The 234,139-nt window shown below is 37.7% G+C and overlaps 9 protein-coding genes and 1 long non-coding RNA gene across 16 annotated transcripts; 6 read left to right on the top strand and 4 right to left on the bottom strand.

Annotated features, from left to right (window-relative positions):
- Positions 1 to 25,643: 25,643 nt before the first annotated feature.
- SEC24B (SEC24 homolog B, COPII component) lies at positions 25,644 to 68,999 on the top strand. 2 transcript variants are annotated; one of them, XM_007441128.4, is made up of 24 exons: positions 25,644 to 25,874; positions 28,947 to 29,654; positions 31,103 to 31,264; positions 37,795 to 37,899; positions 40,522 to 40,602; positions 41,835 to 42,025; positions 44,087 to 44,262; positions 49,897 to 49,999; positions 50,502 to 50,628; positions 52,185 to 52,294; positions 52,428 to 52,540; positions 53,180 to 53,298; positions 53,685 to 53,740; positions 54,300 to 54,506; positions 56,671 to 56,794; positions 57,773 to 57,931; positions 58,625 to 58,798; positions 59,016 to 59,126; positions 60,014 to 60,189; positions 60,592 to 60,729; positions 62,436 to 62,540; positions 64,118 to 64,210; positions 65,057 to 65,160; positions 65,610 to 68,999. In XM_007441128.4, the coding sequence occupies exons 2-24, from the start codon at positions 28,964 to 28,966 to the stop codon at positions 65,722 to 65,724; spliced, it is 3,540 nt and encodes a 1,179-aa protein (XP_007441190.2). In that variant the 5' UTR covers positions 25,644 to 25,874; positions 28,947 to 28,963; the 3' UTR covers positions 65,725 to 68,999. The 2 variants fall into 2 exon arrangements, with proteins under 2 accessions (XP_007441190.2, XP_007441191.2); XM_007441129.4 differs by lacking the exon at positions 37,795 to 37,899.
- Positions 69,000 to 76,858: 7,859 nt separating this feature from the next.
- Positions 76,859 to 116,190, top strand: MCUB (mitochondrial calcium uniporter dominant negative subunit beta). Its single transcript, XM_025172689.2, has 8 exons — positions 76,859 to 77,164; positions 108,407 to 108,482; positions 109,398 to 109,568; positions 112,052 to 112,156; positions 112,625 to 112,785; positions 113,205 to 113,408; positions 114,387 to 114,503; positions 115,810 to 116,190. Exons 1-8 carry the CDS (start codon positions 77,021 to 77,023, stop codon positions 115,885 to 115,887), a joined length of 1,056 nt encoding a protein of 351 aa, XP_025028457.2. The 5' UTR covers positions 76,859 to 77,020; the 3' UTR covers positions 115,888 to 116,190.
- A 414-nt stretch (positions 116,191 to 116,604) lies between these two features.
- On the bottom strand, positions 116,605 to 131,848 carry CASP6 (caspase 6). Its single transcript, XM_007437389.4, has 8 exons — positions 131,719 to 131,848; positions 125,453 to 125,494; positions 124,442 to 124,490; positions 122,614 to 122,766; positions 120,957 to 121,033; positions 119,397 to 119,572; positions 118,709 to 118,868; positions 116,605 to 117,501 (listed from the first exon to the last, which is right to left on the bottom strand). The coding sequence occupies exons 1-8, from the start codon at positions 131,759 to 131,761 to the stop codon at positions 117,266 to 117,268; spliced, it is 936 nt and encodes a 311-aa protein (XP_007437451.1). The 5' UTR covers positions 131,762 to 131,848; the 3' UTR covers positions 116,605 to 117,265.
- Positions 131,848 to 139,238, top strand: LOC103055394 (uncharacterized). Its single transcript, XR_456503.4, has 3 exons — positions 131,848 to 132,484; positions 133,647 to 133,783; positions 137,112 to 139,238. It is a non-coding gene; the product is annotated as an uncharacterized LOC103055394 (long non-coding RNA).
- A 1,190-nt stretch (positions 139,239 to 140,428) lies between these two features.
- PLA2G12A (phospholipase A2 group XIIA) lies at positions 140,429 to 146,957 on the bottom strand. 2 transcript variants are annotated; one of them, XM_088132983.1, is made up of 4 exons: positions 146,380 to 146,957; positions 144,767 to 144,843; positions 142,670 to 142,835; positions 140,429 to 141,608 (listed from the first exon to the last, which is right to left on the bottom strand). In XM_088132983.1, the coding sequence occupies exons 1-4, from the start codon at positions 146,594 to 146,596 to the stop codon at positions 141,448 to 141,450; spliced, it is 621 nt and encodes a 206-aa protein (XP_087989109.1). In that variant the 5' UTR covers positions 146,597 to 146,957; the 3' UTR covers positions 140,429 to 141,447. The 2 variants fall into 2 exon arrangements, with proteins under 2 accessions (XP_087989109.1, XP_007437449.1); XM_007437387.3 differs by having other exon boundaries at positions 140,429 to 141,588; positions 146,380 to 146,941.
- Positions 146,958 to 152,840: 5,883 nt separating this feature from the next.
- On the bottom strand, positions 152,841 to 168,133 carry LOC103056500 (complement factor I-like). Its single transcript, XM_025172690.2, has 13 exons — positions 168,012 to 168,133; positions 167,590 to 167,845; positions 167,044 to 167,194; positions 163,610 to 163,779; positions 162,507 to 162,617; positions 161,519 to 161,629; positions 160,598 to 160,627; positions 159,086 to 159,121; positions 158,546 to 158,649; positions 157,203 to 157,309; positions 156,571 to 156,839; positions 154,150 to 154,251; positions 152,841 to 153,420 (listed from the first exon to the last, which is right to left on the bottom strand). The coding sequence occupies exons 1-13, from the start codon at positions 168,072 to 168,074 to the stop codon at positions 153,203 to 153,205; spliced, it is 1,728 nt and encodes a 575-aa protein (XP_025028458.2). The 5' UTR covers positions 168,075 to 168,133; the 3' UTR covers positions 152,841 to 153,202.
- Positions 168,134 to 171,969: 3,836 nt separating this feature from the next.
- On the bottom strand, positions 171,970 to 198,452 carry LOC103056264 (complement factor I-like). 3 transcript variants are annotated; one of them, XM_088132982.1, is made up of 15 exons: positions 198,434 to 198,452; positions 198,257 to 198,313; positions 187,188 to 187,338; positions 185,529 to 185,698; positions 184,815 to 184,925; positions 184,585 to 184,695; positions 183,233 to 183,259; positions 179,938 to 179,976; positions 179,510 to 179,548; positions 178,910 to 178,945; positions 177,832 to 177,935; positions 177,266 to 177,372; positions 176,049 to 176,326; positions 174,421 to 174,522; positions 171,970 to 172,880 (listed from the first exon to the last, which is right to left on the bottom strand). In XM_088132982.1, exons 1-15 carry the CDS (start codon positions 198,435 to 198,437, stop codon positions 172,663 to 172,665), a joined length of 1,554 nt encoding a protein of 517 aa, XP_087989108.1. In that variant the 5' UTR covers positions 198,438 to 198,452; the 3' UTR covers positions 171,970 to 172,662. The 3 variants fall into 3 exon arrangements, with proteins under 3 accessions (XP_087989108.1, XP_087989107.1, XP_007437453.2); XM_088132981.1 differs by lacking the exon at positions 198,434 to 198,452 and adding an exon at positions 187,823 to 188,078 and having other exon boundaries at positions 198,257 to 198,301; XM_007437391.4 differs by lacking the exons at positions 198,257 to 198,313; positions 198,434 to 198,452 and adding exons at positions 187,823 to 188,078; positions 188,221 to 188,510.
- A 169-nt stretch (positions 198,453 to 198,621) lies between these two features.
- Positions 198,622 to 207,541, top strand: GAR1 (GAR1 ribonucleoprotein). 3 transcript variants are annotated; one of them, XM_088132980.1, is made up of 8 exons: positions 198,675 to 198,690; positions 199,120 to 199,188; positions 199,960 to 200,140; positions 200,227 to 200,381; positions 201,681 to 201,740; positions 202,620 to 202,761; positions 203,877 to 203,951; positions 205,074 to 207,541. In XM_088132980.1, the coding sequence occupies exons 3-8, from the start codon at positions 199,969 to 199,971 to the stop codon at positions 205,085 to 205,087; spliced, it is 618 nt and encodes a 205-aa protein (XP_087989106.1). In that variant the 5' UTR covers positions 198,675 to 198,690; positions 199,120 to 199,188; positions 199,960 to 199,968; the 3' UTR covers positions 205,088 to 207,541. The 3 variants fall into 3 exon arrangements, with proteins under 3 accessions (XP_015744082.1, XP_087989106.1, XP_025024274.1); XM_015888596.3 differs by lacking the exon at positions 199,120 to 199,188 and having other exon boundaries at positions 198,622 to 198,690; XM_025168506.2 differs by lacking the exon at positions 198,675 to 198,690 and having other exon boundaries at positions 198,701 to 199,188.
- A 140-nt stretch (positions 207,542 to 207,681) lies between these two features.
- On the top strand, positions 207,682 to 220,687 carry RRH (retinal pigment epithelium-derived rhodopsin homolog). Its single transcript, XM_015888599.3, has 7 exons — positions 207,682 to 208,620; positions 211,789 to 211,979; positions 214,372 to 214,471; positions 216,188 to 216,341; positions 217,519 to 217,687; positions 219,434 to 219,612; positions 220,585 to 220,687. The coding sequence occupies exons 1-7, from the start codon at positions 208,536 to 208,538 to the stop codon at positions 220,685 to 220,687; spliced, it is 981 nt and encodes a 326-aa protein (XP_015744085.1). The 5' UTR covers positions 207,682 to 208,535.
- Positions 220,688 to 221,966: 1,279 nt separating this feature from the next.
- Positions 221,967 to 229,308, top strand: LRIT3 (leucine rich repeat, Ig-like and transmembrane domains 3). The gene is made up of 4 exons (XM_007431117.1): positions 221,967 to 222,082; positions 223,633 to 224,108; positions 225,227 to 225,532; positions 228,257 to 229,308. The coding sequence occupies exons 1-4, from the start codon at positions 221,967 to 221,969 to the stop codon at positions 229,306 to 229,308; spliced, it is 1,950 nt and encodes a 649-aa protein (XP_007431179.1).
- The last annotated feature ends 4,831 nt before the right edge of the window (positions 229,309 to 234,139 follow it).

Raw genomic sequence — 234,139 nt, 5'->3', positions numbered from 1 at the left:
TCTTGTTGATGTCTACAGCCATCTAATGATGTCTCTGTTCACCCAGGCTTTTGATTAAATTTGTGCTGCTGCAACTTCTGCATTTTGTTATTAATGAACTTGCATTATGAGATTTTAGCTCCTTTATGATTTTTAAGATGTGTAATAGAGTTTTGCTGCGAATTGTTTTAATGTGTTGTATCTCCTTTGGGATTATTTTAATCAATGAAAGGTGAGTTAGACATTTCATAAATAAAGTAATGCGTCCTGCTGGGTTAGACTAATAATTCATCTAAATCAGCATCCTATACCCCACAGGGGTTGCTAGCTACTGTTGGAAAGCCCAAAAGCAGGATGGGAAGGCAATTGGTTCCTTTCATTGTTGTTCTCTGGCAGCTGGCAATCAGTCACATGCTGTGGCCTCTGAAGCTAGAAGGAGCAGGTGCTGAATTTGCTGGTGGAGGTGATAGAATAGACTGCACCACTTTAGAGTACAAGTAGAGAACTATTTGTTTTGTATGCTCTACTGCGTTAAACATTCCTTGCAGACAGAGCACCAACTCTTGAATTTTGTATGACTTTAAAAACAAAAATGGATTGTGGCCTATGCAAAAGTGATGTGTGGAATACCTAATTCTATTGTACGTGGAGATCCAGTCCATATTCAGCAGGGGCTCCTTTCCAAATAAGTATGCATAATTTGCAACCATGGAATTACTCTGATTCAGTTCAGAAGAATGCCCTACTCCACACTACTAATCAGACTCTGTAACCAACTGAAGGGAAGCAACTGGAGATGCCACCAGTACTTAAGTACCTAGAGCAATGACCAAGCTTAGCAACTTCTTTGATGAATATATCGTCCCAGGAATTCCATCAACCCTCACCACAATGGCACAATTGACTTCAAACACTATGCAACAGACTTCCTTGAAAGCTGAGCCTGACCCTCACTGTCTCTGCTTTCAGAAAATCTATGAAGGCACATCTCATGTTAATTGTTGAGCTATTTTTACACTTTATTGTTAATTTTAGTTTGTTTTTAACTGCGTATATTCTATAATTTTAATAGCTGCCTTGAGTACTTATCAGAACAGAAAGGTAGAATATAATTCAAATAACTTTTACATATTTATTATAGCATCAAGATAATTTCAACATGGTTTTATTTAAAGGGCAGTGCAAAGAAGCAGTGCCAGTCTGTTTTATACAGATGCACTGGACACAGAGAGACAGGCACATTTTTCTGCCTTGGTTGTAGTGGAATAGAAGCTCAAATGGGCTTTACTCTGTACGGGGTCTCATATGCCCTGGGATTTCCTCCACATCTGCTCCAATTGACATTCCATGGACTTCAGCACTCTGAACTCTAGAAAATCAAGGGGGTGATTTGTCTCTGTAAAAGGGAAGAGGACGTTTAGGAGCAATAGCGTCCACTGGCAAGCCATGTATCTCCAACAAACAATGCAGAAAATTACCTAAGTGCACTCAGGAAACAATCTAAATCTATCAGGTGACTCAATCAGATCATTTTAGCCTGTCCTCCAACCCTGAAAAGGTTTATACCAGCTGTCAATCTAAAACAAACCAGGGAGTGATCTGCCATGGCAGTGCAGTTATATAGCCTACTGCATCCTCAGATCACTACCCACCTGGACAGAAAGCCAAATAAAACATGTGCTCTGTTACACCCATGGAGCCAGGTGCTAGATATGACAGGTCCATAGTCATCATGGGGAACCTGAAATCCTGACCAGCTCTTGATGGGAAAATTCCAGCATGAACGCTGAAATTCTCCCAGGACAAGGAGTCTAAGTAATCTAATGCCTGACATGATCTTGGTTAACTCAGGGAGAGAGACTATTATGCAGCATGGTCGATGTTATAGTAATAGTCACAGCCTCCCAAATGCAGCAGCTTACACTGAATATTGGCACACTGCCACATGAAGCATCTGGACGATGAGGAAGAATCATGACAGACGACAGCCATTCAATCTCCCACCTTCCAGTCCTAGCCTGCTGTACCACACAGAGCTTGGAGGGATCATCTCCCCCTCTTCTCTCAAGCGTGCTACATGTAAGTCAGAACTTTCATGCAGAATTAGTATTTTACCAGCAGCTAGCCACTGAAAAGCAGGATATTTAGGCTGGAGAGGTCACCATTACTATCATCTTGATTTTCCCAGTTAGGCTGAAAACTAAAAGGAAGAGAGGCCTGCCACCAGCCTATCTTTCTTTTCCTACAACTCTCTCACATATATCCCCTTGCCAATTACTATTTCAGTGTCCATTCCCAGGTCATTTTCCATTCCACACTCATCTCCATTTTCCAGATGTACTTAACACTAAGTTAAACCTTCCTCTGTGCCCCCATCATGGCACCTATATAAACATATGTAGAAAAATAAAAGTGGTAGACTTCTAGTCACAAGGCAGCCCCTTCTGGAGTTATGTCCTTGGCAGTGAGCATACCATCCCAGAGCAGAAAGCTGACGCCACCCTTAGTAGAGTGTCTGCTGACAGTACATGTTACATTCATGATCCTGTGAGGAAAATAGTAAGCAGGTAAATGGACAAGAAAATAGGTAGTAAAGTGGATTTTCCCTCTGTCTGTCTATCTAGGCTAAGTGATTATCTTCTCAGCCTCTACTCACTGGAAATGGGATGGTGTAGCTACTCAATATTGTTTCCTGTCACTGAATAAAAAGTAGTGCTTTTCAGCCTAAGTACTCATATTGTTTCTTTGATATCCAACACCTTTATGTTCTGGTGGGAGCTTGTTAATATGCAAACACTCGATTACAGATGGGAATTGTGAGCAACATACTTGACTGCAAAAGTACCCCCCCCACCCCATTATTTGGATTCCTTGTACACAAACAGCTGATCAGATATAAAAATTCCCTTGCAAAATAACCATGCTTGGATGGAAATAATGCACCAATAGGCTTATTATGTTCTGGGGGAAAAACACCCTTCCTGTAATTTCACATAGTAAAGATATTGTGATGGTTTATGATTAAATCAATCATTAGAAGGTGGCAAGAATACCCATGTCAGTGAAGTATGATTTTAAATTCTGACATTTTGTTTGCCACCCTGTATTTCTCTCTCTCCATGTATAATACTGGAGGGTTTTTTCTGTTAAGAGTATTTTTATTTTATGATCATTTATTATAGCTAGGTAATTCCACCTGGAACAGCTTGACCTGTTTCTAAGTATGTTTTAGGATCATAACTCAAGGGTCCTTGCAAATGTTAGTTCTTGATATGTTTATATGGGAACTCAGCATCAGGAAACTTGGCAGAGCCAAGAAACATGATGAGGTAATCAGGTTAATTATTCAACATTTAAAATGCGGTGGATTCATTTTGTTATGAGCTCTGATGCTGCTGAATCCTTAGGCCATGCTATTAGACTTCAGTCAATCATGGCTGGCAGGGAATTGCAAGGTGAGGATTGGGATCTTGATTGGGTTCATTTGGGGAGGAGAGAATAGAAGTTGTTATTTTCTCTATAAGTAATCCCACCTCCAGGCCAGCCAGCTAGCCAATCAGTTGTTTGATGGGTGGGAAATGTACAATATCATCCTATTGCACTGATGAATACTTTGCCCTTCTACAGCCAGCTTTGAAAGCCAGAGTCACATATATGACCCAAGTTTTTAAAAGGGCGATTCGTCCCATGATGGAGATAAGCAAAGTCTGATTTTTCTACTCCATTAGGAAGAACTTTTGTATATGTGCACTCATGCAGCTATATCCATGCATCTGGACAACACAAAAGGGATATCAATCCATGATTATTATTTCTATTGACTAGACAGATAACTAAATTTACAGGAATATGTTGTGGGTTTCTTAGAAGCTTTTTTCATATCACTGGCTGTATGACATTATAGGTACTTTGCATCAACAATTTCTACTGCTACCTCTAATTTAGAGTCTGGGGCTCTTGCTGTCAGCTTCCCATTCTTATTTTTTATGCCTTCAACACTCTGATTCCTCAGAAAACCAATTATTATAAGTTTTATGGGCCAAAGTCCATTGTTTGATTTCAATGTCAAGCCGAATCTAGTTTGCTGAACTCTAAGAATTTTGTAAATGAGGATAAGTCTATTTTATTTTGTAGTATGTTTTTTGATACAGAATTCCAGTATGGCAAATTATTTCCAATTTTTAAAAGTGAAACTGGATTGACAATTTGAAAATCAGATTCAAGGAGTAGTCAGGGTTTTTACTAACTTTCAAAACTTTACAAGTTGGCTGAGAGATGCCTTCTAATTTTCTATTTGGTTAAAAAGCTGAGTAGCATTAGAGACCTGAAGACTATAGTCTTCTTTTTTGTTCATGTTCTGCCATGGCCATATCACTTTTTAAAGTTCACCAAGATTATTGGTCCAGATTTTTGCAGCCCAGATATGATATGTGTAGACCTACTGGAACTCAAATTTGTTCCCACCAGGAAGGATTCATTTTAATCCCTACTAAAACCATACACTATTTAGAAATCACCAGACTCTCTACACTGACATTTAAGTTAGAGTCTAAATAAAAAATAAAAATAAAAAATAAAAACAGTTCTGCTGGATCTATCCAAAATCCAAACAGGAGCCAAACGAATCAATTTGGGAAGTTCACAAATATTGGTAAGAGGTTGATAACCTACTTCCACAGTTGTTCCCTAGCAGCTGGTATTTAAGGTATGTTTCCTATAATTCAGGAGGCAATTAAAAAGTCCATCAAGACTAGCAGCCATTTGTCACCCAATATTCCATGAAATTCCCCAGTCCTCTTTTAGAGCTATCTAAACTGGGGGCCATTGCCATATATACTGACAGCAAATTGCATAGTTTTAACTATACATTGTGTAAATTGGTATGTCCTTTTATCACCTCTGAATCCACTACATTTAGTTTCAGTGGATGACCTGATCCTGAAATCTAGCATTGTGAGAGATGGAGTAAAAAATTATTATTATCCCTATATTGACTAAATACAGCTAAAGATACCTGATCTAACCGTATCGTTCTCTCTGTTTACTTGCTTCAAAATCTGACCACCTTGAGGGCCACCTCACATCTTTGGCCCTTTGGGTATTTATTCACCTATTCTAGAAGTCACCCATTGCTCTTTTATCAACTCCAGCCCTTTACATTCTTTTTCTTCCTCAGATGAAATTGGCTGGCAATATCAATTTTAAGTGAAAGCAATTGTGATAAAACTGCAGTCATAAAAAAACCTTAATCTGTATGGTATAACAGTCTGTAATCTGCTGCTCTTTTCACATTACATTTTTTCCTGGTAAGTAATGAGGCCTGTATCTTCAAACTGAGTAATCACTTTCAAATAGTTTTGATCTTAATAAGAGCTGAGAATATTCACCCCACACACACCCCCAACACACACAGACTGTGTCTAGAGTTAAGCCAGAGCACTAGTTTATAGATGGTCCACCTGACAAGATCAAACACAAGTCCCATCTCTACAGAAATGTGTCTGGTGGTGCTCACAGGCGGTACAGACTAGCTCATTCTTTCTGATGTAAAAAGATTCCAGTAGAATCACAGAGGCTCACGACCCACCAGCTGCTCCTTTGCTTTGTGGTTTTAAGAATGTGGATGAATTGGGAAACTTGTCACCAAGTGGAATCTATGACACACCTGTCTCTCTTGTCAGCCTCTTTCTGAAAAGGGACTTAAAACATACAGTCATAAAATTAAGTTGTAACAAGGCATTGTAGAATGTTAAGTCTAACATATATGCTCCATATGTCTCACAATGGGAATGTCCTTCTGTGTTACAATTTGTAAACAAGACAACAGCTGTGGAAAGGCACTGGCGGCCCCCCATTAATTCTGAGAAGAGGGTCAGACAAAACATTAGAGAGTTTTTTTTTTTAATGAACTGGAGATTAACCAGCCATTTGTGTTATCTGAATCAAAGAGAAAACCTTGATGAGAATCATCACCATAAATCATCAAACAGAAGCAAGAAACACTAGCAGATGCAACTGCCTTTTTGTGTCTGTGGCACCTGATTCAGCACATACCTTGACTACAGCAGCACTTGCCAGTCATAATACTGAGATAATCAAGGGATAAACTATATGATACATAAAACGCATACTGATCAGCTGCCCTCCTTGCTTTTACTCTAGTCTAAGTGTATCCTAATTCAGACTGATATTCCTGCATATTGTTTGAGAAATCCTCCCCCTTTTACATCTTGCTTAGGAAAAACATTCACACATTTCTTTCTCAGGGATGGCATGTTTTTCTTTTAACTTTACTATGTTAATGAGGATTTTTTTTTCTTTCATCCCTGGGCCTGCACACATATGTATGATCTTCTACACAAACGAGATGAGAGTTTAAGCTCCCTGACCCATGATCTCAGTCCCAATCAGGACAACACACTCAGGCTTAGCCAGAAGGAACCAAAAATTGGCTATACCACCCGCATGCCAGAAGGCTGGCGAGGGATTCTGGGAGTTGTGGACTTGTGGAGGGCATCCAAATGGGTACCTGTCCCAACTGTCTTTGCCCCAATCTTTGCTTGACAAGTCTGAGAACCAGGATAAATTTGGTCTGTTTCTTCCCCCACACAAGCTATTTCAAAGTAAGAAGGGGTACCCACACCATTTGTGGCTAGTCATGGATCATCTCTTTAGACAGTCAGCAACTTTCCTCTCACTCTCTTACACTTTCCTTCTCACACAGCACCTTCTTTCATCTTCAATAAACTGACACATGCTCTAGCTTGACACATAAGAAATAACATCTGCACAAACCCTTCTGAGCTAAGTGTCTGACAATGGATAGGTTTTCAAGATCTTGAGAATATGCATGTATTTGGTTTCTCCCCTGAATCTCAGAAGAGATTTCCAGATACTTATTATATCATGTGCACAGCATGAATGTAAGTATGAATGTGGCTTGGTCTGTGAATACCAAGACTTGTTTCCCCTTCAAATTATAATTTGCCAAGAATAGGAGTAAGTATGCACCTTTTGGGTCAGTAAACTCTAACGGCTACATTAAGAAAACTCACTGCTTTCTCTCTGTTTATTCTAAAGACACTGAAGTGTTCTGCTTAAAATAAATAAGTATCCTGAGATGGCGAAGGGCCTAGCAACAGAGACAACCATGCACCATGGAATTTAGTTATCATGTATATCTTTTTTCCCTCCCCACATGAATCTGAATTCACAGCAGTGCAGCTAATTACACTCATTCTAATTCTGGCATTGGTAGCAAAAGAGAAGTATGTTTTTGGTTATAGAAATGTCATCCAATCTTCTAGGTTGAAAAGCTGAAATATGCATTTGTACAGCTTTTCAAGAAAAAAAAAAGTGTCTTACCTCTAAAGCATAAAATCTATCTTGCCCAGGATGTCAGTCCCAGTAAAATCCATTATTTATTACATACTTGCTATAACAAGTTAGTACTCGGTTTGAATTACAGAAAATTCAATGTTGAAACCCTACACCTATTAAAGTTTTCAAGAAAGGATATTAAAAAAGATTTCACACTTACATTAATCACTCTACACACTCTAAAGAGGTAATATGGGACATAAAATGAATGGCGAGGTGGAAGTGGTTGCAATTACACTGTTGGCCAAGTATATTTTTAGAGGAGGGAACTGAAGCTCTCCAAAGTATGAGTCTACCATTTGCCACAAGTGAATTATAGATTGTCTCCAAGTTAGAAGTATATTCTGAACATGCAAACATGGACACCAAATGTACTCATTAACATATGCACATAGCAAAGACCCCTGAGGAGAACTGAAGGGAAGATATGGGTCAATTGTAGAGACTAAGAGAAGAATTCTGGGAGACATAAATTGAAGCATCAACAGTTTACTAAAGAATAAGTCATTGCTCCTAGTGATGCCTGCATTGATAAAGGATGGTGTGTGTGCTGGCCTAGAAATGACACATCACCCACACCAAGCCTTCTACTCTATGCAAAAGAAATGAAAGAATGAATTAGAGAAACAATTCCTGGTCTCAAGATTTGCTATCATCATAGAAGCAGCTATAGCACAAATTTTGAGATTTTTTTTTTCTTTTAAAAACTTCATATGTGTTCCTTACTGATTGATAAAGAAAAGGGGAGAGACTGTAATCACATGATGATTCAGCTCCCACACATGCAATAATCCCTTCTATAGCTTCTGTTTCTTTTTAGCTAGACGGAAGGAAAACAGATGAGAAAGGATACGGAAATGCTATTGTTGGGTTCACTTTCTGGACAACTTTGAAAAGCAATCTCTGAACACATTAGCAAAGACAGACACTCAGGCATACATTTCACCATCCATGCATGTTCACTGTTTTTGTTTCTTACTTTCCTGAAAAATTACTAGGAAATTCATGCCATAGAAGTAGACCTCGACTGAAGCATCACCTACAGCAGCAATTTCTGTCACTACCCTCTGAATATAGTGGTGGCAGAATGCAAAGATCCTACTATGTGAGTGCCAGAATGAAATTCAGTTAAATGAAAATATTGACAATAACTCAGAAATGAGGAACAAGGTACAACTAAGCACTTAGCCAAGAATAGAAAAAAAATTATGATCTAAGTGACAAACAATATTCACATTAGAAAACGAGACTAGAAATGTAACTGTCCAACTGAAATGTAAATGTAACAAGGCTAGAAGTATAACTGAAATGTCCATTCAAAAGAGACAATAAAAAAGCTAAGAAGGAAACAAAAAGACCAGAACACATCCTCTCCAGCAGCCTATGCTCAGAGAAGCAGGGATTAATACCAGACAAATTATCAAGCAGAAAACAATACCCTAACCAAAGAACTACCAAGGAAAAAACCACACCTCCACCAACACTGGAAGGGCAAGCTACTGTATATAAACAGGGAGCAAACCCCACACTCACTAGCACTGATGATGTTACCTACTCGGGTAGTGAAAAATCTGCAAGCAAAAAACCAAGGCCAGAGAGCAACAAGGACTCCACAGAAATGTAATTGTCACAGAATATGAAGATGGTATGCATGATGTTGAATATCAATACCACCTTGATTTTGAGGCTAAGCTTTAATAACTTATCTTACTTAAATGTATTTTTTTTAAGTAAAAGGATTTAATGAGCTTGCAGAATGGCTTATAATGAAATGATTTCCCCCAAGTATTTGAAACTTTTGCACTGTTATGTCAACAGCCCTTACAGCATGTACATATTCTCACTTTTGTAAATGGAAATAAATTCCAAAGTCAAAACTGCACAGGCTTGGTTTCCATTTGAAGGAAACATGCTGGAAACTATATTGTGTGACCCCTGTCTTAGGGCAAAAGCCATTCTGGGTTTGAGATATCATGTGTTTTTTATTTATACATATACTAACAGAGCATCAGAGACCTGCTATCTCACAACAGATAGCAGAGAGTGGCACTGTATTCAGGATGTCTCTTGTCTGCATCTAATTCTCTGCCTCTTCTTCGTGTATAAATTTTCCATAAGTTCAGAGATCTCACTATCAAGATGCCTCTTCTTTTTTTCTTGTTCCCTTTATTTACTGTAAAGCATCCACTGGTTGTCCTGGACCATTAAAAATGTTAACGTTCCTTTGTCAGCCATTGTTTTAAGACAAAGTTATGGTAATGTACTTACTCTGTACAGTATAGATTAGATTAAGACTGGATTTCTTTTTCTTGGTTTCCATTAAAAGTTAATGGGGCAAGATAATTATCTGCTGACTATATTTCAGGATAGATTTAATCCCATTAATTAATTGAGATGCACAAATGTTCAATAATTTTTATAATCAATGGCAGAAAGTTAAATTACTCACATTTTTTTCAAAAAAGGTATCAATTACAGTGGTGTGTATTTAGGTGGCAGCGGCTAGCCAAGTTTTTAAGATCAAGTAAAGCTAAGCAGTTACAGACGTAGACTGTTGGATGAGTGACCATCAGAAAACACCATAGTTGAGAATTAGCTCAGAGAGCTGGAAAAGCCTATCACATGAAGCGTAAAGCAAAACGCTTTAGCATTTCTGCTAGGGAAATTATATGAACAGGTCCATGAAGTCATCAGAGTCAAACTCAACTTGAAGGAACCTTTACTTTTTAATCAACTACAGCATGTATCATGAGTAAACTACATAAGAAGATGAATATTAGTTTTTCTATCTCTGTAAAGAATTGGAAAAATATTTGCCTTCCTAACAAAGCAAATAAAAGCTTCAAGTAGACATTTTTAATTACAGAAACAATAAAGACATAGCATGAACCCCTGTCCTCTAGTGCTATAATTCCTTTTCCATTGAAAAGCCATTGCTCAGGGATAGAATGCATGCTTTGTATGCAGAAAATTCCAGATTCAATTCCTTACATATCAGATAAAGTTAGAATTCTGGGAGGTGAAGTCCACACATCTTAAAGTAGCCTGAGTTGGGAAACCCTAAACTAGAGAATATATGAGGATTAAAGAGCATAGGGAAAGATGGTCTATTTGTAGGCCCTGCCTCCTGTAGCTTACTTTGCACTCTACAAGTAGTCCTTGCTTACTGACCGCTCATTCAACAACCATTTGAAGTTACGATGGTGCTGAAAAAGGAGTCTTGTGACCGGTCCTAGAAGTTGCAGCTGTCATAGTGTCCCTGCAGTCGCGTGATTGTGATACATGAGCTTGGCAACTGGTCCACATTTACGACAATTGCAGCATCCTGCAGTCATGTGATTACCATTTGCGACCTTCACAGACAGCTTCCAACATGCAAAGTCAATAGGGAAGTGACAAGTTGCAGTCACATGATGTTGCGCTTAACGACCCGCAGTGATTCACTTAATTACCACAGCCGAAAATGATCTTGTAAGTCGGCACAATCACATGGCATCGCGCTTAACAACTGCACCGCTTAGTAATGGAGTTGCTGGTCCCAATTATGGTCAGTAGGTGAGGACTACCTGTATTCCTTCTCGTCCCAAATTTTGTCAAATTCAGCCAACTATTAGAACTCCAAGGACTCCACAGTTCAAACCTGAGCTACATATATTCTCTTCTGTTGGTAAAACCGGGTTTGTGACTGTGTGGAGCATTACAATATACTAGCATTTGAGTGAATGGGCATGTCATGCATTTCCATATATCCTTGTGTCTGGCAGGACAGAATGGTCAGAATAAGCAGTGCAAGATGATGCAAAAATAAAACTCAGCATATGTGAATCCCAGATATTCCTTAGAATGCTTGAAGATGACAGCAGCCAAGTCACATGCACTACAAATTCTGGAAACTAACTGTGATTTGGGAAGCCATACAAGATGAATGAATGAATGAATGAATGAATGAATGAATGAATGAATGAATGAATTTTGAAAGGAATCTACTCCATTGTTTCTACTTTGTGACCAAGAAACAATTAACTGCAATTAATAAGAATTATCATTCCTGGAAGTATTCTAAAGGGCAGGTGGAAAATATGCTGTGGAAGGATCCTATCCTAAATAAGATGTTGAAAAATACCTGGTCAATAAAAGAAGACAGCTGGCACTGCAGTATGCAAAGGGACAGTGACTTTAATCCCATTAAAAAAAACACAGATGTATCTGGCTCAACACAGTTTGGAAAATGTATTGCTTTTTCAAGCACACTTCTGGAATAACAGTGAACTAATTGACTGGTGTGCTCTGCCCAAGGGACCTATACTTGGATCCAACATGTTAGATTTCATTCGTGCAACATACTGTAATTCGCTATGTATTTTAAAATGGAAGATGATTTGATCGCTAGACACTTCTTCACAACTCTGATGGGAAACATCTGTCCCACATTTATGAATGCAGCGACTGCATCATTTTTCTTTTTTACTCAAAAAAGGCTTGTTCTGCCACATGACAGCTACTTGAAAATCCATGCTAAATATTCTTCTATAGTTTCCAATCACGAATCATAATAAAGTATTCAGTTTGCTAACAATTCTTATTCTTTCCATCCAAGTCAGTCTGTTGATTTCTTTTCAATTTGGGAAAAAAGAGTACAAAACTAGCAATTCCTTCTATATGACATAGTAAATAGTTCACTTAGGCAGTAGCACATTTTCTGTAAAATATGGCATTTGCAGCACTAATGGTACACAGGTTTTGTTTTGTTTCCATTAAAAGCCTCATTTTGTACATCGTCTGTAATGCACCATTAATGTCTTCAGCCAGGGAACAAAATTTATTCTGGAAGTGGCTTTTAGTGAGCAAATCCATAAATTTAGAATTCGTTTTTTAAATATAAATGTAAGTAATTGTTTACTGTTTTAATTCTTTTTCAAATGCTTTGGTTTTATACAGAACAAGCATATGAAGTTAAAAGCAAGCCTACTAAATAACAGTATTTATAGTATATATCAGCTATTCAGACCTTATTTTATATTATCCTAATAACCTTTTTAAAAACCTTGCAAGGAAAGTCAGTACCTCTCTATTAAACGGATCATCATTGTTTACTTATTCAAGTCAATATCATTACACAGAAAGTGAATTTACATACTGCACTAAAATTAGTTTATTTTATGATAGTTTGTTGAATAAGCTACAGTATATTGGCTGATTTTTACAAGATTCTGTGTAATAAATGATGGTTTACAACCTGCAGTGTTTTGAGTTCACTCAGGATACTAACAGCTGCATTTGTAGCAAACCACAATAATGAAAAAATGATGTGTGCAATGATATCATCCCTTCAATGCTACAATTATGTTCTCACACCCCATTTTAGGATTACAACATTGCATCATTGCATGGTTATTCTAGTATGCATGTTTTCACTTGTCCCCTAGTGGATAGATAGAGTCACAAAATCTTTATTGCAGTCAATGACTAGTCCATAAAACCCTTGGATACATACAACTAATATTGATTAGTTAGTTAGATGAACAGATTTGACAGTCAGGTAGCTGTACATCTCACATATTATGTGACAGGATTTGGCCACACCTAAAGAGAAAGAGTTATCTGAATCTCAGAATAAGAGATTTAAATAGAACTCATCAGAGCGACCAGGTTATTTAATTAGGTATGGAATTAGCAGCTCATGGCAAGTGCCAGCATAAAATGGACAGTACAGTAAAGCATGTTTGATGGTTTCTATGGCTTCTTCACCACATGGGCAGAGTCTGGATTCGAATGGAATCCCTTTGTATCTCCCCTCTAAAACTGCTGATGGTAATGCGTTAACCTGTACTAGGCTTAGGGCCCTCCTTAGTTTAAGAACAGTAATTTGGTTTAAATATCTAGCAGGTCTGTAGGGGGTGCGAGGGCTACTTAAAATATGTCTTTGGAGAGGGATATCAAGTATGTATCTAAGTGTTCTATGGACGGTCATTGACCGCAATAAAGATACTGTTCTGTTGGGTTCCAGATATAGGCACAGGAAATGATTAAATCTGCATCACAACACTGCGATGCAAATCACAACTTACATAATTGTGCCAGATGTTTGATGGAAGTATGAGAGGTTGGGGCTTGTGTTCCTATGTTGCAACACACATTTCATGATTTCTGTCATCACTGTAGTTTGTACTGAAGGTCTATGCTTATAAACTATTATCTGGTTCACAATTTATCCCTAACTATAGGATGCATAAGAGGAAATGAAAAAGAAAATTATCTGAGGAAGTGCATACATTTGTCTCAAGAATGGAGAAGAAGGAAAGGAAAGGAAAGGAAAGGAAAGGAAAGGAAAGGAAAGGAAAGGAAAGGAAAGGAAAGGAAAGGAAAGGAAAGGAAAGGAAAGGAAAGGAAAGGACAGTAAGATTTGATGAATGGTAAAGCCTTTCCATGTCTGAAATCTGCGTGTATGCTGAAGTGCATATATGTTACTAATTCTGGATGATGCATCTGTACTATGTGAATAATAGAATACAGAAATCGCAGGTTTTTTTCATTACTATAGAGTAGATTTGTGCCATTAAGGACTTTCATTCTTATTTGATGTGTGCTAGAAATAATCCCCATTCAAAGAAATGCGCTAATCAACACAACTGACATCTGTGCCATTATTTATCCACCAGAAGAATTGGCTAAAGAAAAGAAAAGACAACCGATGCAAGAAAGTCCTTCAATATTTAGCAAATCTGCTGATTTTACTAGGGTAATACCATTGTGAGGGAGTGAAGTTGGGATTGCTGTCTGTGCTTGGGAAAAGTAGCTGCAGCCAGGCAGAAGCGCTTCTCGCCACTTTTCCCTCATACATTCATTCATTCACTCACAACTTTACTCACAACCATCCAAGCTGGCATTCCAGCTGCCTGTGATAACTGAGCCACGCCCTGGAGTTTTCAAGGACGTGCCAACATCCAGAAGCAGCTTCACCCCACGCAGACTCTTAGCTGACAAAAGCAAATGCTAAGACAGAGTGAAGTGCATGCAGGAGGAAAGGTGATAAGCAAACGGCATACAGACAAGGAACCGGAGGCAGCGTCTGGAGATTGGCAGCTATTAAAAGCAGGCAAGTGGACTTTCGTTCAACTGCCAGGACTACAAGTTATGGTGAGCAGCATATCCTGGTGGGAATCCTGCCTGAAGCTTGGAGCTTTGCTGGGAGCTCAGTAGCAACTAGAAGAACCCCCACGCTGAAGCAACATCTCATCCCAACCAGAGTAAGAAGGCTTCGAAGGAGGCGAAGGTTGTATGCCACTTTACAGACTTATACAGACTTTTGCTTGAGCTAAGTATTAAAGGACTGAGTGTTAAAGACTTATTTACATGGTAACTTCACCTTGCAAGTCCTATATGGGTGGAGAGCAGTAGTCTGCTGTTGGGAAGGTGTGTGCTGCAATAAAGCATTTTGTACAGATTTGCTATGCTGTGGTGTGCCCAGTCCTTGGAAAGCAAAGAATCTTCACAGCCATATAGCACATAGCATTATTTATCACAAAAGATAATTACCTACCTACCTGCTGGAAGGTCACCAACTTTATGTTTTACAATAAATGCCCACTTTATTGCTGAAACAGAAAACATGACATACTTTAATTCCTTAGGATCACTTAACATGCAAAAATACATGGCAGAGCTCATGCAATTCTGACTCCTGGACACACATTTCTATAAAACTAAAAAGTATATTATGTGAAGCATGGATTGATCTTTGTCTTTCAAATTTACCTTGTGAAACTCTCAGGTTGTGATAAACACTATTGAGAAGTGTCTCAAAAGCTGCAGAATTATGCTTGAGTAAATGTACTGAATTTAAAATCCTTTTCCAGTAGCACATTCCTATTTTAAAGCTGTGTTTGCTTTGTGGATTTAGGACCATTGTTTTGCTTTGGTAAGGAAAAAGGTTGCTGTAGCATATTCTATTTCTGCAAGTGTAGCATTCTCAGCACACTGTCAGTTTGTAATATTAGTACATGCCCGCAGGATACTGTTGGCAGAAGGGGTGAAGAGGAAAGAGTTGAGGTCATGTTCGTATAGGACAGAGTTGTTCTGTTTAATCATAAAAAAAATTAAATGGGAAACTGCCATGATTCACAGCTCCAGTTTCCATTATAATTTTTATTTCCAAGAATGTCTTCAGTCTCCATATGGGCCTCTTGAGTTTTCTTAGAAAAATAAAAAATGTCATCGCTGGAAGATTGGTAGTTGCTTTTCTGCCCCACAAAATGACAGAGGTAAGCAAGGTAGTAGGAACACTCCTAAGGGGAGGGACATAGAGGAAGCAAAAGTATCAATTTGTATTTTGATGAACTGGTTGCTTGTGATAGTTGCCATGGTGATAGTAGGGGGCTATTTTGCATGAAGACTCATAAAATGCTGTGAAAATTCAAAGTATGCTCACTGACCCAAAAGGTTTGGGGACCCCTTTATCGGTGCAATATTTCTGCTTGAGAAGCTGGATGGAAATATCTCTTTCCTTGTCCAGCGGACAGCTCTTCTGTACTATCCAAAAATATGAGATGGCACTATTTCCACCCTTCAGTCCCTGAGGTCACTCCTGAGGATGCTCCTGCTGGCTTGGAATGCTGAGAACAGATATGGAAAGCATAAGACAATCATATTGCTGCCCGCTGACTAGCAAGAGAATTCAACAGGCGTCATTCGGTTGGTGCCCCACTGCTGAGCTACAGCAGCTCCTGGAATAACAAAAATCCCTCTCACTCCACAATGGAGTAATTGCTAATCACCCCACTAATTTATGGGATATGCGATATATTGGGGAGGAGCTACTATAGGATGACCCAACCAGCCCTTCCATGTACAAAATATAACAGATTTATTTAAATCATTTTATTGCCATTCTTTACATTATGATAACACGCATTGTATCATAACATAATTGCATGTCAGCAATTGTTGGTCTCTGTGTTAATGATTTACTTATATACATTATTTTTCAAGGAAACAGATGATGAGGACTTCATGGCTACCAGTCATAATAGCTATAAATTAATTCCAGTGTCAGTGGCATATATTGGGAAAATAAATGAGGGGTAGCTGTTGCTCTCATGTTTTACTTGTGGCCACTGTGGGAATAGAACCTGGACTGTACAGGCTGTTGGTCTTTTTTATGTGTCCTAAGCAGTTTACAGCAAATAACATTCCGCTGATGGGAACAGTATATCAGAGAAAATAAGGCAGAAGCCTCATCTGCAAGTTTAGAAAGAAAAAGAAAACAGAAAAGAAAGAACTTAAGATCTGCTTGATAATGCCAGAATGCAGAAAGTGAATATCTTGCCCATCAACCCTGCTTTCATACATCAACTTGACTGATGTCTTCTTTGCATAGTTAAAAGGACAGCTTTGGAAGCAACTGTCAGTAAGATTAGAGGTATAGCTGGTGTTTCTACTGGGGATGTGAGAAAGTTTGGTTTAGTTTTTAAAGGAAAAAAATGCAGTGCAATTATTAGTTTAAAAATTATATACAAAAATATGATTTGGGTAAAAATTGCACCCCATAAGTACTCAAAAAAGAGGTAAAACAAACCATTGTGCCCTGTTTAGATATAATACTAAGATATAAACTATGGTACACAACCTATCATGGCTGGGTTCTTATTATTGCTTAATATAATGTGGGAAGTCAGCCATTATATAAAGTATATCAGTGTTCTAATCTTCAAATTACTGCACATGTAATAATCTTTAAAAGCTTTGTACCTGCATTGCAATTTTAGGATTTGGCTGTTAGGAGTCCCCCTCCCCCCTCCATTATTCCCAAAACATAGCTTAATTCAAGCTATCTCTTCAAAATATGATTTTTGCATGTGCCTATATGATCCATTAAATTGGGGTGAGGGACATCTCAGCCACCAGATTTGTTGAATTACAACTCCTAGAACCACTGGTTATACTGGCTTGGATTCCCGGAAGCAACACCATTGAAAACATCAAATATTAAATATCCATCCCATAGTACCGACTATTGTAAGGCATCCTGAATAATCTAACCTTAATTATTAGAAATGAGAGCTGGTTTGGTATAGTGGTTAAGGCACCAGGCTAGAAACTGAGAGACCGTGAGTTCTAGTCCCACCTTAGGCACAAAACCAGCTAGGTGACCTTGGGCCAGTCACTTCCTCCCAGCAAACCACTTCTAAAATCATGTCAAGAAAACTGCAGGGACTTGTCCAGGCCATTGCTAGGAATCAAAGTCTGACTCAAAGGCACATAATAATAATAATAATAATAATAATAATAATAATAATAATAAGCAGCAGCAGCAGCAGCAGCAGCAGCGCAGCAGCAGCGCAGCAGCAGTGCAGCAGCAGCTCTACTAAATAGGTCCATTTTCACAGGCTTTCTGAATATTAGATGGAAGGGTGCTTTGCATAGGTGTCCTTTTCTAACCAAAATAATGAAATGTGCATAATGTCATAACACAAGTTCTACCCTTTTGGACTTAAGTAGCAACATGTTTTATTTTAACCCTTCACAACCATTTTCTTTTCCTTTTCTTGCCTGTGACTTTTGCACCTCCACTCTAGTCACTTCAAATGCACGCTTGTAAAGACATTCTAAGCCAAAACCAAACTAATTGTATTATGGCTAAATGGGATGTTTGAATCCAGTTGTTGAGTTCAATGTGACGGACAAAATCACTTGTGCATTATTACCTCTAGAGTCATCAGGTTTTGTAATAATTCTCTTCCCCTGATAAAATGACTATATCCTTATGATGCTATCACTCTTCTCTTTCAAATGCAAAATTTTCTATGAAGCCTTTTAAGTCACAAGCCCTCATTCCAATGGAAAGAAATCCAAAGTTAGTGTAAAATATTTCTTGACATTCCTTATTCATTGAGTGCTGTTGTCTTCCACGAGATCTAATTTTAGGTTCTATGGAGTAGGGTCTTGTTTTTTAATGTTTAATACTTTAATTGAACTTTGCCGTGTTCCCACCAAGTGTACCCACCACCTTTTCTTGTTTGATTGTATGGTGGGCATATAACAGCTCTTGATTTCAGTTTCTACAAATTTTTGTAGGGTTTTTTTTAATGTAACAGGCTCATTTTGTCGTTATTAATTTTCTTGAAATAATGCTAATTGTCTGATTGTCTGAAGTTTTCCAAATCAGTGATAACTTCTTGTGGTTTGTAAGGTTATTCAGAGGAGGAAGAAAATTATTATGCAGTTCTCTGTGCATGAAAATACATCATGTTTTCCTTCCCAAAATAATGCTGCCTCTGTTTTGCACTTCCAGGAACTATAAGAATCTGGAAGTCTCCTTCAGATGTTTGCTCTACTGCATCCGCATGTCAGTGACAGCCAGCAATGGGACTTTCCAAGTTTGACACTTGCAGATCAAGTGTCTGATATCTCCTTTGATGAAGCTGTTCTGCATGCTGTCTACTCATTTATGGATCTAACTGAAATACTTCATTAGAGCTCCTCACATGCCAAGCCTCCTTCATTTCCTTCTTCTAATCCCTTCTTAAATATATTTCCTTTCAAAGCTTTCCAGAGTTGATCTCCTAGCAAACTGCATCTGTCTCTACTTTGTGATGGACTAGAAGACAGGAGTTGCCTGCTTGAACTAAAGACGACAACCAAGGGATCTGTGTTTACCAATAATTTTATAGTGTTGTATAAACTTTGGTTTTCTTGTTGCCACATTGCATTTTACTGGGAACTTAGAAAGACCAACTGCCTTAAATGTCAGAGCATCACACACATAACCTCATCCAGAGAGTTTCTTTCTACCTCTGCAATAGAACTGGTGGCTCTGTTGGTTTTCTTGCAGCTATGTACAAAACAAAATGGCAACATGTAAATATTCTATCTGCCTCTATATCCTTTTGAAAATCAGATTTATCAGTATCATTTACCTTAAAGAATGAAACTGATCATAGCATATTAGTCATGAAAGAGACTTCAATTCTTTCCATGCTTACTGGGATAAGTATCCCACATTTCAATGCAGGTAGGTCACAGTGCGAGTTTGAATTTAATGTGAATTGTAAATTGATACCAGGTTGTGTTTAATGCAACCCAAAATTTAGTTAATGTGAGGCTAGCATGTGTGCAATTGAAGCTTGCGCACGGCCAGGTATGGTTGGAGTTTTAGATGCTGCTAATCTTCGTGTGTGCAAAAAGGAAGATTCCATCAGAGAAAACAGTACAAGTTTTAAAAAGAAGCTTATTACATTAGAACAAAACATTTGATGTAATTGAACAACATGAACACGGTCATAGCAACGCTAAAATAGGACAAAATGTTGGGATGCCTGAATATATGATAGAATTTTTTGTTTTTACTTTGCTTTCTATAACCTCTACAATTTTGTTAACCATGAAGAGTATATATTTTGTCCTTTACTGTAATATTTCATTAATATACATATAAAACATTATGTTTAAACATTTTGATTGCACGTTTCATGGGATTCACTAACTGTGTTGAGACTTACCTGTGCTATCTTTCTTGCAAAGAATTTCTGTTATCTGCAATGATTATATATGTGATCTATGGGATCTGGCTGATTCCGATGGGAAGGATCAGATATGCCAGTTAGCTAAGCAGAATGTCTGGGCTCCCCAAAAAGTAGTTGTGTCCCCCACCATGGCTTATACTCGTTTATGGTGGAAGTCTATCTGTGCTGGCTGCTTGTGTGCTTTAGGATATTTACTTAACTATAATGTATTATTTATTTTGCAAGTAAATAAAGCAGTGATCTCATTTTTTTCAGCAGTGTATTTTAATTTGTATAATGAAATATGTGGGATTTTTAAAAAAAATAAAAATCAAGCGCAATTACTCACTCCATGTTCCTTTGTATTTCTTTCTTCCCTTTAGTACTGTGTTGTGCATATGCCAGGCTTCTTTGATGTACAGCAGCACCTCCTAGCGGACATAAATTTTTAAGCTGCCTTGCAGATTGAAAATAAGATTAATCTCTCATATATTCTCAGCATCTTTATTTGAAGCTGCCTTTTCAACTACTACATGTATTTTGGGGAACACAGAAGAAGAATCTTACAAATGAAAGCAGATTTTATCTCAAAGCAAATTACTTTAACCAAGTCAGGTTTTTGTTCCATTAACTTAGTTTTGCAGACCTGATCAATGATAGTTCTTCAGAATTCCAGACACAGATATCAGCCTTACCTGGCAATACTAGGAATAGAAGTGGGGCCTCTGCATGCAAAGACATTAGCTTTACTGCAATAGCATTCCTCAAGTGTTTAATTCTCAAAAATTTGCAATGCTGAGAAAATATTTAGTCATTACTTTGACAAAATTCAGGAAAAAAAATAATAAACCATACAGGAAAGTGGATCCTCTATGTAGAGCAAGAGTGGGTAATAGCTAAAACCTGAGTCCTTTTTTGGTGGTAGTTGGAGCTCTGTACAGTAGTACAGTGATTCTTGAAAATTAGCCACAGCATTTCAAGTATTTTGAGATTGGAAATACCTAAAAATTGTAGTCCCCAAAATAGGTTTTACATTTAAGAAAAAAAAAACTTTAAAAAAGAGAAAGAAAATAAGTTCACGCTCTATCCAGATATACATGAGCGTTTTGTGATGTAATCTCACTCATTTCTGCCAGCAAATGTCAAGTGTAGCCATGTTAAAATGTAACTGATATAGGATAAAGGTGTTGTAAGAAATGTGTTGTTTAATCGTTAAGTCGTGTCCGACTCTTCGTGACCCCATGAACCATATTGCGCCAGGCCTTCCGGTCCTTCACTGCCTCCCTGAGTTTGCTCAGTCTCATGCTCATTGCTTCAGTGATGCTATCTAACCATCTCATCCTCTGCCGTCCTCTTCTCCTTTTGCCTTCAATCTTTCCCAGCATCAGGGTCTTTTCTAAAGAGTCCTCTCTTCGCATTAGGTGGCCAAAATATCTGAGCTTGAGCTTCATTATCGATCCTTCCAATGAGCAATCAGGGTTGATTTCCTTTAAGATTGACTGGTTTGACCTCCTAGCAGTCCAGGGGACTCTCAAGAGTCTTCTCCAGCACCACAGTTCAAAGGCATCAATTCTTCGGCGCTCAGCCTTCTTTATGGTGTTGTAAGAAATATGGTAACTGCTTAAATTCACTACCACTGGAAAACTCTTTGGTCCAAATGAATTTCCCTCATTGCTTTCTACAAAAGCCCCTCCAATTGGGGTTGAGATGGATTATAGATCCATTACTATGTGTTTCAACAAACTTCCCCATTTTTTTTTTTTAAATGGGGACCAGGCTAAGTTACTGTTCTAAATTTCTAAATAAATTGTGATGTTGCACCTATGTTTCATCATAGCTGAACAGGCCCCAAACAATTTTAAGAGCTCCAAGGAAAGATAAAATTAACTAGCAAAAGGGAGAAAATGGCTGTGTCACATGATATAAGTTTTGTAATAACTGGCATTGATTAGAAATACTACTGTAATAATTTATCAATAACCAGAGAGAGCACAATCATCACAGAATTAGCATTGCCAGAGGCAGACTGCATTAAAAAACCTCAGCTTGGCAAGTACATTCATGTGTTCTTAAGCCAAACAATGTTTTTAATTGAACAGACAGTTCCAGCTGCTGTAACCACATTATTAGAGAGAGAGAAAGCAAGCTAAATTTATATAGAGCTGCTTGAGGTTCGGTTCGCTAATTGCCAGCACATCTGGATTTACTAACAGATGGTTTCACACAAAACAAAAACTACATTTGGAAGATAATTAGCTTTCAGTATAAATGCAAAGCAAGAATCACTAGTAGAAGTATATTCAGCCATCTCATTTTCACAATAGATAAAATAATAACGATTAGTCTCCACTCTGGGCCAAAGAAGATATGCAGCCATCCTGACCTGGTACCTGTAAGCTGTTTGGAAGTAAATGAGAAGAAACAAGTTCAGATTTAATCCTAACGAAACTCCAAATCGAAATGGAACTATCCTATAGACAGCATGCTGTACAATGTTTTTTTTTTTTCCTGGATCTATAGCTTCTGCTAGAAGAGCCAGTAGAAGTCATGCCATGTCACCCTTTGCCCAACTTTGGCTAGTGTGCCAGTTGCAGCTGTCTCTAGAATGAGGGACTTTGGCAGTCACTTATGCCCTTGTCACCTTACAACTACTGCAGTTAGCTCTATGTGGGGCTTGCCCTTGAGGACCATTCAGAAACTAGAGCGGATTCAAAATGCACCTGCCTGCATGGTATCGGGTCAAGTTAAATGCAGCCATGTAATACCAATATCACAGAAACTGCCTTGGAGGCCAGCGTCTGCATTTGGTTAACTGTGCTGTACCTGAGTGTCACAGTATGATGGATTGTTGTTTTTTTAAGGTGGAGATGTACTTATTGCAAAGATGGCAATGGACACAGAAATACCTGGCAGTGGAGGCTGTTACGCTTTTTACTATATACAGTTATTTATAGCAGGTATTCACAACAGAGCTAAACAACACAGACCTGGTGTCAGGTTTCCTCCCAGGTATCCCTCCCGGTGACTTTCCCCTTCTATCCTTCCTTTCTCTCCATCTCTCTCCCCAGTTTCTGGGCTTGATGGGAGAGAATGTGTGAAAATAAAGGAATGGAATGGACTTTACATAGAATGCTCAGTGTGGCTTGAATTTTCTCCTGCTCAGCTGAAACGTCTACGGCTTCTCCGTTGGGGGATGAACCTCTCTCAGGGTCTTCTGCCCAGTTTTTCCCCAGAAACCAGGGCTTCTCTACTGGCAGCCGATGCCCTCTGCTCCCTCCAGGATCTTTAATGTAGCTGCCACCTGCAGCCAGCCAGTCCCTCCTTCCTGTTCTTGGGTCTTGTGTGGAGCTCTCATCCCACTGGGTCTTCACTTCCCTTCTTCCAGGGAAGCCACCTCTGGACAGTTGTTCTCACCCTGAACAGGAACCAACAAATGCTTTGCACACTTCACTTCTCTGCCCACCTTCTCTCCAGCTACTCCTTTTACTCCAACTACTATCTTTTACTTACCTCTACTTCTCTCCACTCCTCCTCTTTTTTTTCCCAATTTTTGGTTAGACCAGCAGCATATCCCAAAGCACTTGAGGAGGTGGGTGTCCCTCCAGGGCTCTAGTGCCCAACACCTATGTGCTTCGCTGCACCAATGGGACTGCTGTCACAAAATCTCCCCACACCAGCCCTGGCTAGCAGCCAGGTCAGCTCATCAGGCCTTGTGATAGAGCAGCTGCCCTTCAAGGCTAGAACTGAGCTGGCCCTCCAACCCCGACTTTTACTCACTCCAATGCTGGTTCATGCCAGCAGCAGCAGCCATGCCAGACTACTAAAATCCATGTGCCACACAGAGACAGAAAGCAGCTGCTATAATTGTATTTTCATGCATTTAGGGTCTTGTAAGCTTTTTAGGGTAACACTGCAATGTAAAAGGACAGCTTAAATATTTTAAATAAAGCATATATTCTATTAAAGGTCTAAAATCACCTTTAAAGGAACTTAAAAATAATACTTTAATACTCTTTTAAAGAGCATTCCGTCTTTAGAACTTGTTCGCATTGCTGAATTCTATTTTGTCTGCTGTACATTAAATTCTTTTATACTGTAATAGTGTATCTAAGCCAGACCAGTTTAACAAAACTTAATATCTAATACTTGATTTCACAGTGAATCAAGTTGCATTGGAAAAAAGATATCGTACTGACAATATCTGACTGGGAACTCGAATAATATGCAGCAATGATGAAACTAACAGCAAATATACAGAAGTTTCACTAAATTTAAGCAAGAATGTATATATAACACAGCAAGGCAAATATAAACATTTAGAATATGGTTTCTAAAGGTTATGTTAATATTGTAAATTGGTTGGAGTAAACAGAAGGGGTTAGAAATGAAGTACTTATCTATATTTTTTGTGTTTTTTCTTATTTTTAGTATTTACAAATACAGTGGGGATTTGACACTAAGCCCAGAGATTTATGCAGTAATATATAATACATATCTCACAAAAACAACTCAATGTAGTTTGTCTGGAATGGTTATCTTTTATTAATGTTACACTGAGCATTAATTGGATACCTCCAAAATTTTTATTTTTCCACTTACTGACATATCTCTTCTAGAATTCTTTGTTTTAAATAAATATTTTTTAAAAGTTATATTTCTGAAAACGTAATCATAACCCTAACCGAACTAGTAATTCTAATGACTGTGTTCATTGGGACTAAATAAAAGACAATCAACATCCTGGTATTTTGTAACCATATATTCAAGTGTGCAAGAAGCAATGCATTACTTTTGTTGAAGACTGATTTCTAGAAATCTACTGGGCACAGACATACAATTATTAAAAGACAACCTCAGTACCTCACAGAAGACAAAATATAGAAGTGTTTTCCCCTTTTTGGTCTTTAAACATGATTAGCATATATGTAAAGCATATATAAGCTACATAAGATTACATGTGCATTCTTTGATAAAAAAAAATGCCAAACTACTTGCTCTTGCCTTCTTTGTTTGTTCATATATACTATCTTTCTTCAATAAAGCTATTTTTTCTGATTTAACTCCAAACTGAAACTTTAAAAATGATTGTTGGTGTTGTAATTGGGTATGACCGTAGCTAGGTAACTGAAAAACTGTCTTCATAAAACATGCTAAGCCAAAATCAGAGTACATTATGACTTAGCATGCTGTGTGAACTCAACCTATTGTTGTTTATCCAATACACCAAGCCCAGCTAAGTAGCAGCATCTAGCATCCTTGGCTCAAAATCAGACCTGGTTAACCCTAGGATAGAAGATCGTTAGCAAAGATCCGAGCTGTAAGTTAAACATGTAAGAAACACCTTAGAAGGCAGCAATGGCGAACCGCTCCTGTACTTTTGCCAAGAAAACTGCATGCCCATGTAATCACCAGGAGCCAAGCACAACACAAGGAAACCAGTACTTTCACATTATACCGCAGTTAAACTATAGCTTAGCAATGCTGCATTAACCCAGCAATTCTTGTTTATAGACCATGGTTTTTAACTGTCATTAAGTCAAGCCAGCCAACTATAACTTATTCAATAAACCAGTCATTACAAATGTACTAAGAATACTCCAATTCCGCGCTCACCGCTGTAAACACTCTTCCTACCAGCCACAGAGCTTTTTATTTTCCGGCTGGGAGGCAATCCCAGCAAACCATAGATCCGCAGTGCAAACTGGGAGACATTTTAGACCAATGGGCAGCGCCGATTGGCTTTCGGAGGAGGAGCTTCCGGGGTCGCGATTGGGAGGTAGCGGTTTCTTTCTGGTCGGCCAAAAGGGCATATAAGAAAGCCCCGGTGCGGGCCTCAACCATTGCCCTCGCCGACTTCAGCGAGCGGAGGTGCGGGAAAGACCTGTAAACAAACGCTGTGGCCCGGCGAGGAAGGAAAGCTAAGCGAGGCAAGACGGGTTGGAGAGATCAGTAGGAGAAACAAATAGGCTGCGCAACAGAAATTTTGATCGTGGCCGCCTGACTTGTTTCCCTCGGGTAGGTAGAGGGGCTTGGAACCGGACGGGGAGCCCAGAGAGAATAATGGTAGCACCCCGAACTTCGTAGCGGCGCCAGCAGGCGTTTTGCTGAAGCTGCCCTGTACTTCCCCATCGCTTCCTCTCCCCCCACCCCCGGTACTTCTGTAGTTTTCTTCTATATTTGTCCACAGGCTTTGTGTGGAGATGCGTGCCGTTGTTCTTTTCTACACGTTTGTTGGGGTGGATCTGGAGATAGCAGTTTGTTACGTGAATGCCTTGGGTATTGTGGTTTAATTATTGTTCCGAAGTAGGCTGTTCTGTGGTCGGAGCTTAACTTCCAGGAGAATGTTATAAGCTAGCTGGTCTGGAAGAGTAGTTCTGGATGTAAGATTGAAGTTCCAAAGAACAGATATATTCCAGTTAGATAGCAGACTATTCCGTTTTTTAAAAAATAGAAATAATAGAAAATAGAATACACACACATGCACATGTATATAGTTAAACAAGACGTAGTTCCATAAACACAATGGGGACATTTTCAGCAATTGTACTTGAAATGAAAGGAATGGAAGATTTTAAGTATCTGAAGGGGTGTTACCCAAAATAAAGTAAATATCTGTTCTTTGTTGTTCAGGAGTATGGATTATGTAATAATGGTCTAAAGTCCCAAGAAATCAGATTCTGGTTGAATGCTAGGAAAAATAAAACGATGATAACAGTAAGAACAGTATGATACTGAGAATCATTGGGAAGTAGTGCTCCACTGGACTGATATTTATCTGCGTTGGTAGATACTTATCTTTGATTTTGAGTAGTTTTAACCTTCATGGCTTATATGCTGTGTTCTGGCTCTGATTCTGTGAAAAACTACATCTGGGAAATACATGTTTAGCTTAGTAGTAGGGAGCCTATCAAATACTCCCTGATACCCAATCATTCTTGTCAGCAGAGTTGATAGTTAGGGATGGGAGTTGTTTTAAAAATATGAGGAAGGTCTCTAACCTGAAAATTAATTTAAAACAAAGCTGATTAGCCTTTACAGACACCTCCCATCTGCCAACTAAAAATGGACTGCAGTATTTTACTGTGTTAAAGCAAGGTGTTTGTAGCCTGCCAAGCAAAATGGAAACAGAGAGGCTTCCACCCTTCTCCTCACCCAGTTTAGCTCTATTCATCTGGAACTTTCTCATTAGTTAAAGGCTAAACATGTTTTTGTGACTTTATTGTTGGCAGGAGAGCCATCAATAAAGAAATTAGGGTGAAAATGCATTTTGACAAATGTTGGCTAGAATGATTTATGAGTGATGTTGTTATTGTCATGTTTCTCAGTGTGCAGTAGACCAGTATTGTCAAGTAAAATGTAAGCTAAAGCAGTGGTCCTAGTTTCTCTGATCAGCATGTAACTGATATACTAACTAGAGCCAGTGTGGTGTGACTACAGTAATCCCCAGTTTAAGAATGAGCTCCATTCCCAAGGTCTGCCCTTAAGTTGAATTTGTATGTAAGCAGAACTATATTATTGTATAATACTGTACAAGCAGTATTATGTAATGAACTCAAACAATTGCACATTTAACTCGAATCATGTATTTAACTCAAATTTTGTTACAGTAGACTATGTTCTTAACCGTGGGTCATCCTTAAACCGGGCATTCTTAACCTAGAGACTACCTGTAATAAGGTGTTGAACTATGATTGGCAGGATCTACTTCTAATCCACCTTTAGCTATGGATGCTCACTGTTTCAGCCCAGCTTATTTTGCATGGTTGTTTTAGAGATAAATGTGGAGGATGGAGTTCTCTGCATACCACCTTGAGCTCCTGGCTGAAAAATGAGGCTTATATTAAATAAGTAGAAAGTTGATAGGCATTGACATCTGCAGGCATATTAACTAGATCTCACCAAGTAAAGTTCAGGTAGAACTACACTGTTTTTATCTTAATCCAATTGAATGCAAAGCTACTTGTTTGTTTCTAGTCACAAACAACATGAACTTATTTATGAGAAGCTTCTCGTGTGAATTAACTTATATTAAGAAAGTATAAAGTCTTGCTGGATCAAACTGAAAGCTTACATGGACTAACTTTCTATTTCTGCAATGTTCTACCAGATCATGAGTGCTTTAGTACCACTCATATATTTCCTAGTAATTTGTAGTGATCAAGAAATCTATAGATAGCGGGAGCAGTGTTTTGCCTTCATGCTGACTCCCAGTAATAATCTTATTCACCTGATGCTTTTTCAAGCTCTCCAAAATGATGGCCATCTGCTATTATTAGTATTAATACTATTAGGTAAAGAGGTCTAGTTCAGCTGTGGAGCACATGGTTTCTAAACAGCAGGTTCTAGGTCAATTCCTGATGCCTCCAGTTTGAACTGGGAAAGACCCTTATCTGGAGAGTGGACCAGTGACTTGACTAAATTCTTTTTAAACTGTATTTTTTAAATTGTTAAAAAAATTGATTGACATTTGTCCTGGATTGTTGTGATCCAGAACAATTTGAAAGAAAGATGTGGTGCAGACCTTAAATTAGACTGAAGTACTATTAAAGATATTTATATAGCAGATAAGATTCAGCCTTATGCTAAAACAATAGCTGCCTGTAATTATGTTTTAATTTAAATATTTGTCTTGTTAGTATCTTTATGTAATTTTTATTTTTGTGTTATAACATCATCACAATGTAAATATCTAGTTCCATTGAAAAGAGGCAAAATATGTTAAATGAGCATATACTGTCTTCTGTCTGGTGACACCATGCAATTCTTCATATAAAATTATGTAGATGATGTAGTTTGCCATTCATGTCTGATATAAAATGTTTATATTAACTGTTTCAGTTAATTCAGCAAACTATTCAGATTGCGACAAAATTATCATCTGCTCTCTGTACTGATTGATTGAGTTATTATATGCCATCAAGTTGGTATCAGCTCCTAATGACTACATTGCTAGACTTTCTCTAGCAAAAACAAACATCCTAAAATGCAAATTAGTTTGTTTCTTCCCACATTTTCTTTTACAACTGATACATCCTACTGATATTTGGGTTCATACTCTTCCTTTAAAGTAATCTTTCTTTCTTTCAGGACTAGCACAGAATCTGATGCAGTTCTCCCCTGGATATGGATCACATCCTCAAAACTACAGTGCTCCCTCAGGAAACCTCTCACAAGTGCCCAGTAAAGCGATTCCTTCACAGCTGGAAAACTATTATGGTGCAGATTATTATTCTGCCCAATGCTCTGTACCAGCACAGTATGCTAATGTCTCTTCTGTGACACCGAAGATGTTAAACACACAGGGATCACAACACTTGTACAATAGAGCACCTCATAATGCAGAACCATCAGGACCTATCCAAGGAACAGTATCTCCTGCATCCCAGTTGCATACCAGCATTTCACAGTCATATTCCTCACTTACTAGTCCCTACAACAATTCCGTCTTGCATTCTGCCAGCTCTTCTGTTCCATCTCAGGGATTTGTTGCTTCCTCTAGTCACTATCCCATGCCTGCTGGGTCTAGAGCTGCTTACTCTAATATTATATATCCTCCCGTGTCCACTGGTAGTCCATATGGGCACATGCCTGGTTCCCAACCTGCGATGGCACATGGCCATTTGAATGCGGCAGGTGCTTATTCTAATCAAAATAGAGCCCCACCTGCAGGACCACCCAGAGTTCCTTTGGGCTACAGCTCTGCATCGTGGAGTGCTCCAGAGCTCCAGTTGGCTCAGGAGAATCGTATCAGCTTTACAGGATCCCTACCTGAGGCAAACAACACTTTGAGCACAGGTATTGTACAGAGAAACAAATTGATGTGCTTGCTTTATGCTGAAAATGGATTGACTGCTGTACAGAAAGTTGTGTGCAAGTGATGGAAGCTGAATGTTCTTACTGTGCTTCATATTCCCAATTTTTTTTCTTTTCCCTCCTAGCTTGCTTTTTCTTTCTGAACTACAGTATAAGCCAAATGTGTTGTTGTGTGCTATTAAAATGAATTCTGGTTTATGTTCAAGATTGTTTGCTCTCTATTTAATCCACCCATACCTTTAAAAGATAAGAGTGATTATTTATTTGCAGGATTTTAATAAGCAGTACAGTGGTACCTCTACTTACGAACTTAATCCGTTCCGTGACTCTGATCGCAAGTCGAGTTGTCGCAAGTCGAAGTAAATTTTCCCATAAGGTTCAATGTAATTACCGTTAATCTGTTCTGGCGTCTGTGGACCACGCGTCAGGGGCAGAAAAACGGCCGCTGACCACGCAGCAGGGTGGAAAAAATGGCCATGGACCACGTGGAACGGGCGGAAAAACGGCCGCGGACCACGTGGAATGGGTGGGAAAATGGCCGTGGACCACGTGGAATGGGTGGGAAAATGGCCGCGGACCACGTGGAACGGGCGGAAAATGGCTCGTAAGTCGAGGCGAATTTGTAAGTAGAGGTAAATTTTTGGGGCCAGAGCTGATCGTATCTTGAAAATTTCGTAAGTAGGGGCATTCATAAGTAGAGGTACCACTGTATATTGCCTCTAATAGGCAAAGCTGATACATTCGTTATGCTCAGACTGCTTTCAGTTTAATACATTTTTTTTTTTTTTTTACTGGAAGCTGATCCTTCATTTTCTTGCTGATATTAGTGTTGTGACAGCAATAGACTAATTTGTTTTTCAAGTTTGATTCCAAACTTCCATCAAGTAAGTTTGGGTGTCTATAAGCAAATACGTGTATAGAAAATAAATATGTGTAATGAAGCAAATTATTAATAAAAAAGCTTCAAAGAAGTCCTACACAAATTTTTCAACTTTTTTGAAAATTTCATTATATTCATCCATTGTGACATAACTGAGGCATCAAGAATTAGACCATAAATCATTTAATATGCTGACTCTAATTAGTGGGAGGGTTCAGTCATTAAGACCAATGTCCAGCAATTTTCTTCACTTTCATGAGAGTAAAAATTACATTGTAGAGATGGGAGGATTGTCATCTGTTTGCTTTTCTCATATCATTTAAGACTTAGACAAAATTATATACCTATTCCATGTATTAGCATATTGTAAATGGCCATAATTTTATTAAAAAACTTGAGTCCATTATCTGCATGCTTCTGTTCCTGCAACTTTCAAAATTTTCATGCTGTATCTGTTTTTAAATGTACAATAGCTGTCCCTCTGAAAATGATTTGTTAATCAGTATAAGTGATCCCTTATAATGTATATTTGCCATGTTTGATTTTTCAGGGTCATCGCATTCTGTAAATCAGAATCTCCAGTCAGTGAAACCAGTCCAGGGAGTAGCTTCACTTGCAGCTTCTTCAGTTAAAACATCTGTTGTAGAGAAGACAGGAAAGCCCGTCACTTCATCTTGTCTTACACAGTCATCAGATTCTTTTCTTCATGAAGGTATAGAGATGGGCATATGAGAAATGTTTTCTGTGTGTTCCAAATTGCACAGAATTGTAAGTTAGGAAATTTGTAGAACTTTTGTACACATTATATTTGAATAAAATAGCTATTGGTTGGTGCAGGTAATCTGAAAACAATGATATAGGACTGTAATTTAATATTTGTAAGATTTTAGTTCTAATGTAACTCTCTTCTATATTTTATAATGCAGAAATGTACGTATCACATAATTATACATAGAGCTTGCATCTATGCAAGGCAGCTTATGTCTTGTCGAAGTTGCAGTTATAAAGCAAGAGGAAGTTTGTCCCAGTGGTGACCTTTTGTTTAAGCATCTGTGTCATAATTCATGATGTATTTACAGGAGGATGTACAAAATGTTCTGTGCAAGAACCATTCTGTGCACAATACAGCTGTTTTCAGGTGGCCCATGCTCAAACCCAACGTGTGTCTTTTTGGACATCAACCCAGATCCGTCTGTTTTATTTCAGGTGCAAACCAAAATATGTTTGTTGCAGTGTTCTGAATGTTTTACTCAGTTTTAGTTGCTATAATTGGAAGATGTCTTTTGCTACTGTGCCTATTATTTCTTTAATTCTCCTGTCTGGGCCAGGATAGCAGGTGAGATCAGTCATGTCCATACTGTTGTTTAGCTTCGGCTGGATGTGGCATATAATATTTGAGTTTTGGAGTAAAGCAGTAGGGTTTTAAGGACCATATAGCACAGAGGGAACCACTCCTAATATGTCATTGGAGAAAGTCTTACTAGAGAGAAAGAAATTGCTGTGAGGGCCATTAGACTCAATGCTGGACCAGTGCTTACATCCAGTTTGCAACCAGTACTCTTATGGATACTGCTGTAAGATTTCTGCTGGAATGTGAGGAGTTGGTGAAGAGATCACTGACTAATAAAGGTTTACATGCCTCAACACCTGATCCCTCAGAACATTCCACCAAGTAAAAGTCCATCTCCCTGTTGTTCCAGCAGCTGCTTGAATAGTAAGTGGCCATACCCAACATAATGAGACACTGGCTGTACAGTGGGGCAAAAAAGTATTTAGTCAGCCACCAATTGTGCAAGTTCTCCCACTTAAAAAGATGAGAGAGGCCTGTAATTTTCATCATAGGTATACCTCAACTATGAGAGACAAAATGAGAAAAAAAATCCAGAAAATCACATTGTCTGATTTTTAAAGAATTTATTTGTAAATCATGGTGGAAAATAAGTATTTGGTCAATATCAAAAGTTCATCTCAATACTTTGTTATATATCCTTTGTTGGCAATGACAGAGGTCAAAAGTTTTCTGTAAGTCTTCACAAGGTTTCACACACTGTTGCTGGTATTTTGGCCCATTCCTCCATGCAGATCTCCTCTAGAGCAGGGATGTTTTGGGGCTGTCGCTGGGCAACACGGACTTTCAACTCCCTCCAAAGGTTTTCCATGGGGTTGAGATCTGGAGACTGGCTAGGCCACTCCAGGACTTTGAAATGCTTCTTACGAAGCTACTCCTTCATTGCCCGGGCAGTGTGTTTGGGATCATTGTCATGCTGAAAGATCCAGCCACGTTTCATCTTCAGTGCCCTTGCTGATGGAAGGAGGTGTTCAATCAAAATCTCATGATACATGGCCCCATTCATTCTTTCCTTTACACGGATCAGTCGTCCTGGTCCCTTTGCAGAAAAACAGCCCCAAAGCATGATGTTTCCACCCCCATGCTTCATAGTAGGTATGGTGTTCTTTGGATGCAACTCAGCATTCTCTCTCCTCCAAACACGACGAGTTGAGTTTAGACCAAAACGTTCTACTTTGGTTTCATCTGACCATATGACATTCTCCCAATCCTCTTCTGGATCATCCAAATGCTCTCTAGCAAACTTCAGACGGGCCCGGACATGTACTGGCTTAAGCAGGGGGACATGTCTGGCACTGCAGGATTTGAGTCCCTGGCAGCATAGTGTGTTACTGATGGTAGCCTTTGTTACTTTCTCTCTGCAAGTCATTCACTAGGTCCCCCCGTGTGGTTCTGGGATTTTTGCTCACCGTTCTTGTGATCATTTTGACCCCACAGGGTGAGATCTTGCGTGGAGTCCCAGATCAAGGGAGATTATCAGTGGTCTTGTATGTCTTCCATTTTCTAATTATTGCTCCCACAGTTGATTTCTTGCCTATTGCAGATTCAGTCTTCCCAGCCTGGTGCAGGTCTACAATTTTGTTTCTGGTGTCCTTCAACAGCTCTTTGGTCTTGGCCATAGTGGAGTTTGGAGTGTGACTGTTTGAGGTTGTGGACAGGTGTCTTTTATACTGATAACAAGGTCAAACAGGTGCCATTACTACAGGTAATGAGTGGAGGACAGAGGAGCCTCTTAAAGTAGTTGTTACAGGTCTGTGAGAGCCAGACCTCTTGCTTGTTTGTAGGTGACCAAATACTTATTTTCCACCATGATTTGCAAATAAATTCTTTAAAAATCAGACAATGTGATTTTCTGGATTTTTTCCCCCATTTTGTCTCTCATAGTTGAGGTATACCTATGATGAAAATTACAGGCCTCTCTCATCTTTTTAAGTGGGAGAACTTGCACAGTTGGTGGCTGACTAAATACTTTTTTGTCCCACTGTATGTCTTTTTGATCCCTGAGTGTGAAGACTTGTGGCTGAGGCAGTTTCTGAAATTCTCCTGTTGTTCTTCACATGAAGAAGGGATAGCCATGCTGAGCCAGAATTTTCTGTTTGAAAAACCCTTTGGTGAACTCCAGAAGGATCTGGACTCAAAGGGTAACAGCCTTGGCAGCCCAATTTCTCACTGAGTCATGCATTGGTTGAAACCTTGGATTCTGAACAAGATTTCTGCTTGCCAACCTGTATCGGCTGAGGGTGAAGGGGATGATCCTGTGCTGACCCCTCCCATGCCTGGAGAGAGCTTCTGTTGTGGAGGTGTCCCAGATGGAGGACAGACATCTAAACTGCAGCAGCTAGTGCTCCAGTTCTGGTACGGGATTCTTCTCAGTTTGCAATAGTGTGATTGGTATACTGCATGGGAGAAAATAGGTATTGTCTGTTGGCTCACCCTCTAGGTCATTTGTTGAATGGAGCACATCGTCCCTTTCACATCACCTGAAAGATGCACACTGGATGATATTCACATGGCTTACCTGGCTGTCTTTTTCAGTATCTGAGCAACACCACTGAATGAGGCACAGATTAGAACAGACTTCATGTAGGATTATCTAAATTCCTGCACCATCTGAGTTGTAATAGGACATAACCACTATACCTCCCGTAGTTTTCCACTTTCCCTTGAATGCAGTGCTGTGGCCCACGAACCTGCCCTCATGACCAGTGATGACATGTTGGGCTGCAATCTTTGATTCAACCAGGTCAGACAGTTTATTGGCTTAGAGGTGAAATGGACTCAAAGTATGCATACATACATGCTGCATAGAGCTAATAATCTGTCTAGTAATAGATCAGACAATGCAGACAGAAGAAAAAGAGGACTATTCATTCATCATGTCATTGCCTGGCAGAGTGGAAAATAAGCTACAGTTTCTTCTTCTTAAGATGTGTGTGAGAAGTTGGATTTCATACGGGTAGGTTAATATACATGGCCTTCAGAACAAAAGGAAGTGGAATATTGGAGGTAGTATCAAAAGTCTGTGTTTGTGCATGGATATGCACTACAGTGCTTGTGTGCACTGAATTATGTAAAAGCATAAATGTCATTTTAATTGGTCTGCTGCTTAGGGGTGTCTTTGAATTCTGTGAATGCTCTTGGTTCCGCTTGATTTTGAGAATCAGGAAGCCTTTGTATATGCAGTGAGTGTCCTCATCTCCAAAAGAACTCAGAAAGTTCCTCAATCAGTAGGAGAAAAGAGCATGTCCTGAGTTCACACACACATCTAAACTCAGCAAACTCATCGACATATTACCTTTTTTTTCACCCCAAAGTTCTGTGTTAATACCTTACTTTGGTCAGCTGATTTAGAATTTTTGGCTTTGTGGTCTTTGTAGCCTTTGGGCTAAGGCTACGATACCAGGCCTGCAGAAATCTGAACAGTAACTAGATAATAGCAGAGGATTAGTTTCTTACATTTATTGCTGCTTTTTTGTGGTGGTCCAGATTTTTGCAGCTGGAGCAGCTTGTTCTGAACCCCATTGTTTCTCATGAATAAAACATCCGAAGCTATTCTGAGATTTGTTTCCCTTGAAACACATAACAGGCAAAACATTTTGGGTTTTGCTTCTGCTAAAGTGCAGCTAGCCCCACAGATTGGCAGAACTTCCAAATCTCAGTGTTTTGTTTTGGGTTTAAGACATATACTGAAGAAGAGGTATAGAAGGATGTTGAATAGCAAGAGCTCTAATGAGTAATTCTGATGGCAATCTCATGTTTATACTTTAGTAATAGCTATTGTGCGTTAATAAATTCTCACTTGTTCAGTTATTCAGTCATTTCTATCTCTCTGAGACCGGATGGACCTCTTTTTGCCAGGATTGTCTGTTGATGACTGCTTTTTTAAGGTCTTGTAAGCTTCGACTTGTGACATCAGCGATAGCATTTTGCCAGCTTATTTTCTGATGACCTCTTTTACTATTGCTTTCAAACTTTCTATGCATCAGATTTTGTTTTCATTGATATCTGCCATTGCTTTATGTATCCAAAATATTTAAGGCTTATTTTTATTATTGGTGCTTCCATTGAGCAGTCTGGGTTTACATCATCGAGTATTGAATGATTTGTTGTTCTTGTGGTCCAAGTTATTCTCAGCTATATTCTCTAGCACCACAATTCAAAGATATCACTTTTTTTGTTCAGCCTTTTTTTTGATGATCCAGGTTTCACAGCCATATGTTACAACTGGGAGAACCATGACCGTGACAATGTTTACTTTCATTGTTAGGGTGATGTCTCAGCAGTTTACATTTTGTCTAAACGTTCACTACAAATGGCTGGTGCCTAATCAACCCATAGCCAAGGGTATCTGAAAAAAATAATAATTGAGAGTTGGCCATATCTTGAAGTATGTTTCAAAACATGTATTGAAAACTGTGCATTCTAATGATATCAAACTGTTCTATCTATGGGAAATTATAGTTGATTGCAGGTTATTTCAAGTCTTGAAAAAATAATTTTAAAAACTTTCTGAAGAAGATTTTCATACATTTTTGTGTTTGTTTAATTCTCAGACTTACACTTCAGACTCCTCCCTAGTAACTTCCAGTTCCAGATACACATGTGCAAGAATTAATATATTATTGTTTCTTTAATAGCTTTCTTTTAGGATATTGTCACAAGGATTCTGGTAGAAACTATACTCCCAAACTGTCAATTGCAATAAATGGTTTGTTGCCTGCAAATAAAAGCCCTGGGTCATCTGCCAGACCAGATGTAAACAGGTCCTTCCATATCAGCTTATATATCCCAAGCCTTAGTTATTAGCCTAATACAGTTTCTCCTTACACTTAACTGGACTTGATTGTGTTGATGCAACTTTAGAGTTTATTCAGATCTGTTCAGTGATCCATGGCTACCTGTATATGTTTGTAAGAGTTTTGCAAAGAAGACTTCCATAGTTATCTTGGTCAAGAAATCACCTGATGTCTTGCTCAGATGCCTCACCTCTTTGCAAATAAATATAACTGTATAATAAATTTATCCGTTTAATGTATCATTTGTGCGGGGGGTAGAAGCTCAGAGGAATCTTCAGTCTTCAGAAACTCTGGAATAAGTTTTGATGCTAAGGATTTCGTACTTACCTAGGATCACTTGCAAAAAGTCCTTGACTGTATGGTTTTGAAACCGGGTAGGCTTTAGTAGCAGGATGTGTGAGTTAGTTTCAGGATGATGGATAATTGGAGCTGAAAAATTCTTGCCTCTATGCCAAGACTAATGGATTGAGGTTGCTGATTAACCTTTATTATTTATTATTCCTTTTATTGATATATCATAAGCTCCTAGTGGCTTTCAGTCATTAAAAAAAATACACAAAATAGTTTAAAAGCCACAGTACAATTCAGCATAAACATGAAACAGTAATAGTAAAAATGGTAGTATGTGTAGGTTTTTTTAGACCAGTGTTTCTCAACCCTGGCAACTTTCAGTTGTGTGGGTTTCAACTCTCAGAATTCCCCAGCCAGCATTCAATTCTGGGAGTTGAAGTCCACACAACTGAAAGTTGTCAAGATTGAGAAGCACTGTTTTATACTCCTATATCAAGAACAATGATATCTCAACATAACTTGATGGTTAAGAGACAATTTTGACTTTTTAAAATCTCTGATGATGGGTAAATTGTGTTCTATTCTACTAAGTTTCTCTGCCTGTTACTAACACCGCAGCATTCCAGAACTGTTTGTTAACTTCCATAAAGAGAGAACATCCTCACTGTTAAGGAGGTTGTTTTGCTCTTCGTGTTAGAGTCCTTTGTCGTGCTTGGATTGGTGTTACTTTAATGCTTTTATTCGTGCTTTCAATTTCTGCCTTTCCTGTGTGTCTGACTCTTGTGTTTGTGCTTTCCACTTTTACAGGCATGCAGTATGGTGGATATGTTAATAATCAAGCTAGCTCTTCAGCAACTCCCTTGTCATCAAGTTCAGATGATGAGGAAGAGGAGGATGAGGATGAGGAAGCAGGTCTGCTTTAGCTTTGCACCAGTATTTCTAACTTTTCACTTTTGATGGCGTTATTCCATTTCTTGAATGCAAGTAATGCAAGCAAACTATTGTGAGCCTCGAGCCTAAATAATATGCATTTAGTAGTTAAAAAGATTTGGGGAAATATTTATATCAAAGATGCTAGTGAAGTATTTTACATGTTTAGACAGAAGTTAGTCACATGAAATTGAATGGAGGTTACTTCAGTATAAGTGGATATAAAAATGAACAACTTCTCTTTAGTTAGAAATAGGTACACAGTATGTGATACATTTTGTGTAGTTTGGAGGCTTTTAAAAAAAAACCAACTTTCTGTACCATAAATGTCCTTTCTTTCTTCCTTTAGCATCACTGTAAATACTATAAAGACACACTGCTTTCCCATTATGGAAATTTAGCCTTTCCATCTTCCTGCTCAGGCAAATATTGCAATGTAATAAATTGTATCGTTTGCCAATACATTTCATTCTGCTTTTCCTGATAGAGCAACAGTGCACGTAATGCATTGATTATTACAGTTTTAATAAATTTAGGCAAGCATCTGAGAAAAATGTACTTGAAGATGCTTGAAATAAAAAGATGACTAAAGACTAAATATCTTTAAAAAGTGTATCTACAGCATAATTTAAAATATGAAAACAAGCTTTAAAAAAATTGGAATAATGGTCCGTGTATGTTTTGTATAGAATGCCCCAAAATAGTTTATGTATGGGAATATTGCCAACTTAGTATGTGAAAATGGGCTTTCAAGAATGTCAAGTTTCAAGATTTTGAAACTTCAGTGTAGTTCTTAAATTACATTAAATCATCCACACAGGTTTATTCTTTATCCTAATGGAGTAAAAAGTTTCTGCACTGTCAGTTTTCTCATTTTATATCACATAAAATCCTTTGAATTGCCAATGCCATATGTTAATGTGTTGGAACGCTTTTACAAATTATATAGTGCAATTGATTTATCTTCACAATTTTTTAAAATCAGGTTTAAAAATTGATATTAATGACTGACCAGCTTGTTTAATATACTCAGTCTTGTAAACATAGTAGATGCTGAGAGAGTCAAGCTGTTTACAAATCAAAAAGATTACTATCTTGCTACTTTGATCACCATACTTATTAGAGTGGTACAGTAATAAAATAGTGTTCATCTTCTACTACTATTCTGATTATTGAAAGACTGAATAAAAACACAACTGAATTAGAAAATATATTCATAATTGACGTGGGATAGTTATCAGCTTGTCCTGTCTTATCCATTTGCTTGCAAAGTTGGAGAATTCAAAGCAGTGTAAGAATTTTTCTAGAGTACTGAAAATTTATTGTATATTGGAGATGTTTTTAACTTTGGGAATCTACTGAAATAAATATAGAAGTCAGATATAGGTATTGGAATGTTGGTACTGAAACCTACTTTTTAATTTGGTTTTCAGTTTTATCTTTTTGCTGAAACCCATCTGGCAAATGGCAGGTAGTATTGACTAACCTTCCACACAGCAAATTTATGCCAGTATAATTAACAGTTATCTAGTATGGAGAAATCTGACATTGGAATCTTCTAAATTTCTAGGAAGTAGTAAAGGTCATTGAGTTCAGTAGGACTTACTTTCTGGAAAGTCTGTATAAGAATGCAACCTTTGAGCTGAATCCATCTGTCATAATTAGTCAGGTAACACCTTTAAATGGTGCTTTTGGCATAAGCTTTTGAGGAATACAGCCCACCACCTCTTCAGGCATGTGTTTGTGTCAGATTTTCTCTGCATGTTTATACTTCGTTTTGTGAACCTAATGGCTGGAAGAATATGAAAAGTTCAGATTATTGTTTTGAATATAATCATCCCTGATATTATCTTGTGCATTTTTAACAGCACTTAACAAACAGCACAGTATGGTTGGTAATAGCCATAAGGCCCAGTCCTCTGTCCAAATTTTCCCTTCAACAGAAAAATCTTTCATTGGATGAAGGAAATATTTGGAGACCTCTCTTCCATCATGTGTGTATTGTTTGCTGCACATTTATTGCTACAGAACTGCTGCATGGATTAACACAGTGGTCTCTTTGGTTTATAGTTACTAAATATCAAAGAACGTTTGTGTTTGTATTTAATGATATCCCCATGAAATGTCTATTCCTGAAGGAGGTTATTTGAATATACATATGGAAGCAAGTAAATTTGCACTAAGAGTATCCTTTGCAGAAAATCCTTGATTATTATTTCTCTAATAGCTACACATTCCCAAATGCTTCCAAAGCATAAGAGATTTTATGCTTTATCATCTTTGCAAGTGATTCTCTAACTCAGAAGTTTATGAATGGGAAGACAATATATAGATACTAGCTTAAAACTTATAAAGCAACAATAAACATTGCTGGCTTTTCAGAGTATTGCTTTTTAAATTGGCTCTTACCATTTTACCTTTTTAGTGCATTTTGAGTAGGTGTTAATGTACTTGTTCAGTTGAGCAGCTGTTCTGTACAAGTATGTCTTGTAGTAACTTATGAAATTACCAATAGATTGTAATTTCCTGTAGGATCTTTGTAGTTCCTATCAGCATGCAGGCATTATCAGTTGAACATATAACATAACTGTATTTTCTCCCTAGCTATTGACAGCTCTTCCACTACTAGCAGCGCATCTCCTGTTCTCAACAATTATGACACTCTTGAAGGTGGTGGCTTTCCAGGTGAATTGTGTTCTGTTTAATAATTAATATTGTCAGTATTGCCTTTTTTAAAAAATCAACTTACAGTTATAAGGCCAGCTGCATGGCAGCACCTGACCAACCTTTACTGGACTCAAAAAAATAGGGATAAATCCTGTTAATACCTGGCTGGAAGATCATTGGGAAATCCCAGGGCTATAGGCTAAACTAGGGAGTAAAAAAACCTCCCAGAAGAAGAGCATGGCAAACCGCTTTGTATTGTTGCCAAGAAATATAATGGAAGTCTCCAGGAAGAAGCAAATTCATTGAAGGAGCCAAGCATGACATGAAGACTTTATCATATAACCATAATAATGCTAGCTCTAGACATAGAATATATATATATATCTTTTTTATGGCAGATGAACAAGCATCAGAAATAGAGACATATTTTCTAGTTTTCCCATCCTCTGCTTATCAGCTGTGCCAGAGAGAGAGAGACAGACAGATAGACAGACAGAAAAAGAAAGAAAGAAAGAGAGAGAGAGAGAGGCAGGCAGGCAGGCAGGCAGTTTTCTGTTTGGGGGAGAAAAGTAATTTAAATGCACTTAGATCCATCTTTCTTTCTGAAATTGGTCAACATTTTATTCTGTCAGAATGATCTGTGTATTGCAAATTTCATTCCATTTTTAAAAAATTACAAAGGTGATTTATAGAGCTCCTGGAGTTCATCAATATGATCAAGAAGTCTAGCTTTTTTCTTTCAGACCCAGTTGGATAATCTCTTAAATGGCCAAAGTCAAAGATGGTCACTTACTATATTGCCAAAATAGAACCCCAAACCAATTTTTGTGGCCCATTTACATTCTTACTTTTATCCTGTGTAGCTTAAAATGACCTTGCTTTAAGACTGCAATCAAATGAATACTGAAGATTAATAAGTAGTCTTATAAATCAGTATTGGGGTTACATAAGGAAAATAACTTGTTTAATTCTTTGGCTGTATTGTTTGAAGTAATTTGAAATGTGTTCAAATTATGGTTTGAATAATTTGAAATGTGTTCAGTTGGAAAAAGATACACATGATTTGCTTCATTGAACTGGAAACAAATTCATTTTTTTTCATTTTATTCATTAAAGACTATAGCCTGTGTAAATCTGCAGCTTTGCTAATAATAGATGCATTATGCTTCCATATTCAGCTGCATGTATTTTGATGCTTCTGTTTTATAAGAATAAAAGTGATGTTAAGCCTTTTTTTCCCCCCTATTTAGAAACATGTTCTGCAGCAAGTAGCCCACCTCCTATTTCCTCTGTTCCTCAGACGTCTAAAGTCTCTAAGTCATTTGGTTATGGATACCCCGCTCTTCAGCCTGGATACCAAAATGTGACACCACCTTTGCCATCTCCTGCCATGCAACCCAGTAACTCTGCATATAGTTCTGGATTTTCTCAGTATCCACAGGTTAGAAACCAGAAAATTCTCTAAAACTTTATGTCCCTGATGAAGCTTGTGACAAATAAATTGAATAAGAAAGCATGTTTCATTATACATGATTAGGGTTAGAATTTTGATGCTTTGAATTAGAAAATTAGTTTCTGTTTAGTTCAGTTAAAGAAAAAGTTTCTTGAAATTGTATATTTTATGTTTTTTTTAGTATTTTTAACTCTTTTAACTGTGTATTTGGACTTCGTAATCTGTCCAGCATCTACCGGAGTGAGTAGCCATAACAGATTTAGTGAAGTAAATAAATACATACATAAATTGTTTTGTTTTCCTAACAAAGATAGGATTCAAATCCATCTTTCTATATATGCTGAAACATGCTGTTTATAGCAAGAGAGAATGTTAATTGAAGCTAGAAAATCCAGAAGTTACCTGCTTCTGTCATTCCCTTTGTCATCTCACATAGGAAAAAAAAATGTTTCGTGTTTTCAGTAGCCTGACTGTGACTTGTAAGAACCTTTATTACTGTATCTCAAGCTGGATGGTCAGACAGTTTAAAGAACATTTATAAAGACAGTAACTAGTGCTCAGCATAATCTTGCTTAACAGCAATTCCATCTAATTATTTTCCTTAGAACTCTTATCCCTCTTCCACTTAAATTGTTCACAGTCTGGCTAACATATGATCAGTTAAAAATAAAGCAGTCCCAATCCACCAGCTCATAACCTAAAAGGACAATGCAAGAATGGAAGAGGAGAGAGATGAATATGAGCATCATTTCTTAAAATGAAATGGCATTTTTTATAATGGACAGTTGAACACCTAAAAAAAAAATGGGTAGGAGAGAGCTGACTTTTCAACAAAACTGATAGAATGGCTCTGCTTGTTATCTCTCTCTGCTGTTTTCTGTGGGAAAGTTATTGGGGCTAATAACGTAAATTGGTTTGGATCTTTAATCAGCCTAAACTGAAAAGCTTCTCTGCAAAAATTGTTTCCTTCTTTACCATGCAGAAGAAATCTGGCTATCAGATATTCACAACTGTTAACTTTTTAGGCAAAAAGACTTCATGCTTTATGCAGTGGATTGTAACTTAATTCTTCTCTTTCAGATACATGAACATTATGTACTTTGATTTAAGTACTTCAGATACATTAATTGCAGTTCATATACAACATCCATCTTGCATAAAAATGTTTTTGTCACATTTCTCTTAAATGCTGCACCTTAGGATTAGGAGGCCCATTGAGAATGACTTGGGATCACATGGGAAATGCTTTGGGGAACAAAGAAGTAATGCACACTTCCATCTACATCAGCCTTAACACCATGTTGCCCTGTATGTGTGTTTTGTCCTATTCTGTAATATTTAATTACCCATAAAGTAGACAATCTTGTAATTTGGTAATATAAAGCATTTTTACCAGTTGTGTATCAGATGATCTAAGAAAGGATAGGCATGTCAATAGCCTCTGAAGATTTATTCAGAAACAGTAGAAAATTATAGAAATTGTAGAGGTGAAAATGTCTGTCAGTAAATCTGCATAGATCTAATTTACACAGGTATGAGTTTGGAAGAGGTGGCTGAGAAGATGGCTTATAGGCTGAGGGAAATCTGCTTGTGGAAATTGGTAAAAGGAAGCTGACCTTCCCTGGCAGGCCCTCATAATCTCCACCACCACCATGTTTTCATGTTGAATTGAAAATTGGGCGGAGTTGGGACAGAATGATTTATCCATCTTAGTTTTGATACAGGATTGCTTTTGCTTCCTCTCACTTCCCATTTTACTCAGCAGCTGGGGAACAGCTGTTGTGAAGAGGGCATTGGACTTTTGGGGAGAGAAGGAGACGGAAAATGGGCTTCCACTTAGTTCTATCTTAAAGTGGTCTTCTGAATCCAACCCAGATTGGGATAGAAAATTAAGTATTGCAGCAAAGGAAATAGGAGTTGAAGTTCCCGGAAAAGATTATTGGGGGATGTGAGGAAGAGGGAAGATTAAACAAATTCTGATCAAAGCATTATTTTTTAGCCGTATTGAATGTTTATTTTAATGCTTTTTAAAAATGTATTTTTTTCTAGGTATACCCTACCATGAATCAACTATCAGCTAGTTTGGGAGGACTTAGTATACAGCAGCCAGAGAGTCTGAGACCAGTGAACCTTAATCAAGAGAGAAATATTCTGCCTATTGCTCCAGTTCCACCTCCTATGCCTAATTTGAACTCTGATCTGAAAAAATTGAACTGCAGCCCAGAGTAGGTATAAAATGACAATTTTTTTGCATGTTTACAGTTTAATTTCTCTGAGAAAATGGTCTTAGGATGTGTCCTGGTTCCATTTTCAACAAGAGAAATTCAGTCACTATATGTACCTTGGGTGTCTGCAAATGATGACATTTGTGTGATTACATAATCAAATATCACAACTTGCATCAGATGTCAGGACACAACTTCACAAGGGTGGCATCTGCATAATGATGTCACCACGCATGTGATGACATTTCCATGTTGTCATGGTTTGTTGGGGGTGCCACTGATATGTACCAAGTCACTTTGAAATGTATTCTGAAAACATTCGACTAAAGGGAATTAAGAATATTTCTTTTTAGCTTTCCACATTTTATTCTTGATTGCTGTAGAATGATAAATACTGAAGTCAGAGAAGAGATTAGCAAGTGTAAGGGAAACAGGAAAATTAATTTTTACTGTTACCTATTTCTCAAATAAGTGTTGAAGTCAACAGGTCAAATCTGTTAACATTTTTAATTTTAAAACATAAGGCTTCATCTGAGCATGGAAAATAACTTTGGACGCATATTTTGGTTGGATGAATTGCTTCCGCTTTAAACTTTGTTTTTAGTTGCTTTATGTTTATTGTTTTTTTTTTCTTGAGGTTTAAAAGCACTTACAATTGGATTTCCTAAAAGAAAACTACAATAAAGTAACAATGAGTATATATATGAGTATATATGTAAACTATATAATAATTATTATATGCTATATTCTCCCCCCACCCAAATCTAAACTATTGTATAATAAACTATGTGCTAAAAGAGAAAGAAATGGAAAACCTAAACTAAAAAAATAACGGCTGGCTGTTGGAGGTAATATGTGCTTGTTTGTTGGAGGGGTGCATCAGTTTGATGGTTGGTGCATCAGTTGTAACCCTACCTGGACCAGGATGCCCCATCCCCAGTAACTCACTCCCTGAACACCCTCTGATTGGACTACTGCAATGCTGTTCATGGGGCTGGGCTGCTTTTCAAACCAACCCAGAAGGTACAACTGGTACAAAATGTGGTAGCAGGATTATGGGCAAGGCAGCTCTGCCAATGTAAAATAACACCTTTCATCAATTACCGCTGGCTGCCAGGTTCAATCCAAGTACTGGTCATTACTTTTAAAGTCATAGGTGCAGAGAACCAGGATATGTCAAGTAATGTCTTGTGAGCATTGAATCTGCCTATCCTCTCATTTGAAGATGGCCTGTTGAAAGTCCCCTGCTCTCCTGAGATTTGTGAGGTATGAACTAGATGACAGGCTTCTCTATGGCAGCTTCCCCATTAAGAACACTTTCTCCCAGAGGTACAGTACGTGCCGCTCCGACATTTGGATTCTGTAAGCAAGCCAAGGGTATATAGTTTCAATGAGCTTTTAGGGCCCACATTCATCCTCTGTGTTTACTTTTTGGGCTTTATAATTACTTCCTATTTCATTTTGTGTATTGTTGTTCACAGCCTCCTATGGCTGGTACACATTACAAGGAAGGAAGGAAGGAAACATATTAAAAAAAAAAAAGAACAAGGAAGAAGAAAAAAGAGACAAATTAATAAAAATACCACATCTATCAAATTTCAAAATTATGTTACATTTCTCAATGTCATCTTTGTCATTCAATTTTTAAAATAATTTTATTAAGAATTTTGATTATAATAGTAAATTCTAATACAAACGAAACTTAAAGAGAAGAGAAAGAAAAAATAAAAAGTGCAAGGAAAAGGAAAGAAGAAAGAAAAAAGTAGGAATAGAGCAGGGTACAGTCTTAGCTCATAGGGAACTTTTTTGTATCAGCTCTCTAAAACTGTTGTGGGGAGAATGTTGAAGTGTCCTAAAGTTAGTGCTGTTTGGAATTTGGAAACAGTTATATGGTGTGAGTATCTCACTGATTTGTAAAAAGGGGCTTGACTGCTCAGAAAAATGTTCTTAGGTAGAGCAGACTGGTCCTGTTGAGCTTCCAGGTCTTTGATACATTGTTTAAATGCACTGAGTGCATAACCTTGATCAAATTAAGCAAGTTTATATTATTTCCTTTTATTTCTAACAGTCTTCGTCTTTAGTTCGTTCAAATACTGTTGTAGGATTTGATTTCTCTTCATCTCTTCTTTGTCCCATCGCACAGAGTTCCTCAGGGCTTTAACAAGCTTCTTTTTCAAATCCAATAAGAAAAAATTGTCCAGGTCACTCTCTTGGTTTATCATTTGTATTTCCCTTTGAATTTTAAAATATCAACTGATTTCTAGATCCAGTGAAACTTCCTCTTCCACGTCCTGTCAGTTGTAAATCTACTTTTGATCCCATATCTATCTTGTTAGATAAAATTTGTTCTACAGCTGTCATTTCTTCAGTAACATTTTTTGGACATAGTCTTATTCATAGAAGCAGACATCTTTACTGACCTTGTTGGTATTGTGGCTAATTTCTGATTCCATTCTTCAAAAGTCTCCTTCAGTATTTTCATTGTTCTAATGTTTTGCATTTTATAGGCTTGCAGGTTTTTTTCCCTGTACCTAAAATCTTTAGTCCTAAAGATGGTCAGTTTTTAAATAATGAAATTACTTATCTATGTTACGTCTTCCAAAAACCAAAACAGAATCTGTTTCTCATGAGAAATAGATTATAAAAGTTTCAATATTCCAAATTTATCTGGACCCTTAGTCCATTTATAACTTTCTAAAATCAAAATCTTATTTAGCTTTTTGCTATTTATTTCAGATTCTTTACGTTCTTAAGTTTATAATTAATTTTTCTTTTGTTCATAGTTGAAGATAAACTCACCTAATGAAGACTTTTCAAACTTGTCATTCTGAAGATCTCTAATAGCTTTAAAATGGTTAATAGCAGTTTCTGAAAGTGATTAGAAAGTGAGGTTTGCAAACGTAGTGTCCTTTAAAAGGCTCCGCCGTGGTTGTGAGCAGGATGGCTAATCTTTTCATCTCCCGGCATTTAAACCTGCAGAAAACCACTGTTCTGTGGTCTCCTCGTAAGGAGCAACTGTCTGAAGCACATGTGGGTGATCTTCCATCCTCTCCTTATCCAGAGAGGTTCCAAGAGCCGTCTTCAGTTTGTCATACCTCCCCAAGAAGTCCAGTATAAACAAATAACAAATAAATATACCTTCCACTAGAAGTCCAGTATAAATTTTTGAGCAGTGAATTAAACCTAGACCATGTAGGTTTGGCCTGTCTGATTCTGTATGTCCTTTGATTGAAAGTCAATTTGCTGAGAGTAACAGATTACATTAAGCTAATTTTCAGAATCTGATATACAGTATAATCACCTTTTTTGCAATGTTCAATATATCCAAAGATTCTCATAAGCTTTACATATATCATAAATCTCATAATCAGTAAGTATGTGTGTGTGTGTATAGAAAACATTAACATCTATGTGTCTTGGCTTCCTTTCAAAAACCTGGTTCACTATAGTAATAGTATCTGTCCAATAGGGAATTACCAGTGGACAATTATATAACATATGAACTAATGTTCCTTCAAACTTACTGTATTATGCTTCCAACATAGAAAAGATGTCAGCCAACCCTTTTTAAATATTCTTTGAAGAGCATAATAAATCCAGTAAATAATTTTTGATGCACTTTGACAAATATTCCTTATGTAAGACTTACCTGACTTTCCTTAAAGCCTGAAGCCATTGATAGGGCAAGAGAGGATATACAATTCTCCATTTGACATTTCTTGTATATGCCCAAATTTATTTTTTATTTTAAAATCTTTGTTATGGTGATATGTTTTCAGTTTAATCTCAGTAGGCCTTCTCCAATACACTCAATGCCTCTGGAATTTCCAAGGCCCCAAGAGCAATGAACATACAGTCAGGTCCAGAAATATTGGGACATCGACACAATTCTAACATCTTTGGCTCTATACACCACCACAATGGATTTGGAATGAAACAAACACAATGTGCATTAACTGCAGACTGTCAGCTTTAATTTGAGGGCATGTACATCCAACTCAGGTGAACGGTGTAGGAATTACACCAGTTTGCATATGTGCCTCCCACTTGTTAAGGGACCAAAAGTAATGGGACAATTGGCTTCTCAGCTGTTCCATGGCCAGGTATGTGATATCCCCTCAGTACCCCAATTACAATGTGCAGATAAAAGGCCCAGAGTTCATTTCAAGTGTGCTATTTGCATTTGGAATCTGTTGCTGTCAACTCTCAAGATGAGATCCAAAGAGCTGTCACTATCAGTGAAGCAAGCCATCATTAGGCTGAAGAAACAAAAACCCATCAGAGAGATAGCAAGAACATTAGGCATGGCCAAAACAACTGTTTGGAACATTCTCAAAAAGAAGGAACGCACCGGTGAGCTCAGCAACACCAAAAGACCTGGGAGAAACGGAAAACAACCGTAGTGGATGACCGAAGAATTCGTTCCCTGGGGAAGAAAACACCCTTCACAACAGTTGGCCAGATCAAGAACACTCTCCAGGAGGTAGGTGTATGTGTGTCAAAGTCAACAATCAAAAGAAGACTTCACTAGAGTGAATACAGAGGGTTCACCGCAAGATGTAAACCATTGGTGAGCCTCAAAAACAGGAAGGCCAGATTAGAGTTTGCCAAACGACATCTAAAAAAGCCTTCACAGTTCTGGAACAACATCCTATGGACAGATGAGACCAAGATCAACTTGTACCAGAGTGATGGGAAGAGAAGAGTATGGAGAAGGAAAGGAACTGCTCATGATCCTAAGCATACCACCTCATCAGTGAAGCATGGTGGTGGTAGTGTCATGGCGTGGGCATGTATGGCTACCAATGGAACTGGTTCTCTTGTATTTATTGATGATGTGACTGCTGACAAAAGCAGCAGGATGAATTCTGCAGTGTTTCGGGCAATATTATCTGCTCACATTCAGCCAAACGCTGCAGAACTCATTGGACGGCACTTCACAGTACAGATGGACAATGACCCAAAGCATACTGCAAAAGCAACCAAAGAGTTTTTGAAGGGACAGAAGTGGAATGTTATGTAGTCAGTCACCTGACCTGAATCCCATTGAGCATGCATTTCACTTGCTGAAGACAAAACTGAAGGGAAAATGCCCCAAGAACAAGCAGGAACTGAGGACAGTTGCAGTAGAGGCCTGGCAGAGCATCACCAGGGATGAAACCCAGCGTCTGGTGATGTCTATGTATTCCAGGCTTCAGGCTGTGATTGACTGCAATGGATTTGCAACCAAGTATTAAAAAGAGAAAGTTTGATTTATGATTATTATTCTGTCCCATTACTTTTGGTCCCTTAACAAGTGGGAGGCACATATGCAAACTGTTGTAATTCCTACACCGTTCACCTGAGTTGGATGTACATACCCTCAAATTAAAGCTGACAGTCTGCAGTTAAAGCACATTGTGTTTGTTTCATTCCAAATCCATTGTGGTGGTGTATAGAGCCAAAGATGTTAGAATTGTGTCGATGTCCCAATATTTCTGGACCTGACTGTACATGATTTTGCATTGTCGAGGATCTTTGGCAAGTTCTGGTTATTACAGTAGTGTGACTCTTGAACACTTAGGATTTTTTCTGTAGAACAATCAGTAGTATTGAACAAAATAATTGAAATGTGTGTTTATGATTTCTCTGTAGCTCATTTCGATGCACTTTGACGAATATTCCACAGACTCAGGCATTGCTAAACAAAGCAAAACTTCCCTTGGGGTTGCTTCTACACCCTTTCAGAGATCTAACGGTAAAACAATTTTTATTGCCACAAGTTTTACTTAGCTAACCTTGAATAAGGTGATCAGGTTTTTGGTTTATATATTATACAAATGTATAAATTTTATGTACTACAATAATAGTTTTTAAGAGGTGAAAGCTGTAATTGTGTTGGTATTAATGGGTCAGTTGTCTTTAAACAAAAATGCACCATTGAAAACTGGGAAAATATTTTCAAGAGAATATTGCCATTTATGGATTTAAATATATTTACTTGAATTCAATGATTTTCAGTAAATCTTGAAAAATTAATTTACAGTGTTGGTCTTTATAGCATTATCTTCTGTGTCTGGGCTGTCTAGCTTACTTGATTTGTTATCTTGCTATAGAAGAATACTTGTTTCTAGTACTTAATCTCTGAACAGTGCATGATCAACTTACCTTTGTTGCTGGAAGTTTAAATTGTTTTAGAATAAAAGGCATATGAAAAAGGTTTCCCTCAAATTAACTCTAGAATTTTGTTGCTTTATTAGCAATTGCCTGTGATAACATCAAACACCATTGTGAGGTGTAGATCATGCAGAACCTACATCAATCCTTTTGTGTCTTTTATTGACCAAAGGAGATGGAAGTGTAATCTGTGCTACAGAGTTAATGATGGTAAGTATTGGTCCTTCTCCAATATACTCAATGCCTCCACAGAGTTTCCAAGGCCGCATTTCAGTTATATATGGGATCACCTTTGTGTGATTTGGAAATCTATTTCTGAGAGAAGAATACCTATTGAAGGCAATTAAGGTGGCAGACAGAAAAGAAGACCAAAGGTTCTACTGCACCATCACTTTTAGGACTTCCAGTTGCTACTGCTGTAAAAAGCAAGAATGAAGGAAAAATAAGATAACAATATGCTGAATGTGTTCTAATTAGTTATATTTTTTTGCTGGTATGCTACCCACCGCACTGCTCATCAGTCTGCCAGATGAGCTGTTGGAGATTGTCCTGTAGTTGGTGATAAGAAGTTCCAGGTGATTGCTCTAGGCAATGTAAGTATACATGTCACAGCAGCTCAGGACTTCAGTAATAACAGTAAAGCTGTCCTATTCTGTCAGCAGCTCAGAACATGTAATAGGAGACATTCTGGATATGGTCTTCCCAGTTTGACTGGAGAATGTGATCTGAAAGTATGTACAGTTATCCCAAACAAGCCTTTCATCTTTTCACCTAATCCTGGTGAGGGAATTGATGACCTGAATGAGTGTTTGAGCAGAGCATTGCTATGGATAAGGAACAATAAAGTTAGATCCAGATGCGATAGGATTCTGACAGTATATATAGGGTAACATAAAGGTGGTTTTCTGGGTAGAGAGTGCTTGTTATACTTTGGAGGGTATGTACGTATGTATTTATCAAATTTATATAGCCACCCATCTCGCAAAAGGTGCCTCTGGGCAGCGTACAACAAACCAATAAAACAATAAATATATACAAGAAATGTTGCCTAAAAAACATATAATGATTACTGCCACTTTTGCACTCCCAGTAGAGATGTGGAGTGCTCTTGGGTTCATCATTGTCATTGGAGGCCCAGATGGTTTTAGTAGCCTGGAGTGCCTTTAACCAGCTCTGTGTATTTGTTCATCCATTCTTTTTGTATGCTGCCTATTCTCGAAGAAAAGCTTGAGTTGATATATATGACTATCTGAACAGAGATAACCTTGTGGTAATTATTAATTCTATTTTAACCTTCCTTTTGGATTATAGCATTGTGTTCTAGTTTTATACCTAGTTACTGGAAGAATGTTATCTGAAGTCTTCCTTCAGTTGCGCATATTAAATGAGATGAAGCAAGTGGCTTTCTCAGTTGTGTCTTTCATAGGGAAACTTGCTTGACATTTATTTATTTATATAATTTATATGCTGCCCATCTCCCCCATAGGGTGACTGTTAATGTTAATGTTCCAAGTTTCTCAATTCAGTATCATAAATCTTTTTCCAGGCATTTTAACAATTGTTCTACATGCTTTTAGATTTACACACTATTTTATTCCTAATTTAAACGATTGTGTATGTTGTTTTTTCTACTTCTTGGTTTTATTGTGCTGCTTTCTTTGTTTTTGTTTTTTGTTTTTTTGTTTTTTGTTTATTTTAACAGTAGCTATCTGGAGAGCTAAGTTTCTTCGGTGATTTAAATGAAATACATTTATTTTATAATTTAGTTCCTGAAGAATTTATGTACAACCCTCTGACAAGATCCTATGGAGAGCCTCATAAGAGGCCAGAGGTCCAAAATTCTACAGTGGAGTTCATTGCTTCTTCAGACTACATGGTAAGTTTATAGTTCTAAAATGTAATATTTTATAGATCTGTGCATATGTAAAAATGGGGGCTACAGAAATGGCAAAGCTGTTTATGGTTATAATAGATCTAGTATACACATTAATAAAAATCTTATTTTACAGCTTCGTCCTCCTCAACCTGCCGTATATTTATTTGTGTTTGATGTGTCCCATAATGCAGTAGAAGCTGGATACTTATTAGTTGTGTGTCAGTCTTTGCTGGAAAACTTAGACAAGTAAGACCTTTTTGTATTTGTTGGGCATAATAGGATTGGCAGTTATTTCTGAAAGCATAAAAAGATTGGGTGGGATGAAAAGATTAAGAGGAAGTTGTGCAAATGCTTGAAAGAAAGGAAAGCTTTACTAAGAAATAGGTAGCTGGGCAGACATAAAAGAAATCCAACTCACTTATGTTGTTTTTTTCCCCACTTGGAATGAAGTGCCTGATGATAATGTGACATCCAAGTAGTTGTGGGGCTGAGCTTTTTGGTGAGAGTGTGCTGTAGGAAACAGCATGTTGCTACTGTGTTCAGCCATATGTTTAATGAAAAGCCAGGCACTGGGAGCTTAAATTTCTCCTTTCTTCTTCCATATCTCACCTCACCACAATTAGCTGCAATTTGAAATGGCTAGCTTTCTATTTACTAAACAAGTAGAAGGGGGAGAATATTTGAACCAACCATATACAGATTTCATTCATACCTTCTGGGTCCATCACAGAAAATAGTTAATAATGTGCTAGGTAGTGTTCATTGGGAAAATACTATTTTCTAAGATAGATCAACTATCACGAGCATTAAAGACTCTGGAACATACCTCTATATTGAAGGAACATTTTTTGTTTTGTTTTGTTTTTGTTTTGTTTTAATGTTAAGGTTGCCTGGAGATTCAAGAACAAAAATTGGCTTCATAACATTTGATAGCACTGTTCAGTTCTACAATTTGCAGGAAGGATTATCACAGCCTCAGATGCTCATCGTTTCAGAAATTGATGGTAAGATGGGTAGTTATCTGAACAATTGGAAGAATAAAAATGAGAAAAAGTAATGCAGAATTCAACATGAGTTAGCTCACTTTAAATTGTTACAGAATAATAAAACTGTGCGGAAAATACTACTTCAGTTGTACTAGTTCGATTAAAACGGAAATGAGTGGTTTTTCTTCCCAGAATTCACATTTGCAAGATAATCTGAAGACCAGTCAGCACATACTAGGGTATTGTTACGGAATAACACATTTATTCTCTTTTGCACATACAGAAATTATGTGCAAACTTGTAGAAGTGCATTACTCTTGCATTTGACCATGTATAGTAATTTACTATATTTTTTAAATTATATTAACATAAGAAATCAAGAGTAAAACATGTCTTCTCCATAGATGTTTTCCTGCCTACACCTGATAGCCTACTTGTTAATCTGCATGAAAGTAAAGAGGTAAGATGAATTAAAATGTAATGGCACTTACAACAATAAATATTAAAATGAAAATACTCATGGTAGCTTCTTTGCTTTTGATTAAATTAATTTAGAATAGTTGTGTTGAAACTAAGATGGTATCTTAAAAGGTCCTGCATCTTTCCAACCTTGTTTTCATCTTCATCTTAGAATATGCATTTTGACTTTGCTTTCTACGATTCAATATAGTTTAGAGAATCAGAAGAGATTTAAGCAGACAAAGCAAGTCTTTTGCTGTGTTCAGAACTCGATTTTAAATAGAGTTTCCTTGCAAGACAAAAGAAAAGACCAGCTGGTGTAGCACAGATGAAATTTATCCAGATAGGTCAGCATGTCCTGGACTAAGGTAGGGAACACCACAGTTGTGCTTGAGGGCAAATACATATATATATTTGATTTTTGGGAATCTTGGATTTCATTTAGAAGAATCAGATTCATAGATCGTAGCTGAAAACTGACTATTTAGAAATCTAAACTGAATAATATGCTTTAAAAGTATTGCTGAAATTTCAGTGTTCTTGCTTATTCTATTTTCCAGCTAATTAAAGACTTACTGAATGCACTACCAAATATGTTTACCCAGACAAGAGAAACACACAGTGCATTAGGCCCAGCTCTTCAAGCTGCCTTTAAACTGATGTCTCCAACTGGTGGGCGTGTATCTGTGTTTCAGACACAGTTACCTTCTTTGGGCACAGGATACTTACACTCCCGGGAAGATCCTAATCAAAGATCAAGCACTAAGGTATTTTATCTCAGATAAGGAATTAATTAAACAGGATGGAACTGTTCTGTAGAAACATATTAGCCGGCACACTGATTGAGAATCTCTGTATTCATTCTAATGAATTGAATGTTGAGTGTTCAAGCTGCATGTGAAGCTTGCCGAAATACTGGAATTTGAGAATGTAGTCTCAGCCTTCTTATTTTTGTGGAATGCTGTCCAGTCTAAACTAATATTTATTTAATCGTACAATTTGAACAGATTGCAAAGCTCATGGAGGAGGATGTTACACAATGTTAATAGGTTTTTGAAGGTTAAATAATTTTCCAGACAGTATATGAATAGCCTCAGTATAGAAGTTGGAAAATTCCATGGGTTTCCTTGTAAAGCATTCTACGTGGGGCTGCCCTTGAAGAATGTCCGGAAGCTTCAGCTGGTGCAAAATGTGGTAATATGGGCAGTTATGTGTGCCTGCAGAAGGACACACGTTACACCTCTGCTCCGTGAGTTGCATTGGTTACCAGTTTGCTTCTGGGTCCAGTTCAAGGTGCTAGTTTTGACTTTTAAAGCCCTACATGGCACAGGGCCAGGTTATCTGAGGGACCACCTCTTCCCAAATACATCAGCCCATCCCATCAGGTCTGGCAGGAAAGGCGTGCTGCGGGTCCTGTCTGCAAACGAGTTCCATCTGACGGGGCCTAGAAGGCGAGCCATTTGTGTCGTGGCACCCAGCCTCTGGAACATCATCCCTCCCGAGATGAGGTTAGCCCCAACCCTTAATGGCCTTCCAGAAAGCCCTCAAAACATGTTTTTTTCAGCAAGCCTGGGGATCCCCTGGTAGTAAGGAGCCTGTGTGTTGGCTGTGTTATATATAATACCCCCCCCTTTGTGGTCTTGTTTTATCCATGTTTATTGTTTTAATTGCTTTTGTAGAATGTTTTAATTGTAGGTTTTATTGTTTTCCATCCCAGAGTCACTTCGTGTGAGATGGGCAGCCATATAAATTTGACAAATAAAAATAAAAGAGCAAAACAATAATTTATGTTTGTCTATCTTAACTTCTGCAGCTGCTCAAAATGTTTTGTACATTGTTACATTGAATACCTAAAATGCTAATTTTCAGCTTGTTTTTTAAATAATTGCCATGTAATATAAGTAATGTATTGAATGTCTGTGATAAATAAAGGGAAAGAATAAGCCCTTGGTAAGAATTTCCCCTGTTGTTTTGCTATTAAATATTATTTTTACAAAGAGGAAAGCACAAAGAAATTCACTTAGTGGAGGATTTGTTTCGATAACAACTTCTAGTTATTAAAAGATGAACACTTTTTAGGTTCTTTATTCACAAGATTTAGTTCACCTGATTGGTTTCAATACCTTCAAATAAATAGCACAAGATTTTAAAATTAGAATAGACTTTTAGTAATATGGATATCATATATTATAGTTCATTTCATTCTGTGATTTATATTATGCTGACCACAGTTCCTGATGTTATGTTTGTTTAGAGCTTAATAGCAATTTTCAGGCTCTTAAAATGATATAACATATTCCGTTATTCACAATCAGCTGATGATCCATTGGGAAATTATAACCCTATGACATTTGTAAATCCCTTGTTTGTTTATTTATATTAATCCCCTATTTTTCCCTGTTTTTATATTTTCTTTGAAATGCCTAATAAAAATACGTTAAAAAATAATAATTAGAAATCTCAAAGTGTTCTATATGTCTGTCTACTGTGTAAATATTTTCCATTGAAATATGGTGGTAGGGGCTTATACTCAAACAGATACAGAAAGACAAATCCATATTGGTATACTTGCAGTGATACTAGTGGAAATATTCCAGAAGAAATGCTTTTGAAATCACAGAATAATGTACTTAAGGTTTCTCATCACTGTTTGGCGAAGAAATATCATTATCCTAAGCAAGTATGCTAAATATCCATATGCCTTCACTACATTATTGTATTCATCAGGAAATATAATAGGTTATATTTTATTTATATATAATATGTTTCTGTAGATTTATATGTAGCTTCAGCTATTGGGTGGCTTAAGATTTAATAAATAAATATATGCATAACCCTCATCAGGCATTAACAGTGCAGTACTATTTGATTACAAGCACAATTTTTTTCTGTTGCATCCGTAACCTTACTTTTTTGTTGCTGTTGTATTAGGTTGTTCAGCATCTTGGTCCTGCAACAGATTTTTATAAAAAGTTGGCACTAGATTGTTCAGGGCAACAGACAGCTGTGGATTTGTTCCTCTTAAGTTCCCAGTATTCCGATTTGGCTTCTCTCGGTAAGCAGTATTAACTTGTTAAGCTGTCAAAAAAAATTCTAAAGTTCCAAAACGCATTTGCTCAGATGTATGCATTGCGAGTACATGCTTCATACTTCATGCTAAAATCTGAACTATTGTAATGAACGCCATCGCGTTTTTAAATCAAGAATTGTTTTCTGGGTGATTTCTGTGTACGGTAGATTATCTTACATAGCTGATAGGTCTCGTGTAATGACCCTGCAGCCTTGTTGTGAAATGGATAAAGGAAGCCCCGCTGTATCAACTGTTTTGAGTTCCTAGAAAAAAAGGCAGCATATTAGTATCATAAATAACTGAAATAAAGAAAAGCACCTAACAACGATGCAGGTGAAGCTGTTACAGCAGCTACGTTTACGGCATAGTTGTTACTCTCTGTTGATACTGCAGTCAAGTTAAGCGGGTGTTGGTTAGAGGTATTTTGGATCTGGCATGGGCATGCTTGCTGTACTTGTCAGCGGCGCCTTAAAGGAACACCTTTCCCTGAGCTTGGGCTTCTTTCAGGAGCTGCCAGTACGTACAACGAGCCCTTCCCTGTTCTGGAACACCTTCCCCACTTAGATCCAAAGACTGCCCGCTGCCAGTATCCAGTGTGTATGGTAATGCCTCAGAAAGCTTTAAGTACAAAGGAAAAATGTAGTGTGAGATGTCTGAGTGAAATGCTACAAGAATTAAAATTGGGGCACCCGTGCATAACCCTAGATACCCTTTTTATGCAGTTTATTCCTTGTAGTGGTTCTTAACTGTAGTTGCATATGTTATACCAAAAGTCTTCACATGATTTTCTTCAGAAAAAGGCTTGCATAGCTTTGGACCAACATCAGATGCTGAAGCGTTTCCTACAAATATTAGAAAATTATTATTTTTTCTTTTCCAGATGATGAATGTTTGTTTTAAAAATAGAAAATGGGTTGCCTGTATTGAATAGATATTAACTGTTTTTTTCATCCTCCCCTAAAGCTTGCATGTCCAAATACTCTGCCGGGTGCATCTATTATTACCCTTCCTTCCATCATATCCACAACCCTATTCAAGCAGAAAAACTGCAAAAAGATCTTAAAAGATACCTTACGCGAAAGATTGGATTTGAAGCCGTAATGCGAATAAGATGTACAAAAGGTATTGCATAGGTTTTGAAATACATTTAATTTGAAGATGGCAATATATAAATTTGATGATGCATGATGAATAACATTCAGAGTGTGTACAAAAATGATATAGAATCACACAGAGAAATTAATTCCATACCTGGATTGGAATGCTTTTGTAGGAGTTTAGCATTCTTCTAGCAACTCTGCAAAATAAGACTTTTGAAGGCTTGTGTATCCTTGTCTTGATCATGATGATTTTTCTAGTAATTGAACTGTACTCAGGTTAGCATACGTATTTTTTCACTTAAAATAAAGCATGCCAGTATTCTGGCTATCTTTTCGAGTAGCATGTTTCTTCATTTTTAATTCTTTGGAATCAAGGCAAAAATTTATGAAGTTTGTTAGGAGGGGTTTTTTTTTGGTGAAGCCCACTCTTATTGCTTGACACCATTTTCCCCACTCCTGCCCCCCATCCCTGCAATTCCTTGTAAATTCTTTTCTGTCATGCCTGGGGGGCAGGGGAAAGGAATGGGTCAAGTTACCCAAATATTTTGTATCACCAGTCCATATTCTGTGTTAAAGTGTGGGTGTTGTGGCCTGCAACATACTTTCTGGAGAGAAAGCACTGTTAAACTCAGTTAATATGCCAAGACTAATAGGTTTGCTTATCATCGGCCTTTGTTACTCGAATGTTAACTGAAATGTTGCCTTTTACTTTTAGGTCTTTCCATTCATACTTTTCATGGTAATTTTTTTGTGCGATCTACTGATTTGTTGTCACTTGCCAATGTCAACCCCGATGCTGGATTTGCAGTGCAGATGTCCATTGAAGAAAACCTCACAGACACATCACTAGTTTGTTTTCAAACAGCACTTTTGTATACTTCCAGCAAAGGTAATTTCAGAGAAGCATAATAATTGTTTTTAATATCTCTTCTATAGAAGAAGACAAAAATAGAGGACGATGGCTTTAGCAATAAGTGTTTCCTTTGATTTGAAGTAGCTGGCATATTGCCCTTATATGTCCTGTAAATACGTACTTTTCAAAAGAAAAGTTTTGGATCAAAAATAAACATGGCATATTTCTCACTGTATGGTTGATCCTAATACAGGTGAACGGAGAATTCGGGTGCATACGCTTTGTTTGCCTGTAGTGACTTCCTTGACAGATGTTTATGCTGGAGCAGATGTACAGGCAATTATATGTCTCCTAGCTAATATGGGTGAGTGGAAAATGGATGTTCAGATATCATACTTTTTTTGCAGTTAAAAAGGCACATATAAAAACAGGGGTAGGCAATGGGAAGGCACCCTTCCTCTTTCTGCCCTGCCATTGGATTACATAGTCAGTGATATTATGATCACTATTTACATCAGAGAAAAATTAGCCCAATTGTGGGTGTGGGGGGTGGGGAACAGGGTGATATTGAGAACTATTATAAGTTTCCTAAACACCTACCATGATTAGAGAACTCATTTCATTCCTTAATCCTGTGCACAACTTCTCCACAACCCATCTATTCCAGGGGAGTTCTTGGGGATGCAAATAGAGTGTTGGACTGCCACCTGCAGGTTGCAAATGGCATACCATTGCTTTAAATTGTAAAAGAACTATTAAGAATAGGTCTAGTTTGCAATAGAAAATAATGTTTAGTAACTGTATATTAACAGCTCATAGCCTTGAATGTGTACAGTCAGTAACACAACTACTATAAATGCATGCAGAGAATAGATTCGATGAAGGTACAAAATGCTAAACAATTACTTTATTAATGGCAACATACTCAGTAAAGAACTTATAACTTCAAATTATTTTTACAGTTACTGATTAAGATAAAAACATAAATTACAAGTTATTATTTATAGATCTTTCTATTTTCTCTAAAAGGGCTTTAGATAATTATCAGATATTAGGTGAGTTTCCTTCAACCCAGTACAATTTAGTCTTGTTCATAGTGCTCAGGACCAACTGGATGTTTAATATCTTCAAAGCTATTGAACAAAATGAAAATGTGCTAGCAGAATATTTGTCACTGTACTGATATCCTTCTCATTGCCTCTTGAAATATGGTTCCTTCAAAATTATTTGCTGCTATTTCATTTTCCACAGCTGTGGATCGATCTGTTTCATCAAGTTTGTCAGATGCTAGAGAGGCTCTGGCAAATGCTGTTGTAGATTCGCTGTCTGCATATATGTCAACAGCATCAAACCTCCAACAATCTTCTTTGATTGCTCCAAATTCTCTCAGGCTGTTTCCTCTGTATATTTTGGCTCTCTTTAAACAGGTACCTCTGATAAATAGCAATTCAAAAGAAGTAAATGTTAAAATCTGTTTTGATTACAAAAATGTGATGACTTATGGAAATGCATAGGTTGAATACCATATCTTTATCATTTTGGTGTGATTTTTTGTATTGTAGAACAAATAACGTGCATCAGTTTTCTTAGCTTTCAGAACCTCTGAAGATGTAGAAAATTATGTTGTCACTCATCAAAACTGAACTTGGAATCAGTGTTCACACTGTTTTATAATAACAGCTAAGAGATATTTAAAAGTTTGTGATATATGTCTGCCATTTAAGTGGGAAAATATTCTGCCAGGCAGTTACTCATTTAGATGTTCTTAAACAAGCTACAATACAATGCAAAACACAATAATTTTCTATTAATTTTTTTTTTTTTTACAGAAAGCTTTTAGAACAGGCACAAGTACACGTCTGGATGATCGCATATATGCTATGTGCCAAATAAAAAGTCAGCCTCTGGTTCATTTGATGAAGATAATCTACCCCAGCTTATACAGGATAGACAGGCTTACTGATGAGGTATATTTGTGTGTGTGTGTGTGTAATGTATAATTGTTACCTCTGCTAGACAGAGGTGGCCTGCCCACTGCTATCTTTACTCTAGTAGCATCTTGACTAGCTTCTTGGCTAGCTACATAAACTTCAGTTGCTCCACTGTATCATGCCTAATTTATTACCTAGCCTTGAAAGATTTGCATTGATTTCTAGTGCATTTTGTAGCATAATCCAAAATATTGGTTCCAAACTTAAAAGTTGTTTGTAGTACAGGACCTAGGAATTTTAAATTAGGACTGCGCTTGAAGCCAAAAATGGATTTGTTTTTTGCTCAGAACAAAACAGCCACACACGTTTTGAGTTGACGCTATTACAATGGAACAAATGTGATATTATTTGAGTGGTCTGTATTTGAGGAAAGAAACTTAGAATGTTTCAAATATTTTAGCCATGGGAAACAATAAGAACTCAAAACAAGTTCCTTGTTCCTCTTTTTTTGTTTTTTGTTTTACTTGAGGGCCCCAAAAGTAGGTAAGCATTTGTTGCTACCAGCCTTTCAACCTGTGGAAAATTGGCCCAGGTGATAATTGTTTAAATCCTGTAGGAAACAGTGGAAACAGATCTGCTGTCACAAACTACACTGTAAGAATCGATTAACAGAAAAGATCTTGGGGGTTTCTGTACAGTAAAGAATCCTTTCTAATTATTTAAATAAATACTGAGGAACTCAGTCAAGAGATGACCAGAAAGAAAGAGCTAATCTCATCAGTATTTTCTCTCATTTAGAATTTAACAATATATTTAGGCCAGAAAATAAATCAGGCAGGCAGGCAAGAATAAACATTACTCTGTTTGTTTGTTTTTTAACTGCTTAAAAAAATGAAAATCTTGTGCAGCAATAAATAGAACACTATAACATAAAAGCAATTTTTTAAAAAAAATCACCACTGCAGTTACTGATGCTTTACAGCTAGCAAACAAAGCTTAAATGCATTCTGAAGTTCATAGGTGCAAAAGATCACTCATACAAAAGCTCAGCAATAATCCTCCCAAACCAATACTCAGCATTTTTAAATGCATCCTGGAAATGCAGTTTTAGTAGATTACAAGTACATCACAATCCCTGAAGCTCAAATTAACATAGAGGCTTTGCATGTTTAAATGCACTTTGGAGCTTAGTATCAAGAGTACATTAAAGCATACAGAGTATTCAGAGATAATCTCAGCTCAGAAATCAGTCAAACCAGCATTGCACACAATGTCAACAGCAGTTGCCATCATTGTGTATGAAGTACAAGATTACAAATACATCCACGCATCTTGCATTACTTCCCCGTCCAGTAAGTTTCAGTGCAATATAATACAAGCTGTTCACCTGCCTGGACTCTTGTTTCCGCCTAGCAGAGAACTTTAGGCAAGCAGTTCCGAGCAGTCATCTTCTGTCTAGCCATATGGTTAATTGCTACTCTACTTTGGACGTTGCATTCCCACCCGCCCTATCTGAATCAGTAGGCAGCATGGGCACATCGATGCCTTTGCTGTACTGACCAGTCTGGAAAAAGTTTGGAAAAAAGCTACCATGGTACTCGGAACAGTTGAAATGCTTGAAACAGTCACATTTTGTGTTATTTTTTTTAGGAACTTGAGATGAGCACTCACTGGCCCCAGTACTGAATTATTACAATGGAACTGAAGTATATTGCGAGTTTAATTGTATTGTCCTGTTTTAGGGTGCGATACACGTCAGTGATAGAGTTGTACCTCAGCCCCCTCTTCAGCGACTGTCTGCGGAGAAGTTGACGAGGGAAGGAGCTTTTCTTATGGATTGTGGCTCAGTGAGTTGCCCGCTTTAAACTTTGTTTTTCATCTCTTTGTATCCTGGATATTTAAAATGCTTCCATGAGGGATAACATTTGAAACTTGTAGATTTCTTTACCTTGCTCTGAAATGTAACTCAATAACTATTATTGTGTTAACCTGTCAGTATATCATATCAGTCATGAACAGCTGTTTTGCATGCAAAAATGTCAAGGTAGGGAATTTTATGGGAGGGCTGAGAAAGACTTCAGTCTGAAATCCTGAAAGCTGCTGTCATTGCAAACAGTAGTGATTATACAACAGAGCAGTGATCTGATTCATTTTTTTAATAGTAATTTTATTAAAAATTACAATTGCAAAGATAAAAACTAATACAAACTAAAAAAATAAAAGAAAAAAGAAATAGGTGCAGAAAAGAAAAAAATAGAAAGAAAAATAGGAAAGAAAGAAAAAAAATATAGTAAAGAAAAAGAAAAGAAATATATAAAGAAATGACTTGCCCCTTCATCACAAGTATAAACCATTTTAGTAACCTATCTTTTCTTAAAATACAACAAATGATCTCTTTTTCCCATATTCCATCTCTTATCTATAAGCCTTGTCATTTCAGCCCAGAAGTCAGCAAAAGTCAATAGGGGTTACCAGAAATAACAACATATCTATTTTAACCTTGATCAAAAAACCCGATTTTATATGCCTTCCTTTTATTTTTAACATCATTTTTTCTTTGTCCCTTCTCACAAAATTCTTCAAAGCTTTAACAAGCCTCTTTTGTAAATTCAATATAGGAAAATTATCCAGGTCACTCTCTTGATTTGTTATTTATATATCCCTTTTAATTATTAAGACATCAGCCGGTTTCTTTTGTATGTCCAGTGTAGATTCTTATAATTAATTCCAAAATCTTATTTCAAATCCATCCGGACCCTTAGTCCATTTGTAACTTTCCAAAATCAAAGTTTTAATTACCCTTTTGCTGTTCATTCCAAAAAAAAAAAATTTTTTTTTAAGTCCTTAAACTTGTATTTAAAACTTCTTTGATTGAAGGAAACTCACCTGGTGTTTTCAGACTTGTTGATTCAAAGGTTCCTAATATCCAAAAAGCTGTTAACAAGCAATTTCCAAATGTGATTAGAAAAGGAAGTATCTGAACCCAGTGTGTCCATAAAGGTGCCGACCATGGTTTGAGCAAGATGGCTGTTCCATTGTCTCCCAGAGCTCTAAACCCTCTGGAGACCACTGTCTTGTGGTCTCCTCGCAAAGAGCAACTGAACGGAGCACTTGTGGGTGATCTTAAGTCCTTTCCTTGTCTGGAGAGGAATTATGAAGAGCCAGTCTACTCACGGGCTCTTCATTCTGCTGCGGTCATCAGCTCTGTTTTTAGTGGAGCTGTCTTCAGTTCGCCATTTCTTCCCCACAAGCCCTCACCAGTGATCGGATTCATGTTACAGCAGTTTCCTGTGCTCCTATCCTCATTGTCATGCATCCTTAACTCAGATTTAAGAAGTATTTTATCTCCAAAAAATCTTGATGACTTTATATCTTACCAAAGAAAAATGTGTACTTCAATGAGTTTCTTTGTAACACATTCTAGATCCTCTACATTTGGGTTGGAAGGAGTTGTGATAATAACTTCATTAAAGATGTGCTTGGATATCCAAATTATTCATCAGTACCTCAAAAACTGGTAAGAGTTGATTTTAAACCCAGCTAATACTTCTGAGGAAGTGTTCAGCCTTACCTTCATAAAACTAAATAAACATTTCTTTTTACAAAGTGGAGTTTAGGCTATATCCTTAATGTGGTACATGGCCTCCATCACTTTTATTGCAAATTTTTATTTTGGAACTTTATTAATGCCTCTAGGTGTGAAAGACTTCAGTCAGTCTTTTGAGCAGACACCAGAGTAGAAAAAATAACAACCTAGGACTACTACTTGCCTCTTTGCTTGCAATTTTTTGCAAGTATTTGCCATTGTAAGATGAGTGTGAAATCATTAGGTCTACATGTTTATCAGCTTTTACTTGTAGCCTTTGTTATTAGGTTAAGGGTTTAGAAGATAGGATAGAAAATGCTTTGCCAGGAATATGCAATCTGTATAGTCGTTTTCCTTGTAATAATCTGTATCTGATATGTTCATGAAACACCAAGCATATTTGTAGCCTTTATAAAAATGTATACAATATGGCTATAGATTTGTCATGCAGTGCTGGATATGAAGTAGTCTGTTCCACCCCAGTCCTTTTTAGAGCTTGCTTAATTTTGAGTCCCATCTTTATAATTTGTTTTCTCTCTTATGATGCAAATATAAGTTCTCTCTGTGCTTTGTTTACAGAGGGACAGCATTTAAATAAGATGGAAATAGAGGATAAATGTAAATTACATTTTTATTAGAAAATGTTTGGAAATGTAATAAATAAAAACGTCACTGAGGCTGTTTTGAATATCTTATACAACAACATACTATAAGTGTTTAATTTTACTGTGATGTTCTCCTTTGAAGTTTAAGATGATAAACATTTCATTTTTCTAGACACAACTTCCAGAATTAGATAATATTTCTTCAGAGCGAACCAGGTCCTTTATATCTTGGTTGAAGGATAGTAAATCTTTAAACCCAGTACTTCAAGTAATTAAGTAAGTATTTGTATATAGCATCCAAAAGGCGACATTGGTTATTTGAAATAGGAGATCTCCTAAGGCAGTGCTGGCTGGGGAATTCTGGAGTCCACTCATCTTAAAGTGGCCAAGTTTGGACAACACTGTCCTAAGGGAAACTGTTCTTTGAGTAAGTTTTTAAAAAATTGTGTACAAGTATGCTATCCCTGTTTAATACTGTAATTACCTGACAGGTTTATAAATCAGAATATTGTCTATAAGAAAGGAATTGGCCAAGCATTTCCTCAGTTAGTACTTTTGAATGGCACAAGCCTGTTTTGAAGGCTTGAGGACCAGTAGGTAGGAATTGAGAGTGGTTGGTGGGCATGACTGGAATGACATTGGAATTATTCAGAACATTTACCCAGCTTATTTCTACCAGGTATTGAATCATGCAGATAATTTTTATTCCCCCCCCCCCCTTTCAGGGATGAAAGCCCAGCAAAGACAGACTTTCTTCAGCAATTAGTTGAAGACAAGACAGAGGCTGCATTTTCTTACTATGAATTTTTGCTTCACATTCAACAACAAATTTGTAAGTGAGAAGAAACAAACAGTAGGATGAAAATCCCTTTATGGACTTCTTATCCAAATGTCAGCTGTCAAAGAAGCACACTGGAAGTGATAAAACCAGGCATAGGTTCTTCAGCATCCATATACCAAGACTTTCAGTTGAAAGGACAAAATACACATTTCCAGATGAGTTTTACAATTCTGCTTCTGTATAAAAATGATGGACATGACACAGTAGTAGTAGTATGTTTTCAGTTGGTTTTATATGCATTTCCAGTAGTGCAACAGTATGGTATTTCTGCTTATTTCAAGCTGGTGAACATATGTGGCAGTGTGGAATAGTATTTCTTAATGAAATCTAAAATCAGAGAGTCTCTTTCTCAACATCTCACTTAACAGCCTTTCCAGATGATCTCCAGCAGAGATGCCAAAAGGCAGTGCTCCATGTTGTTTATATCAATTTGTAAAAGAGATTATTCACTTTTGAAAGCTTCACCATTTTCTCTGTGAAGACTATATACAATTTTAATACAACTTACAAAATTGTAGAAATATGATAATGTACAGAAGTGTTAACATTTGTAAAAAAAAAAACTTTTTTTAAGTAACTAAGGAGTATGAATTCTGCAGTGCTGATGGTTCAGTTACAAATCACTATCTTGGTTAAATAATAAGAGTTGGCTAGTGCATATTAAAACAGATCTGAATCTACATGGGAAAATGCAACTTTGTAATTCATTTAATCAGTCCTTTTATGTGGATTTATTAATGATCAGCTAATTAAAAGTATTTGCTTGATCATGTGTTTTTATCTCTATGTGATTACTGCATTTTAAACACCAATACCGAATTTGTCTTGCTGTATTAAAGAATGTGTATTACTTTATAGAACTCCAGAAAAGGGGTTAGTGGGAATATTGAATTCAGATTGGGATTTGGCTTGGGGATATATTGGCTTGTGACACTAATGGTGGATAGTGTCTCTTAGCCTTAGATTACTGTAAGTACTTTTGCAACATGTTAAGGTTTTGGATTTTTTGTTTTCTCATCCCACCTGAGAAAACAAAGAAAATCCTAATTTTACTTAAAGATGGATGTTTCTCCCACAGGTGATCCAAATATTTGCCTGTATTTTTCCTTTCTTTTTTAAAGTTAAAGGCTTTATGCACATATAGTCTAAATAGGGCTACTGATTACAAATTTGCATTTCATTTCTTAAACATAATTAGAGCTGTAGAATAAGACATTTTATTTTTAAAACCACTTATTTTTTAAAAAGAGATAACAAGTACTAATATATTCTCAGAAATATCTGTCCCAGTATATTTTCACTTGTAACAATGTGCTTATGCATTGTCGTCACATTGTTCTATAACTTTGTGATTTTAATTTTATGAGTAAGCAGTCCTGACACTACATTTTCAGTGACTTTTACTAAAGCATGCCAAAGGATTTCTCAGAAAAAAAATCAACTGCTTCTTCTATTTCTGACATATTTTAGGTATGTATCAAAGTATGTTGCATCAGAATAAGAAGCAAATGCCTAATACTTTAAACTTAAATTATTCGTGTTTTGAAGAGATAAAATGCCTCAAATATTTTGGTAAATATATTGACTGAAAATGTGTTATATAGAACCGTAAATGTGTCAGATGCATTCAGTTAAAATTGATTTTGACAATTATTTTTTGAATAAATTCTTGTGAGCTTAGTACTGAATATTCAGAAACATCCAAAGCCATGATGTATGGTAGATGATCTGTAAAACAATACTTAAAGTTTTATTCTTCTATATTTTATATATAAAAATTGTCATGAAAAGTATACTTGAGCAGTATTTTGCTTTGGGTAAGGTGTTTGCTACCTTTTAGTTGGAAAATATTTAGCACTTGTAATCCTTCTTCATACTTCAGTATAACCAAAAACATAAAGATGGGTGAATTCAGGTAAGTGCTATGTATAATTACTAGCTGAAATTCAGCATCATAAATTGCAAGAGTTTCTGTAAATAGAGGTCATTCGATGGCTTGCGATTAAACGTAAAAAAAAAAGAATTGATTTATTGTCTTAGTTTCTTTCTGGTGCAGTCCTATATCCTATACCATATTCTACTCAGGAAAAAAAAATGCTCTATTGAATTTAGTGGTAGTAGCTCGTCATTTAAGTCTGTAGACTTGTTGCCTCAATTCTGCTTATGCAATTTCCTTTACCACTTTTACTAGTTCTTAGATGGTTATGCAGAAAATATCAAAGGTTTGTGATGAACAGCTTTGGTAAGTATCTCAAGTCATTTTTTTCAACTTTTTCCATGACTGATAAACCAAATATTTAACTAAAATAATCCACAAGTTGATCAGATGAAAGTGGAAAATGGTGAGTCAGTATCAGTTCATTGGTTTTTGGTTTGTAGCATGCACTGGATTGTGGAAACCCAGCCTGTATGTTTAGTTTATGGTTAATGGGTTAGTTATGGGCCAATTTCATGTAAGCATGTGCACACAGCCACTGCCTTAATCACAATTTTGTTTAAAGTTAAAAGTTAATAAACCCTTTTCTAAAGGGTCCTCTACTTAATTGATTCTTGCTTGATTTGAATGAGCAATATTTTAATATTTGTAATAAGCATGTTTACTGTTCAGACCATTTCATACGTATAATCTTACAATGCTCATAACAATGCTAGGATGGTATTATTTTCTGCTAAAATTGTAAATGTGAGTCAGTGCATAAATGAGTCTGGAAAATAGTTTCTCCTCCTACCGTAAGAGTTATCAGTTCTACTGCCTTTCTGGATCATTGTGATTGAGGTGATGAATTTATGCTTTGTAGTGATGTGCCGTGAATACATTCAGATAGACAGGAATGCAGATTTTTTGGCTTGTTAATTCATTAGATATTTAGAGAAATTACATAAGCAGCAATATTTGAAAGAATTCTTAGCTGAAGTTAATTAGGCTCAAGCTAGTTTACTTTCATTGAAATAAACTAGAAAATTTTACTTAAATCCAAATGTATTGGTTTTACTGATGTAAATCTGGCATAATGGACGACTATCACATTACATGTGTCTATTTAGATGTAAAGGAGTATGTAGTAATAATTGTATCTTAATGGTAAAGTATCTTGTTTTTTGTGTTTGAAAAGTATGTATCCATAACCAGCCAAGTGTGAAGCTTGTGCAAGCCCTGAAATGGAGATACAAGTATAGATGTTCAAGCTGAACAGAGCTACTGACTTTATTCTCTGTATTGAGATAAATGGAAGGGTTAAGCTTGCATATTAAAGAGAATCTTAAATGCCACTTATTTATCGTGCCCTTTTTCTAAGAGTTTGGAGTATACATGTTTAAGCTGAAAGTGACTGGTCCAAAGTCAGCAGTGAGTTGTGTAATTAAATGGGGATGTGTCTTCTGGTTTGCCTGGTCCAATTCTAGTTATTGCATACTATTAACTATCAACTATTGTAGGTTGAGAATATAGATACATAATAATGAGTATATCCGTATGTCCCATTCTGTTCATCAAATGTTGTTCACAGTTAGTAATTCCAGCCAAAAGTATAATGCAAACCTACCTCTAACTTTTTTGGAGCTAGTGGGCATATTTCATGAGCATTCTTGGTTGTCACCATACACTCATCAGAAGGCAATCTATAGGCCAGGGTTCTGTGGAACCTTAGGGTTCCACTAGAGGTCACTAGGGATTCCCTGGGAGATCATGATTTATTTTAAAAATTATTTCAAATTCTGGCAATGTGCTCTTGCAGTGATGAGCAGAGACTGAACAAAAATCTAGTTACAGCTCTTTCTGAGCTCTCTGGTAGTGCTCTGTCTTTATTTGATTGAATCTATTCTTAATTTTTGTTGTAAGATAGGGGAGACCATTGATCACAGGTGAATGCTATATTGCAGGAAGGGAGGAATATATTGAAGGAAGGGGAGGGAGAAGTGCATTTTTCAAGAAATTAAGGGACTAATCCAACTTAGTCTGTGATGTCAGTCTCTCCCTCCCACAACTTTTCCCTGTGGTTTTCCTGTAGTTATTTTATCCTGTTATTTTAAATAAATTTTGTACATGTTTATTCAGTCATGTTTGAGGGTCCAGTGTGCAATTTTTGAAGAGGAGGTGAGAGAGAAAAGGAGGATTCTAGAACAGACAATATTGATAAGTTTAATGATAATGAAGAATTTAACTCTTCTCAGGCATTTCCCTGCACTGGTACATCAACAGACTCAAAAAAAGTCCATCTTTACAATGAAAGCTATTTATCAGTGGGTTTTACATGGACTGGTGGTCCAAGTTGTCCTATTCCATAGTGCCTTATCTGTGGCACAAATGCAGCAATGGCTCCAACAAAATTAAAAAGACACTTAACTACAACCATATGACAAGTTCTGATTATTTTAAATGGCTATTGGAATCACAGAATAGACAAAAGCCTCTGTTAATAAAATGACAGTCAGTAAAAAAGCCCAAGAAGCAAGTTATTTAGTAGCAGAACCTATTACACAGCAAAGGAAAAGTCATACTTTGGGTGAGAAAGTAATCATGCCAGCATGTACAATAATAGTGGGAAAAATGCGAGGACTAGATCCAGTACAGGAAATTGAAGAAGTTCCACTGTCAAACAGTGCAGTAAGTTTTTGTATTGATGACATGTCACATGATGCTGGTTTTGTGTGATAAAGAACAGCAGCTTTTCTATCCAAGTTGATGAGTCAACAGATTTCACCAATAAATGTCATTTATAAGATTTGTACGTGATGAAATTCAAGAAAACTTTTCCTGCTGGGAAGAACTACATGAAACATGCAAAGGCCAATATACATTTAAAGTTTTGTCTTTATATCTGGAAACAAAGAGCCTGTCTTGGAGGAACTGTGTTGGCATCTGTACTGATGGCATCAGTGGTTGGCTCCATGAGAGGTTTCATTTCTCTTGTAAGAAAAGAAAATCCTGATGTTGTCACAACACACTGCTTTTTTCACAGAGAGATGTTGGTGTCAAAAACTCTTGAAGATGAAATTTAAAAAGTTCTGGATGATGCTACAAAAATGGATAACTTTATTAAATAAAGACCATTTCACTCAAGAATGTTTCAAAAACTGAGAACCTGGACAAGAACACAGAAGTCTCCTATTACACACAGAAATACGGTGGCTCAGCAGAGGAAGAGTTCTCAACAGGGTATTTAAGCTAAAGGCAGAATTGCAAGAGTATTTTTGAGAAAATAGTATTCTGCATTTTGCTGAGTGTTTTGAAGATGGAGAATGGTTGCAGAAACTAGCATACTTCTGGACATCTTTCATCACATAAACCAGCTGAACAAGTCTCTGCAAGGCACTGGAGAAAATGTTTTGACTTCAAGCGGCAAGATTCTTGGATTTAAAAGAAAACTCAATGTTTGGAAAAATCATGTTGCAAGAGGAAATATTAAAATGTTTCCACTGCTGCTTGGGCTTGAGAGTGAGGAAGGATACCAAAAAGCCTCAAATTTAATTGAAAACTACCTGGAAATACTGCAGAACAAAACTGATCAGTACTTTCCCTCCCTTTCAACACAAATGTGTGACTGGGTGAGGGATCCTTTCTCTGCATCTTCTGCTCAGCCTGAGAACTTCACTTTGAAGGAAGAGGAAGAACTTTGTGAGCTGCGGTCTGATCATAAACTCAAGATGAGATTCATTGATCTGCCCATGGGCAAGTTCTGGGTTTCTATGAAAGAAGAATATCGTGTCATTCATAAGAAGGCATTGAACATTTTGCTGCAGTTTTCAACTTCCTACATGTGTGAGCAAGCTTTTTCTTATTTAACAAGCATCAAAAGCAAAGTCAGAAATTGTCTTATTTCAGTTGAAGATGAAATCTGTGTGTGCTTATCTCAGGTTTGGCCCAGAATTGAGTATTGGTGCAGCAAAAACCAAGCACAGGTTTCACATTAAAGAGGTAAGTTACATTCTTTATTTTTAGTTTTAAGAACATTGTTAATGCATGTCTACAGGCCTACACATGAAACGAATGTAATAAATCTGTAACTGGCCTATATTTGAGCCTGAATGTGCAGAGGTTCCCTGAGGCCTGAAAAATATTTCAAGGGTTCCTCCAGGGTCAAAAGAAAATCTGCTATAGACTATACGTATCTATATTTCGATCTGGGATTTTTCATATAGATAAGCATTAATTATGACAAGTGAATCAGTGGATGCAGTTTTGAATGTAAATTGATCAAAGTGGCTGAAAATACAGTATAACTGTCTATTGTAGGCCACACTGGTTCAATAAAATATTTAAAAGATGTGTATTGGGGGGGATAATGTTCCTACATTGTTCAGTTAGCTATTTTGGAAGCTCTGTTAATGTACCTTGTTTTAGGCTATTGCCCAAAATGTATACGATCCTTGGTGCCACTTGGAAATAATGTCCAGAAAGACAACAAGGTGTGTTTCAGCCTCCCCCACCCCCCCACCCCCAATTTCCCCAAATTTGATCCGTATTATCAAATCATTGGCAAGTTTGTCTTTTGTTGCAAGTAGGACTCAGCATATCTTGGAACAGAAGTACCCTGGAACAGCATGTGGACTGTCACTTTAAAATGGTTGGCTGGTGGCCCATCCTAGAGAATTAACTCCCAGATAGGAAACTGCATACAAATGTGACATTTGCGGGTGGATTTGTTTCAATTTAGAGTTTGAAGTATAAGAAACTACTCAGATTAGTACTGTGTTCTGAGTAGTAACCAATAGCACAGAGATAGATGCTTTTTTGAAATAAGTGTCTAGGACTTATGGATGTGAAATAGGTTTAAGAATGTGTAATGCCTCCTGTATCTGAAATTGTAATAAGCATGGATCTTCTACATTGAACATTTGTAGAGATAGAATTGTACAAAATAATGTACTGTTCACATAATAGCACCATACAGAGCATTCCATGTACATATTTAGAACTAGCTAAAGACCGAGGCAAAGTGATTTGCTTAAGGTTAGTTTGCACATTCAAAGCAGAGAAGAAAGTATTTGGAAGAGAGGAATTATACAGGGTATGTCAAAAGTCAGGCCCCATAGGCCAAAAACAAAACGTTTTAATAATTTTTTTAGAGAAAATGTTATTGTACTTAGGAATGTTCAAATGAGTAAGGAATTGTTTAGAAGAAGATTGCAAACAATTCAAATATTTAATGTAATTTATATAATGAATTGTCTATGGGGCCTGACTTTGGTATACTTCTCTGCGGTAGCCCCTGCTCTTTGGAACATTCTGCCCCTGGAGGTGCGATTGGCCCCCTCACTCCGAAGCAAGCCTTCCGAAGGGCCTTGAAGACCTGGTTCTGCCACTTGGCCTGGGGCGGGGAGGGAATACTTCAAGCAGGGGGATGGCTAGCCCCGTAGTGGCCCCGTAGTGGCCCCATAGTGCCCAGCTCTCCACAGCCTGATTTTCCATCTTCTTGGATCTTCCTTTTTTTAGTATTGTTTTAAATTTTGGATGTATTATGTGTTTTAGATATATTTATAGTTTTAATGTTTTCTGTAAGTCACCCAGAGTCCCCTATTGTGGGGGAGATGGGCGGGGGAGAAATCCAATAATAATAATAATAATAATAATAATAATAATAATAATAATAATAATAATAATAATGATGCCGCCACCACCCTGTATGTAGTTCAACCTCAAACTGTACTGTTTGCTAAGACATTTCGGTTAATTGCTTTACATGATTTCTACAGGTTATAAAATTTGGGGATATGAAGAATTTGGGGGCTCAGCTCAATAGATATTGCCCCCACTATAGATGAGATTAAATATTTTCAATTTTATGAAAGTTATATGTGTTACCTGATTTAAAGTATAACCTTTGTATGGTGGCTAACATTAAGCAGTGATTTGTTCAAGGCAGAGTGTTGTGGGTAGGCTCAAGGGTCTCTGTCTTAGGAGAATGAGTATATCCCTCTTCACATACAGGTTGAAATGTTCCCATCTGATACCTGTTACTATGGAGACAGAGTGCTAGTTTATTAAGTATTGATGCTTGAGTTGCCAGTGTCCTGGAGAGCAATGTGCCTATTAACTTTTTGCATTGGGAAGCTGGCATGCTGAAAAGTAAATAAATCTTTACCCTCCAGCATCACTTTTATTTCCAATAAGTTTTAAAAGCTTTATAAATCAAAATGACGGGCAACTGCAGACCAGTTGTGCTTTTTTTTAAAAAAAAAAGTCTGTCCAGTTACCCAGGAAAGACAAAATGAAACAGATGTGGAACTAGAGAGATGCTCAAGCACAGTCTGGTCAGTGTTTGGAACAGATTGAGATCATCTGCTCGAAATTCCAGTTGTACAGACCAACTCAAAAGCTTAGGGACCATCTGAGATTACATGTTTCCTAACATAGTCATTTTAATATCCTGTTAAGTATGCTCTAAGAAAGAAGGCCAGGGAAAAATATTTCTGTTTAGTGCAGGTTTGCCTATTGCTATAATAACCAGGGGGGAAAAGTGAACATGAAAGGTGACTTTCACCTGAACATACGTCTGGTCTCTCCAGGGAGATAATTGTTGGGTTTTTTAATCCTCTGGTAGCCCAAGGAGGTGCTTCTATTTCCAATGTGACTTTCCCAGCAATTATTTATTTAATTTCAGGATTTATATGACTGCTTATCTCATATAACGACTCTAGGTGGCTCACAACTATCCATAAAAATATGGCTGAAGACAAAAGTACCCTTCCCCCCCAGGTGCCAGACCAAACATCTTCACAGCCCTCCAGAAGGCTAAAACGATCCCTCAGATCTCAGGTGGGAGACTTTCCAAAGGGCTGGAGTGGCCACCGAGAAGGCATACCTCCGAGGTCCCATCAGGTGACAACATTAAGGGAGGGCTATGTTATGACCTGTGGTTATAACAATAAACTTACTTACTTACTTACTTACGGGAGGGGACCTGGAGTGCACCCTCCCTATCTAACCTAGTAGGACAGACAGATACCCTCAGAGAGAGGTGGTCCCACAAGTAACCTGCCCCTGTGCCATGTAGGGCTTTAAAGGTGATAACAAGCACCATGAATTGCACCTGGGAACTGAGAGCCAGTGCAGCTCACAAAGCAGTGGTGTTACTTGGGTGAACTGTGGGGCACACCAAACTGTGTGCCACTGCATTCTCAACCAGTTGCAGCTTCTGGATGGTCTTCAAGGGCAGACCCATGTAGATCGTATTGCAGTGATCTAAATGGGAGGCAACTAAGTTACGGGTGACTGTGAGCAAGGCCTCCCGGTCCAGGAATGGGCGCAGTTGGCACGCAAGTTGGATTTGTGCAAAGGCCTCCCTGGCCATGGCTGCCACCTGCTCTTCCAGCAAGGGCCATGAGTCCAAGAGGACCCCCAAATTGCACACCAGATCTGTCCAGGGGAGTGTTACCCCAGTGCAACTCCAACATCTTAAACATCATTTCACCCTGGTTATTAGGGGCTCCTTTCACACAGCAACACCGCTGAGTAGGCATTTTGTCTGTACTGAAAGTCAAGAGAGGCAGAGAGAAATGCCTCCTTTGGTGCCAATTCCCTAATCCCACAGAGCCATTTTAATGCCATTTAATGTTCCAGGATTGAAGGACTGGCACACTGCCCTCTGCCACTTCTCTCCCCACCCTCCTGCTTCTGCCACCCTTGGCAAGAGAGACGAGGGAAGGGAAGAGTCTCCCCCCAACCTCTTCTGCCACCCACGGTGAAAAACACTGGTGGGGTAAAAGGGGGAAGCAGCTCTTCTGCTGTCAGTTCCCCAGTCCTGGGAAGTGATCACCATGCCATCGTTCAGAGAACCCACAGCAGAAGGCCCATGCTCCCTGGCTTCCCTCCCCCACCCCCAGGTGGCTGGATAAGCCAGAGAGAAACAGGTCTTTCCATTGCTAGTTTTCCTAGCAGTGGAATGACACTCCCACCGCCACCCTCAAAGAACACTTTCTCTGCTTGAACCCTAACCCTCCCATGATAAAGCTGCCCATGATTTCATTGTGGGTCTGCATTGCAGTTCCTGCTGCCCCCCCCCCCCCCAAGGTGTGAAGCCATGTGCGGTTTCACTGTGAGGCTGCCAGCAGCACTAGCGGGGTCCGTGCATGTGTGCAGCAGTATCCTGGAAGACTGCTGCCAGTTGCACATGTCATGTTGACACATACCAGCCGTCTTCCAGAAAACCACTGGACAATGTTAAGAATAGCCCTGCGACTTTGGCATGGCCACGGCAAAGCCAGGTAGGGAGTGGGCAGCTCTACCATGGAGGTCCTGGTTCATGCGTTCATATACTCAAGAAACAGGCTGCCTCGGTGCTGGGACAAGAAGGATGTGCAGATGAGTTCTACGTGGAACAGCACCAATCCAGATTGGAAGACCTAATAATTTTAGGCTATTTTAGGGGTGAGTAAGGACCACCTCTGAGCAAACTCAGGGAGGCAGTGAAGGACAGGAAGGCCTGGCGCGATATGGTTCATGGGGTCATGAAGACTCAGACACGACTTAACGACTGAACAACAACAAGGAGCACCTCTAGACCCTTGAGAGATTGCATTTCCTGTTGCAAGGTTTATCAGAAATAGTGGGTGTAGCTTTTTTTTTTTTAGTTTCCTGCCAGTTGTTATATCAGCCTATACGTGCTACTACAATTCTTCGTCTTAACACTGTACCGCACTGAAATTTGTGGTGGTTGGCACCCGCCAGACTTGAATATTGTTGAGTCAATTGCTCCTCAAGGTAAACCCTGGGGCAGCGGAATGGGATGGCTAGAAATCCAAGCTCTTAGAAGCCGCTTTGACGAGCTGAAAAGGGTGGACGTTAACTTCGGTTGTGGCCCTGATAAAGGCAATTCCTCTTTCGGATTTTCTTTCTTTCCTTCTTAACTTCTCGGGTGACCTGGTTAATTGCCGACCGTAAGGACTGCAGCGGGCAGACCCGTCTTGTCACAACGTCGGTGCTTCTCGTTTCGCGTCTTCTGCAATTTTCAGTGACCATCATTGCAGCCTTTTCTGTAAGCCATTCGCAGTCAACGAAGCGCTTCCTTCTGAACGCGGAGAAGCAGGAAGAAGTTCGTAGCTCCGCTTCAAGACGGGACTCCCCCCCCCCCCGCGCGTTTTGCCGACCAGAAGAAGGGCGGAGGGAGCACCGGACGCGAAGAAGCCACGCCCTTCCCTTTAAGCCCGCCCCTCTCCTTTTGGCAGCGGGGCTCGGAGAGCTCACGACCGAGTCTCGCGGCCGAGCTAGCATCGCCGTTTCAGCGGGGGCGCGCGGGCTTGCGCTCGCCTAAATGCCTCTCCTCTCCTAGAAACGGCCCCGACGACGACGCTGGGGAGATGCTCTCCGCAGCCCACCAGTTGCTCCGAGGCTGCAAAGGGGGATGGCAAGCCCCAACTCGGATTCCGATGCTTCCGGGCCCTGCTTTTGCCGGCGGAGGGCGAAGACCAGGCGGCTGCGTTCCCCAAAGGGTCCGGTTGCAGGTGAGTTCCCGCCTAGAAACTTGTCCTCCTGGGAGCGATGGCGGATTGCGTTGCTCTCCTCTCCTGTCCCGGGTTCAGGCCTCAGGAAAGAGACTTTTTGGCGCGCGCTTCCCGCCGGGCAAGGCAGAGCTGGGCGGGCGGCGAGGCAGGCGCGTAGCTTTAACTTCTCTGGCGTTGCTCGACGAGCGTTGGAACTTGAGCCGCTCTCTGGAGACGCTGGGGCAGGAATAGGAAGGATCAAGTTGGAGTTGGCTTGGGGGGGATGGCGTGGAGGAAGCGAGCCTCCTGTCTCTTTCCCCGCCCCAGCCCAGCCCAGCCCAGCCCAGCCCGTCTGTTTTCTCAAGATTTCGCGAGTGCGATGATCATTATTTCTCACTGGAGGAGAAGACGGTCCTGACGCGGAGGAAGGAAGAAGGGCCCCTGGGCTGCTGTTCTCTGTTCTTGCAAATCCTCCGCTAACCTTTGGGATCCCTTCGCTGATACCTGAGTGTTCAAGAAAAAGCTTCCTGCCGTCCCCTTCACACGGAGAGACTCTAAACGGCCCCAGTATTCCCCCGCAAAACAAAATCCTGTGATTACGTTAAAGTTTTCCTTTCTTTTTAAAGTCAACCTGCTGTGATTCAAGTGAGTTTATTCATACAGTGCAGATCTCAAGTATATTTTCACAGAATCAGATCACGTTATTCCTGTTAGATGTTTTGGGCTGTAGTCCTAGATTATGGCTTCACTAGTGATTTGTAGCCCATTCTAGAGTTATTCAACCCTTGTTATGTTGAGCTACCAGTAATAAGGACAGCTTGAATGATCTCCAGGTGATGCTCTAAGTTGTGATAAATCGTTACCGTCACGGAGAAATGAGCTTTATTCTCCCAACGCTCCGAATTGCAATTTAGGCAGGCATATTTTAGTCTAAGTTATTGTATATTCAGCTCATGTGGTTGGTAAACTCAGAAAATTAGATTAATTCCATAAACTATGGTGTGTAAACTGTGGGTCGGTGTGTTGTGTAGAGATAGGCCTTGGTGGATTTTGTTCATTACTGATTAAAAATGTAGAAATAGATACGTATGTATGTCAGCCCATATTTGTTTTGCTCAAACAGTAGTGGAGTTTCAAACTGTAGGCATTCATCATGCAGTAATCTGTGCCTTCTGCTAAAACTAAAATAATTCATGGTTTTAGGGCAACTTCTTTCTATTAACGTACTTACAGTGGGGAAAAATTCAATAGGATATTCTTTTTGCAACAATCTGAATAATGAAGGAATGTAGAAGTATATTACATTTGACTATCGCTTTAATCTGTAGTTCTGCCTATTCTTCTAAAAGATCTCCTTGTTCATTAGGCTCCAGAACAATTAGAAATCCTATGACAAGTACTAGAAGGGGCCAATTACTTCACTTGAAGAACACTGTGATCAAAGGAAAAAGAGGAAAATCAGAACAAAATGCTTTAACAATAAGAGTACTAATGAACCACTATCCAAATTAACATTTTCCAGCACAATGTTACATGCTTTTGAAACCCAGCTGCTTATGAACTCATCGGAATTTTACTTGGCAACAATTTTATAGATAGATCTTGTCATACAGGCTAATAGGAATTCTCTCTTTGTGAGTCTCTTGGCATTTTAGGAACAAATGTGTTTGGCAGAAATTACTGCATTGTTTGGGAAAAATAGATGTGAAAGCAGCATCAAAACCTCTTTAGCTTAAAATATCTACCCACAGTATTGCTTTGGAAATTAAAAGAAAAAAATGCATGAACATGAATCCCGTAAATGACATTTTATAAATTCAAATGTGTGGAGCTCCTAGTGAGTCCTTCTAGCTATTACAGAAGGCTTTTAGCTAATATAAAAAGATTAATCTTTTTAACATTAATCCTAGATCTTATATATCCAGCATTCTTGGGATACATTATTACGTGATAGGAAGTGGAACCTGTTGTAACAGTTTATCATCCATGTAAGTTTCTACTTCATTTTCTGTTACAGGTAGTCCTTGCTTAATGACCACAGTAGGGACCAGAAAATTGGTCATTAAGCAAGTCACCATGTGACTGGACCCAATTTTACATCCTTTTTTATGACGGCCACCACAGTCATTAAGTGAATCATGTGGTTGTTAAGCAAATCACATGGTCATTAAGCAAATCCAGCTTCCCCAGTGGATGTTTTTTGCTGGAATTTGCTTAACCGGGTGATTCGCTTAACCGGGTGATTCACTTAACAACCATCGTAAAAAGGTTGCAAATTGCAATCACATGATCACGGGGGGGTCCGACAATTTGGAACAGTTGTAAGTGCGAGTACAGGTCACAAAGCACTTTCTGAGGCCGTTGTAGCTTTGAACTGTCATTAAACAGTCGTTAAGTGAGGACTACTTGTAGTATAAGTAGTTCAGTAATCATTTAAGAGTAAAATGGGATGGGCAGACTTTATGATTGTCCAGTTGGCTTTTAGTTTTATTACCCAAGGCCCCCAGACCTCCTTTTTGCAATCCTCAAAACTCCCTTTGACCATAGTTGCTGAAAATAGACAGCAGATTTTTTTCCCAGTTTAAGATGGGAAATGTGTGAGAATTTGTTTTGACTATCAGAACTAAATGGTAGCCAAAACACTTTTGCACATAAATCAGATCTTCCAGTTATTGTCTTTTGGATAGTATCATTTGGGGAGGGAAGTTATTTGTTATTTCAATATTTAAATTACTGGGAGACACAAATTCATGACAATCTACTGCAGATAAGACAGAGACCAGAATTACCTTCTTCCCATTCCTGAGTTAAAGCTCATAGGTCAGTGATCAGCAATATAGCACCAGTACTGACAGATCTCCAAAATTACTATTATGTTCTTGTGTGAGCTCATGTGAAATTTCAGGGAAGACCCTTGTAAGGGTTCAGGCAATTTCTAAAAATTGAAAAAGGGAGAGCACACTTGTACCGATGCCTGGAAAGCTTGCTGACTCCTTATATAGATAAATGAATCACAGATAGTGCTGTGTTCACACAATGGACTAAGCCACTGTTTTAACCATGGTTTCTTAAATAAAACAGGGTTTGGTTGACACATAATTAAGCCACACACTATGATTTACAACCACAGAGGCTGGGTTCTCATGTACTCTTTAAACATCTGTTTCAACTGGCATTGAAAATGCGGTTCATAAATATTAAAAGAATTCCGATCCAATACATTTTTATTGTCTAGCTTTATTCCATTTGAAGCCCTCTGGGATGGCTATTGTCTTGTAAAATAGATTTTTTTTGCAGTAGATTGGGCTGCATCCAGGTGCTTAATACTGGCTGTTGTGCTGATGTGGTAATATGCAGATCTGCAACATGCGAAGAAGAAAATTGTGCTTGTTTTTTTGATTCTGTAGCTAAAACATAAACTTGACGTTGTGAGTTCTTAAATCACTAGAGAATATCCCTAACAGCTACTGTAACCCTATAAAACCGAAGATACCCATGTTGGTCCATGGAAAAAGTTTTGAAACATTTCTCATAATAATATAGGCAATATACCCTTCTAGCCTAATACAAACTTAGCCCCCCCTTTTTCTAATTGTGCTAGATTTCAGATGTTTCAGGGTGCAGATACTGAACTGGAAAGTGCCTTGGCTAAAGCATGATGTTTACCGGGTCTAAGCTATATATTTTTTTCATCTTTACACTTTTCTCACAGGTGTATATAAACATGAATTTTCATGTTGTTTTTGAAGCAAGGTACGTGTACAGATGTATTTACAACACTATGTTTCAAGAATGATACAGATTCAAGCATTCTGGAACCAATAAGCAGAAATCTGTAAAACGCGGATAATCAGATTTACGAAGAGTCAATCTGAATTCCTCTCCTGTGTGACAGGTTACAGAAATGATTGTATGCTATTACTTTGTGAAATTTCTTTAAATTTATTTTTCTACTCAATAGCTCACCACACATCATCTCTTCTGTTTAACAATACTCTTGCTTTTGTTTAAAAAGAAATGCAGTTAAACAGGTTTTGGTATCTTCAGAAATATTCTTTGCCACATTTAAATAGGGATTAAATGAAAATGTTTCTAGCCATACCAAAAAAGGTGTGTCAGGTTTTTCTTTCAGAGTCAGACTCAATTCCCAATTGTTAGATAACTGCAGACCATGTTAAACAGTTCTTGCAACTGCTGCTTATTTTGAAGTGACTGTACACCCTTAGTAGTAACGATGTAGTGATGCATTTAGGACTTCTGCAGAAATCTAACCCTAGTTCAGTTCTTGGATACTTTGCTACTTTATATGTTAGGTCAATCACGATTTCTAATTTAATATAGATCTTGTCTTTGAAGGAGGAAAACAGTAATGGGTTCCTGATTATGGCTGTGTTTGATGTGTTAAACCTTAGAAGGCTGGTTAGCAAGTATGTGTGCATTACCATTTTAACACATCACATGATAAATCTTATTTATCTGTTAGATGACATTGTAAACTTAAGAATCATTTTAAAAAGATGTGAAGAATGGGTGCCCGTGTGCCACATTCACTCATTGGTCTTGTTTGGCTATCCACGTTGTGCAAACTCAGCCTGTGAAGAAGCAATATCAGTTTGTTACCTTAAACCATAAGGTATTAGGCAAATCCATGAAGTACTGGGATATGAAATCCTGATGCATTACCATTCATTTGCATAGGAAGATTTTAGGTTGCATTGGTTCTCCCTTCTTTCAAGCCCATCACATAGAGGAGTAGCAAAGGGGGTAGTAGGATTGGCAAAGAAAGCATGGGGAATGCTGCCTTTCAGAGGTGCTGAGCTATAACATTCCAACATCTTTCACTATTGCCAATGCTGAGTCAAGCTGCTAGAAGAGCACATTGATAACTGCAGTGTGCTCTTCATGGGGCTGCCTTGGAAGACTACCAGATGCTGTAGTTGTAAAATTCAGCAGTCCACCTTGGGTGGCACGTACGAGCCACAACATGCACTTAATACCAGGCCTGTAGGTCTGCAGTGGCTACCAGTGGGTTTCTGAGTACAATTCAAAGCGCTGGTTTTGACCTATAGAGCCCTACGCAGCTGGGCTATCAGATAACTGCAGGACATCTGCTTCAAATAGAATCCTCCAGAGAACTAGATGGTCTCCTCTGTCCTGAAATTCAGGAAGGACTATAAGACCAAGTCACTTTCTAGAGCTCTTAATGGTTAAATATGTGAATGTAAGTGTAATCTTAGTAGCAATTATAATATTACTACAAATGTATTTTGTGGGGAGTTTTAATATATATTGTCAACAGCCATGAGTCATATGGAAGTCAACAGGATAAATATGTAATCAGTAAATACAAATGGAGGGGTTCTTCGTTTCTGCTGTAAAGTTTATACTTTCTGAGGGATGGAGGGACATCCTTTGAGATTTTTCATGATTAGTTAAGTTAGTGGGGCCATGATAATCAGAGCTGTAGTTGAAAACTTCTGGTTAGCACCATGTGGGAAAAGTGGGTTATGTACTACAGGGCCTACAGATGTTTAGGGAATATTAGAAAATAATAGTGAAAATATTGGCATAAGAGTAGCTACCAAAAGCAAAGAGAAATGAAAAAGTATACTCAAATGAATTCATTTATGGGGTCCTAGCACAACAAGCTTGAGAAAATTTGGTTTATGCTAAAGCCAGTGTTGTCTAAAAGATATTTCAGAAGAAAAAGTGTTAAATTAGAAGGCAATGGAATATTCTGTTAAATGCAGTAAAATAAGAAATTGTATCTTTAGCTCTGAAAGATTTTTTTTTAAGTGCAGTTGAGCTCAGAATCAATATTTTGACATAATAGCCTTTTTTTAATTCTTTCCGCATTTTAGTGGAAACAAGATATGGAGTAAGTAATATTTGCACATTTTACACTTTCCTGACATTCGGAGATGAAAACAATTAACTTCAGAGTTATGTAAACTGATATAGATATTAATACATCTATGCAAGCCCATCACTTAGATTGTGCAGCACCTTAAGAAGCATCCCATATTATTTCAATATACGTTTTTGTACCATAACTGCTGTGATAACATTCTTTTATCAACATAAATGTAATACTGCTTTACTGGTTAGAAAAACTGGAGACCAGTTACCTCTTAGATATGTGGAGAAATTCCCTTTCCTATCCTATTTCTCCCCTTGAAGGTTAATTGAAGGTGCCTCAGTCCAAGGTGTCAGACTTCAAACCATGTTTTCACATTCTTGGCTTAAGAACTTAATAGCATTGATACTTGCTCAACCCTGACTAGGGGAGGAATTTGTTCCACAGTGTAAGGAGTACATACTCTGAAACTGGCTGCAAATTTGCAGCCATGGTTAGTATGACTGTGTCATGTACATCAGCATAATAAACCTAGCCCTGCCCCAAATACCCTACCAGATTCCTATCCTAAATCTGTTCTCACATAGATCAAACACATAGTAGTCTGAGATGATTTTCATTTTTTCCCCACAGCTTACCATCCTTATGACAATTATAGGTGGAAATGTCAAAGCTACTGTTGGGGTAATCATCTTTAAAATGTCTTATTTAATGAGTTAACATTGGTTTTATTGCAAGGTTGCCTTTTTAAGTAATTTGTAAGAAGTTTCTGTTACAAATCATGTCTGTTGCTGATTCTTGTAATATTAGCATAGCGGTCATAGCAAAATCTGTCTAGAGCATCTGGTACATTATTCTTATGTATTAAAAATAATCTTAATACTTACTGGGCTGTTACTACATCACATCAGAAACTGGTTTTAAAACAGTGAACCTACCCTTACATATTATAAGCAATGTTCTGTGAGCCTAGCCATCCTGGCTAGTTAATAAAGCAGGGTTAAATCATGATTTAGTGTGATATATTAGTCCAGTCATTGTGTTTGCAGATTATGGATTGTGCCTTGACATGCTGGTTTATCCAGTCAATGATGATTAAACAAACCATGACTTAATACTGTGCACAAACTAGGCCATTTTATATTCTAGTGTTATGCTATGGTCAGGGCTTATTAATGAAGTAATTATGTACATTTCAGTACTTCTGTGAAATCCATGTATGTGCGAGAAAGGGAATTATAATTTGGTATCTGAGTAGAGCCCCCCCTTTTTTTCCTACAGTATCTCCTGTAATATTGCCAAGCTTTCAACGAACGGGCAAAATCGTTGAATGTTACCATTTAAAATGCGAGCAAGACTTACATTAAGATGTTACATTTTTATAAGAATAGGGAGAAAAGCCATAAAAGATGAACCTGTACTAAGTTTTTTCCTTGCCATTTCAGTGTTCGTGTGGATGTTCTGACTTCTGGACCTATTGTAAAAGCCACTAGCATACTTTGAGGTTTTGCTTTGCAATTTATGAGGCTTGAAACTGGGGAAAAAATATTCTAGGCAAAATTAGTCCTACTATAGATTCCAGCGTGCCACAGTTTTTCTTGACATTTTCCCAGCTTACTGCTGCTGGATAATAATGTGTTTGAAAAATAAAGCCCAGTATTTCCATTCAGGTGGCATCTTCTGAGGACCTGATGTACAGTAGGACCATTTTTCTGTTTCTCAGAGATTTCTAAGTGTTACCAAATAATTGTACAGTATCAAGGCCACGTCTCAGGATATTTCAGGATGTTTTCCACAGTCATTTCTGTGACCAGAGTTTGCTAAACCCATTGTATGCCTGTCCAGTTAGTATTTTGTTAATGTGCTGTTACCCCACTGAGTTCATTTTCTAATGGATTTTACCTGGTTTTTTTAGTAGGTAGGCATAGCTGAATCCGTGATATACTGGACCCACAAAGCATTTTAGATTTGTTATTTCACCTCTAATCAAGGTATGAAATCAACTATCTATACCACATTGTCTAGTCCCCTTTAAAAACAACTTTTTAACTGCTGGGAAGTGGTCAAATTGTCTTAACATATTTTCAGAGGTGACAATGAGTATCTTGTTACTCATATTACCCAGTCACAAAGTAGTCTGGCTTGTGCAATGTTTCTTAGTTTGACAGATATGTCAGTGAACAATTCATTTTCCATAATGTTTTTTTCTGGTAGTAGTGAACTTTGAACCATCTCTACCTGCAACCCACCTCCAGTAAAACATGAGTTAATATGTGCTGAATAAGATTTGCCATCTGTTTTCAAGATTATAGTGACTTCTGTTTGCCATGTTCTTTTCACAAAAAGTAATGCAGGCTTTCACTTCTGTCTGTGATGTATAAATTATACATTTCATCTGGTTCATATGCATGTTGAGCATTTTAAATGCAGATTTTGGTATATAAAAAAACAGCCCAATACAAATTAACACATTTGTGTGTAAACAAATGCAATCATCCTTTTTTCCAGAATATTGCAGCATTTGAAGAAAGCAATCAGATCATCTCATTTCTATTACAAGGGATTTGCCTGCTTCAGCACTTCTGACAATATCTATTCCCCTTTTGCTTTTTTTCTTCAATATAATGGGATTGAAAGTGGCATACTGCCATCACAGTTTGTTTGGCTGGAAGAAAGGAATGCTGCTATTTTCAAATGAAAAATATTTGCTTATTCGTAACTTTAATTATATAACAATATTGTAACCATCTCAGTTTTTCTTGGAATTAGCTGCAGAAGCCCAACCTTTTGAAAATAATTTACAAAAGCAAAATGGTCTGAAAAAATAAATAATAAAAATCATGAATATGTCGCCAGCCAAATAAATATTCCTGTTGAATGTTCTGGCTAGTACATTTTTAACAATTTGGGGTGGGCATTTTCCATTCTTGATTCTTCTCTGAAAAAATGTTGATTCTTTTGCAAATCTTTATGCTACCCTAATATCATCTTAATGTGTTTAGATGGTCTTTCTGGCTTAGTAAAAATTATCATTCAGACTGAGTATGGTATTAATATATATGAACTATCAAATGTCACAGGATTATTTTGTTCAGCAGTATCTAAAATTCACTGTATGCAGAAGGGAGCTGATGTAGAGCATTAGTTGGCAGTCTGACAGCTAGAAGTTGCTTGGTTCTGCAATCTGCCCTGATTCTCCTCTAGTGCTGTATTGTATATTGGTGAAAGCAGTGTGGAAATCTCTCCTGTGGACTTGAAGGATCAGGAAACAGAATCCAGAACTCCTTGTTGCTTCTGAGAAGGAGTAATGCTTCTTAAGTTTATTCATCATAATGATACAATGATTGCAGGTGTTGCTACTGGGCTGTTGTATTTTTCATAAGAACCTTCCACTAGCTGAAATTGGACCTGCATTAGAGAGCATTTAGAAACTACCTCAACTTCAGTTCTGTACATAAGTGGAACAGTGCAAGTGCAGTATTAAATTGGAGATGGATTTGCTGCAGTGTCCTCATTCTGTGGCATAATGAAATATCTATCTGGGTTTCCGTTTGGCTGGGTTTGCCTAGATAGCCTTCCCAGATTTGGATTCGATTGAGAAGAGATGCTTTGGAACATGCTGAACTATCAACGCAGCATCTGTGTCTGGCTCATTAAAGCAGTTGAGCTTTTTTTCCAACACTGTGATTTTTGTGGAAGCCTTATCGCAGCAGCCGCACAACTCTGAAACAGCTGCAGCTGCTTTAATGGGTTGTAGACAGGTGCTATGTTCCAAAACACTTCCTCCACTCTAAATCTAAAGCATGACAGAATTCAAATTAACAAGGATTAATGTTGAAAGGCAAGGAATAGGAGAGTTGAAGAGAAAACAAGCTCATTTGGTCATATCCTGGAACTGCAACAATTAATCATTGCCAGTTAGAATAAAAAGAGTAGAGAAGAAGAATGAAGCTGGTGTCTCAGCAAAGTTGGTGGTGAAGGCCTTACTTTCTATATTTTCCTGATAGTTAAATGCTCCAGATTGGCTGTCTGTATAAATAAATTGTATGCCTTTTCTTTTTGCTTGACTGTGTAGTATGTAGGCCGTGGAAAGCTGAAAGGCCCACAGATTGTAAGTAAGAAGAAATGTAAAAGTTTATTCTTGCACTTGGGCCTTAGTCTGGTCATGTCCTATGGAACCTTGTAAAAATTGGTGCGCCTCATTGTTATTGATTTAATTCTTTAAGTTATTATTTGTTTTCATTGCACTATTTTATTTTGTGTATTTTGGAGGTCGTAAGCCATCCTAAAAGCCTTAGGGTAATGGGTAGGCTTTAAATAGTTTACTTAATTAAAAGATTGTTCAATCTCTTGATAATGCAAGGAATCAACTTCTATAGTGTCTGTGCCTGGTGGACTTACTATTTTTATATGGTAATTTTATTAAAAATTACAATAAAAACAGTACAAACTAATACAAACTAAAAAAGATAAAAGAAGAAAAAAAATGGAGCAGAAAAGAAAAAGAAAATAGAAAAGAAAGAAAAAGAAAAGAAATATATAAAGAAATGACTTTCCCCATTATCACAAGTATAAACAATTTTAGTAACTTATCACCTTCTCTTAATATACAACAAATGATCCCTTCTTCCCGTATGCCATCTCTTATCTATAAACAAATCCATAAAGTTGAGTCCCTGGTGCTCTCTGAGCTTGGTTGTTTGGCTGAAGATGTTTCATTACTCGGCTAGGTAACATCATCAGTGCAAGTGAGTGTGGGGCTTGCTCCCTGTTTATATACAGTAGCTTGCCCTGCCAGTGTTGGTGGGGCTGTGGTTTTCTCTTTGGTGGTTTTTTGATTAGGGTATTGTTTTCTGCTTGATTATATGTCTGCTTGATTGTTTGTCTCTTCGGTAGTTCCTTGATTAGAGTATATAAATATGTTATCTATTTTAATCTTGATCAAATAAACCAACTTTATATTCTTTCCTTTATTTATTTTAAGTTCTTAAACTTGTATTTAAAACTTACTTTGCTAAGGATGGAAGGAAACTCACTCAGTGCTGTAAAACGCTAACCTAACCTCTGACTCTCATGTAGAATTTTCTAGCATAGGGTGGCTAGATCTAGGCTTAACCATACTTAGAACAAATTCACCCAAATCAATGGGCTATAAGTTATTAATGAATTATAGGTGTTCCTTTTCTTGATGCAGATTGTGTAAACTCTCTTGAGAAATAATTCATTAATATTTGATGCAGGCTGTATAAGCTTTCTTGATAAATAATATTTTAAAAAACTCTTTAGTTCTTAATAATCAGAACTGTGGTATTTCTACATGAATAAATATGGTAAGACTAACGAAGAGCCAAATAATATCATTTATGGCATAGTATTCCTATATTTGAAAGCATATATCATGATCTTGTAGCTTGACATTTAATGCAATTGTAAGTAATTAATATTTCATTGAAAAAGGATAGCTGCTCACTTTGATTTAAGGCTGAGTTTTATTATTTTCCTGTGACAGTATTTTTCAATGGTTCTGCAATCATGAACTACTAAAAAACATTCAGAAAATGTGGGGACCACCCAATTAAACAAGGATTTAACAAGGATTCAAGTGCATGGAAGTTCACCTTTTTGTGAATAAGATAATGGTTATGGTTGCATTTGCCTCCCCCCACCAGTTCATTTTTAAAGGCCTTTTAAAATTAAATTTTGTAGCCAAATCTCCAAAATTAAGTAATCAACCTTTGAATTATATCATAATATGAGTATATCATCATAATAACACTGCGTAGCAAAAGCTAGTGAAGAATACAGTGATACCTCGGGATACGAACGCCTCTGCTTGCGAATTTTTCGGGTTACGACCAGCTCTGGCCCCAAAATTTTACCTCGGTTTGCGAACTCCGCCTCGGGGTACGAGCCATTTTCCGCCCGTGCCACGTGGTCCGCGGCCATTTTCTGCCCGTGCCACGTGGTCCACGGCCATTTTTCCGCCCGTGCCACGTGGTCCGCGGCTGTTTTTCCGGCCCTGCCGCGTGGTCCGTGGCCGTTTTCGCGCCGCGCCGGGCTGTTTTCGCGCCGCACCGCGCCGCGCCGTTTTCGCGCCGCGCCGCGCCGGGCCGTTTTCGCACCGGGCCGGGCCGTTTTCACGCCGCGCCGCGCTGCACCCGGCCATTTTCGCGCCGCACCACGCCGCGCCCGGCCGCTTTCCGTGTGGTCCATGGACGCCAGAACGGATTAACGGTAATTACATTGAACCTTATGGGAAATTGCCTCAGGTTGCGACCAAATTCGGGTGGAGGGCGGAACGGATTAACCGGATTTACATTGAACCCTATGGGGAAATTTGCCTCGGGGTGCGACCAAATTCAGAGGGCGGAACGGATTAACCGGATTTACATTGAACCCTATGGGGAAATTTCCTTCGGGTTACGACCAACTCGGGATACGCCCAGAGTCACGGAACGGATTAAGTTCGTATCCCGAGGTACCACTGTATCACAGTGACATAGGTGGTAACAAATCTGAAATATAAATAAATAAATACATAAATAAATAAAATATTCTTCAGTAGAGATCTTTGAATGGTGGAGGGTGGGGTGAGTGGAATTCCAGTTTTAGATATTTATTGTTATAATTCATATTTACATTGTGTAAATGTAAACTGCGTGAGATCAGAATTCCACTTAGCACAGCACATGTGGACTCACAGCCAGTAACTTTGCTTAGCCCCTGTTGTTAGGTTTCTGAAAGTTAGTGTTTTTGTTGCTGTTTCTGCTATCAGACACTTTAGAGTACCAGTCTGCTGACACTTGGGACTTGTGGGGACTGAGGCAACTGAAGGCTCTAATCAGCTGACTGTCAGTCCCTGTGGGAAGGCAGGGCCAAGGTGGCGAGTGAACTCTTGCCAGCCGACTTGCGGGGAGGCCAAACTCAGGCACCAACTGAACATTGGACCATGAATACAGGAAACTGCAAAGGACCATCTGGAGGACCTCTGCAGACCCACATTTGACTCCCTTACTTGTTTGGTCATTCCATGTTATAGCCTGCCATTTTGACCTTATCTGTATCTTTGTTTTATAGATTCTGATATCACTGTTAGTTATTGTTGGTGTTTGGTCACAACTTCCTTGAAGTGTACACTACTTTCAAAAATCCTTTGAAGTTTATATTGCAATTAACTTGGTTGATTTGGGGAACTTTCCTTGGGATTAAAGCTTTCCTTCAGGCTTACAAAAGCATAGATACTGTAGGGTGGGCGCATGGTAATCAGGCTGCAAAGAGCCCGAACAGATGAACGCATGCCTGCAGAGATTCACCATTCCCTTGGCAATAGAGTTCACCCAGAGTTAATTATGGGTTTGTGAAAATCAAGAAATCCAGCCCCAAATGAAATTTTGTAACAGACATTTCCAATTCTTAGTATAAATTCTTAGTATTTATAGCAGCAGTGAGCAGGGAGCTTTTTTTCTGGTAATGAAAGTCACTTCAGGCAACTAATACAATAGCTTCAGAGTGAAGGTTATTTGAAACACAAACATCATTTCTGTTTATGTGAATTTTTTATGGTGTTCTGTTTCATTTCTCAACAAAGTTTTGCTTTTGTAAAGAAAGTAGAGTAAAATTTATTCATAATTTCAGATGATAGTTTGACCCTATCTGTTTCTGTGTTTTTTTCATAATTAAGTAACTTTAATTTAGAATATTATTTTAAAATTAATTGCATTGTTGATTATTTTGTTTTGTTGGTTTTATTTTTATTTGTTGTACACCATGCTCAGTTTCCATGGATTGGGTCTGTCTAGAAATATTGTTAAATAAATAAATAAAATGAAATAAAGTCACTAGTATTTTTGTACTGGAATTAACTTTATAGTATCTTCAAGCACAGTTCAAGAAGTTGGTTTCAACTTTTCAGCTTGACCCAAAATATCTGGCTCATCTTAAAACATGGTTGGGAAGGTATGTGAAAATTATTGTCTTAAGGAGACTTTGTACATAATGAATTCAAACATACTGTGCAAATTGGGGAAATGTTATCTTTAGATGCATTTTAATTTTAGATTGGTCTATCAGTGGTCCATTTAATTTGGATGTCCATTAAAGACCAACATAATATCAACAGGCAAAAGGATATTCTTAGGCAGATTGAATGACTTTGATCTTAAATCAATTTCACTGGGTTCCTGTTTATTTTTATACCCAGTTCAGTATGCTGGAAATATCTTTCGAGGCAGCAAATGGTTAGGAAGGAGTTACCTCTTTCTCCTATATTATCTGTTCCAAAATACGATCAATGACAGAAGCATTTCTGTGGAGGTTCTGAGGCTCTGAGATGTTGAAATCCATTATTACTGTTCTGTTAGAATTTGGTTATCTTTTTGAGTGGGTGTTTAATGTATAATATTTCTGCCTTTTTCTTGCTTAAGAGTTTTTAGAATGACTTAAACTTCCATTGATTTATGTTTATATTTCACTCCTCAGAGTATAGAGCAAAGTGTACCACATAAATGATAGTGTCATTACATAATGTTCTCTAATATTTAAAATAGTTCTATTAATGACCTCCTTATTTTTCTGTTGGGGTCTTAGGAAGGCAGACTGGGGACTTCATCAGACCTAAGGAACTAAGTTGGGGCAGATACTGTGGGGTAGCGCTACACGGAGAAAGTAGTATTCCGTGGCACATTGAAATGTTCCAAATGTAGATTCTCAGGTCTTTGCTATTACTGTTTTCATTATTTCAGTCACAGCTAACAACTTGAAATGTAATTAAATATATTTTAAATGTGCTTGGTTGGGCTGAGACACCAAGGCAGGCCCAACAGTAAAAAGTTCTCCTTCCTAAATTTGGAGAGAGATATCATGTAAAGAGAACTATAAAAGCATTGTCTGTGCAGAATCAAGGCTTGTTTTGTTTTTGACAATATCAGAGTTCCATTATGTATTCCTGTTACTATATACTCCCTGACTGTTCGGACTGACCTGGAGGAGAGATTTTGAAGAGGAAAAATGCTTCTCATGGAGCAGCTAAGAGGGACAAGTGAAGAACTATGTAAAATAATGATTTTATCAGAAAATCTATAAATTTGGTACTCTAACAACAACTGACTCAGTCCTATATAAAATCAGCTTCTTTTTGCAAAAACAAGAAAAGTTAAATGTCTTATTAATTCACTTTTTAATATATTGAAACATTATTAGTTTTATTTTTCATAAAATTATATGCCACAACCATAATTGCCAGTGCAGATTGATAATGAAGAAAAATTCCCTCTTCTCAGAACTAGAGGTAAACATATACAAAGAAAGAACAAAGGTAAATTCTTGGTAATAAAGCTTCTCAGTAGATGTTATGCATTTTTTATTGGAGGGGAGGGACTTTTAAAACAACACACTTGTGAATTATTAGCACTGAGGATTAGGCAGGTCTGCCCAATATAGCAGTATTATAAATATGAAATTCATGGTTTGAAAATAATTTGATATGGCATCTCTAATTATGCATGACCAAGTATCCTTTTAAAAAGCGCTGTTTTCATTTTGAAATGATCGCAATTAGCAAGTCATATGATCTGACTTAAATAAAATGTAATGTCATTTCAGATGTCATTTCAAATGTTTTCAGAGTAGTGCAGAAAGCCTGCAAACGTTGCATAATGGGTATGTTTTTGGAAAATAATGGTCATCATGCAGTGGCTTACAACCCAGTTAGTCATAATATTTGGTATTCGGTCATGTGGCGAATAATCCCCCTTTTTTCCTGTGGAGCTTGTAGCATGAAATGTCACTCTAACCAGTGCCTTAGTTTAAGAAGAACTGAAAACAAAGAAAGGGATGTTTATGACAAGGGGTTAGAATTGCCTTGCTCTGGTGCTCTGTTTCAAAAAATCATGCTTTTCTGTCAGGACAAGTTGCGAACCAAGCGATAGAGGCTTAAATGTTCAGAATTGTAGTGAGAGAATTAAGATGGAACCAGATTACAATCAGGCCTTGCTTATTGTGGAGTCTCCAGAGGAAAAACTGAGCTGTACATGAAAATGGAACAATTGGGTACAAGAATGAAAGAATTCTACAGTTAAATACAACAGTTGAGCTACCCCCTTCTTTAATTAGCAAATGAACAGACATTTTTGAATTATTTCCAAAGCTCCTTTTTGCTGAATTGTAAAACAAAGCCAGTATCTTTTATATGAGCTTTAATTTGTTGTTGTTTTTAAAACCATTTTTATTTGTTGTAGAAGCATTTGCTTTTCTTACTGGTGGTGCATATAAATACCTTATGAATAAAAATGTCATGGAATTTATCGTTAGAAATTTCAAACGGATAGTTCTTTTCATTTGAATGAAGTCAAGAAAATCAGGCGATGTGATTTCTTTATTGTATCTAATGTACTGGCTATCGCCTCATTATTGGTTTACTTCAAAATACTGTTTCTGACTTTTCTTTCTTTCTAGTAAAAGTGCATTTCTTTTATTTACCTGAATAGACGTCCTTCAGTAGGCAGTGTGAGAATTACATCAAGAGCCAGCAGTTCCCAGTGCAGAGATGGGGACTACATAGCCAGTCAGCCCCACTCAGCTTCAGGGTCATGAAGTACATAGCAAAATATCTGCTGGAACATAGCAGGAAGAAAAGCAACAGGATTGTTATGCCATAGGGTTTGAGAGGGAATTTCCATCCACTGTCTGAAAAAGAGCAATAACTGTTTTATAGATTTATAGATCCTTATCCACACAGGCTGTGTCATGTGTTTGAGAGTTTCTACTAGGTATAAATTTAGAGACACTGTTGGACAACGCCTTCGCAGCTTGATACATTTGGCTATCAACCTGAAATGTATGAAGCTCTTTTTTACCAATTCCTCTTTTTTTTAAAAAATAAAACTCTTAAGTGTTCTTAATTGAAAAAGTTATATTGACTTTAACATAGTTGGCTTAATGCTTAAGTATATTCTAGCAAGCATAAAGTACAGCTGCTTTATATTAGTAATGTATAGATTGATGAATAGCTAAATGAGTAAATACTCAACCAAATACATTTGGAGGGGGAAGGTTCATAACCTGAAATTAAAAGGATAATTTGACAAATAATCTCATCATCCTTAAGCTAGGGATAGAGATCCCCTAGGTTTGTTCTAGGGTTACTTCCTTGGTGTCAGTCACTGACCTTGAGAAACCCAGTCTTTTGCTCCATCACCAGATCGTTCCATGGGTCTTTGATAACAGAAAACAGGCAACCCTTTTGTATGCTATGAGAGACCGCAGAGTTATCAGGGATGGAGGGGCATTTGGCAAGGATCTTCACCTGAGCTCTAGAGAGTGAAAGATCTTGATAACTGGAGGTTCCACATCCCTGTTTCACATTTTTATTCTACCAAATGTTGAAGACATTCTGCTTTTTGTTAGCAGCACTGAGAGTTACTTGCGCTGACCTGACATTTGGTGATTTTTGTAACATTTGAAAAGAAAATGTGTTAACTTCAACATGTAACCTCATAAAAGTTGGAAATAAGTGCTTCTTTTCAAAATTTCAGATTTTATTCTTGCCTGAAGACAATTTCTTGTGCATGAAACTCCAAGCCTGGCTTCTCTTGAGGTCACTACTGTGGATAGGCTTATGTGTCAGAAAAATGGAAGTAGATGGCAAATAAAGCCTCCATCACTTGCTCACTTTCTCATGCTGGTAACTGCTATGCCATCTTCTGTGAAAAGTGACATAATTATTTATTATATGTTCTCTTTTGCACAGTGTGCTACTGACTAGAAAGGACTAAATGCAAAGTCTTGCCTGCTCCATTTATATGTATAACTGGAATTAAATAATGAAACCAGTAGGAGGTAGATCCACATATACCAACCAAAGTTATTATTGAATCATTCCAGAATGCAACAGTCTGGTGAAGCTAGATGGAATGCCTCTGATTATTTTTTCATATTTCTTTATATTTTTTATTATATGAATCATACATTTTAACATTTGGCTAGCATAAAACATGCATCCGATTGAAGGAGGCAGGTAGTCGTAGTGATGGGAACTTTCTCCTGATAAGTCTTGAGGAAAAAATTCTGCCAAGTGCAGTCCTTCCAGGAAATTCCTGACTTGCTGACGGCATTCTCCTTCAGAGGGAGATCAGCTGTTCTTGACTTGATTTTATCAGTAAGGAGGACTGGAACCAGTAGCAGTACCAGGAACACGGGCAAAGTAACACTGTAATGCTAGAGTTGCTTTCAAAGGAAGCTAAAACAGCATACAGTACTCAAACACATATCTCAGATTTCAAAAAAGCAAATTCTAATAATCAGATTTTAATCAGAACAGTGGCAAGTAGGATTCCATGACAGGAGTAACTCAGGATGGGTAGAAGTTCGTAAACAAAGAGATACTATAAATACAATTGTAAACAATTACAATAGTAGGGAAAATAGAAGGCAGCAGAAAAACCAGTGTGACTTACACAAAAAGCTTAGTAGATTGCTGAAAATGAAAAAAGATTACATTAAATGGAAAGAGGGCTAGGTATAAAGGAAGATTACAGACAGGTTACCTAGAAATGTAGAATCGGTATCAAGAAAACTAAAGCTTGGAATGAACAAATATGGAATAGACTGATTGACATTGATCGCTTGAAGGATTCTGGAGTGATTCATAAAGAAATTGTTTTGAACTGAAAAAAAGTATGTACTGATGAGTGGAAATTGCCTTTGGGCTGCTAAAACAAAATGTCAGATACAGATAGCTGTTTTACAGGGAAACATGCAGACAAATGTAATTTAGTGGTGGCAGTTGACTGCATCTGTGAGCTAGCTTGGCTGTGCTAGCTGTGCTCTGAAAAAAACATGCTGGTAATCCTGAATTTTTAGGCCCCAATTATAATTACTTCATGCACTATGTCTGCTCTTTTTATGGCTGTATATGTTTCTAAATTCCATTTAAACAGAGTTATGTACCTAGCATGGACTGGTAGCAGTTAAATCCAGATTCTTCCTTATAACCTAAATATGGGAATTGACACAGATATGCATTTACAGGTAGTCCTCACTTAACAATGGTAATTGGTTCTGGAATTTCTGTTGCTAAGTGATGCAGTCATAAAGCACAATGTTATGTGACTGCCTCACTTAGTGACAGCAGTCCTGTTGCTGTCATTAAGCGAGGATCGTGGGTCATTAAGCAAGGACCTCACATGACTGTGACTTGTGACTTCCTGCCAGCTTCCAATAAGAAAAGTCAATGGGGAAGCCAGCAGGAAGTTGCAAAACCCATGAACTTCGCAAGTAGGCTGGCGGGTGGGTGAGTGCTATGGAGCACAGCCAAGCGGGGGGAGTGCTGTGGCATCACGTAACTACAGGCAAGCATAGGAAGGGGTGCTACAGCACCATGTGGGTGGGGGTGTGCTTCAGGCCGGCACGTAGTACAGCGTACAAGATCCCTGGGATCTCATACTCCGTAGCAGGCTCCTTTGGGGAAAAAAGCGGTGGGAGTGACTTATAGAGGCGAATTGCAACCTTCCCTGCCAGCTTCCCCATTGACTTTGCTTGTGGGAAGCTGGCAGGGAAGGTTGCAAATGGTGATTATGTGACTGCGGGACACTGCAGTAGTCATAAGTGCAAGCCAGTTGTCAGGCACCCAAATCATGATCACATGACTGCAGGGACGCTGTGATGTAAGTCTCCTTGTATAGCACCATCATAACTTCCAACAGTCACTGAAAGAGTGATTGCTAAGCAAGGTTTACCTGTACGCATTTCTAGAATGGCTTACCTATACTCATAGAAATAATATAACATCATTGTTTCTCTGATAGTTTCTTCGTAAATATCCCGTGCGGGCAGCACATGCACGATTTTAAGAATGCTTGCACTGGAAAGAGTTGCTTTCAGATGCCCCTCGTGGAGAGCCTGGGGGAAGCGTGTAGTTGATGGGTCATGCTGGGACTTGGTCTCTTGTTGTCCTTAAGATGCCAAGTGCTGATTATGGGCTTGCTTGTGCAAGCTTTACAAAATGCTGGTAAGTGAAGCAGAAACAAGAGCTGTTAGTTGGCAGAGAAAGTGATAGTACTGCAAAATGTTGGGAGGGAGCAGCAAAATAATCTTGTCTCTTCATCAGCCCTTGTTTAATTAATAATGGACAATTATTGGTTTACTTATTTATCCAAACCACAATTTAAGCATGCATATCTCTTTGAATTATTTAATTAGTTTTGATTGTTTTAGTCTGTAGCTTTCAACCTCTGTCTTAGTTCCTGTTTTGCTAGAGCAGTATATAACATAAGTTTGTTGTGCATGATCTTTTATCAATCACAGTGTATAGTGGGAACATAACTCATCCTGTAAGTGCAGTTCTTTAAAAACATTTGAGGGAAGGCTGTTATAGAACAAGAAAATAGCAGTAAATCATCCTATTTTCCTTTTCGATTGGCAAAAATGTAATCTTATCTGCGTGGGCACTGTGCAATTCTGTTCCCTGACTGGTAATAATTTTTTCCCTATATTGTGTGCTGTAATAAAAAAACTAATGTTAGAATGAATTGTATTATATTTTCAAAATATGGAGTATTACAGGGTAATGTTAGGAATATTTTAATTTCCTTAGCATTTTAAGACCAACTGGAAATTTGTTCTCTTTCAGTATTTGTGCCTCTTTAAATAAAGGATGCATACAAAAACAAGTGCCTTAGGGGAAACTCTGCATAAAATGTATATATCAGTGAAAGAAACATACCAAATTATTCTAAATGTGTTTGAAAAATATACTCCTAGGAGAAACTTGCATCAAAATCCATATTAATTTCCATAGGGATTTTATAAAAAAAATTCAAGCTGATGCAACAAAAATTTTTTTTTAACTAAGATCAGAAAAAGCATCAAACTGATTTTGCTTGCTGTATTGGTGGCCTTAAATATTTAGCTTACTTTTCTTTGTTTGAATGAGAAATGTTCACTTTACTTTTTGGTTCTCTAAGCTGTGGCTACATAATCCACAGTCTGTGTCCTCACATGGCAGCCAGTGGCTTTGTTGCAGTGTTGGGACCCTCCTTCAAATTTGCTGCAGAGTCACAGTGACAAGGCACAAGTAAGTTATAATTGACTGTTGGAACAAGCAAATGAAGGGCTGTGCTGTCATTATCTTTCCTACTTCTTGCCATCTGTCCTATTCTGTCCTATTCCTATTCACAGTTTTTCACAGTTCTTGCTCCAGCTACTTCTGAGGTTTCTTTCCTCTTTTTCACTCTTAATGTCTTTGTTCCCGTTCTCAGTGGATGTCAGAGCATCCAGATATATCCATGTGGATCCACATTCAAAGAAGCTCAGTGATCAGTCAGCTAGTCAGGGTTTGCCAAGGAATGCAGAAAAGCATTGCAGCTCTTAGTGGAGTTTGTCGTCGGAAAAAAGATGGGAAATCAGTTTATCTGTTTTAAACCTGGAAAGGAGAAATCCACTTACTTAGAAGTTTGGAAGTTAGAAGGAATTCAGTTAATTCTGAAAGAAGGATGGGAAAACTTCTATTTGAAAGGTCTGGTTTTTCAGAGCATGCCCAAGAAAGAATGCTACAAAACTTATAGTACAGTTAATATTACACTGGGAGCTGATATAGTGAAGTCCTTGATGTAGACTGGAACTGAAAAGGCCACTGTTTGCTGGATTACGTTGGGTCAGTCATTATCTCCCAGATGATTGAGGCAGCCCATTTCATACTTGAAGTAGGTGTTTGGTATTTGAGGTGGGTGTTTTGAATTTGAAATTTTTTGCATACCCTTCCTTGTGTCTGTTAAAAAGGTGGTACCAAGCTGTGTTGTCTTCTACAGCCATCTCTTAATGACTCCAGTTTATGTCTAGTCCTGTTGTTGTTGACGAACAGCTGTGTTAGAGAAAGATGTTGTAGGCTATAAAAAAGTCAGCTTGCTGTGAGGGAGGAAAAGATGTTTTGTATATTGTTAAGATAATACTTTTTTTTTCAGGATTTGTTCAGAATTTCAGGTGACTAAGCATTCATTACTTGGCCTGCTTATATTCCTGAGTATGTATGTTCTGGATGTTACTGGCTTGGTTCACATATTGTGCTAAATGATGGCTTGCTTTAACAATGATTTATTGAATAAGCTGCATTAAATCATAAACCTTAGTTTGCAAGCCACAGTAGCTGAGTTCACAAAACCAAATAAATCACATTATAATTTAGCTGATATATGAACCCAGTGAATCCATTTCTTCACTTTCTTGGATAGTTTTAGCAATACATTCCTCTTGGCTCTTGTCCTTGTTTGCTTGGCATTAGTGTTAAAATCTCCGGTCCAAAAAGTTTTTGCCTGCCGCGGACATAATTGATTGGTGCGATAACCTTGTTGTGATTATGGCAGGGGTAGGTAAATTCACAGAAGTAACAGTCAACCTTCAATAGACATTTGGTGGGAAAAAGTGTGAGACAGTTAAAATAAGCATATGTACAGTAATTGATTGGTGTGCGAAACTCACTGGCAGGCAAAACCTTTCTGGTGGGAAAAAAGGAAACAAGATTCTTCCTCCCTAAGGAATAGGAGTCAATATGACATGGAATATGGGTGTAGGTGGTATGTGGTATGACCTAGATGGGAATGGGAAATACATGGCTATCTAGCAATAAGTGGAAGGTATGTTCATATATTTTATGTTAATTTGTGGCTCCTCGGTTTCATTTAATTAATGTTCTTTTCAATTAAAACCTATTGGAACAATTAGTAGAAATGAGGAAATCAGAAGAGCAGTTTCCAGATTATCTGTCTTCCTTTTGTATCTTTAAAGCGGTCAAATGCTATCTCTTCCAACTGTTAACTATAGTGGTGGTAGCTTCCTTCCCCTCCAAATTAAAAGATTGTACTGAAGAGCTGCTCAAAAGACATAAGAATAAACAATCATTTGTATGTATTGTCGAAGGCTTTCATGGCCGGCATATGATGGCTGGTGTGGGTCTTCTGGGCTGTGTGGCCATGTTCTGGAAGTTTTGTTTCCTAACGTTTTGCCAGTACCTGTGACCAGCATCTTCAGAGTGCAGGAGCACAGACAGGAGCAGTTCTCTCTGTGCCCAGGGTGATGTGACCCTTTTGTGGGTATTTATAGAGATCTGAGGGGGGGGAAGGGGGGATTGGGGGTGTGTGTGTGGGGGTTGGGTTTCTGAGTGGCTGCTTGTTTTGGTGTCAGCATCTGTGTGTATCTTCCTGGGGATTAGGCAGGGTTTTTTCTTCTATTGAATTGTTAACGAGGGGCTGCTGGGGCTGATTAGCAAGTTAATTGGGTCCTACAAGCGAATGGCTACTCCAAGAATGAAATAAAAAGAGCCATCAAACCAAGAAAACAACATGCAACTGAAGAAGAAAAACAGCCACCCACCAACAAAGTATTTCTACCCTATATCAAAGGGGTCACAGACCGCATGGGAAAACTGATGGAAAAACACAATTTCCAAACAATCTTCAGACCCACCAGAAAAGTACAAGAAGTGCTAAAATCAGCAAAAGACAAAAGGGATCCCCTCACCGCCGCAGGAGTATACCGCATACCATGCAGTTGCGGGCAAGTATACATCGGGACCACAAAACGCAGCATCCATACCAGGATAAAAGAACACGAAAGACACTGCAGACTACAGCAACCAGAAAAATCTGCAGTAGCTGAACATGCTCTCAAGCACACTGGACACAAAATCCTATTTGAAAACACAGAGATACTGGACAACACCAACAGCCACTATACCAGGCTATATCGGGAAGCCATTGAGATTCACAAACACCAGTACAGTTTCAATAAAAAAAAGAGGAGAGTCTAAAAATCAACAAAACCTGGCTACCAATCCTGAAAAATACAGCCTGCAAAAGGTCAATGAACTCAGCTCAACCACCAGGACATGTGAACAGTTCACACAACAGTTCATAGCAGCCCCTCGTTAACAATTCAATAGAAGAAAAATCCCTGCCTAATCCCCAGGAAGATACACACAGATGCTGACACCAAAATAAGCAGCCACTCAGTAACCCAACCTCCCTCCACACACCCCCAATCCCCCCCTTCCCCCCCCCCCCTCAGATCTCTATAAATACCCACAAAAGGGTCACATCACCCTGGGCACAGAGAGAACTGCTCCTGTCTGTGCTCCTGCACTCTGAAGATGCCGGTCACAGGTGCTGGCGAAACGTTAGGAAACAAAACTTCCAGAACACGGCCACACAGCCTGGAAGACCCACACCAGCAATCATCTGTATCTTATTTTCTCGAAGAAGTAGAACGCTGTATTAGCAATAGCCAGTGAGGTTTCAAAGTAACAGACACTTGGAAAATTAAATTGCTTTCATGCCTGGCAGTAGCTAATACAAACCAGAAGCATATGGCCCTGAAAGCATTTTGTGTGGCCCACACATATCTCCAGTAGTGGAAACGTTATTAAACGTACGACTGGAAAGTAATAATTTCAATTATATTTAATTTTGAGTAAATGTAATTGAAATGAAATTTATTTTTTTTCTCTCCTGGTCTATTCTTCCCTTTTTGGAGCATGGCTCTAGGCACACCACTCAAAGACTGAGTGTGGTCCTTGGCTACCAAAATGTGCATCCCAATTTAGTAGTAGTATGCATAGAGGTTATACCAGTAACTTAACAAATTCAGACCTTGTTCCTCGTGTGTTGAGAATCTAAAGTAGAATTACTGTTTCTCTTTGTTTAGCTGTTGAATAATAAGGGAGTACTGTACTAAGTTGTATTCAGAAGAAGAGAGGATCGCCCAGAACTTTATTTGATAAATATGAAAACGGTCTACAATTAATATACTAATCAGCACCATTTATTTGCTTTCTGCTATAACTCAGCAGCAAATCATGAACAGCCCAGCTCTGTGTAGATATGTTATTGTCATTTTCACTGGAATTGTAGCAAAGAATCCTGTGGCATTTTAAGCCTCATAAACGCTTATTTTAGGCATACAATACTGTTTTCATCTGTTTCCCACCAAAACATGTCTTCCGTTTTCAGCAACCATGATCAAAGAGGAATCCAGGGGCCACAAAAAGGGGACTTGGGGACTGCTGGACACCCATCCATATTTATATGATCAATAAGGTTTTTAAAGTATTTAAGGTACCACAATGTTACAAAAAAGACTGTTATTTCTATGGAAGCAGTAATTTAAGTGGATGTGTATACACATTAGGGCGTGAAATATAATCTTCCAGATTATACTTATTTAATCCAATTAATTATGGTAATCACATTGAAATTCTTTATTTCAACAATGAACACTTGAAAACCTCTTTACGGTATTCGATACTGTAGTCCTTTGAAAATTCCTATATTTTAATTTTATTCTTTTTTGTAATGCGATATTTCTTTCTTCATCCACAGGCTAGTTTTAGTATATTCTTTTATTTATTATCTACTAATTCATGTTTGCCATAGTGTATCTTTCAGCAAAGTTCTGTTTCATTTTGAACAAAACAGAAAGCAGTAATTTTTCATTTGCTAGTACATGTCACACTGGGAATTTGAATATGGCTTGTTGAAGCAGAAATCCTCAATGATTTTAGCTGTTTGTTTTTATCTTGGACAGCCACTTAGAAAAGTAATCTACCTTTCATGCTTTTTTCCAAATTCTGCCCTTTATTCAAGTCATATTTATTCAAAGCATTCAGGGACTGTCAGTTGCTGCATGCAGGAAAGTGGACAGTGGCGAAATACAGATACCTTTTCATGGGACCTCCTTGTGTAGTGCAGCCATGGGATCTGTCCTCAGGATGATCCTGAACTTCCTGGGTTCCTTAATGCTATTGGTAATATAAGATGGTGTGTAATGGCATTAGGATTTAGTTCTGTTATTAGATTCCTTGTCAGTGTCATTTGAAATCCAGTTGGGTGTAGTGGCTAAGGCATCAGGCTAGAAACTGGGAGATCATGAGTTCTAGTCCCATCTTAGGTATGAAAGCTGGCTGGGTGACCTTGGGCCAGTCACTTTCTCTCAGCCCTAGGAAGGAGGCAATGGCAAACCACATCTGAAAAACCTTGCATTTTATCTGGTTGTTCCTTAGACAATATCACTCCCCTCCCCCTCCCCTCGGTCTTCCAAGGTCATCCTCACATTCCATCACAGGCACAGGACAGATGTTTTGGTTGGACCTTGATTTTAAAGGGGGCTTCAAATTCCAGCACTAGTTTGTTTTTTAAATATTCAGATTTTGACTCACTGAGGTTTATATATGTCATTTTAAATTTTTATTATAGCTAGGAGCCACAACAGCTGGAAGTGATCAGGCTTCTTGTGATCTCTGAGGAACCTTGATATTTAGTGCAAACATTTTTTTATTCCCCACGATTAAAATATTCATGCTATAAAATTACATTGCCTCCCCCTTGGGAGGCAATCAACTCCAATTTTTATGTTTAAAATCAAATTTGGATATCAATGTATCTCAGTGAATGAGTAGAGTAGGGGGTAGTGAACCACTTAAAGCAATGGTAGCTTTGAGGTCAAAGTTCTGTCATAATTAAATCACATTATCTGAACATTTGAAGGAACCTTTACCCTGGGGTTGTGCTTGGCTTTTCATTCTGCTCATAAATTTTACTGCTGATAGAATCCTGTATTTGTGGTATTACTGCCAGAACAACCAGTTGATTTTTAAAAAGTATTGAATTTGCAGTGCTGAAGGTAGGTCAGCAGCCGTGAAATTTAATTAAGTGGTAATGCTCTGATTGTTTTCATTTCCTGAGTCATAAAAGGATTATGCTAATAATCTCAGCATGAAATGTAGAATGCTAATCATTGGTTGCAATATGGACCAAATGAAATATGGTGGGGGTAAATCAAAAAGTAAACTTTAGATATCTGATGTGGAATCAAGGTTGCGTGGGAGGAAGTTGCTCATGTGGCACAATTTTCATGCTTGCTTTGCCCCCCCCCCAAAAAAAACTGGTTTTTTTTCCCACTACAGTGGCTTTTTGTGATTAGAAGTAAAACCCTTCCTGTGCCATGTAGACAACTAAAACGAAATTGGAGATGGAGAATTCAATTCACTCCATGCATATTCCCCAGCTAATTTTGCTGGAAATCTTTGTCCTCATTCAGTCGGGAATTGACAGATCTTGGGTTATCCTGGGACTGTGATCTACCATAATTACCAGAGAATTGAAAGAGCTAATTTGTTGGTAAGAATAGAAGATGTTAAAAAAGGATTTGCAAGAGGTGCAAAAGAATGGAAATCTAGCTGCTGCAAAGAGTGGGTTATTTGAAGATTAGAGAATCTGATTGCCTGGTAAATTCAATGTACACTATCAAAAAACAACCCACGCTAACCAAGTGTTCCATTACCAAAGTAACACCCACAAGAGGAGCTGTTATTCAGGCAAGCACTAACACATTGCAGCAACCCAGAACAGCAGAAAAAGGAATCAGATCGCCTATACAACATCTTCCAACAAAATGGATACCCATGCAACTTTATCAAAAAGTGCCTGACCACTCAACCCACTACAGCACAACACAAGCTATGAAAAGGATAACGCTACCATACATCAGAAACGTCTCAGAAACAACCAGCAGACTATTACAACCACACAGCATTACCGTAGCACACAAACCAACGAAAGCCCTCCAAAACATCCTAAGTAAACCAAAAGACTCAGTAGCCCAAGAAGAAAAAACAGGAGTCATCTACAACATACAGTGTAAGGACTGTAACAGCCACTATATAGGACAGACAGGCAGAAGACTAGCAGAGCACATCCATGAATACCAATAGCAGTCAGAAGACACAAAAACTCCTTAATCTCACAATACATGGAAAGACTCAACCATAGTTTCATCTGGGAAACTGTCAGCATCCTAGACCAAGCTAAATCCAAAAATGCTAGGGAATTCCTGGAAGCTTGGCATTCAGACAAATCAGCCATCAATAGACGCATAGAGATAAACCACATTTACACACCATTCAAAAGAGACAATAAAAAAGCTAAGAAGGAAAAAAAAAAAGACCAGAATGCATCCTGTCCAGCAGCCTACACTTAGATAAGCAGGGATTAACACCAGACAAACTAGCAGAAAGCAATACCCTAATCAAGGAACTACCAAAGAGAAAACCACACCTCCACCAACACTGGCAGGGCAAGCTACTGTATATAAACAGGGAGCAAACCCCACACTCACTAGCACTGATGATGTTATCTAGTTGGGTAATGAAATGTCTGCAAACAACCAAATTCAGAGAGCACCAAGGACTCCATAAATTTAACCCTTTTTGTAATCCCTAAACAGGTCTTCCCATTTTTCTTTTCATCCCTGTCCAATCGTTCCATCCCTTTCCCAATCTCTCACCTGCCTGCCTTTGTATACGTAGAAAGTCGGGAATAGGTGTGTAAATCTGTATGTAAAAATAGTTTCTCTGTGTGAAGGAATGGTTACTATATGCAGGTGGGATCAATTAATGTGAGTACCTTATTTTACAGGCTGTTAATTAAAATACATTTCTTTTCCTTCCTGCATTTTTAAAGCTGGTGAGCCTTCTGGCAAGTGTGTGTGTTTGTGCAGACATCTATGCAAGTGTGAGCAATAGAAAAGTTGGTGTAAAATTGAGCCGGTAAAAACCCTCTAAAGAAAACAATAAATATTTCAATTTTCATCTTTACTTAATCTTTACTGTGTGTCTTATGGGAAACATTACAATTAGCACATAGAATAAAGCAGTATATTAGATATAGTTGTACAAAACAGGCACTGACACTGTTCACCAGTTATTCCAACCCTCTGCAAAGCTGCAGATCTCTTATATTCCAAATAGCATTTTCCATTAACAGTAGTTGGGATGGTACTGTATAAGTTTATAAAACAGAGTTTCTTGTTTGGATTCCATGCTAGCATTCAAAACAACCTTTCAAATGCTGTGCTTTTTCTTTGAGGCTGGTGGTTATAAATCAAATTCAAAATGATGAATAAGGAATTGTGGTATATATGTTTATGCACAATAGTTACTTCACAAGCAATAGATAAGTTTAACCCTGGTCAGTTGTTTAAAACAAATGGGAATTACATAAAGCAAATGAGCTTATTACATTCCTTACTTAGAAAACAGAGTATTGGTTGAAAATATGCTAAAACTTGAGCATGAAATGAAATAAACCTGTACTAGAATTTGACAGCAAGATACTGTCAACCCAGGAAATTGGATATTGACTCAAAAGCAGAAAATATAAGTTCCCACTAAAATAAGACATTGTAGGAAGAGAACTGTGTTAGTCTATGATGGCAAAAAATCAGGAGTCTGGTAACATCTTTTCCAATTATTTTTTTTTTAATTAAAAGGCATAAGTGAATGTCAGATGAAGTGAGCTGCAGCTCATGAAAGTGTATATTTTTTAATAAAACTTGTTGGAAAAGGTCCTGTCAGGCTTCTGATTTTTTGCTACTAAAATCAAGAAAATCAGGAAAAAGGTGAACTTAGTTTGTTTTGCTGTGGAGAGTTTAGCTGCTTTAAAAAAAAAACCTGAGTAGTAAGCTTCTGTTTTAAGTTGTGCGCAAGAATTTTGTCCTTTCATTTATGCAGGCTCCTGTTGTCATCCTTCTCATCAGATGCGCAGAACAGATCATTCAGAGGCTTTTTATTTCATAGATACTGAAGAAACTTCATTCATCCATGGGCTCAGCCAAGGAAGAATAGTAATCATGACCACTCCTGTTTGTCATGCCTCCTCTTCTTTTTTCTAGAGGGCAAATCTTTAGGCAGTGCTTTCTCTCACATCCTTAATCTCTGTAGAATATGTGTGTATGTGTAAGAGAGTGCCAAAGTTGGGAACCCTTCTTCCTAAGTTGGAGCTGGAGAGCAGTTTGATTATCGCTATCTCTCTTTCGAGTTTCAAAGTTTGTGGTGCCACACTTGCTGTGGCCTGTGTGGTGAGTAGATTTTTGCTAGTGCAGAGCAGTATATTAAATTTTTGAAGACCACTGAAGTATGTTGACTGAACTGGGGAGAGGTTTTCAGAGAGATGGTAAAGGAGATGGTAGTGGAGTGGCCTGGAACCGTAGACCTATATAGTGTTACTGTGCAGGATGGGCCTGAGTTCCAAGCCAGCTGTAAGCGTACAATGATCTTTAATGCAACAAAGAGAAGCCTATTAATTGCTATCATTCCCTAAGCCAGTGTTTCTCTGCCTTGAGAAGATATGTGGACTTCACCTTTAAGATGTGTGGACTTTAAGATGTGTGGACTTCAACTTCCAGAATTCCTCAGCCACCATGCTGGCTGTGGAATTCTGGGGGTTGAAGTCCACACCTTAAACTTGACAAGGTTGAGAAACACTGTGCTCAGCAATTTTAAAATAAATGTCACACTACAGATTCTGCAGCAACAGACTGCCACATGAAGGTGTTGAGTCCTCTTCCTTTAGAGGTCTTCAACCAGAGGCTGGATGGTCATCTATCAGAGGCAGTCTATTGGTTCTTATACTGAGCAGGGACTTGAATGCCCCTCAGCTATTTTTCTTCTCATTGAATGCATATTCATAGAATTTCTAAGATGCCTTCCAACTCTATGATTCTGTGAATGTGCATTCAGTGAAAAGAAAAAAAGCTGAGGGACATTCAACTCATTTGCCTCGTTACACTCAAAATGAATTCCTCCCAAAGCGTCTTTCTATGAAAAAAGCTGTTGCCTGAGAATATGGAGCTGCAGTTCTACTGTAGTGCAGTTGTTTTCCAAAAGCTTATTTCAGATTTTTACTTGATTAACATGAGTATTCCAGGCATGCAGTAGTCTTTCCTACCTTAGTCACTGAAGGTGTGTTGGGCTACAACTCTCATCAGCCTTTCTGAGCATTGGCACAGAAGTCCAATACAGATCCAACTTGAGCAATAATTTTTCATAGGTAGGCCTTGATTTTTTTTTCTTTTTAATGTCTAAGATTTGCTGTTAACATCATGTATCCTATTTATCAACAGGGTGGGGGGTGAATGGTGAAGTGTGTTCTGACATCATAATGCACATTTTGTCATTGTTTTCATCTTCACAGTTTATACTGGGTGCCTTTGTTTATGAATTTAAATCCCTTTTGTTGCTAGGTGAGATTTACATGTTCTGTAAAAACTTTCCCATTATAATTTAATGTCATATTTTGCATATCGCTGCCTAGATTGGTTTCTTTTATATTACTTCTCAGAAATCTTTGCAGTTTAATGGGTAAATGTGGCACAAGACCTTTGGCTCTCAAGAGATTTGTAGCATGGCTGATTACAACACCGCCACAATAACCCCCTTTCCTTTATCAAACTTAGTTCTAAAATGGGAATCTTCAACAAATATCTGGTCTTCTGAACCATACAGTGGGTTCCATGAGAGAAAACAGAATTGATTGGGAAGGTATTCAGGTGAACGTCTTGATATCTGAATCAATCTTCTTTGCCAGATGCTGTGTGTGAGACAAACTGGAAATTTGAGGCACCACGGAAGAGCCCTCTATAGCACTCTAGTGCCACCTGATGGTATGGTTTCTAACTGTTATTTTCATATCAAATATCCCAATAGTACAAATTTCAAGGTGCATACCCCCAAATATTCCTGTTTTATTTTAGGCAGTTTGAATCCAGCAGGTTTTATGTTGGCTCTGAAATAATTACTGCTTTATGGAATAACATTCTTCTGCCCTCCTCATCTTTCATGAGAGGCTCATATCTAAAGGCAAAAGGCAAAAACTAATACTGCCTTGAGGCTGATAGTTTAAAAGTCTGGCAGGTTCTGCCTCCTTTAAATCATAGGTCTGTATAGAGTGCATTGTACCCTAGCATGAAAGCCTAAATCCAGCATAAGTTCTAGCTAGGGTAAAATTCAGCCTCCTCCCCTTCCACAGATATCTCTTTCCTGCAAACACCTGTGGAGTACAGCTTGAACATTCATGTTCTGTATCCTGTAATTTGGATCTGTCTGCTTCCAGAATGATGTCATTACTTGTGCCCACATCCATGTCATATGGCAACACTTAGCTGAAAGAAAGATTTGTTTAGTACTTGGATGGAAGACTACCTGGCTGTAAGATAGACTGGGAAGTTGAAAAAATATTGTGGAAGAAAGCACTAGCAAGACATTTCCATATTGTTGCCAAGAAAACTACTTGACACATAATGTAGTCACCAGGAATTAAGCTCAATTTAAGTCTTAAATTATTAGACATTACTCTTTCACTGAAGAGTTCATAGATAATTTATCAGTGGCACACAGGAAGATGTGCTGAAGTTCACAATTTCCCCAAAATAAGCCTTAACTCTTGACTTTTTAAAAAAACTTGATATACAGGAGTATGTGCATGTGTTTGCATATGTACACCACACATATACATACATACATACATACATACATACATACACATACTTATCTTTCTCCCTTCTGTTTTCTTTTTGCAGAAGTAACTGTTCATTATAAACATGGTCTGCCTGTGATAACACTTACGTTACCTTCAAGAAAAGAACGTTGCCAGTTTACTGTCAAGCCAATGCTAACAACTGTGGGCACCTTCTTACGGGACATAAAGAGAGAAGATAATGCAATTGAAAAGGTAGAAGTCTTCACAGCAGGTACTAATGCTGGTATCACCTTGAAAATCAAGGTTGTTCCAGCTCTTTACAGGTATTGCAAAGTCTAAGACACATTCTTAATGTTCAAAATGTGCCACGGTTACATCCTGGCAGGACACCCACTAAAATCTATCTGCGTCAACCCTCACTGTTACTGCTTTTTTCCTTCACTTTCTTTCAATTTTTCATCCTTTCAGCAGCAAGAAGTAAGTGGGAGCTCTGAATGAGGCAATGGAAAGAAATTTACAAGGGAAAAAACTCATAGTCAGGAACATGTGCTGTTAGTAATGTTGGATGAACAGTTTACTTTCTTAACTTTGAATGCTGTAGATATAATAAGGGACCACTTATAATATTTATTTCAAAACATTTGTTAGGAAGGAAAATTCATTTAAATAAGAACATCAGCAATTTATCCTGAAGAGCTTAAGCAGAGTTCATAGCAGAGATAGTAGAGATTGGGCAGACCACTGTCACATTGAAGTTGTGCGCTGAGACCAATGGGTGGCAAGCAAGCTTTTGTGCTTGCTAGACTGTATTACCCAGGGTGAACATCATGAGCAATGACAGTCTCCTCTGGTAGAGAGATTTCTAGATGAAATTCTGAACTATTCAAGTAAGCCAGAAGAAAGGGAGAACATGGATCTCCTATTTTAAGCAGCCAGGACTCAGGCTAACTAGGCTTTTAGACACAGTGGTATGTCTCTTGCCCATCAACCAGCATCCTGAACAAGAAAATGTTCTCCAGGGTAGGTGACATGTTGACAAGCCACTGCACATGCTTAGATGTGGACTTTATAGAGCAACTTTTCTTCTTCAAAGGAAAGCTTCCCTTGATGCAATGTCCTGACTTCTGCTAGAGTGGGGGTGAGGACTAGCCTCTTATCTCACCTTCCAGTCCACTGGCATCCACTACTCACGTATAGCTGATAAAAGGCAAGACCTCAAACATTAACTGCTTGGGTGTACTCAGAATCACTGACTCACCTGAATCATGCTGGCTTGATTTGTTGGCTCATATCATTTGAGTGATGCACACTGGGAGCTCTCAGGACTGTACTACTTGAATCACAACCGTGATTCAATACAACCGTCGTCTTTCTCCATAGTCTCCCTCTGATGGTCCTTGGTTCTTGGATTACAGACATCACATGCTGCTTTATATGTATGAAAGCAGTTCTAGACAGCAGACCACAGCCCCAGTGGGGGAAGATTCAAGTTTTGTGCAACTGGGATATCATCAGTTCAGAACATGTCAGTTGGGGCCCTTTTATTCCAAGCATTTTCCATATTACTTTTATTCCAAGCATATTCCATGAACTGTTTTGCATGTGTTTCACATACAATGTCAGATATCTCCAATTAAAAGATCAAATTGCAAGTGATCGGGAAAGGACTCCTAATAGAGAGACACTTGCACTGAGAAACTCAAGAGTAAGGAAAACTGGTCCAGATGGACAATTAGTCTAATTTTGTAAGTTTCCTATATTTACAATGTTGGGTGAAGTTCAATATCCATATCCAGGTTCAACATTATTTCTATGACACTAGTAAGCAAGGAAGATCTGAATGCATAAACATTCTGTGGGTTATCTTTTTTGTTTGCTGTTTTAAATATTTCTTCAAGTCTTTCTGAAAGAGCCCATCTATTGTTGGGCTTTCTCCCTTAACCAGTTTTCAATTCTTTAACATCCACTGAAGTTAATATTTCCAAGATGGATGTACAATATGTTGGGGTGTTTCTTCTTTGATTTCATTTTGAGACTTTTAACTGCAGTATCTGTAAATGTAAGGTTGGATGTAAGGAGTTCACAAGGACAGGCTGATGAGACTCTTTCACAGAAGCAATGTTAAACACCTTAATTAAATAGCAATTTAAAAGAGCATTAACAGTCAATTAGGATAGGCCAACTTTCAAGCTAACATGCAAGTTGATAGTTCAAAGCTTTATTGGTCAAGAATCAAACCCTATAAACTCTACTTCTTAGGTATACCCTGAGGAAAAAAATGTGACTTTTCTAGAGGGCTGGGTCAGAAATAATCTATAGAAAAGATGTTCTCTAAGATTTCTGAATTTATTCTGAGGGTCAAAACTTTCCAAATCTTGTACTGAATTGACATTTGCTTGAAAGTAGTTAGCTGTCTTAATTTATTTAATGTAGGTAGTAGCCCGGAGTGGAGGAGCAAAAATAGATGATGACATACCGGACACAAAGTTCAACTCATTCCTCTTATTCTGTGAAGCCAATGCACAGAATAAGAGGAATGCTATTGGTTTTGGAAGAAAAGCTCACCTTATCCATGTATAGTCAGGTTATGGATTTCACTGGTCATAGGACTGGCATAAAAACCACTTACTCCAGTAAACATTGCTGTAGGGAAGTTTTGCTTAGAACAGACTGCAATCAGCATGGCAATATATTTTAAAAGAAATCTGTGTAGGCTTTTATTACTTTCCCTGAAATGCCTTCTCTCTCCTGCAGATGGCAGCAAGATTTCAAATTCAGCATTGATGGAAGTTCTGTTAATGAATGATTTTAAACTCATTGTCAATCATGCAGAATATAGTGTGCGTACACCACTGAAAGGTACTTAACTTCATGGCCATCCTGAAATGGTCTGGAATCTTTAATGATTACCAAACTGTTTAAAATTAAAATCCAGTGAAAACTAAGTGTGCATGTCTGCTCAGAAATTAATTCCACTGAGTTTAGTGGGACTTTACTTGAGAGTGAAATTGTATAGGATTGCAGCCTTAAATCCTCAAATGTTTGCTTAGTTTGAATCTTTTCATAAGCATTTAAACTTTGAAATTACTTGTGCTTTAATAAACCATAGTGATATTTTTTACTTTCACCATAAAAGCTTTTAACTTCTGCCTTTTAAATAAATTATTCAAATCAAATTGTATACATGTGTTTAGTCCAACCAGTAGTAGCAGGAGAAATAGCATGAAGTTTGGACAGTCTGTTTCTGGAGAAAGTCCCCTGCATACCTTTTGAGAGTGTGGATGGTTATAAGTAATTGTAATGACACAGGCTTCACTCTTCTTTCAGATAAAATGAGCACAGAGCATGCCACAGAGATAGATGACATCAAGTCAACAGTCCATAAGTTATTTGTAGCACTTCATTTAGAAGAGCACCAGACAAGCAAAGAGAGAGAGCTACTGCAAAAAATGGAACTTTTGAAAGAAGAACTGCTCCCTTTAGAACAGGTTTGGAAAATTCTTAATAAATTCATATGGAAATTGATAACCTGCAAGCTAAATCTTGAATCTGTTATATGAGATGAAAAACTAGACCTGAATAGCTGCATTTTTCTAAGTGAGATCTACAGAGAACAACATTATTCTGAAAAAACGGTTGGAAGACTATCTGGGAGAGTCTAAAAAATCGAAAGATGTATCACAGGTCATATTCTGAAATGTCTTCCTTGAAAGCAGTAACCATTGGTGTTAGGACTGAATTTATAAAGGAAGCTTTATGCTCAAGAAACTATTAGAATGTGTTTGGATGAACTCCAAATTCCATATGGAAGTATAAATTTGCAAATGCAGTTCTAAATACTACATGACAAGTGGGAGAGGAGTATAACTGAACCCTTTGGGGCATAACATGGCTGTTTTGTTCCTAGATGAAGGCTAGAATTGCAGCAGATACTGATGCGAAGACTTCTCGCCTTCTCTGGATTGGTTTAGCCTTAATGTCTACTCAGGGTGGAGCTCTGGCTTGGCTAACCTGGTGGGTCTACTCATGGGATATTATGGAACCTGTTACTTACTTTATCACCTATGGAAGTGCCATGGCATTCTATGCTTACTTTGTACTTACTAAGCAGGTAAGTAATCTGTTAGGGTAATATATACACACAAAAAATCAGTTCTGACTGCTTGAAATTTGAAGCATACATGTGCAAGCCTTTGAAGTATTAAGATATTAACTTTTACTCTGAGAGCTAGGTTGTAGGATGTCTGCTTTCAAAAGTTCTGCAAGTTGTTCAGAGAGTTTGGTTGATTAGTAAAGTCTCAAATGCTTCAGGTTTATATTTGCTGTTCATTATATTTACAAGATAGCACCTACAAAATTAATACAGTCTATGTATCTTGTGCATGCAGTGCAGGAACAGATTATCTATTTTTTAAATTAACAGTCTTTAGAATAATAGAAAGGCAGATCAGTCCTCCTTATTCAATTATCTGGGGATTCTAAAGCTTTAAAGAAAAATATATCAAAGAGAGATCCTGGGACCACTCTTCCCATTTCTCTTCATGTAAAAATTGCTAGAAGAATTTCCCCTGTGGTAATCACATTGCCATATCCTGAAAGTATTTTTCTATTATTATTATATTATAATATATAATATATTAATATTATATTATATTATTAATAATAATAATCTAATATTAGTAGAGGTGTTAATTATAAATGAGCATTATTATTTCTACAGAAACCTGATCATGGAAATCAATCCTTAATAGTACCTTTCTAGAAATGTGAGATCTTTGTATTTGAGATTATATTGTTGAAGTAGTATCCCATGAGCTAAAGGTTCTGTTCCAAAACACTTTGTATGGCCAAGCTTGTAGCTTTATTGAGTGCAATTAGAATTTTAGTACATCATAGTTAAAACAACCTGGTTTAATGGAATCTAAAAATCCACATAATGCTCCATTTGCTTCATTTTAAAAGGAGGACTGAGCTTGAAATAGAAATTTGTATTTTGCAGACTTCCATGTTTAGGCCAGGGGAGGCTTTCTGTATCGGTTGATTGATATTTAGACTTACTGGATTGTTTTTTTTTCTTTGTCATATTGAGGATTATATTTATCCAGATGCTCAAGACAGGCAATTCCTCCACTATTTTCACCAGAAATCCAAAAGCCAGAACTTCAATGTGGTTCAGTATAACAAGCTAAAAGAGGATCTGGCAGAGGTAATTGCATAAATCTGTCTGTCTGTCTGTCTATCTGATTTGTATGGCCTCTCATCTTAGAGCACGTATCTGGCTCACAACAATAAGATAGGATACATGATATTGGTTGCACAAGGGGTCACTGAAAGGGGCTTCAGTGCGTTTTGAAACTCAATTATTTGCAGCCATGACTGCAAGCGTTACCTCCTTTTCTTGTGCACAGAAAACTGTTCAGTCTTAATGTCTGAAACGTATGCTTTAAATGCATATTCACAGTCCTTGAGAGGAAAGGAAAGGAGTCATGTTACATTGTGGGACTTCTTCCAATTCCATCTGTTATAGCATCTGCAAATAGTGTGTAGGGGAAGAGATGGAAATCTTCCAGATTATCTGCTTTGCTGCCTGCAAAAGCTAATATGTTAGCTTTAGTAGGTTTTAAACAAAATAAACTGAACCTGCCAATTTACTCAGATCTTCCAATTGATGAAGGATGACTTGGAGAGTATCCAACTATCACGTTTGTTCAGAATATGTTAACTGCACAATACAGTTTGGGCCAAATCATAGAGCAACTACTTCTAGTCCACAATCACTTAACACAGGAATGGTAATCTAGCCAAAGCATTGAGTCTGTCTTGCCCAAACTAATTCTGCTGCCAGTAACTGTGGTCAAGATACCTTTCTCAGCCAGGAAGAATACTAATGGCATGCTACATAGTACATTCACCTGCCAAACAACTGTAGATTTAATGCAACATAATCACAAATGCACAGCTTCTGTTGCTCTCTGAGCTTAGCACATTCATTCAGTGTATATGCTAAGATGTCTTTGGATAATCTTTTCCTTTCTGTTACCATCTCTTCTTCACTCTTTTAAGTATCTTGAAATATACTGCAGGACTATGTCCAGATCCTGCAAAGTTAGTCCATAATTATGTATAACTAACATATTGCATATTGCAAATCCAATTCAACGTTTGCAGTTGATTACAGTTAAGCTGATTCTTTCCTATGTTAGTCATTTAGTCAATAATTTATTGTACCCTGGCTAAGTAGGTTCAGCATCCATGGATATAAAACAGAATGTATACAAAGTTTATTTCAGAGTGTCTTGCTGCCTGCTAGCTAAATCAGCTTCCTAATTTTAAAAGCTAAGTCTAATTGAGTCACATTTAATTCTATACAAAAGAGAGATGGACATTCAAGTTAATAGGGTGCCCTGGTTATCAAAATATATGATTGAACAGTGTAGAGCTTGATTTGTGGAAGCCATTTACAACTGTTTAAACCATGAACTCATCAACTTTTTTTTCTTTTACACTGTCAGGTGGAAGAATCCTTGAAACGACTGAGGAACCCCTTACAACTACGACTTCCAGTGCAAGAAATCAATGACAAAGATTAATTCTGTTTAAGCTTTAGCCTGTTGAGTTGCCTCAAAAAAATTAGAAACTGGACATTTTGACCCACTATATTAAAGCTGAATGTACAAGATTTTACTGAAAAAAAACAAAATCATACATTTTGTATATATTATTTCTCTGCAATATTCGAGTTTAGAAAGAACAAGCAGCTAATCCATCTTAATCTTGGATAGCCAATCCATTCTTAATTAAACAAAACAATGTTTTTAAAGGATTATTTTATTCTGGGGTGCTTATATTTGAATGTAATTTTCATAATGAACTAAATAAAAACAGATACTAGTTTTGGATGTCTTCTGAGTGTTCTGTTTAGGATGTTAAGAAAAAAAAAATGTTCCTTATAATATACACATGCACAAACTATCTCAACGTTGTAGTGAGTTACATATGTAACATGTACACAGGCCCTGACAGATTTATGACAGCAAGGTTTCTCAGGCACAAATTAACCTTCTTTGACATCATCCACACAGATCAAAGTACTAGCTAAGGCTTGTTTGCATGGAAAATAGTGCAATGTCTGAGTCAGTCAAGTTGCAGTAACTCCACAGGCTTTCAGGAGCTGCTGCAACTAACTAGAGTCACAATTTCAATGAAGGCTGCATGATTCGTGTTTCCAGAATGTTAAGTGTGGGAGGAGAACACTTCATGAGGTACAAACAGATTAAGAAAATGATTCTCACAAGACAGTATACGTGTAGAAACAAAAGTATAAAAAATTTACCAATCTTAATACAAAATATCCATTATAATATCCATTATGGAATATAAAGCTAAAGACAGCTAGCTGTTGATTAACTGTTCCTTTATTACCCCAATGTCAATGCTGACCTTATTTTTAAAACTCCCTGAGGATAGCAGAACATCTAACAATTTCAAAGGCTGTATAAAAGTATTTCTGCCTGAGATGTTAAACTTCACAGAAGTTTTTTTTTTCCAATTTTTAAAGTAAAATTTGAATTTCTCTTTGCCATTTAGTTAATTCTTTTAAGTTCTGAAACTTCCTATTTATATTAACAGCATTACAAAAAGCTGCCGTTGTTGGTTGTGATTTTACTGCATGGGTCTGTATATGAGTTTGTAACAATTTTAATTCATCTCCTGGAGATCTCATTTCAGGAAAACTAACAAGACTATATACCAATTAAACATATACTTTAAATTAACAGTGCAATTCTATATGTCTACTCAGAACCAAGTCTCACTGAGTTTAATGGGGCATATTTTCAAGTAAATGTATAAAAATTTTAAGCTGCAAACTATTTCAAGAGTACCATATGTTTTGGTTTGAGTCTGCAGAGCCCACCACCACCACCCATGACCTCCACGCCCAAAAATGGTCAGTACTCCACCATGCTACTATGATCTGGGGCGGAAATGCAGTTTTTTGGTTAACATTGATGCAAAGCAAGGGATCTGTTTTTTTCCTATAGCTTGAATATCTTTGCACACATCCACCCTGCGATGAGCCACCTTCCTGTTAACAAGCATCAGTAATTCTGTGAATTCCAGGGAAGCGCCATGCTTTCGTATCATCTCACACAGATCTTGAATATACCAAGAACCATTTATAGTCTCCCGATGAGAATAGTAACCTATTGGGAGAGGGGGGGAAAAGGATTATATTACTGTATCAAGAAATTAGCTTTAGTTTTTTACCTATATTCACTGTTCATAAGTAACCAAAAGATAATTGCTGAAAAAAAGTTTGAATTTTTTCCTTAGCTTTTTTCAATTTACTTGCCAGTATTCTAGAATTTTTATTAACACATTTGTAGTACCTTTGCTTGGCAAAAATAATTTGAGAGAAGATTTTATCTGTCTCCAAATCATCTAACTCTTTTATTAACTATCTGTTTATATATACTAGCTGATTCAGTTCTGCTATATTTTACTAATAGACATTGCTTCTAGTCTCATTATCTTAATGGTGGCCTTTGTTGAGCTGAGCAGGGAAACTGATTAATGGCCATATGAGAAAGTCTTCCTGATGTCATTCTCCTAGGTTAAAAAAGACTGAGAGATGGAGAATCTCTACCGTAGCCATGTTCATTTGAGCACACCAAGCCACAAACTAGCAATCCTGTTTCAGCCTGTTTTGGTGTACAATCCTAGGTCTCTCAGGAATTTGTTATCTAAATGCATACATAAATATAGCATGTACCAAATAACCTTGTAATCTGTTCGCACTCAGTGCAAGCATCTGCAACAAGGAAGTCTTAGGAAGTTGGGTCTTCATATTGCATGGTAATATTTACATTACAGCTATACCTAAAGATTGCTTTCCTGTAGGTTTCTATATAGGCAGGGCTAGTTAATCTATGCTCTGCTATGGTGAAACTATGGATAGCTGGTGGAAAAGAGGTGCCAGATGTGGTTTATACAATAAAAGATAAGTGCCTCACTGATTTTTGCAGGGCCAGTTGCTACCTGCCACAGTATTTATTGATTAGTTTCATGTAGGAGCCACCTCTTTCATTTGTTTTTTATTAGCTTTTTTGGCCTTTAGAAAATACATGAAGACTTGATTGTCAGTATCTATTCAACGTATAGTATGCATAACCAATAAACGTTACATTAAAGCAACTTCCTTTAGAAAACTGTTAGTAATTTTATGGTGAGGATAAATGTTTTTCTTCTAGGACAGTGTTGTCCAAACTTGGCCACTTGAAGATGAGTGGACTTCAACTCCCAGAATTCCACAGCCAGCATGGCTGGCTGGGGAATTCTGGAGTTGAAGTCCACTCATCTTCAAGTGGCCAAGTTTGGACAACACTGTTCTAAGATAACACTGATGTTTACCTTCGGCCACAGAATAACACATGAGGAAGTCAGCACCAGCAGGTAAGGTGTAAACTGCAGCAGCATCAACTTTGGTTTCATTGATTAGTGGGTCTTCTGTAGTGCTATCCACAGTATCATAAGCATCGACTGGATCATCATGCTTGTCTCCTCTGCATGCCTAAAATTAGGGATAAAATGCTGTTGGAAATGAAATTCTGCATCTTTAGTCACTGATAAATCCCAGCGTTCCATTGTAGATCCAGAAAAGTTCTTCACTTAGATGACTGAACATATAAATGCCTTTTAATTATGCATTGCTGCAAACACCAAAGTAATAATGCTTTTAATTTTTTTTTTTAAAGGTGAAGCCTATTCTTACACAAGGACCCTTAAACACAAGCAGAATCTAAGGTAATTCTGGCATTTCTTCCACCCATCCACTATTCTCCCACTACAAATTGGCAATTGCAGATACAAATTCTCTACAAACTTTGGTCATAAATCCTCATATAAGTTAGGTTACACGTGTGTAGGCATACCAAAGTATATCATGTTTTGGCTAAATGTCCCAAATGTTATCACTTCATTTTTGTATCTTCTGCATTTAAAAGTGTTGCCCTTAATATACAGTGGTCTAATTCCTCTCTTTCAATAAGATCAATTTTAATCCCATATTATAAACAGAGCTGTAGATTCAAGAACTCACCTGAATTATGAATATTTTTGGCTTCCCTATTAGGCTAGGGCACTTGTCACCTCTGAACATATTGGTCAGCATTTGTATGTTTATTTTAGCATCATAGGCATAAACGTGATTATCTTCTCCATGGCTCAGGAAAACACACACAAAGCAATCTGCATCTTCATGTTGACCTGTGGACACTACAAAAAATGATGTTACCATTTATCTACATGCAGAAATTACTTTTATATCGGTGGCTATTAAAGTAGTGAGGTGTGAACTTCCCTTGGCTTGCTTTGGACATAAATTAATCAAACCATTCCACTTCTCCCACATGCGAAACAATTTTATTTTGAGCTGGATTTAGAAATTTAAAACACAATTTGCACTCCATTACTCCCTGGTGCCCACTGCATCTTTAAAACTATCTTATAAGATGCCACAACTGCTTGCTTTTTAGACCTTACAGCCTCCTGTGCTGCTGCTCCTCCATTTTGTGTAGCAGGGCAGTGACAGCAAAGACATCTTAAAGCTTATTTTCCACCTTATTTCTTAAAAATTAGGGATGTACAAAACTCATCAATTTGGGAATGGAACCTTACAAAGAACAAAACGTACTGAATCTCCTCCGGACCTTGTTGCTCCACAGGCAGTTTCCAGAAGCAAATTCTCTGAACTGAAAATGGTGATCAAGGGTAATCCAGCCCCAAAACAGGCCTGCTTCATCTGGAATGACATGCCTGAGACAGCTCAAATCATTTCCAGTTTAGAGAATTTACCTCCATAAACCACTGAACAGCTAGAATAGCATAATCTGGAGAATGTTCAGCATGATTTGGAAGGAGAACAGAATGCTCTTGAATTCTTCACAACATTCTGTTCCTCAACTGGTGAGTTTTGCATATCCCTAATAAATGCTACTTTTCATTTTTAGATTTTTTATCCTGCTCTTTTTTGTTTTTATAAATAACTCAAGGTGGCAAACATACCTAATACTCCTTCCTCCTCCTATTTTCCCCACAACAGCCCTGTGAAGTAAGTTGGGCTGAGAGAGAGTGACTGGCCCAAAGTCACCCAGCCAGCTTTCATGCCTAAGGTGGGACTAGAACTCACCGTCTCCTGCTTTCTAGCCTGGTACCCTAACCACTAGACCAAACTGGCTCTTAAAATTAAATTAAGATTAATTCAATTAATTAATGAATTAATTAAAATTAAATTAAAATTAAAATTATTTTTATTAAATTTTAGTTTTAAAAATGAAAACCATTAAAATGTAGAAACAAAAGAAAATTTTAAAATGTTGAGAGACAACTTCAGTTTATCAGCACAAATATACAACCCAGCAGTTAATAATAACCCTGATATGAGGAATATGAATAGCTTAACAGGCCCAGGGCTGGGGTAGGGGGGACATGAAGAAGGCATACAGATCTTTCTGTCTGGTTGACTTTTCCACAGCTTAATCAATTAAATCTTCACTAACCAGAATTATTTTCTTTGCTAGCAACATTTATATTAAGAATTTTACCAATAAAGTATAACCACTAGCCAAGCACCTACAGGAAACACACTTGCTTTACCTACCATTATAAATGTTCTGCAACACTTCTTCTGCTCTAAGGTCATCAAAGCATTTCACTTCAAATCCAAGTTCAGTCAAGCTATTTTAAACAGAACAATATTTCACTCTAGAATCATGTTCATGTATGATACGAGTACTTCAGAAAAAAGAAGAATCTACCCTTTCAGTCCACAGAATTCAGACTGGATTTCAAAATTAAAATATAAATGTAACTAAAATCCATGTAACCATACTAATAACAGATACAATACTTATCCGTAATATTCTATCTGTAACCTTAAAAAACACAAAAACACAAAACTTTTCGTGTAATGTCTTTACTGCTTGACATTAGTTAATACCGTTAGCATTAGACAAATATCTTTAGAAAAGGATTCTACAAGTAGTTTCTTTCACTGCCTTATCCACCTGCCTTATCTCAGCCTGTGAGGTCATAAACATTTGGCCAGGAATAAAGACATGTGATCTTTCAGATAATCTGTGCCCAGATCATTTAGATATTTATAAATTATACAATGAATACTGAATAGCACAGCTAATCATGGTAACTCTTCACATTGTTCTAACATAAATAGCTTACATATAGATATTTAGCATCAGCATATGATACTGTAGATCAGTGATATGTTTGAGGAAGCCCTGAGATCCCTTCACTGTTTTCTAGTAACACTACATTCCAAAAACCATTCTTTATCATAAAGACATATTGTTTCTGCCCCATTCTCCCTCCCATGCCCCATGATCCCTGGAATGTGAAGCCACAGAAAGGCAAGTTGGGTGTATTCCATGGGCCATTTTCAATTTCTGTAATATAGTCTTATAAGCCTGGGTAGGATTCCAAGTAAAAAAAGCACAGCCAGTTTGTGTCAGACATGTGAGCATGGGGCTGATTCTGCAGATGAAAACTTTGAACCAAACCCTAACCTGACACAAAAAGAAATATGCTTCCAAATAAGGCTTTCTGAACAAAAGATTCATCATGAGTAGAAGAACTGAACTGAGCTCAAAGTTGTTCCATTTTTGGTTTCTCCAAACATTCTTCATTTACCTGAAAACCTTCCCCCACATTGTGAATGAATGAATGAAAGGGTTGTCTATAACTGCAGAGGTTATAGTAAAGCAGTATTTCTTAATGGTGATAACTTTAAAATGGGTGGATTTCAACTCCCAGAATTCTTCTGATAGCATGCTGGCTGGGGAATTCTGGGTGTGGAAGCCCACACATTTTAAAGTTACCATAGTTGAGAAACGTTGTAGTAAAGGATACAGATGAGGCTTTTCTGTCTGATCTTGCTTTGTGGAGAATGCCAGCTTAAATTTAGGATTGCCTTTCATTTGGGTAAATATAATTGAAGCAATAGGAGTTACTTTGTTGGTCATTGAAGGAATGGAACTTAATTTATTGAATAACTGAGAGTCAGAAATCTACTGCAAATCAGCCAAAAAAACTGCCATTAGATCCTCATCTATATTAAAGTCACTTCTGTTGCAGAACATTCAAAATGCTTTACCTATATCCTGGGGATCTCAGCACTCATGGAGTACCATTTCCTTTGACACTTCTATTTTTATAAAAACGCAAGTACTTTTTGAAATGTCATTGGATTTTTCTTCCTTCAGTGTAAAAGAAAACGCAATGAAGAACAAAGATTCCTTCACCTGCGTTTCAGATTATCTCGGTCAGCAAGGGTGCCACGTCTGTCTGGTAACTTTAAGTGCCAGAAAAACCTCTCATGATTGAAGATCAAAGCAAGTCCTCTTCTCTTGTGGTTCATTTTGTATTCCACAGATGGATCGAAGAGCTGGCTGATCCTACAAAAATAATGTATCTCAGTTAACAAACTCAGGTCTTTCTCATTCATATAAACACATCTGTATGTTTAAACAAGTCAGTGACTAGGATTCAAAGAACTGTACAGTTAGTATAAATCTTACTAAAAAGTCTTAAATAATTTGATTTGATTTACATGAAGGATATCCTTTACCATTACTGTCTGTACCTACCTCTATAGTACATGCATACCCATCATACTATTCCCATTTAGGATAAGCAGCATTATACAGAATACAAAAAGGCATAAGAAATATTAAGCCAAAGAAATTAAAGACATAAGAGAAGAAAATAAAAAATACTACAGCTAAAACTAGGTTACATCAGCACCATTCACTATACCTTTCCATACCTTTCTATCCTTGGGAACCATCCTTGCTTCCACCATGCTCATACACTGTTTCACATATAGCCTTTTGCTCATTAAACTTCCCAACTGCCTCTTTTTCAGGATCTGGTTTCTTAGTCTTCCTCTTCATGACTTCCTTCATATATTTGTTTTGTGATTTGATTCTGGTTCATTCTCTCCATGAGATCAAATAATCACAATGTACTTTCATAAGGCTCGCTCATTTTGTACTCTGTCCACATTCATTCACCACCCATATTTTCTTGACCCTACCTTCTCTTCCATCACACACATTTTAAGGACTCCATTTCCACCGCATTCAACTTACTCTCCCAACATGAGAAAGTAGGCAGAAATATGCCTTTAAACGCAACCATTTTTACCTCTTCCAACAAACATTAATGCCTTGCCACTGACTACATACCATCCACTTTCTACTATTTCTATCTGCAAATATCTTCATCTTTTCTCCAACTTCAACAAACATATGATACACAAATTCAACTATTCACTCTAGTTTTTCACCATTAACTTTCAATTCCATACCCCTTTAGTTTTTGTACAGAGGAAAAATGACAGCATTCTTTCCAATACATATGAATTTGTCACATAGACATTAAACAAGTCACACAGACACTCCATTTTATTTTATTTTTACCTCCTATCCTGCTTTTCTTTCAAGAGCTCAAGGGAGCATACATTGGATTTCCCATCATGTTATCCCACAACAACCACCGTGAAAGCTAGGCTGGGATGAGCGAGTGTCTAGCCTAAAGTCATCCACCGAGTTTCCATGGTTAAGGGTAGATTTGAATGTTGGTCTCTGTGATCCTGGTCCAATACCTTAACCAGTATCTCATATTGTCTCCTTCCCCGTCCTTACTTGGAAACATTATGGTCTTCTGAAGACTTACCTGGTTTTTTATCATTATTTTTATTGAATTATGTGCAATTTCAATTTTCTCTGGGTTGTTCATTGCTCACTGGTATTTATTGGTTTATTCTTCTGTTGTATTTAATATGTAAACCACACTACAAGGATCCTAGCCTTAAAGTGTCTTAAAACAGCAAAACGATTAGTGCTTATGTCCAATGAAAAAAAGGTGTAACACCTATGGATAACTGTAATTTTAAAATAAATTTGATTTGGTTACAAAATCAATTATCTAACTGTTCAACTGCTCCTAAAATAGTTATGTTTTCATTGTAAGCTTCTTGGAGTACAGCCATACAAGATCCAACAAATAACTGTAATGGTTATAAGAAAAAACATGAACTGCAAAAAAACCTGACTCAGAAAAGATTACCTTTCACCAATGGCATCTGTTTCAGTGAAGTTTCGCTGCTCATCTGTAACTAGAAAATAATTCAAACATAAATAAATCAAAATAATTTAATTCTATATACTTAAAAATGTGCAAGTATAGGTGATGATTACTTTTATCTTATTTTTGAAATATACTTTAAAGAGCCTGCTTTCAGTGCAAAAGCATATTTTCTTAGGTGAAAATATTTTAAGGAAATCCATAAAATAAGGAACATAAGTGATTAAAACATAAGAAAAGACACAAATTAAGAGATGATGTGCTTATTTTTCTTTAAAGCAAGCAATCTAGTTTTACATAGTGAGGAACAAAAGTTGCAGTCCTTCCACAATTCCAAAATCCACCCAACTGACCCAATTAATCCACAGAAACTACACTGGACCCCAAATAGCCTTGTCTGAGATTAAACTAATCACCCTTCTAGTCCACTAATTCCTGTATGGTATGTTAACTTCTTTGAATGTTAACAATCCCTCCCAATGTCAATTATTAAAGCAAAGGCAGAGAAAGAGGTCCTGCAAAAAAAGAGACCCATAGAGGCCTATCTCTCCTGCCTTTTGATTTTTATTTTCCCACAATCACATGGGAGGTAAAAAAGGGGCAGAAATGGGACACTTATAAGCATGCCCCCACAATTCTGGCTGTGGTGGTGCCAACCAAAATTGTGCCAATGTGGACTTTTAATTATTTGAAAGCAGAAATTTGGGAGAGAAGTAACAGCTTACCAAGTCTCTCTTGTAGCATCTGGGAGGGCCAAAAACATGGCCAATGGTCAACCAATCCAGTCTTCCCAGATGCTAACCTTTGTATGCTGCTGCACCACTTCAGTTAGTAAATTCAGAGAATCACTGAGATGACCATGTAATGTAAACATAAACATTCCACATATTCTTGGGAGGGTTTCAACCTCTTGCTTTTGCTTCCCTATTATGTTGCCATTTAGAAAAGTTTAAGTGTCAATTATATTTTGAAAAAAAATGCTGGGTACCTTACCCTTGCATGGTAATATGTTCTTGTTGTCCACATGGATTTCTTCTACAGTAGAAAGCAACACAATGAATATCTCTCTTACAAACCATGTTCAAGACCAATTGCAAAAGAAAAAAAGATCAGGATTCAAGCCAATATTCACAGTAATACACATATTTCATTACTGAATCATATTGCAACATACTACAATAATCAGCAAACAAGTTTTTAAATACAAGTTAATCATTTAAAGCCTGAACTTTTTCTTCAAAGGTTTTTACAGAGTCCTAAATGTTTTTAAGAAGATTGACAAGGAAAAAAAGCAGGACTGCTGCTTTTATACATTCTTCCACATTACTGGGTTTATTATTTTATTCCTAATTGTGAACACAAATCACAGTATTTCAGATCAGAACTAAAAACCTGTGGCAAGTTACAGTAAATCATTAGTATAACAATGACCTCCTACCTATTTTAGCAGTTACTGCTGGGGTTTTTTTTCTATTCCTTTTTTTTTCCTTTTCATTCCTCCGAGTCAGTGTTGATTCCTGGCAACTGCTGGACTAGTCCCTGCAGTTTTCTTGACAAGGTTTTTCAGAAGTGGTTTGCCGTTACCTCCTTCCTAGGGCTGAGAGAAAGTGACTGGCCCAAGGTCACCCAGCTGCTTTGTGCCTAAGGCAGGAATAGAACTCAGGGTCTCCTGGTTTCTAGCCTGATGCCTTAACCACTACACCAAACTGGCTGTCTTAAATTATTGTAATATGTGTTGTAAATGTATTGTTCTAAATCTTATATTGTTGTAAATCTTGACAATTATATTGTTTTGATACAATGATATTCATGCAATATTAATTAAAATTATTGGCATTCTATTATTTACCTAATTTTGAATATTGAAATAAAGAAAAGAGAAAGATTCTATCAATATTAATTACAATTTAGGATGTTGATATTACAAGCATAACATTATTTGACTTTTCCATTCAAAGTTAAGTGTAAAATTAGGGAAAAAAAAGAAACTGCTTAGATTGCATCAAAGTATTTGTTATACAATAAAAGTTTAGATCTTGAGCTGATTACTTCAGTGTTAAAATCTCCGTTTTGTAGTTGCAATACAAATTTAACAAAAGTATCAAAAATAATTTTAAAAAGAAAAAAAGAAAAAGAACTATTGGGTTTCTTACTTTCCCTTTTTGTACAACTGCTAAATTACAATATTGTAAACATTTAAGCCCCCTTAGAAGCCGAGGTGAGTGAGTGTGATTATATTTGTCACACTGCATGATGTATTCTATGTGTAGGAACCATTCTTTCTTAAATTTGGTTAAATTTCTATTGTGTATATATATATACTGCTATTTTGCCATTGTTGCATATTCTCCAAGTTTAAGTTTCCAATCAGATATTGTCAGAATTGTATCTTTTTTCCAGGGTTGAGCAAAGTTTATTCCTGCTGCTGTAAACTTGTATCTCATTAAATTATATTCCTTGTTGATTTTTTTCTGAGATTATACCTAATTTAAAAAAAAGTTGTGGTTTCATTTCAAATTTAAATTCCAAAATTTCTGCATTGTACTATGTATATCTTTCCAGTACTTTTGGATTTTTTTTACATGTCCACCACATGTGATAAAATATTCCTTCTGTTTCATGGCATTTCCAACATTTATTAATCTATGATTTGTCTATCTTAGATAGTATTGATGGAGTTGTATATCATCCGTAGAATGTTTTGAACCAATTTTCCTTTAAGTAGTAACTTGGTGTAAATGAGCATTTACTGCCTTTTGTTACCTGGCACAACATTTTTAATTATTCCCATCTCTATCCCTACGAAGACAGCCAAACTGTTTCACTTCCTATTTTCAACCAACAAGAAGGTAGCAGCAGTTTTGATATTAACAGCTAGACTCTGTTTCCAGATACAGTATGAGGATCAACCATTATAATTTTCCTATAACCTAATGCCAAATTTGCATCTATCTTGCCAGTTCTGAAAACAAGTAAGATAACTCTGTGCCAAAATACGAGTTACATGTTTTCCAAAGTTTCTTTGCCCTGAAAAAGAAACTTGCACTTTTCTGTTATTTCCAGGGCACTTGAGAATTTCCTTAAAATTTCTCTTGGTGTCTTTGAGCTGCTTTTTTTGCTAGAGTTGCCAATGCAGTGGTAGTGTTTCTTTACACATTTTCTAAAAATCATTCTGCTGCCTCCCTGGCTGCCTACATTTCCCAAGCTGGAAAAAAAATAGCTCACTGTTGGAGGAATTCATGCATCTCATTTTTACCTTATCTTTGTCTTTCAGAAATAATGGAAACACAAGAAGCCAGGGGGGCTGCAGATTGCTGTAATGTTGGTTGTGCAGTTAAAGACAGAACACTCACATTGACCCTTCAGTCATCCTCTAACTAAATAAGTACAAGAACTTCATACTTCACTCGCAGAAATTCTCTTCAAGTTTGAAAGAAATTTCAAAAGCAAATTCTTGTTCATAAAGGAAATGAAGAATGAATGAGCAAGAGGCATTTTGATATAGTGCTAAAATAAGGAACAAGTATGCCCTGAATGTAAATGGCTGCCAAGCCCCTAACATAGCCCACCACCAAGAAAGCTGGATTCTCACGAAGTATTGTCAATAATAGTTCTTGCAAGGAAAAAGTATTAGATTACAAAATCTTGGATGTGTGTACCGTAGCCCTTATTTATCAGATGTAAACAACCTTACAACCCTTACAACCAAGAAAAGTAGATTTGCATGTACAGCAAATCAACACAGGTTCCTTGCCCACGATGAGGATGACCCACTAACTGTTTTCAGAGGACATTTCCACATTCAACTGCTCCTAACCAATTGTTCATCCACAGATGAAGCAGCTCAAGGATGGCTTTAGGTGATCTGCTCTAGTAGTGGAATTTCCGTCTTATCTCACCTCCAAATTCTGCACACAGACAATGTAGAATGTACTGTTGCACATGGGAGAACTAACCTGAAAAAACTCCATGCCAAACTTGTGGCTCTAACTGGTTCTGCTTATTTTCTGTGGGACCACCTGCTTCCATTCAGTCCCTGACCTGTTTTCCTCCTTTGGCTGTGAGGGAAACTGGAACTGGCTTCCTACGCCACTCTTTTTCTTCACTAAATGGGAGGTTCAGTTGGCCCACCCAGAGAATTTAAAGCTCTGAAACTGACTAGCCTTCTGCATCTCTGGCTTAAACTGTGTAACTGAAAAGACTAATCTCTTGTAGCCTCCTGGAGCCCTTTCTCTTCTCATGTAATATAAGTAGTCCTCCCTTAATGACAGTAATTGGGATCCCCAACTCTGTTGCTAAGCAACGCAGTCATAAAGCTCAATGCTATGTGACTGCACTGACTTACGATGGCAGTTGCAGCAGTTCTGGTTGCCATCTGGTTGAATCCTGCGTGATTGTTAGGTGCGACATCACATGATCGCCATTTGCAACCTCCTGCTGGCATCCCCACTGGCTTTGTCTGTCAGAATCTGGCAGAGAAGGTCACATGATCGCCATTTGCAACCTCCTGCTGGCATCCCCACTGGCTTTGTCTGTCAGAATCTGGCAGAGAAGGTCACAAATGGCAATCACCATCATAACTGTGAGCCAGTTGCCAAGCACCTGAATCTCAATCATGATTGTGGAGACACTGCAATAGCCACAACTATGAGGACTGGTTGCAAGTCTCTTCATTCAGCACCATTGTAACTTTGAATGGTCGCTGAACAAGAGGTTGTTAAATGAGGACTACCTGTGTTCCTATCTTCCAGAACAATCTCTGCAGCTAAATCTCTTTCTCAAACTCTAATTTATCCAATGGCTTGCACAAATCTGAACAACTACTAGAGAGCAGCCAAGAGATACAAAAAAAACCACTAAGCCTTTCCTGCCATATAGAAGGCAATAGGTCAAACAGTCGACTGGTTGACCCATAGTTAGAAGTTTGTTTTTAAGTTCAATTGGTTGATGGTATGGCAGAAAAAAAAAATGGCAGTCCATGGAGTTATCAGAGTGTTAAGCATGGCAACTGGAAGAGGTTGTTTACATGGTGGATGTTGGGTGGGGCTGAAATTTCAGCTGAGGGAACCACCAATCACAACCTTAGAAAGTTGCACGTGACAGCTGTATGGACAGTAGCACAGCCCTGTTTCTGGAGCACAATAAGGGTCCACTGTGGAGGCAGCATGATTTAGGGCAGTATAATTCCTGCTGACTCAAGGAGAGGACAAGAACACAGCAAAGCACCTGTGTAGATGTGGCTAATCCAGGTTTATTGGAAGGAAAATGGGGTTAGTTTACAGAATCTTGGAAACTGGATATGTATACTATACCCCTCATTTATCAATGAGTCCATTAAGGTGTGGGGTCTTGGATGGCTTTGATTCTTTTTCTGTCACAAACTCAAGGGGAGTTTGCTCCCTGTTTAGCAGATACAAAAGAGATGTGTATTTGTCGTTGCAATGCAATATTTTGGAAATATCCATTCCTATTCCAGGATCAGAGAACTGTGTTACAGCAGCATGAATGAAGACTGAATAGTAAAGAAACTGAAGCCAGAGCTGGCTCAAGGTTTTGGGACAGTTACTCATCCCCCCTCCATTTATTCACACACAGACACACACACACAACCTGTGGCTGCTGCTCATGGTTTTGATCCTGACACAGAAAAGGGCAAAGTTTCAAAGCACCCTGATAACACTGATGTTTCATGAGAATATGAAATGGGTGGATACCACAATCTAGACCAATACTCTGCATGAACACCATACAGAAATATAATTACCAATTTTGCACTTGTTACACTGGTTTTATTACCTGCCAGTATGGTGTAGGTGTGCTTTTTTAGTGCCAACAGTTGATGCGAATCTGTGCTCCTGTAAAAGAGGCAACTGCTTTCTGCTACTATTGAGATGATTGTGTTGGCACTGCAATCAAATTACAGCACTTAATGTCTGAACTAAAATAAGTGGGGGGTGGGTGTGCGTGCACTGGTGCCTCATATACAGTCTGAACAGGAAGTTACTTGAGTGATCTCTTCGGACCAAGTACCCATTAACAAACACGCCGCTCCCCAGAGATAAGCCGGGATTAACACCAGACAAACAATCAAGCAGAAAACAATACCCTAATCAAGGAACTACCAAGGAGAAAATCACACCCCCACCAACATTGGCAGGGCAAGCTACTGTATGCAAACAGGGAGCAAACCCCACACTCACTAGCACTGATGGCGTTACCGAGTCGGGTAATGAAAGATCTACAATTAAACCACCAGGCTCAGAAAGCACCAAGGACTCCGCTCCTCCGCTCCCTGTCCTCGGGGAACGACAAGGTGCCAGCCATGCAGCTCCGGGCCGAGCACTAAACGCTGCGACGCGGCAGCCGCGCTCTCGCGGAACGAACGAGAGGCAGGAAGAGGAACGAGAACAAAGCGAAGGCGGCCTGCCAGAAAAGCCGCCGCGGGCGCTCGGGCGGGAAGCCAGGAGGAGCTGCAGGCCTTTAACACGGGAAAGCTGGAGGACAGCCAGAGGGAGGAGAAGAAGCAAGAGCTGCTCACGGCTGCCTTTGAGATCGCAGATCTGGATCCTTTGTTCCAAAGCAAAGATGGAGCATGTCGGCCCCCAAGGACTAGGTTGTTTGTCTTTCCCACTTTCTCCCGCATTTCGCTGTACAGACGCGCCCACCAGCTACAGCTGGTGCTTGAAACTATGGCTCCCTTCATCCCAACCTTTTCTAAAGCTGTCTTCGCGGCTGTCTTCGCACAAGACACCGAACCAAGTCAGGAAAGGCCTCGCAGCTGCCTTGGCCCGACGAGCAATTCATTCATTTCAGCTTCGGTAGGGGGGGTTGTGTGGCGTGGCACGTGGGCAAACGCAACCCAACCAGACCAGATAGGGTAGGATTCAGAGATTTGTGCAATCCCAAAAACGGGCTAGTTCAGTCAACGGGTTAAGCGTGGTGTGAACTCAGCCACTGCGGGCCCCTGCTGCCTCCCTGAAAGAAAAACAGTCTGTACGTGCTCAGAAGCCTTGGGATGGGCTCCGTCTTCCCACACCCTTTGCCTGGGACGCTGTTTTAGCCGAAAAGCAGCCAGCTCCCGCGTGTCTGCGGGCATCCGTCCGTCGCCGCAGGCCTTCCAGTCTTAGGGGCAGAGCCGGAGCGAGGGGGAGCCCCTCATCTCTACCAAGGTCAGGCCGAAGATCAGCCTTCCCGCCCCGAAGCGCCCCGTCCCTTTTGTTCACCTGGAGAGGGGCCTGCAGCCCCCTTTCTGCGCCTACCTGAGGGATTCGTGTCGTTTTTCGGCCGCTTGGAGCTCGCCATGGCTGGGCTTCACGCCCCAAGGTGGCTGCAGAGAGTCTCCCCCGCCCTCCCCGGGGCTGTTGCTATCACAGTCGCCGGTCTCCTCCTCCTCCTCCTCCTCCTCCTCTCCTCCTCCGGCTGCCTGGAAGGAAGCCAGACACCCTCCGCCGCCCGCCCTCTTCTCCTCCTCCCCTCTCTCCGCTAGCTCTTAGCAAGACTAGGCGGGCCGGGCCGGGCTCGGACGGCGCGCTCGGCTCTCTGCAGAGGCGGGAGACCCGTCAGGGCTTGTCTCGGTCCTCCGCGGGCAGGCTCAGCGCTCCGCTCCGGCTTCGCAGACATGAGAGAAGCGGGGTGGGGGCCGGAGGCTTGCGGATGACCAGCAAACCCGCGTTGCCATTTCGTACAATAAGCAAAGGAAGCTGGAGTAGCCTGAAGGGGAAGAGAATCCACCTGAGGACACCAACTCAAGGTCACCAAAGAGCGAGCGAGTGAGCGAGCGCTTTCCATAATTCCTCGCTGCTCTTTTCTAAAGCAGCTGATAAACTGAAGCAGCGTTCCGGATTTGCGCGCCGTTCTGTGAGCTTGACCTGGCTTATTAGGCATACTGATCTAACACGGATTTTGGAAGTCCTTTTTCTTGATATCCACGGCGGTGAACCATCCTTTCGTCAGCCAACCTTTCTGAGATGAAATGGAAGAGGGAAAGTCTTCCTTTCTTCAAGCTAGGAATTCTGCCGGTGTTTGGTAACGTTGAGCGGGCAGCTGCCTTTAAAATATCTCTCCCAGTGGATTCCTGTGCTGGGGGCTGGACTTGGTGGTCTATAACAGCGTTTGTCAACCTTGGCCGCTTGAAGATGTGTGGACTTCAACTCCCAGAATTCCCCAGCCAGCCATGCTGGCTGGGGAATTCTGGGAGTTGAAGTCCACACATCTTCAAGCGGCCAAGGTTGACAAACGCTGATCTATAAGTCCTTTCCAGTGCTTACATTCTGTGAGCTATGAATACCGTTCAATCTGTTCACTCAACTTCGGTTATTGTCCACCCCTTAGTGTAATTGTAATAATTGTAATTGTAAGCTGGCTGGGTGACTTTGGGCCAGTCACTCTCTCTCAGTCTAACCCATGTCCCAGGGTGGTTGTTATGGAGAAAATAGGAGGCAGAAGTATTAAGTATATTCACTGCCCTGAGTTGACCAATTTTTTTTTTTTTAAGTCAGATAAAAATCTAATAATAATGAAAAATTCTACTGGGTGGTACATAGTGGCCAGGAGTAGAGCCTTCTCAGAGGCAACCGCAATAGTGGAATTCTCTCCCCCTGGAAGTAGATTCCCCTACTGGTGCCCTCCCCATTTAGCCCATCATAATGACATGCCTGTTCAATCAAGTATTTGTAGAATAGCACTCTATTTTAGCCTTTAGACTGACTTTTATTACTTTTTTTTTTAAAGCCCTATTTTATTTACATATATTAGTTTTAAGATCTATTGGATTTATTATGATGGGTTTTTAAAATTATAAACAGTTTGGGGCTATTTTGGAAGAAGGGGCAGTATAGAAAGAAAAAAGAATAACATTAGCATCAATTTATTTCAGGGTTTGTTTTGCTATAATATACTCAAACTTGACATCTGTTCTCCAAGTGGCCCGGTAAAAAAGTTGGCGTACAAAGGAAGAAGTGTGCAAATCACATGTATTCAATAAATGTACAATATTCAGAGTTCATATAATGTTCCAAGTTCTGAAACTAACTGACAATGCTGTTACTTGGTAACTCCAGAGTGCTGCAGTTCTCCAATTCTCCGTAGCTGTGCATCAAATACAAATATAGATGTGTTCAAATGCAGCTGCCAGGAATCTGGGAGAAGACTTTACTTTCCATATTGTTCATGGAAATCTGTTTTTTAGCAGTGAACTGGAGATCCTAGAAAAGGTCTCAGATGATGAACATATGAGTTGTTTTACTGGACAGATGAAAGATTTATCTACAATTCTTCAGCTAGTGGTCACAAAGAACCCAAGAAGCAAATCAATACATTGAACAGGTTTGTATTGTCCTCAACCTTTTATAATGAGGTAGAGATATTTCGAACTTTCATATGAAGATCTGCCAAAATTAACTAGATGGTGTGGGGTTTCAGTTGTATGCTTCCATCAGCAAAAATGCTTTCTGTTGACAGAATAGACAAGGCAATGCCATCTCTTCCCAGCAATCCCCCACACATTCTTGTATCTGCTACAGATCTTCCATCCCTTGGAGGGAATGTGATCAAGTGGAGAATGAGAAGAAGACAGGGAAGTCCAATTGTGGGAATGGATTTCTGTTCACACAACATGGGATTCTGCCCAATATGAGCCATAGTGAAAAGGTCAACCTGTAGAATGCTCAAGCACTTGCATGAAACAGTGGGGGAGGCTGTATTTGAAGGTGGAGAGGCAAGTTTTGCCATTACAAAACCCATCAGGATTCCTAATGTCTCTGAACATGGAGGTCCCCCATAACTAGAATGGCTGCTTATAGATAAGACATTGATTGGGTATTCACTTTGCCTTAAGTCCTACATTCTGTGCTGAGGTAGGGCCCATATGGGGTTATTTTTTAAAAGATTTTTATCCATTTTCTCCTCTAAAACAAAATTAATCATAGAAAAAAATTAAGGAAGGATAGATGCATATCTTTTGACTGATAATGTCAAGAGTCATCCATTTGGAAATATCCATTGTAAATAGCTAAGCCTTGGCAGAAGTCTTTTTAATTTTGGATTATATAATAGTATCTATATATTTAATTAAGGCCATAGGGTTTGCTACTATTTGTGTAGTATCAATTTACTTTTTTTTTTTTTTTGGTGCCTTCAAGTCAGCATTGACCCCTGGCAACTGCCTGGACAAATCCCTGCAATTTTCTTGGCAAGATTTCAGAAATGATTTGCCATTGCCTGTTTCCTAAGGCTGAGAGAGAGTGACTGGCTCAGGGTTACCCAGCTGGTTTTCTCCCATGGTCTCCCAGTTTCTAGCCTAGTACCTTAACCACTACACCAGCCTGGCTCTCATCAATCTGCATATTTGCAGTTAACTTTGTATCATACTCATTAGATAACAAATTGCATCAAGGAAGACTGTGTGGCATGCAGGCGTAACTGACTCATTCCATCCCTACATTTCCTGAGATTCACTAAGAAGTGGGATTATGAAGCTATTTGCACAATACGATAACCCAGTTAACCAAATTAACCTAACTGCCTACGCTTGCACAATACACCAAACCATAAATTAATCTAACAGGCTTCACTAACTCAACATACTGAACCATTAACAAGACAACCATGTATTAACTCATCATGTTTAGCAAATCCTGCCTAAGGTTGACAAATCATGGTTTGCAAATTTAAATTATACACATTTAAACTGTTTTCCAGCTCATGGAAATAGTCCTGTCTCAAGTGCTTGCCTGTGACTTTTAGAGTACACCCATTTCCATTATTTTACCTTGTCCCATGTCCTGTGCATCTAAGATTTTATAACTTCTGTGTTGCACAGCCAATTAACCACACCAAACCTATTTAAATGCTTTAGTTTTCAATAGGTTTTGTAAGTTACAATATTAGACTACTACCCAAGTTACGTCCTTGGGTTAAAGTTTAATCTGCCTGTAAAACCACAAAATTAGGCAATATGGTTGCTGCTTAGATAGCTACCCTGTAGACTGAATATTTAAAAACTGTGATTGTTTGATAATCTTGTTGAATTCTGTGAATGCAGTGCAGAGAGTATCTGCCCCAATGGTTATTTTTCTGCTCACAACACATGAAGAATGTCATGTTGAGTAACTGGAGGTATGAGTTCATTATCTAAACTGTAACTGCTTCCATAAAATATATCTTGTTCTACCTTATGCCCATTTTATATTAGTCTCATAGTCCATTCCTATATATTGCATGATGAAGTCTTTATGATAAGAGCAATGCAATTTATTAATACATACTTGACATTCTGAAAAGCATTTTCATTATTGTGGACAATATTTTATGTGCTTATTTGTTTCTATCTTATCATTCTGTCAAAATATATTATTAGTAAGACCATGGGTATACAGAAAACTTTCCAATTTAAGGGCTACTGGGGAAAAACAAACAAACAAACAAAATAACTCCACAACTAAAACATAGGGTGGGGGTGTTTCTGACATAGTTTAGACATTCCAAAAGTTATGGTCAGATAATTCCTATGCAGAAAATTGTGGGAAAGCTTTAGTAGTTTCTAGAACTCTGTATCAGGTAAGATAATATTTCCATTTAATAACATTGCTGAATTTGATGAATTCCATGGCGACAAGAATAAATTCCACTTGTATAAATTGCCTTTTTTCTCTTAAAGTCTAAAAGTTAACATCTTCATGGGATTTGAGATCTTTTATCTCTAAGTCATAGCTGTGTCAGCTCTGTAAAATCAAATAAAAACTATAGGGCCAAGGAAACAATCAACCCATATAACTTAATGCATATGTTCTTAATTTTTGTAGAACTTATTCTCCATCTACAGATGATACAAAGAAATAAGGAAGCCACTCTAAATATGGAAGTATAACCACTTACCTACTATTAAAAATTACCAGCCAGTGCCTAAAATTAAAGTTAGTATGATGCTTACACTTACAAGCCAATTTTCACAGCCTAGAAATTTCCTCGTTTCTACTAAATAATGCTCATAATGTCATTTCTGAGAGCCAGTTTGGTATAGTGGTTAAGGCACTAGGATAGAAACCAGGAGACTGTGAGCTCTAGTCCCACCTTAAGCACGAATTCAACTAGGTGACCTTGGGCTAGTCACTTCCTCTCAGCCCTAGGAAGCAGGCAATGGCAAGCCACTTCTGAACTCTTGCCAAGAAAACTGCAGTCCAGGCAGTCACCAGGAGTCAAAACTGACTTGAAGTGTGTGCACACACACACACACACACGCAAGTCATTTCTAAAGTTGCACAAGTATTAGTCCTTTGTTTCTGTAATTTAGAACAAAGTTCTGACACGTTACAAACATTAGGGAAGATCCCTGTTGCTATATGGTTAATTTTTTCATGTAAAAACAATCTCTTGCCATGCTTTATTTATTTAACATTTGAGAAGATCCAATTATCTGAACTATACACCCTGTATTTTCCCAGTTGTTTAGATGTGTATGTAGGTCAATATGCCCAGAGAAGCCACATAAATAACAAAAAATAAGGCAGCACAGGATTTGAACATAGAATTGCAAGTTCACTCTCCTTCTAGATTATCTCAGTTGAAGACCTTTCCTCTTTAAGTTGCTGTATTTTTTAAAAACATTAGAGAAAGTCTCCTTTACTCTTTTCTTCTCTCTCTCTCTCTCTCTCAGCTTGTACCTCCCAGATCGTTTGTACTGTACTTTGGACCTACATCAAGATAATCCATATAAATTCCTGGCTTTGAGTCATTTTGCGAGGCAAGCTGGTGGCAAGACAAAATGCTGTTCAGATTCTATGGCAATTACGTATTTAAAAATCTGGATTTTTTTTTAAATGTGCGTGTTAACCCCATCAAAATGTCTTTTGTCAACTGTCCTTGTGTAATCTATAAAACTACTCCCACATGAAAGTGCTTTTGCTATGTGTCCATTTCATCTGCCTGAACTGTATCAGAAATACAGGTAGTCCTCACGTAATTATTTGTTTAGTGACCACTCAAAGTTACAATGGTGCTGAACAAAGGGATTTATAACTGGTCCTCACATTTACAACCATTGCAGCACCCCCATGGTCAAGTGATCATATTCCAGGTGCTTGGCAACCAGTTGGCACTCAACGACGGTTGCAGTGTCCTGGGGTCACATGATCGTCATTTGCAACCTTCCCAACCGGCTTCCGGCAAGCAAAATCAATGGAGAACCATGTGATTTGCTTAATGACCATGTGATTCGCTTAACAGCAATGATGATTTGCTTAATGACCACTGCAAAACAGGCCATAAAATGGGGTGCGACTCACTTAACAACTGCCCTGCTTAACAATGAATTTTCTGGTCCCTATTGTGGTCATTAAGCAAGGACTCCCTGTACTCTGCAAATATGTTCACGTCAGTGCAGTTATAATTAATATGCAACTACAGATTTCCAAGTTAATTGGAGGGGATTCTGATTTGGAGACACCTGAAAAACAGTGGAATGTACTGAGCTAGAACTTTTAAAATTGTGTTTAAGGAAAGCTTCCCTGAATGATTACGTATCTACCAAAGATCACTACTGCTGATTTTAAATACAACCACAATCATATGATGAAGCGTATATATTCAGTTTATACGGCACAACAACAAAGTTGAAAAGACACTTCTGAATTTTTATCTCAAAATCATTCTGCAAAAGTTTTGCAAGTGTTTTTAGAATTTCCTAGTGATCAAGGAAGCGTCTCATGGAGAAAGGAAGCTTACAAGCCACTGGCTTAATATATCCTTTTGTTCCATGAACACCACTACTTCTTAAACTTCACAAAACCCAAACAGATATTAATTTTTATACAATATAGTGTAAAGTGTGCTGTATTGATTAGCATAACTACTTTATAGTTTATAGCGTAACACTTTATAAATTAGATTTAATAAAGATGTAAGAATATGAATCGATTCCTGCTTGGGCAGAAATCTTTGTGATTTGGGATCCTCTAGGCCAGCGTTTCTCAAACTTGGCAACTTTAAGATGGGTGGACTTCAACTCCCAGAATTCCCCAGTCCACCGGTCTTAAAGTTGGCAAGTTTGAGAAACGCTGCTCTAGGCTGACCAATCTCACAGATTTTGCTATGGAACTAAAGGAGAAAGGCGGGCTAAAATTGAGGCTAAAGAAATTATCTGTAAACGTTACTACTTTTGTTATAATCACAGAAAGCTACATGCGGCTTTGGACAATCACAAATGCACTTGGAAGATCCGCTAGCCTGGATTCTATAATTTCCAATGAGACTCCAGACAGAGGTTTTTCCAAAGCAAATACAGCTTTTATTTCTGGCCAGAAGAAAAGCAGGGTGAACCACTCTCTGTCCAGCTGGCAGAGAAAAGACAGAGAATAGCCACACCCAGAACAGTTTACAACAGCTTTTATACCTTTTTGTCATCAGGAAGCATCTAGGAGGAGGGACACACACACACACCCGTGTGCCCGCCTTCCAAGGTTGTCAAAACATTAACTTAAGCAGCACAAATCAATAGTCAAGTTTCTAGTTCTCATCTGCTCCTGGGGGTTTTCCATAAAAGGCTTTGCAATCTAGCTTGCCCCAAATCGTTCAGAGGATGTGGTTAGAGTGGGTGCAAAAGTTCATGCATGCTCAGGAAATGCATCTAGGAGCTCTGATATTTGCACCTTATAACTTTTAGAAGATTCCTAGCTGCTAAAGCATTCCCAGTTTCTTTAACTAACCTTCCTATGTCAGCAGAAGCTTGAGGTACAGAAGCAAAACCGGCAGTCAGCCCAACCATACCTTAACCACACTTTACACACACAAATATTTTAAACTGCCACTGAACTATTATTACTACTGAATGCACAAATCACCAGTTCAAAGTGAAGACAGTCTTTTGAATGACTGTTGGCTTTTTGCTGGACATTCTCTTTTAGCAAAAGATGCTTCTTTGCTTTTAATTCCTTACAAAATACAGTATTTTGTAAGGAATTAAAAGCAAAGAAGCATCTTACAAAATACAGTATTTTGTAAGTATGTATTTACAGTATGTATATTACAGTATGTATTTTGTAAGCCACCCAGAGTCATGACTGCCTGGGGCAGCCTTCATGTTTCCTAAATTAATAAATACAATTTAAAAACCCACATGTGTTGTACTGAGGAAAATTACCAGGAAAAATGGTCTTACACTGACAGCTTGGATTATTTCTTATCTTCAACCCATAACAGCTAATGCATATTTCTGTTAAGAATGTAAGCTTTTCCCTCTTTATTTTTAAATGCGTCTTAGGACATTTCATATGTACCAGCTCATACTGTCTTATTGCTGCGACATAGTGGAACCAAGAAGAAAGAGCAGTATTCTCTGCAAGAATGGGAAAATCCGTGATCTGGATAAACCCTGACAAGTACTTAATAGCATATTCATAGCTGCCAGAATATTCACTTTAACATCAACTTTAGATTTTAGATGTTCACTATTATATGCTGTAATCTTAAACTATTCTACCAGAATAAATTACTCCAGATAAGGAAGCTATAGTTTCCGATTCACAGAACCCCGTCTTACCTGCTTTACTGACTCTACTGGTGCAGTAACATATAATAATAGCAAACTTGCAATGTGTCTAAGCAATGGAAGACGATTTCCAACTCTCCTTTTTTCTGGTGCACAAGAACCCATGAGGCAAAGCGATAGAAGGCAGGATTTCTGCACTATTCCAGCATAGCACAAAGGAATGATCAACTTCTCTCATAAAGTTTTAGGTAAGTTAGATATTAAGTAACATTATGATATTGCTATAAGCTATTATAGTAAGAGCAAATTAATTCTCCACATACGGATCAACAGCTACAGATATCAGGAAACTGGAAACTATCTCAAGCCTTACACAAATACAAAAAGGCAGAAGGCAATGAAAGTAAAAACTTATCAAGTGAATCCTGTAAGTTCTTCTTGTCATTACTGTCTTAAATTTTGTTGCTGGAAAAATTACATGACATACATTCAGTTTTGCGTGTTTAATTTTTCTCTTTCTAAACAGTTTTATTTTACACATATTCACTTTTAAAATGTCTGTTTCATTAATAAAGGCACCAGAAGAAAATACACCAAAGACCAATTTTCAAGTAATATCAAATAATTCAGCAGGTTTTTTTAGCATTTTGGTACTCAAATACATGAGGCAGAATTTGACTCAGTAGTCATTATTTATAGAAAGTTTGGGAATAAGAACTATATCAAACTTTGATGCCAAAAAGACAATGAAATTATTAAAACCCACAAAAAAGAGCCCTTGTTGTCAAAGCAATTCATAACCATCAAGAAAGAATGATAAATTAGTCTTAAAATTAAATTTTGAGATACTCCAGATACCCCAGAATAAAAGAGGCTTAACAGTTATACACAGTAAAGGACAAATATTTTTGTTAGTATCAATAATTTTCTGGTTGAAGGATATTTCTCTTCAATGGAACATATTTTAAAAATAGTTAACAAAATTATATTTTGCTTTCAGAGAATTACAATACCCTTGGAGAAATGGAAAACAGCTGTTTTATGGTAGGGCCAAATATGATTACATGCATCATAGAATGTCAGTATGCAAATGACTGAATATTGCCAGTCATATTTTTTGAAGTCTTTCAAATACTTGGTTTTGCCTTTTCAGGTATTTTTCTTCTATAAGAAAAATCAAACTCAGAAGAGATATTGATTGATTGTAACTCCAAGGATTGACCTACTTTTTTTTTCTTTACCCCATGCCATCTTCAATATCCACTTCTTTCAGTTTAGAGCAGCATTCATTGACAATCCTATCTACTTAAGGTAGTTGCCAAAATATCCATTTCATCTCTAAGAGGTGTACAACTGATCCTTATAGATTATGAATGCATACATAGCTGATGAAAGGAAGAAGTGCTATATAAAAATATATACAAATTAATGTCTCCTCCTCATGAGTAGCCAGTCCATCCGTATGTTCATCTGTATCTTTAGGACAGCTTTGTAACAACACAGGGCTCTATTGCTTCAGACAAATCTTGCTACAGATCTCTTTTGACTTCATACTGGCACATGCATGCAGCTCTCTGACTGTCAAGATATGGCTTGCATCCGAGATGTATGACTGCATCAAACACCAGTTGCACCGTAGATTCACAAGCTGCAAGATGGGGGGAAAATCTTTAATAGTACAATAAAGAAAAGCTGTTGTTATCTGCTGGGGGAGAAAAGATAAATAAACCATAGTGCAATCATAGCTTTGCGCAACGGGTGAATCAAATCACAATGAATGCTGTGTCCTTTCCCCAAACTGAAGTTGCAGGAATTAATCTACAAACAAGGCTTAGAATTAGAGCTGGCAGTTTTTACAAGAAGCTTGCTAACCATGTATCATATATCTTATTATTCTATTGGTGTGACTTTGAGAATTATTTTGGAGCAGCTAAATAATGTACAATGTCTTCTATATTACTTTAATGTAAAAAAAAAAAGTAATATCTCATATTACTGCTTTCTTGGTAGACTTTATCTAGATAGCTAAGGGGGGGAAGGGGGATAAATAATTCAAGAGTATAGATATGTAATCTGAAGAGTGATGCAAACAGCTAATTTCCCTAATTCCCCATCTGAAATATTTCTGCATTAATCAACAAACCAAAACAGTAGGAATTAAGTATTAACCACAATAATATTACTGCATATATGTATGTACAACCATTAGTATAGATTAATGACTCCTATAATACCAATAAATTATCATCACACATATGTTTATGAAGCTACACAATGATTTTTTAAGTAGCAAAAGACACCAAAATAAAAACTTGGACATTTTCTTCTCTTCTCAATATTTAGTCTTAAATCCCCTCCTCTTCCTTGCATAACATTTTTTAAATCCACAATTTATTTAAAGGAAGTGAAGAGCCTACACTACACTACACTACACTATTTATTTAGCCTACAAATAAGTTAATCCTGAAAATTAAGTGGATGGTTTATCTAAAGAATTTTTAAACAAAATTAATGTGTGATTCTAAGTATATTATTTATTCAAACATGATTTCTTTTAAATAGCTGCACATAAGTTTATACCTATGGGTTTGAACATGTAGAAGAACAAAATGGCAGATAATGCAATCACATTAATCTGTACCCACTGGTTTAAATTTCTGTTTAGTTCTGCTCACATTATATAAACACAGTAAATCTCTATCATACCCTATTTCTCAAGACTGGCTTACCTTGCACAGACTCAGGTATGCCTAATGTCTTCTGCACATCTCTACAGATCTTTGAAAGACAGTACTGAAACTGCTCATCACAATCATGTTTTTTGCTGCCACAGGTGTCGTAACATCTGTCATGTTGATTGCAGCATTTTGTCATCGAAGGAATGCCAATGTCAAACTGAGAAGCAAGTCCTAGAGATTAGCATCTTGAGAGTTAAACGTCAACTGCTTCAAGCCCATAAAATTAACTAATTGTCTCTTCTGAAGGAGCCCCAAAAATGGATGAAAGGCGATCGCATTGCTGCAATGCACTGATTAAAAAATAAAGAAGTAAATCATCCTCCAAACAATAAATAAACCACATCTTAAGGAGAAGATGGCAATTTGGAGGATGAGGTAGTGGGAAAGGACAATTTTTTAACTGTACTTTTTGGCAGCTGGAGCTACAGGGAAGTGGTAGCAGTGCAATGATGTCAAACAACTGTCAGATTGTTCAGGTTTTTGCACTGAGCTGAAGAGACGGGGCAACATGTAGCAGGTTAAAGTGCAGTAAATTGATTTGAAGCTTCACACTCCTAATTTCTTTGGCCTGCTACATCAACAGGAAATTGCACTACTTGTACTTTGCAATTTGATGCCAAATATTGGTAATACATTTCCAGGATAGTGGGGAGAGGCATTCTGTGAGGGCCATAAAAAAAAGAACAAACAAACTTAGTAAGAAAACCAAATGAATTAGAAGTGCAAATCTTAAAAATCACAAAAGTTGGATGAAATCTTAACAGACTTATCAGAGAAACCAAATTACAGAACAATAAATCAGAAGTCTGATTTAGCAAACCGCGGTGCAATGGACTTCATAAACAAGGATCAAAATTGTATTTATATAATTTATGTAAAGATGCCATTATGTAAATGATGCAAAATGAAGTCATTGTGCAAGTGACAGAATGCAGATTATGCATTATGAAATAATTTGCGTAATGGCATTGTCATGAATGGCAAACTCTCTATTTTAAAGGACAATCAAGAATAAAACCCAACCCATCTCAGCTTGGTCTGTTAAACTGAAGTTTCACTGAACTTATATGAGCTCCCCAAATTGTAGTTTAACAGAACTAGATTGATTTACTGTATTATACCTCAAACAAGTTATTCTCTGGTGCTACAATTGTATATTACTCAAAAGTAGGAAAAAGTCTACTTTAATTCAGAGTTTGAGGAAATTAAATATGCCATGGTAGATAAAGAATATTTTCATAAGACACCAAGAAATATTGGAATAAGAGGTAACATGATTTAGCATTTATGATTTGGTATGCTGTTGACTCAGAAAACTGGGAGAATCCTACAGTTCTTACGCTGTGAAAATTGATAGCAAGAGGCCAATCATTAGTTTTCTAAACACTGCAAAAATTAAGTGCCTGGATGCCAAGAAGAAGAAGAAAAAAAAATAGCCTACTCTCTATAGAAGTACATTTATTGAAGTTTAACTGAGATATAGACTATTTTAGCCCTGTCACTTTCTTCAGAGCATACATTCAATCAGTGTGCAGGAGCCAGTCTTTAACTAGACACTAGTGGTGTGCACAAAATGGAACCTGTAAAAAAATCGTATTACAGATATTCTGCTGAACCGCTCTGATCAGCCACAGCTCAGGAGAACCAAAACTCAGAAAGCTTTGGTTATTCTGGGTCTGGGTGAAACAAATCTGGGTGAGATAGGGTGAGGAGGACAAGGGTGCTGCACTTTGTCCCTGCTCTCCTGTTCTTCACATAGCAGCCTATCTCATCACCCATCCACTCCCCATCTTCCCAATTCCTTCCCTCCCACTCTGCCATTGCTAAAGTCCCAGATTGGCATATCCCACTTGCATACGCATCCCCAATCTTCCCATTGCCTTCCCTCCCTCCCTTCAGCTGCCAATACCTGTGAGCTTTCCCCTCTTCCCCAAAACCACCACTTCTGCCTGGAACAAAACCATTTCATTTTGTTCTGTGCACAGGCCAAAACATCCAAAATGTGTGTTTGGGCACAGTCCACCCATGGTTCTGTGAATGGACCAGTTTGTACACGGAGCATTCTGCACATCTGTGTTAGCAACTTACATGAACTCCAAAGAGTGGAGAACCACATCCGTTGGGTGGTGAAGGTTTATAGCCATAGCGAGGTAAAGGTTTATATCCTGTAAAATATTAAATGCTTAGAACACGTAAAATGCTTCTGTTTTTTCTGGACTCACTCAAGACAAGAATAATAAATTATTAATCTATTATTATAGATATATGAGCATTTATTTATTAGTTATGTATCACGTTAAGGCAACATACATAGCACTATGTCCTCCAAACTTTTCCCCTTAACAACTACCTTGTGAAGTACATGGGTTGGGATGAAAGGCATCCCCTGAGCTTCCACTGGGTCTGGATTTGAACTGGAGTCCCCTAGCTCAACACCCAAATCACTTCTTCATCTATTGTCTCAATTTAGCAAGATAATCTAATCTTATTTTAATGATATAAGAATGATTTATATCATTATAAATTTATATCATTATAAAAATGATATAAAATGATATGCTAAACAACTGAATCTCATAACACTGTAGACTTCTATTCAGAAATCACATCCCATGAGTTGAGTGAGTTTGCCAGATGAATGAATATAAAACTGCAATGCATTTCTCAAACAGTGAACAATTGGATCACTGCTGTCTACGGAGTTATCTTGTTTTTGAAGTGCTGCACTTCATAATGGGTACCCACAACATAATGGGTACCCATTATGAAATTAAATTGCCAGTCAGGTTTTTTGTAGATATTCAATTTGGGCATGTTAATAAAGTCCCATTAGTTTACTTTAGATTGATTTTAAAGTATATACAGAAGTTCATCTCTAATAACTTGCCAAGCCTCCCCTAATGATACTGGACATAACATTAAGGTTGTAAAAGCCCCAATAAGTTCAAAGAATTAAAGCAATAAAGATGTTAAAACTGGGTCTCAATTAGTTAACCTAATCTTTCAGTACTGTTGAAAGAAGAATGGATTATCTTCCACAATCATTTCCAAATTTTCTAATCCGTTTAACAGAATTGATGCCTACACAAATAATCCCTTCTTCCTTCTGCAATATAATCCTTGGCATTTTCACAAGATAAAATAAACTGAAAATGTTTGAAATCATGATAAAATATGACAACAATAGCTATGTTGTATGCAGTAAGGAGACAGGAGTACAATATACTAATTGTTATTGCCAGTATTTTAAACGCAAATATTTTGGGCACCCTGAAAGTACAAATACAAGACTTCAATCCTACAACCATTTACCTGGGATTAAATTCCACTAAATTTAATAGGATTATTTCTGAAATAGTCAAGTATAGGATTATGCTGAACATCTTCCAGTTTATCATCATTACTGCTTACATCTCTTTGACAACTCAACCTATAGACACTTTCTGGTTTGAATAAACATATTTATGATATTTAAACCCTATTTTTTTCCTCTGTTATGAAACTGGCTGGGATGCTCACTGATCAAACCTTAGGTTTGGCTGGCTTTAGCAAAAACAATTTATGACCATGTGTTTTCATGCCATTCTCTTAGCAAGCCTTTGAATAGAAAAAAAAATCAATTTAAATTCATAAAACATTTTTGGCTTTATAATAAGCAGTCAAACATAACAAGCACATATTTCTTCTAATATTATTATTACCATCACTGCATTTATATTGACAGAGCCCGTCCTCTCCTCCCAGAAGATCCAGAGCAGCATTTAGATAAGTATCGATCTTATGAACGCCGTTTCTGATGGTCTTCAGTGTCATCCTCCAGTCCGGAGTTTCAGGCTCCTGGCACCGGCCCGGCTCTAGCAGCATCGCGAGTAAGCCCCCGGTCACGAGCAGCGGCAACAGGACCGCTCGCCTTACCATCCTCTCCGAACGCCCGCGGGCCGGAGTTCTAGAACTCCCACGCACGAAAGCTCCAGTCGCTTTGCGTTCTGGAACGCTGGGCACAGCAGGGTTCGAAAAGTTCCGGGAAACGCGAAGGCTGGATCTCGCCAACTGCTGGTGGGCAGGTCATCACGGGCACGCCGCCCCAGTAGCTCCCCTCACCCACGCGGATAGCGGCCGCTCAGAGTCCTGGCACCTACAGTCAGCCGAGGCCGGGGAACGTCCACCATGCCGCAAAAAGCTTTCTGTACCTGTTTCCACAACACCGTCAGCGCGCCCAGCCCCGCCCCAGCCCCATGAACGTCAGGGCGGAAGGGAAAGAAGGGGGCGTTGCCAATCTTTTGGAAAGCAAGAAAAGAAGTCGTGGCGCAAAGAGTCAGGCGGAACGGCGACTACAGTTATCTGGAAAGCGCTTTAGGACGGATTTCCTCCAAGGGCCTTAAAGAGACAGAAGCGGCTTTCTCTGGCATTCAAAGTTTTCTACCGTGATTATAGTCAAAACTGACTCGAAGACACACATTTATTGTTAGGAAGAACCCCAAACAGTACGAAGCCTGCCTCGCTTCCCAGTTGATCCGTCGCGTGAAGACCCTCTGTCACCTATGAACATTTGCGCGTGGTGCTCCTCCTCTTGAGGGCAGAATATCAGTCTGTAGCACCTTTTCCAACCACACATTGCACCAGATGCACCGATAAAGTGAGGTGTAGTTCGCGATAAGCTTAGGGTGCCTTTTCATACAATTTGTTAGTCGGAAAAGGTGCTACAAACTCATTTTTTTTCCTAGCCTAGACTGTCGCGGCTCTTCTACAATCTCCGCTTGAGGGAGCGCGCTGGGCCGATCAGAATCAGTTTCGTAGTGTCAATGACTCTCCCCCTCCTCCCTGTTTTTCTTCCGCGGAAAAAAGAGGTACAATAAGTTGGAGGGACTTTGGGCCGGTCTTTTTTTTTTTTTTTTTAACACCCACTTTAAAAAGCTGTCTTCCTTTTTATTTGCACTTTTCCTTACCTTGCTAACTTTGAAAAGCGGATGTTTTCAGACATGGCCCGTCGAACTGACATCTCAAGGGGTCGCCTGACTCACGGAGCCATAAACGATTCACATGGGCTGAGATCACCTAACTTGCTGTAGGACAATGTGATTAGCTAACTTCTGGCCATGTTGGTTGGGATTTCTGGGAGTTGTAAGGTGTTGTTGTGAGACCAAAGTTAGGAAATTAAGTTGTTAAACTAAAACTTCCAGAGGTTCCAGCAAGCACGTATTTTTTTCTTATTTCTTCTTCCATCCCTCCCCATCACCACATGCTTTATCATTACTGTAATCCAGATAACTGGGGGGGAAATGGTAAAACATGTTTTATTTTAAAAATACTCAGAACTACACATAATTTCACTTTCATTTCTATCATAGCAGATCATGACTAGAAATATACATGGACTTTGTTTTTATGAAGTATTATTTTTATGTGTGAATAGTCACCATATGTTTGTGAGAAAGGATGATTTCTTTTGAAGTAATAAACTGAGCATTTAACCATGTGCACGTCTAGCTAGCTGCTCCGTGATTATTTCACAGAATCATAGGATCAGAAAGGACCTTGGAGGTCTTTTGGTCCAACCCACTGCCCAGGGCAGGAATTATAGAATCATAGAGTTGGAAGGGACCAAGGGCAACCCCTGCACACTGCAGGATTCATTACACCATCCCCGATGACTATCCAGCCTCTGTTTGAAATCCTCTAGTGAAGGGGAAGAAACCACTCCGTGCAGCAACCTGACAGCCCTTACTGTCAAGAGGTTCTTTCTAATGTCTAATCTGTATCTACATCCTTGAAGTTTCATCCCATTAATTCTAGTCTTATTCTCTGGAGCAAGTGGGAATAAGTCCAAACCCTCTACAGTGTGGCTGCCCTTCAGATACAGTGGGGCAAAAAAGTATTTAGTCAGCCTAAGTTGCAATTTAGTTGCAATTGTGCAAGTTCTCCCACTTAAAAAGATGAGAGAGGCCTGTAATTTTCATCATAGGTATACCTCAACTATGAGAGACAAAATGGAGGAAAAAATCCAGAAAATCACATTGTCTGATTTTTAAAGAATTTATTTGCAAATCATGGTGGAAAATAAGTATTTGGTCAATATCAAAAGTTCATTTCAATACTTTGTTATATATCCTTTGTTGGCAATGACAGAGGTCAAACGTTTTCTGTAAGTCTTCACAAGGTTTTCACACACTGTTGCTGGTATTTTGGCCCATTCCTCCATGCAGATCTCCTCTAGAGCAGTGATGTTTTGGGGCTGTCGCTGGGCAACACGGACTTTCAACTGGGTTCCTTTCCATGGGGTTGAGATCTGGAGACTGGCTAGGCCACTCCAGGACCTTGAAATGCTTCTTACGAAACCACTCCTTCGTTGCCCGGGTGGTGTGTTTGGGATCATTGTCATGCTGAAAGACCCAGCCACATTTCATCTTCAATGCCCTTGCTGATGGAAGGAGGTGTTCACTCAAAATCTCAGGATACATGGCCCCATTCATTCTTTCCTTTACACTGATCAGTTGTCCTGGTCCCTTTGCAGAAAAACAGCCCCAAAGCATGGTGTTTCCACCCCCATGCTTCACAGTAGGTATGGTGTTCTTTGCATGCAACTCAGCATTCTCTCTCCTCCAAACACAACGAGTTGAGTTTAGACCAAAACGTTCTACTTTGGTTTCATCTGACCATATGACATTCTCCCAATCCTCTTCTGGATCATCCAAATGCTCTCTAGCAAACTTCAGACGGGCCCGGACATGTACTGGCTTAAGCAGGGGGACACGTCTGGCACTGCAGGATTTGAGTCCCTGGCAGTGTAGTGTGTTACTGATGGTAGCCTTTGTTACTTTGGTCCCAGCTCTCTGCAGGTCATTCACTAGGTCCCCCCGTGTGGTTCTGGGATTTTTGCTCACCATTCTTGTGATCATTTTGACCCCACGGGGTGAGATCTTGCATGGAGCCCCAGATCAAGGGAGATTATCAGTGGTCTTGTATGTCTTCTATTTTCTAATTATTGCTCCTACAGTTGATTTCTTCACACCAAGCTGCTTGCCTATTGCAGATTCAGTCTTCCCAGCCTGGTGCAGGTCTACAATTTTGGTTTCTGGTGTCCTTCAACAGCTCTTTGGTCTTGGCCATAGTGGAGTTTGGACTGTGACTGTTTGAGATTGTGGACAGGTGTCATTTATACTGATAACAAGGTCAAACGGGTGCCATTACTACAGGTAACGAGTGGAGTAGAGGAGCCTCTTAAAGAAGTAGTTATAGGTCTGTGAGAGCCAGACATCTTGCTTGTTTGTAGGTGACCAAATACTTATTTTCCACCATGATTTGCAAATAAATTCTTTAAAAATCAGACAATGTGATTTTCTGGATTTCTTTTCTCATTTTGTCTCTCATAGTTGAGGTATACCTATGATGAAAATTACAGGCCTCTCTCATCTTTTTAAGTGGGAGAACTTGCACAATTGGTGGCTGACTAAATACTTTTTTGCCCCACTGTAGTTGAAGACAGCTACCATGTACCCTTTCAACTTTCTCTTCTGCAAGCTAAACATACCTAGTCTTTTAACTACTCCTTGTAGGACTTGGTTTCCAGTCCTTTCACTGTCTTGGTAATCCTTCTCTGGACATGTCCTTAGGTCATCTCAGACAACTTTTTTTTTTTTTTTAAGTCTCCAATGATGGAGCACTCAAAATTCCAGGAATTTTGCTGCTTAATAGCTCTCACAGTCAGGAAATGCCTTATTTTGAGTTTGCATCTCATTCTTATTTCTACCCACTGGTTCTTGTCCTACCCTCAAGCACTATACAGAATACATTCACACCCTATGACAAGTATTGAAAGACTGTGTCATGTCTCTCTTTAGCCTTTTCTTCTTTAGGTTAAACATAGCCAGTTTTTAACTGTTCTTCATAGGATTCATTCTCCAAGCTCTGACCATCTTTCTTACTCTTCTTTGCACTCTTTCCAGTTCCTCGGCATTCTTCTTGTATTGCCGAGAACAAAACCAGACATGATATTCCAGGTGCAGTCTGACCAGCACATAGAGGAATGATCACTTCCCATGATCTTGACATTATACCTCCTTTGATGCAGCTGAAGATAGCATTGAGCTGAAGACGGAACCCTTAGATGTCCCACCCTTAGATGTCCCACCGTATACCTTCCTCCAAGTAGACAAAGATCCATTAAGGACCATACATTGAGTATAGTTGCTCAACCAATAGTGAATGCATTGGGTAGTGGATTATCCACATTATTACATTTCAAGTTTGATTAGTGAGTCAGCTCCCTTTCACATCCTGCATCTTTGCACCTGGGAAAGAACACACTTCCCTTGATATCCTGTCTGGTCTGCAAATTGCTGACTTCATTTCTCTCAGCAGTGAGTCATTCATCTTCACCATATGCCTATAGTTCTTTGGGACAGCTGTTGGATTCCTCACCTCTGTGGAAGCCTGGGCTTCTCTCCTTCTCTACCCTGAAATACTAGTCCAGATTTTTTTCTTAAATGAATGCTCTTTTTCCTAATTTTCCTTTCTCCTGAACTTGCCTTTTGCTGACCACCACAATGGCTCCAGCACTGGATACCTATTAATCTTGTACCTATTAGCACCTCCACTGCTGAAGGAGAAACATCCTAATCCTGTCAAGCTCCTTTTGTTTTCTGCTTCAGAAATGAACTCATGACTGGCTCCGTTTGTTTTCTGCTTGGCTTGCTCTTTTCGCGTTTGTGATTCAATTACATCTGTCTGCCCTAGAAATATATATAAAACACCTTTGGGCTCTGCCATTTTAAATAAGAGAAGAGAGAAGCATTGCTTCTCTCCTATAAGAAAGAGAATTGTTTTCGTATAAATAAGAATTATTTCTTAGTTTCTTATTTTTCTTGTTTCTTATTTTATTATTTCTTTTCTCATTTCTCATTTTCTTATTTCTTTCTTATTTTCTTATATCCTTCTTATTTGTTTGTTTGTTTATTTATTTATTTATTTATTTATTTCTTATTTTCTTAGAAATAAGAAAGAAAAGAGAGAAGCCTTACTCCAGGCAGCAAGAAGTGCATTGCTCTGATGATCCCTTCAGATGGAGTGACAGATTCCATCTGAAGGATGGAGTGAAAGAAGTGTTTCAGAAGTTCAGATGGAATGAAAGAAATGTCAGGAGATTAGCAAAGGAGGGTTTGATCACAATTCACTACTGCTCAAAGCAGCTGCTTCATTCTGTCCCATGGTACGGCTGACCTTGGTCCTTAATCTAACACATGAATACCAGGAGTTTCTTTTCCTATAGAGAGATGAAGACATGTCACCTCACCATGTTTGCTTCCCACCAACTTACTCACCCATTCACTTGTGATAGCACAGTAGGTACCAATTCCAAGTTTCTGAATGCTATATCAGCTCTTGTAGCTCAGGGTTGAACTGTAGAGTCCTTCAGGTTTGCAAACCCCGCTCCATTCTAGCACTGAAGATGTTACCTAGCCGGGTAATGAAACGTTTGCAAGAAAACAACCAAGCTCAGAGAACCCCAAGGACTCCACAAAATGGAATATTAAAGGATGCCTCCTTTCCCTGTTTCTCTTCTTTACTCCCCTAAAAAGCATAGATATTGTGAGCATGTGCAAAGATGTTTTATATTTCTGCAGATACAATACTTTCATTTAAAAAATTTAGAGTACTGAAATTTAAAAATTCTGCCATTTCACTATTTTGAAATTAGCAATGCCTTTGGCATATCTTTTCATGTTTTACATTCAGAGTAGAAGGCATATTAATCCATAGGTAGTTAATATATTTGAAAACACACATATATTATTTATTTTATTATTTGTATAAAAAGTATGCGGTCTGTTCAACAGATGTGAACATGTTATCCTACCGTGACAATGAATGCTTTAAAACTCAAACATGGGCACGCACATTTGCTTCCAATGCCATGTGTTGTTTAACCCCATGACTTCCTGATACCGTGTTTCGATTTAAGCAAGCGTATGTGTTCTTTGATATACTTAGAGGTCCTTTGTGTTAGAGTTTAGCAGGTCTGAAATAATTTGAAATGTAGCAGATGGATAATCCTAGTTCTACATGCTAAAATGCTTGGACAACCTTTATTTCTGATTATGTCATCCTTACAATAGTGTGGTCACTTAGTGAATCTAATACAAAACCTACTTGACAAAACATAATATCTGCTGAATGTACCACTTTTATTAGGATGCGCATTAAGATTATATACCAAAAGCAGAAAGTTGCAGAGTTTCACAAATTGTTAGAGCTGATCTTCTGGGGAATAATCCAGAATCAAATAAACACACTAAATCCCATAGCTTTTGACTTAGTTCAAGTCTCCTGCATTACATTTAGGAGTATAGCTCACTGAATTTATGACAATTTAATTCCGAGAAAGCATTTTTAGGATTACCTGTATCTTATCTTTCCTGTTGATATAAATTGGACATAATATGCTTAACTTTTGTCAAATTGAGCAACGAGTATTTTAACTAATCTATATGCTTCTTCAAAGCAAGGAGAAAGAAAGTATGGCAGAAATCATACGTTATATCGGGAAATGACAGACACGCCAGTGTGACGGGCAATCCAGTCAAAATAATGTGCCACTTTTGTATAAACTGCAGGATGCCCTTTCCTGTCACAATTTTCACCCCAACTCACAATACCCCAAAGGTATCCCACATTATTAGCGTCATAACAAACCAAAGGTCCTCCTAGAACTCCTGTACAGACATCAACAAGGCCATCGGGAGTACCTGAAATAAGAAAAATGAAAGCTAGTTGCCTATGTTTCAAACCCCATGAATATAAATGTAACCATTTTGAATATTAGTGAATGATCTGTCACAGATTTAGAAATGGATTTCCTTTCAAACCTTTCCCATAATACATTATCCTCAATCTGACTTGCATGGTCTGATTTCCAAAGTGCAATGGGGCTTTCAGCCTTGCTAGGTGAACCTAACAGAGAAGAAACAATGGTACTACCTAAGTAGACCATGTCTATTATTTGTTGTGTATTAATATTGATCCCTTCCTTATGCATAGGGATATGGCAAGCATCATAGCTGTTATAACCACACTTTTTTTTTGGTTTCGAATTATTTCATCATGCCATCACATTAAATTTAAGTACTATCTGGTACATTTAAATTCTATGGAATTGTCCTGCAAATATTTTGAGAGGTCATGTTGCTAAATTAGTGATTACAGCAGTGCTTCTCAACTGTAGCAACTTTAAGATGAGTGGACTTCAACTCCCAGAATTCCCCAGCCAGCCATGCTGGCTGGGGAATTCTGGGAGTTGAAGCCCACTCATCTTAAAGTTGCTACAGTTGAGAAGCACTTGATTACACTATGGGTTGATAGAATGCTAATGTTACCTCCATAGGAAGTGCCACTTGGATTTTTGTGACACCAGCTTTGCTGGCCCATCTGTATTATGGATCATTAATTTCTGTTAGGTTAGGTGACAGAGTGCTCACCTGCACATTCCATTCCTGTTAAATACCGCTCCTTGTAAATCTCAGAACAATTTCTCATTAAATCAGCATAGCCCCAATTAAGGACAAATGGGTTTCTGAGTCCTAAAGAAAAGATCAATGGCAAAAAAGATGACTAATTTTAGAAGGGAGATAAGATCCACGGGGGCATGACATAAGGTAACAGTTGTATCTCTCAGCTCAGAAGGCCCCTATTTTTTCGTAGCCTCTATGTACCCCTTCCTGCAACCTGCTAAATGTGAGAACCTGGATAGCTTCTAAAACTCATGCACTGTATAGTCATGTAAGTGTGAAGATTTGTGAGTTCAGTTCCTGGTTGAGGGTTTGAACCCCATAGAACAGCACCTGACGACCCATGTCTGATGATTCCCAATAAGGGTGAAACTGGTAATGTGTTGCCTCCTGGTGGTTGATGTAACTAATTCAACACCAGATATGCATGCAATGTGTGCTATATCTTAGGATCCCTATAAGCTGTTGCATTTCACCAATGCTTTGTAATTTATTACATTTTAAAATCAGAACTGTCATTAGTTGACTAGAAGCTTTCTAGTTATCCAGTGAATAGGTTCATCCACTTCCCTCCTGTTTGGCAAGTCCCTGTTCCATTTCAGGCCAGGACAAAACCTGCTTTTATTGCATTTATTTGCGCATATGGCAAATAGTCTGTAGGAGGCAACTCAGCATATAGTTTCAGCAGTTAATACTACTCAGCCGCAAAATGCTGGATAATCAAGCTAACGACTGCATGATCGGTCAGGACTGCAAGGCGTGGTTTCAACAGCTTCATGGGTGTCTTTAAATCTGATTTGTCATCAGAGATTAAGAGATTTCCAAACTAAGAGCTGTGTGAAGTGACCAAAATAGCAGTTCTCGGGTATTGTTTTTCTACACACAAATACATTTATAACACTGGCTACTTTCTCTTCCTTTCCTTCAAAGGCCTTGTCTGTTTCTGAAAAATGAGAAAAATGGATTGTTATACCTGAACTTGCTCTGCTCCTTTAGTTTTATAGTTCTTGCTGTCTAGGCAAGGTATATACAGGTAGTCCCTGAGTTAAGAACACCTGGGTTACAGATGTCCCATAGTTAAGAATGGAGCCTCTTGTAGCAAAATTTGAGTTAAATACACAATGAATTGAGTTAAATACACAATGGTTTGAGTTCATTACACAATACTACTTATACAGTATTATACAATAATACTGTTCCAGCTTATCTACAAATTTGGCTTAAGGATAGACCTTGGGAATGGAATTTGTTCTTAAACTGGGGACTACCTGTATTGATTATTAGTTATACAACATTTGCCATTTCTGTCTAACTCTGGTAACAAGTACCAGCTCTTCCACATATATTAAAAATTAGAGGCTATATCACCTTCATAGGTATGACCCATAGCCTGCAAAACCTGTCCATGCTATTGGTACTGTAGATCTTCCTGTTCCTGATGTTTACAATGCTATTGCCGAACATCGGTAGCATGTCTTGTCTCTGCCTTAGAATGCAACCCTAAGGTACAGTGCGATTACTGTTTTTCGAATTAACATTCATCCTATTTATATCACTTTACTTTCTCTCTTTCTTCACTCACCAGAAGATCTGGGCTGGCAAGTCACTGTTGAGAAATACAGTTTATTTCTTCTAGTTACCTCTAGCAAATCTTACAAGGTTGTGACACCCCATACAGATACAAGTTTGCATAAACATCCTTAATTCCCATTTCCCCCCTCAAAGTAATGATTTTGCAGTCAAGTCCATTCCTTTTTGGATCTTTATGCTTTGAATAAAGTGGCTACTCTGTTCCTGTATGTCATGAAGAAGACATACTAAAGAAAGATTGCCTAACGAGCACTTCTACAAGCAATACTACTGGACCTTATGTGGCAGGTTATAAAATTACACGATGCTTGAAATCATGTAAGAGCCTCTCCCAACATGTAACCCCCACAATGAGTTGATCACATATCCCACCACCCACTACCACCAGAGCTTTTGCTGCCCTGGTGTAATGGGAGTGCCAGCCCATCATACGTGGTAGGGAAGGCTGCTTGTGTTCCCTCTGACTAGGTATCTTCTGATGGGCAGAAGGTGTTATTCAAACTGCAAAGCACTAGGAAAACAGGATAGGTCAGCCAAAAGGCCTGCCTCTTTCCCTGCCTAACACAAAGATTGGAGAGCTACATTTTATGCAAACCGAATGGTACTCTTGCCTGATCTAGTTGGACTATTTGTGAGCAATAGCAGTGCAGATTCTATTGAGCGAGATGGTACAGAAATTGTCATGGAAGAGGAGTACGGGAAGGAAATCCGTGGAAAGTTTGGAAATTACCATGTCAGGAGGATGAGAAACAAGGCTTTGGAGAATATATAGCTATAATCAAAATAAAAAGTCTTAATTACCGTCATAACCAGACACTTTGCACTGTTGACCACTTTTGAACATATACTGTGACCAAGGGATGCATATTGGCACAACGTTGGACGTAGGGCATGAAGATCCTGGGCTCCTGGTTTTCATCTCCACCAAGGCAATATCATTTTCATTTGTTTGGGAATTGTAATATTCATGGATTATCACTCTATTCAATCTAAATGTTTCCATATCTAAATTAAACATTAATGAATTAAGCATCATAGTCCATATTTTATAATCCTGTATATTGTGCAGGCTGCAGAGAGACAGAGGGAGGAAAAGGGAAAGTGTACTTAAAGGTATAACTTGGCAGAAAGGCAAACTTTAGCTTGTGATACATTTGCAGTTGGTTAGTTAAATTGTTTATATAAATTCTCATGTAGCAAAAGGCATCATATACATCACACAAATTATGCAAGTGACATAATGTCCTGGTGGTCTCCCTTTAGGTTACGTATTAACCAGATCTAAACCAGTTTAGCTTTTCTATGATCAGTTAAGTTTGATGCAAAAATATTACACAGTAAAGTATTTAAAAACACTTAAAGGCACTAGCAGCAAATTAGAAAGATGTACTATAAAGCATCCAATCCATTATACTCCCTCTAAATCTACTTACTTAATACACTGCGCAGCAGTCAAAACCCAGCAGCCTCCAATGTAAACTCCACTACAGAGCAAACTTCCAAGTTGATTGAAAATTGCCACATGCCAAGGATACTCATTCTGCAAAAGTGACACAAGACATTCCATATCTCTTCTTGTGGATAGATGTCACCCTTCTTTAGATCAAAGCTGTCTTGTTTTTCATATTATTGCCTTAGGTGTACGGTTTGCTGTTATTTATTCACTTGATGATAATCTACTGAATATTACCCTATACTGTAGATGTCTAGCTGCTGTTTTTAACTGCTGCTCACCTACTTTGCTATTCAGCAACAAAGAATCTTGTATGAAAGAGGTTACTGTGATACACTCATTTTATGTGCTTATCCCAGTGGAGGAGAGGATGGAGACAGGGGCATCGGCGTGGGAGGGGGAGATTCAACAGCATCAAAATTATGGGCATGACTGGATGAGGGAAGCCCCATCCCTTTTTACAGGTGTGCAATGCATGCGATGCACATTAAAAAGGGGAAGGGTTTGATCCCTAGTACTTCTTACCTATCCAGGGGCATGAGTCGTAGCTGCCATTTTGGCTCAGTTGACTCCCCATGCCCCTGGATGGTTAAGAAGTAAAGAGTAATTACATTAATATAATAATTTAAAAATTAGCTTATTGTTTCTTTTTTATTGTATTGAAAAGTTACTACTTCAGCATAGCTTCCTTGGCTAGGTATGTATTCACTATCCTAACTCTTAAATGACCATATGTACAGTAATACCTTGGTTCACGAACGCTTCTATTCGTGAACAATTTGGTTCACGAACAGCACTGTTCGCAAAATGTTGCTTCCGTTCGCGAACTCTGCATTGGGTGACGAACACGACCCGCGGCCATCTTCCCTGCTCTGACACGTGGTCGTGGCTTCCTGTAGGTGAGGGGGACTCTCCCTCCAAACAATAACCGCCTCCCCACCCGCCTTCCTGTCCTCCACGCCAGAAGTCGCCTCAAGCAAGGTTAGTGTTCTCTCTCTTCATACTGTACTGTACTGTACTTTGTTTCATATTTTTGTGGTTTAAAAAAAAATACATATGGTTCAGAACAGATTAACCTTATTTACATTGAACCTTATGGGGAAATTTGATTCGGTTGGTGACCAAAATCGGTTGGCAACCACATTCGTAGGGGTCAGAACGGATTAACTGTATTTACATTGAACCTTATGGGAAAATTTGATTCGGTTCACGACCAATTCGGTTCGCGACCAGAGTCGTGGAACGAATTAAGTTCGTGAACCAAGGTACCACTGTATTCAAATGCATAAATAATTCATTGTTTCAGTGTTTGCTGGCTTTTACCTGTGCTGCAGCGTATCCCCCTAGCATCCTCTTTTTACGAGTTCTGATGGGGATGACGACGCCACAATGCAGCTGAGGTAAAAGGGTCTTGATCTTTTTTCTTTCTTTAATAAAGCAGAGAAACAATGTCATACCTTTGAAGTACAATTTAAAAAAGAAATTGTTCACTACTTTACATTTCATAGCTTTTAATTATTACAGTAATTACTAGAAATATAAGGAATAATCTTTTATAGTCTATGTTCTGCACGGCAAACTGTTCGTTCCAATATGGATGGATGTGGGGCATGATTAATGATCAAAAGTGTGAACTATGCCATAGGTTGTACACCCATGCCTATTCGTGAGTCTTACTGAGCAGGAACATCCTCTAAGGGGAGGGGATGTCAAAAATGTCAAGATTTTTTTTGCATGTGTCTGCCACTGAGCAAAGCAGCATTGAATCCAGAACAAGCATAAATACCATTATGCTGAGTTTTGTCAAAAGCAGTCTAAACAAGGGGCAATTCATCTCTCCATGCCATGTTATTGCACATTTACCTTTATCCATAGATTCTTCAGCATGTCCTATTCCTTCTGCAGATAAATATGAATATAGACGTAGTTTAGCGTTATTGTAACAGATATTAAAGGGAGGGAAAATGTGTTTCAAATCCCTTAATTGCTAGGTTTCCAATTTTTACACTGGCCTTCTGTAGCTCTTTTATAATATTAGCAGGACATATTATTTATCATCATGTAAAAAGCTTAAATTGCTTATATCAATAGAAGCCTGAAGCTACTATATGCTACCATCTACTACAAATGTTCCAGTCCTGGTTGATAATGTTTCTCCATGGAGCTCCTTCATTCAAATGATTGCCTGGTTATTTTTGATATGCCAGCACATGAAAATTATGACACGTATGAATAAGAATATTAACTGAATTTAAATAGTGCAATATTAATTAGTCTTAGAGTTGTATTACATCAAATGTGACAAACTCTCCCTATTTTCGGTCCTCTGTTCAAATAAAACTGTGCAAGAGAAAATGAAAGTGAATGTGGAATGAAAGATAATCCTTAGTTCAGTTATGCTATGAGCTATAGAGGACAGGCTGTGGGGTATGATGCCCACCTGTATATGAAAACTGCTGTGAACATAAGATGCAACTCAAAGTGTGTATCTGGAAATCACATCTGTGTCTCAATAAGAAAGAAATGGCAGGCATACCATCCTGCCAAGTGTGCCAGGAGAACAAGATGAACAGAGAAATATGGTATATAGGTCTAATGCAGAGTGTTAAAGAAGGCATCGGAACAGTGGATAAAGCAATGGGTTGCTTAAAAATCAGAACAATAAAATAAAACCACCAAACTTTGCTGTTCATAAGGAAGGGTTACCTTTCATTTGACCCTTCCCTTTATCCATGGGCACATTTACTTGCATTGTCTCCTGTTCCTCCTCCCCCTCCCTCCTCCTATCTTCTACAGTAAAAGAATAATTTCCATTTATTTTAAGTTATTAGTAATCAAAATGCCAGCTCAGATGAAAGTCCTGGGCGACAATGTGGCCAGCTTTTGAACTGGTCCCCGTAGCTGGGCTTGTAATGGCCCTTTGAAGTGCAGTAAAGTAGGAAATAGGCATGCTTGCCCTTATTTTCTAATTCCTGCATAGAAAAACTGTTAATGGCACAAGAGCAAAGTAAGCCAATTTTATTTTCTGACTACTGGTAACGCAGTTCTAAATACCAATAGAAAATGTTTTCCACAGAGTTGTAATGGCTGTAACTATCCACATTTTTTGTCCTGAACCAAGTGGCTGAGATTGTGTTTGGTGTAGATGATGAGATGCAGTTTCTTAAAAGCTTTCCGCTAACAGAAAGAAGACTCCACCCGTATCACTGGGGAAGAAACAACATAAAACTGGGTACCGTCTAAATGTAGAACATCGTTCCTAGTTTCTAAGGGTAGGGTTTCTTTGAAAGAACCAGGCATTATTAAGAAAGAATTATAAAAATACTTTTGTATTTAGAAACTGAACGATAAACAGTATCAGAACAGAAATATTACCTCTTCCAGGTTCATTAGCTGCTTTATTACCTGTTTGAAACAAACATTTATATAGAAGTAAAAGATACAAAAGTAAATTCAGTTTACACTATCAACACATGCTAAGGTGTCAATCTGACTAGCTTGCATTATATATGGATCTACATTTCAGAAGCTTTCAGATGATTTTCTTACTAAGTTAGAAAAACAGTCCAGAAATATGAATTACAGCAACCCTACAAAAGAGTATAGCCTTCACTGAGAAACATTCCAGATAAGTTTGCAGAGTTAATTTCCATTATAAAAATTAAGGTTTTATTTTATTTTAAATGCCAATGACACAATGCTCATATATGAATCACAGTGAACTTAATGCTATATAGCTGTTTTGAACCTCTCACAGTTGTTTAGAAGACTGCAAGTAACTAAAAGAACAAAAGTGCAACTGCAAAATTGTGTGTACATAGATACAAGTATGTGGGTGTATTAGGATTGTGCATATTTTAAAAATACTTTGGAAGAGGTGCACCAGAATGAATAAGAGCATGAGCACAGGACCCCTTTAAAGCAGTCACATTAAAGACTTAGCTGCTTCAATGAGTCAACTCATTAGAGCAGCCATGTCTTTAGTCTGGCTCATACAGAAGTTTGAAAGTTGCATAGATGCTTTAAAGATATGCTGTGTGTGGGATCTCACTTCCACATTATTATCAGGAGAATACAGAGAATTAATGGGTAACCATTGAAGCAAGACACTCTTAGTGCCAAGAATCTCACTTACCATATTCGTCTAGTGATAGGACTCCAAACAGATTATGTAAAAGTTCCAGTGTGATGGATTCAGCTATCTCTATTTACAGTTGCTAGAATATTTCATCCAAACAGAATCCATTTATACAATGCCTGAACTTAGTTAAAAATAATTTCAAAGTTTATTCTTACATAATTGGGGATTTTCATCTTCTCCTGTTAGGCAATCCATTTCATTGTTACACAGGTACTTGTTTGGAATACACACATCTGAGTTACAGCGGAAGCTTTCTTCTTTGCATGCTGTTAAAAAGAGATTATGTAAATGGCAAGAGATACCAACTGAATGAGGCCAGAACAGATTTTCTCTATTCTTATTTGGAATACAAATGTATACAGGAAAGATACATAGGCAAGAGTGCTGAAAAAAGAACAAGACGAGGAAGGAGGAATCAAATCCTAGCACAAGCAAATCACAACTTGATTAAGGAGGCATTCACTGTAACAGTATAAAGGTAGGCAGATAGAAGTCCTAGCTCATATTCTACACATTGAATCCCAGAAACATCCAACTCCTATTTGGAGTTGAATTCAATACGGATTAATCAGCCTAAAATCAACTCAGGGGACCTTATACAGTAGCCAATCATATTTTGTTGTTCAGTTGTTGTTCAGTCGTTAAGTCGTGTCCGACTCTTCGTGACCCCATGAACCATATCGCGCCAGGCCTTCCTGTCCTTCACTGCCTCCCTGAGTTTGCTCAGTTTCATGCTCATTGCTTCAGTGATGCTATCTAACCATCTCATCCTCTGCCGTCCTCTTCTCCTTTTGCCTTCAATCTTTCCCAGCATCAGGGTCTTTTCCAAAGAGTCCTCTCTTCACATTAGGTGACCAAAGTATCTGACCTTGAGCTTCATTATCAAAGCCAATCATATTACCATGAATTATTTCATAAGCTTCCTTGAAAATTCCAAGAAAAAGATGCAGCTGCTTTAAGCAGTTGTAGACAGTTTATACTGACACTGTCATGCACTCCAGAGGATCTTTTTAGAATTAAATTTGAAGAGTGGCACAACCTAAACATTTATGCATTTATTTGAAAAGCAGCTATGGTAGCTTTGAAGCACACACATAAACATACACTGATTAAACACACAAAGAATGATTGCAAATAGCCTACCTTTGCAACAAAGTTCATCACTTAAGTCTCCACAGTCATTGATTCCATTGCATACTTTATTTGAATTAATACATTTTTCATTGACACAGCGGAACTCCCTGGAGGAGCATTCTATCCAATCAAATTAGAAAGAATATTTTGGTAAAGTATATTCTGCAAAATGAAAAATGACTAAATCTGAATTCTCAGATCCAGAGCTCTTCAGATGATTTAGACTACAGCTTTCTTCACCTCCATAGTTCTGAGGGATTGTAATCTAATCTGTTTGGAGGGTATCAGGTTAGAAAGAATTGTTTTCTAAACTAAGAGTTATGTTTTGGAAATGAGTCCACAATAGTAATAATGATCCAACGAAATAGGGGTTTATCTCATTACTGCAACTGAAAGCTAATCTGTGCTTCCTTTGTATGCTACGTAGTTAAAGAAACTAATGCGTAAATTATAAAATTAAGTATAAAATTATAATTAGCATTAATGTTCAAGGATAAAAGGCATAGAAGCAGTAAAATATGTGAAACAGAAAAATCTAAATAGAGGTAATCCTCACTTAACAGCTGTTTGTTTAACAATGGTCTGGAGTTACAATGGCCTTGGGAAAAGTGGTTTACGACCCCCGCGGTCACGTGATCATGATTTGTGACCTTTTTTATGACAATCATTAAGTGAATCACCTCATTGTCAAGTGAGTCACATGGTCATTAAGTGAATCACGTGGTTGTTAAGCAAATTCCAGCAAAAACCTCCTTTGGGGAAGCTGGATTTCCTTAATGACCATGTGATTCACTTAACAACCATGTGATGATTCGCTTAATGACTGTAGTAAAAAGGTCGTAAAATCAGCTCCAATTCGCTTAATGACTGAATCACTTAGTGATCTAAATTCCAGTCCCTATTGTGGTCAGATAGGAAGGACTACCTGTACTGATATCTATCTATCTATCTATCTATCTATCTATCTATCTATCTATCTATCTATCTATCTATCTATCTATTATTGTTAACTATAGTAAGCAATCTGCCATATCTCTGCTCTACCCATAACAAACAACTACTAACACAGATATACAGAGAAAGGAGTTTTTTCATTAAGCTTATTTACCAACCTCTGTGGTTTCCATGGCATATCACCTTAGCCAGCTTCCCGTTGAACTGATTCAATCTGGTTAAAGCACATTCAGCTAGACTTGTCTCTGTTCCTCTGCAAGTTGCTTTAAGGCATTCCAGTGAATGAGAATGACCATCTGGTTCAATAGATTCTTTGCCATCAGCTCCTCTGTGTAATACAACCAAAACAAGTACACATTACTCAGTGTCCTAAAAACTGGATGTATTATTGATATATGTCTCTAACGTCTCCAACAATCTATAACTATTTCCTGATCACTGTCAATAATTATTGTCCTGAGAAATTTTCAGTAATCAGAAAATGGTAAGATAAGAGATTTTATTTGGATATTAGCTGGCCAAGGGGCTTGGACATGGGCAGGATACGAATGAGAATGAATGAATGAATGAATGAATGAATGAATGAATGAATGAATGAATGAATGAATGAATGAGGGCTTGTTCTGTTAATGTGTAAATTTCCTTTGCACTGGTTGTGTTCCTACAACATTGAATGTGGACATTGGGGGAAAAAGATTCTGGGATTTGCACAATTGAAATATGAATTTAACCAAATGGACTATTTTCCTGTAATATGCTTTGCTACAAACAACTCCAAGTCATTTTCTGCAAGCCACAACAATAATTAGTAGCAATAGCACTGAAAAGCAATAAAGAAATAGACAGAAGTTTAGCTGTACAACTCTATGCAGAATTCTTTTTAAGGCAATTTGTTATGTATTGATGATATTTATAAATGCAAGAATTTAAACTGGATCAGCAATTCCAATTGCTTTGGCGGGAAAACAAGTGGAACAAAAAGTATTTTTCTAAGGCAAATGGGAGAATTTGTATTTGTGTTTTCTTCTTTTTACAGAAGTAAAAGGTAAAATTCAATGCCTTATATGTAAGCAAATGGTTTCTTTCCCAAGAATTATTTCTTTGCCAGCATTGTGATGTGATGCATTGTAAAAAATATGATGCAAGGACTGAAAATACTTGAGCAGAAGAAAAATTCTGCAACTTCTTTTTCCAAGCAACAACTTAAAAAAAAATTAAAACAATGTGTTAACAAGCCTAGTGAAGATGCAGTTAAGAGCAATTTTCTGATAAGTAAAATGATAGGTAATTTATCATAACCTTTTATAAAAAGCCTATTCAGAAAAAATGCTTATAAATGGAAACAAAAATCTAGCTTGATAAGAAGAAAAGTTTTGAAGGCATATGCTTGTCCATTAATATATTTGTCTCCAGATTTAAGAGAGAGTGTGAAGAAACAATTGATTCAAATAGTAAAATAGTTCACAAGAGTTCATTATGTATTGTAATTTGAAAATAACTGAAGAATTACCATACTTAATACCACTGAAAAGTACCAAAACAATAGTTTCAAGAACTGGTAGAGTGCATTGAAAAAGCTGTTCTGTCATAGAAGAATAGTATATAACACCAAGAAATGTAGTAGAAGAAACCTACAAGCACCAAGAAGTGTGTAGTAGAAACCCACAGGAGAAAATAGGCATGGATGTAGTTGGTAAAACCATTAATATTGTATGTGCATAAGCACTGAATCACAGGTATGCTTCTTTTCTAGCAAGTATGAACAATGAGTATGGTGAACTTCTGTGTCACAGCAAAATTAGATGACTAAGTTGGGGAAATGTCCAAGTGTGCGGTTTTTCTTTTTCTTTTATTTGAGAAAATATGGATTCCTCCAAGAAAATTTAAAAATCCTCAATTTACCAATTTTACTTTTATATACAATCTTGCTTTACTAACAGATATAACTGATCTGTTGCACAGAAATGGCAGCTGTGGGCTCTAAAACAGGAGATAACACAGATGATTGACAGTGCTAAATTGTTTAAGTGAAACTTACTTTGTGGGGGGAACAACTGAATGCTGATGATTTGGGCATCATCAGCACTCCTTAAGTAAAGTTGAACCCAGTTGTGTTGAAGAATACAAAATAAGTAGAGATTTTTAATTTACATAAATAGTTTGCTACATGATTTCATGATGCTAAGGGACCTCAGCCATGGTCTCAGCCTTTTCCTAAACCATTTGCTGTGGAAATGGGCAATGTTGCAGAAAAAATATAGATTGTATTAGTGGAACTTCAGTATAAAAATATATGGTGGTTAGAATTCCAGTGTCTTTCCCAAGAAATATCTTACAAGTTACTCACAATTTCCTCACGGATGCTGGCAGTGTTTGGCAATACATACAGATGTCTGTCAGTAGTTTTTCTTTCTCTGAAAACTCTTTTGTATTGAAATCAAGGTTAACTGATGAACATTTGTAAGCAACATTGAAGTTGGCTTAGTCCCAGGATATAAAACACAATATTGCTCATTCAGTTAGCTCTGTTGCATTGTAAAGGATTTTTTAAAAAAATAATAAATTTATGTTTTAAAGTGTGATACCCTTAATTTTCTTCATTTTTTACTTACTAGAGACTTTTGTATAGGTGTATGAAAAGGTTTCAGTGTTGCAGTCCTTGGGTTAACAGCTCACATATCGCTTGAAATGATTTGAGCTTGCCCTGACATAGGCAATAGTGAAGGAACAAGATGTCTTCGGGCATAACATCAGTTCAGAATCAGAACCAAACTCCCAAATTCAGAAGACCATTGATTAAATTCCACCCTTTATTCTCAAGCATTTTGTTCCAGAAATCTATCTGTGTGAGGGGTGGGATTTTTTTTAGTTGTTGCTATTATTAGACAGAAACAGTAGAAGCAGCTAGCACTGCAACTCCACAATTACCAAGCAGCATATATATTATGTTGGAAGGAATTCTGAGAGTGGCACCACAATAACATGAAGAAAATCAAGTTGGGGAAGACTGATATAATATTGATCTAACTAGTGATCTGATTCAATACAAGGTAGCTGCTTATCTAGAATCTCTGTCTCAGACTCCAAGACAGCAAATGACTAGAGCTGGCAATAACTTGTAGCAGACTAGGATTGGCAACTATTCCACTCTAATGTAAGCCATGGTAGCAATTCTCCCTCATCACTAGAAAAAAAAATTTCCAGGTCCTGTTGTCAGAGATCCTGTAACTCAAAGTTCTACTGACTGAAGCTGTGATATTCTAAATGGAAAACTTAGATTCCTTCAGAGAGATATTGCTCTGAATTTTGGATTCAGTCTTCTCATTCCTCACATCCCCAAGGTATATTGGATTATGACTCCCAGACATCCCAGTCAGCAACCCTAACCCTAACCCATGGTCAAGTCAACCCTCAAGTCAACTCACTGGGTGACCTATTTTGGGGGAGGTGGGGGATGGAGGAAGGAACACTTATGTATGTTGCCTTAACTCCTGGAGAAAAGATAGGATAGAAATCTAACAAAAATGAATAAATCCTGTAAGCAGCATGCATCAACATTAAACACTTCTGTATTCTACTCCCCAAAACTTACTCTGGGAAACCCAGATGTCTGCAAGCTACATTGGCTTCATTTATACTCAGATCATTACCACATACAAATATCTTCCCTGAGTGGTTCACTTCCACTTGAAGAAGTCCCTCAGTTGTTGCAGTTCTAGGGTCCAGGCTAATGACAAAGCTATCTAAAAGAGAAAACAAAGGCTGCTAATGTATATGCGAATGCAAAGGTTAGATAGATAGATGGATGGATGGATGGATGGATGGATGGATGGATGGATGGATGGGTGGGTGGGTGGGTGGATAGTTTTGTCCTATTTTATAAAAATCATAACGTGTCAGAAGCATCATTTTTTGAAATGGACATCCTCTACATTACAGTTCTGCTGTATCCCACAGTTATTTAGAAAGGAGCAACCATTCACATGTAAAATACACGGGACAAGTATACCAGCTTTGGCCCCAAATGTAACAGAATGACTGCATCTCATACTTCAATAAAACTCATCCTCAACACTTCGTCTTTCTCAATACCCAAAACTTAAATGAGAAGCAAAAAGAGACAAAAACAATGTTTTACCTTGCGGGTTGCAATTTCCTCTGCTCAGAAATCTAACAGTTTTGTGTTGGCATTCATAGCTTTTTAGTTGACAGTAATTTCGAAATGTTATTTTGTTAGTAGCACAAACTGAAGTGCCATTTTTTGGGCATTGGTAAGGTATCTTACAGAGACAGGATCCATATACACACTTCTGCCAAGGCTGGCAAAACACTTTGTTACAAGAATTCTCAGTATAGTTATTACGTACACATTCTTCAACCAGATACACCTCTTGCTGGAAAAAGAAATGTGTTAAGAAACAAAGCACAAAATTAGCACTATTGTTACGTGTGGGTTTAGCACAATTAATATGTTGTAACTTTTATACAGAGACTTAAATCTATTACAAATAAAATAAGGTTTTCTGTTAAATTAGTCTTTTATACAAATGAAAACATTACCTTGTGTCCCAAAATAGAAAAGGAAAGGCATAAATTAAGTAAGAGAAATGATAATGGTTTCATGGTAAGATTATTTCTCTGTGTACAGTATTAGACTTCCTTTCCTGAGAATTTTCTGTCCGTTTTCAGCCGAGTTGCCATTTACATGTTTAATTTTTAACCACGTGTAAATATTTGAAAAAAAATAAACACAACAAGCCCAAGAATTGCCTCACAGAATGATGGTTTTACTGTAGACTTTGGGAGAGAATCAGTGAGGGAGGAAGGGCGCAGCCATCTAGCTACCAGATCAGCCAAATCAACCCTGGCAATCAATGGGGTGACAAATGTCACAGTCAGATCAGATCCCAATATTTCCCCTCTGCGGGCCAGTAGAGCCTTATTAAAAACTTTAAGGACCTTCACATAAGCTAGGGTTTAGCAACATCTTTTTTTTTTTAAATGACCAGATTGCAAAATGTTGTAGATTTTCATGATTTCATTTAAAATCTTATGAGCTTTTGAATAGGAGTGTAGAAATCTTACAAGAATTTGAACAAGAATGCCAATATTTCATGTTGGCCATTTAATTTTCTTTTTTCCTTTTTAAATTTTGATGTTCGTACAATGGGCAACCTGCATATCAAAGTTGAGAACTGTTGTTCAGAAGACTTCCTTTCCCTAAAATTTGCTAAGGATTCGGTTTTCTCATGATTAATTTTTAACCATTTGTAAATAATTAAAAGGATGGTTGAAATCAGCATTTGGACTTTCATGTTCATTTATGGTTTTAAAATCTTTGTGAAGATCCAAGCAGATTTTCATTCCTATATATAATGAAAGTAAATCAGTAAAATCTGGAAGACCCCAATACAAATAGTTGTCTTCAAATTTTCACATTAGAAGATAGTTAATCTTTATAGATGCTTCTTTGGAGCAATAGAATAACGACGACGACGACAACAAAATAAATAAATAAATAATGAAGATTTGCTCATTTAACTAAATGGCAAGGTTGAAGATTCATGATTGTGTTTGGAATATAGATTTTAAAAAAGTATTGTGAGTTCAGCTGTGGCATATAGATTTTTAAAAAGTATCGTATTTCCAGGAACAAATTAATATACAATAATAGTATGCAACAGATGTTAATTAACAAATAAAAGATTACGTAAAGATTCTTTAACCATAAAATGAGTATAGTTATGCTTCCCTATGATGCATCTTTAGTTGAAATAAAGTGAAAAAAGTTATGCAGAAATCTTATTTTAGGTGTTGTGTATTCCTCCCCTCTGGATATTCAGACAAAAGTAGAAATCTGTACCTTCATACTACAGGATTAGCCACTGATCCTCCTACAAGTATATAGGAGGACATTCCTGAAGAAAACCCAAAAAAGCTAGAAAGCAATTCAAGTATGATCAACCCCAAGGACCAAAGAGTTAGAAAGGATAACATAGGGTCAGTGCTAATTGAAAATGAATGTATGCTGAAATATAAGAAGTGCAAGAAGGATGGCGGGGGGAAGGGAGCTTTATTGATCATTTAATCAATCAAACTATAATCCAGCCATTTAATAAACCAAATTATAATTCAGTACTAAAGAAAGTGGTGAATCAATCATTGTATTACATTGCATGTTTTGCTGATGTTTTGCTGAAACATTGCTGATGTTTCTGTGTCTTCAAAGGCTTAGCAGAGAGTACCCCATATGATTTATTAGAAATTGAATTTGTTTAACAGCAATAATAATAATAATAATAATAATAATAATTATAATAATATTAATAATAAAAATTAGAAATGACACTTCAATGTTACAGATAAGGTTTTTTTTTATTGATTGGAAATCCATACATTTAAATACCAAGAGATATTCATAATCAAGAAGTACTAAGAGTGAGGAGTGCTAATGAAAGTGTTTGAACAGGAATTGGTTTTGTGCACATTGCTAGTGCAAGATATTAAATGCCAGATGCTAGCTAGTAGCCTAAGATTACAGGATCTTCACAAGAATGGAGACTATTCTCTCTTTCTCATTGCACTTACAATAACATTCTTTGAATTCACTAACTGTATTATTGTTGTTCCCCTTCATGGATCACTGCCTTGTCATGGCGAAGGGGCTTGCATAACTCAATGAAGCCATGAGCTATGCCGTGTAGGGCCACCCAAGACGGACAGGTCATGACAGAGAGTTCTGACAAAATGTGGTCCACTGGAGAAGGAAATGGCAACCCACTCCAGTATCCTTGCCAAGAAAACCCCATGGACAATGTCAAAAGGCTAAAAGATATGATACTGGAAGATGAGCCGCTCAAGTCGGAAGGCGTCCAATATGGTACTGGGGAAGAGCAGAGGGGAAAGAGAGGACTCTTTGGAAAAGACCCTGATGCTGGGAAAGATTGAAGGCAAAAGGAGAAGGGGACGGCAGAGGATGAGATGGTTAGATAGCATCACTGAAGCAATGAGCATGAAACTGAGCAAACTCAGGGAGGCAGTGAAGGACAGGAAGGCCTGGCGCGATATGGTTCATGGGGTCACGAAGAGTCAGCCATGACTTAACGACTGAACAACAAATTTTGTTATTATTACAGCAAATTATGCCAAAAGACAAAAGAATATTGTCACAATAAAAGAAGACTCACAAATAGCATGGCCAGTTTTGCCTATAATAATTCTGAATGGTTCTATCTTTTGATTCTATATCTAGGGATAAATTATGGCAGAAAATGGAGAATTTGCCTATTGACAAAACAAAAACAAACCTTTCTGCTTCATCTTAGGGCCCTGTATAGCAGTAGCCTCCTTCAAATAAGACGTGGCAGTACAGGACAGCTGACTGAAGATATCCCCATGTTGAGGGAGGTTGGACAAGGACTACTCTAGCACCAACTTTACTCAACATGTATTTGAATGATCTTGAAAGTATCTTAAATGACCTGTAGGACATTTGCAGAATTTGATGAGAGGGAGATCTGCTCTGATGTATACTGATGATATTGTCATCCTCTCTTTCTCTAGACCTGGACTTAAGTATTTGATATCCATGTTTTACTCAATTGCAATAGCAATTCATTCCACATCAATTGAGCTAAATCAAAAAGTTAGTTTTTGAGAATAATTATGGAAGAGGTTGAAAGCGTTTTGTATTAGGTGTTTTGTCACCACTTCTCGTGGTCTACCCATATAAATTATGCTTCCTAGAAACTTTCAGTTACATAAACTGTTCTTCTATTATACTGAGTGGGCCAGGCAGCGGTGTTTGAGTCAGATAGCTGAGTCTGGAGAGCAAGTTCCTTTTTTCTGCAGTTTTTACACTGGAGCCTGCCCAGAACTGATTTTGTCTATAGTGATTATACTGCTAAGCAGATCAACTCAATTTTATTTTCCAATATTTATTGGAAGATAAAATTCCAGGGTGATCATTCTAGCTCCTAAACTTCTGTCAGTGGCTGTTAGACTGAGGAAGCAGCTTGATGGTAGAAGGACCATCTTATTGTAGGCTAAGGGCCACTGCCAATCAATCAGTCATTTTATTTCAGTCATTGACCAGCAAACTTTGGGCCGCTGTTGTATAGTATTTATGGACTATATTGTTGGTCTGTGTACCCATATCTTTTGTTTATTTACTGTATAAAACACCTCACCTACCACCAAATTGTGATGCCTTATTCTGCTCATGTCCAACTAATGGCACACACTTTTTCTGTCTGGGCCATAAGTGGCCATTCCATATGTTTGCTGAATGTGAGAAGCTGCCTATAATGTACTATGTGTTTCTGTCTAAGTTTTGTTTCTACAGAAGAATGAAATCTGTGTGGTTTGATGTTTCGCCTGCATTGCATCATGGATTTGAAAAGATTTGGAAAACAGTACATAGAGGGGTTCTATGTCTATATGCTACGATATATCTTTGTTTATAGTTGTAATATTGTTATGTCACTAACATACATACTTATTGAATCTCAACACAAAACCAATCAAAGACTTATTGCTTGTGGCATGCATTTTTATTTGAATATATAAGGTGAATACATCAAAACACAGCATTTGTTTCTAAAAAGTCAGCAAGGTTTTAAAGCCATTAGATGTAAAATTTTGCAAATCATTAGAATACTTTCTCTGGGGTGTAATCTTTATTGAAGTAAGTTGTGCTGATTGATGACTGCAATAAAGTTATTGTTGTATATTAAAGTAAGCATTTTAAGTACTAGAGATTTTAACTGGCTTAAAAATCTTCCCTTATACACATCTACTTAGGAAGAAGTTTCAAATAATTCCACCATTTCCAGTTTGATGTAGTAGTTAACGCATCAGGCTAGAAACTGGGAGACTATGTGTTCTAGCCTCGCCTTAGGTACAAAGCCATCTGGGTGACTTTGGGCCAGTCACTCTCTCTCAGCCCTAGGAAGAAGGCAATGGCAAACCACTTCTGAACTCTTGTCAAGAAAATTGCAGGGATTATTCCAGTCAGCTGCCAGGAATCAAGACTGACTCAAAGGCATCCAAAAAAAAAAAAGTTTCAGACTCTACAAGAACTGTAGTAGTCTGTCAGTTAAATCATTTGGACTTCAAATGCTTAGTATTTGCTGAATTGAGCCACCGGTTTTCTAGCTGATCTTTGTTTCATTAACACAGGTAGAAAGGGGAAATATTTGCATTGTAACAATCACAAATTATATTTGGAAACGATAGATATTCCAGTATGACGAATAATCCAATCAAAATAAAGTGCCACTTTTGTATAAACACCAGGATGCCCCTTTTCTCCACAGTTTTCACCCCAGCTCACAACACCCCAAAGATATCCCACATTATTAAGGTCATAACAAACCAAAGGTCCTCCTGAATCACCTTTACAGGAATCTACAGAACCATCATGGGTACCTGAAATAAGAAAAACAAAGGTAGTTGCCTATGAAAATTCTTCATTTACATTTTTAATCAGAAGTTCACACGTATATTTGCTGGTCAATGACTGAATAAACATTTCTACTACTACTACACATGTATATTACTTGTACACTATGACTTTTAGTCTAAAATATTTGTAATTTATGAAGTTAAGCTATTGTTATAACTCATTCGTTTATTTTATTTTATTATTGTTTGTGTTTTACATCTTGTCTTTCCTCCAGGAGTTCAAGGCATATATGTAGGATTCCTTGTTCCAGTTTTTACCAAAAACAACCATCCTGTGAAGTACTGAGAGATCGTGATTGAACTGATAACGATTGACTCAAAGTCAGTCAGTAAGCTTCCATGGCTAAGGTAAACTTGAACTTGGATCTCCCACATCCTTAATTCAGTATTTCAACCTCTATGCTATACTGGCTTTTAATATTGAATTAAAACAATATCAGTCTGGAAGAAAACCCAAAGTGCATAAAAACTAGAGAGCCCACAGCTGAGTGGATGCTGCAGTAGTATCTCACGTGAAATTGTTGTTTCCTCCCAAGAAGAAAGCATAATGTTTAAACTACCTGTCCATCATTGGTTTGTGATGGCTGGAACAGAACGCATTCTACATTGGGGTGATATATTTAATATTGCTAAATAACTAAGCAGTTTGATGCCACATCTCTAGTTGCTCTTTGTAAGTGCTACTGACCATGTGAAGAGCACTAATATAGAGTGTTCAGCCTTTAGCCAATTTATCATCTGTTACTTTATAAGAATAGTCTATTAGTGTTTTTAAAGGTAGCTCCCAGGTATTCCATCTTTTTCTTTAACCCATTTTTTTCTGATCTCTAGTGGTGAAAACATGTGAGTTTCACAGATGCTGCTGCCTGGATCTCCAGTACGGCTGCACCATGAAAGCTGTGCATGGAAGCACCTTATCTTTTAGTATCACTACGTTTGTACCACCAGTTTGATTTTTCCAGATTTTCAAAATTTGTATTAAGACTGGCCACAGGTACAATTATTCAGTGAAACAACACAGTCATGGATATTAGCTCCAAACACTGGTGATTTATTTATTTGGCACTGCTTTACAGAGTGTTGCAGTGATATAAGTAAAAGCTCGGGTTGTAAATCATCTGTCTATCGATGAAAAAGGAAAAAACCTTCATGGGATCCAATGAGCCTTTTCATTTGGGAAGGCCGAAATAAAATGGACCCTCAGGAACCAAGCCAAAGAATTGTCCCTTCTGCATACGATGTGGGATGGCTGATTTCTATCCTGCTCTTTATTTAGTCAAATAATTCATTGCCTTTGCCTAAACTACTGCACATTAGAGGCTATTAATATTTTGAGGTGTCAGTATTTTTAAGACAATGGACACTCTGTGCAGCTATATTTACATTATTAACTATTCCTTTGGAAGCTTGTGACCCAAGCTCCAGTATTTGCTGGTTCATTTCTATCCACCAGCTCAGGTAATTTGTGTCAGGACAGATGGAAGAGTGATAATTTCATGCTCACCAGCACATTCCATTCCTTTGAAATATCGTTTCTTGTAGATTTCCGAACAGTTATCCATTAGAGAAATGTAGCCCCACTTAAGAGTATATTGCCTTGTAAATTCTAAAGTAAAAAAAATGGGAGAAAAGACAGCTAAATCAGTACCAAATATTAATGACAAAGCGATTTCCAGTAGGCTGTCAGATCTTTACAGTGTTTAGAAAATCAAGTTGACTGAGTCGATCCAATTCTCTTTTTATGGTGAATATCAACTAATCACTTTTTTTTTTTAAATCACTTTTTTTGGCAAAACATATAGTGCATTTTGTACATACTACTAATATATGTATTTTTGCACATGCTTTTCCTTAGTACATATCCTTTTTATTGTTGGTAAACTACCCTGCAAATTCAGCTAGGCTGCCTGTGAGTTGCCAAAAAGTACGCTACAAAGCAGCTCGCTCAGCCTCTGAAGATGCCAGCTACAGCTGTTGGCAAAACATTAGGATACCATAAAACTAGGCCACAGCCATTCAGCCCGAAAGCTCATGACTGCTTGATTGACACTGGCCATGAAAGCCTATAACAGTATATTTATACATTATCTTTGAAAGCTCTTGGGGAATGGATGAAATGCTAGAACACCAGAGGCGGCCACATGTTCTCCTTGTCTTCAAAAAGAGGAAAAGGAAGATTCATAAAAACTAGAGGTCAGTCAGTCTAACGTTAGTCATAATTAGATAGCTTTCTTAATGAAAACATAAGGGGAAGAATGCTGCTAATGTAATATATCTTGTATCCCATGAAATTACAATGAGCAAGCTAGCTAAATGTAGGCTGGAGAGAAGAACAAATAAGCACAGATAGCTGCCTTGATAATCGTATTCAAAGAATGCTTGTCAATGGTTCCTCATCAAACTGGAAAGTGGCATTGAGTGAGGTACCAAAAAGTTCAGTCCTGGGTTCTTGCTCTTCAATACTTTCACTAATAACCTAGTGAAAGGCTAATGTAGAGGGAATGGTCATCAAGATTGCAGATGACACAAATTGGGTGGAATTGTTACTACACTAGAAGGCAGAAATAAAATGTAAAATGATCTTGATAGGTTATAAAAATGGACTGACAATAATTAAATAAAATTTAGTACAGACAAATGCAAAATGAAATGCACCAATATAGGATGGAGAATGGATAGTTTGGTAATTGTACTCATGAAAAAGATATTGGAGTACTAGTTGATTGCAAATTGAATATAAAATAGCGGTATGATATGGCTGACAAGAAGACAAATAGAATTTAAGGCTGCATCAGTGGTTTCCAAATCATAGGAAAATATTCCAATTCATTCTTCCTTGCAAGTTATGTCTAGTTCCAGGGAGACTACACTTTAAGAAGAATTCAGACAAGTTTAGAAAAGGGCAGCCAGGATGGTTAACTGGCTAGAAGCTAAATTGAACTTACCAAGTCTAAGAGCAGTTTGATAATGGAACCAACTACCTAGCAAAATGATGGACCCTCCTTTGCTTGGTGTCATCAAATGGAGCCTAGACAGTAATTGGAGACTTGGTAGTTGCTAGTCAAGAGAATGAACAAATTGGCTCTGAAGGAAACAAGTTCATAATCCTACCAAATAGTAAGCACTAATTACCTTCATCAAGTCCCCAGCCAGACACTTTACACTGATGACCACCTTTGAACATATACTGTGACCAGGGAATGCATACTGGCAGAGTACGTGGTGGAGAACAAGGAGTCCCCTCATTTTTAGTTTTCATCTCCAGCAAAGCAATATCATTTTCATATGTTTTGGCATTATAGTGCTCATGTATTATTATTTGCTTTAAAGAAAATGTTTCTATCCCAGTATTGAACGTTATTGAGTTTAACATTCCAGTCCAAATCCTATAAACATGGAGACGGCTCCTCCTAGTAAAAAGAAAAAGAAAAAAAAAGGGAAAAAGAGAAATACTGTTCAAATTTGATAGAAAAAATTTTTTGGCTTACATTAGATTCTGAATTGGTTAAGAAGCAAAATGTTTTATATAATTATTTTCCACTTTTAGAGACACATTGTACCCAATTTATGGGTAGGCAGATTCTGAATAAACATTAGAGAAAAATCCCCAACAATAAGAATACTTTGATGGTGGAGCCAGTTAGCCAGAGTGAGCTCCCATTGCTTGAATGTATTCAAGTGGAGGCTATATAGCCTTCTATTAGGATTATTTAATTTGGATTCCTGTACTGAGCAGAGGAGTCAACTCAATGGCTTGAATGCCCCCTTTCAACTCCATGAATCTATGATTCAATTTTATAGCTATTTCTAACATTAATTCGAAGATTAGTTACTTATGAGGCACTAGAAGAGCACGTGATGTCCTACATGTATGGATATGTAGGTAAGTGTTTCTAGGCAGATGCTTTAAACACAAGCACCCATGTCTACATCTATACTGGTCTAATTCCACAAGTGCTATATGCTAAACTTTGAGATGGCTTTCTCATATTATCTCTATCCCACATTCAACCACAACTATCTACATAATCCAAAAGAGGAATTTGGAAGTAAATCCATACGGCAAAACCATATACCAGTCTTGTACAATGTTAACAGCTATTCCTCCCCCCACTGCCAAATGTATGTTATAAGCAAAATTTGATACTCTGTTATTGTATTTGCAGAACCAAGTGAATAATTTTATTCAAGTATGTGTCTTAAGGAAGCTTTATTATTAACAAACTTGGGGTCTTACGGTTTCAATATGTTTTATCTGAACTGTTTTTTTAGTCATCACTACAAGGAAGTTCCAGTCAGCTTAATTTACAAGTTTAATAAATTATAATAATATTCAAAGTTCCCCCTACCGAACACAGTGTGCGGCGGTCAAAATCCAACAGCCTCCGATGTACACCCCACCACAGTTCACTCTCTCCCCTTCACCTCTAATAGCCACTTGCCAAGGAAATTCATGCTATAAAAAAGGAGAAAGAGACCAAAGAAAATCATTTTCTCCATCTGGATTCTTACAGATATTACACTTTTTAAAACCAGAACTCTTTCTGATATAATTTACATACATACTCAGCTAGCTATTCCTGTTTTACCCATCAGTGGATTTACTTAATCTACTGAGTCAGCAAAGAGTGAAGAATAAATTGCAGTGCTCTAATTATTGGAGTCAACTAATTCTACTTGTGCTGCCCATTCAGGCTGTCTACCTTATAACCAGAGAAAGAGAGAAGAGAGAAATATAGAAAGCACGAACATAAAGATGAAAACTATAACTTGAAAACTAACTTCTCATTTTTATTGCCCAGATTTCACCCTTTCCATGGACTCTTATATTATTGTATCCATATTTACACATCTTTCATGACTACAATATCTATGCATTCTTATAAACATTATAGTTTTGCCAGTATTTATTTACCAGTTCTGCAGTAAATCCACCTACGATTCTCTTCCGACGAGTATTCGTGTAGTTTGAAATGCCACAGGATAGTATGGGGAAGTAAGTCTTTATCTTTTTTCTTTCTTTAATAAAACATTTAAACAGTGTCATAATAGTCATAGACTCAGGTTTTTTAAAGCCTTGATTATTAAAGATTTAATCTTAACTATTTCTATAATTGCCTTAATTTTAGAGAATAATCCCAGATGTCCACTGATGAATCGTTCCTACTAAGCTGAGTGGGCATTACTTTCAGACAACTTGGTATTGCTACGCAGACTTTTAGTGCAATTTTACACATACAGTATTCATTTAGAAATCAATGTGCACAAGCACTGTGCCACACATTAGTTCCATGTTTCCCAGCTATCCTTTTGCAGTACTATAAACCTTCAGGTAGTGACAGAACAGAACACACCTCCACATTTTACCTTTCTACTCTGATATTTTTACCTTTTACCTTTCCCTCCCTTTATGTAGTAGCACTGTAGTATATTTTCTTTCTCTGTGCTTTCCAGAGAGCACACTGGAAATGCATGGCATCTTTGCATGTCAGCTTATTTACAATGTGGAGGACAAGGCAGGCAAACACATTCTTAAAAGAAGTAGAAGAATTGATCATTCACATCAGAATTCCAAAGTTACGACTTCATCTTGAGGGGCTTCACTTAATGTCAAATTGACTCTGTTTCTAAATTAAAATGATAAAAATCCTATTTTGTGTGGGGGCCTCCTTTCTTTTCTGCTCCTTCTTTCTTGATGTTTGATTTCCTATATTCCAAAAACTAAAGCCAATGTACAACTCATTTGTTAAATTCCTAGTTATAATAACTCAGGAAAATTAAATTAGTAAGATTCTAATGATAACTGTAAAATTTGAACTGTTATGTTCAGAGCTACTTTAGAAATGGATACTTCAGTTTAGGCAACTGCTTTAAATTCAACTGATGTATACAACCATATTGGAAAATTATCACATCCCAGAGTTTCAAAAATGTGAAAAAAGAGCAGATTCTTTTTTAAAAATGGAGGTTTTATACTCATTTATCACATTTACCTTCATCCATGGATTCTATCACATGATTTGCTTCTTCTGCAGGAAAACAAAAATTTACAATTAATTTGAAATTGTTGTAACAGAAATTGTAATTCAATTGTTTTAATTGAACAATTGCTTGTTAACATTTGACTGTTCCCTATATTTGGCTAACCCCAGAAGTTAAGTTTTTTAATGAGAAATGGAGCTTTGCTTTTGGGAGAAAAGCAGGTGATTGTTGCTAGGACTACAGCAGAGTATCATATAATTAAATATCTCATTGTATAGTATGTCCCAACAAATTGAGTACCTCCTTTCAGCCCCTATTACTTTTTCAGCATTACAGGTACTTTGGTTCTAAGATGCCTTCACTCACGTTCAGCCAAACTGCCTGAGAGTCCAAGGTGAACAGTAAAGAAGAGCATATGGATCCAATGCAGACATTGTTTCTGCCTAGCTACTGATCTGCTCACCCTTAAAGAACAGGAAGTATAAATGCAATCCCCAAGTTAACTTTGTAAAGCAGACAACGAAAGAGCCACAAAATAATAGAACTCTGTTTTTAATAAGGAAACAGTATCTATACAGCCTACGTATACTTTTATCCATGGTCAAATTTACCTTTGTTGCGTAATATTCTTTCTTCTTCTTCTGATCCTCCTGAAGTAGAATAAAATTTAACATTTAGCTGAAATTCTTATTATTTATTTTTAAAACTTATTTATTTAAAACAAAAGTATAATTTCAAAAGATATAATATTGATAAGTGGACAAAAAAAGTTACATACAATTAATGCTCAGTATGACATTAATAAAAGTCTAAGAGTCCAAGGTGAATGGTGAAGAAGAGCATACCGGCCCAATGCAGACATTGTTTCTAACTAGCTACTGATCCGCTCACCTTTAAAACACGGGAAGCATAAATGCAATCCCCAAGTTTACCTTGTAAAGCAGACAACGAAAGAGCCACAAAATAATAGAACTCTGTTATTAATAAGGAAACAGTACCTATATAGCCTATGTATACTTTTATCCATGGTCAAATTTACCTTTGTTGCCTCCTTTTCTTCCTCTTCCTTTTGTTTCTTCTGCAGTAGAATAATATTTAACATTTAACTGAAATTCTCATAATTTATTTTTTAAAACGCATTTATTTAAAACACAAGTATAATTTCAAAAGGTATAATATTGATAAGTGGACAAAGAAAATTACTATACAATTAATGCTCAGTGTGACGTTAATAGAAGATTAACCATGTATGACAAAGTACATTGAATTATTTTTTATGGTATAAAAAGAATTTGTTTATTTTATTTATTATTAAATTTGTATAAATTATTAAATTTGTATGAATTATTAAATTTGTATGTATAAAAAGAATATGAATCTTTGAGCTTAATGCCAAAATCTTCACTGTGTTGACATCTGTAAATGCTAAAAAAAGAAGAAAAAAAGAAAAGAAAAAAGAAAAGAAAAACCCTACTAAAAATAATATTGATAAGTATTTGGTTTCTGACTTCCCCCTTCTTTGCCCTCCAACTGATTTACAGTGTTTATAAACATAAACAATAGAAACCATACTCTAAATGTTTGTATTTGCCTTGCTGCATGATGTATATACGGAAGCCATTCTTGCTTACGTTTAGTTAAAATTCTATTATGGATATAGACTGTTAGTTTCACCATTCCTGCATATTCTCCAGGTTTAGGTTCCCAATCAGATATCATCAGTACTGTATCATTTTTCCAATGTTGTGGAAAGTTTGTCCTCACAGCCGTGAGCATGTATCATAGTAAGTTATGGTATTTTTTTACTGATAAATACTGGGATTATACCTAGGTTTTGAATTTGATTTCTAAGATTCTCTGAATAGTGCTGTGTATGTCTTTCCAATACTTTTGGGTATTTTTACATATCTACCACATGTAGCAGAATGTTCCTTCTGTCTCATGGCATTTCCACCATACATTACTATATGATTTGTTTATCTTGGCAATTATTAATGAAGTTGAATACCATCTGTAAAACATTTTGTACCAGTTTTTACCTAAGTTATGACTTAGGGTAAATTTGATGGATTTGTTCCATAATTCTTCATGTTGTTGTATTGGGACTGTTTCTTTAAAATTTTGCATCTAATTTATCATACATTTAAAAAATGTATTCTATCTCTGTATCATATCTAACTAGAACTTTATATATTCGCCCTAATAGGTAGTTTTGATTCTGTATGAGCATTTCAAATTCTGTCATTTTTCTTAGTGTCTGTCCTGGTTTTTAAGATCAGATTTGTAGGTAGATCAACCATGGTATGTTCTGGCCTTCACCAAATTCTTGCTGTGTTTTTAATCTATTCATATTATCTGGGTGGACTATGTCTGCATATGTAATTATACTGTACCTTTCTTGCTAAAATTATCTCCAACATTAAGAGGCAAAAGTACTATAATATAGAGATTTCTGAAAGTACCATATAGCACCAATCCTCCAGTGATTCCCAGACAAAGCAAATTAGTTCTATACTAAACTATTATTAGACACCACCCAAGGCATAACAAAGAGAGTTGCCACCTATTGCCAGGTGGCGGTGAAGACACAACATCAGCTGACCCCCACAAATAATTTTAATTTTGTTCTGTAACTTATATTTTATATTTTAATTTACTGATTGATGATTATAATAAAATATATATTTTTAAGAGTTGAGGCCAATGATGAACTTGTTGGACTTTTTATTTTTCTCATGGAGTTCCATACTTTCATTAAGCTTTGTCTTATAATGTGTCCTTTTAGGTTTCTGCCCTCTTTTGTATCCTGTACCATAACTATTATGGTATTTCCAGTGCTGATGTTCTACTGTTTGGGAATTCTATCTACTCTGTTAAATATGCCAAACAGTTTGCCCTATAGCAGTGTTTCTTAAACGTTTTGCTCTCAGGATCCCTTCCCACTTTTAAAAATTATGGAGAACCCCAAAAGAGCTTTTGTTTGTATTGGCTATATTTATCAATATTTACTGTACTAAACATTAAAATTGAAGCATTCATAGAACATATATTTATTGAATCATGTAAAAATAACAATATTAAACCCATTAGATATTAACATAAATAAAATATTTTTCATTAAAAACCCTATTTTTTTAACAAATAAAAATAATAATGAGAAAAGTGACATTGTTTTAAATTTTTGCAACTATCTTCAGTATCTGGCAAATAATTTTGATTTTGCAGAGGGTCTTGGGGGTCCTCGGACCACAATTTAAGAAACTCTGCTCTATGATACAGTTTGAAGTTTGGGAGAGTAAGACCACCTCTGTCTTTTGAGTCTTGTAAAATTTTTAACTGTTTTTTTCCTCCACTCCATATAAATTTGCTAACAATTTCTTGCCATTCTTGTAAAGTTTTTTTTTTCTGAAACTGGATTGACACCGTTTGAACAGATAATTTATCCAGGTAATAAATTCATTTTAATGATCACAACTGATCCTAACAAAGGAGGTTTAAATTGCTCCACCTTCCAAAATCGCTCTTAATTTCTTGCCATAATTTGACATAACTGTTTTGATATATTCATGATTATTACTCTCAAATGTAAACCGAGATATTTCACCGAGTATATCATCTGGCAGCCAGATTCTTTCTCCAAGAAATATTTTTCTCTTTGCATTAAGTATCTTGTAATTATTTTTGGGTTTTGGACATTGACTTTATATCCAGAGAACTCTCCAAAGCTATGAACTATTTTCACCAACTTTCTTATTGCCCCTTGTGGTTCAGTGATAATTAATACTACATCATCTGCATAACATTTAAGCTTGAATTCTTCTCCATCGATTTCTTCTAACTTGAATGCAGGTTGAGATGAAAGTCCTCCCTGACTAGATAGCCAACTTTTGAAGTGAGCTTTGGATGTCATTTCAGTAGATGAAAAGAGCCATGGGATATGTTTCTGCTTTACTTGTGTTAAAAGAAAGACTACTGTATATGGGCTGCAAAAATTCAATCACTAGGCAGCAACAAAGACAGAGTTTTCTGTACCACAGAAATGTAGCTCAGATATGGAAATCCTAGTTTAAAATCTTATTTTTATAATTATTGCATATGAATTTTATTTCATTTTTATTTTAAGCACGCCCATGGCTCCCTTTAAAGCCAAGGACACAGAGGTAGTTAAAATTATTCAGAGGAATTATTACCTCAGAGGAAAAGCCAGACAACAACCTCCTTGTTTCCATCCCTAACATAGTGGTTTCCAGCAAAGGGCTGGGGCCATAAAGAGACAATCCCATTTAAGACCAGAACAATAAATAGAGGAATAAAAAGGTAAATAAATATATTACCTTCCATAGTTTTGCCAGTTTCATCACCTATTTAAAATACAGTTTATACAAATAAATGATTTAAAATGTAAAAGGAACAACTTTTATACAAAATTAAGCATCAGACTATGATGTGAAGTGAACCAGCTTGCCTCAACCCAGTTCCATAATCAGGGCCACAAAACTAACCTTTTAAAAAATAATGTGATTGTATTCATCCAAAGTAAAATCCTGTGCAAGTCATGTAAAAATGAACAATATATGCCAGCCTTCTGTAATGTGGTTTTTCTCCAAACAAAGAAGTCTATGACAGGTTTTCTTGACCAGTTCTGCATAATTTCAGCTACCATTGCCCTTCAGAAGTTAAGCTCTTTAGATATATGACACCAAGATCAAAAAGACATTTGCTTCTATAAATCAGGGATCTGGAATTCGTAAACTATGGGACTAATCTGGCCCACTTCCCTCATTAGCGACTATGCCACTGACTTTCACCTGTGCCTCAGCCTTCCCTTGAGGGCTATATAGTGGGCAAGGAGAAACCTGGTGGACACCCATCCTGATAGCAGTGTTGCAGAAACATTGACAATATTAATCCTGCTTTTCCTAGTAGAGAATAAATGTTGTTTAGGATGGAATTGTTGAGTTCTTGGTGTTCTCTGAGCTTGGTTGTTTTCCTGCAGATATTTTACAGACTAGGTGATGAAACATCTACAGGAAAACAACCAAGCTCAAAGTATACCAAGGACCCAACAATAATCCTACCTTACCTGTACTTCATCACTGTCAGCTGGGAAAAATATAAAGTGGTTCTTGTCAGTTTGTGGGTGTAGGTCTTTCCCATTACGGAAAGGAACACTTGAGTGAAATCATCTGAGCAGTTCTTACATCCCTGATCATAGAAAGTGTTGGAAATCAACTAGCTCCTGCCAGTTCTTCTGGTTCACTCTTTCTCCAGTGAAGGAAATGCGGATTAAATGGATCATACTACACAACTTGATGAACAAAATAAATAAAACATTGCCCCCCTTGCCCTTCCACATAAGGAAATGCATAATGTCCAAGAAGGAAGGCTTCAAGGAGAAAGCCTTGCCCCTTGACATCATTCAACTCTTCAATCAATCCAGTTTTTAATCAGATTGTTAATCAGATTTTTACCAGACTGCCGGTACTAAGTAACATATTGTATACTGTATCATATTCACTCAACTGGAATCCAGCCAGATATAGGAAAACTTCTATTGTATGCTAGTTTTAAATAGCAATCATAGCTGATTCTAATGTGATACCTGAAATTTATCCAAATGCTTATACTCATGGGGAAAATTACTGTTCAAACACAACCAAAGATAATTTTAGAAATCAATGCTTACACAATGTGTGATGTTCATCTTCTCCTGTTAGGCAATCCAATTCGTTATTACAGACCTGGCTGTTTGGAATACACACATCTGAGTTACAATGGAAACTGTTCCTCCTGCAGGCTATTGAAAAGAGATAATGGATTATATAATAGGTAAGAGCTCATTAAAAGTTATACCAAGTACTGTATGACAAGTAGATATGTTTGTACAGAAAGGATAAATGTAGAAAAGGAGCAGACCTTTGCAACATAATTCATCACTTAGGTCACCACAGTCATTGATTCCATCACACGTTTTATCTGAATGGATACATTTTCCATTGACACAGCGGAATTCCCTGGAGTTACAGCCTGACAAGTTGGATGAAAAATAATATTTTAGTAAGAAATACCAGTGTGGAAAACGAAATGGCTAAGTCCGATTATCCCAACCTGTTGCCTTCCAAATCTGTTGGAATATAGTATATGTCCCAACACCCCCAGCTATTAACCCCTCTGGAAAGCATCAGTTGAATTTTAGGGAAAAAATTCTGACAGCAAGAGCAGTTTGACTGTGGAATCATCTAATGAGGAAGGGGGTGACTCCTCCTCACTGAGTGTATTCAAGCAAAGGCTGGAGAGAGATCATTCAAGGATACTTCACTTTGGATTCCTGCACAGAGGAGGGGATTGAACTCAAAGGCCTTAGTGCCCTCTTCCAATTATTAGGAAAGGATCAATCACATCCATCCACAAAAAAACCTACCACGGTCAGATCGTTGCAGTGGCTACAGAATGCCGATCGTCTCTTGACAGGAGGATAACAAAATCAAGGCAAGAGACTAGAAGAGGATATGCCTGGCTGGAACACTGAAAATCAGCATTTCACACTATAATATTTTATTGCAAACCTCTGGTCTCTTCTGATTATAATACCAGAAATAGCTAATTATTTATAATACGTATTATACCAACCTCTGTGTTCTGTATGGCATATCACCTTAGCCAACTTCCCACTGGTCAAACTCAATCTACTTAAACCACATTCGGCTAGACTCGTCTCTATCCCTCTGCAAGTTGCTTTAAGGCATTCCAGTGAATTCTGGTCCTCATCTGGTTCAACAGATTCTTTGCTATCAGCTCCTCTGTACAATGCAGCAAAAAATAAAATCAAACAAATACCAATGCACATGACTCGGTGTTCTGAAAATAGATGTATCACTTGTAACTGCCTTTTATTTCTCCAGCTGACAATGTATACATCTATTATTTACCATTATTTATGATTTAAGGCATTTACTTTCCACCCTTTAGCTAAAAGTCCCCAGAGTGGCTTATATAACAAAAAAAGCCAAATGGTAATAATTTGACATTGATATATGGATTTATTAACAAAATTTAGAAATATTTTGGAATTTATCTGGTTATATTTTAAATTATATTTATTTCATCTTTTTGAATGTCTCAAAATGGTTTGTTCTTGAAAATGATATATAGTTAATTTAGAATAATCTTCTATGGGGGGGGGACAATAGGAACAAAAGTATTTTGTTTGCCCAAAAGCAAAATGATCCTGAACTTTAAACAAACCCTGTCCTCAAGGTAGGCAGAAAAAATTATAAGCACAGAGAAAACGCAGGAGGAAGATGGGGACAGGGATGGGGAAGTAAGGTGAGAGGAAGGAATAGTGCCCTGGGAAATGAAAAACAGAGAATGAGAGGAATAAAGCTGGAAAGAGATGGTGTATAAAGAGGTAACTGGAAGGAGAAGGAGAATAAGAATAAGAAATACCTTCTTAGACATTAACAAGAGCAGCAAAATCAGTCTCAGCAGGGATATGTGCTACCTTCCAAGGCAAAAAATGCAGTAGGAATTTTTTTTGTTGTGGAATCCTTGGTGCTCTCTGAGCATGGTTGTTTGCTTGCAGATGTTTCATTACCCAACTAGGTACACTGATGATGTTACCTAGTTGGGTAATGAAACATCTTCAAGCAAACAACCATGCTCAGAGAGCACCATGGACTCCACAGTTCAACCCTGAGCTACAGATATCTCTTCTACTGGCATTTTGTTGTTGTTTTAATAGTTCCTTCCATTATCGGCGATAGAAAATCACCTCTCCCTCATCCGTCCACAGTGAATTATTTGAGGAAAAAATTAATCTTCCTATCAAGTAAAATATGTGCTGTCCTCCCTTCTAAAAGTTCACATTCTTCTGAGCTGTAAAGAAGCAGCTACGTGATTGCTGCAAAATATTTATTCATTCAAATCATGTGCTACATATTAATTTAATCACTCATTTTTGCTCTGGTCCCATCTGTTTTTTCCTGGCCATTCCAACTTTTGAGTACTGGCCTCGCTGCACTACAAAAAACTGAATGAGGCTCTTGGCCCCACAAATATTGCCTATTCTACCTGAAGTGAAAAGACTGAAATGTTATAGGTAGATGATATTGTCAACAGTTTGTGATGGCATGATGATACTTGTAAATCCACACAATGGAGAAAGCTGCTCTAATACATTATCAGTTTTTTTTTAAAGAAGATATTGGAACTTTTACAGGTAGTGCTATTGTTCTTTAAACCTAACAGTTATTTAAACAAAAGGCTCTTTATTCCATTAGAGAATCTTACTCTGCAAAACCAAGATTTCTGCAGACCACATTTGCTTCATTCATGCTTAATCCATTCCCACATACAAATGCTTTCACTGAGTTGTTCAGCTTAACTTGAATAATTCCTTCCGAGCTTGCATTTTTAGGATCCAAGAGAATGTTAAAATGAGCTAGAAAACAAAACAAAGTCTACTAATATTTATGTTTATGCAATTTACAAAAGACAGAGATAAATTTTATTAGCTATAACCTGGCTAATGTATAGAAGTAATGCAGAAATGCTCCAATAAAAGGACTTGTTATGGAAATATCTGTAAACCTATACATTTGCCAAGCAAAACACCACTGGAATATTTTTTTAAACAAATAAGTTCAATAGGACTTTCTTCTAATTGCAAACAGCAGGCAGCCCCCCCTAATCCAATTTTAGCAGCCCACTTCCTGTAATCCTACTCTCTTGTTTCAACTATTTATGAAAGAAAACCAGCCACATAAAAGGGAGGTACAAAGCAATCACTAGAATTTGGCCCCAAATGGAACAGAATTACTCAAAGTACTTATCAATATCAAAATGCTTCTATACTATACTTCAGGCCTAAAGCTTATCTCCTCCCACTAGTAATGACTGATAAAGCAAAAAGGGTCATTTTTTACCTCCAGGGTTACAACTGCCCCTGCTCATAAATTTGCTTAATGTATAGCGACATTCAAAACTTTTTAGCTGACAATAATTTAGGAAGCTCCTCCCATTACTGGAACAAACTTTAGTGCCATTTTTGGGGCACTGGTAAGGTAGTTTACAGAGACAGGTTCCTTCCACGCACTTCTGCCAAGGCTGACAAAAACCTTTCTCACAAGAATGGTCTGTGTAATTGTTCTTCACACATTCCTCTATCAAGTAACTCTCTTGCTAGGAAAAAGAAAATAAATGTTATGAAATTAACTCATTCCCTTAGGGTTTTTAAAGACATACTTCACAGCAAGTTTATTTAACAGCTTAAGTACAGTAAGGGAAGTTTCTCAACCATGATTTAATTAAAATAAAAGCTTACCATTTCTGCAAAAACATGATGTGTCAGGTATAATATAAACAAAAGAACTGATACTTGTTTCATGATGAAGAAAATCTGTGCATGCAGAACAGCTTCTTTATCTCAAATTCTCTCCACCTTAGATACTTGCTTGTGTTTAATTTTTAACTATAAACAAATATTTAAAATATAGTCCTGAAATCAGTGTAAGGCTCTCCGTATTGTGGTAATTCTAGACTCTTTGAAAAGATTATTCTACTCAATTTCACCCTAAGTGCAAGAAAAAGTCATAAAAAGTAAAAGAAAGAAAATCCCTAGTAGGAATGAACTATTTTGTACTTAACCCTCACAAGCCTACTTCAACACTTTCAATTTACTACAAGGATACTTCCGTTATGTGCCTCTTTAGAACAGTCAGAATGGACAAATAATGATTGGTTGCTATTTGTATATTTACCTAACTGTAAGTTGATATCAAAGTTATATTTGGTCAGTTGCTCAAATCTTTGGCAATGGAAAGGTGTGTGAGAGAGGAGAGAGAGAAATGTGTGGATTTTTAAAAAAAGATTTTAAAGATTTTTTTTTTAGATTTTTTTTAAAGACCTCATTAAAGTGGAAGAGTTTCTTCCATAAGTTGGAGATGAGGATATAATGTATAATAGTATTAATAGTACTACAAATGAAATTATGAAACCATGGAATATCAAGCAATTTGTTTAGAGGTTGATTGCAGCAATATGCAGGATTAGCAGTGAGATTCTCACCCCTATCAAAATAAAATTAGCGTAGCACCACTTGTATAAGATTGATGATCACCCTATTAAAACCAGTGTTATAAGCTTAACTTCCTATTTAGGCAGAGTGTGAAAAGGAAGTGAAGAAAAATGCAAGCAAACATGTTTCTCTTCACACAGACACCTGGTTTACTTTAGCTGAAAGAGGGGAAGATTGGCTTTTTGTTGTCTTTAGGTGTTTCAAGAATTTAACTAAGAGTGAATTCCCTGGAAACGCTGCTGTGTACTTAACAAGTCCAAGGTACTGGCCAGGAATTGCTTCAGGATGCTAACACTAATAAAAAAAAACCTTGATATATTTGATGCATATGCAAATATGATAAAATGATACAGCATAACATTCCATTGTCTCAAACTTTTTAATATTAAAGTTGTCTAGCTGTTATTTCCTTCAGTTTTTTATCTATCAAGATGTGTGCGTATTTTGTTTAAGGATTTTGTATTTCAAAACAGAGGAGCAATCCGTCCTAAAGGAACCTGAAACTTTCTAGGCACTTGGTAGAGCCAAAACTGAATAGCTGCAGCTTAGTCCCACTATCCATCCTTCCTTCCTTCCTTCCTTCCTTCCTTCCTTCCTTCCTTCCTTCCTTCCTTCCTTCCTTCCTTCCTTCCTTCCTTCCTTCCTTCTTCCGTAACTATTAGACCCCATAGCTTGACCATATCTTGTTCCTGTTGCAGAGTTTACTATTTTGACTAATGAAGGGGGAGGGTTCTTTTTTTTTTTTAAATAACTCTGCTCTATTGGATTTTTGAAGTAAAATATTTTTAAGTCCAAGCTGACTGACAGATTCACTCTCTGGTTCAAAATATACTTCACTGGCAATAAGAGCCTCATGAATATGTACTTGGTTATGAGAAGATAAGCTTGAAATCAGACTAAACACATTGTCTCACTGAACAATTACGCAAGACTGGACAATCCCTACATTCTTCCGGGGTTTCCTGGAAGTATTGTACAAAACATCACAACACAATACTAACAGTAATAGGGATCAGAATAACAGGTTCACCTGCATTCTTTCTTTTATAAATACTTCTGTGTCCACAGAACTGAGTTATATATTTACATTTGTTTCAAATCTAGGGTCTGCACTAAAATCATAATATTCACATTTCTATTTATTCTGCTTTCTTGAACCTATTTCCAAAGAGATAAATAGGTTTTCTATTGCAGCAGAAACAACAGAGAAGCTTATTTTGTTTTCGCTTGTTGTTGTTGTTGTTTCTTTGTTTTTAACTGTTTTAACAATTTGTAAACCACCCAGAGTTGCTGGAAGTCGGGCAGCATATAAATTTAATAAATAATAATAATAATTCTGTCATGATAATCAATAATAGAATCTTAACATTGTTATTATTTATTTATTTATTTATTTATTTATTTATATTTATTGGCCACCCAACTCCAGTGAACTTTGGGTGGCGCACAAAACCAAAAAAGACATAAAAACAGCTAAAGATATTAAATCAACAGGCAGCCTGGATTAAAATGCTCTAATAACAACATCCACAAAACAAAATGGGGCCATTAAAGAAATAATAAGCCCCAACCGCAGACCTGGGACCAAAGCCAGGTTTTCAAAGCTCTCTGGAACCTCAAAAGAGAAGGTGCCTTCGTCATCTCTGGGGGGATACTGTTCCAGAAGGTGAGGGGTGCATTTCTTGTGGACTGAAACCCACTTCAGTAAATGCATGGAATATTATGCCAAAAAAGGAGGATATTCACATTGATGATGATGATGACTTCCCAATGCCAGGCAGGCAGCAATCAATGGTCTTGGTCTGGGCACTTTAGCCTATTAATGCTAGAGAGGTATATTCAGTGTCCACCAGGATTCTGTCAGAGAGTTATGTAATGGATAACTTACCCACCCCACTCTCTACTTCTAACTCTTTTTCTTTGAGACTTGACTAGGCAGGCTTTATAATTAAGTATAATCCTTAGAGAAAGTGTACAAATTCCTTGCTAGATAAAAAAAAAAAAGAGGAGGAGGAGGAGGAGGAGGAGGAGAAGAAAGAAAGAAAGAAAGAAAGAAAGAAAGAAAGAAAGAAAGAAAGAAAGAAAGAAAGAAAAGCTACAAACAACAACAAAACTAAAAGTTCTGATGTTAAACAGCTCTAGATGATGGATTGACTGAGTTTATATTTGTATATATCAAAAGCCTTTTTTTTTTTAAACAGTGTAGGTATTTTTAAGGTGTTTGTTTAGAATGGGCTGTAAATAATTAATGATACATTTCTATGGCTTCACTTGAAAACTATGGGCTCTTAATCATGGCTTCGTTAACATGTTATCCTCCAGTCCTTGAGTTGAGAGAAACATATGTCGGCCTAACTTGTGCTTCTCTGATAGCCCAGCCCTATTCAGCCTTGTTATCCAGGGCAGCAAGTGGTGCTGTCCATACAGTTTTAATGTGGGGCAAGTTAAGGAAATTGATCGGTGGGTACTCCTGGCTTCCAGAAGAACAACAAACCAACCACCAAATGCTATTCTTAACATGTGGCAGAGTAAGGTTGGGCAAGCATAGGGAGATGTCTGTGATGGAGGGTTTAACTATCTTTCAAATTGTCCAGCTTATTTAACTGAAAGGTTACAGGCACTGCTTTATTTATTTATTAAATCAATTTGTATAGCCGCCCATCTCACCACAGGCAACTCTGGGTGGCGTACAACAAAGCTAAAAACAGTCAAATACATTAAAAATATATAAAACAGAATAAAACAGAGAATAAAAAGAAGTTAAAAATAAGGGAGCTGCCTCACTAATTCCCCTGTTCCCTGGAGTCCCCTGGCCTGCTGGCATAACCAAGTCTTCAGGGACCTCCAGAAGCTCGACAATGACGAGGCCAACCTCACCTGGGGGGGAGAAGATTCCACAGCGCAGGTGCCACAGCAGAAAAGGCCCGCTGCCAGGGGCCTGCCAAATGTATCTCCCTGGGCGACGGAACCTGTAACAAGCCCTCTCTGCTGGATCTGGTAGGATGGGCAGATTGAAATTGGGGAATGAGGTCCCTCAGATAGCCTGGCCCCACGCCATGAAGGGCTTTAAAGGTCAACACCAGCACCTTGAATTGGACCCGGAAACAACTGGTAACCAATGCGGCTCACAAATCAGAGGTGTAACGTGTATTCTACTAGAAACACACATAACTTCTTGTGCTGCTGCATTTTGCACCAGCTGAAGTTTCCGGATACTCTTCAGGGGCAGTCCCATGTAGAGCGCATTGCAGTAATCTAACCGGGAGGTGACCAGGGCGTGAGTGACCGTGAGTAGGTTCCTCTGATCTAGGAATGGGCGCAACTGACACACAATATGACGTTATGCAAAAGTTCTGCTCTTCAAGCAGGAGTCGTGAGTCCAGCAGCACCCCCAGACCACACCCAGGGTCTGTTGGGGGCACTGCAACCCCATCCAGTAGCAAAGATGCTAAAATCCTAGAACCAGAGGGGCTCAAAACCCAAAGCCACTCAGTCTTGCCAGGGTTCAGTTGAAGCCTGTTGTTCCCCATCCAGATCCTCACAGCCTCCAGAAACCAAGGTAGGACGCCCACAGCATCACTTAAGTCGCCAGGGGAGGAGATGTACAATTATCATCAGCATACTGATACCTCGCCCCATGGTGATGGATGAGCTCACCCAGTAGTTTCATGTAGATGTTAAATAGGAAAGATGAAAGCACCGACCCCTGCGGCATCCCACACAGCAGAGGGCGGGGGTGGGATCTCTCTTCCCCAGTCACCACCAACTGGAACTGACCCTGGAGAAAGGAGGTGAACCAACACAATACCATGCCACCCACCCCCAATTCTCTGAGTCGGTCCAGAAGGAGACCATGGTTGATGGTATTGAAAGCCACCGAGAGGTCAAGTAAGGCAAGGATGGATGCACGACCACCATCCTGCCCACGCCAGAGTTCATCTGAAAGCATGACCAATGCTGTTTCTGTACCATACCTAGGTCTGAAAAGGATCCAGATAATCCGCTTCATCCAAGGTCCTCTGAAGCTGCTGTGCAACCACCTTCTCAATCACCTTCCCCCAAAAGGAGAGGTTGGATAATGGACAAAATTTGTCCAGTATTGTGGGGTCCAAACCAAATCCTCCTTTAGAGGTGCAGAACCCCCTCACTCAAAGAATTCACCATCGCCAGAACCCACCCAGAGGACACCCCCCGGGCTGCTTTCACAAGCCAGGAGGGGCATGGATCTAAAGAGCAGCTGGCTGAGCTCACAGTCCTAAGGACCCTGTTCACTTCATCAGGCCCAACAGGTTCAAACCGTTCCCAGATAACCAAGCAAGACTCCACCCTAGGCATCTCCCACAGACCTGCAGCAAAGCCAGTGTCCAACTGCGAACGAATCCGAGCAATTTTATCCCACAGACGCTGAACAAATTCTTCCGCACAACCCTGCAAAAGGTTGTCTGTGCCTCCTGTACCCAAGAAGACCTGTATCACCCAAAACATGGCTGCAGGGCGGCAATCTGCACATGCAATAAGGGCGGAGGAGTGCTGTCGCTTCACTGCCCTTACAGCTACTTGGTAGACCTTAATGGCAGCTCTAACCCATGTTTGGTCGAGTTCATCCTTTCCTTCCCAAACTGGGGGGCGAGGGGGGGAAGGAGTAGAAAGTATGGCCATATGAAACCCCTTGTCATCAGCAGCAGAAAACCTGCCAGGAGACGGTGCCAGCAAATACAGCTGGCAAAACCCAGTTCTCCTTCCCAGTTTAAATTGACCTTTGGCATGAGAGGAGAGCTTTCAAAAAAGTACTAAGCTTGTTCTTAAAAAACAAGTCTATCACTCTATTAAAAGAGCCTTAAGTCCATAAATATATTGGGCGTAGGTTTAAATCGAGTATTCCAATGTATCAGTCTGCTTTTTTAAAAATCTTTTTTTACTTTATTGTGAAATCCTTTATTTAAATCTCTTAATTACGGGTTTCTCTCTCATGATTCCCCTTCATGGATCACTGCCTTGTCGTGGCGAAGGGGCTTGCGTAACTCAGTGAAGCCGTGAGCTATACCGTGCAGGGCCACCCAAGACGGACAGGTCATGACAGAGAGTTCTGACAAAATGTGGTCCACTGGAGAAGGAAATGGCAACCCACTGCAGTATCCTTGCCAAGAAAACCCCATGGACAATGTTAAAAGGCTAAAAGATATGACGCCGGAAGATGAGCCCCTCAGGTCGGAAGGTGTCCAATATGCTACTGGGGAAGAGTGGAGGGCATTTCCAAGTAGCTCCAGAAAGAGTGAAGCGGCTGGGCCAAAGCCGAAAGGACGTTCAGCTGTGGATGTATCTGGAAGCGAAAAGAAGGTCCGATGCTGTAAAGAACAATATTGTATAGGTACCTGGAATGTAAGATCTATGAACCAAGGCAAGCTGGATGTGGTCAAACATGAGATGACAAGATTGAACATCGACATCTTGGGAATCAGCGAACTGAAATGGACGGGAATGGGTGAATTTAATTCGGGTGACCATTATATCTACTACTGTGGGCAAGAAACTCTTAGAAGAAATGGAGTTGCACTCATAGTCAATAAGAGAGTGGGAAAGGCAGTAATGGGGTACAACCTCAAAAACGACAGAATGATCTCAGTGCGTATCCAAGGCAAACCATTCAATATCACAGTCATCCAAGTCTATGCCCCAACCACTGATGCTGAAGAAGCTGAAGTTGACCGCTTCTATGAAGACCTACAACACCTTCTAGAACTAGCACCAAAAAAAGATGTCCTTTTCATCATAGGGGATTGGAATGCTAAAGTAGGAAGTCAAGGAGTAATCGGAATAACAGGCAAGTTTGGCCTTGGAGTACAAAATGAAGCAGGGCAAAGGCTAATAGAGTTCTGTCAAGAGAACAAGCTAGTCATAGCAAACACTCTTTTCCAACAACACAAGAGACGACTCTACACATGGACATCACCAGATGGTCAATACTGAAACTAGATTGATTATATACTTTGCAGCCAAAGATGGAGAAGCTCTATACAGACAGCAAAAACAAGACCAGGAGCTGACTGTGGCTCAGATCATGAGCTTCTTACTGCAAAATTTAGGCTTAAATTGAAGAATGTAGGGAAAACCACTAGACCACTCAGGTATGACTTAGATCATATTCCTTGTGAGTACACAGTGAAGGTGATGAATAGATTTAGAGGATTAGATTTGGTAGACAGAGTGCCTGAAGAACTTTGGACGGAGGTCCGTAACATTGTACAGGAGGCAGCAACTAAAACCATCCCAAAGAAAAAGAAATGCAAGAAAGCAAAATGGCTGTCTGATGAGGCTTTACAAATAGCTGTGGAAAGAAGGAATGCGAAAAGCAAGGGTGAAAGGGAAAGATATAAGCAACTGAATGCAGATTTCCAGAGAATAGCAAGGAGAGATAAGAAGGCCTTCTTAAATGAACAGTGCAAAGAAATTGAGGAAAACAATAGAATGGGGAAGACTAGAGATCTCTACAAAAAAATTGGAGATATGAAAGGAACGTTTAGTGCAAAGATGGGCATGATAAAGGATAAAAAAGGCAGGGACCTAACAGAAGCAGAAGAGATTAAGAAGAGGTGGCAAGAATACACAGAAGAACTATACAAGAAAGATCTTAATGTCCCTGATGTCCACGCTGGTGTGATCACTGACCTTGAGCCAGACATCCTAGAGAGTGAAGTCAAGTGGGCCTTAGGAAGCATTGCTAACAACAAAGCTAGTGGAGATGACAGTATTCCAGCTGAGCTATTTAAAATACTAAAAGATGATGGTGTTAAAGTGCTGCATTCAATATGCCAGCAAGTTTGGAAAACGCAACAGTGGCCACGGGATTGGAAAAGGTCAGTTTATGTTCCAATTCCAAAGAAGGGCAATGCCAAAGAATGCTCAAACTATCGCACAATTGCACTCATTTCACATGCTAGCAAGGTTATGCTCAAAATCCTACAAGCTAGGCTTCAGCAATACATGAACCGAGAACTACCGGATGTACAAGCTGGGTTTCGAATCGCCAACATTCGCTGGATCATGGAGAAAGCACGAGAGTTCCAGAAAAATATCTACTTCTGCTTCATTGACTATGCAAAAGCCTTTGATTGTGTGGATCACAACAAACTGTGGCAAGTTCTTAAAGAGATGGGAGTACCAGACCACCTTACCTGTCTCCTGAGAAATCTGTATGCGGGCCAAGAAGCAACAGTTAGAACCGGTCATGGAACAACCGATTGGTTCAAAATAGGGAAAGGTGTACGACAAGGCTGTATACTGTCACCCTGCTTATTTAACCTATATGCAGAGTACATCATGAGAAATGCCAGGTTGGAAGAATCACAAGCCGGAATTAAGATTGCAGGGAGAATCATCAATAACCTCAGATATGCAGACGATACCGCCCTAATGGCAGAAAGTGAAGAAGAACTAAAGGGCCTCTTGATGAGGGTGAAGGAGGAGAGTGCAAAAGCTGGCTTGAAACTCAACATTAAAAAAACTAAGATCATGGCATCTGGACCCATCAATTCCTGGCAAATAGAAGGGGTAGAAATGGAAGCAGTAACAGACTTCATTTATTTGGGCTCCAAGATCACCGCAGACGGAGACTGCAGCCATGAAATTAAAAGACGCTTGCTCCTTGGGAGGAAAGGTGTGGCAAGCCTAGATAGCATATTAAAAAGCAGAGACGTCACCTTGCCGACAAAGATCCGCATAGTCAAAGCTATGGTTTTTCCAGTAGTAATGTATGGCTGTGAGAGCTGGACCATAAAGAAGGCCGAGCGCCGAAGAATTGATGCCTTTGAACTGTGGTGCTGGAGAAGACTCTTGAGAGTCCCCTGGACTGCTAGGAGGTCAAACCAGTCAATCTTAAAGGAAATCAACCCTGATTGCTCATTGGAAGAATCGATAATGAAGCTCAAGCTCAGATACTTTGGTCACCTAATGCGAAGAGAGATCTCTTTGGAGAAGACCCTGATGCTGGGAAAGATTGAAGGCAAAAGGAGAAGAGGACGGCAGAGGATGAGATGGTTAGATAGCATCACTGAAGCAATGAGCATGAAACTGAGCAAACTCAGGGAGGCAGTGAAGGACAGGAAGGCCTGGCGCAATATGGTTCATGAGGTCATGAAGAGTCGGACACGACTTAACGACTAAACAACAACAACTCTCATGATTCTGAACAAATGTGGTTGTATGATGCAGTTGCGTGCAGTGGATTTTGTGCTGTATTCTGGCTAGAAGCTTGATATTTATAGGAGATGTTGGCCTCTAGTAGAAGGTAGTGCTTATATGCCCAGTGATTTTATGGGAAGTGTCCAGAAACCAAATTTGTTTCATGGAGTGGTCTAGGCCACCATATTTTGATTGATGAAAAAGAATCACTCTGTGGAGGTGATTGCTTATATAAAATGTATTTATGTCTGTTCTTCTATACTGCAATAATACCCTGACTTTGTTTGGGGTTGGTGATTATCTGCTTGTTTTGAATATATGCTTAAGCACAAGTCTGTTTAAGTATACATCTGGCAAAGGAATAAAAGCATGATAAATTTGATTTATTAAGGTAAAACTGAAATAATTAGTGAAGGATACAAGGGTGATAAGAGATACTGAGTATGACAGACCATTATTTAGAATAATCAAGAGTGGATCCTGGAGGTGGGGAGAATAGGCATTTAAGAAAAAGGAACAGCTGAAAAAAATTAGAGTGAAAGGTTTATAAAACAAAAGTGATCACATGCTGGAAGGAACATTTCAGAGATTTATACCAGAATGATAGTGATATGTCAGAGTGGGATTGAAATGAATGCATACTATGCATTCTGTAATTATTCGGGCCAAAGAGGAAAAAAATGAGAAAATGGAAGTCATAAACCTTTTGAGAATGGTAGCGCTGCAACATGTAATAAGATCCAGCCATTCAAATGTAAATTCGAACAGCTTAGGTGTAATCTAAAATTAAATGCCTTAGGTAGGCATTGTAATGTAAAATTAAATGCCTTAGGTAGGCATTTAAAAATGCAGTACTGCATTCTATTAACACTAAGGCTAGGAACTAAAACTAATGCTTAAAATTAGATTTAGTATATAAAGAACCATAAAATTGAGTACCAGTGATTTCTAAAACTATTCAGTCTATCCTGCAATAAATTAAGAATATAAAAATAAATTGCACTGTAAAATAATAAATTACAGTCAAATTCATACAGGACAAAAGACTGACTGATCAAATACGAATAAGTTATTCACATAAACCAGAAGTCAGTCATTTACGTACATTCAGCTGTTTGGAAAATTTCACTTCCATGTGCAGAGGAACATTCCTCAGACCGGCCTGGAGCGTGCCAAAAAGAAAAAAAAAAACCTCTTTCAGTATCATTACAGAAAGAACACTGTAAAGGCAAATGGAGGATGGATTCAACTAAACCATCACCACAAAAGCAGATTCAACTACCCATGAGAGATATCAGAGGTGTATTGGTTGGGGATACGCCCTGTCGCTGGCTGCAAAGCCAAATTACTTGCAGCACGTGCGGAAAAAAAATCCTAACAGTTGTGAAGCGGAAGCACGGTCGCTGCTGGGCGCTGTCTTTTACAGAAGGGCTGGGATTGGTCGGGCGCCTGGCGCAGTTTGTTGAGGTCATCAGAGGTGAGCGGCGGCGTCGCTTTTGAGAAAGAGAGACGGCCACGTGGGAAGGGGACAAGTTTTGGGTAGGTGCGACTGGGAATGGGAATCTCCCGAAGTCTCCTTGACATTTTCGTAGATCGGAGTGTGTGTGTGTTTGCGTGTAATATACACACGCGCACACATAGATTCCTGTGTGGTTTTTTGTTTAGATTGTAGCGTCACTTTTCTGGGAGTAAATTACTGAATAGAAAGAATCGAATTATAGGGCGTCTGATTGTCCTCTTAAACAGTATTTTGTTTTCTCATGACGGCTTCCAGAGGCGCTCTTCACGAGTGGCGCAGAGAATTTTAGTCTAGTACAACATTTGGTTTGACCCAGGGCCGCATCATTTATTCTTCATACTTCATATGCGTTTTGAGAAATGGGAAAGTAGGGCACTGAGGTTCAGGAAATGGTTGCTCTTGTTTTGCGTTATCTGGGCTCCTCCCTCCGCCCATTTCTCGTTGGTTAGCCTTGCCACTAGAAGAGACCACAACCTCACTTCAGACGTTTGAAGTAGCATTTCAGGCCACCAAGAGAGGTGGGTGACATTTTATATATTAATACTTGCTGACCTGTAAAAAGAAGGGGTTTAAAAAATCCATAAATATATTGCCAACAGCACTATATCCAGCACTTTTTATTTGCACACTGAAATAGTATTACAAAGCCCCATTTGGGATGCATAACTTTTTCATGTGTGCAAGAGTAATATTCATACGATTAAAAAATACTTTGAGATGAGAGGTTATTTTTTTCTTAAAACTTGCAACATATAATTCCCTCTAGATTTTGGAAACAAAATCAAAACTTTTATTATGCCCATTGATCAGAAATAGAAGCAAGTTATGATGCCTTATTTTTACGTTAAGGCATGTTAAGATTATGTTTTACTTTAACATGACAATAATGTTGTGGTCTTCTAATGAAGTCTGGAAATGAGAAGAAATGAAATTTGACTTTGTCTTATTTGCACCCTTTGAAGTTAATAGGCCTGATAAAATCACTATTTAATTCCAATATCTTGCACATGTTAATTCACCCAAAATGCACTGGTGTCATCTGATGTCTTATCCTATCCTGTCATATCCTAGAATGATCAGCACAAAGAGGATTTCACAGGGGTTAAAAATGCATGATTTCTATGACTGCAGTAAACTCTGAAGGCCTTACTTCAAGCTAAATTATCTTTTGCTTTGACATTGTTATCTGCCAGCTGCCTAAGATATATTATGAAGTTGATAATAATACTGGTTAATGCATACAACTGGAAGTTCAGTTGATTTTGTAGGCTTGTATCTTTATTGAACAGAAAGAAGACATGTCATTTCGAGGGAGAGGTGGAAATAATCGTGGTGGATTCAATCGTGGTGGCGGCGGTTTCAATAGAGGTGGAAGAGGTGGTGGAAGAGGTGGATTTGGACGTGGAGGAAGAGGACGTGGTGGCTTTAATAGGGGCAGTTATGACCAAGGACCTCCAGAAAGTGTAGTTAGTAAGTATATTGATTTCTAGAGGAAATGGAAGAAACACTTAGATACTAGCTAACTTGATTTCTTAATTTAAACTCCTTCTTTGCAGTTCTTGGAGAGTTTATGCATCCTTGTGAAGATGACATTGTTTGTAAATGTGTCACTCAAGAAAACAAAGTACCTTATTTTAATGCACCAGTTTATTTAGAAAATAAAGAACAGATTGGGAAAGTGGATGAAATATTTGGGCAACTTAGAGACTTTGTATCCTTTGATTGTGCACTTTTGAATGCATCTTAATCCAAAGTAAACAAAATAGTTAATTTGGTTATTTGTATACTTGGAAAGGTAACAAAGCAGATCTAAAAGTTACATTTAGTTTTAACTGCCTATACTACTGTATTCTGTCTATTTAGCAGTTAGAAGATGAGCTGGTTTATGTTTTGGCATTTTAGTTTGACCAAAGTTCTAGATTGGTAAAAAAAAAAAAAAAAAAAAAAAAAGTTAGGTCTCCTTTAAGTTGAGCTCAATTCCCAAAGATGACATGGATATAGCCATTGATTTTTCTTGATAACAAATTACAATTTCCTGGTTGCCTCACATCCAACTTGTAACTAGGACTGACCCCAGTTAGCTGATCCAGATCAGCAAGGACAGCAAAGTGCTAGATGGGACCTTTACATTAATTCAGAAATGGTATACACTTTGTATATAACATAGACACAGCTTTTCAGTCAGTATGGCTGTGTCCCTTTTTTACAAACCCCAAAGCAGTCATTCAAAACTAGTTACTATTTTGCTGGCTGTTTAGATTCTAGAATTTATTTCTTATATCTGTATTTTGTAACGTTTGATATGAAAAACTGCAGTGTTTTCTTGAGAATACTTAGCAATGTAAATGAATCCTTTAATCTTATATTCAGTTTTACTAAGAATAGTGTTTTTTAAACTTGGGGATTGATAAATACATCCCTTTTGACTGCATTTAATTCTCAGAAGTCTGTTCTGCATTTGGAACTGCTGTATGATAGGTGATATGAATGGATCTCTCAGCCTCATCTGATCATTTTAAATTATAAGGAATTACATGCAGGCTAATCAACTTCTTGAAGAAAGTTAGGCTCTCCCTTGCTTACGGACCTCCTTATATTTCTGTGATGGACATGAGAAAGGGATGGCTTCTCCCCTAAGCCTGTGCTATAGTGCTTTAATTTTGATGCAAAACAGTAGGGAGTGCTCTAATTCCAGTCTGGTTTCTCTCCATGTGTTGAACTCTAATGTCCCTGATAGTTGGGAGATTCTAAAATTTGTAGCTTCAATATATCTAGAAGGCCTCAGGTTGGAAAATACTAGTCTTGGCTATTGTTTTGCTGCTCTTATGTTTCATATTATTTATTTTAATGATCAGTCCAAGGATGCTGGATTGTCATAAATGGTCTAAAAAAGTCTTTTATAGATTCCTGCCTACTAGACTCTCATTAAATTTGAGGGTTAATTTTTAAACTGATAAAAAGGCACTGTGTGAGGAATCTTGATACAGTTTTCCTTAAGCAACTTTGAAAGTATTTTTCAGTTAAACTGTCAGAAAATATGAAAGCTTCATCTTTCAAAAAATTACAAAAGGTAAGGTCCTGTTTATGTTCAATGTATATAATATGTAACCTCGCTGCCCATGAAACATTCATAAACACTGATCTAAATTCTAAAAAGACTGGGTTCTAGTCCTGCCTTAGGCTGGGTGCCTGGGCCTGTTGCTCTCTTTCAGCTCTAGCAGGGAGGCAGTGGCAAACCACTTCTAAAATCTTTCCAAGGAAACTACAAGGACTTGTCCAGGCAGTCCCCAGGAGTCAACACTGACTCGAAGGCACCAAAATAAATAAATAAATAAATAACCTACTACATTAATCACTAGTTATTCTAACTACTAAATGATGGAATTCTCTGATACTCACTGGTGCATTTTGCTACTTGCTCTGATTCACTTCCTCATTCTTGGATTCACTGGGGCTAACATCTGAGGACTAGCTGTGCGGTACTTCCAATCAGTAATCTGTACCTGCTCTTTTGATTTTCATTAGGGTAATAACTGGAGGTCCTTGTTTTGCAATAATATTTTTTTTAAAAAAAATAAAATCCTCTTCTAAAAACCTGTTTGTACTAGGATGGGAAAGGTTATCTATTTTGCAAAAGGTAGGATGTTAGAAAAGATTAAGTCTCCCACTAGCCTCCCAGTAATGCATCTAACCCCCCCCCCCCAAAGTAAAATAGAAGGACTGCATCCTATTTATTGAACTGCATTATCTAGTTTGTCTCTGAATAAGCATATCTGGGTGTGCAGTCCAGTGTTCTTGAAACCAGTGTGACTTGATTTACATGTGGCTAATTTATTACGTTTATTTCAGTTGAAGTAATCTTAATTATTTTTAATTGGTTCAAGAAAATAGTAACATTTAAGGAAGAGGCAAAGGTTTGGCAAAGTCTAATGCTAATCTCCTTCTTCAGTTTTACATCGATCCAGCAAAATTGCTTCCTCTGCAGAGGTTTTTGCCAAGGCCTCCTGGTGAGAAAGGAGCTCCAAGAGGTGGAAGAGGTGGACGAGGTGGGCGAGGTGGAGGTGGAAGAGGTGGAGGTGGAAGAGGTGGAGGTAGGTAGATTTCTTTCTTACAGTGGGAACAAATGTATGCAATAATGGAAGAATTCTTTTTAGAAGATTACAAACAATATATTCCTGAAAGCTAGGGTTGCTCATTGGATTCAGGCAAAACCCCAAATGTGAGGGAGAGTGGAGTAATTTGGAGGGAGATTGTAATTTATCCAGGACAGAACAGATGAATTTGCTCCACCCAAAATCTCATTCTCCATAAAGTTAACCTCTCTTTATAGTTTTGGGATGCTGCAAATTGTGGTAATGCAGCAGCCAGAGCAAAAAGGAATAAGCCCCAAAGCATGTATTGGTTGTGTAAAATGCCATAGTGGGAAGGGGAATATTGATTTCAGGCCCTCACATCAGACTGATTCCTAGTTAGGGTGTCTATTAATCCCAGTTGGCCATCCCCCATCACAGTATTTGGATAGATGGCAAGATAGTTAAGTGGAATGGAGAGTTCCTTGTGCTGCTAGTTAGCTGGCCCAGCCTAGGAACAGCTTAGTTCTTTTATGAAGAAAAAACAGGCAGATGCATGCTTTAAACACCCACATTATCTCTGACAATGTACTCCATTACCTTCAAGGAAAGGTCTTATTATAATTTCTTATGAACACACTCTATGTCCACCTTTCCTAAATGTCTGCCTGAAATTTGCCAAGGATACTCTCAGCAGAAGGTGCTATTCTTGCTGCACATTTCATTATACTCTGTTCCAAAACAATAAAGTAAAAAATCTGATTTTTAAAGAGTATGGATTTTTATGAAAATTTTATCTATTATTTGTCTATTTTATCTACTCATAAAGAGTTACTAATTCTGATCTTATATTGCTAAAAGACAAAATTACAGCCATTTATGTTTTATCCCTGCTAATCTGTAGGAGTCATGGTTTTTCTCAGTCTGCTATGGATCTGGGAACTACTCAGATTGAATTACTCAGAATGGATTATGCATTTATAGAGCACTGGATCCTTGTTCAGTATAGATTGAATGGTCTCTCCACACCTTGACTGATGAACCTATAGATATGTTCATAGTCTTCTGTTGTCTGTCATTTATTCTCACCCCCTTGATGTTATAAAAATCTCATCTGTACTTTTACTTGTTTGTAGGTGGTTTCAGAGGTGGTAGAGGTGGTGGAGGTTTCAGAGGAGGACGAGGCAGAGGTGGTGGCCGAGGATTTAGGGGTAAGTGTATTCATAACCTTGAAATATTAGTTTTTAGAATATTTATCTCTCATGCTGTTTGTTATGGGCATATTCAGTATTATCTTTGCAATGTTCAGCTTTTTGCTTCTCAAAGTAGATAATTTTAGTGACTTTCAAACTTTAGAAGAAAGTGTAGCATTTCTTGCAAAGTAATCAGAGCTTCCTTATCAATCATAGAAGCTTAGTTTCCCTAATGGGTAGCTTGAGCACCAACACCAGTTGCAAAGCATGGGAACATGTTGCATGAGTTTATGATGTATTTCAGCTTATATGCACAATCATAATGCTTAAAGAACATTAGCCTGGCTAATTGGGAATGAATATGTGTCTTAATACATTCCAAAATACTACAGAACAATGTTATGGTAAATAAAGGACCCTTTGGTAAGATAGCATAAAAGTGGGTTTGGGTTATAGAAGGTTTGGAAAGTACAGCCAGGAACAGAAGTTCCCAGCATCTTGGGGCAGTTCCGGCTCTTCACGAAGATGCAGTGGTGCTGGTCTTCCCCTCAGACCTGGCATATCTCTCTTATCCAGGTTTTAGCAGCGGTGCACAATTAGGAAACTACTCTTATATACTGCACTGTCCTAAGGAGATGCTACATTAGCTGATTCTAATTTCCAAATAGTGAGAAGTGCAGGCATCAAATCACAGTGTTGTGATCAAGTTCAGTGTGGTGGCTGGGATAAGGGGGCATTCAATGAAAAGACTGTTGGCTGCCACTTTTCTGGAAGAGTCTTCATACTTTGGATAGGCTGCCAGCCCAACTTTACTAAAGGGATATTAAAATCATTAATCCAAACAGTTCTGAGACAATGCTACAGCCAGGTTTTACACATTTTTGAGATTAGGTGTGGAAAATTTAATTTGTGGAGTCTTTGGGGTTCTCTGAGCTTGGTTCTTTTCTTGCAAACGTTTCATTACCTGGCTAGGTAACATCTTCAGTGCTAAAATGGGATGGGGTTTGCTCTCTATTTATGTGCTGTGGCCTGCCTTGCCAGTGCTGGTGGGGGTGGGGGTTTTGTTTTGCTCCTCTGGTAGTTCTTTGGTTAGCATATATTTAATTTAATTTAATTTATCTTGTTTTGTTTTCATATTAGGCAGAGGACACTAAGTGGAGCTGCTGGAAACACCAAGTTTATGGTTTCGTCAGTAAAATGTAAAGAGAAGACTTCGTATGAACTTGAATGCCACAAAATGGAAGCAATTTTAAGCATACAGTTAGCTGAAGGAGTAAAGTGTTATCATGCCAATAGTTTATGGGTTTCTTTTAATATGCAACAGTTTTAAGAACTACAGGTATATGACTTGCAATCTGTGTCATTATTTGGAGACATTAAGCAGAAGATTATTTTTAAACTTTTTAAGGGGACTATTTTAAATGTCAGGATTTTATCCACTTGAGCAATCAGTGAAACTCTAAATAACAACTTTAAAAGGTGCCTAGTTAAAAATTTCAAATAAAAATCTTCTGGATTTCTGGTAGTTGATTTTAAAATATTAATTTATAGATCCACCCCAAAATGTATCAAAATATCTTAATTAATTCCAATAGAAGAAAATATATGTAGCTCAGGGTTGGACTGCGGAGTCCTTGGTGGTCTCTGAACTTGGTTGTTTGATTGCAGACGTTTCATTACCCGACTAGGTAACATCAGGGCACTGATGATGTTACCTAGTTGGATAATGAAACATCTGCAAGGAAACAATCACACCCAGAGAGCACCAAGGACGCTACATCTTAATTAGGGTTTGAAAGATAACATTTAATTTAACATTCCTAGTTGTATCAGCCAATATTGTTTTATAGAATAATGTTCAGTGGCCTTAAATTCCATTTGTTTGATGTTGGACGTGAGGTGTAGATGACTACATTTTTCATTTAGCTCACTGGTTTAAATGTTAAAATGGCAAACAGAAAAAAGTACTGTCAGTATGTGTGATGTCTGATTATCTAGAAACTTTTTTTTTAACAGGCTTTAAAATAAAAAAATGACAATTCGCAACTTGATTGGCTTCACTTAGGAGATAGTTCATTTAATGAGCAACTCATACATTTTGTCCTCTTGGAGGATAGATGCATTTAATATGTATCTTTACTAAGGCTGAGCAAACTGTTCAGAGGGCCTTTCATGAACTGATTGAAACATACCTCCAAATCATCCATTTAGTTTATTCAAAGCAGTTGGGATTCTGAAAGGGTCAGTCAGTGTTTTGATGCCTTTTCTGTGGTATGTTTTATGAGCAGAAGATGCTTCTGAGATTGCAACTATGATCTGTAGCTTCCTGAAGCAAGAAACCTCCAGAGTACTTTTATTTTTCTATCCGAGGTGTTCCCTTGCTCTGTAACATTCGGAAATGTATAGTGGGGTTGCCTGTAATATGAGAATGGAGTGGATTTCTGTGTGCACATAAGGTATCCCATGTGCATATTGCACTTGCTGATTTTCTGAAACTTGAAAATAAATTATTTGTAAGAGTTCTGTACCATTCACTGTGAATGAAGCAAGTTATGCAATGGAAGTCCTTTCTAGAAAGGGGAAAAATATAATGTGTATGCATTAATTATCCCTAGTTTGATAGCCTTCAGTTGTATTAGGTTACAACTTCCACATCCTCAACTATCTGAATGGTAATTACTGAACTGGTCAAGTTGTACATATTTATTCAATAATCCCACTGTGTTCAGCAAGGCTTACTAGGATCTGGCAGAATACTTTGAAATGCAATCTTACCTTTTTTCCCAGTAAAATTTTCAGTGATTAATCTTTGTACAGTGCATTTGGTTCAGACTGCAACTTGGGCTTGCTAAAGAATTCCAAGGCCAGGACCTCTAAAAGCAGCTTAAAATATTTTCTTACATTACAATTTCCACGTCATGTTCATTGACACACAAACATGTTTTATACCGGACTTGCCCCAAAACAAGAAAAATAAATGTATGAAACAGGAAAAAGAGACAAATCTCCCTGGCGTGGATCTTACAAGGTGAATGCTTCTGAACAGAGTATCTGTAGCATTCAGTATAGGATGGAAGAGTAAAAGGAGTGATGAAAAAAGATGTGAGGAAGCTAGCAAGAGACTCAAAGATTGGAAGCTGCAAAGAGAAAAACGGGTGTAGCATAGGTTAAATGTTAATTTGGTCCCATCAGTTAGTGGAAGAATGCAGGCACTTCCTCTACAACTTAACATTCAACACAAGAAATGATGGGAAGAATAGTGAATTGGAATTTGGGGTACACAGGAAGAATGCATTCTTTTCAGTTATGTTTGGGAGGAGAGTTAAAGCTTGTGAAAGCTATTTTGTGTTTTGCTATCCTGAGAACCACTAGTTAGAGCTGAAGGCAAAAGATGTACCCATGTAATTAATAGGGTATTTCCAAGAAAATTGTTGAGCAAAGAAATTTGTCTTGATACCGGAATTTAGAAATCTTGCAGATGTATTGCACATTCCCAGAGACCTACCATTTGATCCTGAATTGCTCCAAAGTCATAAATAATTATGCAGGCAAATAAACTGAGGCACTAAAGTGGATTCAATAAAATATCAATAAACAGGAAAAACTCACCATGCAAGATCTGAAGTCAATTGTTTTTGTTTGCTGTTATCTTCCTATTCAGTTGGTTATGCACGTCTTGTGAGCCAGGTTCAATTATAACCAGCCTCCGTACTTCATTGTAATTTAGACTACACTGTAGAGCATAGTGTAGTTGCTAAGGTTGAGAAGCACTGCTGTAGAGAGAGGCTATGATGCTTTACAATAGCTTGGATAACTTAGATGTAAGATTGGGCTGTGCATGCTTTGAAAATAATTTGGTAAAGATGCTTTAGAATATTAATATTGTCTAATGCTTTAGAGCAAGGTTTCTCAACCTTGGCAACTTTAAAGTGTGTGCACTTCAATTCCCAGAGTCAAGTTTTTAAGGATTTCCTGAAAGACAGCTGGCCCAAATGGACCTATAATGTAGTTTTCTGGCTCATGGCTTAGCATGTTGTGTAAGTACAGCCAAAGTCAATAATAACCATGTTCGACTGACAATCCAAGTTTATGTAAGCCCATTTAGACCAGATGTGTTACAAATATTTCAAGGTAGACCTCCAGTTTGCAGTGTGCATCTACAACCTGTTCCTTATGGACAGAGAAAAAATAGATTTTGATGGAAACTGCATTTATTTTGCTTTATGACTTGCTATTAAAAATCCTGAAAGTATTGTGTTAGTAAAACTCCTAAAGACTGAAGTTCAGAATCTGGGTCCTGTGAAACTACTAAACCTCTGTTACCACAAGGCACAAAAATCTTACTGAAAATAAAAACAACTCTATATTGTTCTTTGTTTGACCTAACAAGCTTTTCCCTTTCAAAGGCTAGGAATCTAAGTCCCTTAGCCTTTTTTTAATCAAAATCCTGTTGGAATTTTGTAGGAAGTTTTAAGGGACGAAAATTCATCTTAAAGGGATTGCAAAAGTTCCTCTCTTCCTTCTTTGAATTCATCTTTCAGAGTTTAGCTCTTGAAGTTTCTTCCTAATTTTCTTTCCCTTGCCACATTTTGGAATTCTGCTATGACTGTGGAAAGTAAAAGTGAGCCTCCATCAGCCTTTTCACAGAGCGAACACAACATTATTGCAGCATATCTGATCTCAGCAGGTATGAATGTTGAATGCATTTGGTAAAGAAAATAGCTATTGCATCTCAATAAAGAGAGAATTGTCGCTTTATTTTTTGTTTTTCAGCTTTAACTAAACATAAGCAAATAAATGTGAAGTGTTGAAAATGATTTGTTACTCTTTGGATTTGAAGGCAAAAGGAACTCTCGAGTACCCAGGGATGTGCAAGTAGATCAATGTGCAGCTTTTTAAACCAAGTACTTCTTTTTCCAGGATCTGCTGGGTGAGCCCAGAAAAAGATGGGATTGCTTTAAGGCATTGTAGACAAGTTCTCCTTTTGCTCCTTAATATACCCTGAAGACCTTTTTTGCCTTCAAAGTTCTGCATGCTCTAATCTCTACAAGTCTTGCACTTAAAGTCACTTAAAGGCTAGGAAGAGTAGTAACTCAGTGATGGAAAAACTGTTTTGCATGCAGAAGATCTAAGCTGCTGTCCCTGGCAGCTCTGAGTAAGGGGCTGGAAGTCCCCCTGCCTTTAGCGCCACTACCTGTACATGAGACAATACTAAGCTAGGTAGATCAAGGGTCTGACACATCGTAGAACAACTTTCTGGGCTTTAATTCTAAATGCATTTACCTAGATGTTGATCTACTTGAGTTCACTGGAACTTGCTTTGATGTAGGCCAACCTAATGTTGCACTAAATTAAATATATCAACTCAAGTCAACATGCAAAAGAAAGAAATGCTACATATGTTTGGGATTAATAAAATGTTAGGGATGGGGGCTGTTTTCATCAAGATCCTTCCTACTTATTGGCTGCATTTACAAAACTGACTGTTTCACAGACTAGTCAATCATATTTTGTGTTGTGTTGTGCAGACCTAGCTCCTGTACAGTGTAACCCCCAAAATTGGAATAAGTAAACTATGATTGCATTAATAGTGAGTAAACATATGCAAACACATCATATCTGATTCATACTACATTCTCCCATTTTTGGGTTTTGTGGGGTGGTTGGGGTGGATTCTGTGTTCTAGCCTCAGGTGGTTCTTTGAGTTGGTATCGATCAAACTTTTATTAAGCAATTGATCGGTAGTTACGCTGTATTCTTGAATGATAACTTGTTTTTTGTTTCCATAATGGGATCACAGAATATAAAGGTTGGAAAGGACCTCGGGCATCATTTAGTCTGTGTTTCTCAACCTGAGCAACTTTAATTTCTGTGGGCTTCAACTTCTAGAATTCCCCAGGCAGCATGTAATGGATTCCTGCCTTACAATTACTATTGTGTCTCTGAGAGATGGCTATCCGGATTCTGTTTAAATACCTTCAACAAAGGAAAGTCCATCATCTTCCTATGTAGTGTTAAACAACTCTTATCCTTAAGATTTTTTTCCCAGTATCCAATTGAAATCCACTTTCTTGCAATTTGAATCCACTGTTTGTTTGGTTTTTTGTCCAATCTTTCTGAACAACTCTTCTACAGGACAGCTTACCTGAAAAGCTGAAGACAGCTCTTGTGTCTCCTCACGTACCCAGAGCCACCAACTGTTTCTCATAAGCTTTTCCTTGCTTTTAAAAACTCTTCCAGCTTGCATTAAATTGTGCAGGATTTACTGAAAATCACATGCCACATATGTATTATTCAGTTTATATTCCACCTGCGTGGACAGGTAGACTATAAATCAAATAAACCCATAGGGAAGACTTGTTTATTTATTCATTATGTTTTTGAATCTCTTCCAGACTGTAGAAGCAAAGGGTTTCTAATTAATGTTGGAAATATGGTAATTCAAATTGGAACAATTTGAAGTCATCCAAGAGTTAAAGTTCCTCAGAAACTTTGCTTGAGTGTTCTGCTCCATTTTAAGTCTCTTGTTTTAAGAGAATGTTCTCTGTAACTACAATACTTTTGAGATTTCAGTCTGTAATAAAGAAATCTGGTGTTTTCTTTATGACACTTTATATAAGATGAAGATCTACAGTAGACAAATATCTGCTGATAGAGTAAACAGCTTAGAGTGTTGTACAAACCAAGAGATTATTGATTATAAATTATAGTTTATAGCTTTATGTGCTGGGCGATCTTAGCCAGTTGTGATTTATTCAATAAACAAAATTTAAACAAAGCCTCATGGGTTTCTGCAGGGAAGCATAGGGAGAAATAATGACACATGACTGAAGACCTAGTAGTGCAAATGCCAGTTTACTTGTGTCAGATGTCCTGATGCAGCTATAGAATCACAACATTTGCATGTGTATGTCATCATTCACATGTTGTCATTTTGCTGTCATTGTAATTTGCTGCAGATCTTGCTGCAAACCAAAACTGCTTAGTATAGTTGCAATTTAAAAAAAATACTCTTAAAAAAGTCATTTATAATAAAATTCAAACAAATTAGTTATAATATTGTCACTGACATATTGAGAAATAACAGTGAAGTCAATTTTCTAGCTCATTAAGTTACGCATATTCATCCATAAGTTATGTTAGTTATTTTTCGTTGAATTTTACCATGTCAGTGGGGCTGGTGATGAAATATTTAGTTGATATTGTACCTGTTTTTACACATCATGCTCAAGCATGATATGTATAAACTCTAATGGGGTTGATTCACATAGAATAAGCCATCAATTATAGTTAAAAATCACAGTTGTTGGGTTCATGGAACATTGCTAATTCAAAGCCAAATAAACCACCCTATCAATGCATTATGATTTTAGTGTTGTGTGTGAATTTAGCCTGTTTCTGAAAGTTACATTATTCAAAGATGGTTGATTCTTCCTTGCCTGGCTCTACATAGGCCTATGTTTAATTATTATTATTAGTGTCTTCAAGTTGGTTTTTGACTCCTGGCAACTGCCTGGGCTAGTCCCTGCAGTTTTCTTGGCAAGGTTTTTCAGAAGTGGTTTGCCATTGCCTGCTTCCTAGGGCTGAGAGAAAATGACTAGCCAAAGGTCCCCAGCTGGCTTTGTGCCTAAGATGGGACTAGAACTCAGTCTCCCAGTTTCTAGACCAATGCCTTAACCACTACACCAAACTGGCATCAAACTAATGTTTAATTAGGCTTTTTTAAAGTCTGAAGATGATGATGATGATGATGATCTTAGTCACTTTGTAAATAGTATGAGACTTGGATTATGTCTACTAAAGCTAAAATTTCTAATGTTTACTCCCCTCCCTCCATTTTTTAATCTTTTGACAGGAGTCATAAGTCTTCTCAGTAATATTGTTGTTTTAAGCATCTTCATTAAATTTAAGGAACTTCGAACACCAAGCAATACTATTATTATTCATCTGGCTTTTACGGATATTGGCGTGAGTAGTATTGGCTATCCCATGTCTGCGGCTTCAGATCTGCATGGAAGCTGGAAATTTGGCTACATGGGTTGCCAGGTATTTGGGTAATAAAGGATCACATCACACATATTGTACCTGTTCACATCAGCATGTTCAGAAACAGAGAACATAACAGACTGTACTTAAGTTTTTCTAGCAGTTCTTTTTAGCATGAACAGTTCAGTAACAAATCTCTTTCCGCTTAATGTGTTTGTGGCAAAAAAACATTTTTGTGAACTACTGCTAAATTTCTCTGAGTGTTGGTGCCAAAAGAGAAGCAAATACAGAGAAAAGATTAAATTGAAGATACATTTCATGTATCTTGGTCCATAAAGTAAAAAGACAAAACCTTTGCATAAAAAGGATTGTTTAGGTGGACCCACTATATATTAAATGTTTAAAGACACAATTAGGATTATAAATTGGTACTTGTATTAATTTATTTGAGAGCTCTTCAGAAGCTTTTGGGGGGGTTAGATACATATAGAAGCAGGTAGTATTTCATCTTCTGGGAAGAAGGGATGGTTTGTCAATATAATGCAGCAAACACTTTGCACACTACCTGATAAGTCTTGGCATCTCCTCTTAAAGGAACTAAGTGATGGGAAAATATCAGGCCAGAAAACAAATCTGAGTTAGAGAAATAGATGGAGCAGTGATTTAACTTGGATCATGGCTGTCTCCTGTTTTGGATGTAGTAAGTTAATACATTTGATCCCAACAAACATCTGCTGTTCTTCCACTTTGATTAAGTTAAAAAAACTTCTTGAACTAAGATTACAGAATTATTTTCTTAAAAAAAAAAAAGTAACTGTCAACTCTATTTCTACTATGCTTTATTCCAGAGATCACGCTGACTGGAAACTCTTGAAGTTACAGTCCCAACACATCTGCCAAATTTGAGAAAGTTATCTTATTTTTTCATACACTACAAACTTGTTCCTATTTTGCTCTCAAAAGACTACCCAAAATACTTTTCTATAGTAGCTGAAAATGAGTACCCCGTGTGCAAATCAGGATAGAAAAAGTATCAAATTTGTCACTAGATGGCTGCCTTGAGTAGCACAGTAGAAAATACTTTTGTTCCTAGCTTTGTTTTGAAACATACTAGGGGCAACTGACTGTGACAACCTCAAGGGGAAACAATATGGTTCAAAGGCAAGATATATGCTTTGTATTCCAGTGGTCATAAACTCAAACCCAGCAGCTCCTGTTAAAAGGATTAGGACTTAAATTATATATAGGAAAGGCCTCTTCTAAAATATTGTTGACAATCAGAGCAGGGAAAACTGAGCTCCACTTGTTGACTTGTAATTTTTTTATACTATCCAGTGAACACAAACACTGTCCCAGTGTCTGGAGGCTGTAAGGATCTGGATGGGGAGGAACAGACTCAGGTTCTATCCTGCCAAGACAAAATGGCTGTGGACTTTTGCCTCCCCTCTCCCAATCTTAGAACTTACTATCTTTAGTCATGGATGGGATTGCACCCCCAACTCAAGACTGGTGCCCAGTCTGGGGGTCATCTTGGACTCCCAGCTCCTGCTTGAAGAGCAGGTGGCAGCTGTAGCTAAGAAAGCCTTTGCCCAGCTGTATCTGGTGTACCAATTCTGCTCACTCCTAGATTGTGAGATCCTTCTGATGTTCACTCATGCCCTAGTCACCTCACATTGGACTATTGCAATGTACTCTACATGGGGCTGACCATGTGAAAGCTACATCTGATCCTATATACAGAGACAGTAGCAACTTTGTGCATGTGATGGTATGCCAATGTGACACCAATTCTCTAAAGGTTGCACTGGTTGCCGGTGAGCTCCCATTTGCAATTCAAGGTGCTGGTTATTGTCTATTAAGCCCTTTATAACATAGGGCCAGGTTATCTGAGGGACTGCCTATCTCCCATGGTTTCCACCTATCCAATAACATCAGGCAGAGTGGGTATGTTTTGGGTCCAGTTGATTAAGCAATGCCATCTATCAGGACCCTGGAAGTGTGCCTTCTCTGTTGGCATATCTGGAATGATATCCACCAGAGATTAGTTTGGCTCTTAACCTGATGATATTCTGGAAGCCTTTAAAAACCTGGCTCTTTTCCCAGGCCTCAGGAAAGGATCCTTATTTGTTATGTTTTCTATTATAGGGAATGTGCTTATCTGGACACATGGGGCTTTCTTTTCTCATTATTTTCTGTTTTTACTGTAAGTCTTCCACAGGTAGCCTCTAAATTTCATAAAATAATAAATAAATAAACAGAATAACTGTGTTAAGCTGGGCTTTACTGATTAGCTAAAAATGATAATATGACATTAAACAAAGGGATCTTCATATACGTATCTTTGTATAAGAGGCAAAGTCGCTTGATAATAATTTTAAAAAAAATCCTGATTCCAGACCTTTGAAGGCAACAAAGATTATTTTTAAGCAATGTATCATTTCTTAAATTCTAGATTTATGCCGCTTTAAATATCTTTTTTGGAATGGCAAGCATTGGTTTGCTTACTGTTGTCGCCATAGATCGTTACTTGACAATCTGCAAGCCTCAAATAGGTAGGATGCTCAATATTCTGGAATAAAAGCATACAGTATTTCAGCATAGATTTTGGTGATTTGTTCTTCAGCATATTTTGGAACTCTATATTATTTGAATTTTGCATACAATGTTGTTCAGTTTTGTAGTAAAGGAGAAATCTTCATGTTGAGCTTGACCCTTGATGAACTTCATGTCATTTTTTTGGCAATAATATTGAAGGGGGTTGCCATCACTTTTTTCCAGAATGTTTTTTTTTTTTACCTTATGTCTACTTGTATTATCTGTTGCTTGTAGATAACAGAAACAATTGTGGAGACAAAAGCTGTAAAAGTTTGCCATTTTAAAAGTATCTTCAGTTAATTTTGCTCTTGTATTTTGGAGGACTGCCTAGCAAAACCTACAGTACCTCTGTTTTCAATCCAGAGATAATGAGGTTATATTTTTAATTGTGTGAATGACAGAAGATAGAGCAAGAAGTCAGAGGGACTGTATACCAAATTGGAGGTGTCAGAAGGAGAAGGAAGTATAGCATATTCCTTGAGTTCTCCGTGGCTAGCTTTATAGAGTAAGACCAGAGCAGGAGATCTGGTTTCTGTAAATACTAGATACTGCAAATATCTCAGTACTTGATTTGCCAAGCTCCCTGACCCACCTGACCTAAATTCTTTTATCATTGGGGAGCTCTGATAACATGCTTCACACAGTAAGAAGCCAAGCACTGTAATCTTTGGGCATTTTAGAAGATTAAAATGGTGAATGAGGGCAGCCAAGTGCTATGTTTGGAAGTATGCTCACCTGCTGGGAAAGAAAATAAAGGTATAAAAAGATAGGTTCTGCACAGGCAGAAACTGACTGGGAACATATCCACACATTTCCCTTTCAATAAATATAAGTTTTATAAATACTAAACTAATTCTGCCCTGGGCCCATTATAGCCATATTGTGAGAATGCTCATGACATGGTCTTAAAATTATGAATAGGTCAAATACGTCAAAAAAATTAGGCATATGTAGCTTAAGGTATCTTAATTGTGAAGGATTATGATAGACTGGAATCAGACTATGAGATCCAAGATGTTGATAGGGACAAAATCATATGATTGTTTTGTGGACAATGTACCCAATGCCCCCTTTTAATACTTAGTTTAGGCACGTGATGAAGCAATTTTGCTATAACTTAGACTCTAGTCTAGTCAGTATCTAGTTGGAAGACTATCCAGAAATTATTTAAGCAATTATTTATTAAGTATAGCATAATGAAATACATTAATGCTAGAGTAAAGGCAGTGTTATGTCTTAGAGAGCCTTTCTTAATCTTTTGTTCTCCAGATATGATGGACTACAACTACTCTAATATCAAGTTAATAAATGGGTATGATAGGTTTTTAGTGTAATCTATTTGGAGGGGACCAGATTGAATAAATATTTTTTAGGGTAACAGGGAATGTTCTCAGCAACTTTCTCAGCTTTTTAATCAATGTTTGTAAGTGTGTGTATATGATAATATAATATAATAATATATATACACATACAGTATATGCAATTTTTAAGGGGGGAAGTTAGTTGGTTAGATATCATATAGATATGAACATGAATTTAAGGTTTGAATAATTGCAGTTTGATTTGTGTATTTATAACATTTTTATTGTAACTTTTGTATTCTTTGCTTCTAAATAGAATAGTTCAAATGATAGGAAACAATAAATAGTGGTAACATTTTGGTTTTCCAACAGGTAACAGACTAACTGCTCACAACTATATTGCCCTAATTTTTGCTGCCTGGACCAATGCAGTCTTTTGGGCCTCCATGCCTGTGGTAGGATGGGCAAGCTATGCCCCAGATCCAACTGGAGCTACTTGTACTATAAACTGGAGGGAAAATGACATGTACGTTCTTTTTATGGTGAAGTAAAATATTCATGATTATAATCTTGCGCTGTTCTAATGTCACTGAAGCCTTGCTGTAAAAAACAGAGCAAGCATTGGACAATTTGGAAAGAACAGTCTTGCAAATCACTGAGAAAGAAAATCTCCACAGTGTTTGGGTTTGATATTTCTTCTAGGACATGGGAGAACACCCACTGGATCTGGGTCCATCTATTGTTTTCTGAAGCATAACTACTGGATTGTTCTACTTATTTTAGTATTAACCTTTTCATTTATGTCTTGAAGAAAAGAATATTTAAACATGTATATAGGCTAGAAACAAAGGCTAACATAATATGTCTGACTCTTGGAAAGGGTCAATGGAAAGGGCCAATGGAAAAGCAGAAGCAGTAAAAAAGAAGCAAAGGGTCCTTAACAGAGTGTGAAACTTGGGCAGCTCCTGCTTTCTAAGACAGTTGTGTTAGACATGGATGTAGGCATAGCAGGGCCAAAAGGACAGTGTCAGGTGATATAAGTACAGGTAGTCCTCAACTTACAGCCATTCATTTAGCGACTATTCAAAGTTACAACAGTGCTGAAAAAATTGACTTATGACTGGTCTTCACACTTACGACTGTCGCAGCGTCCCCACAATCACGTGATCAAAATTCAGGCACTTGGCAGCTGGCATGTATTTACAATGGTTGCAGTGTCCTGGGGTCATGTGATCACCATTTGTGACCTTCTTAGCCGGCTCCTGACAAGCAAAATCAAGAGGAACCGTATGATACACTTAACGACCACCACAAAATTGGGTGTGGTCACGTGATGCCTCGCTTAATGACAAATTTTCCAGTCCCTAATGCGGTCGTAAGTTGAGGACAACCTGTACAAAAGGGTGGAGTTTGCCCTGTGATCTCACAATGCATGTTTCATTGTTTTGGAGTCATTGTGGTTAGGAATGGACACCTATGAATCCTGCATAAATTTATTTGGAAGCAAGCTCAGTGATATAATTTCTGCTAAATGGCTGTAGGATTACTGTCTAAACCACTCCAACAAGTAGCTAAGTTTAGAGTATCAACTATCAACAAATTCAGTATTTAAGTTCAAAGTACTTTTAGAACATCCTCGGGTGTTTGTGCCACTAAAGAGAGGAAGGTTTTCTAGTCATCTGCTTGGTCTTTTTCACTTTCAGATCCTTTGTTTCTTACACTATGTCAGTAATTGCTGTTAATTTTGTCATTCCCTTATCCATCATGTTTTACTGTTACTACAAAATTTCTCAAACTGTGAAGCGGTATACCAGAAGCACTTATGTAGAAAGCATCAGTGTAGATTGGTTGGATCAAGTCGATGTTACAAAGGTAAGGTCATGATGTGAAAGTACCTTTGTTCTCTTTCAGAATTGTTTTGTGTAGGGTGCTAAGAGAAATAAGCAGGACAGCTTAGAATATAGATAATGTTCTCTCTCTCTCTCTCGCTCTCTGTTGGGATTGAGGAAAGTCAGACAATAAAAATAGTCATTATTGCTTCAGGTGAAAAATGTAAACATTCTGCTTGGAGATCACATGCACTTGGATCTCTTATGCCTTTCTACCTCATACCTTCTTTGTACCATCAGTTCTTCACATCACCCTATTTTTCTTCATTGCCTGTTTGTGATGTGGCTTATATGAGACATACTACATCTATGTGTGGTACTGCTATGTTTGCACTGAACACAAATCTGATTGGGATATATATGTATATACGTATTAGGGGAGGAGACCAGTTTTTGAAAGGTAAGAGCTACTATACTTAAGCACATCAAATAACTGAAAAGTTTGTGAATAACAATTCAGATACTAAATATTATTTCATGCCTGTTATATTTTTTCAGTGTGCTCATTTTCCAAAAGATTGTTATGGAAATATTTGGGTTTAGTAGATGTAATAAGTTACATGTGAGGAAACTATGTGTAAGTGGATCTTTGGAATATAGGTGGGGTGTACATCTATGCAAGTGAGAAGAAAAAATATCCCCAAAGGTATTGAGACAATACTTTAGCTCCAGGTTACAATTTATTGAATTTTGATTTACAGTTTATTGAGGTACCAGCATACAATGCCAGTGAAGGGGATTAAGCTTATACAGATTGGTATCTAGTTGACAGTCAAAGAGTTAGATAAGAACGGTTAAGCAATAACATATAAGCATAAAATACAGAATTCAAAGCAGGGCATTTAGAAGTCTTTATATATAGATTACAAAGAATTAAAATTGTAGAATTTAGAACTAAATTCTAAACTTAAAAGATCTTTGCTTGAACAAAGGAAAAATTGGAAGAGGGGATTGAAAGTATATCTTCACCACATATGCATGGAGAAATGATTCAGGGCTAGAAAGAATATTTCAGCAGCCATGTCCAGGTATGATACTTGAGAAGAGAGAAGGAATGGACTTGGCTACAGGACAGAGTAGCAACAGTAGCAAAGCAGCTAGAGATGATGACAGAGTGAGAGAGCGAGAGAGAGAGAGCGAGCACATCTTGTGGGCAGTGGATTTTATTATCTTGTAGCAGAACCAGCTCTTCCTTGTCCACCCCTTTTGTCCCACCTGGAAATGGTGGCTATAATTCTTGTGCACCCTTGGTAACATTGGAATTATGTAAGGCAGAGCTAATGTAACCTGAAGTTGCCTGCAGATTGAGGTAAGAGACCATATGGTAACTCTCTACAACATGCTGTTCTTATTCAGGACAGGTTATAACTTCTGCTTCTCTTAGGATTGCTAACTGCAGCTGTTGGAACATTTAATTATACTCTACAATTAGTGATTCTATTTAACTTAATTTAACCATGATAGCTCCAGTTTTTATATTTCAGTCCTAAACATTCTGTGTCAAAATGTAGCAATGCAGATTTTTCCTAAATTAGTGCTCTCCAAATATGCTTTCCAGGATTTCCTGAAGAAAGATGGAAGTTGCAGTACAATACATCTGGAGGATACTAGAGATGGGGGGGGGAGGGGAAGGCTAGACAGAATACAGATTTGAGGAAGAGACCAAATAGATGCTTAAAATAGACTTAACAAAAATCTTAAGGAGTTACATTTTTGTTTTTGTTTACAGATGTCTGTTATCATGATTTTGATGTTTCTGCTGGCTTGGTCTCCATATTCTATTGTGTGTTTATGGTCTTCCTTTGGAGACCCAAAGAAAATTCCCCCCACCATGGCGATCATAGCCCCACTGTTTGCAAAGTCATCTACGTTCTATAATCCCTGCATTTATGTCATTGCAAACAAAAAGTAAGTGGCTCTATTGCAAGATGGGATGAGCATGGATGGATGGGGGAAAGTTGAGCTTTAAGTAGCCCTAAACTATGCAATAATTTTAAAGTAAGGAAGCCAGTGTGGTTAGAAAGTTAGACCTGGAGTAGGACTTCTTTGTGACTATCTGGTATTAAAATGGAGCTTTATCATTGACTGTAATTGTATATTAATTATAATTTCCCATTGATCACACTGCTTACAATTCCATTTCCTCCAGCGCTGCACAGTATGTGCACGTAGCTTGTGATGTAAGATAACATTTCATGCAACTGATTAAAATAGGCTAGTAAAAGCCTATCAACAATTTAGTTGACTATTTAAATGACACAGTGCTCTTTGTTTGTAAAGTTGGTGAGGGAGACACATGTGTAAAAGGGTTCCCTCAGGAATTGTCATTGTTGTCCACCTGCCAAACTGCTGCTCTCTCTTTTCTGCCTACCATTTTCAAGCAAACAATCCATGAGAAGGGTAAGGAAAAAAATACTTGTCCTCTCCCCCAGAAGGTAGGATGGATTAGGTCCAGAGGAAGAGGCATGAGAATAAGCAGCGCCAAAGTACAGCTACCAGATCTAGTAGCAAAAATCTAGACCCTGTGGTGGTAAAGAGTTAGAATTCTCTGTCATCTAGTGGTAATCCAGATTTTGATAGCCCAGCTCTGCTAAATCAGAATGGCAGGAACAACAAAATGCATGACCTCAGGGAGGGAAACCACTGAGAATAACCCTGAGGACCCTCCTCCCAAAACATGCTTTTCAATCTCTGACAATTACAAGTAAGGCTGAGAAGAAGGGTTTTTGTCAGAATTCCTAGAGGGTTGTTGTCAATCAGCACAATAATACTGATGAAGATTAACCAATAGCTGACTTGGTAAAAGATATCTTCCTGTGTTGCCCGGAACTACTGCTGATCTTTTTTATCAGACACTTAAAGCATTTCTCCCTCTTGCAGGTTTCGAAGGGCCATCCTTGCAATAGTCCAGTGTCAAATATGGCAGGAGGTAACAATCAACAACCTCTTGCCAATGCATGTATCTCAAAGTACAGTTGCATAAGGATGCTGCTCTAAAGCCTATCCACCTGTACCTACAAGCTCATCATGTTTTTTGCCCTGCAAAGAAAGTTGGATCTGTTTCACATGTAGCTATGCATTGATGTACAATAACTTTGCCTTCTAGTGATTACATTTGACTTTATGGATACTATATGATACGGAAAGATACAAGCATCATGGCTTTTGTTTCCTAAGAGACTCAGGGGTCCTGGTAACCAATCCTCTGCTTTACTGTACATGCATAACAGTTCCTTGGATTATACCATAAATATCTATACTAAAAGCAATTCAACATTATGGCAATGAGTACAGTTGAACAATTAATACTTGAGTATTTTTTCAACAGTCACTATTCAATTTTGTGAGTTGTGAGTTTGTGAGTCTATTCAATTCAAGGGTGAATAGAAAGGAAATTTAAGTAAGACTGTATACTGTTTCAGTGAGAAATCCACTAAAAATTGTAATGAAATTTTATATTTCTTTTGCTAAAAACAATTCAATGTCCCTAGGAAAAAAAGCATTTATTATACCTTCTGTTACTGGTTTTTGTTTTTTTGCAAAGCTATTGTTGCCAAACATATTAACCTCTATTAAAAGAAATACTCCAAAATAAAGAAATTGTTGAAGAGCTAAGCAAATATTTGCTTTAGGAAATGAATAAACAGTTTAAGTTTCTGTCAGTGGTTACTTCTGAAATTTTGTTTAGTTGATCATTTGTACCGTCTGCTACTAAAGAAAATTACATTTCTGTACATCTTTACCAGTACCTTTGAATTACAGGTCTGCAGTTGTTGTTTAAAAAATAATGATTTAATTTTGAAACATCATCTGGCAAATAATAAAGCATTTTGGAGATCCAAAGACTTCCACTTCAAGACTTTCCTGCATAATATGTAGTCTTAGCACTGTGTAGTTATTCAGACAATAAAACAGACATTTTAGAGGAATTGTTATACTCACTACGTCTGTGTTACTTTCAAAGTACACTTGGAATTTTTAAAAATTTTAGTATTTAACTTGCTGTTCTAGTAGTCTTGCTTTCAAGATAGATATAATTTTATAAGTAATGCATTCCTCCTTTGACACAATGAAGAACAAGTGGTTTCAACTGAGCTTTTGCAGAATACATTTGAAGGTTAAGTAATTGCAGATCTTGGCTAATCCGGGGTAATCTGCTCTTACTAAATAGAAGCTGCATTCACAAGTGTAGCCCACAGGGTGATTGTCTAGGAATAGAAGATCTTCGATTTTGGATTTATTTATTGTCTTGGAAAGAAATCATGCATGTGTTTGCTGCCGTTTGTGTCATGATGAGCATTTTGGAAGAAGTGGATAGTTTCTGTCCTTCTCAATGCAACTGCATTTACCATGGCATGAGTGATGGAACCAGAACAAGGTATTTGTTTTCTTTACTTTTCAAGTAGGTATTGTACTTGTAAGATTCCTATGCTTATCAAACAACAACAACAACAAACCCTAATGAAATTTTAAGGAGAGATTTGTATTTTTGGAAGACACTTTTTGTATTTTGGAAGACACTTTTATAGTCAACTGCAGTAATGAATTGGCTAGCTAGTCACAAACATCTCATAAAATTGGATTGTAAGCAGCAACTTGTGGGCTAGAACTATGCACACATATACACATACCCCAAAAATGGGGGAAGGGAATCACCAAAGAGAATTGGGCATAATTCTTATGTGTTATGCTTAGCATCTGCTTATGGCAATGTGCCTTGTTCATGAAAAGTAAGATACCTTATCTGATCCAGTCTGTACCATTCCAGTTTATAGTGAAATAGTGTTATCTATATGCTTTAAAAAACCCCTATTTCACTATCTACTGTATATATAAAAATATTGTGTAAAAGAATCTAGTTTTCTGCCCTACTATTTTGTGAAAAATTGCTTTATTTCCTTTTATACAGAGAAGCAAGCACACAGTTCTTCCTTGCTCCTAGCAGGCTAACCAATATGATTCCATCTAGGTAAAGGTCTCAAAGCTGTATCTGTTATATGTGGGAATTGGGCCTTTCCTTGATTAAAAAACAGCAAGATGGTGTAGAAAATGAGTCAAAGTGAATATAGTAGGACAATAGGCATGTAGAAACCTGTAGATTTTGTTAATTCCTTCACATGTCTAACATGAGGGAGAATAAGCAAGTTTCTTTGCACTGGTGTTATCTGCTCATCTAATTTAAAATGAAAGTAAGTTTTCACATATGCCATCTTTAAAATAATATAATGAAGTGCCTTTTATAAAACAACAATAAAAATATTTCACAAAAATGACATGCTTTTCTATCTAATAGAATCAGATTAGGAATGTTGAGATAATTCCTTTGATGCCCTAGAGATAATCATATTCAATTTGACCTATTTTACAGAGTTGTGATGATAAAATGTGGTGGGAAGGGACAATATACAGGAATGCCATTCTGAGTTCATTGAAGGAGAGGTTAGGTATAATTAAATGTAATCATATCTGGGTGAAGTATGTTTTAAGCCTACTTTATTTTGGAGGGTCCTCCTTATTTACTAAATAATTTAAAGTCCCCAGCTGCTAACCATAAATGCCAAATTTCTGATAAATTATACATGGATGCAGGAAAGGTGTTTGATGCTGATGATTCTTCATTCCTGCTGCTGAAAAGAAGCAACACTTTTAAAAATATCATGTTGTAGAGCAAAATTCAGTGGGAAAATTAGTTACTTTCCATGCATATATGTAAGTTCTTTGGACAATGACGTAAGTGTCTTCTGTACATACTTTCCCAACATTCCCCATCATCTGAAAGAAGATTTATTATGCAGTCCTGAATCAAATAGATTACTCAAAAGAGCCATATTGAACGTAGCTGGATTTATTTTTCAGTAGGACCACAATTTTCCTAATGCTTTGTGGAAACCTATTTGTCACCAGCAGCCTCTCTTTGTTTGTTATTAGGTCTGTCTTATGTAATGATCCTGATATGTTTGAAATCCCTACCAATATTCCTGTGGACACTCTAAAACTCCGGATAGAAAAAACAGTCATAAGGAAAATTCCAGCAGATGCTTTTTACTACCTGGTGGACCTCAAATATCTGTGGCTTACTTACAATTCTATCACAAACATTGATTCCAGCAGCTTTTATAATTTAAAGCAGCTACATGAATTGCGTCTGGATGGGAACTTCTTGTTGCGTTTCCCTTGGGAGTCTTTGGCTGAGATGCCCAATCTACGAACTCTTGATTTACACAATAACAAAATGACCAGTATTCCAGTTGAGGCTGGCAGATACTTGAGAAATCTCACTTACTTAGATATTTCTAGCAACAAATTGACCTCCTTGCCATCAGACCTTATGGATATCTGGCTTCCTTTTTCTGAAACAGCAACATCCAGAAATACAGACTTCCTGATGCACAGGGTCATATTAGGTAAGCCATGAGCAGTTTGATTTCTTTCTTTGAGTAATGCCTTCTGAGAGAATTCAGAATGAGTCCATAGTATGAACACAAATATTACATCAATCAGCTTCCTTCTGATTCTGAACAGTTGTTCCGTTGCTGGCCTGTACATGAACTTGTTAAATGGAGTTTGGCATTTTATTGTTCAGTAGAAATTCACTAACAAAATTGAGTTAAGCCATTTGGATTAGTGCTCTTGTTTGCTGAAAGCTCCAGAAGTTGTTAAGTGTAGTCTGCCATACCACCTTGTGGAGAGCAGAATTTAATGTGCTGAATTGATATATTCAAGACTGGACTAGTCCTTTCTGTAGACATGTGCTATAGGGATGTGTTATCTTTAACAGTGTGCTGGAAAGGAATTAATGCTTGATTCAGATAAGGTAGGAAGAACATATATTCAGCCATAGACTTAGGTATCCTAAAAACATTAATTATCCCTGACAAAATCTCCTAGTGTCAAATTTTCATTTTCATGCCTGCCCTCAGTACAGCCAGGCACTATTCCATTTTCACTCTGTTTGCTCAGTCCGTAAGTAGAACTTCTCCATAAGATTATTTTTTTAATTGTAGAAATACATTTTTCTACAATTTTTAAATCATAGAACTAAAAAACATGATTGAATATCATAATCTTGATATTCTTCCAGATTTGCTAATCACTCCCTTAGCACAGATTATGCTGATCACTTTAAATACATATGTCCCAAACTCCAAAGATATTTTTTGGAAAGTTTTTCACAGGCAGCATAGGTAATCCAAATAAAAGTTCAGGAGGGGGTGCTATTGATAAAATAGTAAGTGATGTTTTAGAATTTTCCTTCTTAGCTCCTCAGAATGTTTCAGCAATCATAACAGAAATATAGGGGAAGGCTGGCTGCTTACAATTTAAATAGCACAAATCTTGAAAAATATTCTAATTTATCACAGGGAAATAGGTGTAATACTTTGGGTCCATAACTTGTCAAATCATTTACCTCAAGTTGGAAATGGATGAAAACTGAGAAAGGAAATCCAAATATCTTATACTATGCTGATCTAACTGTACACTTGCTGACAGGATTATGATTGAATTATTTTTCCGTGTTAAGGTCTGCAGGACAATCCATGGTATTGTGATTGTCGTATTTCCAAGCTGATTGAATTTTCCAAAATTGGGGATACTGCTATTATACTTCTGGACCCTTTTGTGGCTTGCAGTGGACCTGAAAGCTTGGCTGGGATCTTGTTTCGAAGAGCAGAATTGGAACAGTGTTTGAAACCATCAGTAATGACTTCAGCTACAAAGATTACCTCACCTCTAGGAAGCAATGTTCTTTTACGCTGTGATGCAACTGGCTATCCCACACCACAGCTTACCTGGGTTAGATCAGACAACATACCAGTGAACTATACAGGTACTTATGTTTTAAAATTCACCTGTTCAGAAGTGCCAAGATCATATTATGCATAATGTGATGGTTTAGGGTTTGAGAGACCAGGTTCAATTCTCTGCTTAGCTATGAATTGGGATGGAGAAAAAGACTGCTGCTTTGAATTTACTCGTAGAAATAAAGAATACATATTTAATCAATACATTAATTTTTAGAAATTGAAAAGCTCTTAGGGAACAAATTGTTTCTTTTCACTTGAGTAAAAACATTTGAAAAGAAGGTTCCATGATATTCTGATAAAGATCTGGAAGCCAAGTGGGAATATGTTTTCAAACCCCACAATTATCTATATAATTTTTTGTCAAGGATGTAAATTTTTTAAAATGGCAATAGTAGTGTTAATCCCCTTCAACATAAATAAAAATACAAATGCATACAATTTAAAAGAGAGTATAACCACCCTTTAGTCTATAATCACTGACCTGAGTTCCAATCTTGTCCAATTTGCTAGACTTTACACCATTGCAACTATGGCTGAATTGGCTCTTATATGTTTTGAATTGGTTTGTGAAATTAATAGTGGCACACTATGTTCTACCTTGTGCTAAACAGGAACTTGCTCTTATTTGACTAGAAATTGGAAGGTATAAATGTTCCCTGTTGATCCTAACATTTTTCAGTCAGTCAGTGCAGCTGATGACATGACAGTAAAACCCGGTAAATGTTTGTGACAGTGCATTTGACTGTCCCTAGAATCATAGAGCTGGAAGACAGCATGGAAGTAATCTAGTCCAACTCCAGCTCAAGGCAGGATTCACTGGAGTATCTCTGATAGACCTTTGAAGACCTCTAGTTAAAGACAACTCACCACATCATGTGGCAGTGCTGCTTGTCCCTAACAGGGAGGACCTAAAGATTGGATGTTATGCTCTTAGACTCTTCCTATGGGGTCTATCAGGGTTTTGATTGATGGTTCTCTTTCTTCAATGTATATTTAAAATTTGAGAATTAAATTATGTAGTACTATCAGTGCACTGCTGAATTGCAGCTGTGTCAATTTCTTCATAAGAGTGAATATTTTGGGCAATAAATGTTTTCTACCACTAGAGATATAAAATCTATCTATCTATCTATCTATCTATCTATCTATCTATCTATCTATCTATCTATCTATCTATCTATCTATCTTATCAAGTACAATGGTATGTTGGGAAAATGACAACTGTCATGGCACAGTTGGGTATGTCATTTAAGCCAGCTGCCACAAAATATTTGTCTGCTTAAAAACATGCAAATATTTTTGTGTATTTGTGGAAATTATATTCCCAAATGTATACATTTAGAAAAATTACATATAAAAATATATATTAGAGAAAGTTCCATATAAAATTATATGTTAAGGTCAACTATTGCAGATGTTTGTGTCTTTTAAGAAATAATTTATAGGAAATTTCATGAAGCATATACTATTGTATGCTGACTGGATTTAGACTGAGACACATCCCTAAGTATATACCATTATTACCTATCTTCTAGCTTGATCATGCAACATAAAATCAAATTTCAGAAAGGGTTCTAAAGTTGGTTTTCATGTTCAAAGGAGAGTATAATAACCTGTTTGGCTTTTGTTCTTGGAAAGAAAAAAAATGTAATCCCCATCTCAGTTTCAGTGGCCTTTTCCACAATGAAGGCAGAGCTTAGTGAACTGTATGCTAGATCTGCAAATTGAGATCTGCAGCTAATGTGAAGCAAAACTATTTTTATGGGCAACATATGAATTAAAAGAAAGGAAAGAAAGAAACAAGGAAGAGAGAGATTCTGTCCACTCCCTGCCCTCTGGATGATTATTTGGGAGTTCTGTGGGACCTTGGACTTTGGTTCTGAGGTCCAGTGCTAGGTGCAGTATTGGACAGCAGGTAGATCTGAAGGCACCAATAGAGCTGTAAGGTTTTGGCAAAAGCTAGCAAAAGTTTTTGACTTGCAAACAGTAGGTACAATTGGAACAATTATTCACCACCCATTTCTATAAATTATGCTGCTGAAAACATGAGATGACCAGGAGAGGATTTTTTTAATAGAAGGATCTACCTTCAGTTTTAGTACCCAAACAAATTCCTGAGCTGAGAATTCTTTACTTCCAAGTGTGCATCTTCTTTGCTAAGCTGTATCCAGTGAATCTGAATTCTAATAAAAACCAGTATATCATCTGCCCACTTCTGCTGTGAGTTCTAGCCTTCCCTTAGGCATGAAAGCCCGCTGGGTGACTTTGGGCCAGTCATTGTCACTGAGCACTGAGCATACCTCACAGGGTTGTTGTTGTGGGGAAAAGAGGAGGCAGGAGTATTAGATATGTTTGCTGTCTTGAGTTACGTGTAAAAAAGTCAGGATAAAAAAAATCTATCACAGAAAGCCAGCAATATCACTGAAGAGGCATTGCTATCTGTGAGAGAAAACAAGGGGTGTCTTATCTAAAATATGCCAATTTAATTGGACCAAATTAATGTAAGGCTTTTTTAAATGGATATATTTAACAGAATGTGTGACTAATTGTTGTGGTCAAATTAAAAGAATGCTTCTTATTTGAAATCTTTGTCCCATAGCCTCCTAATATCGCATCTTCTTTGTTTTCAATTTCATTCATTCATTCATTCATTCATTCATTCATTCATTCATTCATTCATTCATTCATTCATTTATAAATAATATATATTTATATTGCCATTTATATTGTATTTCTTTCTTTCCCAGTTATTCAAGAAAGTCCAGGACAAGGTGTAAGATGGTCCATCATTAGTCTGACAGGCATTTCCTACAAAGATGCAGGAGACTACAGATGTAAGGCCAAAAATTTGGCTGGAATGTCAGAAGCTTCTGTTACTGTCACTGTTGTTGGTGTTGTTACCACGACAGTACCGCCCCCAAAGTATGGGAAAAAGACAGGAACAGACCAAGCAAATACTGCCCAAGAAGATGTGAAACCAGAATTTTTAAATGTGACTTTTTCTTCTACAATGACATCTACAACCACCTTTCCTTCTACAACTGTGGCCACCACTGAAAGATTTACAACCAAAAGAGGAACAGACAGAAAACAACCCAAGTCCACACCTGATGACAGAAAGAATGCAAACACAATTGCCAATGGAAGTGAAAAACAGTTGGGTGCATCACTCAGTGCAGGGCCCGCAGCTGAACAAAATGTTACTCTAAAAAGCCTAAGAGTAATTCCTGAAACCAGTGAAAGAGTGACCTTAATGTGGAAAGGTATTGATGTTTCTAATAGCTCTGTTATGACTGTGTTGTATTCCAAGTATGGGGAGAAAGATATGTTGTCCCTAAATCCAGATCCCACAAAAAACAAAGTGACAATTGATGGTTTGGAGCCCAGCACAAAGTATATGGCCTGTGTCTGCCCCAAAGAGATTCCTCCCACCAAAGATCAATGCATCATTTTCTTCACTGATGGAATTCGTATGGAAGACAAATCTCCTATTTCCATTTTGCTAGTGGCTAGTGGGGTAGGCTGCACAGCAGCAATACCGCTCATTTTTTTCTTACTATATAAAGTTGTGAGGCTTCATAGGAAACCAAAATCAACCAAGGAAGATGAACTTGCAAAAGAAACTTATATCAAATTTGAAACTCTTTCTCTTAGACCACATTCAGTGGGGGCAAATGGGGAGGTCTGGTCTTATCGGAACACTGAGGAGTCTGAAAGACTACTACTTTGTTCCAGGTCAAGCATGGATTCGCAGATGACCTTCAAAAGTGAAGGTTCCAGGTCAGAGTACTTCTGCTGACTCTGGGTTCTGTAGATTATCTAAAATGAGGCAAAAGAAGCCCAGACCCAATACTGGATCAATACCAGCCACAAATCATGGATATCAAACACCACAAATGATAGTAATCAAAGTCTTCTGTGGTGGTATGTATGGAAAGGAAAATGCCTTCGCAAAAGTGAACATTTAATGACACTTATTCCTAAAGCACTTATAGTTTCTGCCTTTTTATTAATCCTTCGTTTGTTGTTTAAAAAAAGATTTTATGTGAAATATGTATTTTACTTCCCTATTGCTCTCCATGTTTCTTGCAATTACACACTACTACAGTTCAGTGCAAAGTTCTTATCAATATTTTGTTTCATTAAACTCAAACTCCTGGACTGTTATGCATGAGTTGAAAGACACAATGGGGCATAACCCAGAATACTCCATTTCAATTAGGTTGATTAATTAGTTTAATTTTCTGTTGGTTAAGATGTTGGATGATTAAAAATATGAGATTCAATTTGGGGAATGCACATAAATATTTATAATGTCAAGGTGTGATATGCAGTTAACCAACACTATAGTTACAGATATGCAGTTAACCAAAGTAAGTCAGTGACCTGCACCTGGAATAAGTCATACTTAAATTCCACTCAAATCACTTATCTGACAACTCTAACCTTTTTTGTATTCCTTATGATAAATATTTCAGAAGTAACATATGAGGGATGCATTTTGAAGAAACTCTATCTGTGTTATGAGTTTAAGCTAAGGATGAATATGCATAATTAAGAGTTGTTACAAAAGAACTAACCTTATTATATAGGTAAGCTAGAGGAACATGTTGTGGATTTATCCACTAAGATTTGAAGGAAATGTTAAGAATGATCAAAGGAGAGTTTGAAGGATTAGTGCAAATAGTATCTTTTTTCCAAGAATCTGGGCAAGAGAACAATGATTCTCCCCCAGTATTTGGCCCTAGTATCTGGTATTCAGGAATATATTGCTGTTGATTATAATGTTTTCATTTTAGCCATCATGAGTAATAGTACTTAATGCATCAGTTCTTCAGGAATGTGAATGAACTGATTAATCCTTTTTAATAAATAGTAATATTATCAGCCTTTATTACAGTTGGTAGCCAAGTTTATATATGTTTACATTATGAAGGTTACAGAGCTTGGAATTGCAGAGTAAAGAAAAATAAAATGATATATAGGATGAAAATAGTAGAATACTAAAGAAGAACCCAAATACTTAAAAGAAGTAAAATTACAGAATTATATAACTAAAGTACCATATTCTGATTTCTCCTAAGACTGTATAATGTTAGCAGCGTGTGTGCCTGCATGAAAATCTATGTACATGCATAAGACAGCCATGTCTTCCCAATTCATTTGGAAGAAATGCATTAGGACCATGCACAGCATTTGAATGAATGTGATAGTGTGAGCAAAGCAATTGTCTTCAAAGCACTGAAACAGCCATGTCCTTTGGAAGTCTCATGTGCCTGCCTCAAACTGATACGGTTGCTTCATTTCATAGGAAGTCCCAGCAGAAGTGTTACTGATGCATAGATATGCATCTGTAGACAAGCAGGGAGAGACTTTGATGCAGCTATATGAGTCCTCCAAGCTCCAGGCATTTCAATGATGGGTGCTCTACTTGGGTCAATGCATGTGCCCACCTCGATTTGTATTTGTCCAGATGATAGTTCAATTCTTTGGGGTTTAATCTGATTTCTAATGCAGTTTAGTATAGTCATCTGATACTGATGGAAGTGTAATCTAAGACATCTGGAGGGCACTAGATTGGGAAAGACTATCTTAAATCACTGTTGAGAAAGGCCAATTCCAAGCACCCAAGAACTGAAGGCTGTTTCATGTTTTTAAAAAATGTCCTGCATTATCAATGCAAATTAATAATTGCAGTGACAGAGGCATTCATAATTTCCATAATCATGTTCAGATAACACAGAACAAAAAATGAAGAATGTTGAAGATTGAAATTGAGACCATGGAGACTTTGGAGTGGAACTGGTACATGTTCCTCACGTTTTGTTCTCACGTGTTGTTTGAACACTTGCAGAAAAAGAGCTTTGATCTTTTTTAAAGAAGGAAGGTTAAGATGAAAAACATTTTGTAACTGCTGTTGTGTAATTCATTTCCCTATGCGCTGACAAAAGATAGCTAGAAAAAATTTCAGGAAGACCCTACCTAGTAGAACTTACTTTTTATTTTTCTTACTGTGTAAAAAGAAAAGGAAACAATATATCAATTTCTATAAACTGAGACTGGATTTTTACTCTAGGAGAAACAGATCTGCCTAATACATAAAAAAGTCAAATGGAAACATATATGCCTTTGGTCAAGGGGATACATTTGTTCTAACCTTGAAAGTTACTCTCATACCTTGTAGTTTCTCACTTAAAAATTGGATTTTTACTACTGGGACTGCCACTTGTTGAAGGTGTTTAACTTTTAGATCGCAAAAATCCCATTTTATTAGCACCAAATTTCAGGGCTGGAAGTATACAATGGCATCAAGGCCAAGTGCATGTAGCTTAAAGGTGGTGGGTTGCTGGCCTGCTTTTGATTTCATTGTGGTGAACATTTGCCACTGGGCTGATCCTGATTTATATGCTTGTTGGTAAATATGAAGGTCAAGCCCCAATCTGGGGAGGGAAACATAAAGTAAAAAATCAACTGAGGACAAAAAAAAATTCTTTTAAGGTAGAATATGTGGATTAGCTATTATTTCATACTTAGTGTATAACATTTGCTCAATCTATTTAATAATGCCAATGAAACAGTGGGAAATACACCCCAAATCTTGAGATTCTGCCTTTTCTGTTTGACCTTTTCTGTTTGCCTGCCCTTTGGAACAATCTCTCCTGCAGGATCTGGATGGCCCTGACTCTGTTAGCCTTCAGGAATGTGTTAAAAGCTTAGTTCTCCCCCCCGCCCAACCCTCCACCAGGCACTGTGCCAGGATGGTGGATGAGTCTGTCTTCTGAGAGGTGGTTTGTACAATTGGTGAGCTCCAGCTCCAGCTGCGTGGTGTTTGATCTGTTGCTTTATGAATTTGGGGGAGTTTGATAGTTGATGATTATGGATATTTTATTTACCATATCGTTTTGGAGTTTTGATATATTGATGTATGTCACCTTGCATAAAATTGGATAGCTATATAAATCATAGACACACACAGAGTATCAATAAATTTCAAAGTCATCCAGACAAATATTTCTAACTTCAAAAGGCGTTTTTATTCTTGCACTGTGGTTCGCTTCCCAGTTGTGCACTTTCTTATTTGAAGCCAGCAAGAGAAACAACAGCTGCAGACATTTTCAGGAGTCTACAAAAATATGAACGCCAACTTTGGGGTTATGGTTTTCATGCTGTAATTTGGTTCTCTGGGGCATGGCCCTGCTGCCTCAGAGGCTTTGCTGGGTCAGAGTATCCTTGACATTTATGTTATTATTCACTGCAAATTATTCCTTGATGATATGGACATCTATTTACTCCTGTTTTATGGTCAACAGTAGGTTTCTAACAAGTCAAACAACATGTGATGATGCTTCCCCCATCGTACTTAAGGGCAGTAGGCGAATTGATGGAGTACAAGCAAGTGATATGATACATACAGATCTGTCTCCAGTGGAGGGGCAGTGCTATGGAGGGTTGCTGCTATTGTCCTCTCACCATCCAAGAGTGTCCACCTCATTCTGTCTAATAATAGGGATAAAGGTAATCACATAAAATAATAAGGCAACACAAATCCATATTTACAGAAATGTACTTCTGGACAATTTTAGCAAGGCAAGTATGGTCCATTAGACAGAATTTTGAGCATATATCTAGATTTGTATAAAAAGCTATGAATTTCCCAAGCACAGCTCCTTATTTTGAAAATAATGAAAGAGGGAAATTACCTTGTTAGATGCAATGCGATTAGATTCCCTTCTAGTAACGGAGGGAACGGATAAAGCAAACAAGACGTTACTATGTATAGATGTCTAAACATGAAAGAACATTTTTCATGCCCTTGTGCTTTGGATGGGAGAGAATGATGCAGCTTCTAATGTGTATTTCATGCTATTTCTTTTCCAGAGTGCAAGTGCATCAGCTCTTGACAACTTGGGCCAATAAAGTCAACATTCCCAGGAATGGTTTCATATACAGCTGTGGTGCCTTCTTGGTGCTGCCAGGATGACCAGCTGCTGTGGCATGCCATTCCAGCAGAAACAATATAGTCAACTTGACATTTCACAAGGATTTGTCTGAAGACTCCTAATTAAGCAGTTCTCTGAACCACCAATTTCAATAGCAACAAATCAAGCTAGCAGTGATGTTCAAGTTATGTTTAAGCTATAAACCTCCTAGGCTCAGCCCTACCATTAGATAGAGGGAGGCATCTTCCTCAGGTTGCAGATGAAGACTTCAGAGAGTGGCAGTGGAGTGTGGTTGAATAGAGCTGTTTTTGTGTCACGTAGCCTCTCCTGTCTTTAGGTACAATGAGAGCTCCCTATATATTCAACTTCCATTTCAATTGTTTTCTATATGTAAAATGGGACAGATGACATTTGATTCTTTACAGGATTATTTTGTACATTTAGTATATTTTCAATCTTTCCAACATTTTTTCTTTCCTAAACTGCTGCTTTAATTAGGGGGAAAATAGAAGAAATACAAGACAAACAAACATTTTAAACATAAATGTAAATATTGCTCCAAAAGTTAAACTTTAGAGTCAAGCACACACACAGAAATATCCAAACCAGACATTTATAGTGAGGAGGTTCTCAGCAGGCTGTGGAGAGGGTGGATGGCTTCACTTCAGCAAGTTGCTGGCTTCGTTTCTA

The sequence above is a fragment of the Python bivittatus genome, unplaced genomic scaffold, assembly GCF_059951505.1.
Source record: "Python bivittatus isolate LINGU-HERP-01145 unplaced genomic scaffold, Pbiv_v1 ctg000070_np1212, whole genome shotgun sequence".
In the NCBI taxonomy this organism is placed as follows: domain Eukaryota; kingdom Metazoa; phylum Chordata; class Lepidosauria; order Squamata; family Pythonidae; genus Python; species Python bivittatus.
The sequence above is the reverse complement of the archived record's forward strand: the minus strand, read 5'-3'. Positions and strand labels throughout refer to the sequence as shown.

Bases quoted from the DNA above. Each gene is read 5' to 3' on its own strand.
- SEC24B (XM_007441128.4), top strand. From the start codon at position 28,964: ATGCAGTTCTCCCCTGGATATGGATCACATCCTCAAAACTACAGTGCT. The intron at 31,265-37,794 runs GTATAGAGATGG...CCACTTTTACAG, and splicing joins AGATTCTTTTCTTCATGAAG to GCATGCAGTATGGTGGATAT. The intron at 42,026-44,086 runs GTTAGAAACCAG...ATTTTTTTCTAG, and splicing joins GATTTTCTCAGTATCCACAG to GTATACCCTACCATGAATCA.
- MCUB (XM_025172689.2), top strand. From the start codon at position 77,021: ATGCTCTCCGCAGCCCACCAGTTGCTCCGAGGCTGCAAAGGGGGATGG. The intron at 112,786-113,204 runs GTTTGGAAAATT...TTTTGTTCCTAG, and splicing joins AACTGCTCCCTTTAGAACAG to ATGAAGGCTAGAATTGCAGC. The intron at 114,504-115,809 runs GTAATTGCATAA...TTACACTGTCAG, and splicing joins TAAAAGAGGATCTGGCAGAG to GTGGAAGAATCCTTGAAACG.
- CASP6 (XM_007437389.4), bottom strand. From the start codon at position 131,761: ATGGCGAGCTCCAAGCGGCCGAAAAACGACACGAATCCCTCAG. The intron at 125,495-131,718 runs GTAGGCGCAGAA...TTTCTACTGTAG, and splicing joins AAACGACACGAATCCCTCAG to AAGAAATCCATGTGGACAAC. The intron at 117,502-118,708 runs GTAAACATCAGT...CTCTCCCAATAG, and splicing joins GTGTTATTCTGTGGCCGAAG to GTTACTATTCTCATCGGGAG.
- PLA2G12A (XM_088132983.1), bottom strand. From the start codon at position 146,596: ATGGTAAGGCGAGCGGTCCTGTTGCCGCTGCTCGTGACCGGGGGCTTA. The intron at 144,844-146,379 runs GTAATAATAATA...AATATTTTACAG, and splicing joins TCAATATAAATGCAGTGATG to GATATAAACCTTTACCTCGC. The intron at 142,836-144,766 runs GTAAGTTGCTAA...CTTGCTTCTCAG, and splicing joins CTCCACTCTTTGGAGTTCAT to TTTGACATTGGCATTCCTTC.
- LOC103056500 (XM_025172690.2), bottom strand. From the start codon at position 168,074: ATGAAACCATTATCATTTCTCTTACTTAATTTATGCCTTTCCTTTTCT. The intron at 167,195-167,589 runs GTAAAACATTGT...TTTCTCTTTTAG, and splicing joins AGGAAATTGCAACCCGCAAG to ATAGCTTTGTCATTAGCCTG. The intron at 159,122-160,597 runs GTAATATTTCTG...ATTTATCTGCAG, and splicing joins AGCTAATGAACCTGGAAGAG to AAGGAATAGGACATGCTGAA.
- LOC103056264 (XM_007437391.4), bottom strand. From the start codon at position 188,283: ATGAAACAAGTATCAGTTCTTTTGTTTATATTATACCTGACACATCAT. The intron at 179,549-179,937 runs GTAAATTTGACC...ATTCTACTTCAG, and splicing joins AAGAAAAGGAGGCAACAAAG to GAGGATCAGAAGAAGAAGAA. The intron at 172,881-174,420 runs GTGAGCATGAAA...TTCTTATTTCAG, and splicing joins CAAAGGAATGGAATGTGCTG to GTACCCATGATGGTTCTGTA.
- GAR1 (XM_015888596.3), top strand. From the start codon at position 199,969: ATGTCATTTCGAGGGAGAGGTGGAAATAATCGTGGTGGATTCAATCGT. The intron at 200,141-200,226 runs GTAAGTATATTG...CCTTCTTTGCAG, and splicing joins ACCTCCAGAAAGTGTAGTTA to TTCTTGGAGAGTTTATGCAT. The intron at 200,382-201,680 runs GTATCCTTTGAT...CAACTTTGAAAG, and splicing joins TTGGGCAACTTAGAGACTTT to TATTTTTCAGTTAAACTGTC.
- RRH (XM_015888599.3), top strand. From the start codon at position 208,536: ATGACTGTGGAAAGTAAAAGTGAGCCTCCATCAGCCTTTTCACAGAGC. The intron at 211,980-214,371 runs GTATTTGGGTAA...CTTAAATTCTAG, and splicing joins TTGGCTACATGGGTTGCCAG to ATTTATGCCGCTTTAAATAT. The intron at 214,472-216,187 runs GTAGGATGCTCA...GTTTTCCAACAG, and splicing joins AATCTGCAAGCCTCAAATAG to GTAACAGACTAACTGCTCAC.
- LRIT3 (XM_007431117.1), top strand. From the start codon at position 221,967: ATGCATGTGTTTGCTGCCGTTTGTGTCATGATGAGCATTTTGGAAGAA. The intron at 222,083-223,632 runs GTATTTGTTTTC...GTTTGTTATTAG, and splicing joins AGTGATGGAACCAGAACAAG to GTCTGTCTTATGTAATGATC. The intron at 225,533-228,256 runs GTACTTATGTTT...TTTCTTTCCCAG, and splicing joins CATACCAGTGAACTATACAG to TTATTCAAGAAAGTCCAGGA.